We start from the raw sequence: 212,105 nt of genomic DNA, 5'->3' as shown, positions 1-212,105 counted from the left end.
CCAACATGGTGAAACCCCATCTCTACTAAAAATACAGAAATTAGCTGGGCATGGTGGTGGGCACCTATAATCCCAGCTACTTGGGAGGCTGAGGCAGGAGAATCGCTTAACACCGGAGGCGGAGGTTACAGTGAGCTGAGATTGTGCCACTGCACTTCAGTCTGGGTGACAGAGGAAGAATCTGTCTCCAAAAAAAAAGGTAGGGGGGTTATTGCATCATGAGGGCACAGCCCTCATAAATGAATTAATCCACTCATGGATTAATGGGTTAATCGGTTATCCTGGGAGTGGGACTGGTGGCTTCATACGAAGAGGAAGAGAGACTTGAGCCGGCACATTAGCATGCTCAGCCCCTCGCCATGTGATGCCCTGCACTGCCTCGCCTCAGGACTCTGAGAGTCCCCACCAGCAAGCAGGCCCTCACCAGGTGCAGCCCCTCAACCTTGACTTCCCAGCCTCCAGAACTGTAAGAAATAAATTACCTAGTCTCAGATATTGAGTTATAACAACAGAAAATGGACTAACACATACAGGGGCAGCAAATACCAAGAGAATCCCCTTACCAGTGTCTTCAGGGGCTTTGAGTCCACATCAAAAAGAGAAAGTGGGAGGGTGAGCATGCTGCTGTTTCTGCTACTCTCCATGGCACAGTCAAGGCAAATCAAGGAGTCCTTCACCCGGATCGTATACAGGTCCTGCAGTCTCTCCACCTGCAAGAGGGAGAGCGGAGAGGTGAGATGGGAACACCACCATAAGCCAGGTCAGGCCAACTGCCAGAAGGTGGAGCCAAGAGACAGAACCTCCTCACAAAGGTGCAAAATAATACCAGTAACAATATTATGAAACTGTGATAAGTGTTTTATGTGGATTAACTCTTTTTTTTTTTTTTTTTTGAGACAGAGTCTCGCTCTGTCACCCAGGCTGGAGTACAGTGGCGCGATCTCAGCTCACTGAAAGCTCCACTTCCTGGGTTCACGCCATTCTCCCACCTCAGCCTCCCGAGTAGCTGGGACTACAGTCACCCGCCACCACGCCCGGCTAATTTTTTGGTATTTTTAGTAGAGACAGGGTTTCACTGTGTTAGCCAGGATGGTCTCGATCTCCTGACCTCATGATCCACCTGCTGCAGCCTCCCAAAGTGCTGGGATTACAGGGGATTAACTCTTTTATTCCTCTACACACTATGGGAACAACAGCTGAATGAGTGAAATGAGCAGCATCTTAAGCTTCCAAGTGCTCTGGTTCTAGGTTCTTACCAAGTGCACATCAGCGATCTGGTCCTTAATCAGGTTCCAGAGTTTGAGGTACAGTTGGGCAGCATCATGTTGGACAAACACTGGCCACAGAGAAAAGGAACAGCCGATTAGTGAGGTCTTCAGAGTCGCTTCTCATGCCCTGGTACTTAGACACACAGGAACACTCATCACTTTGTCTCTTCCTAGTCCTCCACCCCACTGCAAGGCTAAGTTGGCACGACAGAAGAAGTGATCAATAAACGAACAGTAAGTTTGGTATTGATTTTTGAGAATGCCTCTTAATACTTAAGCTCCAGTGCCAGATGTAGTGGCTCATGCCTATAATCTTAACACTTCGGGAGGCCAAGGTGGGAGGATCGCTTGAACTCAGGAGTTTCAGACCAGCCTGGGCAACATAGCAAGACTCCGTCTCTATAAAAAATTTAAAACATTACTTGAGAGTAGCGGTGCATGCCTGTAGTCAGAGCTACTTGGGAGGCTGAAGCAGGAGGATCACTTGAGCCTAGGATGTTGAGGCTACAGTGAGCTGTGATGTCACCACTGCACTCAGCCTGGGGAATGAGATGTCCACAGGGTCTTTGAAAAGCACTGATACATTCCTGAGGATCTAGAAGGCCAGGCGCATGCCCAAGTAAGACCTGAGAGGGCTCCGATCCCTTCCCTCTGGCTGACCACAAGGCCACATGCAAGAAAGCAATGAAGGCGAATACAGAATCACAAACTGCCCAGGAACAATAAAACAGCAACAACAACAAACCCTGCTGTGGGGATCTCTGATGTCCAGTGTTGCCACCTTACATTATCTAAAATGTTCATTTTCCAACAAAAGAGACAAGACCTACAATGAAACAGAAAAGCATGGCCACCTGGAAAACAGCAATTGTAGAACCTTTCACTGAGAAGCCCTAGATGTTGGCGTTACTAAACAAAGACTTTAGCTGTTATAAAATGTTCAAAGAACTAAAGAAAAACAATGTCAAAAGAAGTAAAAGAAAGTGTGAAAATGCTGCCTCACCAAATAAAAAGTATCAATAAAGGAAAAACTATAAAAAAAGAACCAAGCAGAAATTCTTGACTTGAGGAGAACAATAACTGAAATGAAAAATGTACTAGAGGAGGTCAATAGCAGATTAGAGCTGGCAAAAGAAAGAATCCATAAACCTGGAGCTAGGTTGATTGAGGTTCTCCAGACTGAGGACGGAGGGAAAGCTGAACACAGTACCTATGCAGCCAAAAGCTGATGAGCTGCTCACTGCGTGTACAGCTCAACTAACTCTGATACCAAAAAAAATGTGATACAAAAGGTTTTATATACAAACGTGAATTTATTCTGAAGCCAGCCTGGGGCAAGGAGCAAGACACATCCTGCCTTTTAATGTGCCATTTCTCCTTTGGAGGAGAGAGGGGCATTTTCATAAGGTGTATTGTGGGGGTGGCGGGAGTGAGCAATGGCGGTTTTCTACCGGGCAGTTATCAAGTTCCCAGCAGCTGCGTTGGCGCCTTTCCGGGCAGAAAAGTGGCCGAGTGGGCATGCTTTCTCCATGCCTTCCTAGTGGGTGAAAGACAAACCCCTAGAGGGTGGAAGTTTGGAAGCCACCCCCTGGCAGGGAGAGTTCCCTGGTGGGTATGCTTTGGGCTGCAAATGTACTGCCAAGTCTCAAGAAAGATCAGCTGGAAGAACTTGCCCTGTTCTCAATGAAACCTCCATCAGCCTACCTCCATTTACAGATTCTTCCTTTTGCCCAGCAGGGAATGTCTGGAGAGGGGTAGGTGAAAGGTGATATTTGCATTTCTAAAGGGCTAACAGGAAACAGGAAACATGGCCGTGGTGAGGGGTGAGGGATGGGAAGAGGAGAAGTGAAAAGAAAGTAATAAGAAAACTAATATAACTATCTCTTAGAAAATGGGAGTACTCAGTTACACCCAGATGGGTTCACTAGTGAACGATGGGTTCTACCAAACATTTATGGGAAAAATTATACCAATTCCCTACAACCTCTTCCAGAAGACAAAAGCAGAGAGAACACTTCCTAACTCATTCTCTGAGGCCAGCATTATCCTAACACCAAAACCAGACAGACATTGTAAGAAAAAAACCTAAAAACCAGTATCTCCCATGAACATAAATGCAAAATTCCTCAGCAAAATATTAGTGAATCAAATTCAGCTATGTATAAAAAGAATCACAGAGGGTGACATAAGCGAGATGGTAGAGAAGGAGGCTCCTGGTGCTCCCCTTCTCCCATGGACACACGGTAAAACTCTCATCTACACACAGATCAACTCCCTCTGAAAGAAACCCAGAAACCAGCTGAGAGAGGCCTGCACAGGGGGCAATGGGGAGAACACCCACATCGCAACCGGTTGGAAAAGCTGAGACACACTCGCACCACAAGCCCCACCCTAGACACAGTACCTTACTGTGAGGAATGAATCCCTACTCCCAGCTTTCTCCTGGAGAGGGGAGGGTTTGGACCACACATAGGCAGCCCCAGATTTTGCAGTTCCCACTCAAGGGCTTGGCTGCTGGGTCACCTAGCTCTGGGAGCAGACATGGGTCAGCAGTTATGAATCCTCTGCGACCACAGAGGACAAAGAGGCAGTTTTAAATGGGCACATGAGCACTTCCAGCAGCTGTGCTCAGCACAGAGCAAACAGGCAGAAATGCCAAGCTCCCAGTTCCTCCCTGGAAGGCTATGTCTGCGGGCTCTCCTAGCTGTTGCCCGAGGGATGGGCTTCTATTAATAACTGGCCTGCACCTGGAGCCAATGAGGCAGGTAAACAATAGATTTCCAGGAGTCTGGACAGGCCTGTGGGCAAGTCCCATGCCTTCTCCCACCCCCTGCTCTACGATAAAATCAGGTCTCTAACTTCACATATTGAGTACACAACATTTACCCCTCTCAAATGAAGGTCTAGCTCCTCAATCACTGAGCTTTGGGAGCTGACAAGGCTCTGTATTTGTAAGTCGCACAGGGGCACAGAGACCAAAGAACATCCCCCCAGGCCCAGTGCAGCATGAACAGGCAAAAAGGCCCGGCTCCTACTTTCTCCCTAGAAGGAGTTTGTCTGCACAGTGCAGCTGCTGCCCTGGGGTTTCCATGCATCTGGGAGCTGACAGAGCAGGAAACCAGTGCTCCTCTGAGACCCTGAACAGGCAGGTGAGCACCTCCACAGCTGCTCCCACTAGTTTGCTCAACAGATAGTGTCAAGCTTCCAACTAACCTGTCCATCTCTAAGCAGAGAACAGCCAGCATTTGCTAGGCCCCTGGGGGTGACAAAGAGTAAAACAATGCATGAAGGAGTGTGCAGTTTAAACATGAGTGCAGGCACTTGCCACAGATCCTCTGTCCAGCGTTTTGCAGAGCAAGTGGCGGATTAACTCATGCTCCCAGCTTTTCCCTGAGGATAGAATAAACTGGAACACACATTTAATGCCCCAACGTCTCTAGCTGCACTTCAAGGGGCTGGTTTCTATCTCCCCTGTCTGGGGCACTGACAGGACATGACATATTCTAATCTCCTGAGGGCCGCTAAGAACATAGATGACAGTTTGGACAACACAAAGGGTCAAGAGGTGCTCCGAGTGTCTGGCAGGGCTAATTGGTAAGTTCGTCTCTTATACAAGGCCCGTGGGACAAGACTGGGAGAGGTATTTTTCTTTTTTTTTTTTTTGAGATGGAGTCTCGCTCTGCGGCCCAGGCTGGAGTACAGTGGTGCGATCTCGGCTCACTGAAAGCTCTGCCTCCCAGGTTCACGCCATTCTCATGCCTCAGCCTCCCGAGTAGCTGGGACTACAGGCGCCCGCCACCATGCCCGGCTAATTTTTTGTATTTTTAGTAGAGACAGGGTTTCACCGTGTTAGCCAGGATGGTCTCCATCGCCTGACCTCATGATCTGCCTGCCTCGGCCTCCCAAAGTGCTGGGATTACAGGTGTGAGCCATGATGCCCAGCCTGGGAGAGGTATTTTTCTTAACTAAAGTACAGAAAATAACAGAGAATCAAGAACAATGAAGAAACAGAGAAATCTGTTCCAAGCAAAAGAACAAGATAAATCTCCAGAAAATGCCCCCGGTGAAATGAAGATAAGTGACTTACCTTACAGACAATTCAAAATAATGATCATGAAGATGCTTACCATGTCTAGGACAGCAATGCATGAACAAAGTAAGAATTTCAGCTAAGAGACAGAAAAAGGTTCAAAAGAAATAATACAGCTGAAGAATACAATAACTGAAATAAGAGCTCAAAAGAGAAGCTCAACAGACTAAACCAAGCAGAAGAAAGGATTAGCAAACTAGAAGATAGGTCACTGGAAATCATTCAGAGGAGCAAAAATGAAAAAGAATGAAAAAGAGTGAAGATATCTTAAGAGAGTTAGGGGACATCAAGCTTACCAAAATAGGCATTATCAGAGTCCCAGAAGGAGGAGAGTGAGAAGAGATGGAAAGCTTATCCAAAGAAATAACAGTCACGAGTTGCAGATCAACATTTCAGTCAATGGCAGACCACATGAGCACAGTGGCCATAGCATGCAGCCTAGCTGTGTAGTAGGCTGTCCCATCTAAGTTTGTGTAAGTCCACTCCATGATGTCCACACAATGACAAATTCACCTTCTGATACATTTTCAGAACGTATCCCTGTTGGTAAGCAACGCATACCTATAATGACTGAAAACTTCCCAACCCAGGGAAAGAAATACAAATCCACATCCAGGAAGCCCAAAGGACACCAATAAGACTGATCTAAAGCAACCCACATCAAGACACATCATAATCAATTTCAAAAGTTAAAGACAAAGAATTCTGAAAGCAGCAAGAGAAAAGCAATGTATTATGCACAAGGGAAAACCCGTAAGTGTGGGATTTCTTCTGGGGGTGATGAAAATGTTATGAAATTAGATTGTGATGATGGAGGCACAACTCTGTGAATACACTACAAACCTTTGAATTGTATGTTTTTAAATGGATGAATTTTACAGTATGTGATGCACATCCCAATATAGCTATCTAAAAAAAAAACCTAACCTATTTGTGAATTATTTTGTAGAACATGTTTTCTCTTTTTTATTCCTTTATACTGTTTTCCTGCAGTTCCCTAACTGTGGTGGAATAAGCTTGGAGGAGATGCCTTCACTTACTCTACTGAGAGGCAGAGAAAGGTTAGGTATGGAAGTAAAATGTCCATAAATAATATCAATTCTGCACCTCCAAAGATGTGTGCCTCTTACACAAATGTCTCTATAATCTGAGGGGTCCAGGCTACCTAACTTGCTTCTTGTTGCTTCACTGCCCATTAGTTCCTCTCTTCACTCTCTAAGCTTCCCATCCCCTTTGGATCAGCAGCCAGGAACCCAGTGGGTGGGTATCTTACAGGGCACGTTGTACTTCTGCAGGCAGTAGGCCAGCTCCAGGGGCCGCACTGCTTTCTGCCGGCTGTCCTGCATCTTCTCCAGCAGCAGAAGCATCTGGAAAGGGACGCTCCTCCTCTGCTCGTCAGCTCCCCTGGGCACCGTGATCCTGCCACACAAGAACAACCAGAAACCTCCTTACATGTAGTTCTCAAAGCTAGGTGCACACTGGAATCACCTGGGAGAAATTTTAAATCTTCATATCCAGGCCACTCCCATACAAATTAAACCAGAATTCTGGGTCGGGGCGCGGGGGTGCGGGGCGCGGGGGTGCGGGGCGCGGGCAGTTATCAGAATTTTTCAGTTCCTCAGATTATTTCAATGTGTGGTCAAGGTTGAGAAGCACCATGTGAGTGAATCTGCTCTACAGCGGACCCTCTAGAGAGGGGAATCAGCATGACTGCTGCCTTGGCCCCTCTGCACCCTGCCCAGCAATCGTGCTAGAGCAGACGGCAGATGCACGAGGTCCTGGCTCCACATCTCGGGCAAGCAGCAAAATGTCCAGCCTAAAGCTCTCCAGACTGCAGAGGCACATGCTGGGTTAGGTCCTGGGAAGAAAGGCAACATGAAAGGCTGTTCGTGTGGTTTGGCAATGATTCATTTAATCACAGGCATTTTTCGGATGGGAAAAAGGAGAGAGCACAGGGCAGAAAAGGAGTGATAGAGAGAGACAGAGGGAGAGAGTGCATTGTGTGAGCGTTGGTGGAAGCAGGGGTGTGTACTCCCCACTGACTTACTCCTTCTCCGACTTTGGTCTAGTCCCAACTCTGTCTTTTAACCAAGTCAGTGGCTGTCAATCCTGGCTGCATTTAAAATCACCCAAAGAGGGCTTTTAAAAAGTACCAATACCTGGCCGGGCCCAGTGGCTCATGCCTGTAATCACAGAACTTTGGGAAGCTGAGGCGGGCAGATCACCTGAGGTCAGGAAATTGAGACCACCCTGGCCAACATGGTGAAAACTCATATCTACTAAACATACAAAAATTAGCCAGGTGTGGTGGCGGGCGCCTGTAATCCCAGCTACTTGAGAGGCTGAGGCAGGAGAATCCATTGAACCTGGGAGGCGGAGGTTCCAGTGAGCCGAGATTGCACCATCCCTCTCCAGCCTGGGGACAGAGTGAGGCTTCATCTCAAAAAAAAAAAAAAAAAAAAAAAGTACCAATACCTGGGCCGCACCCCAGACCAACCTAAGAAGTTTTAGAAATAATGTGTAGGCCAGAATATGCAGAAGACGATCTTTCCTCTGCCAGCTTTTGAGAGAAGATCTCAAAAAGTCCAAGTCACTGTGAATAACTGAATATATTAAAAATGAAATAATACAGGCCGGGTGCAGTGGCTCTTGCCTGTAATTCCAGCACTTTGGGAGGCTGAGGTGGGCAGATCACGAGGTCAGGAGATCAAGACCATCCTGGCTAACACGGTGAAACCCCATCTCTACTAAAAATACAAAAAAAATTAGCCAGGCACGGTGGCGGGCTAGTCCCAGCTACTCGGGAGACTGAAGCAGGAGAATCGCTTGAACCCGGGAGGCAGAGCTTGTAGTGAGCCAAGATCGCGCCACTGCACTCCAGCCTGGGCAACAGAGCAAGACTCCATCTCAAAAGAAAAAAGAAAAAGAAATAATACAAACGCTTATCAGCCTGAAGAACAGTCTTACCTCTTCAATATCCTGGCGAAGTCCACATTCATTACAAACACCTGAATCAAGGAGTTAAGGCAGCAGGTCTGTCCAATGTTGTGTAAACCAACCAGGCCTATAAGGGGAAGAGAAAAAAATGCTGAGGGCAAGGCCTAGGTAAAGAAGTTGACAAGGCTGGGCATGGTGGCTCACGCCTGTAATTCCAGTACTTTGGGAAGCCAAGGTGGGCGGATCACGTGAGGTTGGGAGTTCGAGACCAGCCTGGCCAACATGGTAAAACATGTCTCTACTAAAAAATCCAAAAATCAGTCAGGTGCGGTGGCTCAGGCCTGTAATCCCAGCACTTTGGGAGGCCAAGGCAGGCGGATCACCTGAGGTTGGGAGTTCGAGACCAGCCTGATCAACATGGTGAAACCCCGTCTCTACTAAAAAATACAAAACTAGCTGGGCATGGTGGCACATGCCTGTAATCCCAGCTACTCGGGAGGCTGAGGTAGGAGAATCATTTGAAACCAGGAGGTGAAGTTTGTGGTGAGCCGAGATCACACCATTGCACTTGTTTCTGGGCAACAATAGTGAAACTCCATCAAAAAAAAAAAAGAAGAAGAAGAAGAGAACTTACAGCAGGGTGCGGTGTTTCACACCTGTAATCCTAGCATTTTGAAAGGCCAAGGTGGGCAGATCACCTGAGGTCAGGAGTTCAAGACCAGCCTGGGCAACAGGGCAAAACCCTGCCTCTACTAAAAATACAAAAACTAGCCAGGCGTGGTGGCAGGTGTCTATAATCCCAACTTCTTGGGAGGCTAAGGCAGAAGAATCATTGGACCTAATTTACTGATTTTTTTGAACTTGGAATATGGTGTGATGACAAAATTATGCCACTGCACTCAATCCTGGATGACAGAGCAAGACTCTGTCTCAAAAAAAAAAAGGTTACTTTTTATTTCCTGAAAAGCTTGACTTCCTGACAATGAAAGTCCTAAGGAGCGAGTGGCAGAAGACAGCTGGCAGCTGGCAGTCATCGGTGGGGCAAAGGCAGAGATACCACTGCTGACTCTACTGGGCCTCGGGCCTCAGCGCTCATGGGGAGGACCCCTCTTTCAAACTTTTGGAGGGGTAAGGGAGGGCCAGGTAACAGTGCCTACATCTTAGGCACCGAAAACAACTGGAGCTGCTTCATGCAGTCAAGAATCCCCTGAAGAAGGAAGGCAGTTACCTCCCTATTCTCGAGATCTCTTCAGCTGGCCTGGCTCTCATCCTTTCCAAGACCTGGCTGTTTGCTTTGCATTTAGTTATATGAGCTAATTCATATGCTTCTAATAAATGTCTTCCATCCTTCTGCAAAGTTAGCCCTAGAGTATATTGCTGTTGTTTACAATAAAAAAACCCTAGAGATGTACTCTCTAATTCTCTTAATAACCTCATTTTTCTGTCATTACCCCTGTTTTAGTACAAGTAGCTGAGCTTCAGAGAAGTTAAAAGATGTGCCCAAGGTCGCACAGCTAATGAGTGTCACAGTCAGAATCTGAACCCAAGTCTGTCTGATGTGGGGTCATGACAAGAGCATGGGTTTTCTTGGGAGAGAAAAATGACTTCAAATCCCCACTTCCCGCATAAAAATGCACAATGGGTGTAGCAATGCCGAAGCCACAGAGCTATTGAGGATGGATGGAGGTGACGCATAGGAAAGCACATGGCCTAGGGTATGTATTCCCAGAACTTTGGGAGGCCGAGGTGGGCAGATCACCTGAGGCCGGGAGTTCAAGAGCAACCTGACCAACATGGAGAAACCCTGTCTCTACTAAAAATACGAGTTAAGCTGGGTGTGGTGGTGCATGCCTGTAATCCCAACTACTTGGGAGGCTGAGGCAGGAGAATAGCTTGAACCCAGGAGGCAGAGGTTGTGGTGAACCAAGATCATGCCGTTGCAGTCCAGACTGGGTGAAAAGAACAAAACTCTATCTCAAAAAAAAAAAAAAAAAGAATTAAGAAAAAAGATTTGAACACTTCTTTTTATCCCTAATTTATTCATTTTTTTGAACTTGGAATAGGAACACTACTGCCAACAAAAGTAATTAGAGAATATAGATGTTAAATCTATTCTCTAAATGAATTATTGCTTATTTTAAAATTGCATATTAATTAATTACAGGAAATTTGGAAAGTAAGAGACATATGAAGAAAAAAGGTAAAAATGATTTGTAATCCCTCTGAGAGTTACACATTAATGCCATTTTTGGTATATTTCCTCTCAGTTCTTTCCCCCTCCACCACCAGTATGTGTGAGTAGTTTATATTTATGTTTTATAAAGCTGGGTTCATACAATATGATTTCTTGGCTGGTGTGGTGGCTCATGCCTGTAATTCTAGCACTTTGGGAGGCTGAGGCAGGCATATTGCTTCAGCCCAGGAGTTCCAGACCAGCCTAGGCAACACAGTGAGACCCCATCTCTACAAAAAGTAAAAAATTAGGTGGTGGATATGGTGGCACGTGGGATATGGTGGCACTTGGGATATGGTGGCACTTGGGAGGCTGAGACCAGAGGATCACTTGAACGGAGGAGGAGTCTGCAGTGAGCCTAGATTGTGCCACTGCACTCCAGCCTGGGTGATAGAGTGAGACCCTGTCTGAAAAAACCCAAAAAAGATTTCTCTATAATTTCTTTTTTTATTCAGTAAAATATTGTAGTTTTCTCTATCTTGATTAAACAGTCTAAAATGGTTTTAATGTCACCATAGTATTCCATTTTATAAATTTGTCAAAATTTATTTAACCTTTATTGTTACATTTCCATTTTTTAAAATAGTGCTGCAGCTGTAGATTTGAAAAGATACTTTTTTCAGGTCGTTGACAACCAAAATATCCCCTTGATGGGTTCCAGCATACCCCATGCCTCAGTATCACACAGTATACCTTTGTAACTAACCTGCATGGTACCCCCGATTTTAAAATAAAAGTTGAAAAAAAATCATCTAGTGTTTTAAAACAAATTATATATTATTTTTGGGCCAAGCGTGGTGGCTCACACCTGTAATCCCAGTTCTTTCAGAGGTTGAGGTGGGAGGATCACACAAGAGGATCCACTGAGACCAGGAGTTTGAGACCAGCCTGGGCAACATAGTGAGACCCCCATCTCTACAGTAGTTTAAAAAAAAAAATTAGCTGGGCATGGTGGCATGCACTTGCAGTCCCAGCTACTTAGGAGGCTGAGGTGAGAGGATTGCTTGAGCCCAGAAGTTTGAGGTTACAGGGAGCTATGATGATGCCACTGCACTCCAGCCTGGGTGACAGAGCGAGACTCTGTCTCAAAAAAATATGCTATTTTAAATTTATAAATCACAATTGAATTACATTTATGTAGTACAATGTGATGTGTGATGTATGTATACTGTTAAAGAGAAAAGCCTTTGACTAAATTTGACAGAGTTTAGTTGAACAGAAAAAAGATTCATGAACCAGGTAGCACTGAGAAGCAAAAGTGGTTCAGAGATCTCTGCTCCACAGGTGGGCAGAGAATATTTATAGCCAGAAAATGTAAGTTTCATTGAGAAATAGCCTGTTGGTTACAGCTCTGCAGTTGCCTTATTTGAACGTTTTTGGCAGCTTGCAGCCTGTGAAGGGCCAAGAGCTCAGCTGCTGTGATTGGCTGAGACTGGGCTACTTATTCCAAGGGCATATTCTCAGGTTAGGTTGCAGTTTGTTTTGTTTACCTATGTGAACCCCCAATAGCTGAGACAGGTCTCAGTTAATTTAGAAAGTTTATTTGCCAAGGTTGGGGACGTGCATCCATAAGAGCCTCAGGAGGTCCTGACATGTGCCCAAGGTGGTCAGAGCACAGTTTGGTTTTATACATTTTAAGGAGACATGAGACATCAATCAACATACGTAAGATGAACGTTGGTTCGGTCCGGAAAGGCAGGACAGCTCGAAGCAAAGGTGGGACAACTCGAGGTGGGGAGGAGGCTTCCAGGTCTTAGATAGATAAGAGACAAATGGTTGCATACTTTTGAGTTTCTGATGAGCCTCTCCAAAGGAGGCAATCAGATATGCATTTATCTCAGTGAGCAGAGGGGAGACTTTCAACAGAATGGGAGGCAGGTTTGCCCAAAGCAGTTCCCAGCTTGACTTTTGCCTTTAGCTTCTTGGGGCCCCAAGATTTATTGTCCTTTCACATCTATTAAGTTAGATTACAGTGTGCTATATATGGAGGCAGCTTTATTTTATTTTAATTAATTAATTTATTTGTTGGTGATGTTGATTTCTCTTGTTTTAAAATCAACATTATAGGCTGGGCATGGTGGCTCATATCTGTAATCCCTGCACTTTGGGAGGCCGAGGCAGGTGGATCACTTGAGGTCAGAAGTTCAAGACCAGCATGGCCAACTTGGCAAAACTCTGTCCCTACTAAAATATACGAAGATTAGCTGGGCACGGTGGTGCACACCTGAAATTCCAGCTACTCAGGAAGCTGAGGCAGGAGAATCACTTGAACCCAGGAGGCAGAGGTTGCAGTGAGCTGAGATTGCATGATTGCACTCCAGCCTGGGTGATAGAGTGAGACTCCAACTCAAAAATAAATAAATAAATAAATAAATTAATTAAATAAAATCAACTTTACGGAGAAAAATTTACATTCAAGAAAATACGCCCATTTTAAGTGTCCAGCTGGATGAATTTTCAGAAATGTGTGTACCCTCATGACCACTTCCTCAATCATGATACAGAACATTCCCATAACCTGGAAATCCCTGTGGCCCTTTGCTGGCAGTTTCCCCACCCAGCCCCAGGCAACCCCTGATCTGCCCTCTGTCACTGTAGACTAGTTTTGCCTTTTCTAGAATCTCATATAGAGGGAGTCATGCAGTATGTACTCTCTTGTAGCTAATGTTTTTGAGGCTCCTTGGTGTTGCTGCATTGCTTTCTATTGCTGAGTAGTATTCCATTCTACAAGTGTACCATAATTTGCTCATCTACTCTTCTGTGGCTGGACTTTCCAGTTTGGCACTAATATGAATTGTGGAGGCAGTTTTAGACCAAATTTAACTTAACAATACAATATGAAAAGATTAAGTCAAGCTAATGAACATACCTGTCACCTCACTTACTTGGCATTCTTTTAAGTTGATGCACTAGAAATTTTCTCTCTTAGACCAGGCACAGTGGCTCACACCTGTAATCCCAGCACTTTGGGAGGCTGAGGCGGGAGGATCATGAGATCAGGAGATCGACACCATCCTGACTAACACAGTGAAACCCCGCCTCTACTAAAAATACAAAAAATTAGCTGGGCGTGGTGGCAGGCACCTGTAGTCCCAGCTACTTGGGAGGCTGAGGCAGGAGAATGGCATGGACCCATAAGGCAGAGCTTGCAGTGAGCCGAGATCATGCCACTGCACTCCAGCCTGAACGACACAGACTCCGTCTCAAAAAAAAAAAAAATTCCTTAGTTATTTTGAAATATTCATTATTATTGACTATAGTCTCCTGCTGTGCAATAGACCTCAAAACTTTTTTCTCCTGCTTGGCTGAAACTTTGTACCTTTTGAAGAGGAAGTCTCCATTCCCTTGTTCTGCCACCTTGCCAGCTCTGGTAACCATTATTCTTCTATTGAATGAATTCAACTTTTTTTTTTTTTTCAGATGTCTCACTCTGTCACCCAGGCTGGAGTGCAGTGGCACAATCTCAGCTCACTGCAACCTCCGTCTCCCGGGTTTAAGCGATTCTCCTGCCTCAGCCTCCCAAGTAGCTGGGATTACAGGTGCCCGCCACCATGCCCAGCTAATATTTGTATTTTTAGTAGAGACAGGGTTTCACCATGTTCGCCAGGCTGGTCTCAAACTGCTGACCTCAAGTGATCCACCTGCCTCAGCTTCCCAAAATGCTGGGATTACCAGCATGAGCCAGGGCGCCTGGCCCAAATTCAACTTTTTTTTTTTTTTATGAGTGAGCAGCAGCAAGATTTGTTGCGAAGAGCGAAAGAACAAAGCTCCCACAGTGTGGAAGGGGACCCGAGTGGGTTGCCCCCAAGTTCAACTTTTAAAAGATTCCACGGGCATGTGAGATTATGTGGTATTTGTCTTTCTGTGGTATTTGTATTTCACTTAGCAGTATGCCCTCTAGATTTATTCGCGTCATTCCCAATGACAGAGTTCTGTTCTTTTTTTTCCTTTTGGAGATGGAGTTTCATTCTTGTTGCCCAGGCTAGAGTGTAATGGCATGATCTCGGCTCACCACAACCTCCGCCTCCCGGGTTCAAGTGATTCTCCTGCTTCAGCCTCCCAAGTAGCTGGGATTACAGGAATGTGCCACCACACCTGGCTAATTTTGTATTTTTTTTTTAATAGAGATGGGGCTTCACCATGTTGGTCAGGCTGGTCTTGAACTGCCGACCTCAGGTGATCTGCCCGCCTGGGCCTCCCAAAGTGCTGGGATTACAGGCATGAGCCACTGCTCCCGGCTGAGTTTTGTTCTTTTTAAGGCTGAATAGTACTTCGTTGTATGCGTGCACCACCTTTTCTGTACGCATTCATCTTAGGCTGATTCACTTAGGCAGATTCCACATCTTGGCTACTGTAAATGGGGCCGCAGTGAACATGGGAGTGCAGACATCCCTGAACACATTGATTTCAATTCCCTTGGATATATTCCCAGAAGTGGGATTGCTGGCTCACACGATAGTTCTGTGTTTAGTGTTTTGAGGAACCTCCATGCCATTTTCCATCGCGGCTGTACTATACACCGGCAGTGTACTAGGATTCCCCTTTCTCCACATCCTGGCCAAAACTTACCTTCCATCTTTTTCATAAAACTTGTTCTGATGAGAGGGAGATGTTATGTCACGGTGGTTTTAATTTGCATTTTCCTGAAGATTTAGGTTGCCGCTGGTCAGCTCCGGGCCCCAGAGCTTCTTCAGTACTTGCTGTCTATAGTAAGCATCTCGAACTTTAACGTGCATGTGGATCACCTGGGAATCTTGTCAAATGCAGCTTCCAGGTAAGTGGGTCTGCAGTGGGGCCTGATATTTTGCCTTTTGAACAAACTCCCAGATAATACTGATGTTACTGGTCCCAGGACCTGCCTTTGAGGCAGCATTTTTTCATGAACCTATTGGCTGTTTGTATGTCTACTTTTGAAAAATGTGTTTGGTTCCTTTGTTCATTCTTACATTGGTTTATTGGTTCTTTTGCTGTTGAGTTGATTGAGTTCCTCATATATTTTGGATATTAGCCCCTTTTCTAATGTATGGTTAGCAGATATTTTTTTCACGACGTGGGTTATCTCTTTATTACTTGTTCCTTTTGCTGTGCAGAAGCTTTTCAGTTTGATGCCATCCTGTTTCTATTTTTGCTTTTATTGCCTGTGCTTTTGGGGACATACCCAAAAAATCATTGCCCAGATCAGTGTCATGGAGCTTTTCCTCTGTGTTTTCTTATAGTAATTTTACAGTTTCCGGCATAATGTTAAAGTCTTTGATCCATTTTGGGTTGATTTTGGGGCATGGTGTAAGATAAGGGTCTAATTTTATTTTCTGCATATGAATAGCCACTTTTCCCAGCACCATTTATTGAATAGTGTTCTTTCCCCTTGGCGTGTTCTTTGTGCCTTTGTCAAAAGTCAATAGATAGTCGGCTGGGCACGGTGGCTCACGCCTGTAATCTGGCACTTTGGGAGGCCAAGGCAGGTGGATCACCTGAGGTCAGGAGTTCAAGACCAGCCTGGCCAACTTGGTGAAACCCCATCTCTAATAAAAATACAAAAAATTAGCCGGGTGTGGTGGCAGGCACCTGTAATCTCAGCTACTCGGGAGGCTAAGGCAGGACAATCGCATGAACCCGGGAGGCAGAGGTTGTAGTGAGCCGAGATCACTCCGCTGCACTCCGTCCAGCCTGGGCAACATTCCTTCTGTGTTCTGGGATATATATTCTTGAGGGTATTCCCATCTGTGGATAGTTGCCAGTTAGATTTCTGTGGTGGGGAAGTGGAGCTAGAGTATTCTTTTCCTTTTTTTTTTTTTTTGAGACGGCATCTCACTCTGTCATCCATGCTGCAGTGCGGTGGCATTAACATGGCTTCATTGATCTCTTGAGCTCAAGTGATCCTCCCACCTGAGTATCCTGAGAAGCTAGGGTTACAGGCATGCATCAGCATGCCCGGCTAATTTTTAATTGTTTGGTAGACATGGGTTCTTGCTGTGTTGCCTAGTTTGGTCTCGAACTCCTGGACTCAAGCAGTCCTCCTGCCTTGGCCTCCCAAAGTGCTGGGATTACAGGCGTGAGCCACTGCTCCTGGCCTGTTTCTTTTGTTTAGTATTTTTGTTTGCTTTGTTTCATGAGCTGCTATTTTGACTACAGTTTTAATATTTTTAGCAATTTTTTGGATATGCAGAAATTTAATTCTTACTCATCAAATATATTTTAGTATTTAGTGTGTTTTTTAGATTTCCTTTTTTAGGAGTCTTTCCAACCATAAACTGCCAAATAGAAATACACACACACACACACACACACACACACACAGAGAGAGGCTATGAATAGACAACTAATTGAAATAAAAAAAAATTGATTAATTAAAGCACCTACGGGATTTTTCTCCAGCCAAATTAGCATTTTTATTTAAAAAATCTTTTAGTGTTATTTAGCCTACATAGGAAGAGGCTTACTTATGTAGTTGATAAGAGTGTGAATTGATCAACTTTTTGGAAAATAATCTGCCAGTATAATTAAAATTATAATTAAAATGTATCATAGGTCAGTTACACCACTTTGAGAATCCTATACTACAGAAAAGAAGAAATATAAAACAAAAACATCAGTGGGATCCATGTATATTAATGATTATTGAAGTCATCAGTGGTGGGAATTTTTAAAAACAACCTTAATATCCATCTAATACGGAATAAAGAAATCAGAACTTATCTACAATGTGCATTACTACACAGAAATTCAACTGATACATTTGATCTACATTAGCTGGAATTAGTAATGTCCATGTACTCTAATGGGAGAAAGAAAATTACTAAATAATGTAAGATTTGAGCATGTTCTTTAAACAAAACAAATCAATAAAGCCCTAAAAGGACATACTATTGAAAGCAAGTCACAAAATCCAGAAATGGCAGGGAAAATGTTCAACAATTTGACTATGTAAAAATGAAAGTTTCTTCAAAACAAAGATAATATAAACAAAATAAAAGTTATGATACAGACCTTAAGAAACAAACTTGCTAATTATATGGAATTAATAAATGTGCAGAATATATAAAGAATATCATTACATGAATTAGAAAACTAGTAAATCATAATGAAATTCTCAGCGAGAAATACAATTGGCCAGTAAACATATGCAAAAATGCACAATCTCTCTAATAAGTGGAGAAATCCAAATTAAAAATGGAAATATTTCTTAATCATAAAATTGGCCAAGATTAGCATTGGTCATTTCCTCTGTAACTAAGGGTGTGTGGAAATAGGAACTCTCATATACTGATGGTGGGAGTATAATATAATTAAATTTTTTTGAAACACAGATTTTTAATTTTTTATCAAAATATGGCCAGGTGCAGTGGCTCATGCCTGCAATCCCAGCACTGTGGGAGGCCAAGGCAGGCAGATCATGAGGTCAGGAGATCGAGACCATCCTGGCTAACATGGTGAAACCCCGTGTTATTTGTAAAAATACAAAAACAAAATTAGCTGGGTGTGGTGGTGGGCGCCTGTAGTCCCAGCTACTTGAGAGGCTAAGGCAGGAGAATGGCATGAACCTGGGAGGCTGAGCTTGCAGTGAGCCAAGATCACTCCACTGCACTCCAGCCTGGGCAACAGAACGAGACTCTGTCTCAAAAAAATAATAATAATATTAAAAATTTATACTTTGCCTCAGTATTTTATTTTTAGAAATCAATCATAAAAGAAAAAACCCACCTAACTAAGGTACCAAAAAGATGAATATACAGGTATGCCCAGGGTAGTGTAGGTAACGGTAACAAATAACTGAATCCAACATAAAAATTCCACAGTGAAAAAGTGACCAAATTATGGTCAAATACCCTGTTGAATAATGATGCAACTATAAATAAGAATGAGAGAGACCTATATGCACTCATAAGCAATGATCACCACATTCTATTTTATATGGAAAAGCCAGTTAGGGAACAACACACAAAGCAGGATTACGTTATGTAAAAACATGGGCATGTCTATCTGTGTGTAAGTGGATGTAGACGGCTGAGTGGGCTGGGAGCTGGCGGAGACACATTTCATTCTACAGACCTAAGCAGTATTTGAATTTTTATAACAATAGCATATGTGTTTCTTATGTGATTTACTAGAAACAATTTAATTTCTTCAGTTGTAAAAGGTGTATTTTAAACCTATATAAAGGTACATGGAGATTGTCATTCAGAATAACAAAATAAAACAGCAATATAAAGACACAAATAGATATAGTACAATATTAAATATTACAATATTCAAGATGATATTAAAATTATATATATCTACATCTATATGCATGTAAGGATCTCAGTAAATGATATTGTCTAAAATTAAACTGTGGTAATTTTTGCAGACCTCTGTGAATATATTAGAAACCATTGAATTGTGTGTACACTGTGTGTGGGTGAAATTTATTGTATTTGAATTATATCTCAAAGTTCTGTTAAAAAATGAATGGCTTGATATTCTAGTGCTAAGGGATGGTTTTATTTAAAACATAAACTAATAGTTTCCAGTAGAGTCCCTTAAAAATATTACAGCAGGGATTTCCAGATCACACCCACTCCCACCTTCTTAGAGTTTTTGGCTATTTTCCAAAGTCTTGAATTCAATGAGGTGCAGGTGGAAGAAAGCATTTACAAAGTCAGTGGGTTACGGGAGAGCTGCTGTGGGTTGAGGCAGAGTGGGGAGAGAGGCTCCTTTCAAATGGAAGCCTCTGGAACCCACAGACAGCAAGCATAAGGCAGGGCAATCTTCTGGAGACCTACCAGAGAAAGGCTTTAGATCCAACACTCCCATTCACAAACATGGACAGGGGCATCTCAGTGTTTCCTTAAATTCACTCTTTCTATATTGACACAAGGAAATAATTAAAAGGGGGTAATTCTGGTTTAGTTTATTTCATTAAATTATCAACAAACAACTTTTGAAACAAAAACTATTAAAGTGGAACTCAATAAAATTGCTAGGTTTAATAATCTGTATCTGTGACTCAGATACAGATCAGGCAAACCAGCTGTGGATGAAGCTCCCAGCTGTGGATGATGCCCCCAGACATGGATGAAGCCCCCAGCTGTGGATGATGCCCCCAGATGTAGATGAAGCCACAAATGATGCCTGTGTGGACAGACAGAATGATGGACAGGGAGATGAATGTGAGGGTTTTATGTGAAACGAGTCCACTTGGTTGTTGACAAGATGCTGTTTTAAAGTTTCATTTTGCCATACTTTGAACAGCTTTTCATTAGCTAAATTTAGCCACATGTAAAATCACTAAGGCAGACACCTGGAGTTCCCATATGAAAATCAAATGTAAACCAGCAGTGACCTACTTCAATGTGATCATCGGAAGTCAGAAGTTGAGCTCTTTTTTGATGTTTAAAGCCTGCATAATATTCACTGTATTATTATTCAGTGTATTACTATTTCCTTCATGATGGAAATTTGGTTTGCCCCAACTTTCTATTCTATCAAAACACTGCTACATAGAAAATCCCCATGCACATATTTCTCCTAATTGTGGAAATATTTTACATAAAAGACTCTAGACATGGGATGAAATTCCCAGGTTATTGGAATTTTAAAATAGATAGGTACTCCCAAATTGCCCTCTTACAAATTACACGAATTCGTAAGCTTCCAACTGTTATGGAGTTACCCATTTTGAGAAATCTGTGCTAAAAGGACCCAAACAATGCTGATGACAATGATCAGGATAATAAGTACGCTGGGAAGACAACAAAATGATTTAAATCTTAGACAAATCATTCTAGGTGTCTCCACTGTTTCAGTTCTTGCGTTCATTCTTGTGGTATCTTTTCCCTTTTACCAAATAAAAAAGCTCCCTGACATCACATTGTGGCAGTCCCCATGGTTTGCCACAGTTACTGCGGGACTGAACGAAGGAGGACGAATGAAGAAATGAAAACCAAGGAAAAAAGGAACTGTTTAAAGAAGGGTCCAGGGAAGAAGAAGAGGGCTCCCAGCTTCTAGTGAGCAAGGGCAGCAGCCCTGAGCTTCTACAGTCCTTCATATTTATTGAGTAGAAAGAGCAGGGAACAGGAGGTAATGATTGGTCAGCTTCTCAATTGATCACAGGTTCACATTATTGCTAACAGGCTTCAGATGTGCCTAATCTCAAGAAACGCCGCGCCTGGGGCATGACTGCCCTCAGCATTCCCTCTGGGTGGCAGACGCAGTTTGCCAACATTCTGCATTCATGAGAACAGTTTACTGTTTACTCATATAACCTCCAGTGGTACACAGAGTTGATCATGACCCTCCCTCTTTCGGCCTACAACATCACATGAATCCAATGAGTATTGGTTGGTAAAATGCCTATGACTAGTCATCTTCATCTATGCAATTAAATATTAATTCATCAAACACTTCAAATGTAAGCAATTAATAATTAGTGAATGAAAAGTACATAATACATCAATTAGAAAAAAACTCTATTAAAAAGACATTTGTGTGATAAAAGAGATTGCCATTTTTGTATTTTTCCACAAAGTTAAAGAAAACTAAGTCAGCTTATACAAGTGAATTTTAAAAGCCTTTAGGCCAGGCATAGTGGTTCATGCCTGTAATCCCAGCACTTTGGGAGGCCAAGGTAGGCAGATCACCTGAGGTCAGGAGTTCAAGACCAGCTTGGCCAACATAGTGAAACCCATCTCTACCAAAAATACAAAAATTAGCCAGGCGTGGTGGCAGGTGCCTGTAGTTCCAGCCACCAGGGAGGCTGAGGCAGGAGAATTGCTTGAACCCGGGAGACGGAGGTTGCAGTGAGCCAAGATGGTACCACTGCACTCCAGCCTGGGCAACAGAGTGAGACTCCATCTCAGGAAAAAAAAAAAAAGGGCATATATATCCATTATTTCACTGGGCCTTCACACAGCCCTGCTGGTCAACCCTCGAGAATTGAGGAATCAGAGAACTTAGGAATCAGAACATGACCTGGGACTTCTTATGTAAGTGAGAATCTTAGGCTAAATGGTCTTGCGGTAAATGCCTTTCCCATCCTCAGAAGTCTATAGTGAGCAGAAAGCAGTAACAGCTTCCTCCCTTCCACTCTTCCCTTCAGGCTGGACACATCCCTGTCCCTACAGCCTTTGCAGAGACGCAGGTGACAGAGCACTCAATATAGAATCCCTGGGCTCACACTGGCTTTCCTACAGACACAGGGGATCCATGAGGCCCACAGTGACATACACATGTACACAAGGATGCACATACTGACGCTGATGAGCCCTGGAAGTCAACACAGAGTGGCATACAGAAGAACACATGCAGGCACACACACAGCCACAACTGGACCTGCGAGGTCTACAGCCCCACAAATGAAAAGAGGTGCATACCATCTCACAACAAACTAGAACTTTGAGAGAACCACACACACACACACAGGTCTACAAATTCACCTGAACAAGACGCCGTCCATAGTCACCGGCGTAAGGCATCTACTCACTATCACACAGAACACACTCAGGCAAGCAGACATAGATGATACATCCACAATCTACAGAGATGAACTGCAGAGTTACATGCACAGATATGCCAGTCATACATTCAGATCTGTGTAAACAGTGAGGCACACACACACATACACATGTGCACTTATACAGAAAGACTCAGACCCAGCCAGGCATGGTGGCTCAGGCCTGTAATCCTAGCACTTTGGGAGGTCGAGGCGGGTGGATCACGAGGTCAAGAGATCGAGACCATCCCGGCTAACATGGTGAAACCCCATCTCTACTAAAATTACAAAAAAATTAGCCGGGTGTGATGGCAGGCACCTGTAGTCCCAGCTACTCAGAAGGCAGAGGTTGCAGTGAGCTGAGATTGCGCCACTGCACTCCAGCCTGGACAACAGAGCGCAACTCCATCTCAAAAACAAAAAAAGAAAGACTCAGACCTGACCTGTTAGTCAACAGCCAGATGCCAACAGATAATCACATTAGACTCATCAGCAAGCACACCGTGCACACAAGTTCCACTCCCATGTACACGTTCCTGTCCCATGTACACAAGCCTGCACACAAACACGTATCCAGACTCCAGAACTGTTGAGACAGTGCCCACATACACACTCATAGAGTCACCTGTGCACAGGCGCACGTACACATTGTTTCCCAGAGGCACACCAGGACAGAAACACATAAGAAATGTGAGGCAAAAGCAGACCAACACCTACACCTGTAAGATACACAGAGAAACAAACACATACACAAACTTACACATAGACTCATGCACTGTGTAATCAACAGTTCTATACCCCACCAAGGCTCTTGTCCTGGTGTGTCCAGAATTGGTGGGTTCTTGGTTTCACTCACTTCAAGAATGAAGCCACAGACCCTCGTGGTGAGTGTCACAGTTCTTAAACGCAGCGTGCGCGGAGTTTCTTCCTTCTGGTGCGTTCGTGGTCTCGCTAGCTTCAGAAGTGAAGCTACAGACCTTCGCAGTGTTAACAGCTCATAAAGGCAGCCTGGACCCAAAGAGCTAGACACAAAAGTTCTCCACGTCCCCACTAGATTAGCTAGATACAGAGTGTCCACTGGTGCATTCACAAACCCTGAGCTAGACACAGAGTGCTGATTGGAGCATTTACAAACCTTGAGCTAGATACAGAGGGCCAATTGGTGTATTTACAATCCCTTAGCTAGACATAAAGGTTCTCCAAGTCCCCACCAGAGTAGCTAGATACAGTGTTGATTGATGCATTCACAAACCCTGAGCTAGACACAGGGTGCTGATTGGTGTGTTTACAAACCTTAAGCTAGACACAGAGTGCCCATTGGTGTATTTACAATCCCTTAGCTAGACATAAAGGTTCTCCAAGTCCCCACCAGACTCAGAAGCCCAGCTGGCTTCACCCAGTGGATCCCGCACCGGGGCCGCAGGTGGAGCTGCCTTCCAGTCCCGCGCCGTGCGCCCGCACTCCTCAGCCCTTGGGTGGTCGATGGGACTGGGAGCCGTGGAGCAGGGGGCGGCGCTTGTCGGGGAGGCTTGGGCCGCGCAGGAGCCCACGGCGGTGGGTAGGCTCAGGCATGGCGGGCTGCAGGTCCCGAGCCCTGCCCCGCGGGGAGGCAACTAAGGCCCGGCGAGAAGTCGAGCACAGCAGCTGCTGGCCCAGGTGCTAAGCCCCTCACTGCCCGGGGCAGGCTGGCAGCTCCGAGTGCGGGGCCCGCTGAGCCCACGCCCACCCGGAACTCGTGCTGGCCCGCAAGCGCTGCGCGCAGTCCCGGTTCCCGCCCGCGCCTCTCCCTCCACACCTCTCGGCAAGCTGAGGGAGCCGGCTCTGGCCGCAGCCAGCCCAGGAAGGGGCTCCCACAGTGCAGCGGTGGGCTGAAGGGCTCCTCAAGCGCGGCCAGAGTGGGCGCCAAGGCCGACAGCGAGCAAGGGCTGTGAGGACTGCCAGCACGCTGTCCCCTCTCACTGGGTTGCTATTAAAAATGGGCGCTGAATATAAAAATTAACCGGGCGTGATGGTGCATGTCTGTAAGTCCCAGCTACTCGGGAGGCTGAGGTGGGAGAATAGTTTGAGCCCAAGAGATTGAGGCTACGGTGAGCCGTGATTGTGCAACTGCACTCCAGCCTGGGCGACAGAGTGAGACCCAGTCTCAAAACAAAATCAAACACGGGTGCTGCCCTGGGCAGGGGAGGTCTGGGCACAGCTGTGCTGATGTGGGCAGTGGACAGGTGTCAAGTGAGAGCCTGTGGCCAAGCCTAAGCTGCGGTTAAGGTGGGAGGCTGAAGGGTTTGGAGTGTGCACCACCCCGCCCCACCCCGGACCACCTCTCAGTAGGAATGTGGCAATGCACTTCGGTGCTGGATTCCTACTTCTGGCTGTGTGATTTGCGACACGTTACCCCACGCACCTGTACCACAACTTCCTCATCTCCCAAATGGGATGACAGTAGTTAGCAAACCTCCCTGCACTGCCGTGAGCATTCTGCCAGAAAAATGTACTCCAAGCTCTTGAAGTAGGCCTGGCGTGTGGTTGGTGCTCAGTACATATTCAATGTTTCTGTCGCTGGCGTCGTAGCTGTGTTCATGGCAGAGCTCTGTGCCGCCAGGACTGGGCCGCCACACAGACCTTCCTTTCCCGCCCCAAGGGTGAACTGTGGACAGGACCCTCTGGGGGGACTAGGCCAAGGCTCTCCACCTCTGGGGACCCCCGCCCATGGGCCTCAGATATGTGGCTCGAGAAGGGGGAGTGGGGGCAGGGCCCCTGGAAAACCCCTCGAGGCCAGGCCCACCACTCCCAATATCCGCAAGACCAGGGGCTTGAGTCTTTCCTGCAGACAGATGTGGGCAGGAACCCACCCGACTCCCAGCTACATGGGGACGTGGACGAACTAACAGGACAAATTTTAGTTCCTGGACACCGCCCTCCCAATATCCTCGCAATTAGACACCCATGCAGCGGCACTACACTGATCCGCACACGGAGATACACAGCGACATTCGCCCGCAAGAGCATGGCGGGTGCCGGAGCTCCCGGCTGTGGGCCCAGGCACTACATTTCCTAGAAGGATGTGCTAGATACTCGTTCGCGTCGGGACGCAAGCACCGGCCCGAACTCGCTCTAGGAAATGGAGTCTGACGCCTGCGCGGCGCAAACGCTCCCGGGAGGTGTAGTTTGCGCCCATTTCGCGCAGGCGCACTTTCCCGCAGCGGCCGCCTGCTGCTCTTTGTGGCAGTCGCAGTCCTTTTGTGGGAGTCAGGTCTGTCCACTTGCCGGTCCCTCAGACTGTCGGCGGTCTCTGTCCGCTTCGGGACCTGTCCGCTGGTCGCTCCGCGTCCGATGGCTCCGGGCCGCGGAACCTTAGGCCTGGCCCTGGTCTCCGAGCGCGAGTTCGCCGGGAGGAGCGTGTGGCGGGGGTGTGCCGGGGCGTGAGTGCGCCGGGCATGGGGCTGAGCCTGGTGTGGGGAGTGGGTATCTGCGGAGCCGGCCTGAACCCCACCTCAGCCGGGCGCGGGGAGGGGGCTCCGTGCGTGTGATCGTGCAGCTGTGAGCGCGTGGCCGCCCCGCGGGGCTCCGCTGCAGGCCCCTCAGCCCCAGGAGCAGGACTCGCTCTTCAGGGCCTGCCCTGGATCCTGGAGGCTACACAGCTGCCCGCTCCTCCCGGGGAGGCTGCCGTGGAGGCCATGGAGATCCCTGCCCCGGAGCCCGAGAAGACAGGTACAGCTTCACTCTTGTAGTCAGTATGTCTGTGGATTTGCACTTGAGGATATTGACACTCAGAGAGATCAGGCCAGTTTCCCAGAAGCATCCAGCATCTTTTTTTTTTTTAATGGAATCTCACTCTGTCACCCAGGCGGGAGTGCAATGGCTTGATCTCCGCTCACTGCAACCTCTGCTTCCCGGGTTCAAACTATTCTCCCGCCTCAACCTCCCAAGTAGTTGGGATTGCAGGCGCGCGCCACCACGCCCGGCTAATGTTTGTATTTTTAGTAGAGACGGGGTTTTGCCATGTTTCCCAGGCTGGTCTTAAGCTCAAGCGATCGGCCCCCCTCGGCCTCCCAAAGTGCTGGGATTACAGGCGTGAGCCATCGCTCCTGGCCTCCTGCTTCTTTCTTCCCCGTGCCCAATCATTTGTTCCCACTCAGACGTGCTTGATTGGGGGCAGCGGCTCTTTTCGTCATGAATTGGAGTGTCTGAGACACAGGCAGATTATTCCTCGATGCTGTTTCTGTTGGTGCTAGCTACTGGGTCTCGTTCCCCACCTGGCCTTGCTGGCAGGTTCTGCCTCCTCTCTGATTTTCACTTGTGCCACGACAGGTGGGCTTTAAGCTCAGCCGTGAGCCTGGTAGCCGTGACCTTGACTCATTTCTCCTTCCCCAGCTCTTTCCTCTCAGGATCCTGCTCTTTCCCTGAAAGAGAATCTCGAGGATATATCGGGTTGGGGTCTTCTCGAAGCCAGGTCCAAGGTGAGTGGCTGTGTGTTCTTCCTTCTTTATGAAGAGGGTTGGCACATTCCCTCCCCACCCCTGGATCGTCAGCCTTCCACAGACCTTCACCCGGGTACCTGCTGGCCAGTCCTCAGGAAGCTCTGGGCAGTGGGAACAGCTCCAAGTGAAGAGTCCAGATGTTGCCCGAGGTGTGCCCTCGAGATGTACTCTATTGAATGTCTCGCCCAGTCCAATTCAGTGGGTCAGTTGCTGGGGATCTCTCTGCCCAGCGCTGTGCTGGGATCTCTGAGGAGTGGTTTTAGTGGAATCTGAGAAAGTAGTTGACGGCTCACATGGGGTCGCTTTGCCTATCCACGTGTTGGCCAGGGGTTGGTGCAGATGTTTGCTGGGTTGGTTTACTGGGAGTGGAATCAGACAGGGGCACGTGGAGCAGCTCAGGAAGGGCTGGATTGCAGCACTTGGTTAAGAGTGGCAGTAGGGGACACATCCCTGTGTGCTTTCCTCTGTACCCGGCCCCTGGCATGGGGCCTTCATGGAGAGTCCTGGAGATTTAGAGAATCTGGGGGCTCAGCAAGGAATTGGCCCTGGGAATTTCTGCAGCCAAATGGGACCCAGATCCCTCCTTTTACAGACTGTGGACTCTGTTCCTCATTTTGTTTTTCTACCGCAACCACGTCACCCCATGGTTGTATTTAGAAGGGTGCAGTTGACAAAGAGAGCACAGTAGAGTGAAAGATCTGGAGGAATAAGGGGTCTTTGGGTTTTTTTTTTTTTTTTAGCATTTTGTGATTTTGTCAGCCTGCCACTCAAAAGAGGTGATGGCAGATTATAGCCAGCTAGAAACAGCTGCAAAACGTGTATTGTGAGCTGTGCCTCACTTCTGTAGTGTGTCACAATGCTTTATAGTCCTCAAGAAACTTGACAGTCAAATGCAATGCATGTTCCTTGCTTAGGGGATAGATCCAAAAAAATTGATAAAGGGCAGTTTGGGACAAGAGGAAATTTGAAAATGGGCTGTCTCTTAGGTCATATTGTATCAATATGAAATTTATTGCATGTGATAATAGTACTGTGATTATGTAAGAGAATATCCACAGGAGATACAAGCTGAAGACTGTAGAGTGAGACATCATGATGTCTGCAACTTACCTTCAAATGGTTCAGCAAAAAAAAATGTGTGTGCATGTATGTATGTCTGTATGTGTCTGTGCAGCTCCATCTAGGTGGTAGGGCCCTCGTGCATGTGATATTCCTATTCCTAAAATATTAGCTTGTTAGATCTTTGAATAACCAGTTGACTCTCCTGAGTACACATCAGCTTTGGCATTTTCTCTTGACAGTCTCATTCTCACTCACAGTTCAAGTTGTTCTGTCTCCTGGGACATCTTGTGTGGTCTGTTCTGACTTCTCTGCTAGTGTCATTACCACATTAGCATCTGATTCCAGTGCATACTGTCTGGGTTTTTTATTCCTTTCCCTGCAGAATGATGACACATTAGACATGGACTTCTCCCAGTGGCCAGAAATACCCATCAAAAAGGCCTGTGCGGGCCTCAGACCCTACCCTACTCTTGCTGATTTATGCTCCCCACACTGAAGCCATGTAGCATCTGACAGCCTCACTGGCCAACACCATATTCTGATACCTCTGGAGCTATTTTTTTGTTTTTCTTTCTTTTTCTTTTTCTTTCTTTTTTTTTTTTTTTTTTTGAGACAGAGTCTTGCTCTGTCGCCCAGGCTGGAGTGCAGTGGCACAATCATAGCTCACTGCAGCCTTCAACTCCTGGGCTCAAGCAAATCCCCCACCTCGGCCTCCTAAGTAGTTGGGACCAAGGTGTGTGCCCCCACACCTGGCTTGGAGCCTTGTTTCAGCCCCTTTTCTCCTTCCCTGGGCTATTGTCATCCTTCATGCCTGCATGCCTCAGTTAGGGGTGTGTTCTCAGCATTTGTCGTCATCTCTACCTCCTCATCTGAAATCCAGTGTTTTGGGGGGTAAGGTTTTATTGAGGTATAATTTATATACAGCACAATCATGCAATTTTAAGTATACAATTTGATGAGGTTGAGCAAACGTATACAGTTGTGTAACCAGCACCACAATCATGATATGGGACGTTTCCATGACCGAAAAATGTCCTCATGCCCCTGTGCATTCAGTCATCTCCCCTCTCCCCTTGGTAACCACTGTAGTTTTGCTATAGATTTTCCTCTTTAAGGATTTCATATGGAATTTATACTATGTGGTCTTTTGTCTCTGCTTTATTTTGCTTAGCATATGCTTTTGAGTTTATCCATATTGTTGTGTGAATCAGTAGTTTGTTCCTTTTTATGGGTGAGTAATATTCCATTTGTATTAGTCTGCTAGGGTTGCCATACAAAGTATGGCAGGAGGGCTTAAATGACAGAAATGTATTTTCTCACAGTTCCAGAGGCAAGAAATCTGAGATCAAGGTGTCAGCAGGGTTGATTTCTTCTGAGGCCTCTCCTTGGCTTGTAGATGGCCACCTTTTCGCTGCATCTTCACATGGTCTTACCTCTTCTATGTCTGTGTCCAAATTTCCTCTTCTTATGAGGACACCAGTTATATTGGATCAAGGCCCACTGCATTGAATTCATTTTAACTGAATTACTTCTTTAAAGAACCTCTCTCCAGGCCGGGTGCAGTGGCTCATGCCTGTAACCCCAGCATTTTGGGAGGCTGAGGTGGGTGGAACACTTGAGGTCAGGAGTTCAAGACCAGCCGGCCAACATGGTGAAACCCTGTCTCTACTAAAAATACAAAAATTTAGCTGGGCGTAGTGATGCGCGCCTGTAGTCCTAGCTACTCGGGAGGCTGAGGCAGGAGAATCTCTTGAACCCAGGAGGCAGAGGTTGCAGTGAGCTGAGATTGCACCACTGTACTCCAGCCTGGGTGACAGAGTGAGACCATGTCTCAAAAAAACAAACAAAAAAAAAACCTCTCTCGGAGTTACCGAGCATTGAGACATAAGAATTTGAGGTGAGGGGTATACAGTTCATCCCATTGCTCCATTGGATGGAGCAAACTGCTCCGCAGTTTGCTTATCCATTCACCAGCCAATGGACATTTAGGTTACTCATAGGCTTTTGCTATTACAAATAAACCCGCTATAAATATTTGAGTACACGTATGGCTGTGCATTTTAATTTCTCTTGCATAAATACCTAGGTGTGAAATTGCTGAGCCATATAGTAAATATATGTTTGTCAATTTTATTGATCTTTTCAAAAAACAATTTTTTTGTTTTATTGATTTTTCTCTATTTTCTGTTTTCCATTTCAGAGATTTCTGATCCTTATTATCTCCTTGGTGTCTTAAGATTGAAACTTACTTTACTTACTTTAGTGTCTTAAGATTGAAACATAGATATTGATTTGATACCTTTTTTCCTCATATAGCATTCAGCGCTGTAAATTTCTAAGCACTGCCTCAACTATATCCTACAACTTTTGTTATGTTACATTTTCACTTTTATTCAGCTCAAAATAGCTTCTAATTTCCCTAGTGATGTATTCTTCAGCCATATGTTATTTCAGAATGTGTTGTTTCATTTCCTAATATTTAGGGCATTTTCCAGATAACTTTCTATTATGGATTTCTGATTTAATTCTATTGTCATCAAAGAATGAACTTTGTGTAATTTAAAGTCTTTCAAGTCTACCAAGATTTATTTTATTTCCCAGAGTGTGGTTTATCTTGGTAAATGTTCCACATGCCCTTGAAAAAATATGTATTCTGCCTTTGTTGGTTAGAGTGTTATGTAAATATCAGTTAAGTGAAGTTGAATGATGGTGTTTTTTAATTGTTCTGTCAGTTTTTGCATTATGTATTTTGAAGCTCTTTTAGTAGATACATTTATATTTAGGATTGCTATGAGTTCTTAATGAATTGACTGTTTTATCATTATGTAATATTCTCTTTATCTCCGATAGTCCTCTCTCTGAAATCTACTTTGCTATTACTATAGGCACTTGAGCTTTTTTTTTTTAAATTAGTATTTGCAGGGTTTATCTTTTTCTATCCTATCACTTTTAACCTATCTTTGTATGTAAAGTGGGTTTCTGTAGCTTGCTTTTTTAATTCAGTTTAACAATCTCCACCTTTTAACTGGAGTGTTTAAACTATTTGCATTTAGTGTAATTATTAATATGGTTGGATTTACATGTCCTTTTTTTTTTTTCTTTTGACAGAGTTTGGCTCTTGTCACCCAGGCTGGAGTGCAGTGGCGCAATCTTGGCTCACTGCAACCTCCACCTCTTGGGTTCAAGCAATTCTCCTGACCTCAGGTGATCTGCCTCCTTGGCCTCCCAAGTGCTGGGATTATAGGCGTGAGCCACCCCACCCGGCCTTGCTATTAGTTTTTTATGTCTTATGTCTTTTTTGTTTCCCGTTTCCTCCCTTAATGACTTCTTTTGAGGTAAACACATACTGTTCTAATATACTCTTAATTCCTCTGATTTCATTAGTATTTTTCACCTTTTAGTTATTTGATTGGATGCTGGACATTGTGAATTTTACTTTGTTGAGTAGGTTTTTGGAATTCCGTGTTTCTGGGATTTGTTCTGGGATGCAGTGAAATTACTTGGTATCTATTTGATCGTTTCAAGGATCAAAGCAAGTCTGGAGTTGGGTGGTGGCCAGGATGCCCAGGCCCAGGGGGAGCAGGCAGGAAGGATTGGAAGGCAGTCAGGTGAGGACTGCAGGTAGCCTCTCTTGGTCCCTTGGGGCACAGAACTTGCTGATATATACAAGGTTTCCTTCCTTAGAGTGTAATAACAGTTTCTAGTCTGGGTTCGGATCCTTTTGCATTAGTGAGCTTTGAATAGAGTTGCTGGGATTTTTGTACTATTAATATTCTCTCAAATTTTTGAGTTTGAAATTCTTGACTCCAGGAAGCATAGCATCTCACCCAGGACTTAGAGCCTGATACAACAGCCATGTACGGCTCCTGGGTCCCACCTCAAGTTGCCAGGGCCCTGTGGTGTCTATTCAGACCTGCTTTCCCAATCTAGAAGGTGGTGTGGGAATGCATGCCAATTCCCAGCCCCCCTCCCTGCCCCTGGTCCCCGAATTCAGTCATGGTCAGTGTCTACAGCACAACCTTCTGGCATGGGAGAAGGTCACCTGAGGTTAACCCTTTACTTGTAGGGTCCTTAATCAATCTCTGGCTCCTTTGGAACCATGGACACAGAATCAGTCCTGGGTGAGTGAGAACCTATATGTCATTTCAGGAATCGGTGAGTTTCAAGGATGTGGCTGTGGACTTCACCCAGGAGGAGTGGGGTCAACTAGACTCCCCTCAGAGGGCCTTGTACTGGGATGTGATGTTGGAGAACTACCAGAACCTTCTTGCCCTAGGTAAAATTCCCCCAGCCCCAGGCTGGGTGTCGGCTGTCAGCCTTCTTCTGCATGGTAGATATTAAGGAGGATCCCTTCAGTGCCGGCCCTGGTGCCAGATATGTCATGGGGTGGGAAGCAAGGCCTGTGCCTTGGGGCACTCATGGCCAGGGGCCTCGGCCACACCAGAAGTCCCCAGGGGACAGCGTGAGAGCTGGTAGCATCCTTGCTTGGTGTTTCCCCTGGTCCTGGGATGGGGGCAGGGAGAGGAGAGAAGAAGGTGGGACCCTGGAGCCCAGCTGGCTCTGTAACGGTCCTCGAGCAATGAAGTAAGGACGTCAGCACACGTGGGGTCTTCAGAGTATACACTGGGATTTGGGTTCCAGTCTGAGACCCTCACCGCTTTTGGCCCAGAGGACCTCCTGTTCCCAGAGCGGGTGTCCACTTCACAGGCATTGTCCTTGTTAGGGGGCGGCCTGTAAGGTCAGCTGGGCCTGGAGAGCTGCAGCATGCCCAACCCACTTTCTCTCCACGAGCAGGACCTCCACTGCACAAGCCAGATGTGATCTCTCATCTGGAACGAGGCGAGGAGCCATGGAGCATGCAGAGGGAAGTCCCCAGAGGGCCCTGTCCAGGTGAGCAGAGGCACAGGTGGAAGGGTGCCAGCCCCAGCACCCCTGGTGGCACCTCCTCCTATGGCCCCTATTTTCCTCCCTCAGTTTGCCCCGGCTCCATCTCCCCTTCTCAGGTCCCCCGCCACACCCTCCCGCCCGCCTCCCTTCAGCACGTACTGAGCACTGCCTGTGTGCTGAGACCTGTTCTGGGATACAACAGGGAACAAACCTGGCCACTGGGACCAAATGGCCACCTGCTGATGGGGATGGGGAGGCAGGAATAGAAATATTGAGCCAGTGGTGTTGGCTGGGCAGCTGGGGGTGTGGGACTGGGGGCAGGGGGCCACCAGGGAAGGGGCGGCTGGCGTTGGTCAGTGTCAGGGTCAGCATCAGCATCAGCATCAGGGCCAGCGTCAGCGTCAGGGTCAGAGCCAGCATCAGTGTCAGGGCCAGCGTGAGCATCAGCATCAGGGCCAGTGTGAGCATCAGCGTCAGGGCCAGTGTGAGCATCAGCATCAGGGTCAGAGCCAGCATCAGTGTTAGGGCCAGCGTGAGCATCAGCATCAGGGCCAGTGTGAGCATCAGCGTCAGGGCCAGTGTGAGCATCAGCGTCAGGGTCAGAGCCAGCATCAGTGTCAGGGCCAGCGTGAGCATCAGCATCAGGGCCAGTGTGAGCATCAGCATCAGGGCCATCATCAGCGTCAGGGTCAGAGTCAGCATCAGCATCAGGGTCAGCATCGGCGTCAGGGTCACGGCCAGCATCAGGGTCAGGGTCAATGTCAGCGAGGGCTTCCAGGCTGTGGCCAAGATGGCAGCCCTCCGTAAGGGAAAGGGGACTGGGGTGGGTGTTGAGCAGAAGGTTGTCTGTTTTTCTTCTCCAACATTCTTTTTGTAGACTTCTCTTCTGAGTTGGTTGATAAATAAGTGATAAATTCGGCTTAATTTATTGGACAGTGACTGCTGAGCATGTTAGGTGTCTAGAAAGCTCAAGAAACACCTTTCTGTGGGAAAGGCAGCCGATAAGCTGTGGAGCACAGAACATGGGGGTCGGGGAAGGCAGCCCCTCCTCCATCCTCCTCCGCTGCCACACACCACCCAGCCCCAACCTGCAACAGTGGCTGCAGCCCCAGCTTTCTGGTCTTTATTTCTCACCCCAGCCTCTGATGCTTGCTTTGTCCTCTTTAACAAAATTACAGGTTTCAAAAAATTCATATTTTTGTTTGATTCATATATGAATATACTGAAAATGAGGCTGAAAGGTTACTGAAATCCTGCATAATCTTTCCACCCAGAGATAACGGTTCTCTAATAACTGACCACGTCACTGATTCCTCTGGGCCCTTCCTCTGTGTGCGGATAGACTTTTCTAAAGCTACATGTGGCCAGTCGTGATGGCTCACACCTGTAATCCCAACACTTTGGGAGGCCGAGGCAGGCAGATCACCTGAGGTCAGGAGTTCGAGACCAGCCTGACCAACATAGAGAAACCCTGTCTCTACTAAAATCACAAAATTAGCTGGGCATGGTGGTGCACGCCTGTAATCCCAGCTACTCGGGAGGCTGAGGCAGGAGAATCGCTTGAACCCAGGAGGCAGAGGTTGCGGTGAGCTGAGATCGTGCCATTGCACTCCAGTCTGGGTAACAAGAGTGAAATTCCATCTCAAAAAAAAAAAAAAAAAATTAGCTGGGCGTGGTGGTGAGCACCTGTAATCCCAGCTACTCTGGAGGCTTAGGCAGGAGAATTGCTTGAACCCGGGAGGCAGAGGTTGCAGTGAGCCATGATCGCACCATTGCACTCCAGCCTGTGTGACAGAGCTAAACTCCACCTCAAACAACTAAATAAATAAAGCCTTATGCACCCTCGGAAGCACAGCACTCATGCCGGAGTCTGGCTACCACACTGGCCATGGCATAGTGAGCATCCTCACGTGATGTTTACTGATTGCACAGTATCCCTTAGATGAATGTGCCCTGCTGTGTTGTTGGCCCTATTGCTGCCAAAACAACTTTTTTCTGGCCTGGGCCTCTTCTCTCTGCTCTGTGCACCTTCCCTAGACTCTTACCTCTCACTTGGTGTGGATGTGGTCTACACTATAGCAACACCAGCTGAGCTGCAGCCCTGTGTCACTGACCATCTCGTGGGCCTCTGCTTGCATGTCTAAAACCAGACTTGGAACTGGCCCTTCCTCCTCCCGTCCCTGTCTTTGTAAAAGCTTCCACCATCCACCCAGGCTTGGGTGTTTGCTGAGGTCTCATCCTCTCCCCCATTTCCTCTCTTGCCACCTTCAGTCAACAGCTAGGGCCATCAGTTTTAGCACCTAAATGGCTCTCAGATCTGCTGCTTCCTGTTCATTTTCACAGCCTTGGTTCCAGTCTGAAGTTGCCATTTTTCACCTGAATTATTCAGATGGCCTCCCTAACTGGCCTCCCTAACTGCTGGCTCCAACCACCTTGCACACCACCAAAGCCACCTTCAAGACAAACCATTATGCCAGGCACAGGGACTCACACATCTAATCCCAGCACTTTGGGAGGCCAAGGCGGGAGGACCACTTGAGCCAGGAGTTGGAGGCTGCAGTGAGCCGTGATTGCACCCCTGCACTGCAGCCTGGACAACAGAGCGAGACTGTGTCCCCGCCCTCTGCTTCCTCCGCCCCCCGTCAAGACACCATATGATCACGTCACCCTCTGTGCAAAAGGCCTTTCTTCCCCGGCTGTCCTCTGAGTCAGGCATCTGGTCACCTCGAACCCATCCACCTTGCCAGGGTCACCTCTCAGCCTTCCTGCCTCTGCGTGTCTTGTCTTCATCTTACTGTCTCACCTCTGAGCTTCTGCACATGCTGTTCACTCTCCACCTGGCTACCTGCCATGTGTGCCATGGCCAGTTCCACTTGCCCTGCTCTTCTGGATGGGTTGGGGACACAGGCAGCACCACCATGCAGCTCTGCCCGCTGCACTAGACTGCTCCCTTTTAAGCCTGGGGAGGACAGAATTAGAAATAAAATCTCCAGCGTCATTAGTTCTCTGTATATACTTTTAAATATCTTAAACATGTAATATTCATAAGTAATTTCACAAGTAGTTTAAGATTTGAGTCTTTAACCTAAATAGATATAGGATTTTGTGATATGCTGTAATATACAGATTTTTATTTATATATGGATAAAAATTTATATGTTTTTTCTGACATCATTTATTGAATAGTATAATTTTTCTACTGACTTTTAGTATCATATCTTTTATTACAAGTCCAATGTATTCAGCATATCTATGGATCTATTTCTTGGTGCTTCCATTTTTTCCCATTGTTTAACGGTGTATCACTGAGCCAAAGCAAACCATTTTAATTATTATAATTAAAACACATTTAAATATTGATAGGCTATTATTGTTCAAAATAACTTTGGTTCTTCCTTTCCATTGATTATTTTAATATGACTTTTCCAATCAAGTTCTAAAAAAATGCTGGTCGTATATTTATTGAAATAACTTTAATAAAATTAAATGAAAGATCATGTATTTGTTTTCTGAATTAATTCTTAGATACATTAATGTTTTATGTTACCATGAATGTGATATTATAATATAATATTTTTAATTGGTTGTTACTGTTTATAAGAATTTCATTTTCTTTTTACTTTGCCTTCATATCTGAAAACCTTGCTGATTTGATTAGTGCATCCACAAATTTTCTTGGATTTTCTATGGGTAATTACAAATCTCCACACAATGAGGTTGCAGTGAGCCAAGATCACACTACTGTACTCCAGCCTGGGCGACAGAGTAAGACACCATCTCACAAAAACACATAAACAAACAAACACAAACTCCACACAATGACAACGTATGTGTTTTCTTTTTTTCTTCCTCTTTCTATAATATTTCTTTGTCCTATCTTAAGTGAACTGGCCAGAAACCCCAAGACAATGATAAATACGAGCAGTGTCAACAGACATCTCATTCCCTTTCCTAGCTTTTATAAAAAATGACGATTATGCTTCAACGTTACATATGGTGGTGTCGATGGTTTTGTTATAGATAAGCTTATCAGGTTAAGAAATTTGTCTGCGTTTCCTAGTTTGGTATAAAGATTTTAATATAAATGAATGTTGTATTTTATCATCTTATTTTTTTCCTACATCTGCTAAGGTAATCCTGTGTTTTCCCTTTTTCAATCTCCTAATGTGGTGAATGACATTAAAATACCTTCTATTGTTAAAATATTCTTGCAACGCTGTATAGAACCAATGCCTTTATTCTGTATTGCTGATGGATTTTTGAAAAATATGTAGGTGGACTTAGTTTACTAAGGGGAATAGAATTTCTAATATATTTAAAATATTTTGCATCTATATTCTGAAGGACATTGGTGTGTCATTTCTATACCATCTGGCTATGAGAGGAGCCGACTGAAAGTCACACTGCCGGAGGAGGGGAAAGGTGCTCTTCTGTTTCTGGTGTCTGTAGCCATCTCCAGTGGTAGCTGCAGTGATAATAATGCTGCAGTGCTGACAGTTCTGGAGGGAGCAACAACAGTGATTTCAGCAGCAGCAGTATTGCGGGATCCCCACGATGGAGCAAGGGAAATAATTCTGGAAGCAATGACAATATCAGCTGTGGCTGTAGCAGCTGAGATGTGAGTTCTCACGGTGGCGGCTTCAAGGACAGTAGTGATGGTCCAATGGCGCCCAGACCTAGAAATGCACATTTCCTCGGCACTGGCTCCAGATGCTGAGCTCGGACAGCTGACGCCTTGGATCATCTGCCACTGATCTCTGGTCAACATTTTTATCACCCAACACAAAAGAAGCAGAGATTTATCAAGTTACTTAAACAACCTGACCCTTTCATCTTTTGCTACACGTACTCTTGTAATTGATCTCTCAATGAATTGTTTTCTGTTTAAAATATCTAGAATGTTTTCTGCTTCCTGACTTGATTCTAATATTGTATAGGTACTAGAAATGGTTCTAGAAATAGATCTTTATAGATGAGAATCTGGAAGTGGTTTGCTGACCTGTTTCAGTCTGAATGAATTCCTGACCTTCTTGTCGGGAGGAGACAGAAACCTGATCATCTGTAGTGTACGGTGGTATCATGATTACTGAAATCATCAAATGTGGTTATTGGGAATGATGTGTTTTTTAAAGTGGTACATGAGAGGTATAATTGCTATTGTAGTTGACTGTTGAAGTTATAATTTTGTCAACATGGTCTGTAACAGTGCAATGTAGTCGGCCCGGTGTGGTGGCTCACGCCTGTAATCCCAATACTTTGGGAGGCCAAGGTGGGCCGATCACGAGGTCAGGAGATCGAGACCATCCTGGCTAACACAGTGAGACCCCATCTCTACTAAAAATACAAAAAATTAGCCGTGTGTGGCAGCACACGCCTGTAGTCCCAGCTACTCGGGAGGCTGAGGCAGGAGAATGGCGTGAACCCGGGAGACAGAGCTTGCAGTGAGCCGAGATCGCACCACTGCACTCCAGCCTGGGCGACAGAGCAAGACTCCATCTCAAAAAAAAAAAAAAAAAAAAAGTGCAATGGAAAGCTGGTAGAAAATGGACATTGTTTAAAGACCAAAACAACCACACTACTTTGCTAATCCCTATCAGCTAAAGCCTAGAGAATATATGAGGCATAGATTTACATGGTGTTTGACTAAGGCATGCAGAATATAATCTTGACATAGGCTAAGTTTGTCAACATAGATACATAGAGATTCTGAAGTTAAAGTCTTAGCCCAAGAAGTTAGAAGGGGTGCTCAAGTTTGTTTGTCTGACAGAAACTGCGAATCCACACTGGCCTGCTTATTTTGAGGTTGTGTTGCCAGAGCTTTCCTAGCATAATAAAGAGAGGTGCAGACAAAGGAATAGGAATAGTAGGAGGTGGGGGTAAAAATATCAGGTGTGATCCACATGCCAAGCTGAGCCCCACTGTGTCCCACAGGAAGCCCCAGAAGATGTTTCTCTAAGAAATTAAGGATTCATTTGTTGGGGAGAGCTGCTGGCATGCTTGAAAAGTACTGTGATGGCTGAATTTTGTGGGCTTGGGGAGATTGCAGGTTCTCTGATTTCAAGGGGAATGATGTGATCCTAGAGTTGCAAAGAACAAGTGACAGTGGAGGTGCTTATGCTTTGTGACTGCACTAGAGACAAGGAAGACACAACTAGAATAATGGGGAGCAGGAATGGAGCGGCCAACAGAATATCTGACTGTTAGGGATCTTTGATGAAGGCTGATTCTCAGGGAGTGAACTAGATCAGTGACCAACTATTTGTCTTTATATAACTGGGTAATGTGGATGGATTCTAATAAAGGGACTACTTACAGCACAGCAGGAAAGACACAAAGAAACCAGACAGAAGAGTGTAAGTAGTAAGGGGCCAAGCAGTCACCTGACTAGAGACAGTGCCAGCTTGCCAAGAAGGCACCAGACAGAAGCTGTGATCTTCAGCAAAGGGACACAGTCTGCCTGTGCTGACCCTGCAGGGGCAGAGGTGGGGGATAAACACACTCTTCTCTCACCTATCTTCTGCCACCCCCTCCATTAGCTGAACCCCAGTAAAAGCATGAGGGTAAGGGAGATCTCTGAAGTATCCAATTCAGTTGAGCCTCCTAAGGAACAAAGCAGAATGCAGAAAAATTAAGAGTGGGTCTAGGGAATAAAATAGAGATATGCACCGGGGTATGATGATGTGTCTGGGAAAGAATATACAAATACTTTTAAAATTACTAGACAATAAACCTGAGATGACACTAATACAGGTAAATCTCATTTAATGGTAATATATTCCAAGAAATGCATCATTAGGTCATTTTGTGGCTGTGCAGACACCAAAGAGTGTACTTTATACAAACCTAGACAGTGTAGCCTACTACATACCTAGGCTATATCATACAGCCTATTGCTCCTGGGCTACACACCTGTGTAGCATGTCACTGTGCTGAATACAGTAAGCCAGTGGTCCCCAACACCCAAGCCATGGACCAGCACCGGTTCGTGTCCTGTTAGGAACTGGGCACAAAGCAGGAGATGAGTGGCTGGCCAGCCGAGCATTACTGCCTGAGCTCCACCTCCTGTCAGATCAGCAGCAGCATTAGACCTTCACAGGAGCACAAACCCTATTGTGAACTGCCCATACAAGGGATCTAGGTTATGTGCTCCTTATGAGAATCTAACTAGGCTGGGTGCTGTGGCTCACGCCTGTAATCCCAACACTCTGGGAGGCCGAGGCAGGTGGATCACAAGGTCAAGACAATCCTGGCCAACATGGAAACCCCGTCTCTACTAAAAATACAAAAATTAGCTGGGTGTGGTGGCACATGCCTGTAGTCCCAGCTACTCGGGGGACTGAGACAGGAGAATCACTTGAACCCAGGAGGCAGAGGTTGCAGTGAGCCGAGATTGTGCCACTGCACTCTAGCCTGGCAACAGTGGGAGACTCAGTCTAAAAAAAAAGAAAAAAAAGAATCTAATGCCTGATGATCTGAGGTGGAACAGTTTCAGCCCAAAGCCATCCCCACTCCGTGGAAAAATTGTCTTTCACAAAACCAGTCCCTGGTGTCAAAACTTTGGGGACCGCTGCTGTAGGCAGTTATATCACAATAGTAATATCTAAACATGGAAAAGATACAGTAAAAACATAGTACATTGGGAGGCCGAGGCGGGCGGATCACCTGAGGTCAGAAGTTCGAGACCAGCCTGACCAACATGGAGAAACTCCGTCTGTACTAAAAATACAAAATTAGCTGGGCGTGCTGGCGTGGGCCTATAATCCCTGTTACTCGTGAGGCTGAGGCAGGAGAATCACTTGAACCCCGGAGGCAGAGGTTGCAGTGAGCCAAGATCGTGCCATTGCACTCCAGCCTGGGCAACAAAATAAAACTCCTTCTCCAAAAAAAGAAAGAAAAAAATATATATATTACAAAAGTTAAAGAGAGTGGTACACCAGTATAGGACACTTAGCATGAACAGAGGTTGCAGGACTGGCAGTTGCTCTGATGAGTCAGTGAGTACTTGGTGAGTGAATGCGAAGGCCTAGGATATTACTGTACATAACTATTGACTTTATATGCACTGTACACTTAGGCTACACTAAATGTATTTAAATTTTTTCTTTCTTTAACAAGTTCATCTTAGCTTATCATAACTTTATAAACTTTTAATTTTTTTAATTTTTTGATTCTTTCATAATAACACATCTTAAAACAAAAACACATTGAACAGCTGTACAGAAATACTTTATATCCTTATTTGATAAGCTTTATTTATTTTTATTTTTTATGTTTTAAACTTTTTTGTTAAAAACTAAGATACAAACACACACACTAGCTTAGCCCTGTAAGGGTCAGGATAATCAATATCACTGTCTTCCATCTCCAAATCTTGTCCCAGTGAAAGGTCTTCAGGGTCTTCAGTGGCAATAACATACACGCAGCTGTCATTTTCTATGATAACAAGGCTTTCTTCTGGAAGAACTCCTGAAAGACCTTCCTGAGGCTGTTTTATAGTTAACTTTTCTTAATGAGTAGAAGTACTACACTCTAAAATATGAATAAAATGTATAGTATTGTAAATACTGTTGATCCTTGAACAGTGCAAGGGTTAGGGGACCAGCTCCTGTGCAGTTGAAAATCCATATATAATTCTGGGCTATCCCCAAACTTAACTACTAATAGCCTATTCTTAACTGCAAGCTTTGCTGATCAAATAAACAATTAATGCATACTTTGTTAATTATATACTGTATTCTTATAATAAAGTAAGAGAAAAGAAAATTCTATTAAGAAAATCATGAGGAGGAGAAAATATGTTTACTATTCATTAAGCGAAAGCGGATCATCATAAAGGTCTTCGTCTGCATATTCATGTTGAGCAGCCAGAGGAAGAGAAGAGGAGAAGTTGATCCTGTTGTCTCGGGGGTGGGAGAGGCAGAAGGAAATTTGCATATAAGTGAACTCGTGCATTTCAAATCCATGCTGTTCAAGGAGCAACTGTACATAAACTAGTCACATGGTCATTTATTATCATTACCAAGTATGACATATGGTACATAATTAGATGTGCTAACCTTTAATGCCACTGACAAATGTAGTGGGTTTGCTTATACCAGCCTCACTGCAAACACATGAGTAATGCGTTGTGCTATGATGTCATCATGGCCACAGTGTTACTAGATGGTAAGAATTTTTCAGCTCTGTTATCTTAAGCAACCACCATTGTATGCAGTGTAGCATTTACCAAAAAACCATTATGCCACACAGGACCATATTTGGGGCTTTTAATGTCCCCTGTCCCCAAAAGATCCTTCTATTCAAAATGTGAGCTCATGCATGGTTTAAAATTTGTGATGGTGTGCAGTGGACACATGGGGGATTGACATATTTTTCTCTTTACTTTTGAATAGTTTGTTTTTCTTTTTTTTTTTTGAGACAGAGTCTCACTCTGTCTCCCAGGCTGGAGTGCAGTGGTGCGATCTCAGCTCACTGCAAGCTCGCAAGCTCTGCCTTCTGGGTTCATGCCATTCTCCTGCCTCAGCCTCCTGAGTAGCTGGGACTACAGGTGCCCACCACCAGGCCCAGCTAATTTTTTATATTTTTAGTCGAGACTGGATTTCACTGTATTAGCCACGATGTTCTCGACCTCCTGACCTCGTGATCTGCCCACCTTGGCCTTCCAAAGTGCTGGGATTACAGGTGTGAGCCACCACGCCCAGCCAAGGATGACTTCTTAAAATAGACACGAAGTATGAAAATACTTGTATCCCAAGTAAATTCTCATTAGAGGGAATCCGCTGAAGAGGAGTAATCATATGCATACAATGACATGTTATATAATAGATATTAGTCAGCTGATACTTGTTCAATGGGCTCATGGACAAATGCACATGATACTAAGGATAGAAGGTATTCATGACTTTACATAATCAAATCGTATCTGGACCAATGTAGAACAACTCTAAGGCTAATATGACAGCCTTCCCTCAGGGGCTACCCGGTCAACTTGCAGATTGACGACATTGAAACCCATCCCTCAGGGATTTTGTTCTCACCGAAATGGACACGTATTCTGTGTATGAACTCGCCCTTTACATTTGCAATTGTTCTGCTGGTACCACCATGCGTGAACTTAAATAATTTGTTATTCACCATCATGATATCCCATACAACATTGTTTTTGACTACGGAATTCATTTCACTGCAAAAAAAAAATATATGGTATTAGGCTCATGTTTGTGCAATTCATTGGATTTACAACATAATCCCCATCACCTAGAAGAACCTGACATGATGGAATGGAATCATGTAACTCAGTTAATGCTCCCAGCTGGTAAACAACACATAGTGAGGTTGGGATGTTGTCCTACAGTGTGTGGTATAAACTTAGAGTCAGTGACCACCGTGTAGTGTTATTTCTCTTACAACAAAAACACATGAATCTGAAAGTCAAGGGGAGGGGCTCCCTGCACTATTATGCCTAATTTGCACTTGCAGACTTTTTCTTCCCTTTTGTGAAACTTTGGGTTCTCCTCATTTAGAGATATTAGTTCCCCAGGGAGGAAACTAACTTCTTTTTTTTTTTTTTAATTTACAAAAAGTAGGCTATGTTTATTAGAGTCACACACAGTTGACTGTCTCAGTGTGACTCAAGACCACAAAAAACCCATTTGTCCTTCACTTCTGAGTCCTGGGGTTAAGACCTAGACCAGCAAGCGTACTGCTTGGGGTCCCTTCACAGGTTTACAAGTTTTTCACTGAGGGCAATCTGTGGCTGTGTGAGGTTGGCCAGGTAGGTCACCATCAACAGGTCATTGATGTTGCTGTGGAGCATGGTCTCGAAGTCATCAGGAACTATTTTCGGTACTTGGTTAACCAGGCTCATCAGGAAGTGGTCCACCTTCCTGATAGTATTGTCAGCTGACACTTTTCCAGATAATACATCCTCTGCATATTGCAACACTGTGCTCAGGGCATCCTGGATGTGAGCTGATGCCCCTCCTACTTGCTGCAAGTCACTTGAGAGTCCAATCACTCTGTTGGGGCTAAAGCAGGTCTTCATGATCAGGTCAACTCTGATGCATTCAGTGTCATAGTATGCATATTTCACTGTCAGAGGTGTGAACATCACTCCCGCGGTCCTCCCAGGGACACCCATTGAAGTGCTGACATAGGCTTTGATGCTCGTGCGGCCATTCTGGAGACTTGTGTCCACAGTGAGGTGGATGGGGTTGGGGGCCTCTCAGCTGTAGTACTCATGGATCAGCACAGAGTGTTCTGTGATGTCATGGCTTGTAGCATACCAGCCCAAGATGAGCTCATTTGGAGAAATTTTTTATGCAGTTCATACATGTTCTTAGCAAATTCCGTGTCAACAGCCACTTCATCTGACTCATTGTGTGGCACTGAAAAGCAATTGGTGACCTCCACTGAGTGTTTGTTGACAGTTCCCAACAGGGTCCCGATAACTCAGGCAGCACCCTCGTTGTGTCTTTTGTAGCTGTCCACAGTGGAGGCCAAAATGACTGGGTACAGCCTGACCACGTGGCCACCAGGGAAGGGCCCTGGAAGAGCAGCACCAGGCAGAGCAGGCTCTGGGGTCTGCACTGGAGCTTGTGCTGAGGCCAGGGTCTGGCTTTAGATGTCAGGTTTCATTAAGTGGAAGCTGAAATACCACTTGGGGATATTTAGTTCTTCTTGAAACTAAAGGTAAAGAAAACAGTAGACCTATTAACAGGTAATTGATCTAGAGATAGCCAAGGTGAAATTGGATTTCTCTATTCAATAGGGGCAGGGAGGACTATGTGTGGAACACAGGATTATCTCAGTCATTCCATGTGTGATAGTACATGAAAGAGATGAGCAGTTGTAGTGCTGTTCACGGTGCAAAAGTATCCCTTCTTCCTAACGTGGGAGGGCTGCTTTTGCAAATATGTCTGTGCTATTTCTCACTGGTCCTGCCTCTTCTGTTCTTGGAATCAAACTCAGTCCATGACAGATCCCACTACTAGCTGAATTTCTTTATTAGTCCTATCACAAATGAAATTTTGTATTAGCACCTCAGGGGATTTCTTTAATTTTGCAAAATATGTCATCCTAATTTATTATTTTTTTCCTAAGATCTGGCAATGAGTATCGGTTCTCTGCTTCGTATGTTACCCTGCTTACTCACAGCTGCTTCAGGTGACCTCCTTTTTAGGTTCAGAGTTATGGCTGACGTCTGCTTTAATCAAAACAGAATGTATTTTGGTTTCTTATTTTGTTTATCACTTCTATCTTCAAATTAGAAATCCTGGAGCTCATTAGATTTACTTTTATGTTTATTTTTGAAAGAGCATCCTGCTCTGTCACCCAGGCTGGAATGCAGTGGTACAATGACTGCTCATTGTGGCCTTGACCTCCTGGGCTCAAGTGATTCTCCTGCCTCAGCCTCCCAAGTAGCTGGGATTACAGGCACCTGCCACCACACCTGGCTAATGTTTGTATTTTTAGTAGAGTCAGGGTTTCACCATGTTGGCCAGCTGGTCTCGAACTCCTGATCTCAGGTGATCTGCCCACCTAGACCTCCCAAACTGCTGGGATTACAGGTGTCAGCCACCATGCCCAGCCAATTTTTATGACCATGAATGGGGACAGATTTCTTAAACAGTTCACAAAGAGCCATAGTTTTAAGGGAATAAATTGATAAATTAGACTGTATTCAAATTAAGAATTTCTGTTTATTAAGAGACACCACTAAGAAAGTGACAAGGCAAGTTGCAGAGTGGGAACAGATCTATGAACACATAGAACTGACAGAGGGCTCACATCAGCAATATGTAAAGAGCTCTTAAAAATCACTAAGAGAAAGAACAATGGGTAAAACACTTAAACATGTAATTTATAAAAGCAAATACTTGAATGTGTTCTGTTTCTTAATATTCATGTAAATGCAAATTAACATCACAAGAGGATAACACATCCTCCAAAACGGCTAAAATGTAAAAGACAGAACACCAAGTGTTGGAGAGAATCTGGAGCAACAAGAACTCTCATCACTGCTGGAGGGGATACTGTGTTTGGCATTGAAGAAAGGTTCTAGAAAGGAGCACATTCAGGACTCAGGTATTTCACTGTTAGGATAACAGAAACGCTTGCACATCTGCATCAAAAGACATCTATGGAAATGTGTGTGGCATCATTCTCTGTCATTGGAAAAATATCTTGAAACAAAACCCAAATGTGACTTCTGTTTTCCAGCTTGGAAGCTGTCACTGCTGTCCTCACAACAACAACAAAAAACACCTTGAACAAACTGAAAATTAACAACTTTTCTTAGATCCATCAGAGACTTGAGGTTAACACGCCAAACCATTATCCCCCAAATTGGAGAGGCAGTGAGTCCCAGCCTAACAGGATCGGAGGCTGGCCACTGGAGCCAGAACCACGGTGGGAAGACTTACATGTAAACAACAAATCGCTGGAGGCTCCATGCACATAAACTTGAGAATTAAGAATTAAGGGAGCCCGGTCTTAGGGGGCCCTACACTTTCATGAACCTCCAAGAGCTCTGCCAGACGCTCTTATGCACATCAGAGAAAAATTCCCTCCTGCTTCCCACAGGGAAGGGGAAAAGTAACTACGTTGAAATACACCCTGGGTGTTCCGTTCTCCTTAGCAAAAGCCTGCCCCAGGGAAACTATTTCACAAGAGTCTAACCACCTTGGACTTTAGCAGGGCCTAACACATGTTAGGATAAGAATAAAAATTGCATCAAACTTTTCTTCAGAACCCATGCAAGCAAGCAAGAAAACTCCACCAACCTAAAATTCTGTATCCTGCAAAATTATCTTTCCAAAATGAAGAAAAATAAAGACTTTCTCAGAGAAACACAATTTTGCTGTCAGTAGATCTGTCAAAATGTTAAAAGAAGTTATCCAGAGAGAAGAAAATGATACAGGCTAAAAACTTGGATCTACATAAAGAGAAAAGGTTTTAGAGAAGGAAGAAAGGGGCTTCCTGCCTCCCTCCTCCATGGGGCACTGGTGCTATGCCCAGCACCCAGATGCCCCTACCCAATGCCGAATAAGAACACAGAGCACCGTGAATGGCTGGCTCTAAAAGGAAGAGTGGAAGACTTGTGTTCTCAACCCACAGCTGCTACTGCTACATTTAAAGACACTGCAGTGAACATTGTAAGTTCTCTGGCTCATGGAGGGAGGAATCTATTCCAAAGACTCTGGGAAAAACTGTAAAGTAAACAAAAATATGGTGAAAGCTGTTTCCTGAGCTTTATTGATGTTAATAATGCACCTTATTGGCCAGGCACAGTGGCTCACGACTGTGATCCCAGCACTTTGGGAGGCCAAGGTGGGAGGATCACAAGGTCAGAAGATCGAGTCCAGCCCGGCCAACATGGTGAAACCCTGTCTCTACTAAAAATACAAAAATTAGCTGGGTGTGGTGGCACGTGCCTGTAATCCCAGCGACTCAGGAAGCTGAGGCAGGAGAATCGCTTGAACCCGGCAGGTGGAGGTTGCTGTGAGCTGAGATGGTGCCACTCTTCTACAGCCTGGTGACAGAGGAAGACTAACTCTCAAAAAACAAACAAAAAACAAAAACAAAAAACAAAAAACTGGTCACCTTTTCACCATATACACAAATTAACTCAGGTTGGATTAAAGATTTAAATTTAAGACCTCAAACTACAATAATCCTAGAAGAAAAACTTCAAAAGTACCATTCTGGATATGGGCTATGGGAAATAATTCATGACTAAGTCTTCAAAAGAAATTGCAACAAAAGCAAAAATTGACAAATGGGACCTAATTAAACTAAAGAGCTGCCACAGAGCAAAGGAAACCATCAGCAGAGTAAACAACCTACAGAATGGGGGAAATTATTCACAAACTATGCATCCAACAAAGGTCTAATATTTAGAATCTATAAGGAACATAATTCAACAAGCAAAACACAACCCCATTTAAAAAGGGGCAAAAGACATAGACACTTCTCAGAAGGAGATATACATGGAGCCAACAAACATGAAAAAAATGCTCATCATCAGTAATCACTAGAGAAATGCAAATCAAAACCACAATGAGATATTATCTCACACCAGTCAGAATGGCTAATTTTAAAAAGTCAAAAAAAATAGCAGATAGTGGCAAGGATAAGGAGAAAAGGGAATGCTTATACACCTTTGGTGGGAATGTAAGTTAGTTCAGCCACTGTGGAAAGCAATTTGGAGATTTCTCAAAGAACATAAAACAGAACTAACATTCAACCCAGCAGTCTCATTACTGGATATGTATCCAAAAGAAAACAAATCATTCCACCAAAAAGACGTATGCGCTTATATGTTTATTGCAACACTATTCACATTAGCAAAGACATGGGGTCAACCTAGGTGCCCATCAACAGAGGACTGGATAAAAATGTGGTACATATAGACCATGGAATACTATAAAGCCACAAAAAAGAATGAAATTATGTTCTTTGAGGGAAAATGGATAGAGCTGGAATCCAGGAAGTGAACTAATGTAGTAACAGAAAACAAACGCCTCATGTTCCTATAAGTAGGAGCTAAATTCTGAGTACCCATGGACATGAAGATGGTGACAATAGACACTAGGGACTGCTAGGAGGGGGAGGGAGGAAGGAAAAGGTTGAAAAACTTCTGAGTACCATGTTCAGTACCTGGGTGTTGGGATCATTCACACCCCAAACCTCAGCACCACACAATATACCCAGGAAATAAACCTGCACATGTACACCCTGAATCTAACATAAAAGTTGAAAAAGAAAAAACAGAATGGAATCTCTGTTTATTCTCAGCGTATCAGTTGGGCCTCTCTTCAACTTGAAACCGTCACTATTGGCTATATTTGGGAGTGCCCTATTTCCCATCTCATAACTTATTTTAAGAAACACAGCATAATAATGTCTGGGCTTGGGATGCAGTTTTTGAAACAAAACACTGAGCCTTCAATGACCTTCCTGTACATGTAAAAGCACACCTGTCTGCATGTCAGCAGATGGACCTCCCAATGTGGATTGTGCCTTCACCTTGGAATGTTTATGCCCTATCGGCACGGTGTTGGGATTAGGGATCTCCTGCCATTGGTCCTAAGTGCCACTGTCTGTGCTGAGTTTTTCAAAGGTCAGAGCAGATTGAACCTTTGTGGTTTCATTTTCCCTGATTCTGATTTTTCTTATGGGGAACCTGTGTAGCGGCATTCAAGGTATGTTCATACTGGCCTGTCAAATGCGATATTTTGAAATTGCTACTTAATGGTTTCAAAATATGTTACTTAAAAAATTATCCTCTGAATTTTCCATATGCAGTTATAAATATGTTTCATGGTTATGTTTTATTCCTCAATTTATATATTTGATTATTGTACCAGGCAGAGTACCTTTGAAATTTTTCTGCCTTTAAAAAATATATATATAATAGGTATTATATATAACATATATTATATGTACTATACATAATATATATACATTATATGGATTATATATAATATATAGTATGACATAATATACATTACTTTCTATGACATATATACTATATATAATAAAAAATATATAATACCTAATATATAATATGTATATTGAATATATTATATATAATATATAATGCATATATTATATATAATACATAACGTATATTATATAATATATATCATATATTAAATATAATATATAATACATTTCCTATATAATATATAAAATATATAATATATAATATATAATACATGATATATATTATATAAAATACATGATATATAATATATAAAACATGATATATATTATATATCATATATGATATATATGATATATAATATATAATGTATGATATATATTATGTAATATATGACATATTATTATATATAATACATAATGTATAATCTAATATATATTATATTATAAATGATTATATTATATTGTCTATAATTATATTATATTATATTATCTATAATATATCATAATATATTATATATTATATTTTATTATTATTATATATTATATAACATTATATTATATTTTATATTATATATCTAATATAATATATAATATAGTAGATAATGTGATCATATATAATACATTATGTATGATATATAATATATAATATGTAATATATATTATATATAATACATAATATATAATATAATATATAATGTAACAATAAAATAGATATTATATATAATATCTATTATTTAATATAGATATTATATATTCTATATATGATATATATTATATTATACATTATATATATCATATATTATATATTATATATTATATATATTGTATATTATATAATATCATATATTATATATTATATATTGTATATTATATAATATCATATATTATATATATTGTATATTATATAATATCATATATTATATATTATATATTATATTATATATAATATATAACATATAATATCATATATTATATATCATATATTATATGTATTATATAGAATATATAATATCATACATTATATATTCTATATTATATATATTATATATAATATATAATGTCATGTATTATATATTCTATATTATATATAGTACAATATGTTATATACAATATATAATATATATAAAACATAATATAAAATATATATTATTATATTATATATAATTATAGAATTATATATATTATACTGTATATACGATCATATATAATATATAAATATATATAATTATATATTATATTACATATAATAATTATATATTATATATATTATTATAATATATATCATATATTAAAATAATATAAGGATGCAGGATGAAAAAGGAAATTATATATATATCATATGTAGTATATATATTATCTTATATATAATTATTATATATATATTTGGGGGTGCCGTATTTCCAATCTCATAACTTATTTTAAGAAGCACAGCATAATAATGTGTGGGCTTGGGATTCAGTTTTTGAAACAAAACACTGAGCCTTCAATGACCGTCCTGTACATGTAAAGGCACACGTGTCTGCATGGCAGCAGTTGGACCTCCCAATGTGGATTGTGCCTTCACCCTGGAATGTTTATGCCCTATCCCCACGGTGATGGGATTAGGGATCTCCTGCCGTTGGTCCTAAGTGCCACTATCTGTGCTGAGTTTTTCAAACGTCAGAGCAGAGTGAACTTTTCTGGTTTCATTTTCCCTGATTCTGATTTTTCTTATGGGGAGCCTGTGTAGCATTCAAGGTATGTTCATACTGGCCTGTCAAATGCGATCTTTTCAAATTAATAGTTAATGTTTTCAAAATATGTTTTTAAAAAAATTATCGCCTGTATTTCCATATGCAGTTATAAATATGTTTCATGGTTATGTTTTATTCCTCAATTTATATATTTGATTATTGTACCAAGTAGAGTACCTTTGAAATTTTTCTTCCTTCAAAGATATGTATCTTGGCTGAGGCCTGTGATCCCAGCACTTTGAGAGGCCAAGGCAAGAGGATCACAAGGTTAGGAGATCAAGACCATCCTGGACAATACAGTGAAACTCTGTCTCTACTAAAAATTCAAAAATTAGCCACACATGGTGGCATCTGGTGTAGTCCCAGTGTGGTGTAGTCCCAGCTACGTGGGAGGTTGAGGCAGGACAATCACTTCAACCCATGAAGCAGAGGTTGCAGTGAGCCAAGATGGCTCCATTGCACTCCAGCCTGTGCAACAGAAAAACTCTCTGTTTAAAAAAATTATATATATAATATATATATTACATATAATATATATGATATATATGTAGTGTATAATATATATAAGCTATTATATATGTGATATAAAATATATATCATATATTATATGTCATATCATACATAATATGTCATATTATATGAATTATTTATAATATATAATATATTACATATAATACATATTATATATTACATATAATACATATTATATATTATATATAATATATATTATATATTAAATATATATTATATATAACATAATATATATTATATATATTACATAATATATTATACATATTTTACATAATATATACTACATATTATATATATATATGTAATATATATTATCTAATATATATATTATATTACACATGTTACATAATATAATATACATTACATATATAATATGTAATATATATTACATATATATAATATATAATATATATTATGTGTTATATATAATATAAATTATATATTATATATAATATAAATAATATGACATAATAAATATTATATCACATAACATATAATAGATTATATAATACATATTATATATTGTATATTATAACATATATTATATAGTACATATAGGATAATATTTATCATATATGATATATCATATGTATGATATATACTATATGATACATATGATATATCATAAATCCTACCTGATGTATATGATATATCATATATACTACATGATGTATATGATATATCATAGGATATATACTATATGATAATATATGTCATATGTATAATATATGATATATATTATCTATATCATATATTATATTAGACATAATTATATTATATTATATATAATATATCATAATACATAATAAATTGTGTTATATATAAGATATCATAGTATATGTTATATTACATTATATTATTTATCATTGTATATAATATATTATCTTATGTTATATTATATATAATATATCATAATATATTATACTATACAACATTATTACTATATATTATATATAATATATAATACATAATATAATATGAATTATAAAATGATATATTATATATAATATATAGTACATATTGTATATGATATAATATATTATATATTGTGTATATTATATATTATAAAATATTGTATATTATATATTATATAATATATTATACAATATTGTATATTATATATTATATAACATATTCTATAATAGTGTATATTATATATTATATATTATATAATATTGTATATTATAATTATATAGTATTGTATATTATAATTATATAATATTGTATATTATAATTATACAATATTTTATATTATATTTATATAATATTGTATATTATAATTATATAATATTTTATATTATATTTATATAATATTGTATATTATATTTATATAATATTGTATATTATAATTAAATAATATTGTATATTATATTTATATAATATTGTATATTATAATTGTGTAATATTGTATATTATAATTGTGTAATATTGTATATTATAATTATGTAATATTGTATATTATATATTATGTAATATTGTATATTATATATTATGTAATATTGTATATTATATATTATGTAATATTGTATATTATATATTATGTAATATTGTATATTATATAATATATTATATACAATATTACATATTATATAATATTGTATATTATATATTATATAATATTGTATATTATATATTCTATACAATATTATATATTATATAATATTGTATATTATATATTATATAATATTGTATATTATATATTATATAATATTGTATATTTTATATAACATATATATTAGTATAATATATAATTATATATAATTATAAAATTACATATATTATATTATATATATAATAATTATATATTATTATATATTATAATATTATATATAATATATTATATATAATATAAGGATCCAGGATGTAAAAGGAAATTATATATGTTATGTAGAATTATATATATATATATTTGTGGGAGCCCTATTTCCCATCTCATAACTTATTTTAAGAAGCACAGCATAATAATGTGTGGGCTTGGCATTCAGTTTTTGAAACAAAACACTGAGCCTTCAATGACCTTCCTGTACATGTAAAAGCACTCCTGTCTGCATGGCAGCAGTTGGACCTCCCAATGTGGATTGTGCCTTCACCCTGGAATGTTTATGCCCTATCCCCACGGTGATGGGATTAGGGATCTCCTGCCGTTGGTCCTAAGTGCCACTGTCTCTGCTGAGTTTTTCAAAGGTCAGAGCAGATTGAACCTTTGTGGTTTCATTGTCCCTGATTTTGATTTTTCTTATGGGGAACCTGTGTAGCTGCATTCAAGGTATGTTGATACTGGCCCGTCAAATGCGATCTTTTCAAATTACTAGTTAATGTTTTCAGAATATTTTCTTCAAAAAATGATCCTTTGTATTTTCCATACGCAGTTATAAATATGTTTCATGGTTCTGTTTTATTCCTCAATTTATATATTTGATTATTGTACCAAGCAGAGTGCGTTTGAAATTTTTCTTCCTTTAAAAAATATGTATCTTGACTTTGGGAGGCCAAGGCAAGAGGATCACAAGGTGAGGAGATCAAGACCATCCTGGCCAATACAGTGAAACCCTGTCGCTACTAAACATACAAAAAATTAGCAAGGCATGGTGGCAGCTGGTGTAGTCCCAGTGTGGTGTAGTCCCAGCTACCTGGGAGGCTGAGGCAGGACAATTGCTTGAACCTGTGAGGCAGAGATTGCAGTGAGCCAAGATGGCGTCATTCCACTCCAGCCTGTGCAACAGGAAAACTCTCTGTCTCAAAAAAATTATATATATAATATAATATTTATATATTACATAAAATATATATAATATATTCGTAATATATAATATGTAATATATATTATATGTCATATCATATATATTATGTCATATTATATATATTATATATAGAATGCAAAATATTATATATTGCATATATTATATATATAATTGTATACATCAATTATATATATAATTGTATACATCATAATTATATATATAATTATATACATCATAATTGTACATATAATTCTAAACATTAACATTATCTGTAATTATATACATTATAATTATATACATTACAAATATATACATTATAATCATATATAATTATATACATTATAATCAAATATAATTATGCACATTATAATCATATATATAATTATGCACATTATAATCATATATATAATTATGCACATTATAATTATATATATAATTATGCACATTATAATTATATACAATTATGCACATTATAATTATATATAATTATGCACATTATAATTATATATAATTATGCACATTATAATTATAAACATAATTATGCACATTATAATTATATACATAGTTATATACATTATAATTATATACATAATTATATACATTATAATTATATACATAATTATATACTTTATACTTATATACATAATTATATACATTATACTTATATACATAATTATACGCATTACAATCATATATATAATTATATACATAATGCATATAATTATAAATATACATAATTATATATATTATATATAATATGTAATATGACAATGTTTATTATTTTATATGACACGTATAATATATATTATATATAATATCCTATATATTATATACTATATTACATATAGGATATAATATATAGTGTAATATATGTGATATATTATATTATATATATCATATATGTTATATATATTGTATGGTATATACTATATGATAAATGATATATTATTCATAATGTGTGATGTATAATATATAATATGAGATATATTATATATAATGTATGATACAGAGCATATATCATATTATATATAGTATATGAAATGTTACATATAATATATATATCTTATATATAATGTATGACACCTTATATATAATATATGATATATATTTCATATATTATATATTATATTACACATAATTATATTTTTTTACTTTATATATAATATAACATAATATATAATATATTATATGTTATTATATTATATTATATTATATTACATATTACATTATATATTTTTTAATGTTATACATTATATTTTATATAATATAATATATAATATATTATGTATAGTATAATATATATTATATTCTATATGTAATATAATATATATTATATCATATATAGTATTATATATTATATTTTTTATAGTATTATATATTATATTCTATATGTAGTATAATATATATTTTATATATAGTACAACATATATTATATATAATATATTATAATGGATTATATTGTGATATATGATATATAATATATATTATATATAGTATAATATATAATCTATCATATATTGTAATTCATTATAATATGATATGTGATATATAATATATACGATATATCATATGTAATATTATATGCAATGTATATTATGTATTTTACATATTATATAATATATGATTTATAATATTATAGTATATATTATATATATTATATTATATACAATATATAGTATATATTTCATTTTAGATTATATGTAATATATATTATATTATGTATTATATATAATATATTATGTTAACTATTATATATAATATATATTACATTATATATGATATATATAATATATATTATATATTCTTAAATAATATGTAATATAACAATATATATTATATATTATTATAGTGTATATATAATTATATGTATTATATATAACATTTACATATTGTTACATTTTATAAAATGTAATATATATAATATAAGGATGCAGGATGTGAAAGGAAATTATGTCTATTATATATATTATATTATATATAATTATATATATATTGTATATTTGGGGGTACCCTATTTCCCATCTCCTAACTTATTTTAAGAAGCACAGCATAATTATATGTGGGCGTGGGATTCAGTTTTTGAAACAAAACACTGAGCCTTCAATGACCTTCCTGTACATGTGAAAGCACAACTGTCTGCATGGCAGCAGTTGGACCTCCCACTGTGGATTGTGCCTTCACCATGGAATGTTTATGTCCTATCCCCATGGTGATGGGAATAGGGATCTCCTGCCGTTGGTCCTAAGTGCCACTGTCTGTGCTGAGTTTCTCAAAGTCAGAGCAGATTGAACGTTTGTGGTTTCATTTTCCCTGATTTTGGATTTTTCTTATGGGGAACCTTTGTAGCTGCATTCAAGGTATGTTCATACTGGCCTGTCAAATGCGATCTTTTCAAATTGCAAGTTAATGCTTTCAAAATACGTTATTTATAAAATTATCCTCAGTATTTTCTATATGCAGTTATAAACATGTTTCATGGTTATGTTTTATTCCTCAATTTATATATTTGATTATTGTACCAAGCAGAGTACCTTTGAAATTTTTCTTCCTTTAAAAAATACGTGTCTTGGCTCAGGCCTTTAATGCCAGCTCTTTGGGAGGCCAAGGAAGAGGATCACAAGGTGCGGAGTTCAACACCATCCTGGCCAATACAGTGAAACTCTGTCTCTACAAAAAATACAAAAAATTAGCCAGGCATGGTGGCAGCTGGTGTAGTCCCAGTGTGGTGTAGAACCAGCTACCTGGGAGGCTGACGCAGGACAGTCGCTTGAACCCATGAGGCAGAGGTTACAGTGAGCCAAGATGGCGCCACTGCACTCCAGCCTGTGCAACAGAAAAAGGAGCTGTCTCAAAAAAATTATATATATATAATATATTATTTATATATTATATATAATATATATGTAGTATATAATATATAATATATATGATATGTCATATCATATATATTATGGCATATTATATATTATACATAATAGAAAATATTATATATAATATATATTACATATATAATAACATACATTATAATTATATATAATAATATATATTATAATATATATTATTATATACATTATAATTATATATAATTATATACATTATAATTATATATAATTATATACATTACAATCATATATAATTATATACATTATAATTACACATATAATTATATACATTATGATTACATATATAATTATGTACATTATAATTACATATATAATTATGTACATTATAATTACGTATATAATTATGTATATTATAATTATGTATATAATAATATATATTGTAATTATATATAATAATATACATTATAATCATATATAATTATATACATTATAATCATATATAATTATATACATTATAATCATATATAATTATATACATTATAATCATATATAATTATATACATTATAATCATATATAATTATATACATTATAATTATATATAATTATATACATTATAATTATATATAATTATATACATTATAATTATATATAATTATATACATTATAATTATATATAATTATATACATTATAATTATATATAATTATATACATTATAATTATATATAATTATATACTTTATAATTATATATAATTATATACTTTATAATTATATATAATTATATACATTATGATTATATATAAATATATACATGATAATTATATATAAATATATACATTTTAATTATATATCATATGCATTTTAATTATACATAATTATATACATTTTAATTATATATAATTCTATACATTTTAATTATACATGGTATTATATACATCATAATTATACATACAATTATATGCACTGTAAGTATACATAGAATTATATACACTGTAATTATACATATAATTATACACATTATACTCATACATATAATTATATACATAATAATCATACATATAATTATATACATTATAATCATACATATAATTATGTACATTATAATCATACATATAATTATATACATTATAATCATACATATAATTATATACATTATAATCGTACATATAATTATATACATTATAATCGTACATATAATGATATGCATTAGAATTTTATATAATTATATACATTAGAATTATATATAATTACATTATAGTTATATATATAATTATTTACATTATAGTTATATATATAATTATTTACATTACAGTTATATATATAATTATTTACATTACAATTATATATAATTATTTACATTATAATTATATATAATTATTTACATTATAATTATATATAATTATTTACATTATAATTATATATATAATTATTTACATTATAATTATATATAAGTATTTACATTATAATTATATATATAAGTATTTACATTATAATTATATATAAGTATTTACATTATAATTATATATAATTATTTACATTATAATGATTTATAATTGTATATGTAATACATATAATTATAAATATACATAATTATATATTATATACATAATATGACATATAATAGATATTATATTATATGACATGTATAATATATTATATATTATATATTATATAGCATATATATTATATAACATATGATATATTATATTATATATATCCTATATATTATACATAATGCATGATATGTAATATATGATATATGATATATAATGTATGATACATAATATATAATATAAGATATCTTATATACAGTGTATGATAAATAACATATGATATGTCATATATTATATATAATATATGAAATATTATATATAATATATATGATATCTTATATATAATAGATGACATCCTATATATAATATAGGACCTATATTTTATATATTGTATATTATATTATACACAATTATATTATATAAGATTACATATATCACATTATATAATATATCATATGATATATAATAAATCATAATATATAATACGTTATATGATATATAATTTATGATAATATATTATATGTTATAACAGGTTATATCATATATAATATCTCATAATATATTATATGTCATATATTATTATTTTACATTATGTAATATAATATATTATGTATATTATGTAATGTTATATATTATATTCTATATAAATTATAATACATATTGTTTATTATATAATAATATATATTATGTATGATATATTATATATAATGTATATTATATATCATATGTAGTATATAATATATATCATTTATTATATGTAATATAATATATTGTATTCTATATAATATATAATAGATTATATGTTTTATATAATATATAATATATATTGTACATTATATTGTATATAATATATAATATATATTATACTTTATATTGTATATAATATGTATAATATGTATTATATATGATATAATATATAATATAATAATATATTTTATATATTATTATATTATATATAATTTCATATATTATATTATATATAGCAATTCTTTATTATTATATTATATGTAATGTAATATATATAATATAAGGATACAGGATGTAATAGGAAATTATATCTATTATATATATAATATTATATATAATTATATCTATATATATATTTGGGAGTGCCCTATTTCCCATCTCATAACTTATTTTAAGAAGCACAGCATAAGAGTGTTTGGGCTTGGGATTCAGTTTTTGAAACAAAACACTGAGCCTTGAATGACCTTCCTGTACATGTAAAAGCACAACTGTCTACAAGGCAGCAGTTGGACCTCCCACTGTGGATTGTGCCTTCACCCTGGAATGTTTATGTCCTATCGCCATGGTGATGGGATTAGGGATCTCCTAGCGTTGGTGCTAAGTGCCACTGTCTGTGCTGAGTTTTTCAAAGGTCAGAGCAGATTCAACCTTTGTGGTTTCATTTTCCCTGATTTTGGATTTTTCTTATGGGGAACCTGTCTTTGTGCATTCAAGGTACGTTCATAGTGGCCTGTCAAATGCCATCTTTTCAAATTTCTAGTTAATGCTTTCAAAATATGTTATTTAGAAAATTATCCTCTGTATTTTCCATATGCAGTTATAAATATGTTTCATGGTTATGTTTTATTCCTCAATTTATATATTTGATTATTGTATCAAGCAGAGTACCTTTGAAATTTCTCTTCCTTTAAAAAACACGTGTCTTGGCTCCGGCCTGTAATCCCAGCACTTTGGGAGGCCAAGGCAAGAGGATCACAAGGTGAGGAGATCAAGACCATCCTGGCCAATACACTGAAACTCTGTCACTAAAAAAAATACAAAAAATTAGCCAGGCCTGGTGGCAGCTGGTGTAGTCCCAATGTGGTGCACTCCCAGCTACCTGGGAGGCTGAGTCAGGACAGTCGCATGAACACGTGAGGCAGAGGTTACAGTGAGCCAAGATGGCGCCACTGCACTCAAGCCTGTGCAACAGAAAAAGGTGCTGTCTCAAAAAAATTATATATATATAATATATTATTTATATATTATATATAATATATAATATATTATTTATATATTATATATAATATATAATATATTATTTATATATTATATATAATATATAATATATTATTTATATATTATATATAATATATAATATATTATTTATATATTATATATAATATATAATATATTATTTATATATTATATATAATATATAATATATTATTTATATATTATATATAATATATAATATATTATTTATATATTATATATAATATATTATTTATATATTATATATAATATATTATTTATATATTATATATAATATATTATTTATATATTATATATAATATATTATTTATATATTATATATAATATATAATATATTATATATTATATATAATATATAATATATTATTTATATATTATATATAATGTAAAATATATTATTTATATATTATATATAATGTAAAATATATTATTTATATATTATATATAATGTAAAATATATTATTTATATATTATATATAATATAAAATATATTATTTATATATTATATATAATATAAAATATATTATTTATATATTATATATAATATAAAATATATTATTTATATTATATATATTATATAATATATTATTTATATATTATATATAATATAAAATATATTATTTATATATTATACATAATATATAATATATTATTTTATATTATATATTATATATAATATATTATTTATATATTATATATAATATATAATATATATGTGATATATCATATATAATATATAATATGTCATATCATATATTTTATGTCATATTATATATTATTACAATAGAAAATATTATATACAGTATAATTATACATATAATTATGCACAGTATAATTATACATATAATTATGCACAGTATAATTATACATATAATTATGCACATTATAATTACATATAAGTATATACATTATAATTATATACATTATGATTATATATAACTATATACATTATGATTATATGTATAATCATATACACTGTGATTATATGTATAATCATGTACGTTGTGATTATATGTATAATCATGTACGTTGTGATTATATGTATAATCATGTACGTTGTGATTATATGTATAATCATGTACGTTGTGATTATATGTATAATCATGTACGTTGTGATTATATGTATAATCATGTACGTTGTGATTATATGTATAATCATGTACGTTGTGATTATATGTATAATCATGTACGTTGTGATTATATGTATAATCATGTACGTTGTGATTATATGTATAATCCTGTACGTTGTGATTATATGTATAATCATGTACGTTGTGATTATATGTATAATCATGTACGTTGTGATTATATGTATAATCATGTACGTTGTGATTATATGTATAATCATGTACGTTGTGATTATATGTATAATCATGTACGTTGTGATTATATGTATAATTATGTGCGTTGTGATTATATGTATAATTATGTACGTTGTGATTATATGTATAATTATGCGTGTTGTGATTATATATAATTATGTACGTTATAATTATATATAATTATAATGTACATAATTATATATAATTATAAATATAGATAATTATGTCTATTATATATATAACAAACTTAATTATATATATTATATATAATACATATAATATGACACATAATATATATTATATATGTTATATATGACACATAATATATATTAAATTATATGACATGTACAATATATTAAAATGTATATAATATATCATATATTATATAATATATGATATATAAGATATAATATATTATAATATATATTATATTATATATCATATATTATATTATAAATATTATGTAATATGTATCATATATTATATTATATATCATATACATGATATATAATATATGATATACAATATATGATATATTATATATTATATATAATGTATGATATGTAATGTATAATAGAAGATAAATTATATATAATGTACGATATATAACATTATATATAATTTATTAGATAAAATACATGAAATATATATAATATCTGATATCTTCTATTTAATATATGACATCATATATACAATATATGATATATATTTTATATATTATTTATTATATTATACATAATTATATTATATAACATTATATATAATATATCATAGTATATTATGTAATATATTGTACTATGTTTTATATAATATATCATAATGTATCTTATAGTACATTATGTTATAGATAATATATCATAATATAAAATATATCATATATTATTAGTTTATATTATATTATATTATATATTGTATTATATATTATGTAATGTCATATATTGTATTATATTATATATATAATATAATATGTATTATATTATGATATATTATATATAACGTATATTATATATCATATGTAATTTTATGTAGAATATATATTATATATTATATATGATAATATATTATATTATATATACTATATAATGTATATTATATATATTTTATATATAATATATAATATATATTATATTATATTATTTATATATAATATGCATTATATATATTATCAAATATATTGTATAATAATATATATTATATATTATTATATTATATATAATTATATATATTATAATATTATTTATAATTATATATGTTATATATAACAATTATTTATTATATGTAATATAATATATATAATATAAGGATGCAGGATGTAAAAGGAAATTATATTTATTATATATATAATATTTTATATAATTATATATATATGTATTTGCAGGTGCCCTATTTCCCATCTCATAACTTATTTTAAGAAGCACAGCATAATAATGTGTGGGCTTGGGATTCAGTTTTTGAGCAAAACACTGAGCCTTCAATGACCTTCCTGTACATGTAAGTGCGCAACTGTCTACATGGCAGCAGTTGGACCTCCCTCTGTGGATTGTGCCTTCACTCTGGAATGTCTATGATGCCCTATCGACCATGGTGATGGGATTAGGGATCTCTTTCCCTTTGCTCTGCCACTGTCTGTGCCAGCCAGGCCGCTGGGCCATTGTGGCAGATGGTGATGCCCTTTGTGTGGAGCGCACTGAGTGGGCACTGAGGCAGACACAGTACTTTTGACAACTTTATCTGCTTCTTTCAAAACTGGGTCTGCATTATGATAAAGTTGTCGGTTTTAGGCCAAGCAGGTGTATGTCATAGAACAATGACTTGGGAGTTCAGAATCCTGGGCGCGAATAAGCCTCTGAGCCTTATTAAGCTGTGAAATCTAAAACAAGACATTTCACTGATAATTAAGCCTCATGAGCCCTTATACTGTACACTTTACCTACATCAAATCATTCGGCCATCACCACAGACAAATGGCATGATTGATTTACTATCACCTTTCGCTTGGCAGAAAAAGACAGAGATGAATGTGCCCAAGCTTATGAGCCCCTCAGCAAAAGAGCCAAGATGGGAACGCAAGCATACAGCCCCAGTGCTGAGGCTCTGAACTATTGACCTGCCCTCAGCACTCAGCCTTGGGATCATGAGTCACTGTGCAAGGGAGTTCCAACATCTGCATGTATGTCTGGAATGATCTGAGCCTGTAGAGTTCCTACACACTGGCCCCATTATAGGGTGGTGTCTGTGGTCACACAGCTCAGGGCAGGTATTAGTACATGAATAGCTTAGCTGTGTCATAGTCTTTATGTGAAAGGCACATGAAAGCCCAAATGCTTTTGAACTGGTTGCGGATTTTGAGTTGGAGGACAACACTTGGGACAACCGGTCACATTCCTTCAGTGTGCGGCCACTCCTCAGCACATATCCCAAAGCCGGTAAATAATGGGAAGACCCTGTACTGATGTTTGATGGCATTATGAACTTCAAATGACCCCTATAGAAATGTTAAAAGAAAAAAAAAAGTCTGTGAGCTACACAGCCTGGGGACAACACAAGTAAGAACACAAAATACCACTAAATAATGAGCCTCATGTGTCACCCTGCTTGCAACTCCCTCGGCAGCTGGTTTGAAGAGCCTCAGTGCTCACCAGGGGCCATCTCCCCGCTCTGCCCTCTCTCGCTGTGAGTTGCCTGGGCTGAACATACGCAGCCCCTCACATGATGACTGCAAACACAGGGCAAAGGAAGACTGAATGGAAAATGTATGGTTATAGTGGTTATTTTAAAATATAAGTATTTCAGTATTTTCTAATCTTTAATAATTGATTATTTTTAGGGGCTTTTTTTTTTTTTTTTTTGAGACAGAGTCTCGTGCTGTTGCCCAGGCTGGAGTGCAGTGGCATGATCTCAGGTCACTGCAACCTCTGCCTCCTGTGTTCAAGCGATTCTCCTGCCTCAGCCTCCTGAGTAGCTGGGACTACAGGCACGTGCCACCATGCCTGGCAAAGTTTTTGTGTTTTTAGTAGAGACGGGGTTTCACTCTGTTAGCCAGGATGGTCTCAATCTTCTGACCTCATGATCCACCCGCCTCGGCCTCCCAAAGTGCTGGGATTACAGGCGTGAGCCACCACACCTGGCCTGATTTTTTATTTTTATTTTTTTTGAGATGAAGTCTCTGTCACCCAGGCTGGAGTGCAGTGGTGCAATCTCAGCTCACTGCAATCTCTGCCTCCAGATTCAAGGGATTCTCCTGCCTCAGCCTCCTGAGTAGCTGGGTTTTTTGTTTTTTTTTTAGTTGAGATGGGGTTTTACCATGTTGGTCAGGCTGGTCTTGAACTCCTGACCTCAAATGATCCGCCCACCTCCACCTTCCAAACTGCTGGGATTACAGGTGTGAGCCACTATGCCTGACTGATTATTTTCATAACCAAGAAAAGAAATAAATATAATTAATGCTGGTGCATGTTATTAAACCTAGTTTTTAAAAAATTCACACATATACAAGGCAGAACCCTATACCCTCCATGATAAATGCAGTAGCAGTGTATGTGGGTCTGTGGAGGTTGAAAGGGACTTGGTAGATGTCAAGAAGGTAGTGGCAGTCCTGCTGGGCTTTTAAAGGGTCTGAAGAAGTGACAGGATGCTGTGGTTGAATCCAAGCATGTATTTTACCATTTGTTCATTTGGAGTTTGATTATTTCATGTTGCTTTCATTTGCCATTACCTGAAAAGCCAAGGGCTCTACTCTCATTTCCTTGCTGCTCTTTCTTTGCCTTCCTTGGTCCATGAAGAAGATGGTCCAGGAGAAGCTCATTCCATGCTTGTTAACCAGGCACACCCCTAAGTCCCAGTCCCTGAGTCATTCATGAGTAGCACTGCCAATGAACTGACAGCCATGCTGTGTCCCTCCACATCCCCTAGGTGACTCGAAGAAGCCTTCCAAAAGGCGTGTGAAAAAGGAGCCCTACTCTACTACCAAGGTAAAGTAGCCTGTCTTTGCCTAAGATGTAAATGTTGTTTTCTTGGATCCTTTATTTTTCAGTTGATATCAGCTATGGGAAAATTATCCACTACATTATAGATGTTAGATAATATTTTCTTGGGGATGGAGGAGGTGTATTTTACCAACTGACACCTGATTCCAGAGGACGTGCAAAATTGGCAGTGTCAGACAGTACACTGCGTGTTAAGGGATGTTTTCTTCAGGAACAAGCTTTCCACTTTAGATAAGAATTCTGCAATTGCTACTCAAAAATTACCTAGACAGAAACATTCTTCCAGAAAAGCCCCTGTGCTTTCCTAAGGGAACTCTACTCTAGAGTTGGGGCTTTTGACTTGAACCTTATTTCCAATCTTGGTTACCCAGAGTTTCCAAGTGAACAAAAGACCTGTGTGAGCCATCCATAGCATAGCCTGATTCTCAGAGTGTTTTCCTTCTCTAATTGCAGGTGACTTCAGGGAGCACATTCAATGGTACGTATTCTGGAATCACTCACTGGTTGTTAGAAAAGGATTCTATAGGAAATCTGGAGCTTAACTGCTGGCTTTTGTCTGGAGAGCCTCCATGATCCAAGACATCTGGTGGGAATGAGGATGTGGGGTAGAGTAAAAGAAACTGGTTTTCCAGGTGACATACTATTTTTATCTATGTATAGTTTCTGGGAACGTGTTCACATTAGGTTGTGTGTGGGTATGTGTGTATTAGGGTGGGGGTGGGGTGAGGAGGTCTGTGTGCACGTCTGCATGATTTGCTTGTGAATGTGTGTCTATGTGTGTTTCCCCCAGGAAAAAAATGTTGTGTTTACCCAGCACAACTCTCAGTGCCATTTTTCTTAATTTAACAAATCAGGCCACATACTTTACTTACATTAGTTCACACCTCATCATCATCATGCCCATATGTTGTGAGCTTGTTTATTGAGCCCACATGCCAGATGGAGAAACTAAGCCACATACATAAATGTGCCCTGGTTCACTTGCTGCATAGTGAAGAGTCAAAATGTTTACTCATACGGTGCTAATGTTGAAGGCCTGAACTACAACCTGTATTTATCAGCCAGTGAAGAGATCATTATTCACCATGCGAGGGAGTTCCAGCAGCCTCTATGCCTGGAATTACCCATGCCTGCAGAGATCCCAAACGCCATCCCTCACATAAGAGAGCCTCATGATCTCATAATCCAGGTAGCTATGTAGGCATCTTCCTGCAGGTGTCACATAGTCCTTAGTGTGAAACCAACATAGAAAGCCCATGTTTCTGATCAAATCACAGGTTCTGAAACACTAAGGGAGGCACTAAGTAGGACAATGTGGTGCCTGCGTGTCATAGCTGGGTCTCCTCAAGACATGGATCAAGTCCAATAAGAATTGGGGAGATGTTTTCGAGTCTTGATGGAGTTATCACCACAAGCCCTCTGAGCTACACACTTTAGGGATCATGACCATTAAGTACTCAAATTACCATTTGGTGTTATCCGGGTATCCGTCATCCTTGTGGCAACTCTCTTGTGAAGCTGGTGTGGACAGCCTCAGTGCTGGAGCTGTGCCTCCCTTCTGAGTGGACCCTTTCTGTGTTAGCAGGTGGGTACAAGCATGGGGGTCAGCACACTCAGTGGATTTACACACACAGCATTGAAGAGTAAGGCTGGGCTTCATTATTTGTACATTTTCAATAACTGATGATCTTCATAACATAAAATCAATGATGTAGTACACTAGAATACTGTCCCTAGTATTGAATCTTGTCTCTCAACAAAGGGTTGCTTAAAGTCACATGACAGATTCCATTCAACTGATGACACATGCTGTAGCAGCAGTTAAAGCAGTCATTTGAAAAGGCTTTTACTATAAACTTACATGTGAGCCTGAAGTGGGGGATAAAGGAGGTGATTAGCTCCCCTGTGCCATGTTTCTATTATGTGCGTGGTGGAGGAAAATTACACAGGAAGGTGATGGACAGAACAGAGCAAAGGATTGGACAGGTCCATTGAACCCATAAGACTATGTTGAGGTTAGTGAATGAGATTGGTCATTTTAAGTCAACTTTTACCCAGAGCTGGTGCAGCCACTGCCCATTCTTAGCCAGAACTTATTGCAGGCAGCTCTGATCAATAGTCAAGGAGGCAGTGGGGGTTGCAGACTTAATTCATTAAATCACCAAAGCACCAGCCCACACGGCCACTTTTCCAGTTAATTCACAGTAGCTTGCATATTCAGGTTTGATCAGTGGAAGGGAAGTTACTCTTTGCAGACCCATCTTTTGGCAATCATTTTGCAGTGTCGGAAGGTCTGAGCAGCCTCGGGAGGCAAGCAGTCCCTGGTCCCTCAGTGTAGTCACTGGAGGAGACAGTCACTGAGAGGCAGCTGGCAGGGTGAAGGGAAAGGGGAGGCAGGCCACAGAGATGACAGCCTTTAAGCTGTCATACTGGGGAGGTGAAGGATCTGAAAGAGGAAGGAGAATTCTTTATCATTAAGGACCTGTCCTTATCTCAGGCATTTCCTCCAGAGCATCACCTTTGTCCACCCACACACCTCGGGCTAGGAAGACTGGAGAAAGACAGTGAGGGGTCTCTTGGGTCTCTGGCACAGGGCGTGAGGAAGAGGTGGCAGTTTTTCAGGAATCTCTCTCTCTAGGGAGCCAAATACATTTCCCATCTCAGGTCCTTCACTCAGCGGGGTTGAGGTTCTGCTCATCACTTATCATCTCTGAATGTCAGCACCCTCAAGTGTAAAATCTCAGCCACAGCCCCTCCTCTGCACGCCCTGCAGGGCTGCTGTTCTCCATAAACCATAAGGCATCATGCCCACAGAAAAGCTGAACAGGAAAGCATGCTCCACTGCCCCGGAGCCATCCAACTTCCCCCTCCATATTCCGCCACTGCTAAGTGTCCAGCTTATTCCTCCTGGCATGTAGTAAACACTTAGAGAACATTACTGAAGTACCAGTCCTCTCTAAGGTTTTCCTGTATTTAGTGATTTTTTAGCCCTGTACTGTGATACTAAGAAGTAGGGCCTAAATAGGGCCTAAAAAGTATTGCTAAAATTACATTATGACAGTGCAGAGAACTGAGGGCAGAGGGAGGACATGAGCTTGCTAGGTCCACATGGCTTAGTGGAATTTGAATCCGGGCCCCCACTCTGCACCAGCCCTGCACTCACGGTCATCCTGCTGTGTTCTCCTCTCCAGGAAGGCACTGCCCACGCAGTCTGTCTGATAGAGGTGTTGAGTGCTCACTGAACTCCGTGATCTTCCTGAAACCCAACTTTGATTCAGTGGGCTCTGCTTGGAAGCCTGTAAAGAAAAGGATCATAAGTTTAAACTTAAAACAGATTATCACTATTTTCCCTCTGGTCTTCTGTCAGCAAGATGTCAACAGCCCTATCTATTGTAAATGCATTAACCAGCATCTTCTCTGATAGAGAATACAAGAAGATATGCTGTGCACACCAACCAGTGTCAGAGACCTCATGGCTCGCCGGTAAAGAAGAAGAGGTACCCACAAGAAGGTACTGTGGAAGTTCATTAATTAAGTTGATTCAAGAATTGCAATTGCGGGGAGTATTCAGTGTCCCATATGTAAGAGGAAACTATGAAGAGACTAAGCCATATTTTTTAATGTGTCAGGATTCTAATTTGCCTGGTCAGTAAATATTGCTACAACCACAAAAGTAAATATCTACTTAAAAGTCAATTTTGGTTCATGTTTAATGATAGACAGTGTTTCAAGCTAATGTCTAGAAATTACCTGGTTGTTAAGCATAGATCTCCCTGAAAGAGTGGTGCTATATTATTATTTTTCAATTAATATATCACTTTAGAGAGTTTGAAATTGACATAAAAACTGAGCATATGGCCGGGCGTGGTGGCTCACACTTATAATCCCAGCACTTTAGGAGGTCAAGGCAGGCGGATCATCTGAGGTCAGGAGTTGGAGACCAGCCTGGCCAACATGGTGAAACCCCATCTCTACTAAAAATACAAAAAAATTAGCCGGATGTGGTGGCAGGCACCTGTAATCCCAGCTACTCAGGAGGCTGAGGCAGAGAATCGCTTGAACCCGGGAGGCAGAGGTTGCAGTGACAAAGATCATGCCATTGCACTCCAGCCTGGGTGACAAGAGTGAAACTCCATCTCAAAATAAATAAATAAATAAATAAATAAATAAATAAAAATTGAGTATATAATACACGAAGTTCCCATATTATTCTGTCTCCTCACCCTCACTTCCTAATTTCACCTATTAGTAACATCTTACATTACTGTGGTACATTTGCTAGAATAATGAGAAAATATTGATACATTATTATCTGAAGTCTACATTAGCATGATGTTCATTCTTTCTGTTATACATATATATGAATTTTGAAATATTTAAAACATTATGTTCACCCTTATGGTCTCATAAAGAAAATGTTCACTTCCCTAAAAATATTCTCTTCTCATTAATCTCTGTCCTCTTTCTCCAGAAACCTTGGCAACTATTAACATTTTTACTATCGCTTCAGCTTTGCCTTTTCCAGAATGTCATATAGTCGGAATCATATATTATGTAGTTTTTTCAGATGAATTTATTGCACTAAATTGATGTACGCTTTAGCTGCTTTCATGTCTTTTTTATGCCTTAATGGCAAAAAATGGCACATTAAATCACCAATAAATATAATATTGCATTAAATGAATTTTTGTGTTTTTATTCACCTGTTGAAGAATTCGGTAGATTTCATGAGAGAAACCATCTGGGCCTGGTGCTTTATTTTTTGGAATGCTCTTAATGTGAATTCAACTTATTTAATAGACATAAGTTTATTCAAATTAGGATTCTAGCATGACCTTGGGAAGATTGCCTTTCAAGGAATTGATACATTTCACTGAGGTTATCAAACTGCGGTCATAGAACTGTTCATAATATTCCTTTTAATGCCTAACAGTTCAGTAGAGATGGCTCCTCTTTTATTTCTGAAATTGGTCGTTTGTGTTATCTTCTTTTTCTTGGTTAGCCTGCATATCAATTCATTCATTGTAATGAGCATATCAAAGAACCAGCTTTTGGTTTTATTGATTTTCTGATGATTTGAGTGTTTTAATTTTATTGATTTCTGTGATGTTGTCTATTACTTTTACTTGCTTTCCATTGCATTCCTCTATTTTCTATAGTTCCCTAATTTGAACGTGATATTACTGATTTTAGGTCTTGTGATTTTTAGTATATTGCATCCAATGCTATAGATTTCCCTCTAAGGACTGCTTTTGCTACATCCAGAAATCTTGCCAAGTCACATTTTCTTTTAATGTAGTTAAAAGTATTTTTAATTTTCTATTGAGACTTCTTCTTTAACCCATGAGTTATTTAAAAGTGCATTGCTAATTTGCAAATATTTGGGGATTTTGTGGCTCTTTTACAGTTGTTGATTTTTTGTTGTCAGGTATGTGTTGCAAAAGCAGTCGTCTACCTCATCTTGCCACCACCCAAGATGGCCCAGGATGTGGGCTCTCCCTGAGTGAATCTTTGGCAATCTGCCAACCTGATGTGGTCGGCCTCCTTCTTTAGTCTGAGCTTGCCTTCTGCTTAGAAAGGGCCATTCTCAGTTCTGGCAGGGAGTTTTCCCAACATTGAGAAGGTGGCATTCTTACTCCCCACTGCAGCCTGCACCTCTGACCGGTGGTCAGCAGACAGGACAGAGGTCCTCATTAGACAGAGTTCAGCGGGGTCTCTGACCAAAGTGCATCTTCAGAGTCTGCACCTACCCACTGTGACCACGGGCAGGCTCTGAGTCCTAAAGCAGGAGGAACTGTGCGACCATCCTGATTGGAAATTTGTGAGGATCACCGTGTTACTCAAGTAAGGTCTTTGGAAAGTGTCGTATTACTACTGTTTGTGAACTGCTTGTTGGTGGCCTGGCTGAGCCACACACTTTATGAAAGCCAGGACCCCTCAGCTGGTGTGGGTGTCTATGCAGCCTGAGACCCTCATGTGAACAGCCTCGTGGCAGCTGTCTTTGCCCCTTGCCACCATCAGTGCCTCCTTGTTCCTGGGCACTGCTTTCTGTGATGGTGCTCCATTGTTTTCCTGCACCTCAGTGTCTACAGCTGGATGTCTCTTCCGCAATCTAGGCGAGGGGGCATCAATAGCAGTTCTGCTGTGGCACTGCCCTCCTTCTTAGCTTGTCTTGCTCTGTCTTAGGCTCCCTCAAAGATCCCACCCTTCAGGTTCTTCCACAAGTTTCTTATTGAAATCCGAGCAGAAAACTATGACCAATATGACCAATCCTATAGCCACTGAAGACACGAATGAAGAATTAAAACAATTCTCCATGGACTCTACCATATAGATCCCTAGAAGTAATTTCTAAAAAAAAAAAAAAAATCAAGGAAGATGTAATAGTTTTCCATAAATTAGAATACCCTACATGTACAATTAAATGAAATGGCTAGTATAGTCTTGAAACCAAAACCAGATAAGGTAAATTAAATTCTGTGATATTTTAAAATACTGTAAATTCTGACTAATGTGAGTTAATCTCAAAATATGAAATAGTAGATTAACATTGAAAATGCAATAAATAAAATTAGCTACCTCAAGAGTTTAATGGAAAAAAATGTGATTATTGCAATAGATTCAGGAAATTCATGAATAACATTCACCCTATATTTGTAGGACAACTATCTGATTAACTTTAAGTGACCTGTGACAACCATTTGAATTAATGCTACTTTCACAGCATATCTCTTGGCTTGTTAAAAACCCGACAAGAATTTCCGTAACATTAATTTATTTTTAACAGCTATATTGGGTGTGAACCCACCATAAAGTTTGCCCACTGAAAAGGTCTACAATTTGATGCTTTATTAAATTGATACTGTGTGCACCCATCACCACGATCTAATTTAAATATGTTTCCCTCACCCAAATTCTCTCTTGCGCACTGGCAGTTAATCCCCATCCCCATCTCCAGCCCTAAGCAATACTGCTGTGACATTCCATCTCCATAAATTTCCCACTTGCTTAATAGAAATGGACATATATATATATATTTGGAATCTGACTTCCTTCATTTAGCATACTATGTTTGAAGTTAATTGACGTGTTAGCACGTGCTGGTCATGTGTTTTCCTTCATAGTCTGCTGTGTTTACTCATACAGATAGTGTTTATTCATTTATCAGTTAATGGACATTTAATTGTTTTGTTATTTTCTTTGATGAGTAATGTAGCTTTGAGCATTCATATACAGTCATGTAATGCATAATGACATTTTGGTCAAAAAAAAATTTTTTTTTCTGAGACCCAGGCTGGAGTCCAGTGGCACAATCTTGGCTCACTGGAACCTCCACCTCCCAGGTTTAAGCAATTCTCGTGCCTCAACCTCCCGAGTAGCTGGGACAACTGGCACACACCACCATGCCTGGATAATTTTTGTATTTTCAGTAGAGACAGGATTTTGCTGTGTTGGTCAGGCTAGTCTCAAACTCCCAGCCTCAGGTGATCCACCCATCTCTGCCTCCCAAAGTGCTGGGATTATAGGCATGAGCCACCACACCCAGCCTAATTTTTTTAAGAAACAAGGGAACTATTTTCTAAATTACTTTTGCCAATTTATATTTCTACCATGATGCATAGCACTAATTTCACCGTACAATGTATGGTAGGCCCCAATATGTAAGAAATGATGAAAGTAACACATAAAGATTAGTATAAAACAAATAAGATTATCATTGTTGCTATCATCTTTGTCAATCTGAGTATATTTTTATATAAATATGCTTGGCAACATAGCTGAAAAACACATTATCAGTTACATTTATCAGTAACAAAGACATAAATTTGAAGGGGGAAAAACACTTGTACTAACAACGCAATGTCAGAATTAACATAAAAATTCTGCTGGTCACTTTGGAATATTTAATTGCCTGGGTCAGTGTTTAGTAGACAAATGAGCATCTATGGAGCACCCAAAGTAGGGGAATCAACAGAACTTGGATTTGAAAAGTTATCTGGGTTTAGAGCGTGAAACTTTGTTAGAGGACACACACCTTGCATGAGCGAGGTGCCTTGGTGTGTGTGGATGTACCATTATGCTTGGAGGTACAGCGTAATGGTGGCTTCCTCCAGAAAGGGACATTTGGGGTGGATTCATTCCATCTAGACAACACAGCCTGATGTGGCATGGACATGAATGGAGGTGAAATGGTCAGTAGTTGAGAGGATCAGTCCTGACAAGGGCCGAGGTGAAAAACCTGGGAACCCCTTCAGGTGCAAAGTCTTCAGTTGAAAAAGGAGGTGGTCACAGGAAATACTGAGATGGGTCAGCAATGCATGGGAGACAGAGTTCTTGGCCCTGCAGGGTGAGTAGTGTGGATTCTCAAGTTTTCTCCTCTCTCCATTAATTTCTTTCCCAATGCAGATGACTTCCATCATACAGTCTTCAGCAACCTTGAAAGATTGGACAAGCTTCAGCCCACTCTTGAAGGTAAAGGAAGGCAGCTAACAAGATTGGCGTCTGGGCTTGACTGTGCGTGTTTTCTATCATGGGGAAATATATATAACACATTATTTATCATTTGAACCTTTTAACCAAAGTGTGCACTCCATGGCATTCAATATATTCACAGGGTTGCATAACCAACACCACTATCTACACCCACAATTTTGATGATTTCTTACAAAACCTTGTCCACAATAAGCAATATAGCACCTTCCCCCTATTTCCAGCCCATGGTGATTCCTATCCCACTTTCTCTTGTATGAATTTGACTATTCTAGGCACTTCATGTAATTACAATTATACAATATATTCCTTTTGTGTCTGGCTTATTTCACTAAGCATAATGTTCTCAATGTCCAGCCATGTTGTATCATCTATCAAAATTATGTTCGTTTTTTACAGATGGATGATGTAGCATTGCATGCAGACCACCTTGCTTTTATTACATTCATTTGTTCACTGATGGTTGGATTATTTCCACCTTTTGGCTCCTGTGAAGAGTGATGCTATAAACATTAGTATACAAACATCTGTTTGATTTCTGTTCTCTATTCTTTGGGGTGCCTAAGAGTAGAGTTCCTGGGTCCAACAGGGGTTCTATATTTAACCTTCTGAGCCACTGCAGACTGTTTTTCACAGTGGCTGCAACTTTATCCATTTCTACCATCTATGAATCAGGATTACAATTTCTTTACGTCCTTCTTCACACTTATTTTCCCTTAAATCATCCTAGTAGGTGTATATTGGTGGCTGCTTGTGTTTTTCATTTGCATTTCCCTAATGACTAATGATCCTGAGCAGCTTTTCGTGTGCTACTATCTGTGGCTGTATCTTCTTTAGGGAAATATATGTTGAAGTCTTTTGCCCATTTTTAAAGAGTTGTCTGATTTTTATTTAGTTAGTTTGTTGTTGTAGATTTTTGAATATATCTTAAATATATTTAAAATATATTCTAAATTTTAGTCTCTTACAAGATAAATGATTTGCAAATATTTCCACCTTTGTGTAGAACTTTAGATTCACAAACTTCATTAATTTGTATGAAATCCTCAGCAGTTGACCCCAAACAGATAAGACTGAAGCAGTATTTTAGGAATAGTTGAAAGTATGATCACCACAAAACATAAGCGTAATCAAATCCTGCAAGCTACATGTAAGGCACAATGACAAATAAGGCAGCAAAGGGCCATCTGGTGATTAGTTCACCACACTTGTTGCAACTGTTTGCGCTGCAGAGTTAAAACACACCAGCATTCAACCCATGTCTCCTCTCTTGAAGTAAACTGTCGTATGTTGGCTGGCCTGAACAAGCGTAGATATTCTCCATCCTCAATTAATATGCATGCATGACAAAGAAAAGGAGGCCTGGATGAAAAAATATTGTGTGATTAATAATTATGCTTTAATTAATTTTAAAGGATATAATTTCAGTACTTCTAATTCTCCCATCAGCAGTTATAACAAAGGATTAGTGAATAAATACCATAGACTGTTTTGCCTAGAATTGAATCCGATCTATCTATTAAACTGTGCTTTTATTCAAGTGCAAAATGCTAAAATACATAACTGCAGTGACAGCCACTGTGGATCCTCAGAGGTAAAAGTAGTCTTGGGACATAAATCCTGCAAGCTAATATTGTTTTTACAGGTTTAGAAAACCATTTAGCTGGGTTTCAAACCTCACAGTGTGAGCAGTGGGACTCTCATCAAACTATAGCATGTGCTTCGGTACCATTTGTAGACTGACTCATTCCCATTGCCTTAAGTTGCCATCAGCAAAATGCCAGGGACTCTATTTCTTGCTCCTTAGCTCCTCGTTCTTGCCTGTCTTTCCACGAGGGAAGATTTTCTAGCAGGAGCTCAAGCTGTGCTTTTAATGAAACACATCCACACACACTGTCCTGTTGTCCGCATTAAGCAGAGCTCCCTGAATAACTCATGAACAAAAGCATCTATGACTAACTGTTGCTCTGTGTCCTCCTAGCCTCTGAGGAGTCTCTAGTTCACAAGGACAGAGGAGATGGAGAGAGGCCAGTCAACGCGAGGGTAAGGTTGCCTTGCTTTCTCTGAAATAGAAATGTTCCTTTCTTGGTGTCTTTCTTTTTCAACTGACTTTACATGTGAAAAAATGACAATGTCCATGACAGGTATTAAGTGCAGTTTTCTGAGGGGGAGGAAGAAGTGACTCTTAGCAACTGATATGTAATCCAAAATGGCATTTAGCTATGACGGCTTCAGGTTGTAGACTGTATCCTTGGGGTCCTTGTCCTTGGAAGCAATGTCTTCTCCTTGGATTCAGTATTTTGCACTTGCCAACCTACGTGGACCTGAGAGATCCACCATCCAGAAGCTGATGTCTTTTCCAGTGTGTATCCTACCCTTGTTTTGGAGGCCTTGAAGTTGACTACACTTTCTGATCAAGTTTTCAGTATTCACTGAGAGAAACAGAGCCTTGTGCAAACAATCCACAACATGACATACCCCTCAAAAAGCTTTGTTTCTGTATTGCAGGTGGTGCAGATGGCCCCTCTGAGGCGTGAATCTAGTAAGTATTCTGGAGTCACTTGCCAAGAAAACAATCTGGATGCCAAGAAAGGTGTGGCATCCTTGCCTAGTTTCAATGTGAAGAGCCTCCCTGATCCTGGGATTGTGATAGGAATAAGTATAGGGGAAGTGTTTTTTTAAAACCTGAATTCCCCAGGGAAAAATTATGGCTAAATTTTGAGGAAGCAGCTGTGCTCCCTTTTGGGTGGTGCTGAGTTGGGTGCTTGAGGATTGGTGGTGTCTTGTGTGAGGCTGCATCGTGTGGTGTGAATGTGTGTGTTTCTGTACAGGTGAGGCTGTGTGTTTTCTCAGGAGAGATTTCCCACTTATACAACCCAATCACCAGTGTCCACTTCTAACAATAAAATCCACCCCCGCTCTACTCTGTCTGTACAGTGACTCCTCCACCCTCACCAGAGCCATCCCCGGGTCTGCCTTATTATCCCCACTGCTCAGGTGGAGAACCTGAAGGGCCAAGGGAGTGGCCCCAGCTCCCGAGTTCCTGAATGAAAAAGTGAAAACACGAACCCAGGAGTGTGGGCCAGTGCTGACGCTGACATGCACTTAGTCATGGGGTGTTCACCACCACACAGGGAGTCCAGCATTCACGTATAAGCCCTAAAGCAATGAGCCCAAAAGGCCCCAGACACTGCCCATCATCATAAAGTGGCCTCCGTGGTCACACAACCCAGGGCAGTTATAGGCTCATCTCCCCACGGACCGGCATAGTCATCAGTGTGTCAAAAGCACAAAGATCCCCAGATGTTTGGCTCAGCTCACAGATCCCTTTTTTTTTTTAACTTTTAAGTTCAGGGGTACTTGTGCAGGATGTGCAGGTTTGCTACATATATAAATGTGTGTCATGAGAGTTTGTTGTACAGATTATTGCATCACCCATATATTGAGCCTAATATCAGTTATTTTTCCTGATCCACCCCCTCCTCCCACCTCCCACCCTCCAGTAGGCCCCACGCTCACAAATTCTAAGAGGAGTGGGGGACCACAAAGGCCAGTGTGGCCCACTTCAGTTGTGAAGTTAATTTGCTCAGCAACCGGTCAAAGTCTATAAGGATGGGTGATGTATTTTAGTAGATTTAGTAATACTATCTTCCCAAGCCCTAAAATGCTCAAATCCTGCCAGCTGAAAATGGTGAGGAGGGACAGATAGGAACTCTGTGTGGCACTTGGTTATTAGCCTGGCTTCCATCCCTTAGTGGCAACTCTCTTGTATATGTGGGTTAAAGACCCTCAGCCTCAAGCCAAGCCTCCTCCATGAGGAGCCATCTCACTATTGACTGGCTAGTGCCGGGTATGGCCACCAGCCCAACTGAAACAAAATGTTGCTTTAAAACAAGTGTAAATCTCATACATACAACAGGCAAATGCAGAAGCAGTGTGGTCTCGCAAGTTGTAAAGAGGACAGTCACAATTTTGCTGGACTTCAACCTGGGTAGAAGACATGAGGGAACTCTGTCACTAAATCACGGCAGAGTTCAAGGCCACTTGCAGACTATTTCATGTTACAGAAGGTGGCCTTTAGCTACTAAGCAAAGGCCTCTGTTTCTCATTTCTTTCCTGTTCATCTTCTTGGTCATCCTTCTTCCGCAAGGGAAACGAGCCCAAGCAAAAGGCAGTTTCAATATTAATTTGACCGAGGTTTTGTGCAGTTTATTATCATCCAGGTAATCAGGTGCAACCCAGTCTGCCTAGCAGCCCCCCTATCTCTGCTCTGTGTTTTCATTTAATAAACATTTTGGTCTACTTACTATGTGCTAGATTTTCTCGAGACCAAGTAAATGAGATAGAATCTTTATGTTGGCAGCTAAGTTAGATTTAACATAACTGACAAAAATTAAAATTTCTGATTTCTTGTAAAAATATTTTTTATGTGTGAATGCATACTGAATGTAAAGTGGATAAAAAACTCACACTTGCACTCATGGAAGGCTTTTCATGAATTTGTCAATTTTTATTTTTTATATTTCCCCACTTCACCGGATAATGCATACCTGAACCTGGAAAATGATTCCCACAGCAGAAAGTGTTCTGAGTCACATCCCTTAGCTTCACTAGTGCAGGTCCACCTGGGAGGATGTCCCAGCATCAGCTTGGCCCATGCTGTGATCAGCCACCTCCATGCACCACACCAAGCAAGCCCCTGGGTGATTCACAGTCTCCACCACCAGGGCACTGACCTTAACTCTGTGTTCTTCTAGCTCCCCATGAGGACGCCGTACACGACATCACTAACGAGGACGCCACACACGACATCGCTAACGAGGACACTGTACACGACATCACTAACGAGGCCGCCGACAAGGGCATCGCCAACGAGGACGCCGCCCAGGGCATCGCCAACGAGGACGCCGCCCACAGAATCGCCAGCGAGGATGCCGCCCAGGGCATCGCCAACGTGGTCGCCGTCCACGGCATCGCCAAGGAGGACGCCGTCCACGGCATCGCCAAGGAGGACGCCGCCCAGGGCATCGCCAACGAGGATGCCGCCCAGGGCATCGCCAGCAAGGACGCCGCCCACGGAATCGCCAGCCAGGATGCCGCCCAGGGCATCGCCAATGTGGTCGCCGTCCACGGCATCGCCAAGGAGGACGCCGTCCAGGGCATCGCCAAGGAGGACGCCGTCCACGGCATCGCCAAGGAGGACGCCGTCCACGGCATCGCCAAGGAGGACGCCGCCCAGGGCATCGCCAACGAGGATGCCGCCCAGGGCATCGCCAGCAAGGACGCCGCCCACGGCATCGCCAAGGAGGACGCCGCCCAGGGCATCGCCAACGAGGATGCCGCCCAGGGCATCGCCAGCAAGGACGCCGCCCACGGAATCGCCAGCCAGGATGCCGCCCAGGGCATCGCCAATGTGGTCGCCGTCCACGGCATCGCCAACGAGGACGCCGCCCAGGGCATCGCCAACGAGGAAGCCGCCCAGGGCATCGCCATCGCTAATGACACCGTACTAGACATGCTATCGAGGACGCTGTACAGGACATCGCTAATGAGGACACCATACAAGGCATCGGTAATGAGGACGCTATATGTGACATTGCTAACAAGGACACCGTACAAGCCGTCGCTAACAACGACACTGTACACAACATCACTAATGAGGGCACTGTACAAGACATCACCAATGAGGGCGCTTTATACGACATTGCTAATGACACCGACAAGGCACGCTAACGTGGACGCTGTACACGACATTGCTAATGAGGACACCGTATAAGACATCGCTAGTAACTATCGCAAGAACAAAAAACCAAACACCGCATATTCTCACTCATAGGTGGGAATTGAACAATGAGATCACATGGACACAAGAAGGGGAATATCACACTCTGGGGACTGTTGTGGGGTGGGGGTGGGGGGGAGGGATAGCATCGGGAGATATACCTAGTGCTAGATGATGAGTTAGTGGGTGCAGCACACCAGCATGGCACATGTATACATATGTAACTAACCTGCACAATGTGCACATGTACCCTAAAACTTAAAGTATATATATAAAAAAAAAAGACATCGCTAGTGAGCACGCTGTATACGACATTGCTAATGAGGACGCTATATATGACATCGCTGATGAGGACATTGTATACGACATCACTAATGAGGACACCATACAAGGCATCGCTAACGATGACGCTGTACACAACATCGCTAATGATGACACCGTATAAGACATCGCTAATTATGACGCTGTATACGACATCGCTAATGACACCGTACAAGGCACGCTAACGAGGATGCTGTACACGACATCACTAATGAGGACAGTGTGCAAGCCATCGCTAATGAGGACACTGTATATGACATCGCTAACGAGGACACTGTACAAGGCATTGCTAACGAGGACGCTGTACACAACATCGCTAATGAGGACACCATATAAGACATCACCAATGAGGATGCTGTATATGACATCGCTAATGACACCCACAAGGCATGCTAACGAGGACGCTGTAGACGACATTGCTTATAAGGACACCGTACAAGACATCGCTAACCAGGACGCTGTATACGACATCGCTAATGAGGACGTTGTATATGACATCGCTAATGAGGATGCTTTACAAGACATAGCTAATGAGGTTGCTGTATATGACATCGCTAATGAGGACATTGTATATGACATCGCTAATGAGGACGCTCTATACGACATCACTAATGAGGATGCTGTATACAACATCGCTAATGAGGACGCTGTATATGGCATCGCTAATGAGGATGCTGTATACGAATTCGCTAATAAGGACGCTGTATATGACATTGCTAATGAGGACACTGTACAAGACATCTGTAAAAAAGAAGATGCTGCCAATGTAAGACACTTTTCTTTGTCTTGAACAGAAATGTTACTTTCCTGGCTTCTTTCCAATGAGATGTAGACATGAACATCGGCCAGTGTGCATTATCGATGTCATCTGCAGTTTAATCAAATGTAGACATGAACATCTGCCAATGTGGACTATTTATGACATCTGCAATTTCCTTGGTGTGGTGCTATTGATTGGCAGCCTCTCACCAACCCATGCCAGGCACACTGGGGTGTGGTAGATGGCAGCATCCACGATCCACTGCAATGCAGAGGTGTTTCCCTCCACAGCAGTTTTCCCCTATGGATTAAGAGTTGTGAAACTGCCAATCTAGATACACTTTAAAGATAAATTCTGTGGGAAAAGGTCTTGTCTTTTCCACAGGTGTCTTCTGTGCCAGTTTTGGGGGACTTCGACCTTTGACTCAATCACTATACCCCTTCTTATTTTCTCTCTCAAGTTGTCGAGAGACTATCAGATCTGTGTGACGTGTATGGCATCATTTCACCCTCCTAATGTTTTCTTTTCTATAATTGCAGGAGCCATTGACACTGGAGAATGATACGTACCCTGAAATAACTCACTTCCTGAGGAAAAAGCGCCATCTCTAGGGCACAGAAACCTGATTCTGGGCTCCTTTTGGGAAGGAGGATTTGGGGTCTGGTGAGAGCAAATGATTTTGCAAGTATAAAACAATGTCCAGAGAGGCTGTAGGGATATCTGTGAGCCCAGAGGAAACACCAGGGGATCCTGTGCGAAGCACCATGGCTTCAGCTAGGGTGGGAGGAGTGGGTGGGCCTCTCTAATGACTTATCCTGGTGTTTGTGTTTCTAAAGATTTGATTGTGGAGAGCATATCTGATGATGGGGATTTGTAGGTAGGTAACTACTTTCCACGTAAGATCCAGTTGGAGAGAGTTCCCAGGGGCCTTCAGGGTATCCATGCTGCTTGGGAGGTTAAGGGAGGGGGCATGAAATCAAAACAAAACAGGAAATATGTGTCATATTGGATTTGGTCTTTTCCGGGTTTATTGGCATAATAGTTAGAACTGTCTCTCTGGGCTATGAGGGTGCTGTGTTATTTAAAGGTGGTCTTTCCCAGAACACCTGGCCTTTTCTTTTCTGCCTCTGCCAAACATCACAGCCTTTGGGTTGGATTAGTCAGCACCCCTTGGGATTGTGCAGAAGAGGTTTGGGGTTGCATCGAGTGTCACCTGTGGTGAACAGAATCTGAGGGACACAACTCTCTCACAGGCACTTCCTTCAACCTGGAGACAGAGTTCTCCTGGTGTGTGCCCAGGGGTGGAGGAGAAATTGACAGTCTGCCTCTGAACTTTCAGGACTTTAAAAAGCACTCATGTTTCCAGCCTCACTGTTGACTCCTGGCTTAAAGGGATCTCCCGGGGTGAGTGAGGAGGCGGGATCGGACCCTGGCAGTCTGACGGCAGCACCTGTGTTCCTCTGCACTGGGCTGTGGATGACATTACACACCTTGGTGAGAATCAGGAATTGAGGCTAACCACATCTGAAATTGAGATGGGCCTTGAGTCATATAAATAGTTTGGAAAAGATGCATTTTACTACGCTATTGAAAGAAACCATTTATTTCTCACTCCAGCAGGATAAATGGTTTTCAGTATCCATTTAACTGCTCATTGACTCTTACTGTAGATGAGGAGGTGGCCAGCAGCCCCTGCCCTCCCCCAGTTGTAGGCCCAAGGTAACCAGCAATTGACTGGATATAATGGAAGAGTGGTGCATTCAGAGGTATCTGTATTAATGGGACCCACATGATATGGATGAGAGCTATTAGGGTGAGAAAAAGCCTGGGAGCACAATGAAATATTTAAATATTAAACAAAACATTGTTGAAATCTCCATTGTACTTTAGTAGTTGAAGTCATTCTTGTGGTCATCACTGCCTTTCCCAAGCATAACAAGCTACTTAATATCACATAGACCCGTGCCATGAGGAATGATGATCAGTTTGTAAAATGCCAATAAAACAATTGCCTATATAAGCCACAATGTTTCATCCATATATTTCAATTTCCATGTGTAAGTATAGTTCAAATTTCAGAAATTTATTATTATCTAATAGAATACGCATGGTATATCAATGAGCAATTATCATACTGTTTCTATTAACAATTATTTGTATGATGAAAAAAGCAGACTCCCATTCTTGGATTTTTCTCAGTTTGCACACATTAGCATGACAGCCCCATTTCCACCTGACATGTGCCAGCAAGAGGCCAGGAACAGAGGCTTTTCTTATTAACTAAGATTTCTAAATGTATTATGTATTCACATTTAGAAACTCTAAATATCATAAAAGGTTAGCAAGGAAGTTTCCCTTCCACTCTGAACTTCCAAACACCAAGTCAACATTTTTGTTTGCATATCATCCCTGCAATCTATGTGCAAATAGAAGCATGCACCTGGAATGCAGGCTGATGTGTGACTGTGTTTACACAAAGTCCTCTGCACCTCTGCATATATCACTGGGCAATGCACCTTAGTTATCATTCCACATTTCAAATGTAAATCCATTGTATTGTTTCAGAGCTATAAAGTACTGCACCCCATGACTATTCCCAAAATTACTTAAGCACCCCGCTATGGGTATCCATTTGTTCTGTTTCCAGTCTTGCTCTTATAACCAATGCTGTAGTGAACAGCACTGTGTTGAGAAGTGGTGAACGTGGGCATCTTTGTCTTGTTCCCGTCCTCAGGGGGAATGCTTTCAACTTTCCCCCATTCAGGAAACTGTTGGCTGTGGGTTTGTCATAGATAGCTTTTATTACCTTAAGGTATGTCCATTCTATGCTGATTTTGATGAACGGTTTTAATCATAAAGAAATGCTGGATTTTGTCAAAGGCTTTTTCTGCATCTATTCAGATTATCATGTGATTTTTGTTTTTAGTTTTATTTATGTGATGTATCACATTTATTGACTTGCGTATGTTAAACCATCCCTGCATCCCTAGCATGAAACCCACTTGAATCATGGTGGATTATCTTTTTGATATGCTGTTGGATTCAGTTAGCTTGGTTGTAGCATTTCTTATTATTCCATCTGTGGAATGTATTGGTTTAAATAATGAAAACATGTTCTATCCTCACTGCTTAGCACTTTGTGTTTCTTTAATAGCCTTCCCAACAGGGCAACATAAAAGCAGGAGCCCTGCTAGTCACCCCTTAACCCGGAATCCCCCCTTCTCCACAGCTCGCTCATTGGACAGGATAGACTGGGTGCCCAGGCCTCAAGGTAAGGATGTGCTCTGTCACCTAGAGGTGCAGTGCTTGGGAAGGCCAACCTTGGAGGGTTGCCTGCCAGCTTTACAGTGACAGAGGTGTTGGGAGGGACTGACCACCAGTGCATAAGGCTGTGCTTTGTTGGTGACATAAAGGATTGTTTCACAGATTGTTGGGGAGGGACAATCCCAAGGCCTCCCCTGGCCCTGGTGCTGGCTCTGCACAAAGGCAATAAGAGAGGGATGCTGGTAAGGGCTGACCTGTTGCTGTGCTGGGGAGGAAGGTGCTGGGCTGAAATTCAGGAGGCTGAGGATGCAGCAGCCCCATAGGAGGTACATGACCTTCAGGATACATTTTCTTCATTGATGATCAACGGAAGTGAGAAATCACTGACTATTTTTTCTATCATTGGAATCTACTCTCTACTGCTCATGCTGTTCCTGTCTTTTGGGGAAGATGGAGGATCAATCAGTGTGCGCTGCACTGAGTGGAAGGAAGGAGAGCTGCGACAAAAATTAAGGGAGGATGAGAGACGGGAGGGCCCTTCATCCAGCTGCTTGCAGAGTCCTCCTGAGGAGGAAAGCCCCGTGGCTCCCTGGCGAAGGAGCAGTGAGGGCTGCGTGACTCCCACAGTGAAGTGTGTGGTATGTCTGAGGACACCCAGGCTGGTCCATGAGGAGCCAGTGGCAGAGTGAGAAGCAGAAAGGCCAGGAGGGTGGCTGGAGGCCAGGCTCTGAGTCATTCTCCATGTGATGGAAACAGCCGGAGCCCAGTGGGCTTGGAGGTACAGGACGCGGTGGCTGATGACAGAACAATGTGGAGAGAGGCGTCATTTGTCAAATCCTTACTTTGTTCTGGGCATTGTGCTAAAAATTCTGATGGCTCATCCCGTTTAGGGGCTGAAAGTTGCAGAGGTTTAGGAAGCTCACCCACGATACTGGAGCCCCCATCTCCTGCCCTAGTGCCGTCCACCTTCTCACCCAGCCACCACCTGTTTCAGGGGAACACACAGAAGTGGTAACCTCTTATGGATAGGCAAGTAAATTCTGCTGTTTTTGTTATTCACAGAAAAACACTGGCTCGTGTGGGTTGGGAAGGTGAAATACCAGAAGTATTTCATCTAGTTATTTCTACCTATGTGACTCCTATAGTATTGAAATACATAGGTTAGCATTTTTGGCCAATTTACTCAGCATTCTGGGTTAAAGGCTTTTATTTATTTATTTATTTATTTATTTATTTATTTTTGAGATGGAGTTTCGCTCTTGTTGCCCAAGCTGGAGTGCAATGGTGTGATCCTGGTTCACTGCAACCTCCGCCTCCCAGGTTCAAACTATTCTCCTGTCTCAGCCTCCCAAGTAGCTGAGATTATAGGCACGTGCCACCACACTGGGCTAATTTTTTTGTATTTTTAGTAGAAATGAGATTTCACCATGTTGGTCAGGCTGGTTTTGAACTCCTGACCTCAGGTGATCTGCCCTCCTCGGCCTCTTAAAGTGCTGGGATTACAGGCGTGAGCCACCATGCCCGCCCTAAAGTCTTTTAAAATTCACTTGTATAAGTTGACTTAGTTTTCTTTAACCTTGTAGAAAAATACAAAAATGGCAATCTCTTTTATCACACAAATAATGTCTTTTTAATGGAGTGATTTTTTTCTGAGGTATTATGTACTTTTCTTTTACTAATTATTGTTTACATTTGAAGTGTTTTATGAATTAATATGTAATTGCATAGATGAAGATTACTAGTTATAGGCATTTTACTAACCAATACTCATTAAGCATAGCGTGGATTCATATGACATCAAGGAGCTATTTTATTTGGTAAAACGAAAAAGCACAAGAATGAACGAACGCAAGAACTGAAACAGTGGAGACACCTAGAATGACTTGTCTAAGATCTAAATCATTTTGTTGTCTTCCCAGCGTACTTATTATCCTGATCATTGTCATCAGCATTGTTTGGGTCCTTTTAGCACAGATTTCTCAAAATGGGTAACTCCATAACAGTTGGAAGCTTATGAATTCATATAATTTGTAAGAGGTCAATTTGGAAGTACCTATCTATTTTAAAATTCCAATAACCTGGGAATTTCATCCCATGTCTAGAGTCTTTTATGTAAAATATTTCCACAATTAGGAGAAATATGTGCATGGGGATTTTCTATGTAGCGGTGTTTTGATAGAATAGATAAATGGGATAAACCAAATATAAATCACGAAGGAAATAGTAATATGCTGAATAATAATACAGCGAATATTATGCAGGCTTTAAACATCAAAAAAGAGTTCAACTTCTGACTTCCGATGATGGTGTTGAAGCAGGTCACAGCTGGTTTACATTTGATTTTCATGTGGGAACTCTGGAAGTCTGCCTTAGTGATTTTACATGTGGCTAAATTGAGCTAATGACAAGCTGTTCAAAGTATGGCAAAATGGAACTTTAAAACAGTATCTTGTCAGCAACCAAGTGGACCTGTTTCACGTAAAGCCCATGCATTCATCTGCCTGTCCATCATTCTGTCTGTCCATCATTCTGTCTGCCCACACGGGCATCATTTGTTAGTGGAACTGAGTGCCCACTGTCGAGCTGACAAGCCCATAACCTCCCTGTTCCTAGTCACACATTAATTCTTCAACAAGTCCCTTTTGATAGATTGTGATTAAGCTTAGCTACTATTTCCAATTGCTTCCCCAAACGTACTTCTCACTGTTCTCCCATCACACCCTTCAGCCCATCCATGCGGGGATCCTTTGCTTTTCCCACCTTACACCAAACTCCCTATTTTTACTCCCACTTTTACCTCCTCTCCAAGACAAAACAAACAAAACTAGCATTTTAAAACTTAGTTGTAATCTTTCTTCCTTCATGAAAATTTCTCCAACAGCCACTCCCACGGTCCTGTGTGTTCCGGATATTTAAAAATAATGGCTATAAGGTTGAGCACTTCAGGATATGCTGTTTTGCTGTGTGCAGATGGAGGCAGTGGCTGGAGTGAATGAACGGCAACACTTGCTGGCAACCGGCAGAAGCTGAGAGACAGGGAACAGGCTCCAGAGCCTCCAGGAGCCAGGCCTTTGGACACCTTGAATGTGGGCTTCTGGGAGACCATGCGTTTCTGTTATAAGCAGCCCAGTCTCTGGCAGTTTTTACGGCTGCCCCCGAACACTCATCTATACCTGTCTGACAAGGTCAAGCTCCAAGGAAGGGATTCTCTACATATCTACATTGTTTGCAGATTTTACAATAATCATTTATTCTTGCATGGCTGATCATTGTTAACCAATACAAATAAAATAATAAAGAAATGACCCACATTTTATGTTGGGAGTTTGATCTGCCATTTATCAAGTATGGAATCTTGAACAAGGGGTTAAACATCTGAATGTCTCCATCACATCATCTCTAAAGTGGGGGTGCTCACACCCACTGGGCTCCCCCCCAGGTTGGTGCCGGACTCTCCCTGGGCCCCTGTTCTCTCACCAGCCACATCCATTCCCCCCCAGAGGCGCTAGTGACTGCGTGGCTTTCCATTCCCACCACGTTTGTCTCTAACCCCAGTGGCAGATCAGTGTAAGAACACAGCTGAGTGCTCCTCGCCTCCTTGCCCCTTCAAGGGCTCCTCACCACCCACCAGATCAGGTGCAAACTTCCAAGCCTTACTGGATCCCCTTCCACATTCTGAGCTCCGCCTGCCTTCCCATCGCTATCCTTCCCCACCTGCCTCCCTGGTAGAGAAAAGCTGAGTGTGTGATGCTGTCTGAATGCTGAGCACGGCCTTTTGCAGCCAGTCCACTGTGTACGCTGCCCCTATCGGAGACCTCCACCTTAACCCTTTCCAGCCTGGAGGCTCCTCCCAGGGCCCCACAACAGAAGTGACTTCCCTTGCCTTTGAATTTCTATAGCACAATCCCTACTGCCCCCCGTTAAAACTGCAAAGTCCTTTTGTGGAAAATAACTTTATTCATGACTGTGTTTATCACACTATCTTATGGAGAAGAGATGATCAATAAATATTTGCTGAATAAATGAATAGCAGTTACAAAACACTTGATTCATATGGAATTAATGTTGGTTCTCAAAGTGAAAAATTACAAACAGCACTGATATTCAGCCAGTATACAAGTCTGGTCACAGCAGTTGTATAATACTGAAATACTCCCTGCCACTGACCTTTGGCCCCCAGATGCCTCCCACTGCCACTGCTCTCCCCACTGGGAACCCCTGAAGTTCCCACAGGCTCATAACTAAAGGGCTAATGTCTTGCACAGCAGCGAGCACCTAGGACCCAGCAGCCACATGGCCGGGTCTGCTGGTGAAAGCATCCATTCTGACTGATCAGGACCTGAGGGGCCTCATGGTTACATATTTTGATAATATCCCTAATTATAAATAAGGCTCAGTTATATAGTTTGAAAACAATGCTTCTCCTCATTGCAAAATCTCTTAGAAGACTCTGTAGATCCAGGAACGGAAATGGAAAATGACAGCGTGTCAATCTCTGAAGGTTTTGGGCATTTCCATTAGCACTCCATCTTCATGTAAACCAGAAGATATGCAGTTTCCTGCCTAGAGAGAAGACACATCAGCACAGCGGCATGAAACCTTCATCAGAAAACAATGCTTCATTAATCCCTGACAGGACAAGCGTCAGCAAACTTCCAGGCGGCTGGATTAAGCCTTCATCTATCCATCACCTTGGAGAGGAACAAAATAGGTGGCCTGGGAAGATAAGCACTATGTTTCTATTAGTTAATATCTAAAGCGGAGGTTAACAAGCTATGGACACACAAGCCAAACCCAGCCCTCTTGGGGTTTTGTAAATCTACTTTCAACTTTTATTTTAGATTCAGCGGGCACATGTGCAGGTTTGTCACGTGGATATGAGCATACTCCCCAACAGTTGGCCTTTTGCCCCTCCCCTCCCTCCCCATCCAGCAGTTCCCAGTTGTTGCCATCTTTAAGTCAATGAGTCCCCATGTTTAGCTCCCATTTATAAGAGAGAACATGCATTATGTTTTGTTTGGTTGTTGCTGTTTTTTTTTTTTTAATGGAGTCTTGCCCTGTAGCCCAGGCTAGAGTGCAGTGGCACAATCTTGGCTCACTGCAACCTCCACCTCCCAGGTTCAAACGATTCTCCCTCCTCAGCCTCCCGAGTGGCTGGGACTACAGGCGCACACCACCACGCCTGGCTAACTTTTTGTATTTTTAGTAGAGACAGGGTTTCACCGTGTTAGCCAGGATGGTCTCAATCTCCTGACCTCATGATCTGCCCACCTCAGTCTCCCAAAGTGCAGGGATTACAGGCATGAGCCACCGTGCCCAGCCTTTTGTTTATTTTTTTATGAGACCGGTTCTTGCTCTGTCACCAGGCTGGAGTGCACTGGCACAATAATAGCTCACCACAGCCTCATGCTCCTGGGCTCAACTGACCCTCCTGCCTCAGTTTTAGCTTCCTGAGTAGCTAGGACTACGGGTGTGTACCACCATGCCTAGCTATAATCATTTTTAATTTTTTGTAGAGATGGAGTCTTGCTTTGTTGCCCAGGCTGGTCTTGAACTCCTGGCTTAAAGTGATCCTCCTGCCTCGGCCTCCCAAAGTGCTGGGATTAAAGGTGTGAGATCACACCCAGTCTCCAACCCTCTTTTTGCAAGTAAATGTAACTGGACCCCAGCCATGCTCATCTGCCCATGTACTGTCTACGGCTGCTTTTGCTCTATAGGGCAGAGTTAAGTGGTTGCAACAGACACTGTACAGACCACAAAGTCTGAAGTACTTTCTCTCCAGCCCTTTACAGAGAAAATCTGCCAACCTCTAATCTCAATAACAGGGAAATCAATGACAACCACAAAGTGACAAAGATTGGGTGTCTAAGATGGATGCTCAGAATAAACAAGAGAGAAAGATGAAAAGCAGAAGGAGGATTTCAAACGCAAGCTTCACCTAATCCGTTATTTTTCAAATGACCAGGCCTATCTCTGCAGCTGAAAATCACCTCAAATAGCAGCTCTGATATACAGTCTCAAAGCTCAGCCAAGAAACTTACAAAGTCTCTCTGCCTTAACTTCATCCACCTTTTTTCTCTCCAGCTTCTCCTCGGTAGTTAATGATTATAAAAATATTTATTGGCTCATGCCTGTAATCCCAGCACTTTGAGAGGCCGAGGTGGGCGGATCACGAGGTCAGGAGATCGAGACCATCCTGGCTAACACGGTGAAATCCTGTCTCTACTAAAAATACAAAAAATTAGCCAGGCGTAGTGGCAGGCACCTGTAATCCCAGCTACTCAGGAGGCTGAGGCAGGAGAATGGCGTGAATCCACGAGGCAGAGCTTGCAATGAGCTGAGATCCTGCTACTGCACTCCAGCCTGGGCGACAGAGCAAGACTCCATCTCAAAACAAACAAACAAACAAAAAAACAGTGTGATGGCCAGGCGCGGTGCTCATGCCTATAATCCAAGCACTTTGGGAGGCTGAAATGGATGGATGGCTTGAGCCTAGTAGTTTGAGACAAGCCTGGCAACATAGCGAGACCTCATCTCTACAAACATTTTTTTAAAATATGCCAAGCATGGTGTACAGACTGCATGCCTGTAGTCCCAGCTATTCAGGAGGCTGAGGTGGGAGGATCACCTGTGCCCAGGAGTTCAATGCTGCAGTGAGCTATGATCACACCACAGTGCTCCAGCCTGGGCAACAAAGCAAGACTCCATCTCTAAAAATAAAATAAAATTTAAAAAAAGACCTTCGCTGTAAAAGAGGTATGCTCAAATGCAATAAAAGCATATAGGAAGGCCGGGTGTGGTGGCTCATGCCTGTAATCCCAGCACTTTGGGAGGCTGAGGCAGGCGGATCATGAGGTCAAGAGACTGAGACCATCCTGGCCAACATGGTGAAACACCGTCTCTACTAAAAATACAAAAAACAATCAGCTGGGTGTGGTGGCACACACCTGTAGTCCCAGCTACTCAGGAGGCTGAGGCAGGAGAATCGCTTGAACCTGGGAGGCGGAGGTTGCGGTGAGCCAAGATTGTGCCACTACACTCCAGCCCGGCAACAGAGTGAGACTCCGTCAAAAAAAAAAAAGAAAGAAAAGAAAAGAAAACCATACAAGAAGCCCCTACGAATCTGGGTGAATCAGCAAAGGCTTCACAGGATAGGAAAAGGCCATGAGTATGAAAACATGAGTGGGGAGTTGGCCTAGATGGTAAACGAGGAGAGGACAATACGGCCAGGAAGTGCATGTGCACAGCAGACGGGAGATGGAGGGCACGGCTGATTGGCAGCTACCTGTACTTTAATATTCCTGGAGTGTGACGTGTGAGGCAAACATGGGGTGATGGGGTGAGTGCTGGAGATGAGGCGGACAGTGAGCCATCAGCATGTTAGTAACAGGGAAATCCACGGGCGTTTCATGCAGCTCCAAGGACCCTATGTGAGCTCATCAGACTCCAATCACCCAAATCTGTTTCTTACCAGTGGTAGTTAGGATTTCCGTAGGTACACTGGATGTCTTCCCAGGACACCTGGAAGCCAGAAACAAATGGGGTCAAGCAGCCAGCTGACACAAGCACCCACAAAGGACAGGACGCTATAATGTGCCCCTCATCCTCCAGACAAGCCCACCGCTAGCAACTCCCAAGAGGCTGGAGCAACAGCAGCAGGATGTCTTGTGCAATGAAGCATGTTTAGCGCCCTTGTCCCTGTGTTTAAACTTGGTCATGCTTTTCCCAGAGGCCTAACTTACATATTTCTAACTCTCCTTGCTCTCTAGACATTTCCCACAAAGCAGGAAGCTACAGAGCATGAGCCTAGAGCACCAAAAACTTAGAAGTGAATTGAACCCTTGCAGAGGTCCGAACCACAGGGGACTTCAGACCGAAAAAGGCTTGAACCCTCATCAAAGGCCCCACGCCCAGACAGCAGGATCACAGTGTGTCTTCATCTCAGAGACCCACACAGCCCTGAGCCCAGCATTTGCTAGAGGTGGCCAATCCAGGGCAGGAGGCAATTGTGGATGATGTTTCTTACCAAGCAAATATTGGAGTCATTGAAGCAGAACCATTTTCCATCCACAGCATTCCGGATGTAGACACAGTAATGACCGGAGTCTGACATTCCCACGTGCGCAATCACAGCAAAAAGCTCATACTGCCCTCCAGACTGGAAAGAGACAGGCACGAGACAGTTCACCCACCACCACAAACACGACTGCCTCACACATTTATACCTGCCCACACTAGGCCCGACTCTGGGACTTTAGAATATTAGAAAACAGTCCTGACCCACGGCCAGTGGGCACCCTCCAGGAGGGGCTTTCCTGAGTGTGGATCCTGAACTGCAAAGGCTCAGCAGCTTGGCAGGGCAGAGCACGCAAGAGATGGAAGGCAGGAGGTCATGAGAGAGGCCCCCAAAGCCAAGGCAAGATTAGAACTTTCCCCTGGGAGGGGTGGGGATCATCAGAACACAGTTCTGTTTCTCCACAAGCCCAGGAATGACCCTAACCTGAGCCACCGTACCCAGCCAAAAAAGTCTTTTGTAGGGGGAGGGGAGACAGAGGGCAAGGGCGGCACACGCAAAGCTGAGTCACCCACAGTGGAGGCTGAAATTCTCCCTATTTCCATTTGCAGACTTTGTGCAGAACTTTACAAAATTCACGGCAATATCTGTATCTAAATATTAGTTTACAAGAAATAAAAGGGTTACAGGAACATGTTAAAAGATATCAACCAGCCAGTGCTGGCATATGAAAAAAATATTCAACCAAATCAACTGCAAGGAAAAGAAAAGGAGCAGAAATCTAAAAGGAACTTAAGAAAAGAAAGAAACTTAACCAAATGCAAGTGTAGGCATTGTTTGGATCTGGAGTCAAACAAACCACATAGATTACACGACAGTCAGGAAGTCTGAACGTTGACCAGATATTTGATGCTATTAAGGAATTGCAAGGTGGAGATGATTATCTTTTGAGTGCTTATTCTTTAGGGATACATAATGAAGTGTTTATAAATGAAATAGTATGATGTCTGGGATTTGCTTCAAAAAAATCCAGTACAGGGTTGGGTGAAACAAGAGGGCGGGTTACAGGAAAAGCAAGACCTGCCATGAGTTTTGGTAACTGTTACAGCCAAGGATTCACTGTCTAACTCTTCCTTCACTACACACTTTGGTATCTATTTGTAATGTTCCATAACAAAGTCTTTTTTGTTGTTGTTGCAAACATGGAGTCTTGCTTTGTTGTCCAGCTGGGCTCGACTCCTGGACTCCAGCAATCCTCTTGGCCTCCCAAAGAGCTGGGATTACAGGCGTGACCCACTGCATCCAGTCAAAAAAGTCTTTTTTAAGTGAAAAACAATTTTAAATATACTTCATCGGGCAGAATCTGCAGGTAGAAATAAAAAGAACTAGAGGGAAAGAAAAAGAGAATCCTATGAAATGTATACGGCCTAAGTAGGGAAAGAAATCATTATAATAGGAGCTATTGTAACGTATTATCAGGTCTTAATTTTCTAAATGTCATGGTTCTAGAGCATAAATAGCCAAACAGACCAATAAAACAGAAGAGACACTCCAAAAATAGACCCGTACATACAGAAATACAAAATTTGTTATGTAGCATTTCAAATCTATGGAAAAAAAGATATTTGTGTCTTTTTTTTTTTTTTTTTTAGTTTTTCTTGTTTTGTTTTTAGAGACAGGATCTTGCGCTGTTGCCCAGGCTGGAGTACAATGACAGATCATAGCTCACTGCAGCCTCAAACTCCTGGGCTCAAGTGATCCTCCAACTCAGCCTCCCAAGTAGCTGGGACTAAAGGTTTGTGCTACCACACCCAGCTAATTTTTTTTTTTTTTTTTTTTTTTTGAGAGACGGGGTCTCATTATGTTGCCGAAGCTGGTCTCAAACTCCTGGGCTCAAGCAATCCTCCTGCCTCAGCCTTTTGAGTTGTGGGATCACAGGCATGAGCCACATCACCTGGCCTTGTGTCTCTTTTTTTCTCAGAATCTCTCGATAACTTATTATCTCAGGACAAGTGAATTAAACTTTACTCTGATTAAATGTGGTCCAGTCAACTGGCTACTTTATGATTATCCTCAAAGGGGGCACAGGCCATCTGAGGAAGAAAGTTTGGTTGGTACTATGAACACACAATGACATGTTTGCCTACGCATTTCTATGTATTCCACATTATTTCCAAAGAAGCCTACTGAATTCTGGATTCTGTCCCTCAGTGCTGTGAGGCATATGAACACAAATCCAATATTTAGAAAGAAGAAAGGCTTTTGAGGCTGGGGACAGTCTCTGAGGAACAGGTGGCTCCTAGCAGACTGGGGGTGAAGGAAGGGAAAACAGAAAGGACATGGCATCTGGGGAGAGGCAGGATGGCAAGGAGGTCGGGATCATCTCACCTGCTCCTCAGCATCACAAGACTCTCGCTTCATTGGAAGGACCTGGCTGAAATCCAAGCTCTGGGGGAAGTACAAGGAGTGGCAGATCTTTCTCGTCTGTGAATTCCTGATGGAGAATCGCATGAGGTGGATTGTCAGGGTCTGGGGCAAATGGGTCAGCTTCAAGACCTGAAAAAACAAAATCACTCTGGAGATGAAGTCCACTTGGAATGAGAGAGTCAGAGAAATGTCAGGGCTAGCAACGCGTTCTTCCCAAAAAGAGGGGAGCAGGGCGACATCATGGAGTTCAAGGCTCCTGTTCACTGAATCTGCTGAGCTCCTCTGAGAATAATGCAAAACTTGGCTATTCTACCACCATGTGGCCCCCCACAAGAGGCACAAGGGCACAGGGCTCTGCACAGGTACCGGGACCCAGGGAGCCACCGCGTCTGCTCCAGGGAGCTGGTCTCGCCCCGAGGGAAACGCCCTGCCGGCTGCTCTCAGGCCCCCTCCTGCAGTCCCTCTCAGTGATGCGACATGAGAAGCCACATCCACGGCTCCAGATATCAGAACCACAGCGTCCCAGATACTAGCCAGACCCAGATTCCCTTTCTCACCCATCATGGGGTGTCCTCGGGGCCTCTGATGATTCTATCAGGAAATCCACGGGGGGCAACCCCAGACTAGTGAAGGACAGATGACCCCTGAACAGCACGGGTTTGGACTGCATGGGTCCGCTTATACACAAATTGTTGTAAATAAACACAGTCTGCCCTCCCCCATAGGCACGAGTTCCACATCTGCAACCAAATGCTCATCAAAAATAAAGTATCCCAGATGCACAACCGCACAGATGAGGGACTGACTTTTCCTATACGTGGGTTCCACAGGGCTGACTGGGTGTGACTTGAGTGTGTGTGGATTTTGGTAAAAGCAGGGGTCCTGGAACAAATCCCCCATATGCACCGAGGGACAGCTGAGTCTGATTTAGGGAATGAGTACCTGTTTCCCACGGGTCTTCTTCCCACAGTTCTCACAGAAGCACTTGCTTTTGCTGGATAACTCCCTGGGCTGGAAGAAGCAGTGCAGGGCGTCCTCCTGTCCCACCCAAGAGAACAGGGAAAAAGCAGCGTTGGTATTTCCCACCTAGAATACTATATTCGTCTGTTCTCACACTGCTGTGAGACAATAGCTGAGACTGGGTAATTTATAAGAAAAGAAGTTTGATTGGCTCATGGTTCTGCAGGCCGACCGGAAGCATGGCAGCATCTGCTTCTAGGGAGGCTACAGGAAGCTCCCAATCATGGCGGAAAGCCAAGCAGGAGCAGGCGCCTTACCTGGGAGGAGCAGGTGCAAGAGACCAAGTGGGGAGCTGAAGTGCAGGGGCGCAATCTCAGCTCACCGCAACCTCCACCTCCCGGGTTCAAGCGATTTTCCTGCCTCAGCCTCCTAAGTAGCTGGGACTACAGGCTGCGCCACCACGCCCAGCTAATTTTGTTATGTTTTTAGTAGAGACAGGGTTTTACCATGTTGGCCAGGCTGGTCTCAAACTCCTGACCTCAGGTGATCCACCCACCTCAGCCTCCCAAAGTGCTGGGATTATGGGCGTGAGTTACCACACCCAGCCTGGCTCCACACTTTTAAACAACCAGATCTCATGAGAACTCACTGTCACAAAGACAGTACCATGGGGGATGGTGCCAAACCATTCACGAGAAACCCTCCCCCATGATCCAATGTCCTTCCACCAGGCTTTACCTCCAACACTGGGGATTACAGTTGAACAGGAGATTTTTGGGCAGGGACACAGACCCAAACTGTATCAGGTACAGCCTCCCCACACTTTGCAGCTGAGGGTTTCAGCTTTTCTTCTAGTTCTCCTCATATCCCCCTTAATGCCTGGCCTGGTGTGGTCCACTTGGCAGGATCTCAAAGGGCACCTACTGACTGGAGAAACAAAACAGGAGGGGGCTCCTATTAAGGGAGCAGTATGAGGGAAGTGGAGGTAGGAGGGAAAAACATTTTTGCCAAAACGAAGGAGAAATTGGCCAGCGCCATGAAAATGAAATAAGTGACTTTCCAGAAGCCAGAGATAGATCAAAGAGGCAAGGGGGAATTGGCCACACTGTGCTGTGTGGTGTGATGGTTTGAGGGTTTGTCCTCCCCAAAACCCAGGTTGAAACTGAATCCCCAGTGTGGCTGTATGGAAAGGTGGGGACTTTGAGAGATAATTGGGGAGAGCAAGGTGTCTCATGCCTGTAATCCCAGGGAGGCTGAGGCAGGTGGATCACGATGTCAGGAGTTTCAGACCAGCCTGGCCAACATGGTGAAACCCCATCTCTACTAAAAATACAGAAATTAGCCGGGCATGGTGGTGGGCACCTGTAATCCCAGCTACTTGGGAGGCTGAGGCAGGAGAATCACTTAACACCGGAGGCGGAGGTTGCAGTGAGCTGAGATTGTGCCACTGCACTTCAGTCTGGGCAACAGAGGAAGACTCTGTCTCCAAAAAAAAAGTGGGGGAGGTTATTGCATCATGAGGGCACAGCCCTCGTAAATGAATTAATCCACTCATGGATTAATGGGTGAATCGGTTATCCTGGGAGTGGGACTGGTGGCTTCATACGAAGAGGAAAAGAGACTTGAGCCGGCACATTAGCATGCTCAGCCCCTCGCCATGTGATGCCCTGCACTGCCTCGTCTCAGGACTCTGAGAGTCCCCACCAGCAAGCAGGCCCTCACCAGGTGCAGCCCCTCAACCTTGACTTCCCAGCCTCCAGAACTGTAAGAAATAAATTACCTAGTCTCAGATATTGAGTTATAACAACAGAAAATGGACTAACACATACAGGGGCAGCAAATACCAAGAGAATCCCCTTACCAGTGTCTTCAGGGGCTTTGAGTCCACATCAAAAAGAGAAAGTGGGAGGGTGAGCATGCTGCTGTTTCTGCTACTCTCCATGGCACAGTCAAGGCAAATCAAGGAGTCCTTCACCCGGATCGTATACAGGTCCTGCAGTCTCTCCACCTGCAAGAGGGAGAGCGGAGAGGTGAGATGGGAACACCACCATAAGCCAGGTCAGGCCAACTGCCAGAAGGTGGAGCCAAGAGACAGAAGCTCCTCACAAAGGTGCAAAATAATACCAGTAACAATATTATGAAACTGTGATAAGTGTTTTATGTGGATTAACTCTTTTTTTTTTTTTTTTTTTGAGACAGAGTCTCGCTCTGTCTCAAACTGTACCCAGGCTGGAGTACAGTGGCGCGATCTCAGCTCACTGCAAGCTCCACTTCCCGGGTTCACGCCATTCTCCCACCTCAGCCTCCCGAGTAGCTGGGACTACAGTCACCCGCCACCACGCCCGGCTAATTTTTTGGTATTTTTAGTAGAGACAGGGTTTCACTGTGTTAGCCAGGATGGTCTCGATCTCCTGACCTCGTGATCCACCTGCCGCAGCCTCCCAAAGTGCTGGGATTACAGGGGATTAACTCTTTTATTCCTCTACACACTATGGGAACAACAGCTGAATGAGTGAAATGAGCAGCATCTTAAGCTTCCGAGTGCTCTGGTTCTAGGTTCTTACCAAGTGCACATCAGCGATCTGGTCCTTAATCAGGTTCCAGAGTTTGAGGTACAGTTGGGCAGCATCATGTTGGACAAACACTGGCCACAGAGAAAAGGAACAGCCGATTAGTGAGGTCTTCAGAGTTGCTTCTCATGCCCTGGTACTTAGACACACAGGAACACTCATCACTTTGTCTCTTCCTAGTCCTCCACCCCACTGCAAGGCTAAGTTGGCACGACAGAAGAAGTGATCAATAAATGAACAGTAAGTTTGGTATTGATTTTTGAGAACGCCTCTTAAAACTTAAGCTCCAGTGCCAGATGTAGTGGCTCATGCCTATAATCTTAACATTTCGGGAGGCCAAGGTGGGAGGATCGCTTGAACTCAGGAGTTTGAGACCAGCCTGGGCAACATAGCAAGACTCCGTCTCTATAAAAAATTTAAAAAGTACTTGAGAGTAGTGGTGCATGCCTGTAGTCAGAGCTACTTGGGAGGCTGAAGCAGGAGGATCACTTGAGCCCAGGATGTTGAGGCTACAGTGAGCTGTGATGTCACCACTGCACTCAGCCTGGGGAATGAGATGTCCACAGGGTCTTTGAAAAGCACTGATACATTCCTGAGGATCTAGAAGGCCAGGCGCATGCCCAAGTAAGACCTGAGAGGGCTCCGATCCCTCCCCTCTGGCTGATCACAAGGCCACATGCAAGAAAGCAATGAAGGCGAATACAGAATCATGAACTTCCCAGTAACAATAAAACAGCAACAACAACAAACCCTGCTGTGGGGATCTCTGATGTCCAGTGTTGCCACCTTACATTATCTAAAATGTTCATTTTCCAACAAAAGAGACAAGACCTACAATGAAACAGAAAAGCATGGCCACCCAGGAAAACAGCAATCATAGAACCTTTCACTGAGAAGCCCTAGATGTTGGCCTTACTAAACAAAGACTTTAGCCGTTATAATATGTTCAAAGAACTAAAGAAAACCCTGTCAAAAGATGTAAAAGAAAGTGTGAAAATGCTGCCTCACCAAATAAAAAATATCAATAAAGAAAAAACTATAAAAGAAGAACCAAGCAGAAATTCTTGAGTTGAGGAGAACAATAACTGAAATGAAAAATGTACTAGAGGAGGTCAATAGCAGATTAGAGCTGGCAAAAGAAAGAATCCATAAACCTGGAGCTAGGTTGATTGAGGTTCTCCAGACTGAGGACGGAAGGAAAGCTGAACACAGTACCTATGCAGCCAAAAGCTGATGAGCTGCTCACTGCGTGTACAGCTCAACTAACTCTGATACCAAAAAAAATGTGATACAAAAGGTTTTATATACAAACGTGAATTTATTCTGAAGCCAGCCTGGGGCAAGGAGCAAGACACATCCTGCCTTTTAATGTGCCATTTCTCCTTTGGAGGAGAGAGGGGCATTTTCATAAGGTGTATTGTGGGGGTGGCGGGAGTGAGCAATGGTGGTTTTCTACCGGGCAGTTATCAAGTTCCCAGCAGCTGCGTTGGCGCCTTTCTGGGCAGAAGTAAATTATAAAAGTGGCCGAGTGGGCATGCTTTCTCCATGCCTTCCTAGTGGGTGAAAGACAAACCCCTAGAGGGTGGAAGTTTGGAAGCCACCCCCTGGCAGGGAGAGTTCCCTGGTGGGTATGCTTTGGGCTGCAAATGTATTGCCAAGTCTCAAGAAAGATCAGCTGGAAGAACTTGCCCTGTTCTCAATGAAACCTCCATCAGCCTACCTCCATTTACAGATTCTTCCTTTTGCCCAGCAGGGAATGTCTGGAGAGGGGTAGGCGAAAGGTGATATTTGCATTTCTAAAGGGCTAACAGGAAACAGGAAACATGGCCGCGGTGAGGGGTGAGGGATGGGATGAGAAGAAGTGAAAAGAAAGTAATAAGAAAACTAATATAACTATCTCTTAGAAAATGGGAGTACTCAGTTACACCCAGATGGGTTCACTAGTGAACGATGGGTTCTACCAGACATTTATGGGAAAAATTATACCAATTCCCTACAACCTCTTCCAGAAGACAAAAGCAGAGAGAACACTTCCTAACTCATTCTCTGAGGCCAGCATTATCCTAACACCAAAACCAGACAGACATTGTAAGAAAAAAACCTAAAAACCAGTATCTCCCATTAACATAAATGCAAAATTCCTCAACAAAATATTAGTGAATCAAATTCAACTATGTATAAAAAGAATCACAGAGGGTGACATAAGCAAGATGGTAGAGAAGGAGGCTCCTGGTGCTCCCCTTCTCCCATGGACACACGGTAAAACTCTCATCTACACACAGATCAACTCCCTCTGAAAGAAACCCAGAAACCAGCTGAGAGAGGCCTGCACAGGGGGCAATGGGGAGAACACCCACATCGCAACCGGTTGGAAAAGCTGAGACACACTCGCACCACAAGCCCCACCCTAGACACAGTACATTACTGTGAGGAAGGAATCCCTACTCCCAGCTTTCTCCTGGAGAGGGGAGGGTTTGGACCACACATAGGCAGCCCCAGATTTTGCAGTTCCCACTCAAGGGCTTGGCTGCTGGGTCACCTAGCTCTGGGAGCAGACATGGGTCAGCAGTTATGAATCCTCTGCGACCACAGAGGGCAAAGAGGCAGTTTTAAACGGGCACATGAGCACTTCCAGCAGCTGGGCTCAGCACAGAGCAAACAGGCAGAAATGCCACACTTCCAGTTTCTCCCTGGAAGGCTATGTCTGCGGGCTCTCCTAGCTGTTGCCTGAGGGATGGGCTTGTATTAATAACTGGCCTGCACGTGGAGCCAATGAGGCAGGTAAACAATAGATTTCCAGGAGTCTGGACAGGCCTGTGGGCAAGTCCCATGCCTTCTCCCACCCCCTGCTGTATGGTAAAATCAGGTCTCTAACTTCACACATTGAGTACACAACATTTACCCCTCTCAAATGAAGGTCTAGCTCCTCAACCACCGAGCTTTGGGAGCTGACAAGGCTCTGTATTTGTAAGTCGCACAGGGGCACAGAGACCAAAGAACATCCCCCCAGGCCCAGTGCAGCGTGAACAGGCAAAAAGGCCCGGCTCCTACTTTCTCCCTAGAAGGAGCTTGTCTGCACAGTGCAGCTGCTGCCCTGGGGTTTCCATGCATCTGGGAGCTGACAGAGCAGGAAACCAGTGCTCCTCTGAGACCCTGAACAGGCAGGTGAGCACCTCCACAGCTGCTCCCACTGGTTTGCTCAACAGATAGCGTCAAGCTTCCAACTAACCTGTCCGTCTCTAAGCAGAGAGCAGCCAGCATTCGCTAGGCCCCTGGGGGTGACAAAGAGTAAAACAATGCATGAAGGAGTGTGCAGTTTAAACATGAGTGCAGGCACTTGCCACAGATCCTCTGTCCAGCGTTTTGCAGAGCAAGTGGCGGATTAACTCATGCTCCCAGCTTTTCCCTGAGGACAGAATAAACTGGAACACACATTTAATGCCCCAACGTCTCCAGCTGCACCTCAAGGGGCTGGTTTCTATCTCCCCTGTCTGGGGCACTGACAGGACATGACATATTCTAATCTCCTGAGGGCTGCTAAGAACAGAGATGACAGTCTGGACAACACAAAGGGTCAACAGGTGCTCCGAGTGTCTGGCAGGGCTAATTGGTAAGTTTGTCTCTTATACAAGGCCCGTGGGACAAGACTGGGAGAGGTATTTTTCTTTTTTTCTTTTTTCTTTTTTTTTTTTTTTTTGAGACAGAGTCTCGCTCTGTGGCCCAGGCTGGAGTGCAGTGGCGCGATCTCGGCTCACTGCAAGCTCCGCCTCCCAGGTTCACGCCATTCTCCTTCCTCAGCCTCCCGAGTAGCTGGGACTACAGGCGCCCGCCACCACACCCAGCTAATTTTTTGTATTTTTAGTAGAGACAGGGTTTCACCGTGTTAGCCAGGATGGTCTCCATCGCCTGACCTCATGATCTGCCCGCCTCGGCCTCCCAAAGTGCTGGGATTACAGGTGTGAGCCACGATGCCCAGCCTGGGAGAGGTATTTTTCTTAACTAAAGTACAGAAAATAACAGATAATCAAGAACAATGAAGAAACAGAGAAATCTGTTCCAAGCAAAAGAACAAGATAAATCTCCAGAAAATGCCCCCGGTGAAATGAAGATAAGTGACTTACCTTACAGACAATTCAAAATAATGATCATGAAGATGCTTACCATGTCTAGGACAGCAATGCATGAACAAAGTAAGAATTTCAGCTAAGAGACAGAAAAAAGTTCAAAAGAAATAATAGAGCTGAAGAATACAATAACTGAAATAAGAGCTCAAAAGAGAAGCTCAACAGACTAAATCAAGCAGAAGAAAGGATTAGCGAACTAGAAGATAGGTCACTGGAAATCATTCAGAGGAGCAAAAATGAAAAAGAGTGAAGATACCTTAAGAGAGTTAGGGGACATCAAGCTTACCAAAATAGGCATTATCAGAGTCCCAGAAGGAGGAGAGTGAGAAGAGATGGAAAGCTTATCCAAAGAAATAACAGTCACGAGTTGCAGATCAACATTTCAGTCAATGGCAGACCACATGAGCACAGTGGCCATAGCATGCAGCCTAGCTGTGTAGTAGGCTGTCCCATCTAAGTTTGTGTAAGTCCACTCCATGATGTCCACACAATGACAAATTCACCTTCTGATGCATTTTCAGAACGTATCCCTGTTGGTAAGCAACGCATACCTATAATGACTGAAAACTTCCCAACCCAGGGAAGGAAATACAAATCCACATCCAGGAAGCCCAAAGGACACCAATAAGACTGATCTAAAGCAACCCACATCAAGACACGTCATAATCAATTTCAAAAGTTAAAGACAAAGAATTCTGAAAGCAGCAAGAGAAAAGCAATGTATTATACACAAGGGAAAACCCGTAAGTGTGGGATTTCTTCTGGGGGTGATGAAAATGTTATGAAATTAGATTGTGATGATGGAGGCACAACTCTGTGAATACACTACAAACCTTTGAATTGTATGTTTTTAAATGGATGAATTTTACAGTATGTGATGCACATCCCAATATAGCTATCTAAAAAAAAAACCTAACCTATTTGTGAATTATTTTGTAGAACATGTTTTTTCTTTTTTATTCCTTTATTCTGTTTTCCTGCAGTTCCCTAACTGTGGTGGAATAAGCTTGGAGGAGATGCCTTCACTTACTCTACTGAGAGGCAGAGAAAGGTTAGGTATGGAAGTAAAATGTCCATAAATAATATCAATTCTGCACCTCCAAAGATGTGTGCCTCTTACACAAATGTCTCTATAATCTGAGGGATCCAGGCTACCTAACTTGCTTCTTGTTGCTTCACTGCCCATTAGTTCCTCTCTTCACTCTCTAAGCTTCCCATCCCCTTTGGATCAGCAGCCAGGAACCCAGTGGGTGGGTATCTTACAGGGCACGTTGTACTTCTGCAGGCAGTAGGCCAGCTCCAGGGGCCGCACTGCTTTCTGCCGGCTGTCCTGCATCTTCTCCAGCAGCAGAAGCATCTGGAAAGGGACGCTCCTCCTCTGCTCGTCAGCTCCCCTGGGCACCGTGATCCTGCCACACAAGAACAACCAGAAACCTCCTTACATGTAGTTCTCAAAGCTAGGTGCACACTGGAATCACCTGGGAGAAATTTTAAATCTTCATATCCAGGCCACTCCCATACAAATTAAACCAGAATTCTGGGTCGGGGCGCGGGGGTGCGGGGCGCGGGGGTGCGGGGCGCGGGCAGTTATCAGAATTTTTCAGTTCCTCAGATTATTTCAATGTGTGGTCAAGGTTGAGAAGCACCATGTGAGTGAATCTGCTCTACAGGGGACCCTCTAGAGAGGGGAATCAGCATGACTGCTGCCTTGGCCCCTCTGCACCCTGCCCAGCAATCGTGCTAGAGCAGACGGCAGATGCACGAGGTCCTGGCTCCACATCTTGGGCAAGCAGCAAAATGTCCAGCCTAAAGCTCTCCAGACTGCAGAGGCACATGCTGAGTTAGGTCCTGGGAAGAAAGGCAACATGAAAGGCTGTCCGTGTGGTTTGGCAATGATTCATTTAATCACAGGCATTTTTCGGATGGGAAAAAGGAGAGAGCATAGGGCAGAAAAGGAGTGATAGAGAGAGACAGAGGGAGAGAGTGAATTGTGTGAGTGTTGGTGGAAGGAGGGGTGTGTACTCCCCACTGACTTACTCCTTCTCCGACTTTGGTCTAGTCCCAACTCTGTCTTTTAACCAAGTCAGTGGCTGTCAATCCTGGCTGCATTTAAAATCACCCAAAGAGGGCTTTTAAAAAGTACCAATACCTGGCCGGGCCCAGTGGCTCATGCCTGTAATCCCAGAACTTTGGGAAGCTGAGGCGGGCAGATCACCTGAGGTCAGGAAATTGAGACCAGCCTGGCCAACATGGTGAAAACTCATATCTACTAAACATACAAAAATTAGCCAGGTGTGGTGGCGGGCGCCTGTAATCCCAGCTACTTGAGAGGCTGAGGCAGGAGAATCCCTTGAACCCGGGAGGCGGAGGTTCCAGTGAGCCGAGATTGCACCGTTGCACTCCAGCCTGGGGACAGAGTGAGGCTTCATCTCAAAAAAAAAAAAAAAAAAAGAAAAAAGTACCAATACTTGGGTCGCACCCCAGACCAACCTAAGAAGTTTTAGAAATAATGTGTAGGCCAGAATATGCAGAAGACGATCTTTCCTCTGCCAGCTTTCGAGAGAAGATCTCAAAAAGTCCAAGTCACTGTGAATAACTGAATATATTAAAAATGAAATAATACAGGCCGGGTACAGTGGCTTACACCTGTAATACCAGCACTTTGGGAGGCTGAGGTGGGTGGATCACGAGGTCAGGAGATCGAGACCTTCCTGGCTAACACGGTGAAACCCCATCTCTACTAAAAATACAAAAAAAATTAGCCAGGCATGGTGGCGGGCTAGTCCCAGCTACTCGGGAGACTGAAGCAGGAGAATCGCTTGAACCCGGGAGGCAGAACTTGCAGTGAGCCAAGATCATGCCACTGCACTCCAGCCTGGGCAACAGAGCAAGACTCCATCTCAAAAAAAAAAAAAAAGAAATAATACAAACGCTTATCAGCCTGAAGAACAGTCTTACCTCTTCAATATCCTGGCGAATTCCACATTCATTACAAACACCTGAATCAAGGAGTTAAGGCAGCAGGTCTGTCCAATGTTGTGTAAACCAACCAGGCCTATAAGGGGAAGAGAAAAAAAATGCTGAGGGCAAGGCCTAGGGTAAAGAAGTTGACAAGGCTGGGCATGGTGGCTCATGCCTGTAATTCCAGTACTTTGGGAGGCCGAGGTGGGTGGATCACCTGAGGTCGGGAGTTCGAGACCAGCCTGGCCAACATGGTAAAACCACGTCTCTACAAAAAAAATCCAAAAATCAGCCGGGTGCGGTGGCTCACGCCTGTAATCCCAGTACTTTGGGAGGCCGAGGCGGGCAGATCACGAGGTCAGGAGATCGAGACCATCCTGGCTAACACGGTGAAACCCCGTCTCTACTAAAAATGCAAAAAAAATTAGCCGGGCTTGGTGGTGGGTGCCTGTAGTCCCAGCTACTCAGGAGGCTGAGGCAGGAGAATGGTGTGAACCCGGGAGGTGGAGCTTGCAGTGAGCCAAGATCGCGCCACTGCACTCCAGCCTGGGCAACAGAGCGAGACTCCATCTCAAAAAAAAAAAAAATCCAAAAATCAGCCAGGTGTCATGACAGGTGCCTGTAGTCCCAGCTCCTTGGGAGGCTGAGGCAGGAGAATTGCTTGAACCCAGGAGGCGGAGGTTGCAGTGAGCCAAGATCGTGCCACTGCACGCCAGCCTGGGCAACAAGAGTGGAATTCTGTCTCAAAAAAAAAAAAAAGTTGACAAAAATCTAATGTTTTTCTTAAAGCTACTAAGGACATGAAGTCCTGTAAAGTCTCTCAAGTACGAAGTGTTCACTCAGCTTGCAAACAAATCAGAGAGAAGATATCAAACGTGAACCTTTAAAAAGCTCTATCACAAGGGCCAAGCACAGTGGCTCACACCTGTAATCCCAGCACTTTGGGAGGCCGAGGCGGGAAGACCACCTGAGGTCAGGAGTTTGATACCAGCCTGGCCTACATGGTAAAACCTCATATTTACTAAAAATACAAAAATTAGCCGGGTGTGGTGGTGCATGCCTGTAATCCCAGCTACTCGGGAGGCTGAGGAAGGAGAACTGCTTGAACCTGGCAGGCAGAGGTTGCAGTGAGCCAAGATCGTGCCACTGCACACCAGCCTAGGCGACAAAGCAAAACTCCATCTCACAAAAAAAAAAAAAAAAAAAGTTCGATAACAAGAAAAGTTTTAATATAGTCCATTAGGAAAAGTGAGATGTCACCAAAAGTATATATTACTCACTGCCAAATGAGTAGTATGAGCAATTGTTGGGAGAGAAAAAGAAACATTAGAGAAAGCATAACTGAGAATATGGCTTCCTTTCATTCAAATCGTTCTCCACGGAGCTAAGTCCAAATGTGCATCTGTAGGGCTCAGGGATAAGAGGGACTCCCCAGTATGTCTATGTCAGACTCCAGCGGAGAGGTCTCTGCTTAGTCCCCACTACAGGGAGGCAGGAAATAAATCAGAAGGTTACTTTGGGGAAGATTCACCTAATCCAGTGTCACCCTGAGAGGCTGAAAGGCAGAAGGAACTTATAAGAATACGAGAAAAACAAAAGATAACATTTGTCTGACCCCTAGCAAGCAACCTCCTCTTTTCCAACCCAACCTTAGGCTCAGCAGACCCCACAAGGGAAGTACCACTAATCTCAGGATTCTTGGGGAAAGGGCTTTGGCTTACAAGATAGGACAGTAAGAAAGTAACAACCTGGGGTCACAGGTGAGCACAGATTTCTACTCCCAGACTATCAGGAGCACACTGCTTCCAGACAGACCCATACAAAGGTAGCAGTAAAGATGGGAACTAATGCTAAGTGCCTCTAGAATCCCAGCACTGGCTTAAAGCAGTTTCCACAGATGACCCCATTTAATCCTCCCAACAACCCTATGTGCTTGGTACTACTATTACCCCCATTTGTTTGTTTGTTTTTTTTGTTTGAGACAGAGTCTCACTCTGTCACCCAGGCTGGAGTGCAGTGGCGTGATCTCAGCTCACTGCAACCTCTGCCGCCCAGGTTCAAGCAATTCTCCTGCCTCAGCCACCTAAGTAGCTGGGATTACAGGCAACTGCCACCGCGCCCAGCTAATTTTTGTATTTTTAGTAGAGACGGGGTTTCACCATTTTGGCCAGGCTGGTCTTAAACTCCCGACCTCATGATCCACTTGCCACGGCCTCCCAAACTGCTGGGATTACAGGCGTGAGGCACCGCGCCCAACCTTGTTTTTGTTTTTTACAGATAGGGTTTCACTATGGCCCAGGCTGTATCCCCATCTAAAAGATGCAGAAACTCAGGCACAGGAAAGCATGAGCCGTCGAATACAAAGCTCTGCGGCTTCAGAGCGGAGGGGGTGAGCCGAACATTTACATGCAGTCAAGAAGAGGAAAACGGGAGGGGTCTAATGACCATGAGGGTAGTCCCAGGCCCTGAGACGCTCTCTGGGCTGCTCTCTCTTCATGTTGCTGTCTTCTTCCTTCTTTTCTTCAAGATCTGCCGGGGACTGCGAGGACTCAGCCAGGATGGACTAACAGATTTGTCTCAGGAGCCCAAACGCCTTGCTCATTCGTGATCACTCCAAAACCCCCAGGCCGCAGCTGCCTGGCCCGCGTTCAGGACAGCACGACTTCACTTCCAGGAAGCGCTTATGTGAGCCAGGCACGATGGAATCTCTGTGAAAATACAATGCGGGTAGGTAAGAATTAGAGAAGGAGGAATGTGTATTCATGTAATCCGTTCTGATGCCAAAGAGCAGGTCTTAGAGGGAGATAAATGTTTGGGGAGACTGACTCATAGAGCTCTAGGCTGGAAATGACAGCTAGGCTACACATCCCCTAACCTGGGTCCCAGGCGTTTCCATGCATCCTCAGAGCCAACTGCCAAATCCTAACCGGGAGCGCCCTCTTGGGAAAGGACAGGGAAGCGCGCATAGGACTTTGCTTTACAACCCAGGACCAGGCCCACTTGAGTAAAAAGCCAGCACTAAGCAGGAACTCTCAGCCCCTGATGCCAGGCTGGCATACAGGGGAAGCCTCTCAACCCGCCCAACACCCAAGGGGACCTGCGGCCCGGGCAGAACAGCCTCGTGTTCTGGCCCGCAACACTGCCGGCCAGCTGCAGCAGTCAGATAAACCTTAGCTGCAGGCAGGCTGTAGCACCTGTAGGCCTTAGGCACATCCTGGTGCTGGGCTGGTCTCATGGCATGAATTCTGGGGGTGTGACCTAATATTGTGTCAGCCTCAGGGGCCATAGGGGTACCCGTGTGCCCTCCCCCAACCCAGCACAGCTGTGTGAAGAGAGACACTGTTTGCTTTGGGGGAAGAAGAGGTAAGTGGAGGACTTCGCCTTGGAACCCAGTGTGTCCGGAATTGGGGGGTGCTTGGTCTCACTGACTTCAAGAATGAAGCCGTGGACCCTCGCAGTGAGTGTTACAGTTCTTAAAGGTGGCATGTCCGCAGTTTGTTCCTTCTGATGTTCGGATGTGTTCGGTATTTCTTCCTTCTGGTGGGTTCGTGGTCTCTCTAGTTCAGGAGTGAAGCTGCAGATCTTCGCGGTGAGTGTTACAGCTCCTAATACGGCGCATCTGGAGATGTCCGTTCCTGCCGGTGGGTTCGTGGTGTCGCTGGCTTCAGGAGCGAAGCTGCGGACCTTCACGGTAAGTGTTACAGCTCTTAAGGCAGCACGTCTGGAGTTGTTAGTCCCTCCTGGTTGGTTTGTGGTCTTGCTGCCTTCAGGAGTGAAGCTACAGACCTTCGCGGTGAGTGTTACAGCTCATAAAGGCAGTGTGGACCCACAAGAGTGAACAGTAGCAAGACTTACTGCAAAGAATGAAAAAACAAAGCTTCCACACCACGGAAGGAAACCTGACCAAGTTGCCACTGCTGGCTCGGGCAGCCTGCTTTTATTTTCTTATCTGGCCCCACCCACATCCTGCTGATTGGTCCATTTTACAGACAGCCAATTGGTCTGTTTTACAGAGAGCTGATTGGTCCGTTTTGACAGGGTGCTGATGGGTGCGTTTACAATCCCTGAGCTAGACACAAAACGTCTCCACGTCCCCACTAGATTAGCTAGATACAGAGTGTGGACACAAAGGTTCTCCAAGTCCCCACCAGAGTAGCTAGATTCAGAGGGTCGATTGGTGCATTCACAAACCCTGAGCTAGATAGACACAGGGTGCTGATTGGTGTGTTTACAAACCTTGAGCTAGATACAGAGTGCCGATTGGTATATTTACAATCCCTTAGCTAGACATAAAGATTCTCCAAGTCCCCACCAGACTCAGGAGCCCAGCTGGCTTCACCCAGTGGATCCCACACCGGGGCCGCAGGTGGAGCTGCCTGCTGGTCCCGCGCCCTGCGCCCGCACTCCTCAGCCCTTGGGCAGTCGATGGGACTCAGCGGCGTGGAGCAGGGGGCGGCGCTGGTCGGGGAGGTTTGGTCCGCACAGGAGCCCATGGCTGCGGGGTTGGGAGGCTCAGGCATGGCGGGCTACAGGTCCCGAGCCCTGCCCTGCCAGGAGGCAGCTAAGGCCCGGCCAGAAATCGAGCACAGCAGCTGCTGGCCCAAGTGCTAAGCCCCTCACTGCCTGGGGTTTGCAGGCCGGCCGGCCGCTCGGAGTGCGCGCCCGCCGAGCCCACGCCCACTCGGAACTCGCGCTGGCCCACAAGCACCACGTGCAGCCCCAGTTCCTGCCCCTGCCTCTCCCTCCACACCTCCCCGCAAGCTAAGGGAGCCCACTCCAGCCTCGGCCAGCCCAGGAAGGGGCTCCCACAGTGCAGCGGTGGGCTGAAGGGCTCCTCAAGCGTGGCCAGAGTGGGCGCCAAGGCCGAGGAGGCACCGAGAACGAGCGAGGGCTGTGATGGCTGCCAGCACGCTATCACCTGTCACCAGGACTAGGCTCACTACAGTAAAACCCAGTACTGGGCAGAGCCTCATCACCCTGATACTAGACCAGTACCCACAGGCAGATCTCACCCCACCCTAGTGCCAGATGAGAACCCACAGCCCCAGTAACAGGGACTGGGGATCTGGCCCACATCACTACCTGACAACTACAGTGGCCCTGGGCCCTGAATAACCTCAGCAGCAGCAAGCACGCCATCACAGCTGTGGGTCCTGGGCGTGCCCCAGTGCTGTGCCAGTCTCGGCAGCTATGGCCTTCAGGCGTAACCCAGGGCTGTGTCAGCCTCAGTGGCCAAAGAATTCCAACCACAGTGATGCTGGGCTTAGAGCACCCCCCAGCACTACAACAGCTGAAGCAGTCATGGGCTTAGGGTCCTGACCAATCAGCCTCTCCCTAATCTCCTATGGGTTTCCTGATGAAAGACGAGCCCAAACAAAGCCAGGCAATGAAGACTGGCTTAGGTACCTATGTCAATGCACAGACATTGACACACAGCCATAAGGATCAAGGTCAATCAGAGAAACATGACATCACCAAATGAACAAATTAAGGTGCCAGTGACTAACGCTAAAGATATAGAGATGAGGCCTGGCATGGTGGCTCAGGCCTGTAATCCCAGCAGTTTGGGAGGCTGAGGTGGGAGGATCACTTGAGCCCAGGAGTTCAAGACTAGCCGGGGTAACATACTGAGACCCCATCTCTACAAAAAAAATCAAAAAAATTTAGATGGTCATAGTGGTGCACGCCTGCGGCCCCAAATACTGAGAAGGGTGAAGGAGGAGGATCACTTGAGGCCAGGAGTTTGAGGCTGCAGTGAACTATGATTGTGCCACTGCACTCCAGCCTGGGCAACAAATGAGACCTTGTATCTAAATAAATAAATAAGATGAAATAAAATAATAATAATGGGTAACATCGAAGCACTATTTCTTATAAAAGGTGAAAGCCTTTTATATGTACTGTCTTATTTATCCTTACACAGCCATATGAATTAATTACTGTTATATTTCCATTTGACAGATGAGAAAACTGAGATACAAAGAAGTAAGTGCCTTTCCCACTGGCAAGTGATGGGCCAGATGTAGACAAGCTGGACGGGGTTTAAGTCCAGCTAACATGCTGCTCAGAGTGAGGAATAAATTCAACCAAATCATTGGTGGGAATGTAAATTAGTAGAACCATTATGGAAAACAGTATGGAGAGTCCTTAAAAACCTAAAAATAGATATACCACATGATCTAGTAATGCCACTGCTGAATATATATCCAAAGGAAAGGGAATCAGTATGTTGAAGAGATATTTGCACTCTCATAATATCCGAGATACGGAATCAACCTAAGTGTCTATCAAAAGAGGAATGGATAAAGAACATGTGGACTATATACACAAAATGGGATGTTATTCAGCCATTACAAGAGAATGAAATCCTGTAATTCCCATCAACACGGATGAGCCTGGAGTACATTACGTTAAGTGGAATAACCTAGGCACAGAAAGATAAATACCACATGTTCACACTCATATGTGAAAGCTCAAAAAGCTTATCTCCTAGAAATAGAGAATAGAAAGCCAGGCATGGCAGTTCACACCTGCAATCCCAGCACTTTGGTTGGCTGAGGCAAGAGGATAGCTTGAAGCCAGGAGTTCAAGACCAGTCTAGGCAACATAGCATGTTGCCTAAATAAAATAAAAAATATTTTATTTTCTAAAAATAAAAATAAAATTAGCCTAGCATGGTGGCATGTACTTGTGGTCCCAGCTACTTGGGAGACTGAGGCAGGAGAATCAGTTGAGCCCAGGAATTTGAGGCCACAGTGAGTTATGATCGTGCCACGGCACTCCAGCCTGGGCAACAGGGCAAGACACTGTCTCCTTTTTTTTTTTTTTTTTTGAGATGGAATTTCACTCTTTTTCCCCAGGCTGGAGTGCAGTGGTACAATCTCAGCTCACTGCAACCTCTGCCTCCCGAGTTCAAGCACTTCCCCTGCCTTAGTGTCCCAAATAGCTGGAACTACAGGCATGTGCCACCACGCATGGCTAATTTTTGTATTTTTAGTAGAGACAGGGTTTCACCATGTTGGCCAGGCTGGTCTTGAACTCCTGACCTCAGGTGATCCACCCATCTCGGCCTCCCAAAGTGCTGGGATTACAGGCATGAGCCACCGCGCCCAGCCTGGAATATATTCTTAAATTCATGTTGGATGGCTCAGATAACAACAACCTCTTTTTCTTAGTAAATATTGACTTTCAATAGTTATAAACAGTTGTTCTTCTTACAAGGCCCAGCCTAGGAGGACTCAACTGAAATGATGACAGCAGACAATTCCACCAGCAAGAAAGAGGATTTTGAGCTCATCATTGAGGGAAAGCTGATGAAAGAGAGCAGAGAGGTTCCAGGCTGCATTTTCCAAGATGTTGTCCTCTTCTCCGCCAAGACCTCCCAGATACTTCAGTAGGATATAGCAGTAAAACCTCATGAAGTAGATCATTTGAGCAGGCTCGGTCCCAAATGGAAACAAAATACAGCAGCCTTTCAGGGTAGATCACAGTGGGGAGACAGGGAGGCGGGGCAGCAAGGAAAGGAAAGTGAAGCTTAAAAGGTCTAAGGAGGATGGAGAGGGCAAGGCGAGCAGAGAGACCGCAGCTGAAGTTAGCAGGGGCAATAAGCATCCACCAGAGAAAACAGCGTGGGCGGATTCCAAGGAAGGGGATTTTCAAACTCAACTGCTGACTCAAAAAAAGACCCCCAGGCCAGGCGCGGGGTCTTTGAGACAGAGTCTCAAACAAAACAAAACAAAAAAACCCAAATACTAAACTAACTTAGCTCCCACCCTACCTGAATTTTTTTTTTCTGGTTCACGTTCTCTCATGATCTTCCCGAAATGTTATCCTTAAGCTTCGGGGAGAGGTGAGCAACGGAAGGAACTGGCCCAGGCCCACCACTAAAGTAGCCCCAGGACCAATAGGGGTCCTCAGAGAAGCCCCAGAAGAGCCAGGAACAAGCTGCAGAAAACCTGGGGAGGGTGGGGCCTCCACCCAATACTCCACTCACAACTGGACTCTCTGCCAGGAAAGCCAACTCCAACATTTAGATGCCCTAAAAGGAACAAAATTAACTTGCCAGGAACATGATTCAAGCAGCCTCGGTGTCTTCCGACCCACCCCATCATGGCAACCACAATTGTAGACCGCAGTCTAGATGACGTGTTCACATTATTTTGCATTTCTTTTTTCTTTTTTTTATTTTTATTTTTATTTTTGAGACAGAGTCTCGCTCTGTCGCCCAGGCTGGAGTGCAGTGGCCCGATCTTGGCTCACTGCAAGCTCCGCCTCCCAGGTTCACGCCATTCTCCTGCCTCAGCCTCCCGAGTAGTTGGGACTACAGGCGCCTGCCGCCAGGCCCAGCTAATATTTTTTATTTTTAGTAGACGGGTTTGCACCGTGTTAGCTAAGATGGTCTTGATCTCCTGACCTCGTGATCCACCTGCCTCGGCCTCCCAAATTGCTGGGATTACAGGCGTGAGCCACCGCGCCTGGCCTATTTTGCATTTCTTGAGTAATCGTAATATGCGGGTTAGAACACACGGATTACAACACTTTGGATGAAAAAACCACATAATAGGGAAATCTTGGGACTACTCTCTCTCAAAACAAAACAGCTTATGTGGAAAAACTAGGACTTACCTTCTTTGAAACTATGTTTATGGTAAGCATTTTCCCCTTTGTAAGCTCATCATTGTGTAAAAGTGTCAGAACTGTGTAACACATTTTTTAACAGTCCAAAAGCAAGTTCTTTGATAAATCAAGATGAAGCCGTGCACCTGTGTTACTCTCCCTCCCGTTTTGTTCCTGCGAACACATCGGTAACCTGCATTCACTCTCCATCCAACTCTGTTCAATACCAGAAAGAAACTTCAGATGAAATGCTTTTCAGTATTTGCCTTGTTTTCTGGAACAACTTTAAAGTACAAATTATACCTAAATAAGTACAAATTAAAGCCTCTGCTTTAATTTTCAAACACTTTGAACCCAGATTTTCAGGGGTCTCAAAATGGAGTTTTGTGTTTAAAAGTCTAAATTTAGCTTTCTTCCAAGGAAAAGGGGGTGAAGAAGAGAGGTTAAGACTAAAATACTCTGATTTGCAGAGTTTGACAACATCCTTCCAATTTCTCAATATGAATGCCCACTGACCCAGCCATTCCACTTCTGGGAATTTTCCACCGATATATTTGTATGAATGTATACATAAAATTATATTCATTGCCGTATCTGTGCCAGTAAAAACTGGAAACAACCTAAATCTCCATGCATTGTTTAAACAATGTACTTCCCATATCATGTATCAGGTTTTTTTGTTTGTTTGTTTGAGACAGTTTCGCTCTGTCGCCCAGGCTGGAGTGCAATGGTGCAATCTCGGCTCACCGCAACCTCCGCTCCCGGGTTCAAGCGATTCTCCTGCCTCAGCCTCCCGAGTAGCTGGGATTACAGGCATGCGCCACCACGCCCGGCTAATTTTGTATTTTTAGTAGAGACGGGGTTTCTCCATGTCGGTCTGGAACTCCTGACCTCAGGTGATCCGCCCTCCTCGATCTCCCAAAGTGCTGGGATTACAGGCGTGAGCCACCGTGCCCGGCCGAATCAGTTTTTTGTTTTATTTTTAATGCCATTAACACATCTATATGTCCTGCCGTGAAAAGATGTCCATAATATACTCAGTGGACAAAGCAAGTTCGAAATGATTTTAAAGACTTGTACATAGAAACATTTCTGATAAGGTACAAACAAAAATGATACTGAGTGGAAGACTGCGAGACACATTTGTCTGCATTGTTTGAATTTTTTTTACAAGCTTACAACACTTCTGCAATTTCTTTTTTTGTTTTAATTAAACACAAAGTCATGTCAAAAGTCCAAATAACTATATTAGCTTAGAAAAAAATTCACTGGCCCAAAATATATGCACGTAGTAAATACAGATCACTATCATAATTTGCAGAGCACAATTATTACTTAATTCCTTAATTATCTGACTGGCATAGGAGCAGAGTTGGATGTCTGTGCTAGAAAGAAAACTTCCAAAATGAGCCCCGAACTTGCCTCAAGCGCCATGCAAGCGTCCAGCCTCCGCTGCTGAGTTCCACGTCGGGACTGAGCCGGGGACCGAGCTGAGGCCGAAGTTCCGCTCCGGGCCCGCCTTGGTCTGGCCCCGCGCTCGCGGCACCCCGCCCCCTTTCGTTTTCCACTGAATGGAAAGCGAAACTTACAGCGGCCTCCGCGCCGGGAGCCGGGCGCCAGCGTGCGGGGAAACCCTGCCGGCCCGAGCTTCCCGCGGCTGCCGTTGCAGCCGCGCACCCGCTCCAGACTTCCAGCCCTCGCTTTTTTTTTTTTTTTTTTTTTTTTTTTTTTTTGAGACGGAGTCTCATTCTGTCGTCAAGGCTGGAGTGCGGTTGAGCTGTCTCGGTTCACTGCAAACTCCGCCTCCTGGGTTCAAGCGATTCTCCTGCCTCAGGCCCCGGAGTAGCTGGGATTACAGGCATGCGCCACCACTCCTGGCTAATTTTTGTATTTTAGTAGCGATGGGGTTCCGCCATGCTGGCCAGGCTGGTCTCAGGTGATCCGCCCGCCTCCTAAAGTGCTGGGATTACAGGTGTGGGCCACCGCGCCCGACCTACAGGCGCCTTTTTATTTGCGATTTTAAGGTCCTTGCAATTAGCCTACGTGTTAGAGTCATTTGGCGTTTGGTAGTATCCATGGCAGCATTTTTTTCTTTCTTAACGCTATTGTATTTCTTGGATCGGGTGTCTTCACATCACCGGCCTGTGGCTTGGATGCGGCACATGGTGTAATTAGGAGCTCCCCTGTGGGCATGCAGATACAGATATTTCTCCACTTAAGAAGGGGTCAGGGGGCGCGGTGGCTCACACCTGTAATCCCAGCACTTTGGGATGCTGAGGCAGGCGGATCACCTGAGGTCAGGAGTTCGAGACCAGCCTGACCAACATAGTGAAACCCCATCTCTACTAAAAGTACAAAAATTAGCTGGGCGTGGTGGCGCTTAATCCCAGCTACTCAAGAGGCTGAGGCAGGAGAATAACTTGAACCCAGGAAGCGGAGGTTGCAGTGAGCAGAGATCGACAAGAGCAAGACTCCGCCTAAAAAAAAAAAAAAAAATGGGGTCAAGTCCCAGTGAACCCATCATGAAGTCGAAACATCGTAAGTGAAACCACGGTAAGTGATGGACCATCTGTGTATATATAAGGTTAAGAGATCTGTAACATGCACACCGGAAAGGCTTATTACCTCTTTAGAGATGTATTTCTTGTATGTAGACTCATGGGGGTAGGGGCAGAAGGGTTATCTGCTAGGGGCCTCAAACTCCAGCCGCTGGAATTTGCGCAGGAAAGCAGGGTACAATTCCCCCAAAGCGATCATTCTTTCTGAAAGCCGTCCCCGCAGCAATGGACAAATAGCCTCCAAAAACCCAAAGCTGCCAGGACCTCACTGAAGCGTTGGTAGGGTCTGCAGTAAGGTACAAAATACCATGGCATGAAGATGTATAAACGTGTCCATAATAGGGTGGATGTGTGTTAGAAGCATGAGCAGAGATATACACATACAGGCTATCCACACGTCCATCGTCAGCCCAGACTCGGCTTAGATTGCTGCTGGAACGGAGGCAGTGTCGCGCACGGTGCAGCACGTTCTCCCTGGAAGGCTGGTGGACTGTGCGCAGTACGGTGTTTACACAGGTACACGGTGGTGAGCGCAGGGTCCGTCCTCATTATATTTGCTGACCAATCAGTTATATAACCAGCTTCATACATCTGGTAAGTCTTGTCCACAAACAGGAACCTCAAAAACTCAAGTGAGGGCAATGAGGAGAGGAGGTTGCAAAATTTGATAAAATATGCTAAATACAGCAAATAGGTAGAAGGCTAAGGAGCAAGCTATAGTTGCTTGCAGCAACTATCAGCAGAAAACTATTAATAGTCAATCCAATGATTCTATCTGAATCTTGGTAGGTCGGTGGAGCAAAGTAATTGGTGTTGCTGCCCCAGTGCAGAATGGACAAGGGTGAACCTCGGGGTGGAGGCTGGACTATATAATGTAAGGATCCATTACACTTCTATGGGGCTCTTCCTTCCGTCCTTCATGGTACCCTCCTGAACAATTTCGTGCTAAGGCCATCAGGTGTGTCAAGCAAAGTGGGCGTTTGTGTAGTATGTTCCACAGTGGCCCAAGCAGGGTGCTGGACCGGAGCAGGTTGAGGAGGGTGGCAGCACAGTGGGGCTGCCCAGCACAGTGTCAGACACAAATGGGTGCTGGTGCAGCCTGGCCCAGGGTCACAGCCCAAGCAATTTGAGGATGTGGCACATCCCGGTATTGGAGTGGCCCAGTGTGTGGTGTCCAGGGAGGGCAGGGTGCTGGTGGAGATGACAGATTAGTTACATACAGGGGGATGACCAGGTAACTGAATGTATTAAGGATAATTGGAGCCAGAGTTGAAACTGTCAGAGATAGGAGTTACAAATAAGGAAAGGGAGAATGAGCCCACTAGTGTTGAACTGGAATTGGACTTAGCAGTGTGGATCCATGATTTTCAGTATGTATACACAGATAGATAAAGAAGTACAAGGCGGGTGGATCACGAGGTCAGGAGATTGAGACCACCCTGGCTAACACGGTGAAACCCAGTCTTTACTAAAAATACAAAAAAATTAGCTGGGTGTGGTGGCACACGCCTGTAGTCCCAGCTACTCGGAAGGCTGAGGCAGGATAATCACTTGAACCCGGGAGGCAGAGGTTGCAGTGAGCCAAGATCGCATCATTGCACTCTAGCCTGGCGACAGAGCGAGATCCCCTATCAAAAAAAAAAAAAAAAAAAAAAGAAGTACATGTGGAGGTAAACATGTGTATACATGCATACATCCCCTGACTTGGTCTGTAGGGGGCCTGGGAACAGTGACACCCTAATAGTACATCTTGCACCCAGATCTTGGTTTCTAATTCCCATTCTCTAGTAAAAGGAACCAATGTTGCTTGGAGAAATGGCTGTTTCTGGTGTTAAGGCAGAGAAAGTACAAGATGAGCCTAGGACATCTTGTTCTGCCAGCAAGTAAGGGAATGCTCCAAGAATGATGGGGATGTTTCAAAACGATGCAGAAGCCAGCTCCAAGACCACGCTCCCACTGGCCAAATTTGGAACAACTTGAGCATTAAAAGAAATGATGATTTGTTTTGTTTTGTTTTTGTTTTTGAGACGGAGTCTCGCTCTGTTGCCCAGGCTGGAGTGCGGTGGCACTATCTTGGCTCACTGCAAGCTCCGCCTCCTGGGTTCACACCATTCTCCTGCCTCAGCCTCCCGAGTAGCTGGGACTACAGGCACCCGCCACCACGCCCAGCTAATTTTTTGTATTTTGAGTAGAGATGGGGTTTCACCGTGTTAGCCAGGATGGTCTCGATCTCCTGACCTTGTGATCCTCCTGCCTCAGCCTCCCAAAGTGCTGGGATTACAGGCATGAGCCACCGCGCCTGGTCTGAAATGATGATAGTAACATTTCGACCTGTTAAATAAAATGGGAAGCCACACTTCATACCAATAAAAGTAGATACTGAATAAATTAAAAGTTTGATGAGAAACAGGATATTTACACAGTTTCAAAGTACTTTCCCACAAAATACATATTATTAATTACCATTATTACATACATGTGATACTGACCAGGTTCATTCTGCCCGCATGCCATAAATCCATCACTGTGACAGGTTTTGCAAAAGAGGAAAGATTTATTCGCAAGGCAGCCCAGTGACGAGGCAGGAGAACAGCTCTCAAATCTTCCTCCCCAAAGATAAGTCTTACGGATTTTTACCGGTGAGAGAAGCAGGGTGGTGTAAGGGATGGGCAAAGGTGATTGGCAGTGGGGGAAAATGAGGCAGTCGGTGACCAGTGCAAGCATAGTCAGGGTTCGTGGCACTTCAACAGGACACATGTTCAAAAAATGACAGCCTTAGAGTGATCTGAGGGTGTCGTTTGGGGCCTCTGATGTCAAAAGGCCACTTCTTTTTTTTGCACAAGCCTACTTGAAAGCTCACGGTCTCAACTGGTTTGAACTAGGCAGGAGCTGCCCCAAGTTCCTTAAAAACAATTTGAACAATCATGACAGTAGTGACATACATGTTATCTGTAAGGAAGCCGGCAAGGTTAAGTTACAGCGCTCAGTGGCGCGGCCTTCAGCTTCACAGAAAAAAAATAACAAAAGCAAGTGACCCAAAGCAAGCAGGGCAGGCTAAATTGGGCGGACCTAATCAGATGAACCCCATGGTCTCATATGTAATATTACATTATAACTATAAAGAATGTAGTTAATGTAAATATTCAGTACAAGAAAGTCATCAGTGCGGGGAACACTGGAATTGCGTGCCACCAGAGGACAGAGTGGAGCCAGCGCGGTATCACTTCTGTGCTGTTCCCGTAGAAGGTCAGTAACTGGAACCCCTTCTCCAGGACGCAGGTCCTGGCCAACCCAAATTGAGGGGCATTCTGCAGATCAGCTGGCCTGCCATCTTCAAACGATTCATGAAAATCAAAGACAGCTTTGAGGAACGGCTCCAGACTGGCAGAGACCAAAGAGGTCACAGATGAACAGGAGATCCCCAACTGGATCCTTTGGCTGTAAAGGACAATATTGGCACAACGGGTGAAGCTTGAATGGGGTCTGAGGGTTAGGTGGTGGTAACTTCACAGGTGGGGATTTGGGAGAAATGCAATGTCACGTGGAAAACTGACTCTCAAATAGTTCAAGAAGGAAGTTCTTTGGACTATACTTGCAACTTTTCTGTAGGCTTAATATTGTTTCACAATTTTAAAATGTAAAATAATATTACCAGGTAGTAGTTTTTTATTAAGACAGATTGTGCTTTTTGAAAGCATTGGTGGAAAGATTTCTCAAAATCATGCGCGAAAGAGTTTATAATGAAATTGTGTAATATTTGTTTCAGAAGAAAGTGTGGGCCCTGAGAAGCATTTTCTGTAGTTTACACAGTATTTCTGCCAATTTGGGATACTTTCAGTGTCCCTGGAATTCTCATCATCTGAATTTCTTACTCTTTTTCCCTTTAAAAAAAAATAAAATAAAGAAGTATGAGGCAAAAGGCCACACCTACCTACCTCACTTTAAAATTCTGTCTAAAAACCTGGTCACAGAGGAAGATGTTGGCTAACTTTAATGCGATAATCTAGTTCCCCTCAAAATGGAAAGCTATTTAGAAAAAAGCTATTTGCCCAATGTGAGGAACAATTTATAGAAACTGACAAGAATTTTTGTCCTGGGGAAAGGACAGGGTTTGTTGCATGGGTTAAGGGCAAGTGATGTGGCCGGGCATAATGGCTCACGCCTGTAATCCCAGCACTTTGGGAGGCCGAGGCAGGTGGATCGTGAGGTCAAGAGATCGAGACCATCCTGGCCAACATAGTGAAACCTCGTCTCTACTAAAAATACAAAAATTAGCTAGATATGGTGGTGTGTGCACCTGTAGAACCAGCTACTCGGGAGGCTGAGGCAGGAGAATCGCTTGAACCTGGGAGGCGGAGGTTGCAGTGAACCGAGATCGCTCCACTGCTCTCCAGTCTGGCGACAGAGCAAGAGTCTATCTCAAAAAAAAAAAAAAAAAAAAAAAAAAAAGCAAGTGATTTTTTTTAAAAAAAGAAAACAGAACCGATGTCTGAAAAAGTAGTACTCCTTTACAAAACACATTCTCTACAAACGCGTGGTTTCATGTGACCTCTGCTCAGTCCCTTTCCACAACTTTCTCCTGCCTATTTTCTTCTCTGCATTTTGTCAGGATGCTTTTTATTGTAAATTTTACTGTATTTTGCATGCTTCCAAATATAAAAAATAATTTTTAAGATGAATTAAACATTGAACCTCCTTCTCAGTATTGTTTTGGGAACATGCATTCTCCTGAGGAGAGGGAGCTGTTGAGTGGAAGCAGTCAAACAGAACTCCACATTTCATTTTCCTGGCATGGGTTTCAGGGTGCAACTCAAACAGAATGTGACTTGGCATCTGTCACCTTTCCCAGGCACTCCCTATCCTCTGGCAATTTGTTGCCTTAATGGAGAACCATTCAAAATTAAATATTTTATATTAGAAAAGAAATGTTAAACATAAAGAAAAGTTACACAAATATTATAACAACCTAGTGAGCCTTCCTTCACTAATTTTCTCTCTCATACACACACATCTATGTGTATGTGTGAGTACACAGTATATATGTGTATATATTTACACAATCACTTTTTTTCTTTTGCTGGACTACTTGAGAGAAAATTGAAGAGATCGACATTCTTCAGCTCTAAATAATTCAATATGAACCTCATAGGATCAAAGATGTTTTCATACATAACCCCAGTGCAATTATTACCAAATTCAGATAATTTCATATTCGTACAATTTTCCCATATATAATATATTCAATATTTAAATTTTGACAGTTATCCCAATATTGTTTATACAGCAACTGTTTTCCTTTGTTTCTTATTTTTATAGATACATAGTAATTGTACATATTTATGTGTTACATGTGATACTTTGATACATGCATACAATGTGCAATGATCAAATCAGGGTGATGAAGGTATTCATCACCTCAAACGTTTATTATTTCTTTGTACTGGGAACATTCCAAATCTTCTCTTCTAGCTATTTTGAAATATACAATAAATTATTGTTAACTATTATCACTGTACAGTACTATCATTCCCTCTATCTAACTATCTTTGTACCCATAACCAACCTCTTTTCATCCTTCCCTCCCTCCTATTGCTTGCCAGCCTCTGGTAGTCATCATTCTACTCTCCACCTCCCTGAAATCAAGGTTTTTAGCTCCCACATAGGAGTGAGAAGGTGGGATATGTATCTTTCTGTGCCTAGCTTATTTCACTTAATGTAATGTCCTCTGATTTCATCCATGTTGCTACAACTGACAGGATTTCATTCTTTTTATGACTAAATAGTATTCCACTGTGTATATCTAGCACATTTTTTTTTTTTTTTTGAGACAAAGTCTCGCTCTGTCACCCAGGCTGGAGTGCAGTAGCGTGATCTTGGCTCACTGCAAGCTCCGCCTCCCGGGTTCACGCCATTCTCCTGCCTCAGCCTCCCGAGTAGCTGAGACTACAGGCACCTGCCACCACGCCCGGCTAATTTTTTGTATTTTTAGTAGAGACAGGGTTTCACCATGTTAGCCAGGATGGTCTCGATCTCCTGACCTCATGATTCGCCTGCCTTGGCCTCCCAAAGTGGTGGGATTACAGGCGTGAGCCACCGCGCCCGGCCTTATCTAGCACATTTTTTATCCATTCATCTGTTGATGGACACTTGGATTGATTCCATATCTTGGCTATTGTGACTAGTCCTGCAGTAAACATGGGAGTGCAGATATCTCTTCAATATACTGATTTGCTTTCTTTTGGGTGTATACCCAGCAGTGGGATTGCTAGATCATATGGTAGTTCTAGTTTCAATTTTTTGAGAAACCTCCATACTGTTTTCCACAATGGTTGTACGAATTTTCATTTCCACCAACAGTGTACGAGGGTTTCCTTTTCTCCACATCCTCCCCAGAATTTGTTATTTTCTGTCTTTTTGATAATAGCCATTTTAACTGAGGTGAGATGATACCTATTATTGTGGTTTCAGTTGCATTTCTCTGATGCTTAGTGATGTTGAGCATTTACTTATATACCTGATGGCCATTAGTATGTCTTCCTTTGAGAAAATGAAAATCTTTTTCAGATCATTTGCCCTATTTTTGTTTTGTTTTTGAGATGGAGTCTCACTCTGTCACCCAGGCTGGAGTGCAGTGGCACATCTCGGCCCACTGCAACCTCTGCCTCCTGGTTCACGCCATTCTCCTGCCTCAGCCTCCCGAGTAGCTGGAACTACAGGCGACCACCACCACACCCGGCTAATTTTTTGTATTTTTAGTAGAGATGGGGTTTCACCGTGTTAGCTAGGATGGTATCGATCTCCTGACCTCATGATCCGCCCGCCTCAGCCTCCCAGAGTGCTGGGATTACATGCCTGAGCCACCGCACCTGGCCCATTTGCCCATTTTGAATCAGATTGTTTCCTTACTATTGAGTTATTTGAGGTTCTTATACAGTTTATATATAGGTAACTAATCCTTTGTCAGATGCAAGTTCGCAAATATTTTCCCATTCTGTAGGTTGTCCCTTCCCTGTTATTTCCTTTGCTGTAAAGAAGCGTAGACGATTCTTTTTTTTTCCCTCCCCCTTCCCAGCTTAGAAGATTTCTGACAAATGTAGTGAAATCAACAACAGCTCTGCAAGAATCAGATTCCAGGGCAGGCACAGTGGCTCATGCCTATAATCCCGGCACTTTGGGAGGCCAAGGCGGGTGGAGCACCTGAGGTCAGGAGTTCAAGATCAACCTGGCCAACATGGTGAAATCCCGTCTCTACTAAAAATACAAAAAAAAAAAAAAAAAAATTAGCTGGGCACAGTGGTGCATGCCTGTAATCCTAGCTACTTGGGAAGCTGAGGCAAGAGAATCGCTTGAACCCAGGAGGCAGAGGTTGCAGTAAGCTGAGATTGTACTGTGTCTGGAATTGGTTCCTTCTGGTGGGTTCCTGGTCTCGCTGACTTCAAGAATGAAGCTGGGACCCTCGCAGTGAGTGTTACAGTTCTTAAAGCTGGTGTGTCTGGCGTTTGTTCCTTCAGATGTTCACAGGTACCTGGAGTTTCTTCCTTCTGGTGGGTTCGTGGTCTCACTGACTTCAGGAGTAAAGCCGCAGACCTTCGCAGTGAGTGTTACAGCTCTTAAAGGTGGCACGTTGGGAGTTGTTTGTTCCTCCAGGGGGGTTCGTGGTATTGCTGACTTGAGGAGTGAAGCTGCAGACCTTCACGCTGAGTGCTACAGCTCATAAAGGTAGTACAGACCCAAAAAATGAGCAACAGCAAGATTTACTGCAAAGAGCAAAAGAACAAAGCCTCCACAGCATGTAAGAGTACCCCAGCGGGTTGCCTCCTCCGGCGCAGGTGGCCAGCTTTTATTCCGTTATTTGGCCCCACCCACATCCTGCTGATTGGTCCATTTTACAGAGCGCTGATTGGTCCATTTTTACAGAGTGCTGATTGGTCCCTTTACAAACCTTTAGCTAACACAGAGTACTGATTGGTGTGTTTTTACAGAGTGCTGATTGGTGTGTTTACAAACCTTTAGCTAGACAGAGCGCTGATTGGTGCATTTACAATCCTTTAGCTAGACAGAAAAGTTCTCCAGGTCCCCACCTGATTAGCTAGACACAGAGCGCTGATTGGTGCGTTTTTACAGAGTGCTGATTGGTGTGTTTACAAACCTTTAGCTGGACACAGAGAGCTGATTGGTGCATTTACAATCCTTTTTAGCTAGACAGAAAAGTTCTCCAAGTTCCCACCCAACCCAGAAGCCCAGCTGGCTTTGCCTCTCAGTACCACTGCTCTCCAGCCTGGGCGACAGAGCAAGACTCCGTCTCAAAAAAAAAAAAAAAAAAAAATTAGCACTAAAAGAAACTTATTAAAAAAGAAAAACATTGTCAGGTCAGGCTAAAGGTTAAAGAGGAAAAAAAATCACAGGGTAGGGTCAAAGAGTGGCGATAACAGAGAAGAGAGTCAGGAGACTTGAAATTAAATAATAGAAATTACTCAATATTAACTGCAGAGAGAAAATAGACTGAAAAAAATTAGCAGAGCCTCAGTAACCTGTGTGACTGTGATGAAAGATTTAACATCATGTCATCAAAGTCCCCCCAAAAAAGAGAAAAAAGCATGAAGCTGAAAAATATTCAAAAATATGATGGCTCAAGATTTTCCAAAAATTGCAAAAGACATAGCCTAAACCGAATAAACTCCTAACAAGTCTGAGGCAATCTATATCAATATATATATCATAATCAAACGTCTGAAAACTAAAGGCAAAGAAAAAAGTATTAAAAACAGCAAGACAGAAATTCTACCATATTTATAAGGGAAAAGCAATTTTTTTTTTTTTTTTTTTGAGATAGAGTCTCGCTCTTTTGTCAGGCTGGAGTGCAGTGGTGCAATCTCGGCTCACTGCCACCTCTGCCTCCCGAGTTCAAGCGATTCTCCTCCCTCAGCCTCCAGAGTAGCTGGGACTACAGGCGCGCACCACCATGCCCAGTTAATTTTTGTATTTTTAGTAGAGATGGGGTTTCACTGTGTTGGCCAGGATGGTCTCAATCTCTTGATCTCATGATCCGCCCACCTCGGCCTCCCAAAGCGCTGGGATTACAGGCGTGAGCCACCATGCCCTGCCGGGAAAAGCAATTTTTAAATGACGGCATATTTCTCCTCCGAAATCACAGAGACCAGAAGGAAGTGACACAGTATTTTCCAAGTGCTGAAAGAAAAGCACTGTCAATCGAGAATTCTATTATCCAGTGAAAACAGCCTTCAAAAATGGAAGGGATATCAGGGCAATCTCAGATGAAGAACTACTAAGAATTTGTCACCAGCAGACCTACCATTAAAAAAATGGCTAAAGGAAATTCTTGAAATAGAAAGGAAATGATAAGTCTTAGAACATCAGGGAGGAACACAGAACAACAGAAAGAGTAAAAATATAGATAAATACACTAGACATTTCTTCTGCTGAGTTTTCGAGAGTATCTTTGTCCAAGCAAAAGTTTTAACATTGTCTAACATGGTTATTGAAGTATGTAGAAGAATTATTAAGATAATTGTAAGTGAGAGAGGGTAAAACGACTTAAAAGAATTGTAAGGTTTCTATGCTTCAGTCAAACTGGTAAAATGTCAACACTAGTAGACTGAGATATCAATATAATGTAATATGTAGAGCAGCTATTAAATAATTTACACAAAGAGATACACACTAAATCACTATAGACATATCAAAATGGAATTCTAAAAAGGTGCTAGTAACCCAAAGGAAAGTATGAAAAAGAAAACAGAGAAACCAAGAACAGAGGAAACAAAGATAACAAAAAAATTCTATGGAAGACCTAAGACTTAATATACAGGTAATTACATTAAATATAAACAGTCTAAATACACTAAGAAAAAGATAGTGAGTGAAACAAGCCAGGCACACAAAGTCAAATATCACCTGTTTTCACTCATAAGTGGGTGCTAAAAATTGTGTACACATGAACACAGAGATTGGGGTGACACACAATGAAGACTTGGAAGGGTGAAGGAGTATGAGGGGGTCATATGATAGGTAATTCCTAATTGGGTACAATGCGCATTATGTGGGTAATGGATACCCTAAAAGCCCTGACTTGACCACTATGTAATCTATGCATATAACAAAACTGCATACGGCCGGGCTCAGTGGCTCACGCCTGTAATCCCAGCACTTTGGGAGGCTGAGGTGTGTAGATCACTTGAGGTCCAGAGTTCAAGACCAGGTGGGCCAACGTGGTGAAACCCCATCTCTACTAAAAATACAAAAATTAGCTGGGCATCGTGGCAGGTGGCTGTAATCCCAGCTACTCAGGAGGCTGAGGCAGGAGAATCACTTGAACCCAGGAGGTGAAGGTTGCAGTGAGCTGAGATTGCTCCACTGCACTGCAGCCTGGGTGACAGAGTGAGACTCCATCTCTAAATAAATAAATCAGCAGGTATTTATAAACCTAGGCCAGATAATGTCACTTCTCTGCTCACAACCTTCCACTGGTACCACATCTCACAGCAAATGGAAGCCAAAGGCCTTACAATATTAGCAACAGCCCCAGCTTTCAGGCCACAAAATTCATCTTGAAACTGTAGCCTACTGAGTATTCTTAACATAAACATTTCCTTAATATAAAGCAGTATATATTCACTGTAGAAAAACTGAAAAATATAAAACATGTAAAGGGGGAAATTACTTATAATTCCACAGTCTAAAATAGCCACTACACTGGTTTTTTTAATATATATATCTTTTTGTAAATCTAGTTTTTACAATTTAATGATACTGAGGCAAACGTATTTGCCACATCCATAAAAATTTTGAAGTCAAATAGAAATAAAATAATAAAAAGACAGATTGGCAGAGTAGGTGTTTTTTGTTTGTTTTTGTTTGTTTTTTAAAAAAATAGAACCAACAGCAAGCATAGTGGCTCACACTGGACGCTGAGGTAGGAGGGAGCCCAGGAGTTGGAGACCAACCTGGGCAACCATAGCAATGTAGCAGGACGAGCCGCAGACAAAACTCAGACACCGAGTTAAATAAGGAAGGGGTTTATTCGGCGGGGGGCATTGGCAAGACTCCTGTCTCAAGAGCAGAGCTCTCCGAGTGAGCAATTCCTGTACCTTTTAAGCGCTCACAACTCTAAGGGGGTGCACGTGAGAGGGTCTTGATCGATTGAGCAAGCAGGGGGTACGTGACTGGGGGCTGCATGCACCAGTAATTAGATGGGAACAAAACAGGATAGGGATTTCCACACTGCTTTTCTATACAATGTCTGTAATCTATAGATAATATAACTGATTAGGTCAGGGGTCGATCTTTAACTACCAGGCCCAGGGTGTGATGCCGGGCTGTCTGCTTGTGGATTTCATTTTTACTTTTTCTTTCTTTGGGGGCAGAAATTGGGCATAAGACAATATGAGGGGTGGTCTCCTCCCTTAGCAAGACTTGGTCCCTACACATTTTTTTTTTTTTTTTTTTTTTTTTTTTTGAGATGGAGTCTCGCTCTGTTGCCCAGGCTGGAGCACAGTGGCGCCATCCCGGCTCACTGCAAGCTCCGCCTCCTGGGTTCACGCCATTCTCCTGCCTCAGCCTCCGGACAAGCTGGGACTACAGGCGCCTGCCACCATGCTCGGCTAATTTTTTGTGTTTTTAGTAGAGACAGGGTTTCACTGTGTTAGCCAGGATGGTCTCGATCTCCTGACCTCGTGATCTGCCCACCTCGGCCTCCCAAAGTGCTGGGATTACAGGCTTGAGCCACCGTGCCCGGCCTGCATTTTTTAAGTAAATAATTTTTCCTCTTTAGGCCTCATCTGGTTTATGTTTTATTTTTTGTAAGATTTAAACTCAGACTTAAACATTTAATTTTATCCATGTGTGCATATGAACCTCTTCCATTACTTCCAACAGGTCAGCATTGTGTAAACTACACTTCAGTTATAAACCTTGTTTTGAGCAGCCAGGTTGCAGCCCATACAATGTTCCCAGTGAGGACTTCCTCCTACCTATTTCCCTCCATCTCTGAGCGAGCGTGGACTTGCTGCATGGGGGGGTGCACACTTCATGCTCTGTGTGCTGAGGGACTTCCCTCCGGATCCGACCTTGTTAATATCCCAGTTGTGAGTGAGAGCTTCTGAAGCTCCACAGGTTAACTGGAAATTAAATTGCAGCGTTAGTTGTCTCCTCAGAACTCACTGGTTTCATGCCTCACTCAGAAGTAACTGCACAATTCCAGGGCGTCCACAGGAACCTACAGGTTTTGCCTACCCCTGCCCGCGACTGGCTGATCTCCAAACCCTCTCCCTGGCTTCCCGCTGGCTGCTCCTGCCACTCCCGTCGTGTTCTGCCCCAAGCCCCTTTGCTTTGCTCTCTGCTCCTCCAGGCGGTTCCTCCCACACAGACGTGCTGGGCTCCACAGGGGCTCCTTTTGCCTCAGGTGGATCAGAACATGTGTTGGTGTGACTCTTTTTTTTGTTGTTTTTTTTTCTTTTTTTTTTTTTGAGACGGAGTCTCGCTCTGTCACCCAGGCTGGAGTGCAGTGGCGCGATCTCCGCTCACTGCAAGCTCCGCCTCCCGGGTTCACGCCATTCTCTTGCCTCAGCCTCCCGAGTAGCTGGGACTACAGGCGCCCGCCACCACACCCAGCTAATTTTTTGTATTTTTTAGTAGAGACGGGGTTTCACCGTGTTAGCCCGGATTGTCTCGATCTCCTGACCTCGTGATCTGCCCGCCTCAGCCTCCCAAAGTGCTGGGATTACAGGGGTGAGCCACCGCACCTGGCCAATTTTTTTTTTAAATTTAGCCAGGTGTGGTGGCAGACACCTGTAGCCCCAGCTACTTAGGAAAATGAGGCAGGAGGATTGCTTGAGGCCAGGAGCTCAAGGCTTCAGTGATCTGATTGTGCCACTGCACTCCAGGCTGGGCGAGAGAGTGAGACCTTGACAAAAAAAAAAGAAAAATTTCCTAAGAAATACTTTCAAAAGTATTTCCTAAGAAATTTTGAATATAATGATATAAAAAGGTTGATAATAAAACTGAAAAAAAGATACTCCATACAAACATTAAAACTGGGTTAAGGGTACTCTCGACCTCTCTGTACTTCATAAAACTTCATAGAGGTACACACACACTTTATGTCAACGTTACTTTCCTGGTTTTGATATTCTGTAAAAATGTAGTCATTAGAGAAAACTGGGTTAAGGGTACTCTCAACCTCTCTCTACTATTTTTGCAACTTCCTATTATCATTATTTTGCAATGAAAGGTTTTAAGAAAAGGTTGTGGGCATTTATATTAGGTTGCATTACATTTATAAATTAAGGGAAAATAACATGTTTATTTTGTTGAGAGATATAAGGAATGTCATTAAATTTGCTCATCTACTTTGTCTTTGAGTTTAAAATTTTTCTCATAAAGGCTTCTAACATTTTCTAAATTGTTATTGTTAAGTATCTAACTATTTCATTGTTATTGTTAATAGAGGTTTTCTCTTTTTCTCTTCCACTATATCCTATCTGGACTGGTTATATGTTTATAAGATGAAGGCTACCTTTTTTTTTTTTTTTTTTTTTTTTTTGATATGGAATCTTGCTCTGTCGCCCAGGCTGGAGTGCAGTGGCGCGATCTCAGCTCACTGCAACCTCTGCCTCCGGGGTTCAAGTCATTCTGCTGCCTCAGCCTCCCGAGTAGCTGGGATTACAGGTATATGCCACCACGCCCAGCTAATTTTTTATCTTTTTGATAGAGACGGGGTTTCACCATGTTGGCCAGGCTGGTGTCGAACTCCTGACCTCAAGTGATCCGCCTGCCTCAGCCTCCCAAAGTGCTGGGATTACAGGCATGAGCCGCTGCGCCCAGCCTGAAAGCTACATTTTGTTTAAATTAGTCTTACCATTAATTCTGCAGGATTTTCCATGTTCCATCATATCATCTACATATAGAGATAATTTTTCATCTCCCTTTCTAATTATTATTCTTTTAATTATTTTTTCTTCTCTAATTGCATTAGCTTATATTTCCAGTGCAATTGAAACAGTAGCAGCAGTACTATGCATCCTTCATCCTCGCCTTATTCTTGACCTTATTCAGTGTCTCTAACGTTTCTCCAAGATGCTAAGATATCTGGAGAAACAGATGAAGTTTCTAATATTGAACCATGGTTGAATTCCTAGAATAAACCCTTCTTAGTTGTGCCGTAGTATTTTCTTTTAGAGTTGTGGTCTCACTATGTTGCCCTGGCTGGCCTCAAACTCCTGGGCTCAAGCAATCCACCTGCCTCAGCTTCCCAAGCAGCTGGGACCACAGGTGCATGCCACCAGGCCCAGCTAAGTTGATTGGTTTTGGTATTTTTAGAGACAGGATCTCATTATGTCACCCAGGCTTGTGCTATATTTTTTCAGTATGGTACGGATTCTGTTTATTAACATTTTACCAGTGATTTTTGTGTTGCAATTTATAAGGAAAATCATTTTCTGTATTTTTCTTTCCCCCCCACTGCAAGACCATGGAGCATGCTTGGTAACACCATCTTCTGACTCATTGACCATGAGCTTAACAAGCAGTCTCACACCTGAGGCTTTAGTTTCTAAGCTCCAAATGCAGTGTATAGAAGGTCCCATGAGAGGTTCCATACTGCATATTCATGAAAAAAGATATGGCTGTGTGAGGACTCACCTTTACTCTTGAGGATTCCAATGCATGAGGGAAGAAGGCTGCCCTACACACTATGAAATTTCATTTCTCTCAGTATCAATATCCTCTCCTTTTGCCCCACTCACCCTCTCACTCTCCTCATCCCTAAAGTGGACAACATAAATTTGCCACAAAGCCTTTTAAAAAGTTAATTACGGTACTTTAAAAAAATTGTGGGCTGGGCACAGTGGCTCACGCCTGTAATCCCAGCTCTTTGGGAGGCCAAGGTGGGCAGATCACCTGAAGTCTGGCCAGGTTCGAGACCAGCCTGGCCAACATGGTGAAACCCTGTCTCTACTAAAAATACAAAAATTAGCCGGTTGTGGTGGTGCGTGCCTGTAATCACAGCTACTGGGGAGGCTGAGGCAGGAGACTCACTTGAACCTGGGAGGCAGAGGTTGCAGTGAGCCGAGATCACGCCACTGCACTCCAGCCTGGGTGACAGAGCGACACTCCATCTCAAAAAAAAAAAAAAAAAAAAAAAAATGTGGCTAGTTTGGACTCACAAAAAGGGAAGTTTTCAATCCCTTTAGCATATTTGCATTCTAATAGAAAAGGCAGTGCCCCTGGGGTCTGCTTTTACTTTATTTTTCTTTAAATAGAGACAAGATTTCACCATGTTACCCAGGCTGATCCCAAACTCCTGAGCTAAAGCGATCCATTTGCCTTGGCCTCCCAAAGTGCTGGAATTACAGGTGCGAGCCACCATGCCCAGCCCTGGCCCGGTGATCCTTAAAAACTCAGAGTACTGGAGCCAGATAAAATTGCTGATAGAGTCTGCAAGTTCACAGAAAATAAACATAGTGTCTTCTTCCTCGGTAGCTTCATTTCTGGAACCTAAGTTGATTTCTGTCAGAAGACTGGAGGTGTGTCGCTCTTGCTGAGAATTTGGAACTGGAGCAGGGGGTGCGTGTGGATACCCACGCTCTCAAACGAGAGAGAGCCAAGAAACGCATTTGAGAAATCGGGGTGGAGTGTGAAAGAGGATTCACTAGACATTATGTTAACTATGGATTCTTCTATGCCTGCGGTAAAATATTTAACAATGAAATTAATTTTTCATGGTAAGTAAATATGACTTAGAGTGTCCCAAGAGAGCTGCATTGGGATTCCAGGACCAGGGTATCTAGTTGTTCAGCCCAGTAGGGAAACCAAGCTCCCTGCCAAAGGCCATTGTGCAATTCTCTTTTCTGATTCCCATCTTTTCCCTAGTGTTCACCAAATTTGCTTTACAATTTTAGGTCTCTAGGCAATCCCATGCTGGGGAAAGACTTACAAAACTACTTATTTTGGGGAATCGTAGAGAGCCACCCACTTTCATTCTCCCCCTCTTTCTAGGATCCCTTGTCCCCAGTTCTAAAACTCAGTCTCCTGCTTCATCAGCAGAACCACTGAAGCTGACAGGGCTGGCAGTCCCCATGGTTAGACAGGGACTCAAGCAAAGGAGGAGAAGTGGGAGAGGAGAAGCAGCTGGGAGGAGCAGGGATACATCCAAGGCCCTTGTGTGTCATCCCAAACTTCCCTGCTGACCCATCTCCCTGTATTCATGCCTCTTAGCACTTTTGTGACTTCGCCATTCAACCTAATTTTTAACCTAATTTGTGTTAATCTAGAGGAAAGGAACATATCACACATGCTCTGCCCCCTCCCTAAGCCCTGCCTAGCAGGTGTGCTATACTCCCCCTAACAGGGCATACTCACATACGCAGGAAGTCCTTTCAAGGTTATCTGAGTAGGTCTCATCTTTATGGAGAGAGAAGGATGCATCCTCCTGAAGGGGGACTGACAGCTCCTGACCCTAATTCTCTACCACGGCTAAGTGTGTCCAGGCCAGTTCCCATGGAACCTGGTGCAGGCACGACCTCTGGCAAGAGCGGTCACAGTGGACGACAGATCTGGGCCTCTAGAAGTCACTGGCATCACTTCATGTCTAATCTTCCTTTCCGTGGGACATTTTACTCTGTTTCTCTTAGAGCTTCCAAGGAATACAGGACAGAAACATCCACACGTAAAGAAGTGTGCACTTAATGCCCAGGGACCTACCATGGGCCCAGCCCCAGGTATCTTCCTAGCTGGTTCATGGCCTTTTGATTACTCCTTAGATTCTGCCAGAGTTGCCCACTTCAGGGAAGAGGAGCAGGTAACCACCCCCTCCTTTGCAAATGATACAGATTGTGCCTCTCTCCATCCAGCATTTTATCAGGCAGCAGCTGGAACCTGGCACGAACACACAGGGTTAGAAATGGCGTAGGGTAGGCCAGGCACAGTGGCTCATGCCTGTAATCCGAGCACTTTGGGAGGCCAAGGCAGGCCAATCACGAGGTCAAGATATCGAGACCATCCTGGCTAACACGGTGAAACCCCGTCTCTACTAAAAATACAAAAATTAGCCGGGCATGGTGGCGGGAGCCTGTAGTCCCAGCTACTCGGGAGGCTGAGGCAGGAGAATGGCGTGAACCCGGGAGGTGGAGCTTGCAGTGAGCGGAGATCGCGCCACTGCACTCCAGCCTGGGCAACAGAGCGAGACTCCATCTCAAAAAAACCAACAAACAACAAACAAACAAACACGGAAACATTGTAGTTAGGGTGGACAGGACAGGAGGAAAGGCAGGCCCTGCATCTCAGCTCTACCTCCTACTGTCTCCAACACCTAAAACATCCCAGTCTGTTCATCTACACAATGAGCAGAATATCCATTTTGAGACTGTTGGGAGGATTGGAGATAAGGTCAGTATGAATATAGAAATAAGGTATACATATCCTGCTTGAAACCTTCCAAATCCTTCTGTTTCACTTAGAAAAAAATTCTAAACTCCTCTCCATGGCCTGTAAGGCTGGACGCTCTCTGGCCCTGCCTGGCTCCTGGGTCTTGTCTCTCTGACTCTTCCCCTCTCACCATCCTCCAGGAAACAATCTCCTTTCTGCTCTGCAGACGCTCCAAGCTTGTTCCTAGCTTTTGCACTTGCTTCTCCCTGCACCTAGCATCCTTTTGCACGGCCCAGGCCTCCATGAGGCTGTCTTGACCACGCAGTCCACAGGAGCACGCCCAGACACTCTCTCGCCACTGCTTTTTACTTTCTCTCACTTGACACCAGCTGACATGATCTCATTCACTTTATTTATGTGTGTATGAGGGCAGGAAATGTGTTCGTCTCACTTATCACCAACTCTCCAGCTCTCAGTGCCTAGGACAGGGTGTGTATTGGAATGTGTGATGGGGGAGTGAATGCATGCTAAGTCTAGATGATGCCCGGAGCGGGCTATAGACCCACTCATGTGAACGTCCACTCACCCCTGCCCCGGAATCTTCCCAGGCCCAGATCTCCCCTTTCTCTGAGTGTTCCCACTCCCCAGCCAGCAGGCCATGTTTTGGGGCATCTGGAATTGAAACTCCTGATTAGGCCTCCTCGCATGTGAAACTGGGCTGCAGCCTCACCCGCTGGAGACAGTGGCCTTCACTTTCTTTAGTGACACAAAGCTGCTCCTACCCAGGGAGGGCCTGATGGAGCTCAGTGTCCACTTAGCCCAGTCGTGCCACCCTGGGTACTGGGACCAGGCACCCTCCTCCTGGGTAAGGCAGGAATCAGGCTGGGCCGGGGAGAGTGTTCTGTTCTCTTGAACATGTGCTTTGAATGGCACAGCATAAATAAAGAGACACAGCCAAGGGGAAGGTATATATTTAAAATTCCTCCCCTTCATTTTCTTCTTCAAACGAATCAGTCCCCACTTCTTCATAATCCTTCTCCAGGGCAGCTAAGTCTTCCCTGGCCTCAGAAAATTCTCCTTCTTCCATCCCCTCTCCCACATACCAATGCACAAAGGCCCGCTTGGCGTACATGAGGTCGAACTTGTGGTCGAGGCGGGCCCAGGCCTCCGCGATGGCTGTGGTGTTGCTGAGCATGCAGACGGCCCGCTGCACCTTGGCCAGGTCTCCCCCGGGGACCACGGTCGGGGGCTGGTAGTTGATGCCCACCTGAGGGACACAGAAAGAGGAGGAGCCACAGAAGAAGATACAAGTCAGCCAGAGGATAACTCAGGATGGGACATCTTGGTCACTTGGCATGGCTTCAAGTCATGGTCAGGGGCGTGGGAGTGGGGCTATGGGATGCAACAGGCGGGATGGGACTGGGGAAGCCAGCAGGTGGCAAGGGAGAAGCTGAAGAGAAAGTGGAAGCAGGCAGGGCAACAGAGCAAAAACCCATCTCTACCAAAAAAAAAAAAAATTAGCCAGGCACGGTGGCTATGCCTACTAGTCCCAGCTACTCAGGGAGGCTGAGGTGGAAGGATCACTTGAGCCCATGAAGTCAAGGCTGCAGTGAGCTACAATGGTTCCACTGCACTCCAGTGGCAGGGACACAGCAAGACCCTGTCTCTTAAAAGCAAAACAAACAAACAAACAAAAAAGATGGGGAAGGGCTGGGCAATCAAAGGCTAGAGAAGGAGGATAGGGTTGGTATAGGGGGCTCAGCAAGTAGGCAAATGAGAGTCATGAGCGGCATTAGGAGCAGGTGGGAGGTGTCTGGTACATGTGTATGTGTAACAGGGAAATGCATTCTAGATTCAAAGCTGTTCAAAAGTGTACTCTCTCCCAAGTGGTCATCTGAAGTTCCTCTTAGTTGTGTTGCAAGTAAATTTAAGGAAGTTTCCCTGCCAAGAGTGAAAACTGTTGGAAGAGGTCACAGGGATATTCCAGAGCAATAAATAAAGAGAGCCAAAAGGCCCCAGGGTGGTGTTGGCGTTAACCAGGCTCTAGGTTTTTGGGAATTGGGGCTTCTTAGAAGAAAAGCAGGGACTCCAATCCAAGAAGGTTGTTGAAGGTCTTGCCAAGTTCTGGCAGCATGGCAGGTCTCCCAGGCTCAGCCCAGACCCGTCTTACAGTGGTGCTGCTATCCTGGAAATCTCTCTTCTTCCCAACACACGTCCCAAACCAAAGCCAACCCCAGGAACCATGGGAAACTGGGACAAGTCTAATGTGGCAAACCGTGACATTACTTATGAGAACTATAGTGATGTCCTCAGCCACCTCTCCCACTGAGACCAACACATTTTAATTGCCAGTCTCTTAAATCCATAGCTTTAAAATGCACATCCTCCCGAGGGGCTGGTGTGGGAATGGCAGCCAGCTGTGCGGCAACATGGGTAGCCAGGCAGCCACTGGGCCCACAGCAGCCGTCATTCCTCTTAGGCACAGGTGGCATCTTGGAGGTGGAGGTGATACTGGGAGAGGGGCAAAGTGGGGAAGGGAAAGGCAATGTATATGAATTTGGCCACATCACATACATTGCTAGAACTGAGCCGACTGCCATAAACCTTGTGCCTGGGCCAACCTGCTCTCCTCTAAGTGCTAACATCTCTTGACCTGAGTCAAGTGGGGACAAGTACTGTTGGAGAGAATGCAAGAAGATGAAGTTTAGCAGCATCCACTCCAGGGAACATACTTTTCTTAGCTTATGCTAATGCTACCATAATGATCCTTCAGGACATAACTCCAGAGCTTCTGCTTTAAGGAGAGAGAATGAGGGGACATTTCCGCTTTGTTAATTTCCCTATCACCCACCATGTCTCTCATTCATTCTCTTTTTTTCCCATTCATTCTCCTACTAGCTGGTTGTTTGTTTCCATTTGAAAAAGAGAAAAGGATTTCATTTTTTGGAAGACCTTGACTGGTTTTGCCAGGATGATTAGAACTGTCACATAAAAAATAGGCATAAGTCTTGGGGGAAAATTATATATGTAGCTAGAAGGATAGCAGTGAAAAGGAATGCTACACTCCTCACTCAGCAGAACAGCCAGGTCAAAGCCTCAGACCCACGCAGGGCAGCTATGAGGCCAGCACGCAGCTGGTGCCTCACACTTGTAACTCCCGCCAAGAAAACTGAGGCATGCTCATCTCTTCACCTCCAGCAACTGAGACAAACCCTGACACACAGTAGGTACCAGTAAAACCTCTGAATGATTGAAAGCATGACTAGGGGCCAGGCTTGGTGGCTCACGCCTGTAATCCCAATGCTTTGAGAGGCTGAGGCAGGTGGATCACCTGAGGTCAGGAGTTCGAGACCAGCCTGGCCAACATGGCAAAACCCCATCTCTACTAAAAATACAAAAATTAGCCAGGCGTGGTGGTGCATGCCTGTAATCCCAGCTACCTGGGAGGCTAAGGCAGGAGAATCACTTGAACCCGGGAGGCAAAGGTTGCAGTGAGCCAAGATTGCACCACTGCACTCCAGCCCGGGCAACAGAGCAAGACTCCATCTCAGGGGAAAAATACAATAAAAAATAAAAAAAGAAATCCTGACTACAGGGCAGTAGTTAATGTGAATATGGTAGCTGTTATGATGGCAGAATCTGACAAAAGACCGTGGGCGGAGTGGCTGAGCTGTTGATGTGCACAGCCAGGCTGCTTGCCTGCCAGTCCAGCTCAGAGGGGTGACTTCTACCATTCAGCGTTCCTGGTCCTGGGGCCCCAGGGTCTACCCTCGCTATTTTGTATCTCCCCACTGACTCTCTGAGCCTGGCATTTTCCAGACTGCGGGCACTTGGTTACCACCAGCCACACGGCTTGCTGGTTTTTGCTTACTCCTGGTTAATGGCAATAGAAAATAGAAATCATAGAACAACTATAAAAGTATCTTATTACTCCAAATTGATTAAGATGTGCAGGATAGATATTTAAGTTTTCAAAATAAATTGGGAGAACACAGCTTTTTGTTAGAGAGAGGCATCATAGTCCTCTGGCAACTGGAATAATTTGGTTAACTCTAAAATTAAAATGGCCACAAAATCATGCTGTACAAAGAAGTGTAAAATATCCATTAAAACTAACTTTAGGTTGGAGGCCAGGCGCGGTGGCTCATGCCTGTAATCCCAGCCAAGATGGGCAGATCACAAGGTTAGGAGATCAAGACCATCCTGGCTAACACGGTGAAACCCCGTCTCTACTAAAAATACAAAAAATTAGCCGGGTGTGGTAGCAGGCGCCTGTAGTCCCAGTTACTTGGGAGGCTGAGGCAGGAGAATGGCGTGAATCCAGGAGGTGGAGCTTGCAGTGAGCCTAGATCGCGCCATTGCACTCCAGCCTTGGTGACAGAGCGACACTCCGTTTCACAAAAAAAAAAAAAAAAAAAAAAAAAAAAAGTCCGGGCACAGTGACTCACGCCTGTAATCCCAGCACTCTGGGAGGCCAAGGCGGGCGGATCACGAGGTCAGGAGATCAAGACCATCCTGGTTAACACGGTGAAACCCCATCTCTACTAAACATACAAAAAATTAGCTGGGCGTGGCGGCAGGCACCTGTAGTCCCAGCTACTGGGGTGGCTGAGGCAGGAGAATGGCGTGAACCTGGGAGGCGGAGCTTGCAGTGAGCCCAGATGGTGCCACTGCACTCCAGCCTGGGTGACAGAGTGAGACTCCGTCTCAAAAAAAAAAAAAAAAAAAAAAAACTAACGTTAGGCAAATTGAACCAAATCATGAACACCAAAAGCACTGCACTTCAGGTGAGTAGATTTGGGCCAATACCAAATCATTACTTGTTGCTCAGTAAACAAAACCAAAGGTGATTAACCAATTAATCAATTTAAAATAGCACCAAACTTTTCTAAAATGGCCTAAACAGACAAAACTTTGACAGCACTTGTGTCTCAACCAAAGCTGAATTCCATTCATGTTACATTTGGTTGAAGTCCCCCTCCCCTTATCATCACATAAAGCCTGAAGCGCCCATGGAATTGCATATCCTTGGTCATCTCCCTCTGCTTCTCTAGTCCTCTCTCCCCTTCCTAAGTCATCAGCTCTCACCTTGAAGCCTGTGGGACACCAGTCTACAAACTGGATGGTCCTCTTGGTCTTGATGGCAGCAATAGCGACATTCACATCCTTGGGCACCACGTCGCCCCGGTAGAGCATGCAGCAGGCCATGTACTTGCCATGTCTCGGGTCGCACTTCACCATCTGGCTGTTGGGCTCAAAGCAGGAGCTGGTGATCTCGGCCACAGACAGCTGTTCGTGATAGGCTTTCTCGGCAGAGATGATGGGCGCGTAGGTGACCAGCGGGAAGTGGATGCGGGGGTAGGGCACCAGGTTGGTCTGGAACTCAGTGAGGTCCACATTGAGGGCCCCATCAAAGCGGAGAGAAGCAGTGATTGAGGACACAATCTGACTGATGAGGCGGTTGAGGTTGGTATAGGTAGGGCGCTCAATGTCAAGGTTCCTGCGGCAGATGTCATAGATGGCTTCGTTGTCCACCATGAAAGCACAATCTGAATGTTCCAGTGTGGTGTGGGTGGTCAGGATGGAGTTGTAGGGCTCCACGACTGCAGTAGAGACCTGGGGGGCTGGGTAGATGGCAAACTCCAGCTTGGATTTCTTGCCATAATCCAGGGAGAGGCGTTCCATCAGCAGAGAAGTGAAGCCGGAGCCAGTGCCCCCACCAAAACTGTGGAAAATCAGGAAGCCCTGCAGGCCAGAGCAAGCATCTGTCTGGGGAGAGCAGGACATGAGAAGAAATCATGAAGACAAGTTTCCGAGAACACCCCACAGTAAAAAAGCCAGGCCGCCCACTCTGTCTGCCTCATATTTTTTTGTGGATGAAATCAAAACAGCTTTGAAGAAGTAAGGAAACAAAAGGAGTTGTATTGATCTTTGGAGGAGTGGCTAAAATATGGGATGGGGCCAGGCACAGTGACTCAATGCCTGTAATCCCAGCAGTTTGGGAAGCCGAGGCAGGAGGATCCATTGAGGCCAGGAGTTCACAACCAGCATGGGCAACATAGTGAGACCTCGCATCTACAAAAAATTTTAAAGTTAACTGGGAGTGGTGATGCACACCTGTAGTCCCAGTTACTTGGGATGCTGAGGTGGGAGGATTACTTGAGCCCAGGAGCTCATGGCTGCAGAAATCTATGATCACACCACTGCACTCTGGCTTGGATGACAGAGCAAGACTCTGTCTCTATTTTTTTTAATAGGATGGCAAGCTGCAGGGGCACACGCCTCTAGGTACATGAAGGTTTCAGCCCAGTAACTTGGTTGAACAGGGAGTGAGAGTTTCAGAACCACAGTGGATGGTGACTTTGCCCTTTGAGGGCCCCAACTCCTTGCCCACTTTCCCTGCTCTTGTCATTTGATTTTGTGGGAACTGCTGCCGACACACTTCAACCCAACCTTGGAAGGTGACTCAGGGCACCAATTTCAGAAAGGTACATGGAGCCAGAAAGCCTGAGTTCTAATATCAACTTTGCCATTTCTTGGTTGTAAGAACTTGAGCAAGTTACTGAACCTCTCCAAACTTTTGTTCCTTTTTTTTTTTTGAGACAGAGTCTCGCTCTGTCGCCAGGCTGGAGTGCAGTGGTGCAATCTTGGTTCACTGCAACCTCCGCCTTCTGGGTTCAAGCAATTCTCCTGCCACAGCCTCCTGAGTAGCTGGGACTACAGGCGCATGCCACCATGCCCAGCTAATTTTTTGTATTTTTAGTAAAGATGGGGTTTTAACATGTTGGCCAGGATGATCTCAATCTCTTGACCCCATGATCCACGCCCCTCAACCTCCCAAAATGCTGGGATTACAGGCATGCGCCACCATGCCTGGCCACTTCTGTTCCTTCTTAGTGAAAATGGGGACAATAGAAAATCCTCATAAGGTTATTGTGACAATTAAATAAAATAGCATAACATGCTGAGCAAGGGCCTGATGCGTCGTAAGCACGGATGTCAGCTCTTACCAGAGAATTCATAGAATCACAGGATTTTCCCATTGGGTGTGATTTGAACTTTTGGGGACCACAGACAGCTTTGAGGCCAATGACCCTGACAAGTCCTTCTCTAAACAGAAAAAGTGAATATATGCAAAAGTTTGGCACCCTTACCTCCCAGGGAAAGAACATGTGATCAGGTCCAAGCTTTTCCATTATACAGATAAGCAAATGGAAGCTTAAATAAATAAAGTGACACAACCTACAACTCAAGAGCTTTGTAGTCCAACCGAGTTCAAACCCCAGCTCTGCCACTTTTTAGCTGTGTGACCCAGGCTAAGATATTGAACCACCCTGGCCCTCAATTTCTTCATCTGTAAAGTACAGGAAGGACACCTCCTAAGTATAATTATTAAGGATTAAATGAAGGAATGTGCTTGACATCTGTAATGGCACTTGTAAGTGCCCAAATGTATCAACAATCTCTTCCTCTCCTCTTCCAAGTTAAATGCTTTGTTAACCTGTGTTTCCGACCAGCAGAGACCTCATCCTGCCTTATACCCGGAACCTTCCCCAGATACTAACAGAGAGTATCAATGAGTATGAGTAGGGCCTCAGCCTGGAACACAGTCTATGATGCCAACACAGAGGAAGAGGCATCACCCCTGTGCATGCTTCTTACAGAATTTAAGCAGAAATTCCCAAACCTTAGGAGCTCCGTCCTATAGCCAGGGGTCAGATGCCTCTCCCCAGCCTGATCAAAGAGGCATGGGGCCAAGCCTGTCCGCTCCAGCCTGACCCACCCGTCCCCTGCCCTCCTGATCTTACCAGCTTCCGTATGCGGTCCAGCACCAGGTCAATGCTCTCCTTGCCCACCGTGTAGTGGCCCCGGGCATAGTTGTTGGCTGCATCCTCCTTTCCTGTGATCAGCTGCTCTGGATGGAAGAGCTGGCGGTAGGTTCCTGCCCGAACCTCATCTTCCAAGAGAGGAAGACCGTTAGGTCCTACTGCCCAGGGGAGAAGCCTCCCTCCCTACCACACTACCGCAGGACCCCCTTCCGTTCTCCCCTACCTATAAAACTCCATGGAGGTTTCAAGCCAGACCACCTCGTAATGAGTCTGCAAAAGGCTAAGAGAATTCCCGGGTAGCTCAGGGACTAACAGAGCCAAGGCCTGTGGCTCATGTGGGCGGTGAGAAGCAGGCTGCCCTGCTGGCTAGAACCCTAAAAAGACTTAGCTTTACAAAGCTCATCGAACATCGCCGGGCGCAGTGGCTCACGCCTGTAATCCTAACACTTTGGGAGGCCGAGGCGGGTGGATTGCCTGAGCTTAGGAGTTCAAGACCAGCCTGGGCAACACGGTGAAACCCCATCTCTACTAAAATACAAAAAGTTAGCCAGGTGTGGCAGCGTGCGCCTGTAGTCCCAGCTACTCGGAGGCCTGAGGCAGGAGAATCTCTTCAACCTGGGAGGCAGAGGCTGAGGTGAGCTGAGATCTTGCCACTGCACTCCAGCCTGGGCAACAAGACAGAGCGAGGCTCCATCTCCAAAAAAAAACAACAGCAACAAAACTTGGGCCAGCCGAGTGCAATGACTCACGCCTGTAATCCCAGGATTTTGGGAGGCCAAGGCGGGCAGATCACGAGGTCAGGAGATCGAGACCATCTTGGCTAACATGGTGAAACCATGTCTCTACATAAAATACAAAAAAATTAGGCAGGCGTGGTGGCCGGCACCTGTAGTCCCAGCTACTTGGGAGGCTGAGGCAGGAGAATGGCTTGAACCCGGGAGGCGGAGCTTGCAGTGAGCCGAGATTACGCCACTGCACTCCAGCCTGGGCGACGGAGCGAGACTCCGTCTCAAAAAAAGCAAACAAACAAAAAAACAAAAAAAAAGCTCATCAAACACCAACGCCAATTGCCTCTCCTCCCTTCCACCTTGACTCCTCCAGGTTTCCCTTTTGTTTTTTCTTTCATGCTGCAAGGTGTACCAACAATTTTTTTTTTTTTTTTTTGAAGACGGGGTCTCGCTCTGTCGCCCAGGCTGGAGTGCAGTGGCGCGATCTCGGCTCACTGCAAGCTCCGCCTCCCGGGTTCACGCCATTCTCCTGCCTCAGCCTTCAGAGTAGCTGGGACTACAGGCGCCCGCCACCACGCCTGGCTAATTTTTTGTAATTTTAGTAGAGACGGGGTTTCACTGTGTTAGCCAGGATGGTCTCGATCTTCTGACCTCGTGATCCACCCGCCTCGGCCTCCCAAAGTGCTGGGGTTACAGGTGTGAGCCACCGCGCCGGGCCAAGGTGTACCAACAATTTAACTTAAGTCCTTTTGCATTAAAATATTCTAGGGACATGGAGAAAGATTCAGGATGATCTGCCCAGAACCTAGACCCCCAAGAGTTGTCCCACCCCTCAACTCCACCTCATGGTGGCAATAATATATGTCAGGCATTAGACATATTTTAGAATAATGGGAAGCAAAGCTATGTTCCAAGTCATAGAGGAGCAAGAGCCCTAGAGAGGCCTTTAAGGGGTCTCTGCTCACTTCCAAGAGTCCACACAAAGCAGATACAGAGCAGATCAAGACACATCAGGCCCCAACTATGTCGCCTCTTCTCTTCGGGGTTCCTCTACTCCCTGCAGAAAAATCATCTGTGCAGTGGCCCAGGAGGTAACCTGCACTTTGTGCATTGGTGCAAAGCATCCAGGGAGTGGAGCATCTGCCCTCTGTTGCCCCTAGACATTGGTGTCCAGGCATATACTTCATGCCCTGTCCTCTTTGCAGAACTGTCCATCTCTGGCTTGAGGAGCCAGGCTTGGAGCTGGGGAAATCCTGATGTTCAGCTGAGAGTCGACCCAGGGGTCAGAAACAGGGGAAGTGGCACTACTGGGGGATAGTGTGGGAAGGGGAGATCTGCCTAGACACAAGGCAGAATTCTTGTGTTTCCTAAACCTGAATGAACCTCATTCCAGAACTCCAGCGGCCCCTGGCTGTGAAGCAATGTGCCTGCTGTGATAGGCCCCTTTGTGTGTAAGATGCTGTGAGGTTATACCCACCCCGAGGGCAGACTCAGAAACCTATACTTAGGGAAATTGCTCACTTAGGGGTGTCTTATAATTTCTAAAATTATTTGGATTTTCTTATCCTTAGTATTTAGTAGCGATGTGACCATTTTGACCTGGTGCCGCAGGTTTTGGGGGTTGAAGTGGGAGGCATTTTGTTCTGCATAGACTCTTGATCACTGTCATGAGATTCCCCGAGACTGTGGGGACCCCAAGGAGCTGACAGATGTCACGTGGGGTGGGAGGCTGCGGTTGCACCATCCCCACCTTCCAGCTAGAGACGCTGCATCCTTAGCTACTGTGGGCCAATGCCTCTGAAGTTTCGAGATGTTCTCTGTGGAGGGGAACTCCGCCCCCACTCACCCACTACAGTAGGCTCCAGATCTATCATGACGGCCCGGGGCACATGCTTCCCATTGCCAGTCTCGCTGAAAAAGGTGGTGAAGGAGTCATCATCGTTGATCTTGCTGGCTTGAGCATCAAAAGTGCCGTCTGCCTGGATGCCGTGTTCCAGGCAGAAGAGCTCCCAGCAGGCATTGCCAATCTGAACTCCCGCTTGGCCCACGTGGACTGATATGCATTCCCGCTGTGGGGAGAGGGAAGCATCGAGGTCAGAGAGTCTGGGCCCCCAGCATGCCTTTGCCCTACATCCCCATAACATTCACCTTGCAGGCCAGCCAGGCCCCAGCCCCCCATTGCCAGTTGGCGTTGAGGCTGCAGGTGCCCCAGCTCTATAGCAGCTGGACCAGGACTTAGATCCAAAGAAGACACAGCTGTTTTGTGCTTTGCTCTAAAGGTTGCTTCCCAGGGTTGACCTTTTATACCAGGAAAGAAAAAAGGAGGGTGGTTGCAAAGATGAAGCAAGGGGCTAATTCCAAACCACAAGATTCCTGCACTGGTGAAGAAGGCCCAAGGAAGAACTGGCGATCATGGCAGAAACTCTCCTTCAGCCTACGCCCACACAAGGCAGCATTCACAGCTGCTCCTGACCCTGACTTTCTGACATTGTGCACACATGCACACACACAGTCTCAGGACATCACAGAGCAAATGAGCACTCATGAAAGGAACATGCTCTGGAAGTATACGCCATGGCTGTCAGTAGTATCATGGTTACCAATGTAGAAATAAAGGATTATTTATTATCCCAAGAGAGGATGAGGAGGGTATAAATTAGGCCCTTCCTGCACGCTGAACAATTGGAAAATCTTTGCAGCCCCATAGCCTGCCCCTTGCCTATGCCAGGCCAAGTGTTAAGTAAAGCTGACCCTGGAGTGTCCTTAGCTCTGCGTTACTCTGATGTGAAGCCACAATTGCCTGATTGGTATTCGTACCAACAGCTTAAGATGGGGAGTGCACTGATGGGAATGTAAATTGGTTCAGCCACTGTGGAAAGCGGTTTGGAGATTTCTCAAAGAACTCAGAACTACCATTTCACTCAGCAATCCTGTTACTGGGTATATATCCAAAAGGAAATCATCCAACAAAAAGACACCTGCACTCACACGTTCATCACAGCACTATTCACAACAGCAAAGACACGGAATCAACCAGGAGCCCAGCAATGGTAGACTGAATACAGAAAATGTGATTCATATACACCACGGAATACTACGCAGCCCCCAAAAAGGAATGAACTCATATCCTTTGCAGCAACATGGTTGCAGCTGGAGGTCATTATCCTAAGCAAATTAATGCAGGGATAGAAATCCAAATACCACATGTTCTTATAAGTGGGAGCTAAACATGGGTACTCATGGACAGAAAAATGGCAACAGTAGACACTGGCGACTACTGGAGCGGGGAGGGAAGAAGGGGGCAAAGATTGGAAAACTAACTACTGGGTACTCTGCTCATTACCTGGGTGACAGGATTAATCGTACCCCAAACCTTGGCATCACAATATATACCCATGTAACAAATCTGCATGTGTACTCCCTGAATCTAAAATAAAAGTTGAAATTATTAAAGAAAAAGGGGGGTGGGGAGAGAGAGTGTGTGTGTGTGTGCGCGTGCGCGTGTGCACACGTAGGCGTGATAGACTCATCCTCCCACCCACACCCTGCCCTGGGGAAGCAGTGGCCCACACCCTGCCCTGGGGAAGCAGTGGCCCACACAAGGCGGCACTGTGCCTGGGGCAGCCGCCTGAGCCCAGCAGGAAGCATGTGCCAGGTCTGTGGGTTTCTATTTTTACCCATGACCTGCCCTGGCATTTTCCAGCTCCGGGTAACCCAAGCCAGGGGCAGAGCCTCCAGAGGGCACGGCTGGGCACAGAAGCCAGTAGAGTCCACGTCAAAGTGTGGGGCTCCTGGAGACGTGGAAGAATTTCTGGGCATGGAGAGCAGGGCAGCTGCCCTGAGTAGCATCTTGCGGGGTCAGAGCATCAGGACCATTGCCCCCAGTTCAATTTTACAACTGTGCCCCCACTCTAGTCCTGTCTCTGTGCTGCAGCTGAGCGACACCTGGTCCTTGCCTTGAGGGAGGATGAGCACAGGGATGAGCGTGGGGCAGCTCGACGGGGGTCGCAACCCGCTGGATCTCCGTGAGCCTGGTGGCTAGGGAGGGGATTCACCCACAGAGCTGCCCACGCCCCCAGGTTCCCATGTTGCCTTCTCAATTTACTTGCTGTGCTGTGTGGCCTGGGCTGAGTTACTGAACCTCTCCTCATCTGAAAAGTGTAAGTTAGCCACAGTTGTTGGTGCTGTCTTGCCATTATCATTTTCATTACGGTACTACCTGGTAGCATTTTTCTGCACCGGGAAGTAGCACACGTAGAGGGAGCTCTCAGGTCCCTGCTCCTCTCTCCTTTATTGTGGGGTCTATTCTCTGCCTCCATCTGAGGGCTCAATTCAGGCCTAAGGAAAGCAGCATCTGCATCCAGAAACCACCCACGACCAGTGAGTTATCCACCCAGACCACGGCGTCACATTCAGCATGTGGCTGTGACTTCCCAGGGAGGTGTGGAAGCTGAGGGGACACTGGAGAGGCCCGAGGGAGGCCTGATCCTATATATTTTCCTTCTAAGTGACAGTATCCTCTGTGGTCCTAACCCTCAGCCTTCTGGGTCTGTTGCCCCCCTCACCACCACCGCATCCCGGCCACCCTCTAGTCCTGCCTACAGTGCTGCCCGGCCCCCAGCCTGCTCTCACTTCTGGAACATTCTGGGGCTTTCCAGGGAGGACGCAGGGATATTTTAGGAAAATCGAAGATCATGGGAGGAAGAGTCAAGGATTTGGGGGACCTGAAAACCACTAGCATGGTGACAACGTCTTTAGCCTCTTTTAATGCCCTCATTAATCTCACACTAATACATATGCCAGTCTTTTACAAAATGTCTGTCTCTTTCTCTCTCCCCTGCCCCCGTCGTGCAAACACACACACACACACACACACACACCCCTTAGAAAGAGCTATTTTTCCTATTGAACTAGCTCGTAAGAATAATCGGAGGCATAAAATAGACTCAGAAATGACTGACAGATTCATAGGTGCTCCCAAAAGTGAAAAGTAGCTACACCAATCAAGACAGAAGGAAGATCCCTGCTAACAGGAACCGGGCTCCTTGGAGAGACGGAGGCGTCCAGGTCCAGGGTGGGGAGTGTGCTAGATGAGCCTGGAATGTCACATAGCGCCTGGAGGCACGGAGGCTAACCAAGGGGCTGCCCAAGCACCTGAAGAGGCTCCCGCTGCCTAAGATGAGACAACCTGAGCCTCACAAGTACTGATGGCAGCATTTGAGTGAAGCAGGATGCAAGATGAAAACCCACAAGTCCTCAAAGAAAACCCCCAGAGAAAAACTTATCTGTCCCTATCCAGACAGCCCCGTTAGTTAGAGAAGGCTCTTTTTTCTTTAATTGAAGAATGTCTGCTAAGCAATGTGGGCCGAATAATAGATTATCAAATATTGCCCTATTCCATCTTCTAATTACGTGATTGATTTGGACAAGAACACCAACACCATTAGGTGAAAGACTGATGGGGAACTGGATCTTCGCCGAGAGCCAAAGAACCACTGTTATTGTCACAAGGGGGGACGTAACTACCAGGGTCGCCAGCCTAAGGCTGCGATCAATCTCAGCATCGCTAACTGTGGGCCAACCCGACATCGAGGACCTCCTGATGGGACGCAATGTGACACACACACCACCAGTGAGGACTTCTTCTCATAAATACTCAGCCTTCATCACTGAGCCCGGTAGATTCAGCTTCCACTTCACAGGAAACACAGGGATCAGAGGGTTAATTAAGTTCAGTGATATCAGAGAAAACAAAATCAATCCAGAAGGTGAGACATCCTACAGGGCAGCTGGTCCAGCCTTTTTTTTTTTTTCTAATTTTTTTAATTTACTTTTTTTTTTTGAGACGGAGTCTCGCTCTGTCGCCCAGACTGGAGTGCAGTGGTGCGATCTCGGCTCACTGCAAGCTCCGCCTGCCGGGTTCACACCATTCTCCTGCCTCAGCCTCCCAGGTAGCTGGGACTACCGGCACCCGCCACCACACCCGGCTAATTTTTTGTATTCTTTTAGTACAGACAGGGTTTCACCATGTTAGCCAGGATGGTCTTGATCTCCTGACCTCGTGATCCACCTGCCTCAGCCTCCCAAAGTGCTGGGATTACAGGCGTGAGCCACCGGGCCTGGCCCAGCCTTTTCAACTCATGAGAAATGAAGAGCTGGGAGGGGCTGTCCCATGTCAAAGGAACTAAGGCACCACCAAGCACCACCACACGCATCATGGGGACTCTGACTGAATTCTTGTTTGAACAAATCAAAATATTTGGGGGACAAATAAACTGATTTGCTTTGTTCAGTGTATTCATAAAAATGTGGTTAAGTATGAAAATATCCTTATTTTTTAGAGTTGCATCCGAAGCATTTAGAGGTAAAATGTCATGACGTCTGTACTTTAAAATCCTTCCCAAACACAGCAGATAACAGATGGAAAAATCATTCTTCTTCTTAAATCTAGATAATAGGTATATGGGTGGCATATCACTCTACTTTTCTGAAGGTTTGAAATTTTTCATAGTAAAAAGCAAAAATCATAATAAAGAAGACAGAGAAAGAATAGGAGCACGGACTGCCCTCTCCAGAACCCCCTTATCCTGGGCCATTGCACGCAGTCACTTACTCAAATAATAATTGACTACGCGCCTACATTGTTAGGGCTTTGAAGTTCCATGAAGAAATCACAAGTGAAATTCAAAGCTGCATGAGGCTTCATGGCACTGTGAGGTCCGTGCCCAGCCCCAGCACTCTGCAGGCCTCTTGCACCTGCTCCTAGCAGGGAGGAGGAGCAGCCCACAGCTCCCACATCGAGCTCCCGGCTCAGGCACTGAGCTCGACTCCTGCAGCCATGCTGCCCCATTACCCTCCCCAGCCTTCGGCCTGGAAGTTCCACAGAGCAGACCCAGTGCTGAAGCCCATGGGACACATCCTCACGTCTAAGAAAAGGCATCCTTCTATCATAACCAGGGATGTTATATCGGCTCCGAACATTTAGGATACCAGAGCTGGGCCAGTCAAGGGCATCCTTCTATCATAACCAGGGATGTTGTATTGGCTACAAACATTTAGGATACCAGAACTGGGCCAGCCTCATGGATCACCTAATATGATTCCCTCTCCATTATTTTACAGATGAAACTGCTGAGCTCAGAGAGGAAAAGGGACAAATTCAACACGTCACAGCACTGCAGCAGCAAAAGAGCCTGGACCAGAATCCAGGGCTTCTGACCCAGGCCTGACTTCTTTCTTTTAGGCCACATGGCCTCCTGCCTCACTTGCAGCTCTGAACTCCCAGGGCCCTGGGGTGTGCCCACATCTGCGCCAATGCAAGACCAAGTTCGGATAGCAGAACTCCAAACAGGAAATGTCTCTTGTGCAGAGTGAAATGGCAAATGGCTCATGGGGTGGCCTCTTTGAAAATGGGTCATCTTTCTCTGACAGAACCAGGAGTCTGCTTCTCAGGGCCCATGTGTGCAGCTGGGGTTGGGGGCAAGGGGAAGCTGACCCAGCAGAGGATATTTAAGTCATGTGCCCGCTCCAAACTCATATTTCAGATTCCCCTGTCTAGCCAATCAGAGCACATGCCTGTCACTCACACTGCTCCTCTCTCTCTCAGTTCTATTTTCAATCTGGGCTTGTAGAGCTCAGACAAGTTTTGTCCTCCTTGGTCCCTGTGAGGGGAGGGGGTCCCTTGTTTGCTGCAGAAGCCTGTCCCACCCAACTTCTTCTGGGGGGTGAAGAGGAGGGAAGTGGAGGGACCAAGGAGGTCCCTTCCTCATGAAAAGCATGCCACTTCTCACACAGACCTCACGCTGGGATAGCTACAAAAGGCACCTACTCATTTCTACAGCAAATCTTTTTGTGTGGTTGCATTCAAGACAGCATTGTGAGGTACTGGGCTAACTCTCATTCATCCTTCAGGTATCCAGTTAATTGTCACTTCCTAAGGAAAGTCTGCAAAACCCCAAGCCAGCATAGGGCCCTGCCATGTGCTCCCCCATCCCCTTCATTCCTGTCATTGTAATCATCACACCGTATTATAGTTGCCTGTTCATTTTCGCACCTTTCTAGTAGAGAATGTAAGCTCTGTGAGGGCAAGGAACCTTTGTTTCACTCAAGGAATCCCCAGTACCGAGCCCGGTGCTTGAATGTAGCAGGTGCTCAATTAACACAGGGAGGACTGGAATGAAAACCTTCCCTGAGGGGCTGCAGTCCATCCAACAAGGACAGCGGCCAGGGCCTAAGAAGTGTATGGGTCAAGTGCAGAGGGAGTTCCAAGGAGAAGGAGACATCTTCTAGCTTGGTTTCCTAAAGGAGGAATATTCGCAGAGACCCTGAAGAAGGCAGCCAGCCAAGATGATCTGGGGCAGTTCAGGTGGATGCAGGAGCAGTGTGAACAAGAGGCAGTAAAATGCAGGGTGGTTCCCGCACACTGCCCAGTCTGTCCGGAGCGCAGGCTGAGGAAGGGCAGGGCCAATGAGACATCTGGGCCACCTGTGAACACTCCGCCTGGGGAGCCACTGCCCTGTGAGCCAAGGCCCCTCGCTGGGAGGCATGAGCCCAGTGCCTGTGTTTTGCAGAGCATCAATAAAAGAAATTCTAGAACTTTGCAGCCCTTTTATAACTTTGCTGCAAGAAGCCCTTTTTTTTTACATCAATCTTATATTCTATTTTAATAGTAGTCATTTCCTTTTGCTTTGTTCTCAGAGGACTAAGATAAGCTAATCACCATCCTTGGCAAAAGGAGACTTTGAAGCCTTAAAAAGGCTGTCTTCTGATACTATTTCCAAGTATCACAAGACAGTAAAAGTGGCATATCATCTGGGAGAGGGGCCGACGTGGGCCACAGTGTGTGCCCTGTGAAAGCCTGGCACCACCCACACTCCCTGACCACCTGTGCTCTCATGCCCCAGTTGCTGTCAGGAAGCATGTGATTACACCGAATTATCTCTACTTGTCAGGCTGGGATAATAGATCACATATATTTTAGGACCTAGGTCAGGGATGGCAAGTGAAAAGCAGGCCCACAGTGTCACAGAGGGGTAATTAAAGTAAGGACAGATGTGGCTCCTGAAGGGCTGCTGAATTCTCTCCGCTCAGAACTCTTTGATCATAGGGCATATTTGAAATCACTCATAACAAAGAATAGATAGCAAGCCAGACACAGCAAAAACAAAGTCAGCCTAAATTCACTTTAGCGAGTGAAGGTGGCTCGCGAGAGGGCCTCAGATGATAGGCACTGCAGGTTAGGGCAGCAACAGAGCTCACAGGAGGCCAGCTCTGGCCATGAGGCCATCTGCTAAGGAGACTTCCAGCATAAGAGGCCAGAGGGCGTTGAAGGCCTGGGCTGTGGCTGGCACTGGGGCAGGTGCAAGAGACACTTAGGAGTTTCAATCCGATGCACACACTGCCTGCTCCATCTCCTGCTCTCTTCTGCAGCTTATTGTCTGAGAGAACTAACAGGAAGACACTGCAGGGGAAATGCCAACCACAAAGGCCACAGATAGTACTGTCCGTCCCTTGCGGCCTGAGGGAAAAGGAGCATTTGGTCTGCTTCCTCCCCCCGACAGTGCCACATCCTCCTGCCCACCCCCATCACTGGCCCGCTATCCACCGGCTATTTCCCCCTCCAAAATTATTTTTAACTTTCATCTCCCTTTGAAGGTCACTAGGAGAAAGCACATTCAACAATGGCATTAACCCCCACCCCAAGCTCTGTATGGGCCTGAACCAAGGCTGGGGGCTCCCAATGGACTCACCAATCCAGCAGCTCTGCCCCAGCCGCTGCCCTGTGAGCCAAGGCCCCTCACTCGGAGGCATGCGCCCAGTGCTTCTGGGGAAACCTGCCTTTTGTGATGGGAGGGGAGGAGGAGGCAGCAGTGACCTGCGGCCCCTGGGAGCCCACACAGTGCTCTGAGGTCAGAATACACCTATCAACTCCACAGAGCTCGGCCATGCCTGTCTACATGGGGAGACTGCAGAAGGCTGCAGGCAGAAGGATGTCCATTTGGCCCCCAGAACCCTCTAACTGCCCATTTTTGCAGGGAGACGGGCTCCTTCGTGCTCTCCAGTCCTAACGGAATGGAGTTAAAGAAGCCGTGTTACAGATGTTCCCACCTCCCCATAAACCACAGAAAACTTCTTTGTGCCCTGGTATCATTGGCATGGGCTTGGCTTAGGGCACCTGGCCAGGATTCTCCATACCACTTCCCAAAAAAGGTGTCATAGTCTGAGTTCCCAGAGAGCTGTGTGCTAGAACACTGGGAGTGGATGGGAATGGTCTGCTGTGGGAGTAGCCTGCCGGTCCCAGCACGGGCAGGTGGCTCAGGACAGAGGCTCTGGTGCCCAGCAGATGTAAACTCCAGCCCCTACGCAGCTTCTTACCAGCTGTGTCACTTTAGGCTCCAGGACAGAAATGCTAAAGGGTATTGGTGGTACCATGCAGTGGGTAGCTGGGGAGAAGGGGTTGGGGGTAAGTTCACAGAGGAAAAATGCTCATCTGCCTAGCAGCTAGAGAAATGCATTTAAAAATACACTTAAGGATTAGTTACACTTTTCTTGCCCAGAACCTACAGAAATGCCAAATCGAATTCTCCTTAACACCAAGGTCACCTCCCCCAAACCCCCACCAGGGAGGGAAGTGAAGGGGACAGGACAGCAGCCTGAAACTTAATCCTTAGAAGAAATACAGTCATTTTTGTAAGGGTGAGATTCTAGGGGTCTAGGTTTATAGATGTGTCATTTTAGCCTTTTACAAATGAGCCAAATGATATTTTAAAAGTTTCTGTGAGTGTAAATTGTTCAACAAAAAATATTAGCCATCAAGACAGTGCAACGCACACAAGTTAAATGTTCTAGATAGAACCTACTAGACAAAATTGAGTGTTTCAAAATAAATGAAAGGTGGTCCCGTTTCAAAATATTTAACCATAGGTTTTCAGCTAAACACCCAAATTCTTAAGCACATTCAAAATAAAGTTTTGCTGTTTGAATTATTGATTTACCAGGCATTGTCAGAAACACGTCTGTGGATCACACATTCAAGCTTGTGCACAGGGCTGGGTTAACATCCTCGACACGCCCCTGTAAACATCCTCTGGGCTCCACTCTGTACCACAATGGCATTCAGATCCAAATTAAAGCATGCAAGGGAAGCACTTGGAAAATCCTAAAACACTAGCTACCTGCTAGATATTATAAATATTAAATATCAATTCTAGAGTATGCAGCCTAGCATTTGCTTCAAAATTATGGAGGGAGGGAATAAATGAAGTGAGACAGGTCAGAAGTTGGTAATTATTGAACTTAGATGATGTATATAATCGCTAATTATACCATTTGCTCTCCGTTTGCATATGTTTGAAATTCCCTACCATAAAAAGTTTAAAAATAATGAAATCTAAGTGGAGTCTTGGAAATTTGAATTATAACCCTCTTCATTTTGCAGGTAAAACAAACCCATCCAGAGAGGTTAAGTGACCTTCCTGAAGTCACACAGCTAGCTGCAGAGCCAGGAGTCAAAATTCTGAACTCGCAGCTCTGGGCCCCTTGTTTGGCCTCATACCAGGGTCCTCAGGCAGAAATAGGTTCCTGTGGCCACCCTCCCTAATATTCCCAAGTTCTTTCAGTTCCCAGGGGTGTCTGGGAGCCCGCTAGGAGGAGGGAGGGTGCTGACAAAACTGAAGCTGGAAGGCTAGAGCTCCGGGGAAGCCAGGAGGCCCTGGGCACGGGCCAAACGTAACAGGGCGGGGCGGAGGGGGTTCTCGCCTGCTTTCTGGATCACTGACACCTGGAGCAAGCCTGCCCAGGGAACCCGACCTTGGCCATGACATAGGCTTATTCTGCCCTCACTCTGCCCCCAATCTTTCCAGCCCATCTCCCTACTGCTGAAAGATCAGGGGTCCAGGAGGGATTCCTGGGATTCCGGGCTTTGGGAAAGTGGACTGGGGGCAAATGTTAGCCACCAGGGGCACTGGGGGCGGAGAGGGGGACCCTAGAGAGAGGAACTGAGTGTTTGCAGCCGCCCCTCAGTAAGATCCAGGGGCGGGGGCAGGGAAGGGAGCAGCCGCGATCCCCCTAAGCCAGGGTAGGAAACAGGTCGAAGGTCCCCTGGCCTTTGGAAGCAGAGACTTCTTACTCCCAAAGTCCTTCGACTCTGACCGCTGGAAAGACTTGGGAGCTGAGTGCGCCCGGAGGACCCCGCCGCGCTGGGGCTGTGCGTGCAGCAAACCCAAGCCGCTGGCCAGGGTTGCGAGAAAGACCTCCACGCGTGGGGGGACCGTGGCGCCCTAGGTCCTCAGTCACATTCCGGGCCCTGTCACATTAGGCTGGGTTTGGAGACGTGACTGCATCTGGCCCCCCAGTCGCCCCGGCCCAGACCACCCATCCAGAATCCCCGGACTCGCCCTTCTCTCCACTCTGTCCACAGGCTGCCCATCTGGGGACCCCAGAATCTCGCCCCCTTCTCCGTCGGGCTCCCCAGAGCCTCCCTCCCCCTCGTCTGCACGCAAAGCTCCCTTAGGTCCCTTTAAGGAACAACTGGCCCCTGGTCTCTATTTCCCCCATACGATAAAGGGCACCGGGTGTTCCCGCCCGAGGGTGCGGACTCCTCGACCCTGAACTGCCACCCCCAGAAGGCCTTGAGCCCTGCGGCTCCAGGAGGACGGGTCCGTGCGCCTCCCCGTAGACTCGGCTCTCGGTCCTACGCCTGCCGCGCGCCCGCAGCCCGCCTGGCCCCGGGAAGCCTCACCATCGCTGCAGCTGTCCTCGCCCGCGCACCTCTCAGCTGGGCCTGCCCGCCCCGACTGCTCCAGATACAGCCGCCTCCGCCGTTGTGACACACCGGGAGGGGGGGGGGACGCCGGGGACAGGCGCGCCGGGCCCGCAGCTGCCCCCCGGCATCACAGTGCCGGGGAGGGGCGGGCAGGTCACAAAGGCCCCTCCCCGCCCACCCGCGGCTCAAATCTCCGGGTCCTCGGTCCCGCCTCAGCAGCCGGGGGCGCTCGCAGCGGGGACTGCGCCCGCGGGGGAGGCTGCCCTATTACCAAAGCGCACGTGTCCACGTTCCAACACCGCCGGCGAGAGCAGCCTTCGTGACCCCAGCTGCTGGAGAAAGAAATGTAAAATGCAGCCAGGCGAATCGCGCGGGTCTCCCCAAACTTCCGTTCTCCTCCGACCCGCTGGAAAGGCTCCTGACTGGGGTGCAGCTGACCGGAGCGGGCTGCAGCGGGCCCGGGTGCCAAGGTGCCGTCTCAGCTGGGCGCCCTAGGGCCGTGTGTGCTTGGCAAGCTGCAGGGCCTCTGCTCCCAAAGCCTGTGCCTCCTGCCGCCAAGGCCCGCCTGGTTGCTGGAGACAGAAATGAGATGGCATACACAGAGCTCCTGGTACAGGCGGGTGCTGAAGACTGTTCCCGTTTTTACCCTATCCCCGGATACCTCGCACCTCCACCGGGATTTTCAAATCTCCCCGCTTGATCCCTTCCTACTTTTAAGCCCCAAACGTGCCCAAGTCACATCTCCTATGTAATCCAGAACTCATACCAGGGTTCCCCTGCCTCTGCCCAGTAGTAAGACCCGCCAGATGCTGTTGGTTGCCCCCTGCTCGGGAAGGGGTGGGCACTTGGTAAAAGCCCCTCTTCACACTTTAGATGTTGGCCACGTTGTCACCCTGCCCATCTCCCCTCACTTCCCCCCAGGTGGGTGATGGGCTGGATGGTCTTTGTTCCTTGTTCTCACTGCTGTTTCTTGTTCTTTCCCTCCAGTGGTCAGTTCCATTCATGTTGAAAGGTGTACCCCCAGCCTCTCTCTTCCACTTTCCTCAGCACCAAGCCAACGCAGGCAAATTCACAGGTTTTCCTTGAGACAATACCACACGTGGTATGCCAGACGTGGTAACAATGCCAGACGTGGTAACTCCCCAAGTTTCCAAGCACAGTTAGAGATCTTCCTACCCTTCCGCTCCTAAGACATGCTTGCTTGTGGCCAATAGAGAATGAGAGCAGATTTCTGCTTACCTATGCGGCAATCTGTTCTGTTGGCCACCCATTCATAAACGATAGTACATGTGTTGTAATCATCTTTGCATTTGAGAGAGTACCAAACACAGTGCTTTACCCACTGATACAAACGGTACTTAGTAAAGCATGCGTTGAATTTTTGTCTATCTTATAATGTAAGATCCTGACAATTAAGACTCAGGATTAAGCTAATTGTGCCAAGCACATGATAAATGGTCAATAAAGGATTTTGGTTATTAGTATAACTCTATGTGTATTTCTCTTCCAAACTCTCCCATGCATATTCTATTACTTCTTCCATAGCATTTCTTTTATTTTTTTATTTTTTTTTTTTATGGAGTCTTGCTCTGTCTCCCAGGCTGGAGTGCAGTGGTGTGATCTAGGCTCACTGCAACCTCCGCCTCCCAGGTTCAAGCGATTCTCCTGCCTCAGCCTCCCGAGTAGCTGGGACTACAGGCGCGTGCCACCACGCCCGGCTAATTTTTTGTATTTTTAGTAGAGACGGGGTTTCACCGTGTTACCCAGGATGGTCTCGATCTCCTGACCTTGTGATCCACCCATCTTGGCCTCCCAAAGTGCTGGGATTACAGGTGTGAGTCACCGTGCCCGGCCGTATTTATCACTTTCTAGTTTGGAGTATAGGGGGGTGTGTGTGTGTGTGTGTGTGTGTGTGTGTGTGTGTGTGTGTGTGTCTGTGTCTAAACACTCTACAAAACAGCAACACCTTAAAGGAAGGGGTTGTGTTATTCATCTTAGTGCCCTCCCTACCAAAAATAGCTAGTTGAGTGCATCAGGTGAGCTCAATAAACATAGCTGAATAAATTCACTTTTCGAGTTCTCTTTGTGAACCACCACATAAATCATGAACGGGTTCTTAAGGTGTTGGGATAAAGATGATGATGATGGTGATGATGATGATACTAGTAATGACGGTGGCCCTGAATTGCCTTTCATTATGACAAGGCTCTTGAACCACCTCATCTTTCCCCTTTATGAAAATTTGGGCTGGAGGGAGCCATGACTACACCATAAATGCTAACTATAGCATCTCTGGGTTCCAGGGAGATAAAATAGGTTGGCTGTTATGGACTGAACTGTGTTTCCCCAAAATTCATGTGTTAAAGCCTAATCCCCAGTGTGACTGTAGTCAGAAATAGGGTCTTTAAGGAGGTGATTATGATTAAATGAGGTCCCAAGGATATGACCCTAATCCAGAAAGACTGGTGTTGAAGAGGAAGAGACACGAGGAGGGTGCAGACACGGAGAAAAGGCCACGTGAGGACACACCGAGAAGGCGGCCATCTGCATGCCAAGGAGAGACGCATCAGGAGAAACCAACTCTGCCAACATCTTGACATTGGACTTCCAGCCTCCAGAATTGTGAGAAAATTTATTTCTGCTGTTTAAGCCACCCAGTCTGTGGTATTTAGTGATGGCAGTCATAAGCAGACTAAAACAGTGGTCTTGGAGTCTTTAGAGAAAAAACAATTGGCTGGGTGCAGTGGCTCACGCCTATAATCCCAACACTTTGGGAGGCCGAGGCGGGCGGATCAGCTGAAGTTGGGAGTTTGAGATCAGCCTGACTAACATGGTGAAACCCTATCTCGACTAAAAATACAAAATTAGCTGGCACATACCTGTAATTCCAGCTACTTGAGAGGCTGAGGCAGGAGAATCGCTTGAACCCAGGAGGTGGAGGTTGCAGTGAGCCGAGATAGCACCATTGCACTCCAGCCTGGACAACAAGAGTGAAACTGTCTCAAAAAAAAATCTACTTCTTTTTGGTTTTTGTCCTCCTTCTTAAAATTATTTGATTTGTGGCATCCTGGATCCCCCATCTCACCCTGCTGTATGCTTTCCTCCCTGGGTATAAGTTTGGAAAGGGGAAAGGACATGTTTTTAAGTCCCTGTGATGTTTGATTTTATGTGTCCACTTGACTTGGCCACAAAGTACCCAACATTCATTGGTCGAACATTATTCTGGGTGTGTTTGTGAGGGTGTTTCTGGGAGATAAACACATGAATCAGTAGACCATGAAAAGCAGATGGCCCTCCTTAATGTGCAGGGGCCTCATCCAATCAACTGAAGAACAGAATAGAACAAAAAGGCTGAGAAACAGGGAACTTCTGCCTGCCTGACTGTTGAGCTAGGACATTGGTCTTCTGCCCTTGCACTAGAACTTTCACCAGCAGCTCTCCTGGTTCTCAGGCCTTGACTCAGACTGAAACCACGTCTTCACCTCTCCTGGGTCTCAGGCTTCAGACTCAGACTGGAACTACATCTTCAGCTCTCCTGGGTCTCAAGCTTCAGACAGACTGAAACCACATCTTCAGCTCTCCTGGGTCTCAGGCTTCAGACTCAGACTGGAACCACACCATCAGCTCTCCTGGGTCTCAGGCTTCAGACAGACTGAAACCACATCTTCAGCTCTCCTGGGTCTCAGGCTTCAGACTCAGACTGGAACTACGTCTTCAGCTCTCCCGGGTCTCAGGCTTCAGACAGACTGAAACCACATCTTCAGCTCTCCTGGGTCTCAGGCTTCAGACTCAGACTGGAACCACACCATCAGCTCTCCTGGGTCTCAGACTTCAGACAGACTGAAACCACATCTTCAGCTCTCCTGGGTCTCAGGCTTCAGACAGACTGAAACCACATCTTCAGCTCACCTGGGTCTCAGGCTTCAGACTCAGACTGGAACCATGTCTTCAGCTCTCCTGGGTCTCAGGCTTCAGACTCAGACTGGAACCACATCTTCAGCTCTCCTGGGTCTCAGACTTCAGACTCAGACTGGAACCACACCATCAGCTCTCCTGGGTCTCAGGCTTCAGACAGACTGAAACCACATCTTCAGCTCTCCTGGGTCTCAGGCTTCAGACTCAGACTGGAACTACGTCTTCACCTCTCGTGGGTCTCAGGCTTCAGACTCAGACTGGAACCACGTCTTCAGCTCTCGTGGGTCTCAGGCTTCAGACTCAGACTGGAACCACGTCTTCAGCTCTCGTGGGTCTCAGGCTTCAGACTCAGACTGGAACCACGTCTTCAGCTCTCGTGGGTCTCAGGCTTCAGACTCAGACTGGAACCACACCATCAGCTCTCCTGGGTCTCAGGCTTCAGATTCAGACTGGAACCATGTCCTCAGCTCTCCTGGATCTCAGGCTTCAGACTCAGACTGGAAGTACGTATTCAGCTCTCCTGGGTCTCAGGCTTCAGACTCAGACTGGAACCACACCATCAGCTCTCCTGGGTCTCAGGCTTCAGACTCAGACTGGAACCATGTCCTTAGCTCTCCTGGATCTCAGGCTTCAGACTCAGACTGGAACCACGTCTTCAGCTCTCCTGGGTCTCAGGCTTCAGACTCAGACTGGGACCACGTCTTCAGCTCTCATGGGTCCCAGGCTTCAGACTCAGACTGGAACTATGTCTTCAGCTCTCCTGGGTCTCAGGCTTCAGACAGACTGGAACCACATCTTCAGCTCTTCTGGGTCTCCAGCATACCCACTGCAGATCCTGGGTTTCCCAGCCCCTATAATTGCATGAGCCAATTCCTTATAACTCTCAAGATATCACTATTGGTTCTGTTTCTCTGGAGAACCCTAGTACAGTCCCCTTTTTGTAGATGAGAAACTGAAGTTAAGCCTAGGCTGTTTATGAAAAAACAACCACCCATATGATTCAGGCTTTTTAAAGAAATTATCCACATCTACTGCATTCCAGTTACTATATGTGAGTGAAGTTCTTCTTGTATGAATTAATGCTGTGGGGCCATATAACCAAATATAATTACAGTTATGGCCTAAATAGTTGAGCCACATTCATTAGAGCAGGAGGTAAGATAATTTCTATCAATCACCTAGGAAAAGACTCTTGGTGATATTCATTATCTGTTCAATATTCCCCAACACTGAGCACTTTCTATATGCCAAACACTGTGCTAATGGCTTTTATTCCTCACAACAAACCTCTGAAGTTAAATTTTTATTATCCTCATTTTACAAATGAAGAATCAGAAACATAGAAACATTAACTCTCATTCCTGCTCACATAACTGGTAAGAGCTAGAGCTGGGCTATGCTTCAGAGAGTCTGGCTCCAGAGCAGAGCTCAACTGGATCTGGAAGGGCAAACCTTTCATAGAGAGGCTTGTCCTTGTTCTCTTAGGTTAGACTTCAGAGTTCCAATATCCAGGATGCTGCTCCGGGATGGTGGGTGTTACAGATGGAGGTCATGATGTTGAGGGAGGCTGGGAGCCCAGAGGATGAGACACAAGAAAGATCTCTTCATTTCCAGGCACCCCATTGCTGGGGTGAGCTCATGAAGTCCAGAGAGCAAACGATATCTTACCATTAGATTAGCTAGATTCAGGTACTTGTCATATGTATTTAACTTTGGTTAGCCCCAAGTACCTTACATACATTCACCCATGTGTCTCAGATGCTGCAGGGGATTAAGGGAAGTTGAGGGTGAACGATTTTGGCCACTGGATCACAAACAAATTGGCTCGCCTTTAAGGTTTACATGGCTGCAGCAGCCGCAATCAAGAGATCACCAAAGAGGAGGTGAATCATGGGACAAATTCCCCTGGGAGGGGTGGAGCTTTAAACCAACATCAGGCAGATGCAAAGAACTCAGCAGAAACAGGAGGCAGTGAGAACAGGAGGCAGTGAGAACAAGAGGCAGTGAGCACTGGGAGCGGGAGTCAGTGACAGACTGTGCAGAGAACACTGAGGCTGGGAACTCAGGAAAACTCACCTCCTGTAAACAGGAGGAAAGGCCAGCCTGTGGCCTCGTGACATCCAAGGCTCTGTCACAGATGGGTAACCACCTTCCTCCGCTACCAGCTCCTAAAAGAACACCTAAAGAGCCGGGTGCGATGGCTCATGCCTGTAATCCCAACGCTTTGGAAGGCTGAGGCAGGTGGACCACCTGAGGTTGGGAGTTCGAGACCAGCCAGACCAACATGGAGAAACCCCGTCTCTACTAAAAATACAAAAATTAGCCAGGCGTGGTGGCGCATGCCTGTAATCCCAGCTACTCAGGAGGCTAAGGCAGGAGAATCGCTTGAACCTGGGAGGTGGAAGTTGTGGTGAGCCGAGATCGTGCCATTGCACTCCAGCCTGGGCGACAGAGTGAAAAAAGAAAAAAGAAAAAAAAAGAGCACCTAAAGGTCTGTGTGGGATAGACTAGGAAAGGTGAAGCCGTCGGTCATCCCCTCCTGCTCTTGGTATTGTGTAGATGATTAACTGTTCCCCTTTCTGGGCATTTCCCTCCTAACCAACACTGAAACAACTGGTTGAATAGTCTCATTTTTTCCAATCACTTCACATATTGCTATGAGTATTGCAAAGTACCCAATCTTTCTGGACCACGTCCTGGCAGTATGTTGGAAGAGCAGAAAAACTGATCTCTATCAATGTTGTAGATCCACTTTCAAAAACCAGCCCAAGAGAAAAACCCAGAAAGAAAACTACTACTATTGTCTTAACTGTTCTACTCAGCCCTTGGTGATTTCACAGCACTTTCATATGCAATCTGTTTAGAGCTATGTTATTCACAATAGCAAAAAGTTGGTGGTGGTGCATGTGGGTGTTGACCGGGCTGGGCCAAGAAGCCTCCTCCGGGCGGGCTGCCAGGCTCTCACTGTGGCTGTGGCTCTGTATGGGACAGAGACGGGGCTGAGCTGGCCGGGCTGTGGGCAGGGTGGAGGGCCACCAGCCAAAGGACAGTTGGAGGAATCGAGCTTCATGCTGTCCTTCTCTTCTGCCTCTGATACAGAATTTGATGTTGTGGTTGGATATTTAGTACACATTATCATGGATGACGTGTTCCGGTTATTATAGAGAAATTTTGTGGACAAGTATTACCAGGAGTTTGAAGACATGGAAGAAAATCAACTCACCTACATGCCTGCTTTTTGATAAATAATATTTGTACAGATTATTGAAGTAGATGTGACATTTCGTTACATGCATAGAATGTGTAGTGATCAACTACATGGGTATCCAGGATACCCATGACCTTGAGTATTTCTCATTTCTATGTGTTGAGAACATTTCAAATCCTTTATTCCGTCTATTTTGAAACATACAATACAGTGTTAACAATGGTCACCCTATTCTGCTATCAAGCATTAGAACTCACTCCTTCTATCTATGTTTCTGTCCATCAAGCCACCTCTTCATCCCACATACACACCCTGCCCAGCCTCTAGTAATTGTCATTCTACTCTCTACCTCCATGAGATTAACTTTTACATGCCTTTTTTTTTTTTTTTTTTTTTTTTTTGAGATGCAGTCTCACACTGTCGCCCAGGCTGGAGTGCAGTGGCACGATCGCACGATCTCGGCTCACTGCCACCTCTGCCTCCTGGGTTCAAGCAATTCTCCTGCCTCAGCCTCCTGAGTATCTGGGATTACAGGCACACGCCACCACGCCCAGCTAATTTTTTGTATTTTTAGTAGAGATGGGGTTTCACCGTGTTGGCCAGGCTGGTCTCGAACTCCTGACCTCGTGATTCGCCCGCCTCAGCCTCCTAAAGTACTGCGATTACAGGTGTGAGCCACTGCGCCCGGCTACATGCCTATTTTTAATAAATGTATTTACTTGACAGAAAAGTATCCTGAAGGACACCTACTGGAGCGGATTGCTGGATTTAGCACGTGGCCTTCACAATATTAGGCATGATAAAGATGAAGGGGCTGGTGCCCTTCATCAGACAGAATTTGATGCTGTGGTTGGATATGTAGTAGACATTACCATGGATGACATGTTCTGGTTATTATAGAGGAATTCTGTGTACAAGTACTACCAGGAGTACTTGGTGCCATAGGCCGGGGACTAGACCTAAGCGATAGTTTAGCGGTGACTTTGTTGAGCAAATCATCTTCTATGCCAGCTTCCCCGAACAAGCTGTGGCACTAGATCCCACCTCCAGGCAAGGAATAGGATCATCCTGGATGTCACCAGCCCACTGGCTTGGAGAGGCTGCAGCTATTGAGGATAGAACAATACATCTTGGAAAGACTGACTGTTCTGCAACTCATCATTCATGTTAAGTATTAAGGGTCAAAAACAAATGGCTTGACATGTTTCTCCTGAAACACCTTCTTGTGTTTAGTAACCCTGGTACTCCTCCCATCTCTCAGGTGCTTTTGAATCAGACTGCTGTGGGGCAAACCCATGCCCAGCATTCCACCTGAGGCCCTTCTGCCAGCATACATTCGGTGTGTCAACAGTGTGGAATAACCCACTATCATGAGTCCTCTTTGTCCCAGCAGCTTTGGCATGAACTTTTTTTTCTTTTAAATGAGGAGACGCACATTTTAGTGATTTTCCTTGTGAAATTGCAAAGACTAGAAGAAAGTTAGACACTGACATCTCCATACCTGAATGTCTACCCACTCCATCTCACCCACCACCTGCTTCACAAACTTCTTACTCAACCACCTAAGATGAGACTTCTGGGCAACGTCTCCTCAGCCATCATCTGCCGTGATGTGTCACCCTCAATCATGCCAGGCATTGTCGAATTCTCCATTCACTGGCTCCTCAATAGCTTTAAAGGCCCCAGACCTCAGGTTAATGACCAAGGAAATTGCACCATCCATCAGAGAGCTGACTTGCCCACATGCAGGATGAGGCCATTGTAATGCCAGGTCTTAAAGGAGAGGGTGATTTCATCACTGCTGCTCTGGATCGGGTTTTGACACAGGTCATTGCACAGCTACTCTGAGCCTTGGAAAGTGGCCACATTCTTTTCTTGATCCTGGGCATTAGGGAAGGGTCCATACAGGTGGTCATACTTAGGCTGTGTCTTGAAGTATGAGTAAGAGATCACTTTCTACAGCAGCGCTCCAGCCTCCAATGAGGGTGCCACATGCTCCTTCTCCTCGCTACTCCCCACCAAGCAGTTGAGGGCAAAGGGCCAGAGGAAGGTCAAAATCAGCATGAGTCTTTTCCTGCACTGATAGCTCTTTTTCACACAGGTCAGTTTCCAGTCCTTCAACCTCAATGGGGTTTTTGACTGGGACTGTTATCTAGGATGTTACTCAAGCCAGCTACCCATCTTGAGGTTTCTGAATCTCCCAGGATCAAAGCTAGTCTTGGCTGTAGGAATCAACTGAAAGAGATATCCTTTACCTAAAAACTACATGTGAAAATCAATTCCTAGTTTTATATTTGAATCTTTGGGTCAAGAAGTCTTCTGTTGATCCTGATACAGTCCCACTGTTTCTAGAAGTCTCTTTTAAGCATTATTTTTGGAAAAATACTTTTATAGATGAACCCTCAGCCTAACCTAGTGGATATGATGTTGAGAATTCCATGATTATCTGCTTAAAGATCAGAGTATCTGTGAGCCTTTTAGTTGCTAGCGCTGTGAAGGCAAAAATGCTAAGTCGGCGTTCATTCCTGTTGTATGGGGTACCAGTGAGTGCAGGCCGTGTGCTGGAAATAGACTAAAAGCTATCCTCTTCTTCCAGCATATTAACTGTGTTTGTGCATGTTTGCTGAAAATCCTTTCCATATAGATCAGTTTGTTAGGTTCTCTGGGACAGGCAGGGACTCTGCAATTTCTTCTTCCTGTCAAACTCTTTCCTACTGAGATGGTGTCCCACTCATCTATCTCAGCATGCGTAGGAAGTAGTAAACAGCATCGCTGGTCATCTACCTGCTTTGAATTAATACCATTGGTAGAATATTACTGACCAGAAAATATGTATGTCACATCTCTAGAAAGAAGAAAAAACATAGCTGTTCAATTCCCAATGTGTACCCTTGATTTTTTAAGTAGAAGTGAGAATCTGTACTGACTTTTCACTTGGTTATTCTGGTTTTAAAGTTGGAGCCACAAGCTATGTGTTTTTCTATAATGGTACGTTGCTGACTAAATACTTTTGGACCATGAGGTATATTTGAGGTAAATGAGGTACCCTTGAGGTATTTTGCAAGTATCATCTTTTATTTTTATTATTATTATTATTATTTTTTAGTTAGAAAGAGCTGGCCAGGCATGCTGGCTCACGCCTGTAATCCCAGCACTTTGGGAGGCTGAGGAGGGCAGATCACCTGAGATCAGGAGTTTGAGACCAGCCTGGCCAACCCAGTGAAATCCTGCCTCTACTAAAAATATAAAATTAGCTGGGCATGGTGGTGCATGCCTGTCATACCAGCTACTTAGGAGGCTGAGGCAGGAGAATTGCTTGAACCTGGGAGGCGGAGGTTGCCGTGAGCCAAGATTGCACCATTGCACTCCAGCCTGGGCAACAAGATTGAAACTCCATCTCAAAAATAATAACAATAAATAGAAAGAGCTGAAAAGGTCAACATAGAAATAAGAAGGAACACTGCATGGTTACTAACATGGATTAGGGGATTGAATTTTGGCCCCCCAAAGATATGTTTGCCTAAAATCTCAGAATGTGACATTATTTGGAATAAGGATCTTGATGTAAATTGAGGACCTCAAGATGAGATCATCCTGGATTAGGGTGGCTCTTAAATTCAGTGACATGCATCCTTGGCAGAGAAGATACAGAGGTACGAAGAAGGTCAAGCGAAGACTGAGGCAGGGATTGGAGTGATGCTGTCGCAGGCCAGGGAACACTTAGAGCCAGCAGAAGCTGGAAGACACAAGGAAGGAATCTTGCCTACAGCCTTCAGAGGCAGAGGCTTTGGCTGACTTCTGGCCTTCAGAGCTGTGAGATAATAAATTTCTGTTGTTTTAAGCCATACATTTGTGGCAATTTGTTAACAGCAGTCCTAGGAAACAAATGTGTGTAGTAAGGAAGTGATAATGTTGGAAGCTGAATAGGTAATAATATTAAATGAAAAAGAATGCCAAACTCAAAGTGGTAGATATATGCTTATAATAAGCACATATGAATGTATATTGAAGGGAAGATATAGACTTTTATTTTCATGGGGTGTCTTTAGTAAGGTTGCTTGAATGAATAGAAAGCATTTCACGTATACCATAAGTAGTATGGACTGTTAACACGAGCCTGGAAAGAAGAGGTCCAGTCATCCCACGTGGCAGCAGAGCCATGCTAGGCCCCAGGCTATTTTTCGCCCTGGTCAATTTGATTTTTTGGTTTTGACTCCAGCAATATTGCCTCACAAATTCATTTTTTTAATTCAAGTACCCACCCAAATCCTACCCATCTGCACCTTTTTCCCTGGGCTGGACTCTTGCCTGTCCTTCAGAGTAGATTCACACCTTCTGGCCCACCAATCTCCAGACTTTGTCTTCAGACATACAGAACATTCCCTCACAAACTCTACTACTTTTCCACTCACCAGCCCCTACCTTCCTCTTCCTACAAATCATCACTAAAAGGTAAGGCAGACAGCATGTCATTTTTTGGTCTAGTACCTGATTATTTTAGATAGCCCAGAGAAAGGGTTGATTTGTGGTTGGCTATGTAATTGTATGCACAGTTCTCTACTGGACCATTTAAATCTAACTTAATCCAACTAAATGTGCCTATATGCAAACATCAATATCTATTGAGCCATTTCATGCATCTATTTTAAATAGTTTTAATCCATTTTATATTATATAGTATTTTCATTACTCCATTGCATACGTGTATATATATTATATATATGTATACACACACACATACACATGTGTATTACTTAATACTTTTCAAAGTTTTTCTTATAGACTTTTACTCATTTTGCAAATAATATTATAAAGAAAATGAGGGAGGTAATTTTTTTTTCTTTTTTCTTTTTTTTGAGACAGAATCTCACTCTGTTGCCCAGACTGGAGTGCAGTGGCAGGATCTCAGCTCACTGCAACCTCTGCCTCCCAGGTTCCAGAGATTCTCCTGCCTCAGCCTCCTCCTGAGTAGCTGGGATTAAAGGTGTGCACCATCACACCCAGCTAATTTTTGTATTTTTAGTAGAGGTGGGGTTTCATCATGTTGGCCAGGCTGGTCTTGGCCTCCCGAAGTGCTGGGATTGCAGGCATGAGCCACCGCACCCAGCCAAGGAAGGTAATTTTTGTCCCCATCTTGGAGGTGAGAAAAATTGGACCCGAGATTAAATGACTTACGCAAAGTTATAGGGCAAATTAGTAACAGAGCCAGAACCAAAACCAGTCCAATCCTATATCTAGAAAGCTATATATTTATACTTTTTTTGTGTGTGTATGTGTGAGACAGAGTCTCGCTCTGTCGCCCAGGCTGGAGTGCAGTGGCTCGATCTCGGCCCACTGCAACCTCCGCCTCCTGGGTTCAAGTGATTCTTGTGCCTCAGCCTCCCAAGTAGCTGAGATTACAGGTGCACGCCACCACACCCAGCTAATTTTTAGATTTTTTGAAGAGATGGGGTTTCATCATGTTGGCCAGGCTGGTCTCAAACTCCTGGCCTCATGATCCACCTGCCTTGGCCACCCAAAGCGGTGGGATTACGGGCATGGGCCACTGCACCTGGCCTCTAGAAGGCTGTATTATAATTACCATTAATTACATATTGTCCTTTATTGTCATCAAAATCATGCCACTTCTTTGAAAAATAAAAAAATCATCTGGGTGTGGTGGCTTATGCCTATAATCCCAGCACTTTGGGAGGTCAAGATGGGAGGATCACTTGAGGCAAGTTCAACACCAGCCTGGTCAGTGTAGTAAGACCCCATCTCTGTATTTTTTATAAGAAAAAAAAAAGGAAGGAATAAAACAGAGTACATAATATACTACAGTTTTTTTTTTATAAAAAAGAGAAGAAACTAGGATCTATATCCATACTGGTTTTGTATTGGTGGAAAAAACCTCTGGAAGAGTAAATTTAAAACTAATGGCCATGGCCGGGCATGGTGGCTCACGCCTGTAATCCCAGCACTTTGGGAGACCGAGGCAGGTGGATCACGAGGTCAGGAGATCGAGACCATCCTGGCTAACACGGTGAAACCCCGTCTCTACTAAAAATACAAAAAATTAGCCAGGCGTGGTGGCAGGAGCCTGTAGTCCCAGCCACTTGGGAGGCTGAGGCAGGAGAATGGCATGAACCTGGAAGGCGGAGCTTGCAGTGAGCCGAGATCACACCCCTGCACTCCAGCCTAGGCGACAGAGTGAGGCTCTGTCTCAAAAAAAAAGAAAAAAAAAAAACAAAAAACAACTAACGGCCATGGCTGCCATTGGGGTAGGTGAACTTGCTAAATGAAGAGATGGGAGGTGATATGGTTTGGCTCTGTGTCCCCACTCAAATCTCATCTCAAACTGTAATCCCCACGTCGGAGGAGGGACCTGGTGGGAGGTGACTGGATCACAGGAACAGTTTCTCCCCTGTTGTTCTTGTGATAGTGAGTCAGTTCTCACAAGTTCTGATGGTTTTAAAGTGTGGCATCCCCCCTCACTCTCTCTGCTGCTGCCATGTAAGATGTGCCTTGCTTCCCCTTTGCCTTCCACTATGACTGCTTGTTTCCTGAGGCCTCACAGCCATGCAGAACTGTGAGTCAGTTAAACCTCTTTTCTTCAACAATTACCCAGTCTCTGGTACTTCTCTAAAGCAGTGTGAAAATGGACTAATACAGACTGCTTTCACACTAGACTTTTTCAAGCCTTTTCAAAAACCCTATGAATGTATTGCATATTTAGAAAATTAAACATGGTCTGAAATGAATATATAAAAAGGCTTAGCACTTTAAGAAATCAGAGCCAGCCGGGCGCGGTGGCTCACGCCTGTAATCCCAGCACTTTGGGAGGCCGAGGTGGGCAGATCACAAGGTCAGGAGATCGAGACCATCCTGACTAACACGGTGAAACCCCATCTCTACTAAAAATACAAAAAATTAGCCGGGTGTGGTGGCGGGCGCCTGTAGTCCCAGCTAATCAGGAGGCTGAGGCAGAAGAATGGCATGAACCTGGGAGGCAGAGCTTGCAGTGAGCTGAGATCGCGCCACTGCACTCCAGCCTGGGCAACAGAGCGAGACTCCATCTCAAAAAAAAAAAAAAAATTCAGAGCCATTTGCAAAGCCTAGTTCCTAGGCTAAGAACAGGAATCAGAAGCGCTGCCTTTTCTGTGGTGTGATGTTCACAAGATGCTGGGTTCTACCACTCCAACTCTCCCCTCCTTATCTCACTTAATTAAGAGCAACAGTAATAATAACTAGCACCTGCTCACTACATGCTATGCACCTTTTCAGTGTTTTACATGGATTAGCACCATTTAATCCTCACAACAGACCTATGAAGTAACTGAGGCACAGGAAAGATTATTTGAAGGTCAAAGCAGGTGAGTCAAAATACAAACTCAGGCCGGGTGTGGTGGCTCATGCCTGTATTCCCAACACTTTGGGAGGTGAGGCATGCAGATCACTTGAGGTCAAGAGTTCAAGACCAGCCTGGCCAACATGGTAAAACCCCGTCTCTACTAAAAATTCAAAAATTAGCCAGGCGTGGTAGTGTGTGCCTGTAGTTCCAGCTACTCAGAAGGCTGAGGCAAGAGAATCGCTTGAACCTAGGAAGTGGATGTTGCAGTGTGTCGAGATCATGCCACTGCCCTCCAGCTTGGACGACAGAGTGAGACTCTGTCTCAAAAAAAAAAAAAAAGATACAAACTTGGGCATTATGGGTCCAGGACCCACACTCTTAACCGCAATCCCACGATGTCGCTCATTTACGCAGCAAATTACTCCATTGGGGTTAGGCCTTGTTTCTCAAAAAAAAAAAAAAAAAAGGCTTTTGCAAAAATGTTTCCTGGGAGGATTAATAGAGCACATCTTTTAGCCATTGTCTTTAGCACCTCTGAAAACAAGCACTTGTCACTATGGAGACCATGAAATCCAGGAACAGGACAGAACACAAACAAGTACTAAAAGGGGAGTGGGAAGCATTCGCAGAATGTTCCAGAGCAGGGGGTGCCCACCGGACAGAGATGTCAGAGCCCACAGAGGGACTGGGAATGGGTAGGATGTCTCTGGTGGGGCGACCAAAAAATTTTACCAGCTCCCCAGCTTTCCAGAGAAAGCAGCCCATTCTTTGGGACCCAGCTAAGTCCACTGGTAAGCAAGAGCATGGCTTATCTGTGTGAGTCATCCAATGAAACTACCAGCTTGTATTTATACCTACCCAGGAGGACACCCGCCAGGCTTTGTCATTGCTGGTACATCTGAGAAGAACACCTCCTGCTCTTTCTCTGGAGGGAGCTGGGTGACGATACTACTAAACAGATGCCAAAGCACAGAGCCCTCCCCTGCCCCACCTCCACCCTTCAGCCCTGGTGCGGGTCTTATTGCTCACCAACTCTTGCTGCTTCTATTTCTTCCTTCCCTAATTCCTAAGGCCAAAATCCAAGTTCATTCAACAAATCTTTATTACTTGGCCTCTTACATGGATGGCCTCATTCCAGGTGCTATGGGGGAGATAAGAACAGAAATCCTGGTACCTGTATGCCTAGATTCAAATCCCAGCTCTACCATTTAAAAGCGGTGGGGCACTGGGCACATTAGCCCCTCTGAGTCTGTTTTGCTGTCTCTAAAATGATAATATCTACCTCGCTGGCTTGAACCCAGGAGGAGGGTGCAGTGAGCCGAGATCGCACCACTGCACTCCAGCCTAGGTGACAAGAGCAAGATTCCATCTCAAAAAAAAAAAAGAAAAAGCCAATGGAAAACAAGAAACTAGCTATGGAGGCAGAAAAGGGGCAGTCAGTGGGGTCAGAGACAAGGCAAGAAGCCAAAGAAGGGATGGCCCTCTACTGCATTTGGAAAATAAGCCTGTGACATAAAAGTACGCATGCATTTTTCTGAGGGCAAGAACCTGTAGGTTACATTCTGAGGACCATACAAATCGGTTTTCCACCTAAGAAACTTCTCCATGTAAATTATGTCGAGGTCGTCGCCAAAGAAGCTTTTTTCTCTCCAGGTGCTGTGGCTCACGTCTGTAATCCCAGCACTGTGGGAGGCGGATCACGAGGTCAGGAGATCGAGACCATCCTGGCTAACACCGTGAAACCCAGTCTCTACTAAAAATACAAAAAAATTAGCCAGGCGTGGTGGCGGGCACCTGTAGTCCCAGCCACTCGGGAGGCTGAGGCAGGAGAATGGCATGAACCCGGGAGGTGGAGCTTGCAGTGAGCTGAGATCACGCCACTGCATTCCAGCCTGGGTGACAGAGCGAGACTCCATCTCAAAAAAAAAAAAAGGCTTTTTTTCTGAGATGACACACTTCTACAAAAATGCTTTCATTTCTTCACCAAGTCTCTGCTATTATCTGACACCTGTCCGTCCCACCTTGGATAGTACAAAAGTGACAAGAGGATGCTAAAAGTTTTAAAGGGGCTGTTGAAAAATATGAGCTGGGAAACATGTAGAGCTAAATATGAGCTCAGGTCAATATTAAAATTGGAAGTAGGTCACAGAATCCCAACCCCACATATTTGGATCCAGCCCTTGGTGAGTGGGCCTTGGACTGTACTTCACAATCCCATCTTCACCTGCAGTTGTCCGGCCAACATGGCCCCTTCCCGCCTGCCCTTTCCTAACCACCTCCTCTCTCTCTAGTGAAGACACTGAGCTCGCAGCCATGCTGGTTGCACACTGCCATTTTCTACAGGTTCTCAAGTGCATGGGCTGCCAAGAGGGTTGGGTGTTTACATTTATTTTTAATAGAAATGGGGTCGTACCCGGGGCATCTCTTTTCTGCATACTGCAATGTTGCTAGATACACAATCAGACACCAGAGGGTTGGGCATTCTTGCAATACCTTAACAGTGCTGAAACCTGCAGCATGGTACTAAGGAAGTTAAAGTTAGAATGTAACCACTTTATTTAAAAGGTTTTTTCTTTTTTTTTTTTTTTTTTTGAGACGGAGTCTTGCTCTGTCCCCCAGGCTGGAGTGCAGTGGCGCAATCTAGGCTCACTGCAAGCTCCGCCTCCTGGGTTCACACCATTCTTCTGCCTCAGCCTCCCGAGTAGCTGGGGCTACAGGCGCCCGCCACCACGCCTGGCTAATTTTTTGTATTTTTTTAGTAGAGATGGGATTTCACCGTGTTAGCCAGGATGGTCTCGATCTCCTGACCTCGTGATCCACCTGCCTCGAATTCCCAAGGTGCTGGGATTACAGACGTGAGCCACGGCGCCCGGCCAGGTTTTTTTCTTTAATTTAAATGAAATGGGGTTGAAGTGAACATGATTTTGTTGACCATGTTCGTGAATTATAGATGCAACATGCATTGGTAGAATCGTGTGATGGTCTTTTGTGATACTTAATTTTTACATATCCCAGTCTCTGTATGTATCTGCACAAAGAAAAAACAAACTCCTGCTTTGCTCTTATTGAAGGGTTCCCAGGACTGCGTGTCTGCTCCTGAGCTCTGTTTTAAGTATGTGTATCCTTTGCTTGTATTTTGTATTTAAAAAGTAAGAAAAAGAACCCTTTATTGTTGAGCATGTTGGCATCGTCCCGTTTATTTTTTTCTCTTTTTGGGACATATGAAGCAAGTTATTCTTTTTCTGTATCTTTTTTTCTTTTGTAAACTTTTTGTTTTTTTCTTGTTTAAAATTGGCTTTATAAAAGGGCTTTTATAACCCACCCCCCCCCCAAAAAAAAGAAATGGGGTCCCACTAGGTTGCCCAGGCTAGCTTTGAACTCCTAGGCTCAAGCAATCCTCCCACTCTGGCCTCCCAAAGTGCTGGGATTATAGGCGTGAGCCACCATGCCAAGCTGGGCGTTAAAAAAAAAAAAAAGTCTGTGAAGCAAGAGTTGCAGGAAAAAAAAGAATTAATTAATTAATTGGGGGGAAAAAGCTGAAAGAAAATCAACCGTATTAATAGTAATTATTTCTGAGTGGTGGGATCACGAGTCCTGTATTTCCTTCTATGCAATTAATATTTTCTAAAATATACATGCATTGCTTTAAGACAAGAAAAATATTTGCTGTTTTATCAAGAGGCCTAGAGGTGGCAAACAACGTCTGGATCCGTACACCACCGCTGGAGGAATGCAGAGGCGGGCGGGGGCGCGACAGGCTGCTAGGCACCGTGCCCACTGTCTGTCCTGTAGCTTCCTACCAGCCCGAAACACTGAGGTTTCCAGAGGCAGCGAGGCAAAAGGGCCAGACATTTTTCTGGTTAACACTCCATGTATTCAGTTTCCAAAGGTGCTAGGCCAGGGCGGTGAGGCCGACCTTGGCCAGGCTGTGGGTGGGTTGCTTGACTAGGCCAGAGAGTAAATCAGTAGAATTCCCACAGGCCCCATCTGTGGGTGCGAGGCCAAAGTCCATCGGCCCCACGGCTTTTCCGTGCTGGGAGGGAGGAAGGCAGAGGACGGCACAGGGAGGCTGGGAGGGAGGAAAGCAGACGACGGCACAGGGAGGTGCCCTACTCGCGGTTCATGTCATCACTTTCTCTTTCTGACAGTTCCTTGGGCTGCTTTAAGTGGATAGCAGAGGCCACCTTCTAGATATAGAAAGAAACTGAATGTCCAGAGTGTGAACTGGCCTGCTTGTATCTCCCCTCAGCGGCAGTGGTGGTTGCCAGCCTGGCTTGCGTTTGCCCAAAAGTAATAGTAAAGAGCTCTGACCACTGCTGTTCACCCTAAACTTGGGGCTGCTGTACTTGTAGGCTTTGGAAAGCATGGAGGGGTTTCCACATATTAAAAAGGAAAAGGGCACCAGGTCTGTGCTCTGTGACCCCATCACGCAACGGAATGACACACAGCTATGAAGAATGAGGCTGCTCCACATATGCTGGGACTGAGAAAGGTTTTTGTGTTTTGTTTCGTTTCTGAGACCAAGTTTCACTCTTTGTTGCCCAGGTGGGAGTGCAATGGCGCGATCTCAGCTCACCGCAACCCTTGCCTCCCGGGTTCAAGTGATTCTCCTGCCTCAGCCTCCTGAGTAGCTGGGATTACAGGTACCCACCACCATGCCCGGCTCATTTTTTTTTGTATTTTTAGTAGAGATGGGGTTTCACCATGTTGGCCATGCTGATCTCGAACTCCTGACTTCAGGTGATTCACCCACCTTGGCCTCCCAAAGTGCTGGGATTACAGGCATGGGCCACCGCGCCCAGCCGAGAGTTTTTTTTCTTTTTAAATGTGGCACAGTGTGTGTAGTGTATGTGACTACTATCATTTGTGTAAGAGAAAGAAAAGTTTACTATCAGAGACTGTATCTGGAGGGATAAACAGACTGGTAAGGCTTGCCTCTGGGCAAGAAACTGGGGAATAGAGAGCGGGAGTAGAAAGATTTTATTAGCTGGGTGTGGCAGCATACACTGTAGGCCCAGCTACTCCAGAGGCTGAGGGGGAGACTTGCTCAAGCCCAGGAGTTCAGGTCCAGCCTGGGCAACATAGCAAGACTGAAAAAAAAAAAACAACTTTCTTTTCCAAGAATACCCTTTTTGTAACTTTTGAATTCCATATTTTTTAATGGTCTATGGTCTACATACACTCATGTGCAAACACATACACGCAGAATAGGGATCACCTGCATGAAGCTATGAACTATTTCCTCATCCCTTCTAGCCCCTTTCTAGAGGCAAACCCTCCGCCCCCACCCCCAGGCACTATCTGTCCTGCTTGCACCCACCTCCACCCAGGGCTGGCCAACAATAGCCTGTTTCCTCTCCATTCCACCCCTCTCCCCCACCCTCCCATCTGACCACAGAAGAGGATTACTGATTCCTGCTTTCCTTAGCGCCCCTAAATTTAAAGGTATCTGTTCTATGTTGCATGCTTCAGAACCCTGTAGAAACAACCAGCAAATCCACTGTTGAGACGCAATTACCCCTCTTGGATGCATCTGCAACAAGCACTCTCCAGCTTCGAAGGGGCAGCAAAGAAGTTCACAATTACAAGACCATGGGGTCACGACCACAGAAGCGATATGAAACAGGTCCCGGGACACAGGGAGGGGCAGAAAGAATTCTTTGAGTAAGCCTGGAAGGTGGAGGGGCTCACCAGGCCAAGAGCAGGTGCTAGGCCTTCAGTAGGAACAGTGCGAGCCAAGGCACAGAGGCCAAGGGGAGCGAGCTGTAGCTGTGATGGTGGGCAGCTGGAAGGCCGCACGTATAATCAACAGGGGCCCCACATCAAAGGGGAGATGTTAGCCAAAACTAGCACATAGGGGCCTTCAATTCCATGAAGAATTTAGATGTTATCCAGTGAGCCATGGGAAGCCATTGAAGCGTTTTATCTAGGGTAGTAAGTGGGCCCAGATTTTCATTTTAAGAAATCATTCTATAGAAGGAATCTCAAACCTCACCTGACTGCTTTTCTCCCCCCAGGGTTCTAAGCTCTACTTAAAAGCCCATATAAAAAAGTATAGATTTGCTTCCTACAGACTTGAACCATGCCCTAAGGATTTAATTCTAAGGGGCCTGTGAAGTTTACCCAGTTTACTCATTTTTCTAAAGAAAAGTTGGCCAGGCGCGATGGCTCACACCTGTAATCCCAGCACTTTGGGAGGCCGAGGTGGGTGGATCACAAGGTCAGGAGATCGAGACCATCCCGGCTAACACGGTGAAACCCCAACTCTACTAAAAATACAAAAATATTAGCCAGGCGAGGTGGCGGGCGCCTGTAGTCCCAGCTACTCGGGAGGCTGAGGCAGGAGAATGGCATGAACCCAGGAGGCGGAGCTTGCAGTGAGCTGAGATCACGCCACTGCACTCCAGCCTGGGTGACAGAGCGAGACTCCATCTCAAAAAAACAAAAACAACAACAACAAAAAAAAAACAAAAGAAAACTTGTTGCCTTGCAACCCCTGAAAATGTACCAAGGAAAAGCTAGCAAGCACCTTCTCTATTTTGGGCATCAACACCAACCAAGGACACAGTGCAGGGCAGCCTGCTTGGCCTCTGGGTAGAGAAAGGTCAGCCCCTGCAGAAAGCCCTTCTTCATCCTGACAGCACAGCAGTGCTGTACGCTTCCTTGCACAGAAACTCATAAGATGCTTGTGGCTGGTGAGAAAACAACACTGAAACATTTCAGCTCCTCAAATGCTAAGGCCTCGGTGCCACCTCCCTAAGGTTTTATTGTTCACTGCCTTCAAAACCCATGTCTCCCCTCTGCCCCGCCCCCCACATCCCTTCCAGCTCACCTGATTACTCAGTTCCATTTTCAGCTCAGCAGCCTCTGAGGCTGGCCTACTTTTCAAGGCCACACGAGCAGAAAAATTTGGGCATTACACAAACAACAGAACATAACTAGGACAATGGGACACAGAAAGGGAAGAACCTGCAATGGTGTATACCAAGGAGGCAAGGATACAGGCAGAACCTGGTGAAACAGCCAATGGACAAGTTTGCAGGGCGGGAGGGAGGGGCTGGTGGGGAAAGAGTGGGCAGAGGCACTGAGCATAACAGAGCAAGGCTTGGCCAGGACAACCTGGAAAATTGAGCTGAAGACCAAGAGGCACCAGGCAAGATAACTTTACCCAGCGATAAGAGCTGTAAGGCTCACTTGGTTTTCAGTAGTCAACCTGGTGGTTCTGAAAACCACACCCCAGCCTGAACAGTGAGAAGGCTCCCGCAGCTTCAAGCGCATGGCAAGACCATGGGAACAGCCTATTGATACAGAATTAGATCAGCTCTGGGGAGCACAGCGCAGGCAAGAAGAGGCCCTCTCAGATCTACTCTAGCTAATTAAGGTACTGTCCTGTGGGGCATGTTTTTTTGTTTGTTTTGAGAGAGTGCGGTAGCACAATCTCAGCTCACTGCAACTTTTGCCTCCCTGGCTCAAGTGATTCTCGTGCCTCAGCCTCCCAAGTAGCTAGGACTATAGGCGTGCACCACATCTGGCTAATTTTTGTATTTTTAGTAGAGATGGGGTTTCACCATGCTGGCCAGGCAGGTTTTGAACTCCTGGCCACAAGTGATCCACCCACCTCACCCTCCCAAAGTGCTGGGATTACAGGCGTGAGTCACCATGCCCAGCAAAGAAGTATGTTTCTCAAGAAGTGAAAGGCCAAGGGTCACTTCACCAGGCTTTTTCTGAACTTCCAGCTCCCTTAACATCCTGACCTGAAGAACCAACCCCCTGCCTTCACCAAGAAGATGGAATGTTTCATGGACACAGTCCCTGTCCCCAAACCCCTCCTTTTCAAGGGGCCTCTGGTCATCCGGGGCACTGTTCTAGAGGTGCTGTGCCTGCTGGTCCCGCTTTGTTTCCACATCATCTACCGCGCCCAGCTGAAGTAGGGTGCAAAGGAGAGGGCACCCAGGCAGCAAGACACAGTGCACTCCGCGAGATTAGGCTGGTCCCATTTCCCCAGGGGCACCTGTGGATGTGTCGCTCTATCGCTCTGCTTCTGTGGCCACGGACGTGAGGAGCAGAGAGGCTGTGGTGCACAGGGACCCTCAGTCACGGATGCGGAGCTGGTAGAGGCGAGAAAATGCAGCCTTCCGGATCCAGCGGAAGAGCTGGGTCAGCTTGTAGAGGAAGGGCAGGGAGGAAGGGGAAGCTGCAGGGCAGAGGGAGACTACAGTGAACGTCCCACCCCTCTCACCTGTCACTCTGCCATCTCCCACCCTGGGAGACTCCACTACCAATTACACATAGTTGGTTTTGTTTTGTTTTTTTTAGAGACAGGGTCTCGCTCTGTCACCTAGGCTAGAGTACAGTGCAGTCTGTGTTCAGCTCACTGCAGCCTCAATCTCTGGGGCTCATGCGATCCTCAGCCTGCAGGTGCAGGTTCTCCTCCCCCACCATCATCACTCCAATGAGTCGGGCCTGCTGCTGAGGGTCAGGGCCACTGGGCCAGGCCCTTCTGAAGCAGCCTTGGAAAGAGCAGGCTCAAATGTCCTCATGCCATCCCCACTAGGAGACCAGGGTTTACGAGACTAAAGGGCTTACCGGAACCATAAAGAATCATAAAGAGTTTCTAAATCTGTATCAGTCAGGAGGTGGCCAGGGATGAACGCTGATGATACTGAGCATTCCGAGAGCTAACTTGTGACTTCTTTGTAAAGCAAACAGAGTCGTCCACAGGGGATCCCTGCTCAGTGTTCAGCAGACGGGTTAGAAGGACAACTCTGAGCTATGTGAAGGAAACCTCGCTGGCCGGGCATGATGGCTTGTGCCTATAATCCCAGCACTGTGGGAGGCTGAGGTGAGAGGATCACTTAAGGCCAGAAGTTGGAGACCAGCCTGGCAAACATGGCAAAACCCCGTCTCTACTAAAAATACAAAATGTAGCTGGGCATGGTAGTGTGTGCCTGTAATCCCAGCTACTTGGGATACTGAGGCAGGAGAATCGCTTGAACCCAGGAGGCAGAGGTTGCAGTAAGCCGAGATCACGCCACTGCAACCGGGGCAACAGAGCAAGACTCTGTCTCAAAAATAAAAATAAAAAATTAGCCGGGCATGGAGGCACATGCCTGTAGTCCCAGTTACTTGGGAGGCTGAGGAGAGGACATCGCTTGAGCCTAGGAGGCAGAGGTTGCAGTGAGCCAAGATCACGCCAGTGCACTCCAGCCTGGGCAACAGAGAAAGACCCAGTATCAAAAACTAAATAAATAAAATAAAATAAAAATAAAAATAAATAAATAAATATTTTTTAAAAGCTCACTGAATAAGAGAAAGAGAAATAGGGAAACAGGGAGAATATAAAGACTAAGTTAACAAATGGCACTTCTCAAAATAGACAAACCATTTGAAGGGACCAGTATAAGGGTTTCTGATTTCCTCTTAAATTTTGAAACTTATTTAATCATATTCTAAGTCTAAATTCATGAGAAGAGTAGAGATTAGAACATAACTCACACTGAGTAACACAAAAAAATCTAAAAGAGCGAGTGCCAAGTTTGGGTTCATGCACCTGAGGGGTCAATCCTCAGGAAATAACTGGGGTTGTTCCCAAATATCACTTAGGGAGCTCATTCCTTCTTCACAGCGAGGCAGAAAACAGAATAATCACCCAAATGTTCAATAATAGGGGTTGTTAAATTACTTAGGGGCATTCCTGTGAACTGGAATAGTTAGCGATTTAAGGCCATGCTTGAAAGCATATGTGTGACATGTAACTGCCTACAATCTCTATATCCACAGAAAAAGACTGAAAGCACAGCAGAGTAGCAGATTTCTATGCCCTTCTTTATACTTTTCTCTATTTTCCACATTTTTTTTTCTTTTTTGAGACAGAGTTTCGCTCTTGTAGCCCAGGCCAGAGGGCAACAGCGCAATCTTGGCTCACTGCAACCTCTGCCTCCTGGGTTCAAGCAATGCTCCCTGCCTCAGCCTCCCCAGTTGCTGGGATTACAGGCACGCACCACCACACCTGGCTAATTTTTGTACTTTTAGTAGAGACGGGGTTTCACCATGTTGGCCAGGCTGTTCTCGAACTCCTGACCTCAGGTGATCCACCCGCCTCGGCCTCCCAAAGTGCTGGAATTACAGGCATGAGCCACCATGTCCGGCCTATTTTCCACATTTTCTAAAATGTATGAGTTTTTCATTTACAACTTGCTTTGAATTAACACTTCATTAGACATTAATACTTGAATTAACACTTTTGTAGATATTCTGATGAGCGGAAGTTTTTTTGTTTTTTGTTTTTTGTTTTGAGACAGAGTCTTGCTCTATTGCCCAGGCTGGAGTGCAGCAGTGCGATCTTGGCTCACTGCAACCTCCGCCTCCCGGGTTCAAGCTATTCTCCTGCCTCAACCTCCCAAGTAGCTGGGACTACAGGCATGTGCCACTACACCTGGCTAATTTTTTTTGTATCTTTAGTAGAGATGGGGCTTTACCATGTTGGCCAGGCTGGTCTCGATTTCCTGACCTTGTGATCTGCCTGCCTTGGCCTCCCAAAGTGCTGGGATTACAGGCATGAGCCACCGTGCCTGGCCAAGAGGAAGTTTTTTTAAATTCTGAGGTTCTAGTCAGAGTTCAGCCCTAGAAAAAGTGGAGGACTATGACTCAGTCCATGTTCAGGAGTCAGCAGGGCCAAGTGGACTTTCTCCCAGCTGCTCTCATAGACTCCAGGACTGGCCTCTCCTTATGGGTGGGGCTGGCTCATGCCCAGTCTAGCAAATCCTCCTTGTGGAACAGACTCAGGGGAAATGTCATAGGAGAGACTCCCTCCCCAGTAGGACTCTGACAAACACCCATTCCCACAGGCCCAGCCCTGGCAACAACCCCTTCCCAGGAAGGACAGGGGAGAGTCTCCACCTCTTACCTGGATCAAACCTCACCACCAGGAGACAGAGGATCAAGGCAGCCAGGAGACTCTTTTTGAAGGGCAGAGAAAAGAAGTGGCTCACCGCAGAGTCCCAAAGCTGGCGAACCAACATCGGTAGTGACAGGAACTTGTGGGAGACAGAGCCTGGCCAGGGAGACAGAGCACAGCTTCAGGGATGTCATGGGAATCAGCTTCCCTGACCCCGACCTCTGTGCTTGCTTCTAAGACCTGAGCAGGCCAGGCGCGGTGGCTCATGCCTGTAATCCCAGCACTTTGGGAGGCTGAGGCAGGTGGATCACAAGGTCAGGAGATCGAGACCATCCTGGCTAACATGGTGAAACCCCGTCTCTACTAAAAATACAAAAATTAGCCAGGTGTGGTGGTGTGCGCCTGTAGTCCCAGCTACTGGGGAGGCTGAGGCACGAGAATCACTTGAATCTGGGAGGTGGAGGCTGCAGTGAGCCAAGATCGTGCCATTGCACTCCAGCTTGGGCAACAAGAGCAAAACTCCGTCTCAAAAAAAAAAAAAAGAGCTTAGTAAAAGGGTATTAAGTATTGGCTAAAGCCTTCATTCCTTAACTGCACATACTCTTGCAAATCTCATGAATATAAACTGTTTTCCTCGTGTTTATTACTTATTTTGACTATATATTATTTACTATATTGAATGCATCTTTGTAAAAGTTTTTTAAAACCTTTCAGAACCTTTCAGGCCAGGCGCAGTGGCTCATGCCAGTAATCCCAGCACTTTGGGAGGCCAAGGCAGCCAGATCACGAGGTCAGGAGATCGAGACCATCCTGGCTAACACGGTGAAACCCCGTCTCTACTAAAAATACAAAAATTAGCCAGGCGTGGTGGCGGGCACCTGTAGTCCCAGCTACTCAGGAGGCTGAGGCAGGAGAATGGCGTGAACCTGGGAGGTGCAGCTTGCAGTGAGCTGAGATCGCATCACTGCATTCCCGCTTGGGCGACAGAGCGAGACTCCATCTCAAAAAAAAAAAAAAAAAAAAAGAGAGAGAGATGGTGACTTTCTGTCCTTGGAAGTATTCACAACTAGACTAGATCATCACTCAAGGAAAAGGGCGGAAAAGATTCAGCGACCAGGGAAAGGGTCTGCAAATTAGTTTCTTATATTCCTTTGGCTATCCCAGCAGATCTCAGCTGTGTCTGTATTGGGGCCAGCATTTAAAGGAGGAAGGACATCCCACCCAGACCAGTATGGTGGAAGCAAGAGACCTCATCAGAGGACTCCAATGGGAAAATGACTTTCAAAAGACAAGTCAAGGTCCCAAGACCCAGCAACACCTTCCCATGTGGAGATTCTCCTTCCACTGCCAACTTCAGAGGGTCTGGCCTTCACTTTGTTAAGCAAATCAACAGGCCTCCTATTCTGTGACTCAAGAGTTATTCATACAAAGAACTGCTTCTAAGCTCCCAGGAGTTTCACGACAGACCCCGAGGTACAGTGCAAGCCCGCAAGTCCACTTTACGGAGGTCACAGAGGGATAATGTCCTACCTTCCTGGTTTGGCTTCTGGGCCTCCTCAGAGCCTGAGTGTTCCTGTTTCTGCTGCTGCCTCGCTGTGTGAATGGCCTGAAGTACATCCAGTCGCCGCTCCTCACCAAAGACTGCAGAGCCCACCACTAGCTCCTCAGCCTCCGATAAGCAGCCCAGAGGCAGCAGCACCCGCTGCACGTGAAATTCTGCCAAGGCTCCATATTCTGGAAGGTTTTGATTGGCTGGGTCTTGGAGCCAGGCACCCACCACATCCAGCACAGCTCCAGGCTCTTGCATTTTGCTGTATAAAAGAATGCTGCAGTCCCCAAAAAACCCAATCCCAACAAAAGAAGAGTCAGTGCTCAATGATTGGTTCATTTCCCATGACCACTATGCTTCTCCTATCCAGCCCCTCCTCACTGTGTCCTTGAGCCCTTTCCGATGAAATGATGATGCTCATGGGAATTCCCCACGACACACCCATCACTAACAGCATAATCAATGGGAAAAGCTGAAAGCCTTTCCTCTAAGATCAGGAGCAAGACAAAGATGCCTACTTTGACCGTTTTTATTCAACATAGTACTGGAGGTCATAGCCAGAGCAATCGGGCAACAGAAAGAAATAAAAGGTATCCAAATTGGAAAGGAGGAAGTCAAGTTATCCCTGTTTGCAGACAGAACTAATAAACGGATTCAGTAAAGTTGTGGGATACAAAAATCAAGGTACAAAAAACAGCGTTTCTATACGTGACAGTGAACCATTGGAAAAGAGATCAAGAAAACAATTCCATTTACAATAGCTACCAAAAAAATAAGATACCTAGGAATAAATTAAACCAAGCTGGCAAAAGATCTCTACACTGAAAACTATAAAACATTGATGAAAGAAGTTGAAGGGGACACACAAAAAATGGAAAGATATCCCGTGTTCATTCACAAATTGGAAGAATATTATTAAAATACCCAAAGCAATTTACAGATTTAATGCAATCTCTATCAAAACACCAATGGCATTCTTCAGAAACAGAAAAAACAATCCTGAAATTCGTATGGAACCACAAAAGACCCCAAATGGCTAAAGCAGTTGTGAGCAAAAAGAACAAAGCTGGAGGTATCATATTACCTGACTTCAAACCATACTACACAAAGCTATAACAGTAACCACAACAGCACGGTATGGCATAAAAACAGACAAAATAGAACAGAACAGAGAGCCCAGAAATAAATTCATGCACCTACAGCCAACTGATTTTCAACAAAGGTGCCAAGAACACACACAGGGGAAAAGACAGTCTCTTTAATAAATGGTGCTGGGAAAATCGGATATCCATATGCAGGAGACCAGACCCCTACCTTTCCCCACATACAAAAATTAACTCAAAATGGATTCAAGACTTAAATGTAAAATCCAAAACCATGAAACTACTAGAAGAAAGCATAGGAGAAATGCCTCACAACACTGGGCTGAGCAAGTGTTTTTTCAGTAAGACCTTAAAAGCACTGGTAACAAAAGCAAAAATGGACAAATGAAATTACATCAAACTAAAAACTTCTGCACAGCAAAGGAAGCAATTAAGAGTGAAGAAACAACCTACAGAATGGGAGAAAATATTTGCAAACTATCCATCTGACAAAGCGTTAATATCCAGAATATATCAGGAACTTAACAGCAGAAAAAAAAAAAAAAAAACCTGATTCAAAAGGGAAAAAGACCTCAATAGACATTTCTCAGAAGACGACGTACCATGGCCAACAGGTATATGAAAAAATGCTCAACACTACTAATCATCAGGGAAATGCCAATCAAAACCACAATGAGACACTACCTCGCTCCAGTTAGAACAGCTCTTATCAAAAAGACAAAAGAAAACGAGTGTTGGTGCGGGTGAGGATGTGGAGAAAGGCAGCACTTACACACTGTTGGTGGGACTGTAAATTAGTACAGCCATTATGGAAAACAGAATGCAGGTTCCTTTAAAAAATTCAAAATAGGAAAGACGGCACTTCCTTTTTGTAAGTGGTGGCAAGTGGTGAGTGAATGCCATGAAGGCCTGGGGCACACTGAGAGAGTATTTGCTGCCTGCCCACCCCCAAATGCCACATGCTGCCCCTCTACTGCCAGCGAATCTCTGCACCTAAGCAAGTTGTGCCAAGTCCCGCTTCTGGTACTGCCACCAGCCGACAGTCAAGCAGTTCCACAATTCCAAGATCAAGTTCCTGCTGCCCTACCAGGTCCTGTGTCTTCAGCACAAACCACACTCCAACATCAAGAGTCCCAACGCCTTCTTCTAGGTACAGGGAACTGTCACCGGATGTCATCAAAATAAACTTAAGAATGGCCAGGTGAAAAAAATAAAAATAGAACTACCACATGATCTAGCAATCCATTATCTCCCCTGTTTAATGCAGCACTATTCACAACAGCCAAGATATGGAATCAACCTAAGTGTCCAACAACAGATGAATGGATGTGTGTGTGTGTGTGTGTGTGCGCGTGTGTCTGTGTATATATATATGTGTACATATATGTATATATGTGTATATATGTGTTTATATATGTGTATATATATACACACACACATATATATGTGTATATATATACACACACGCATATATATATATAATGGAATACTATATAGCCATAAAAAAGAATGAAATCTTGTCATTCATGACAACACAGGTGGACCCGGGGGACATCATGTTAAGTGAAATAAGCCAGGCAGAGAAAGATAAATACTACATGATTTCACTCATGTGAATCTTTTTAAAAAAAAAAAAGTTGATATCATAGAAGCAGACGGTAGAACAGTGGTTACCAGAGACTGGGAAAGGAAGGAAGAAAAGGAAGACGGAAAGAGGTTTGTCAATGGGTACAAAGTTACGGTGGGATAGGAGGAATAAGTTGTGGTGTTCTATTGCACGGTAGGGTGGTTATGGTTAACAGTAAGGTATTGTATATTATAAAATAGCTGGAAGAGAGGCTTTTGAATGTTCCTGTCACAAACAAATGATAAATGCATGAGGTGATGGATATGCTAACTACCCTGACTTGATCATTATACAACATATACACAGCATATATTGAAATGTCTAATTTACCCGATAAATATGTACAAGTGTCAATTTTAAAAACTTTGTTATTTTTTGGCCAGGGGCGGTGGCTCACGTCTGTAATCCCAGCACTTTGGGAGGCCGAGGCAGGTGGATCACGAGGTCAGGAGATTGAGACCATCCTGCCTAACACGGTAAAACCCCGTCTCTACTTAAAATACAAAAAAATTAGCTGGGCGTGGTGGCAGGCGCCTGTAGTCCCAGCTACTCGGGAGGCTGAGGCAGGAGAATGGTGTGAACCCGGGAGGTGGAGCTTGCAGTGAGCAGAGATCGTGCCACTGCACTCCAACCTGGGTGACAGGGCGAGACTCCGTCTCAAAAAACAAAACAAAGCAAAACAAAACAAAATTTTTTTTTTAAGAATTAGGAATTCCTAGGACGTAGCAAGCTGCTCTTTCAGCTCTGTCCACTCTGTCATCCCACGTCGCTCCTATTCCCTGTTCCCTCCCTTCTTTATATCTATTCTACTCCTAAATTCCTCCCCCTTATTCTTTATTGCTATGTATGGAAGTCTGGGGAAAAAAAAGTGAAGGGAAAGAATCCGATCTGGAGGGCAATAGTAGGGAAGGGGAAAAGAGTAGGTATTTAGGAGAGGAGACGAAAATCCTCTCGTTTCTGAACCGATCTGATGAGTCAGCAAAGAAGACTTACCACAGCTCCAGGACTTTGGGGGGTAGCTTTTCAGGGACCTGGTAATACTGAAGGACCCAGGAGAGGACTTCTTGCCACCGATCCATTTCTGCCAGGGCCTGGATCCCCACAACACACAGGGAGCACTTCACCTCCAATGAGCTGTCAGCAGAAAAACCAATTTCAGTTAGAAGTGGTTCCCCTCCATTTCCATTCCCACCTCCACCTTGGGACTGTTCCTCTCCAGCTCCCAACTCAGCAGCCATCATCTCTCTCATCCCTGTTAGTATTTAGATGGGCTTCACAATTGGTCTCATGGGCTGCCCTTTCCCCCAGGAACTAAAAGTTCCTGTAACCCTCTTTCAAGAGGCAAGTCAGCTGTTGTTCAACGTTCATCTTTGTATCCAGGTGAAATCAGATTTAAATGAAGAGGAAGGGTAATCCTGAGGGGGAAATAACACACAGCACCGGTGTGTGGGTGAAAAGAGAGCTGGAACTAAGAGTTTGCTCTGTGAACAAATGGGCTTGGAGCAAGGTTTCTGGCTGAGTGGAGGTATAGACTCCACAGCTGGCTAAAAGGCACCACCTAGTAAGGTTCCTCCAGACACCCAGAAGCAAAGCCTTCTGCATTCACTGAAATGAGCTCCCACCCAGTCCCCTAAAACACAGCCAGGGCTCTCCAGATCATCCTTCTCTGCGGTCAACTTTAGATATTCTACCTACCACCTCCCTAGCGTGGCCTAACCCAACTTTACAATGCAAAGAAATGACTCCCTCACCTGCCAGACGAGGCTGGTGGCATTAGAAAGGGCAATGCAAGCCCAAGGTTTTTTTCTCCGGATTCTTTTCTTTTTCTTCTTTTTGGTAGAGAAGAGGGCTCATTATGTTACCCAGGCTGGTCTCGAACTCCTGGGCTCAAGCAATCCTCCTGCCTCGGCCTCCCAAAGTGCTGGGATTACAGGCGTAAGCCCCAGCTCCCGGCCCTGAATTAATTCTTTAATCCAGTCCTCTAATTGGACCAGAACACTGCTCCTGCCATGACCCCCATTCCCCATCATCAGCCAAGGTCAGGAATAAACAACCTTGGGCGGGGCGGGGAGGGCGGAGGTACCTGGGAGAGGACTTTTACCACCTGCTTACTGACAGAACTTAGCACTTAATACACATTCAGGCTTCCCATCATGTCATTCTACCTTGGAACAAGGAGCAAATAATTGGCTGTGGGTTCCCCACTAAGTTTTTGTTACACGACTGCCCTTCTCTGTAGAATGGGCACACGATGAGCGACCACCCTCTCGGAGACAAACCACTGATGAAAGCGAGGTGTAAAGCTCCTTGTGGGCAATCTGGGAAGGACAGAACTCCTGAGACCTTGAGCCCCACCACAAGAGAGCCCGGAAATCGGTTCATTTCCGAGCCCAGCACGTACGTGCCCGCGGGTTCCTCTGCCACGGCGTGGTTGGCCAGACTCTGCCAGGCCCGCTCGCAGGTCTCCAGCGCCGCCCGGAAGTCCAGGTGCACCACCAGGAGGTCGGCCGCCTCCTCCAGAAGGTCCACGGCCGGCGCCCGGGCCGGGACGGCGCGCACCGGCTCGCTGCTGCGCAGGGGTCCCCCGAGCCCCCTGAGGGGGGCTGCAGAGGTCGAGGAATCGCTCTTCATAACGAGTCCGGGTCCAAGGCCCAGGTCCTCAGACGTCGGAGTGACCGCCTCCCCAGAAGCTCCGGGATATCCCGAGTTGGCCTGGGCGAAGAGGGAGAGTCCTCATCTCTTTGCCCACACCCCTTCCCGAGGTCGATTCCCCGAGAAGGAAAAGGAAGGGGCCTATCTGAGGCAAAAGCTGGGCTCGCCTGGAGGCTGGGGAAGCAGTTTACACGTCAGATTTGCAGGATTCTTGCATCCCTGGAATACCTGGCCCTAGCTTCTCCGGCCCCGCGACACGTGCAGGAACTGCCTCAGCTCCGGGCTCCTGGTTACGATCAAAGACTCACCTCGCCTCCCGGCAGCGGGCGCGGACATCTTTGCGCTCGCCCAGCCCCGCAGCCGCGCGGCGTCCCAGCGGCGCGGGGTACTCTAGGAGTTGTAGTTCCTCAGCTCTCGGCCCATCGCCTTCTGTAATGGAAGTAGGAGGGAGAGCGCGCACTACAACCCCCAGCACGCCGCGCCCCGGAAGCCGCCCTGTGCCGTGAGAAAACAAACTGGTGCTACAGCTTCGGGGTGCGGAAGTCAAAACAAAGCAAAACCGAAGCTGTCTTGTGAAATGGAGGGGTCCTCACTAACCAGTTCCAGCGGAGGCTAACGGAAGAAGTGCCAGCAATGGGTGTGCAGCTACATGCACGCTTTTAATTCAGAGCTTCTGCGACGGTGGCGATCAGGGGATCTGTAATGTAATGTAATGTAATGTAATGTAATGTAATGTAATGTAATGTAATGTAATGTAATGTAATGTAATGTAATGTCACGGCTGACGCAGAGCTGATCAAACATTTTGGCAACCTTAGTCTTGAATTGATTCACACTTTCTCCGCGTTGCCTCCGGAGTTTGCTGTAGGGGAATGAATATTGCCTGGTGAGGATGAGGGACTTAGGGTGGAAACCTTCACAAGGACCACTGAGAATATGCTGGTCCCAAGGGCAATGTTCCAAAATGAATAGTGACCCCACCGAGGCGGGGTTGGGGGCGCTGAGCATAAGGGCCTCATTTTCTCACTGCTCTCTGCCCCACCCTGAATTTGCTGTTAGAAAACAACGTTAAATGCAGATACCAATTCCACCTCCCCACTGTTGTCACTTCCGATCTGTCTTTATATTTCTCCTTATCATTTATCACCATCTACATACCAATGTCTATATTTTACTTATTTTTATTGTCTATTTCCTTCCACTATGATATAAACTCACAAAGGCAGACGTTTTTGTCTCTTTTGTTCACTGTGGGAACCTCAATGCCTTGAACAGTGCCTGTCATCTATAGGTAGTCAAAAAGTATTTGTGGAATAAATGAAGTCCTGGCTTCACTTCTATCTGGTTACAGGGTCCAAACTTCTCTTTCCTCGGAGTCTGGTGGACTTGGTTCTGCCTCAGCTTCCCATGCAGACTTTTCCGCAAGAGAACGGAAATCCCAGAAGATGGATGTGTGCATGTCTGGTGACAAGGGCAGGGGATGTATGATGTGAGCAGGTGCCTGTTTAATCTAATTTCTAGGAGAGCAAAGATTCTAGGGAAGCTTTGGAGTGAATTCAAAGGGTAGAGAACTGGGGAGAAACTAAAGCCAAGAGGATCTAGTACAAATGTGGGAAGCTTGGCAAAGCCCGGGTGAAACAGAATATAATAATAAGTGTGATTTGTGGATCTGTTTAAAATTATTATTATAGTTACAATTTACCAAATACTCTGTTCCCAGTACTTTACTATAAAGTGCATTATGTACGGTATGGTTTTGTTTTTCACAATGTCCTTATCTTACATTGTGTAACTTGCTCATGGAATGACTGTGTATCCCCTGAATAGCAAACATACTTAGTTCTGTCCCTGCAGAGCAGAGCAGAGCTCAATACACATCTTTGAACCAAAAGAGCCTCGGTTTGACTGAGATTTTGTCGCTTACTAGTTGTGTGACCTCGGCAATTTATTTAAATAAGCTCTGATTTCCTCACCTGTAAAATTGGGATAACAGTTCGTCCTTAGCTCCCAATGGCTGAGGGAAGAATTAAGTAATATTGCGCATAAAGCGCCATGCGCGTTAAGCACTGAAAATGTGAGCCAGGCCTGGGAAGACGAACATTCTCAGAAGCGGCCAGCTCTAAGCGGCTGCTGCCTGGAAAAGTCCCTTTCCTTAATGCCTAACAAATTTCTTGCTATTCCAAATTTGTCCAGGAGATGGACGCACAGTCTTAAAAGAAGCAGCCTTGCTAAAAGTAAATTTGCCTATTTAGTAGTGAGACAGCCAGAATGAGGTCAAGATATTTAAGGCAGGAGAGAGGAGAGCTAGAAACCATATAAAAATATGATTGTATTCCATTTCTGATTCACCCAATTTTCAACTATTCCCGGGCTTCATATCAGTCCGTATGTAACCACTGTTTAGCACTATTATGCCCACAAATGGATTCCTCAACACACATCCAGTGGGACACATCGTCTCCTCTATGTCTACAAGTACCTAGACTTTCTCAAGCGAAGACACAGAAATCCTAAACAGAAGCGAATTCATTCCCTCTGGGGGAACATAAATGCGTATTGTCTTTACTTAGCCAAACTTCTGTCTCTAAGTTGGAGCTCATGGGACAGCCTTTGAAATCATCTCTTCTCCTGTCATTTCCTCACCTTTGAGACAAAAAACACAGTGGAAATAAGGACAGTCCTTTCAGATGTATAAGGCCAGGCCCATATTAATATTTGTATTGTTTGAATTGTTTTATTTTGGGAAAACTGGCAGAGCACCTGAGATGCCAGTATCCTCGTTACAACCCCTTCCCTAGCCCTACCTAGGCTCTGGAACTTGGGGTTGTTCCTTCCATTTGGCAGAGGGCTCAGTGTGGCTCCTTACCTGAGGAGGCAGATTTGCTCAGCCTGCTGCAGCAGGGGATGAGTTGTTGTTTTTGTAGCAGAAAGCACACTGGACTGGAGATGAGAGGCATGGCTAGAATCCTGGTTCCTTCAGGTGGGGCACAGTGGTTCATGCCTGTAATCCCAGCACTTTGGGAGGCCAAGGCAGGAGGATTGCTTCAGCTCAGGCATTCAAGACCAGCCTGGGCAACATGGTGAAACCCTGTCTCTACAAAAATTAGCCAGGCGTGGTGGAGCACGCCTATAGTCTCAGCTGCGCGGAAGGCTGAGGTGAGAGGATGGGTTGAGCCCAGGAGGTCGAGGCTGCAGTAAGCTGAGATACACCACTACACTCCAGCCTGGGCGACAGAGTGAGACTTTGCCTCAAATAAAATAAATAAAAATTTTAAAAAAATAAAAAAGAATCCTGGTTCCTTCAGTGACAAAGCCAGGTGACCTCTAGAAAGTCACCATACTTCTTTGTGCCTCAGTCGTCTCATCTGAGGACACTAATACTAACACCTGCTGCATAGGGTGGCTGTGAAGAGCAGGAGAAACCATGTGACAGCCCATTGAACACTTGTCAATCACTGGACTCGTTCAGGCTGATGTAAGGCAAGAAAGAAGAAAGAATCTCAGCCCAGCGCGGTGGCTCATGCCTGTAATTCCAGCACTTTAGGGGGCTGAGGTGGGCAGATCACTTGAGGCCAGGAGTTCAAGACTAGCTTGGCCAACATGGTGAAAAACCATCTATACTAAAAGTACAAAAGTTAGGCAGGCATGGTGGTGTGCACCTGTAGTCCCAGCTGTTCAGGAGGCTGAGGCATGAGAATGTCTTGAATCTGGGAGGCCTCCGCAGTTGCAGTGAGCCAAGATTGGGCCACTGCACTCCACCCTGGGCAACAGACCAAGACTCTGCCTCAATTTAAAAAAAAGAAGAAGAAAGAATCTCATAGCACTCCAAAGTTCTGTAATATTACTTTCTGACCTAGAATCCAATTCTTTTTTTTTTTTTTTTTTTTTTTTTTTGAGACAGGGTCTCGCTTTGTCACCCAGGCTGGAGTGCAGTGGTGCGATCTCGGCTCACTCACAGCCTCTGCCTCCTGGGCTCAAGTGATTCTCCTGCCTCAGCCACCCGAGTAGCTGGGAATACAGTTGCATGCCACCATGCCCGGCTCATTTTTGTATTCTTAGTAGAGACGGGGTTTCTCCATGTTCTCCAGGCTGGTCTCAAACTCCTGACCTCAAGCCATCCACCTGCCTCAGCCTCCCAAAGTGCTGGGACTACAGGTGTGAGCCACCGTGCCCAGCCCTGGAATCCAATTATTGACTCTTCCATGCAAAAATCAAAAATGCCCACATCTGGCTGGGCACAGTGACTCATGCCTGTAATCCTAGCACTTTGGGAGGCCAAGGCAGGAGGATCACTTGAGCCCAGGACTTTGAGACCAACCTGGGCAGCATAGCAAGACCCCATCTCTATTGAAAAATGTTTTCTAATTAGCTGGTCATGGTGGCACGTGCCTATAGTCCCAGCTACTTGAGAGGCTAAGGCAGGAGGATCGCTTGAGCCCAGGAGTTCAAGGCTGCAGTAAACTATGATGCACCACTGCACTCAATCCTTCAAGCCTGGGTGACAGGGCAAGACCCTTTCTCAAAAAATAAAAATGAAAAGCCTACATCTGATGTCAACCTAGCCTGTCTTGCCTTCTCCACACTGGTTCCACATTTCAGGCCAATAAACAGCATCCACAGCTGTCCCTTCGAACATCCCAACCAGCCAGAGCCCCTCAGTACAGGGACATCTGTGGCAAAGCTCTGCATGCAATAGGTTCAGACCAAGTGTGGACCTTTGGCCAGAAGCGAGCCAAGGAGATAAGTATAGGTAGGGTGGAGATAATGTTTTTCCAGGATGGTCAAGGCACGCCTCCCTTGCTCCAGACGCTTATCAGTGGGATGGCATTTTTATGGCTCTTTTTTAAAGCCTGGACTAGGAGTTCAGGGCAGAACTCAATGCTTCCTATAGTGTTCCTCTCCTTGTAGACACAGCAGAACTCTGCTTCTGTATCTAAGAAGTGACCATCATAACCATCCTGTATAGTACTTTACAAAAATAATAGTGATGGCTCAATTTATATGGTATGATATTAACTATGCACTAGGTGCTTTTCTGAGTGCTTTATTTATTTATTTATTTATTTATTTATTTAAGACAGGGTCTCTCTGTGTTGCTCAGGCTGGAGTGCACTGGTGCCATCACAGCTCACTGCAGCCTCAACCTCCCGGGCTCAAGCAATCCTTGTAACTCAGCCTCTGAGTAGCTGGGACTACAGGCATATGCCACCACGCCTGGATAATTTTTAAATTTTTTGTAGAGATGGGGTCTCACTATGTTGACCAGCTTGTCTTGAACTCCTGGGCTCAAGCAATCTTGCTGCCTCAGCCTCCCAAAGTGCTGGGATTACAGGTGTGAGCCACCACGCCTGGCCTGAGTGCTTTACATTTAACTCATTTGAATCCTCATAACCATATGATGAAAGTCCTAGTCTCATTCTTATTTTGTAAAGGAAGAAACTGGTTATAGGGAGGTTAAATAACTTGTCCAAGGTCACCCAACAAGTACATAGTGAAGCTGGGGGAGGTGTGGGGACTTAATCCGGACCACTGGGCTCCAGTCTTTCTTCTTAACTAGTATAATACTGGATCTACAAGGTACTTTTGCTTGTCTTATTTGACCTTGACAGCAAACCTGTGAACAAGGTCATACAGGCATATTATTATTATTATCCCTATTGATAGATGGGAAATGAAAGCTTGGAAACCCTGCCGAAGTTTAAAATCCATGGTTTCAGTGGCAAAGCTGGGAAGGAGGTTTCTCACCAGATCCCATGCCCAGGGGCCATGCTTCAAAGGGCCTCCATAGCTCCTCTTCATCTGCCTTGAAGGTGACTCCAGGAGCCCCTCCATTTCTTACCTACCCCAGGAGTCAGAAGATGCACTCAGGGAAGGCTGAGCAAATCTTCACGATGCCAGATCAATTCATTCCCTCTCCAAGCCTGAAAAACGAAACCAGTAATGGGTGTGCACTGGGGATAATTCAGCCCTGGCTCTATTGTGGAAGGGTATAAAGATGCTCTCTCCTCCCAGAGTCTTTCCTGATCCTACCTGATTCAGGCAAATCACTCTTTCCCAATCATGCTTTGCTTTCTTGATGCCTCACCTGTGGGTCCTTCCAAGTTTCCACAGTTCCTTGTAGTTATTTGTGTCATTCCCCTACTGTACTGTGTTCTCCTATGGGCAGGGACAGGGTCCCACTCATTCTGGGATCCTGGTGCCATCTAGCTTGGTGTGAAATAATAGCATGTAATGCTGCAGAGGGACCCCACCTCCCTTGTGCTCTTCAGTGTCATATGGCCTTGACTTTCAGGCACCCTTGCTGGTAAGCACTGTGTGAAAAGGTTGGAAGCTGAGAAGGTCCGTGCCCTGGCCCAGGCCTGCAAAAAGACAGACACTGGCAGGTGTTTCCAGATATTGATCTGCCCAGCCTGACTTCTTGTCTATGAGCAATTTGCAACTAGAGTTCTTTTCCTTGTTTCCTAGAAATAATCTAATAAACTCAGTCACTCTGAGCCACAGAATTTTAGAGTTGGAAGGAGCTTTATACTACAGTCAAGGAGAAACTGAGGCCCCACTCGGCAGCTGTTTCCGGAGTAGAGTAAGAAGGACACCAGATGCAACACTTAAAAGTTGGTGAAGTGAGGAAAACAGGTGTCTGTGTATATTTTTAATCAATGACATTTCAGTTCACTTCAAAAGTTAAGGGCTACTCAGCCAAGCTCCAGTCTACTTGGTTTTGTAAAGACCTTTCTCTGCAAGTTAGGATGTTCAGGAAAAATGACCCTTCCAGCTAGGTGTGGTGGCTCATCCCTATAATCCCAGCACTTTGGGAGGCTGAGGTGGGTGGATCACCTGAGGTCAGGAGTTCGAGAAAAGCCTGGCCAACCTGGTGAAACCCTGTCTCTACTAAAAATATAAAAGTTAGCTGGGCATGTTGGTGGGTGCCTACAATCCCAGCTACTCAGGAGACTGAGGCAGGAGAATCACTTGAACCCAGGAGGCGGAGGTTGCAGTGAGCTGAGATTGCACCATTGCACTCCAGCCTGCGCAGCAGAGCAAGACTCTGTTTCAAAAAAAAAAAAAAGAAAGAAAGAAAGAAAAAAGAATGACCCTTCCTGGGATTCACAGGGCACAACTCTTGGAGGTGTTAATCATATCGCACATCGTGTGTGTGTGTGGGGGGGGGTGGCGCCCCCTGGAGGTGTGCAGTTTTACAGTGTGCCAGGCTGGATGTGGCAGCCTACCTTGTTCTTTCGCCACACTAACATGGGTTTTGATGGCGAAGTCCAGACACATTCAGTTTTCTGGGGACACTCTCAGTTTGTGGCAACAGCAAAGATTCTGCCCATCCCCCCAGCCCCAGTCTCTTATCCTCCCTCACTGAGGATGGGCTGCTCAACAGACATGCTGCCTCTAAGCAGGTACAGACCTGCCTGCGCGGAGTTCTCCGGGAAGAAGAGGATCCCGAATGGTAAGGCATGCAGTCACCATCCCTTCTATTTTGAGTCCTGCTGGGAAACTTGTTTGTTCTTTGTGCATCTGGTTCTGAAATGTAGCGGGACAGTGGAAATATATTACAGGTAGACTCCACACACCCTTCCCCTAATCGCTCATGACAGGTGATTACCTGGGCAGCATGAATGAGTAGGTGAGTTCATAGTTCTCCTCTCTGACAGCCAGAGTCTAAGGGATCAGAAAAACAGAGGTGGAAAAACAGGAATCACATGTTACCATAGCAAACAAGGAAACTCATGTGTACACAGCCTATGATTGAAACCACCATGTTATTATAGCCTATGAAATAAACAGAGATGAAAAGGCATCTCTCTTCTTCCCTTCCCAGGGCCATCTTGAAGGGACTCCTTCCCCTCTGACTTCCTGTCACAGGCATTTGTCATTATGATTTTCACCAGCTGCTCCTGGTTTTCAGAAACTCCATTTTCCATACCTGAGAAAACCTTCCGTGGGATTAGAGGAAACTATGGATCCAAGGTTTTACAAACGGGAATCTGGTTGTTCAGTATCCACTGTCTTTTGTCTTTTGTTTTTGCTTAAATGATACATACCTAAAGTAAAAATAATTCAAAGACACAAAAGTACAAAGAGAATGAGAATCATCTGAAATCCCACCACTCCTAATAAGAACTTTTAGCACTGTGCTGCACATCCCTCCACAAGCACACACAATGAGCATGCGTAGCTACACAAAGTTATGCCACTCTGCACCCTGACTTACCCACGGTGTGTCAGGGGAGTCCTTTCTATTCTTCAATTGGATATTGGAATTACTACCTAAAACAAGAAATCAAACAATCCCGCTGTTACTAATAATGACTTAGCTGTTTACAGTTCTCTGTAGCTAAAAAGCAAGTATACGTCCTTGATCCCATATAGTCCTGAAGCTGCAAGGAGAACTCTGGGGTGCCCAGCTCCCTTCTTTGTATGCTTCATTCTCATCATCCTTCACATTTGTGTGGTACTTTACAACTTAAAAAGCACTTTCACATTATTTGATTTGATTATCATGAAGTGAGATGATCAAGCATAAGATACGTAAAAATGATTGCAGTGACAATGATAATAGTCATAATGATATTTATGGAGAAATTAGTGTGTGCCAGGCTCCATGCTAGGTCCATTACATGCATTGATGCATTGCTTCATTTAATGCTCATTATCCCCATGTTAAACATCATAGAACTATGGCTTAGAGAGGCTGAGTAGTTTGATCACATTTCCACAGCTAATCCAGGTGGAATTGTAATCCAGGTGTCTCTGACTTTAAAATTCCTTGTTATTAACCACTGCATCATACTGCCTCTTACAACGACTGATCTTTGTGCAGTACTTTATAAAAAAACCTCTAGATTATATTATTATCTCAATTTTATAGCTGAATAAACTAAGGCCGGAGAGGTTACATGTTTGCCTGAGTCTCAGAGCTGGGATCCTAACCAGTTTGATTCCACCTCTGCTGCTGTTTCCACTGCACTGTACCAGACTCTCTCCTCAAAGAGAAGGTGCTGGGTGTCAAAACTCTTCTCTCAAGTCTCCAGAAAGGGGAGTCCTTATTAAGATCTTTCAAAAATCCTTCCTGCTGCAATGAAATCCGTGTTCCTTTTTCTATGGGAACAAAGGTCAGCCTCTTGCGTGGAGACTGAGCTCTCATGCACTAGTTGGGAAGAAGGAGATAAAGTTCTCAGAGCTCCAGTCTGGTCTAGGTGGTTTCTTCTTCACAACGTTCTTGTGTGTTTGGCATAGGGCAGAGCTGGTCTGTCTTATTCTTTTTTTATTTTTTCAGAGAGGAAGGAGGGAGACTGTTTATTCTTGATGATATGAAACTAGAGATGATACAAAATAGAATGAGATGCAGGGAAACCATTTAAACCCAGGGTGAGTGGAAGGCACGTACAAGGAATTCCACAGCATCTTTTTGACGTATAGGCAAAGTGTCGGTTTATGGAGGTATCTAGGCCATTAATATTTTCCCCTTTAGAGATAACAAGTGTTATTTATAAAGCACTCTTTTCTAGAATGAACTCAAAGCACTGAATGGGTGCTGCCTAATTACTCCACCCAACAAACAATCGGGCAGCCAGGAAAAGAGAGAGAGAATTATGCCCATTTTACAGGTTGGGAGACTGAGCCATGAAAAGAGTGAGGCCTTGCTCAAAACTAGCTCATGGAGAGCTGAAAATAGAAGACAAGTCTCCTAATAGCACCCTCGCATCTCACTGTGTACAGCTTTCCTGGTTTCAGATGTCCTCCTGAGAAAGGAGAGCCTGCTTGCTGGCCAGAGAAAAGCAGCCGACATTCACTGGGGACTACAGCTCCCAGCAGACACCGAGAGGAGACAGGGCTGTGCCCCTAGTGCCCATTCCAGATTCCCAAATATGGAGAAGCACTGGGTTTTGGAAGAGGAACGGAATGTTTACCCTTGAGAGACAGAGAGAGAGAGGATGAGGTAAGTTTGGAATATTTAACTCTGTCACCTAAATGCCTGCCTGGTCTTTGAAATACAGCAGCCAAAGTCATGATCTTTTAATACATCTTTCTAGAAGATCTCACTTTTTAAATCCAGCAGTTACTTCAGCAGAACACTGCTTTCTCCTAGGATTAGGTGTGTGATGATGGGACAGTTGTAGTTCGAGGAGGCCAGATACCCTTTTTCTGACGCTGAGCAGCTCAGAAAGTGATAGTGGGAAGGAAACCTAGGTGAAGATCTGCTCTGCTGCAAAAGGAGCGGATGTCCGCAAGGCTGTGCTGCTGGCAGGCTTGCCGAACCAAAGGACCAGCGGCCTGGGAGGACAAGGGTTACTCTTTGTCTGCCTGGGAGGCTGCTGAGCCCGCCTGGTGGGAAAGGCGTGAAAGAACTCTTCCCACCAGCTTGGTCTCCATTCTGTCAACAAATATTGACAGAAGCACCTTTGCTGGAGGCACTAGGCTGGATGCTGAGGGGGATGTCTGACACAGAGCAGATCTCTGCCCTCAGGAGGCTTCCCCTCGGGGGAGGATGGAAAAGGAAAGATGGAGCAAGGAAGAAAGAGACAGACAACATAGGGCAGCGTGTGCTTACACCTTTCATTCAGTGCTTATTTACCCGTCGCCCACCATGTGCCAGGCGGGCACTGTTCTAAGCCACTCGGAATGCAATTGTGACTCTGCCAAAAGAAAAGGCTTCTGCCCTTACAGATCTCACTTCCTGGCAGCCCCTGATATCTGGGGGAAGAGTTCTTCAAGCAGAAGTCACAGCAGCAAGTGTGGGGCCTTGAGAGGGGTGTGAGAGTGGTGAGCATGCCAGCAGAAGGCCAATGTGGTGGGAGGAGAGTGGACAAGGGCAGGAGCAGGAGGTGGGAGAGCCAGGCTGGGGTCAAAGCACACAGGGCCTCATAAGGATCAGGAGGAGGGATTTCTTTCTAACTGTAGTGGAAACCAGTGAACTGTCCCCAGTGAGGGGAGCAGACTCTAAAAGAGTCTGGAGAATGGTGCAAGGGTGTTGCTGAGCAGGGATGGACAGGAGGATGGATTCCGATCTAGAGAGAAGGTGCTGCCATCAAGAAGACCTTCAGAAGCTGGGTGTGGAGCCAGGCCAGCACATGGCCTGTCCAGACCATCCATCTGTCCAGAGACATGGTCACATGGGGAGCAGTGGATGGCGAGGCTGGAGAGGGGGGATCAGGAAGGTGTTTGTTTGTTTGTTTTTTGAGACAAGGTCTCACTCTATTACCCAGGCTGGAGTGCAGTGGCACCACCTAGGCTCACTACAACCTCCACCTCCCAGGTTCAAGCAATTCTTGTGCCTCAGCCTCTGAAGCAGTTGGGATTACAGGCACACACCACCACACCTGGCTAATTTTTGTATTTTTAGTAGAGATAGAGTTTCACCATGGTGGCCAGGCTGGTCTCAAACTCCTGGGCTCAAGTGATCCACCTGCCTTGGCCTCCCTAAGTTCTGGGAATACAGGTGTGAGCCACTGCATCCAGCCTAAGTAGGCAGATTTTTGAGTCAGAAGGCTCTGAGCCTCAGGTTAACAGTAACAGGGAGACTTGGGTACATAGAGGCATTTTTCACAGACTTAGACGTCCATCTGAGAACCTGGTCTCCACCAAGAGGCCACCATTTTCCCCTAAGAGATTCGTTGCTTTGGAGGCTTCTGAGTGCCACATTGAAACCAAGGTGGCTGAGCTGCACAACTCCAGTGGCCCCGTGGACTTTGTATTGTATGTGAAAGGTGCCCCCAGTGCATAACGTAAACCACAGGGCAAGGCACCTGGTGGCACTGTGCGATGGCAGAGGCACCGTTTAGCATTTGGAGGATAAAGTGTCAAACCCACCAACAAGGACACACGGCACTTTAGTCACTCCCTTGACCCCTCGACCCAGCACAGCTGGCTGCAGAACAGGAAGAGGAATGGGGATGAGAAGAACCGGGTGAGAGAGAGCTGAAAGGGAGAACGGAAAAGAGGGCTTAAAGGGGTAGGTAAGGGAAGAAGCACTTAATTTAGGTCATTCTTTTGCCTAGCAAAATGTGAGAGGGAAGTGAAAGATTGAGAAGAAGGGTAGCAAAAAGGGAGAAAATGATTGTGCAGGTGGCTGAGTTGCAAGTAGTTTTAGGAGAATTGTCCACAGCTGTGATCACTCTGGTGCAATGTGGCATGCATCACATCCTGCCAGTCTGTGGAAATCAGGGCAGCAGCAAGGTGCCGAGACTGCAGTATTGGGGATCTAAAGAAGACCCTGCCCCTGAGGAAGACAGTTCGCTTGGAGCCATCCAGTTCCTGGACATGCAGGATGAGCCGCTAGTCCACATTAAGCTCCCCACCAAGGGGTCTTATCCTCACTACTCCCTTTCTGTCTGAATTTGGGGAGACCATGGTACCACCCCAATAGATCAGAGCCGAATAAATTCAAAGCAAATGACAATCCCTGCCATGCTGCTGCTTCTCTCAAACCCCAGCAGCCAAACAGATAAAGGACTTTGTATGAAGAGGGAGCAGCAGACTGCTGTATGGGTGGCAGGGATGATGTGATGGGATTGGTGTGTTCTCTGCCCAGTCAGATCCATTTTCAATTCTCAATAATAGCAAGTAGCAATAAAAGATTCTCTTACACCATCACATTGAGGTTGCGTACTTCCTTGGACATGCAAGACCCAGCAGATTGTAAAGCGAGCCACGGTATTTAGGAGCCAGGACCCACATGCCAATGTCATCACCTCTCCTGCCTCTCACCCCACCTCCTTTCCAGAGCCATTGAATTTAGAGCAGTGTTGCCCTCTGCTCTCTGCACCAAATGCAACTGGCATACAGCTGCAGATACGGCTGCCATGCCCCATCCATCCTACAGGTGCCCATTGTCAAGTGAAGAAATGCCTGACTTTGGAGTGACAGCGTCAGAGTGTGTGGAAAGAATCCTCCTATCCCCAAACCACCCAAGAATTACATAGCTGTGCCCCATCATGTTGGCTAAGAACCTCTGCCCTCCTGCCCCCGCCTCTGCCTGCACCTGCATGACTTGCAGCTTAGCAAGCCTCTGAGCGATGACACAGCTTTGACCGACGGGGGCCGCCACTGCCTGCCCGTTGGTGGGCACAGCCAGGAAGACTCCTTCAAGGAGCACACGCTCATTTCATCCATCTCCTGGAAGCAGCTTGCCCATGTCCCTCAGGACCCAGCCCCTGCCTGCCTTCCTGGCCTCATTTCTCATTCCTAGTCTCCTCATACCCACAGCTGCAGTCATAAAGCCCACCCTGCCACTGTCCTGGCCCACTCTGCCCTCTCTCAACCTGGGACTTTAAGCAAATGACTCCTTCTTCTTGGAAGCCCCTCCCTGCTTCCTGGACAGGCTGACCCCTTTTAACCCTCCAGAGTTTAGCTCAATTATCACCCCTTCCGGGAAGATTTTCCTGAATCTCTCCTTCCCTCTGTCAGGTGGGTGACGAGCTCCTCGTCTATCTTCCTGTGGCACCCTGTACTTACCTGCATTGCAGCCTGCTCACCGTCTGCTTACGGAAGCAAATCCCACACCAAACTATTAACTCCTGCAGGGCTTTGCTGCGCATTTTATTTCTAACTCCTTACCTAGCTAGGCAGTGAATATTTCTTGAATGAATGATCAGGATCCCTTGGCCTCGTGAGTAACCAGGTCTCCACTAGCGAGGTAAAATAAAGAAGTAAGGCTGTGATCTCAACCTTCCAGGCCAGTCACCTGTCTTATCAAGCACATCTGCGTCCTGGAGTGTTGACTCCTGCACCCGCACTCTAAGCCCTCCCTTGGCCTCCCCCACCCAGTCCTTATTCCCACCTCTGCCACCCTGTACCCTGAGGCTCCCCTTGGGCACTCTGTGGCTAAGAAAACAAAAGTGTCTCTCTGGTTTACCAAAGAGAACGTGCTGTGTCCTTGGATAAGGCCTTCCTTTTCCCCCCTTCTCTTCCTGAGTCAGGAGAACCTGGGCTGCACCCTTTCCAACTGCTGGATCAGCCTCTGCCCGCCTCCCACCCCAGCCCCCACCTGAATGGGGGAGGGAACACAAAACCTCAGAGAGGGTCTGGAGGCAAGAAGCAAATTGAGTTTGAAAAACGGGACTTGGCTGGGTGCGGTGGCTCACACCTGTAATCCCAGCACTGTGGGAGGCCGAGGCAGGCGGATCGTTAGGTCAGGAGATTGAGACCATCCTGGCTAACATGGTGAAACCCCGTCTCTACTAAAAATACAAAAAATTAGCTGGGCATGGTGGCGGGCACCTGTAGTCCCAGCTACTCAGGAGGCTGAGGCAGGAGAATGGCCTGAACCCAGGAGGCGGAGCTTGCAATGAGCCGAGATCGCGCCACTGCACTCCAGCCTGGGCAACAGAGCGAGACTCTGTCGAAAGAAAAAAAGAAAGAGAGAGGGAGGGAGGGAGGAAGGAAGGAAGGAAGGAAGGAAGGAAGACAGACGGGACTTGTACAAGCAAAATAGGCTGAGAATATCAACATTCAGTTAGGAAAGCAGAGGGGAGATGTGATTGGACGCTGCCGTCCTAGAGGCCTCGTTCAGGCAGGTTGGGAACGTACAGCTGGAAGAAAATGTTAGTCAGATATTAGCAGGAACCGTCTTGATTTACTCAGTGTTTTAACAGATTTCCACTGTGGGGATTGTCTCATTGGAATCAGAGTTGGGAGTGAGTGTGAGACCCCTGGAAGCCCTTTCTGCCCTGGAATTCTATGCTCTAGGCCAGCTGTGGCCTTCCTGGGACCCAAGTTCCGTTAAAGCTATTTTCATCAGCAGTAAATTAGCTAGTCTGGGAGGATGGGAAAGTAGTGCTTCTAAAGGAGGCAATTCACTAGGTCAGGATGCCCTGAGGCAACAGTGGAGCAGCTTTGGATCCCAGAACAACAGCCTCCAGTGTTCAGGATGCGGTAGGTTAAGTGGGGAATCTCCACAGAACCTGAACCATCCTCAGAGCGGGCAATACCAGGACCCCGGGATAAAACCACAGAGACTTCCGAACTCCCTGGGGCTAACAGCTCACCATTTGTAACACTAGCTATTCAAGGAATGAAGCTTATGGTGCAGGCTTAATCTTAACAATAATCCTGCCTATTGCCATTAGACTGAAGCTCAGAAAAGTTAAGAAATTTGCCTGACACTACCAGCTAGTAAATGGCAGAGCCAGATCCTAACCCAGAAATGTGACATCAATTCGGCTATACCACATCACCCCAACTCCCAGTGCTCCTCCCAGAGGAACCGATTCAGTGAGTTGGCCGGTGGCAGGGATGGTCTAGCCTAAGCTCCACTATTCCCTCCCCAGAATAAAAGGGAAGACCAAGATCTTAGTGCCTATCAGATTTACGTTGGTGGCACACGAGCGCTGCCTCTGAAGACCAACATATGTGAAGCCCCCGGTGTCCTTTTTCCTGGCTGGGCCAGGTTCTTTCAGCAAGCAAGAACTCACTGGGCTGTGCAGAAAAAGCAGGGTTGGAGGGGAGAGTCGAGCTAAAGAGGCGTCTGAAGTAGTGGAGAGAGCCCTAGGCTGGGTCAGAATGTCTAGGTTCTTTTTCCGTTAGTGCAGAACAAGTTACTTCCTCTCCAATCCCCAGAATCTTTATCAAGGAAAAGGGTGTGGGGTGGTGAAGAACAGAGGTATTAGCATAAGGAAATGCCCACTATACTGACCTTGCTGGGTTATAAGGATAAAATGCAATCATTACTGTGAAAGAACATTGACTAATATGAAGTGCCGTATGTAGTCATGTTTTATAAAATCCTTAAGCTCTTGTGTCATTGACTCTCCAGCTCAGTGTGTTTTATAGCGAGGTGCTGGCGCTCAAATGGCCCAGCCTAAGCATTGCAATGCCCTAGGGTTCTCTGTGATCTGTTGATCATGTCATCCAACCACATCAAAATCTTGACAAGATCAGTCCTGCCTGGCTGTCCACTCTTGAACTCTAGACTCCTGATATTAACCTCAGTCCCACTTTTCTAAACAAGTCGGCCAGGCACGGTGGCTCACGCCTGTAATCCCAACACTTTGGGAGGCCAAGGCGGGTGGATCACCTGAGGTCAGGAGTTTGAGACCAGCCTGGCCAATATGGTGAAACCCGTCTCTACTGAAAATACAACAATTAGCCGGACGTGGTGGTAGACGTCTGTAATCCCAGCTACTTGGGAGGCTGAGGCAGGAGAATCACTTGAACCTGGGAGGTGGAGGTTGCAGTCAGCCGAGATCACGCCATTGCACTCCAGCCTGGGCGACAAGAGTGAAACTCTGTCTCTAAATAAATAAATAAATAAAACAAGTCAAGTTCTTTCTCATCACTGGACTTTGCAAATTCCAAGTCCATAATTCAGAATACTTGGTCTAATCATCCCTACCCCACATCTAAGGTCAGCATGTCAGCATTCAAAAAGCAGAGACCAACAGGCATGGTGGCTCACGCCTGTAATCCCAGCACTTTCAGAGGCCAAGGCAGGTGGGACACTTGAGCCCAGGAGTTCAAGACCAGCCTGGGAAACATGGCAGAACTCTGTCTCTACCAAAAAGAATACAAAAATTAGCTGGGCCTGGTAGCGGGCACCTGTAGTCCCAGCTACTCAAGAGACTGAGGTGGGAGGATCACTTGAGCCCAGGAGATGGAGGCTGTACCTATTATTGAACTACTGCACACTACTCCAGTCTGGGCAACAGAGTGAGACCCTGTCTCAAAAAAAAGAAAAAAAAAAGCAGAGACTGTCTTGTTTGCATCATATATTGCAATATCAGTGCAGTGCAGAATGGGTGTCAGTAATTGCTTGATGAAATGTGAATTTCCCTTCGATTTCCCTTCCCACCTCTGCCTATTTTTTCCTTGCTACTGAGATGGTGATTGTTCTGACCTCATTCTATGGGGATGCCACAGAGATTAGCTCATTAAAAATGGTGAAGCTCTCCTGACACTTTGTGTTAATGTTTAACAAAAATAGCTGGGGGTGTAATGACTCAGGGAGACAACGAGAAACCCTTTGACTTTCTTAGACCGGCAGGACAACAAGTTACCCCCGTTCTCCTCCCACACACACTGGCTCTGTGGGAGCCCTGACCCTTGCCCTCAGTGCCTCCCACCCTGCCCTCTCCTCTGGGCAAGGCACGTTCCCAGCCTTAGCCTGGGAGGCTGAACCCCACCCACCGTCGCCTTGGATATGGCCTCTCCCTCTGGGAGATTCTTGCAGCCGTGAGATGGCTGGAGCTTTTGGAAGCATGGCAGAGTCTGGAGGACACAGTCACCTGCTGCTGAGGTTCCCGTGCCCCTGCCCCTTTTCCAGATCAGACTGCGGAGCTGGGGCACGTGAAGAAGGGCAGTTTACTTAGTTCTTCCCTAGGATGGAAAAAGGGAGGGGAATGGTCACTGGCAGTGAATAAATTAAAGACCCATGCCAGCTGGAGATCATTGGGGAGAAACAGCAAATCTGTGAATTATCCTGTTTACACCAGAAGTAAACTGATAGTTTGGACCTTTACCTAATAGATTGTGCTGAAATCACAGGCCATTCACGAGGACAAATGCATGGAGCTGTGCCTCTGCCCCTCCATATTCATTGAAGACTTTGGCACCACTTCATTCCAAGTCTTGCCGTCATCGTGGGTAACTTCAATGTCCAAACAGACCAATTATTTACAAACTCAGAATCACAACCCATTAATGTGTCATGAAATTGATTTCGAGGATTGTGGCCAGCAATCTTTTTTTAAAGAAACAGAGTAGAAAGAAAATATTAGAGTACTTCACATGTAAGAAAGGTGGTTTGGGGGTAAAATATTTATTTTAATTATATGTATAATATAAAACATATGCTAATAATAGGTTATTTCCATGACATAATACCTTCATGTGTAATAGGTCATGGTGTAAACTACTTTTCTTGTTGTGGGCCATAATCAAGAGTCTAAAAGAGAAAGGAGTATATACAATGGAATGTTATTCAGCCTTACAGAGGAAGGAAATTCTGATACATGCTACAAAACAGTTGAACCTTGGGGACATTTGTGCTAAGTGAAATAAGCAAGTCACAAAAGGACCAATATTGTATGGTTCTACTTTTATGAGGTACTTAGAATGGTCAAATTGATAGAGACAGAAGTCTGGAGAATGGTGGTTGCCAGAAATCTGGAGAATGGTGGTTGCCATGGGCTGGCCAAGGTAGAGGGGGAGGGAGGGGGAGTTGTTTAATGAGTACAGAGTTTCTGTTTTGCAAGATGGAAAGAGTTCTGTGGCTGGGTGGTGGTGATGGTGGTACAACCATGTGAATGTACTTAATGCCACTTAACACACTTAATGTTCTTCATACAATGTACTTAATACACTTAAAAATAGTTAAGATGGGGGGCCAGGCGCAGTGGCTCATGCCTGTAATCCCAACACTTTGGGAGGCTGAGGCGGGCAGGTCACGAGGTCAGGAGATCGAGACCATCCTGGCTAACACAGTGAAACCCCGTCTCTCCTAAAAATACAAAAAATTAGCCAGGCTTGGTGGCGGGTGCCTGTAGTCCCAGCTACACGGGAGGCTGAGGCAGGAGAATGGTGTGAACCTGGGAGACGGAGCTTGCAGTGAGCCAACATCGCACCACTGCGCTCCAGCCTAGGTGACAGAGCGAGACTCTATCTCCAAAAAAAAAAAAAAAAAAGGTTAAGATGGTTAATTTTGGGTTACATATATTCTACCACATTTTTTTAAAGCCCTAGGAGAAACCTCCCACATCCTTGACCTCATGTCACATGACCTTCATCTCCACTCATTTTTCAGCTCCATTCTGAAGGCTACACCCCGGTCCCAGCCATCATCAGAAACTATTTTATCTTCCACTCTCTGATCTCAACATCCTATCTTTCCAACTTTCTCACTCCTTTTCTTCCTTCTGTAACAATGGTCCTATCTCCTTGCATCATTGAAACTCTTGACCAATCTACCGTCTCCTAGTCAGGCCACCTCCATTCCTCCCAAAATTGCTGCAACAGTCGTCTTGCTGGTCTTCCTGACCAGCGTCCTGCCCACTCCAGTTCATCCTCAACATCGCATTAGGAGTGACATCTCTAACATTTCAATCCGATCTTAACACTCCCTATTTAAAACCTCTCAGAGGCTCTCTATTGACCTCAAGATAAAGTCCAAACTCCCTAACAAGGCAGACAAGCTGGGTGTGGGGTGGCTTCTGGTTGACATGCCTCCCTTCTCCCCTGTCCTCCTGCATGGGCAACGTGTAACCTTTAACTTTACCAGCAGGTCTTGCAGTGTACTGAGCTTTCACTTTGCTTCTGGGTGCTAGGGTCCTCCCCAACCCATTCCTTCTTCATTTGGCTAACTTCTATCACTCAAGCCTGGGTTGGCGAGCACTTCTAAGAAGTTTCCTTCTGTCCTCACCAGGCTGGATCTGGGGCCCCCAGGTGAGGTCCTGCAGCACCTATGCCAGGCCAGATCAGAGGGCTCACCGCTCTGCACTGTAATGACCTGTTTCCTTCTCTCTCCACCCTGACCAGACTGTCATCTGCCTTCCCACATAGCCAGGCACTGTGTGAGATTCATCGTGGCATCGCCATGCCTGTTACAGTGCCTACCACAGAGTAGACATTCTCTGAGAGGCAAGTAGGTGGGTGGACAGGAGGTTCTTCGAATGTGTGGACTGCACAGGTTTTGAAATTCAAACCTGGGAATCAAGTTCCATCAAGAATTTTTAGCTGGAAACACATTTGATCAAGGATGGTTTATCCAAATTAAGAATAGTTTCTGTCTTTGTATAGCACTCAACAGTTTATGGCCCGCTGTCATATCTGTGATGCTGTTTAACACACTTAATGACCTGTGAGTTAAGAAGGAAAGCTATCATCATTACCACATTGTAAATGAGGCACCTATGTTCACCCAAGGTCAGAGAGTTAGTGAATGTCAGAGCCAGGACACATGCTCAACATCTTCCTTCCACTTGCTCTACCCTCTACCCCACTGCATTTAATTTTTAGGAATAAAAACAATCAGAATAGCTAATCCTAATATCAGAACCTTTCAGAAAACAGGGAATATATATTTTCTGGCTTCTGTGGGGTTCTACCAAGGTCCTAGTTCTCAGGTACTTAGAAAATATTAACTAGCTCCACTGCAGCAAAGCTATCATTGATGTGCCTTGCTTTTTCACATTTTTTAGAAAAAGAAACAAAAACAAGTACCCCGAAAGACCAGTGTCTAACAACATATGGAAATAATGCCTTATATCCACCCTACATCTCTGCAGTTGCAAATCAAGTCCAATTTCTTTTATTTGGTTTTCAGTAGAGAGAAATAAATAAAGCAGGAATACCATTTCTATCCCATCTACATCCAAAAAGGCATAAAAGAGAAGAGTTTATCACTATTCCTCATATAAATAACCTCTTCCATCTGCCTGCTGTAGTCTAATTTAAGTAGTCCTAATTGCATTCGCATAGGACCTATTTTCCAAGTATTCATTTTATTTGTTCTTATATGGACTGTATCCAATTGTTCCCAGTCTCTTTTACCTTTAAAGCCAAAACTGGACATGAGTCACCAGTAAGTTTCTAGTTAAAGCCAAGAACAGTGGGAGGATGATGTCATGGGCCTTGAGCCTTGCTCATGATGCTCATTTGAGTGTGTCTCAGGCATATGCAACTACACTGTGTGTCCCCAGAACAAGGCGAGCACTGTGGGGCTCAGGGCTGCTGCTTCTGCCCAGGGGGAAGTACAGAAAGAGCATCTAGACTACAAAAAGCTCTTCCTCTTTCTCCACATATGCACCCCATAGTCACTTTGGTCTCTATCTGGATCCGTTAATCACCCACAACCACCTTTTGCAAAAGTGAACCTAGGCTGGGAGAGGTGGTTCGTGCTTGTAATCCCAGCACTTTGAAAGGCCAAGGCAGGAGGATCACTTGAGGCCAGGAGTTCAAGACCAGCCTGGGCAACAAAGCAAGACCCTGTCTCTACAAAAAAATTTTTTAAAGTAACCAGGCATGATGACCCACACCTGTAGCCCCAGCTCCTCAGGAGGCTAAGGTGGGAGAATCACTTGAGCCTGGGAATTCAGGGCCTCAGTGAGCTATTATCATGACACTGCACTCTAGCCTGGGTGACAAAGCGAGACCCTGTCTCAAAAAAAAAAAAAAAAAAAAAAGAAGTTGAGGGGCACCAAAGACACAGTCGGCACAGTGCTGCCTTTGCTTGGGTGTCGCCTCTTTATGCCTCCTTGAGCCCACAGCCTTTCCCCGACTGCAGGAACAGATTTCAGCCCACCCACAGTCTCTCCTTGCCTGCAGGGTCCCCATTCTCCTCACCTGACAGAGCCTAGCTTAATGGGTCCCCGAAGAAGAGATTCTCTTGCTGGGCCAGCAGGTTCCTACCCAAGCTGTGCATCTTAGTTTCACTGTGAGTCACCGTGGGACCGTAGGCAGGGTCAGATGCCCCCAAAGGTAGTCAGGTGTCAGTCCAGAGGTCTGTGGGGGTGGTCTGTACTAGTTTCCCTGTGATGGGAGGGCTGGAGGGAGGCCTGGCATCAGGAAGCACATGACTGGCACAAAGGGGAAAGGAATACCAAGTTCCATTTTCCTCTGCAAGGCCACAAGATACTGCTAAGAAAAATTATCACAGAGTGCTTAGCTGGAGCCGGTGTTGTCTATTTTCTTATAATATTAATTACTGCCTTGGTAACTATAAGTTACAAACTGCTTGATTTTAAAAGAGCTCACAGATGAAAGCTAAAAGAAGAAAAACAGAGGAATTGGAAATCCCACACAGCTAAGAGCAACAGATAAAAGCTGCCCCCCTGCAAATGCAAATCTAGATGAAGAGAAGGTAAACAAGATAATGCCAGCTAGGGTTGTTCAAGGAAACAAGAGAGTGTTCTATAAATATAACCAGAAAAAAAAATATTTGTCTCAGCAGATGAGATCACCACACATGGCTCATGATAGAGATCTTTTGTTGCTCCCTTAATTGAAGCTTGGAAGAGAGCAGAAATGACAGCAGAAATCAGACTACTGCCCACAAGGTTCCAATGGGCTGGTCCATGTTTAACTAAGTGCAGCTGAAGTCATGAAGACTTCATACCATCCATCTGAACTGTGGCCTGTGTCTCACTGACATATGGGCCCCGCCCTTCCCATCCACCCCCTTCCTCAGCACCAGACTGGCTATGGCTCACCCACACTGAGCAAATCAGGGGCAAAGCCAGGAAGGGACACACAGCCACGGGCTGAACGCAAGCCTAGGGGCAGGGAAAGGCCGAACAAAGCCCCAGCCTCCACTTTTCAAGGACTTCCTTTTCTGAAGGCTACTCACCGTGTGGGACAGGAGCTGGAGCAGAGCTGGAGACCTCCACCCATAGCCAGTGCCTGCTGCATGCCACATGAGCTCTAGGCATTGGGAATACGGCAGTAAACAAGACAAGTCCCCAGCTCTGGGAGCTAGAGATGAAAGGCTTCGGGGGTGGTTGGAGATAGACAACAGAAATGACGACTAGCCAAGATAATTTATGTACTGATAAGTGTACACTGAACACAAAATGCAGATAGAGGCCAGGCATAGTGGCTCACGCCTGTAATCCCAGACCTTTGAGAGGCCGAGGAGGGAGGATCACTTGAGGCCTGGAGTTTGAGGCTATCATGGAAGGAGGCGGAGCTTGCAGTGAGCTATGATCACACCACTGCACTCTAGCCTGGGTGATAGAGTGAGACCCTGTCTCAAAAACAAAACAAAATGAAACTGCAGCTAGAGAGTGATGTGGGGTTCCTTTAGCTCACAAGGTTAGGGCAGGCCTGTCTGAGCAGGTGTCAAAGTTGCAGCCTGAAAGGTGAGGGGGCTGCTAGGTAGCATGGACCATTGAGTGGAAGGGCTCAGAGTCAGAAAAGAGCTTGGTGTGTTCTGGGGACAAAAAGAAGGCCCATAGGACAGTGCCACGGCGACCAAGGGAGAGGAGGGAAAAGAGCGGCAAACGCCGGCAGGGTCAGCTCTGTCACTGCAGGCCACCAGAAAGGGTTTGGATTCTGTTGGGTTTTTTAAGGGGAAGAGTCCTGTGATGCGGCATCTACTTTAGAAAGGCCTTTCTTGCGCTGCTTTGTACAGGATGGGCTAGAGGGGGCCAAGAACGGCGATAGGAAGAATAGGTAGGGGTTTTGGTCCATGGAAGAGAGGAGGGTGGCCTAGATCTGGGGGGAGGAAGTGGAGGTAGTTAGCAGTGGGAAATGCATTTTGAATGTAAAAAAAATGGAGCAGACTGGCCGGGCGCGGTGGCTCACGCCTGTAATCCCAACACTTTGGGAGGCCGAGGTGGGCAGATCACAACGGCAGGAGATTGAGACCATCCTGGCTAATATGGTGAAACCCTGTCTCTACTAAAAATACAAAAAATTAGCTGGGCATGGTGGCGGGCGCCTGTAGTCCCAGCTACCCCGGAGGCTGAGGTGGGAGAATGGCGTGAACCCGGAAGGCAGAGCTTGCAGTGAGCCGTGATTGCGCCACTGCACTCCAGCCTGGGTGACAGAGCAAGACTCTGTCTTGAAAAAAAAAAAAAAAAAAGAAGAGGACTTACTAATGGATTCATTGTGAGATGTTAGAGAAAAGCAAAGAGTTCAGGGTGAGGTTTTCGTCCTGAGCAACAGGGTAGAGTGGTTTCACTTAGTATGGCGGAGGAGACTAGGGAATAAATGGGTTTGGAGTGGTAGGGAAGCAAGTCTTCTGTTTTATTTATTTATGTATTTATTTATTTATTTTGAGACCGAGTCTCACTCTGTCACCCAGGGTGCAGTACAGTGGCATGATCTCGGCTCACTGCAACTTCCACCTCCTGGGTTCAAGCAAGTCTCCTGCCCCAGCCTCCCGAGTAGCTGGAACTACAGGCAAGTCTTCTGTTTTAGACATGTCAAGTTTGAGACCTGTTGGGCACCAAGAGAGCATGTAGCCTAGGAGTGCATATGAGTCTGAAGCTCGGCTGGAAGATCAGCAGAAGGTCAAAGGTGAGAGTTATTAGCATGTGTGTGGTTCTTAAAGCCCTGGGGTGGAGGAGCCTAGGACCACAGTGTGGAGACAGAAGTGTTGGAAAGACCCAGGACAATTAGAGAACAGGAGGAGGAGGCAGTACAGGAGGCGGAGGCTGTAGCCATTGCGAGAGGAGCTTATGGGCCGGCTGTGGGCCTGGAAGGCCTGGAGAAGAAGCGCTTTGAGAGAGGGTGCTGCTCTGTGTCAAGACATGCAAGAGGCCAGGGGAGGCGACATGGGGTGATTCCCTACTGCCCTGGGGAAGATGGAGGTCAGGGGCAGCCTCCTGAGGAGCCACAAGAGGGGATGGTGGAGACATGAGCCAGGCAGAGTGAGATGAGGAGGGAGTGTGGGGAGGCAGTGCACACAAACTGTGGGATGCTCTGCAGCACCAGGGAGAAGGAAAAGCGGTGAGAGCAGAAGAGGAACGTGCCTCAAGCTCTTTGAATGGGTTGTTGGGCTGCCCCTACCCCACCCAAGTCTACCACTTATCAGCCACATTGAGAGGTGACAGCGTGCTGGCAGTCCTCACAGCTCTCGCTCGCTCTCCGTGCCTCCTCTGCCTGGGCTCCCATTTTGGCGGCACTTGAGGAGCCCTTCAGCCCACCACTGCACTGTGGGAGCCCCTTTCTGGGCTGGCCAAGGCCGGAGCCGGCTCCCTCAGCTTGCAGGGAGGTGTGGAGGGAGAGGCGCGAGCGGGAACCGGGGCTG

The 212,105-nt window shown here is 44.6% G+C and overlaps 6 protein-coding genes, 3 long non-coding RNA genes and 1 pseudogene across 18 annotated transcripts; 5 read left to right on the top strand and 5 right to left on the bottom strand.

The window, feature by feature from the left end:
- The first annotated feature begins 25,171 nt into the window (after positions 1-25,171).
- On the top strand, positions 25,172-37,404 carry LOC129529560 (zinc finger protein 74-like). Of its 3 annotated transcripts, none has more exons than XM_055374903.2 (5): positions 25,172-25,706; positions 26,370-26,455; positions 31,688-31,814; positions 32,333-32,428; positions 36,770-37,404. In XM_055374903.2, the coding sequence occupies exons 1-5, from the start codon at positions 25,673-25,675 to the stop codon at positions 37,045-37,047; spliced, it is 621 nt and encodes a 206-aa protein (XP_055230878.1). In that variant the 5' UTR covers positions 25,172-25,672; the 3' UTR covers positions 37,048-37,404. The 3 variants fall into 3 exon arrangements, with proteins under 3 accessions (XP_055230878.1, XP_055230880.1, XP_055230879.1); XM_055374905.1 differs by lacking the exon at positions 36,770-37,404 and adding an exon at positions 34,769-35,922 and having other exon boundaries at positions 25,193-25,706; XM_055374904.1 differs by lacking the exon at positions 36,770-37,404 and adding an exon at positions 33,303-34,762 and having other exon boundaries at positions 25,193-25,706.
- Positions 37,405-43,058: 5,654 nt separating this feature from the next.
- LOC129529655 (eukaryotic translation initiation factor 3 subunit F-like) lies at positions 43,059-45,368 on the bottom strand (annotated as a pseudogene).
- A 1,096-nt stretch (positions 45,369-46,464) lies between these two features.
- Positions 46,465-87,512, top strand: LOC134756411 (uncharacterized). Its single transcript, XM_063705035.1, has 11 exons — positions 46,465-46,581; positions 63,904-64,024; positions 65,511-65,569; positions 66,038-66,062; positions 69,009-69,095; positions 73,991-74,056; positions 76,056-76,117; positions 76,583-76,616; positions 78,832-81,600; positions 82,277-82,431; positions 87,083-87,512. The coding sequence occupies exons 1-9, from the start codon at positions 46,465-46,467 to the stop codon at positions 79,848-79,850; spliced, it is 1,590 nt and encodes a 529-aa protein (XP_063561105.1). The 3' UTR covers positions 79,851-81,600; positions 82,277-82,431; positions 87,083-87,512.
- On the top strand, positions 80,368-81,548 carry LOC101123878 (uncharacterized). The gene is made up of 2 exons (XM_055374902.2): positions 80,368-80,943; positions 81,477-81,548. Exons 1-2 carry the CDS (start codon positions 80,368-80,370, stop codon positions 81,546-81,548), a joined length of 648 nt encoding a protein of 215 aa, XP_055230877.2.
- Positions 87,513-88,138: 626 nt separating the features above from the next.
- On the bottom strand, positions 88,139-115,695 carry USP18 (ubiquitin specific peptidase 18). Of its 3 annotated transcripts, none has more exons than XM_055374892.2 (11): positions 115,296-115,695; positions 107,703-107,965; positions 105,255-105,351; positions 103,560-103,705; positions 98,167-98,246; positions 97,464-97,610; positions 95,585-95,680; positions 94,604-94,771; positions 92,228-92,359; positions 91,673-91,722; positions 88,139-88,764 (listed from the first exon to the last, which is right to left on the bottom strand). In XM_055374892.2, the coding sequence occupies exons 2-11, from the start codon at positions 107,752-107,754 to the stop codon at positions 88,719-88,721; spliced, it is 1,014 nt and encodes a 337-aa protein (XP_055230867.1). In that variant the 5' UTR covers positions 107,755-107,965; positions 115,296-115,695; the 3' UTR covers positions 88,139-88,718. The 3 variants fall into 3 exon arrangements, with proteins under 3 accessions (XP_055230867.1, XP_055230868.1, XP_055230869.1); XM_055374893.2 differs by lacking the exon at positions 115,296-115,695 and adding an exon at positions 108,687-109,170; XM_055374894.2 differs by lacking the exon at positions 115,296-115,695 and adding an exon at positions 108,687-109,100 and having other exon boundaries at positions 107,664-107,965.
- Positions 115,696-115,783: 88 nt separating this feature from the next.
- Positions 115,784-132,131, top strand: LOC129529559 (uncharacterized). Its single transcript, XR_008675109.2, has 3 exons — positions 115,784-116,426; positions 123,943-124,025; positions 131,930-132,131. It is a non-coding gene; the product is annotated as an uncharacterized lncRNA (long non-coding RNA).
- A 2,637-nt stretch (positions 132,132-134,768) lies between these two features.
- TUBA8 (tubulin alpha 8) lies at positions 134,769-155,287 on the bottom strand. Of its 2 annotated transcripts, XM_004062992.5 has the most exons (5): positions 155,110-155,287; positions 144,217-144,439; positions 141,622-141,770; positions 138,902-139,582; positions 134,769-135,080 (listed from the first exon to the last, which is right to left on the bottom strand). In XM_004062992.5, the coding sequence occupies exons 1-5, from the start codon at positions 155,110-155,112 to the stop codon at positions 134,787-134,789; spliced, it is 1,350 nt and encodes a 449-aa protein (XP_004063040.1). In that variant the 5' UTR covers positions 155,113-155,287; the 3' UTR covers positions 134,769-134,786. The 2 variants fall into 2 exon arrangements, with proteins under 2 accessions (XP_004063040.1, XP_055230866.1); XM_055374891.2 differs by lacking the exon at positions 144,217-144,439 and having other exon boundaries at positions 155,110-155,220.
- An 8,113-nt stretch (positions 155,288-163,400) lies between these two features.
- On the bottom strand, positions 163,401-190,114 carry PEX26 (peroxisomal biogenesis factor 26). 5 transcript variants are annotated; one of them, XM_055374896.2, is made up of 6 exons: positions 187,723-190,114; positions 187,164-187,474; positions 185,756-185,896; positions 182,014-182,309; positions 180,493-180,639; positions 163,401-165,043 (listed from the first exon to the last, which is right to left on the bottom strand). In XM_055374896.2, exons 2-6 carry the CDS (start codon positions 187,391-187,393, stop codon positions 165,033-165,035), a joined length of 825 nt encoding a protein of 274 aa, XP_055230871.1. In that variant the 5' UTR covers positions 187,394-187,474; positions 187,723-190,114; the 3' UTR covers positions 163,401-165,032. The 5 variants fall into 5 exon arrangements, with proteins under 5 accessions (XP_055230871.1, XP_063560994.1, XP_018874138.1 ...); XM_063704924.1 differs by having other exon boundaries at positions 187,643-187,843; XM_019018593.4 differs by lacking the exon at positions 163,401-165,043 and adding an exon at positions 177,292-177,780.
- LOC129529558 (uncharacterized) lies at positions 168,631-174,156 on the top strand. Its single transcript, XR_008675108.2, has 2 exons — positions 168,631-172,151; positions 172,464-174,156. It is a non-coding gene; the product is annotated as an uncharacterized lncRNA (long non-coding RNA).
- A 1,655-nt stretch (positions 190,115-191,769) lies between the features above and the next one.
- LOC129529557 (uncharacterized) lies at positions 191,770-195,679 on the bottom strand. The gene is made up of 5 exons (XR_008675104.2): positions 195,633-195,679; positions 195,345-195,462; positions 195,024-195,079; positions 194,826-194,941; positions 191,770-193,335 (listed from the first exon to the last, which is right to left on the bottom strand). It is a non-coding gene; the product is annotated as an uncharacterized lncRNA (long non-coding RNA).
- Between the last annotated feature and the right edge of the window lie 16,426 nt (positions 195,680-212,105).

The sequence above is a fragment of the Gorilla gorilla genome, chromosome 23, assembly GCF_029281585.2.
Source record: "Gorilla gorilla gorilla isolate KB3781 chromosome 23, NHGRI_mGorGor1-v2.1_pri, whole genome shotgun sequence".
Lineage (NCBI taxonomy): Eukaryota > Metazoa > Chordata > Mammalia > Primates > Hominidae > Gorilla > Gorilla gorilla.
This window is presented reverse-complemented; position numbering and strand designations above follow the sequence as displayed.

What these genes read in the sequence shown, in the direction of transcription:
- LOC129529560 (XM_055374903.2), top strand. Translation starts at nt 25,673, where the DNA reads ATGGAGATCCCTGCCCCGGAGCCCGAGAAGACAG. An exon ending in CCCGGAGCCCGAGAAGACAG is followed by an intron (nt 25,707 to 26,369) that starts GTACAGCTTCAC and finishes CTCCTTCCCCAG; the next exon opens with CTCTTTCCTCTCAGGATCCT. An exon ending in CCCCAGAGGGCCCTGTCCAG is followed by an intron (nt 32,429 to 36,769) that starts GTGAGCAGAGGC and finishes TATATTCTGAAG; the next exon opens with GACATTGGTGTGTCATTTCT.
- LOC134756411 (XM_063705035.1), top strand. Translation starts at nt 46,465, where the DNA reads ATGCCGAATAAGAACACAGAGCACCGTGAATGGCTGGCTCTAAAAGGA. An exon ending in GCTTCAGCCCACTCTTGAAG is followed by an intron (nt 74,057 to 76,055) that starts GTAAAGGAAGGC and finishes GTGTCCTCCTAG; the next exon opens with CCTCTGAGGAGTCTCTAGTT. An exon ending in CCCTCTGAGGCGTGAATCTA is followed by an intron (nt 76,617 to 78,831) that starts GTAAGTATTCTG and finishes GTGTTCTTCTAG; the next exon opens with CTCCCCATGAGGACGCCGTA.
- LOC101123878 (XM_055374902.2), top strand. Translation starts at nt 80,368, where the DNA reads ATGCTGTACACGACATCACTAATGAGGACAGTGTGCAAGCCATCGCTA. An exon ending in AAAAAGAAGATGCTGCCAAT is followed by an intron (nt 80,944 to 81,476) that starts GTAAGACACTTT and finishes CTATAATTGCAG; the next exon opens with GAGCCATTGACACTGGAGAA.
- USP18 (XM_055374892.2), bottom strand. Translation starts at nt 107,754, where the DNA reads ATGAAGAGAGAGCAGCCCAGAGAGCGTCTCAGGGCCTGGGACTACCCT. An exon ending in CAAAGCCCCTGAAGACACTG is followed by an intron (nt 95,681 to 97,463) that starts GTAAGGGGATTC and finishes TGGGTGGGACAG; the next exon opens with GAGGACGCCCTGCACTGCTT. An exon ending in CTTGTGATGCTGAGGAGCAG is followed by an intron (nt 92,360 to 94,603) that starts GTGAGATGATCC and finishes GTCTCTTTCCAG; the next exon opens with TCTGGAGGGCAGTATGAGCT.
- TUBA8 (XM_004062992.5), bottom strand. An exon ending in TGGACCGCATACGGAAGCTG is followed by an intron (nt 139,583 to 141,621) that starts GTAAGATCAGGA and finishes TGCTCTCCCCAG; the next exon opens with ACAGATGCTTGCTCTGGCCT. An exon ending in GGTGTCCCACAGGCTTCAAG is followed by an intron (nt 135,081 to 138,901) that starts GTGAGAGCTGAT and finishes TGTGTCCCTCAG; the next exon opens with GTGGGCATCAACTACCAGCC.
- PEX26 (XM_019018593.4), bottom strand. Translation starts at nt 187,393, where the DNA reads ATGAAGAGCGATTCCTCGACCTCTGCAGCCCCCCTCAGGGGGCTCGGG. An exon ending in GCAGAGGAACCCGCGGGCAC is followed by an intron (nt 185,897 to 187,163) that starts GTACGTGCTGGG and finishes TTCTGCTGACAG; the next exon opens with CTCATTGGAGGTGAAGTGCT. An exon ending in CCCAAAGTCCTGGAGCTGTG is followed by an intron (nt 182,310 to 185,755) that starts GTAAGTCTTCTT and finishes TGGGGACTGCAG; the next exon opens with CATTCTTTTATACAGCAAAA.